Here is a 288358-nt window from a genome sequence, read left to right as displayed (position 1 = left end):
CCTAGGGCTGAGAGAGAGTGACTGGCTGAATGTCAACCAATTGGCTTTGTGCCCAAGGCAGGATTAGAATTCACTCCAAACCGAGATAGGTAGGAGGTAGGTAGGTAGGTAGGTAGCTGGGTGGATGGATGGATGGATGGATGGATGGATGGATGGATGGATGGATGGATGGATAGAGTCAGTCAGACAGAAAGACAGACAAACAGACAGACTTACATTCAATTTTTTATTGTTATGTATATGTGTAAGTGTTCTTGGTCTTTCCTGCAAATAAAAATAATGATTCAATGAAACAAGATTGCTGTTGAATAGAAATGGGTCAGCCTGTGTGTTATCCACAGTATCTGCCTAATTTGTAACTCAAGGGTTACTGAAGGAAGAATAGAATTATTATCTTGAAAATCTATTGAAAGCCAATTAAGGTTACTAAATGAAATGTAGTGACAGCAACACAAATTCAATAGATGCCCATAAGAGAATAACAGCAATAAAACATTACACAGATTCTAGGTAGATTTGTAAAAGCATTATTTATGCCAAAGTAATTAAGTATACAAAAGGAAAAGCCTTTCTGAATATAAGTCAATATGGTTCCTTCTGAAATTGGAAGTCTTGCCTCACAAACCTTTTAGAATTATTTGAGAGTACAGTATTATTTAAGCATAGCAGTGATTTGATAGACATAGATTACTTAGGCTTTTTAAAGGCTTTGGGTTCCACATGAAAACATCTGAAGAAACCCAACAGCCATAAGATAAAAGGGATGACAGAAGCTCAGGGTTGGAAGAGGCTGATTAACTCATCAAGGCCAATCCTTACTCTGCAGGAATCCAAATTAAAGCATTCCTAACAGATGGGCAGTTAACCTCTTCTTGAACGTGACCAGTGAAAGACAGCCTACCCCATCTCTGGGTAATTGGTTCCAGTGTCAGATTGTTCCCACTGTTAGAAACCTTTTGTCTGATTTCCTAAAGACACTCATTAAGGACAGAAAATGAAGTCCCACCGTGATGGGATAGGACTATGGACCCACAATGATCTTGGTTGGCTGTGCCAAACATTGCCCCTTTATTGCTACCATTATTCTCAGCTATGGTTGGTCACTCTCAAGGTAAGTTGGGTTAGAAGGAAATGAGGGGACCGGGGGCTAGAACACGACAATATTATCAGTTTGTTAAATTGGGGGTGTAACTAGACATGACAACCATGACAGACATTTTGTAAACAAGTAATCGCCTTCCTCATGGTACCTATTTTGGGAGAGCATCCAACAAAATTCACAATGTGTCCAGAAGCCTCAGAATATTACCTAAACATTTCTTACAGCAACATCCCAAATAATAGCTGTGCTAGCTTTCCACACGGGGACAGCTTCAACAGCCTCTGATGAACTATGACAGAAGAACAAGTACAAATTGTTAAAGAATTGCTTGTAGCAAGCAAGTCAGTGAAAAGAGTGTAAGAAGTCTGAAATCAGCGGGTTTGGGTAACCAACACAAAATGTGTGGCAATGAAAAATCAGGATAATACATCATATTTCCACCACTAGAAACTAAAGCAATAATCATCTGTGATTGAATTAGATATGGCAATATTACAGACCTTCAGAGCTTCACAGCTAGGGGTCAGCTAGGAAAACTGAAGTAGTCAAATTGTTCATTAACATTTGTGCTGTAGATTGGAATGTGGTTAGATTTTTTTTCTCCAAACAAAACACTCTGCCAGTAGTACTGAGGTACACTCAGGGATTCTTGATTTCAGCACTCAATTTACTAGATATCGCTCCATTGCATCCCTCCTCCTAACTCAGTCAAATGTGAAATAGAATTGTGATTATGGCATTCTATCTGGAGCCATCGAGAGTCTCTTGCAAATTAATAATGCAAGACTAGCTATGGATTAGTCATCAAACAGCCAAATGAAAACAAGTCTTGCTGTGGGGTCAAATATGCTTACTTTCTCCAAGCACCTTAGCCCTTCTTAGAACTATCATTTTGAAAATAATGGATAGGGGGAAAATGTAAGAACTATTTTCTTTTTGTAATTGTATTTATATCTATTATGACAGATGTCATTCATCTGGTTATTGTATTCATGTTACATTAGTTTTCTTTAAGTTTTAAATAATTATATATTCAGCTTCCTACCCCTAGGAGCTCCGACAGTGATGCCAGCAGAGCTTATTTTAGGGAACTCTTTTATTTTCTTCCAGGGACCTATAATATTCCAGAAAAAAGGGTGTCAATAGAATGTCAAGTATAAGAAATCAGGAGCCAAGAGTGGTTCAAATGAATACAGGTTTATTGCATGCTCTCTACAATAACCTGAACTACTACTACTAATCATCATCATCATCACCATCATCATCATCATCATCATCATCATCATCATCATCTTCTAACAAACCCATAATTCCTTGCAGGGTGGAGTCTGGGCAACTTAATGGAGTGTTTAATGGCCGGATGCCCTTCCTGTCGCCAATGCGGAGTTTTGTTCAGCAGATATATACTCATTGTGCCCAGAAAGAGAAATACCTGCCTCTATCTAGGATCAAACTCACAGCCTCCTGATTGTGAGGCGAGAGCTTCACCTCTAGGCCACCACACCACTCCAATAATTTGAACTATTAATGATCAAGGCAAATTGGCTGTAGATAAGAGTCAATGAAATTCAAAGTGGTCTGGACTTAGATCTCTTGTGGGCGTGAAGGGACTCAAGACTGATGATGCACTTGACCCCTCCCTCAGGTTCAGCCTTGTCATTTCCTACATCAAGGCTGCCATTGGGAAAAACTAAGTCCCTCACTGCCAACAAAGTGATGTGAAAAAAGGAAACCAAGCCATTCATGTTTCACTGCTCCATTTTTGAAAAGTGTCTCTGCTGTTCCACTTTGTTTTTTCACCCACACAGGTGCTGGGAAACAAAGGGGATGGAGTGAATTGGCCTTCGCTCACCCCACATGCAATAGCTCCAATTCCATTGTGGTCACAATGAGCTTTTTTGTTGTTCCCTAAAACAAAGAAAGTAGTAAAACAAGAAATGCAGGCTAGAACAAAAGCTGCTGTAATATTTGATCCCTGCAACAGAAGTTCTGCATCTCTAACTAAATTACTATGGTGATTTTGTTTGTTTGCATTTCTGTTTAAATTCTAATGAGATGCATTGTATTTTGTTTCAAAGACAGTGTCTAGGCCAAGGCTTTGAATCTTACTCCCATTGGAATCATAATTTCCTCCTCTTCTGTGGACTTTTGCCAAGTAGTTTGTTTATGTATCATTTATTAGATAAAGATAGGATTACAGTCAACATATGATAGGCAATGTACAGGTTTAAAAACAATGGATTGTAAATATAAATATATATGAAATATAATAATACTTTTGCATCAGCAGCAACTTCAAACATACCAAAACAACCAAAAACAATCAAGCTGGACATTATACTTCTCAATCTGGGAGAAAAACCAGACCCTTAAAAGCCTTCTGAAAGGCAGGCAAGGTCAGGGCCATCATACTGCCCTGTGATGCCATAACCATTGAACAGTAAACAGAAACAAGCCACAAAAACAGCTGACACTACCAAGTACACTTCTGTTGCTGCCAAAGAGACATTCAGCGCTGCCACAACCAGTACCAAGAAGCCTATTACCTAACGGCTGATCAAGAGTGCCTCCATGATCTCGTGAAGTGTTAATACCACTTTATAATGCCTTGGTAAGGCCACACTTGGAATACTGCACCCAGTTTTGGTCGCCACAATGTAACAAAGATGTTGAGACTCTAGAAAGAGTGCAAAGAAGAGCAACAAAGATGATTAGGGGACTGGAGACTAAAACATATAAAGAACGGTTGCTGGAATTGGGTACGTCTAGTTTAATGAAAAGAAGGACTAGGGGTAACATGATAGCAGTGTTCCAATATCTCAGGGGCTGCCACAAAGAAGAGGAAGTCAAGCTATTATCCAAAGCACCTGAGGGGTAGGACAAGAAGCAATGGGTGGAAACTAATCACGGAGAGAAGTAACTTAGAACTAAGGAGAAATTTCCTGACAGTTAGAACAATTGATCAGTGGAACAACTTGCCTCCAGATGTTGTGAATGCGCCAACACTGGAAGTTTTTAAGAAGAGATTGAATAACCATTTGTCTGAAATGGTATAGGGTTTCCTGCCTAAGCAGGGGTTTGGACTAGAAGACCTCCAAGGTCCCTTCAAACTCTGTTATTCTATTCTATTCTATTCTATTCTATTCTATTCTATTCTATTCTATTCTATTCTATTCTATTCTATTCTATTCTATTCTATTCTATCAAAGGTTGCAAGCAAGCAAGCACTACCACACACCATTTTAGGATGTTGCTGCAGCTGCTCCCCCTACACTCAGGGCCTGTCCAAAAATTCCATCTCCAGCATCTTCTCAAGCCCCTGGACAATTTCTGATGCTCTCAACAAACATTCAGGAACCTACTACAATGCTAAATGCTTTATTTAGTCACCATTGTTACCACCGCTAAGGTTCATAAACTCTGCCAACAGTTTCACCAGCATTAAAGACCTTTCAAAATGTCCACAATTTTAACCTTTGCCCTTCAGCCCACACTAAAGCTCTCAAACTCTAAAGCCCATCGTAAAACCAGAAGGTTTCTTAAAGTGTTTCTTAAAAGCTGGGAATGAGAGAATGATATGTGCTATACTGACAGTACGAAGAAATTCTATAAAATCTCTATTAAGTTATTATGATTTGCTTTTGTTCATATCAAAATTGCTAAAATATTGCAAAACCTTAATTTTATGATAGATTATTCCTAAATAGTTTGATTAATATATTTATATATATATAATATATATATAAAATTTAAAGAAGTCCTTCAGAGCAGTGCTCCCAACATTTCCCTATGAAATAAATGCAAAGCAACAGCCCAATTACAATGCATCTATCATTAAAACCTCACAGAGTAGACTCAGTCACATATTAAAACTGATAAAGTGCTGAACTAAGCAATGATGTTCCCAGGCTATGTCCCTTGAGAAGTAATTTCACAGCCATCAAGAAGGCCCTATCCTACATTTCCATCAATCTAATTAATCATGATAATATAGTAAGTCCTTCAGATGAGAAGATAAATGTGGACTTCCAAAGCAAAAATCCAAATAAAAGGCAAACCAGGAGTTTTGTGTGTCTCCTTGCTGCCACCTTGTGGCCATCCAGATCTTTACAGCCCAGATTTACTAGTTCTACAGTATGTGAGCAATGGGTTCACAAAGAAAAATACAGTCTAAAACTATTTTTAAAAGCATTTAAAATATTTCAGGCTTGAAAAGTCAAAGCATGTTATTTTCGCTGTACAAAAACGGACGATACAGATGGATTTGGGGCAGTCACTAACATCTTTTGGGTGGTTTTAATATCTGCCAGTGCCGTTAATTCCTATTGGCTATAGAAATTAGAGTCTTAGAATACAAATTTATAAATGAGAAATGAATACCTCATTTTGCATTAGAAACCACAGAAATATTCTAGGTATAAATGAATTCATTTTCCTCCCAGATTTTTAGAATTTATTTCTAATTTCTAAAAAGAAATATAATCCAATGAATGCTCCTTTTCCTAAAGGCATATCATTCTGAAGGTTCATTCAACATCTATAATAATGTAACATGCAAAAAACAAAGTATATTAGTGCTGTTCAGTTGAGACATAGCTAGTCCATCATATTTATAATATCCATTAAAATCTAAAGGTTCCAGGCAAGGAACAGAAGATTTGAAAGAAGACCCAAAGGTGAGTTTTCAAGAGGTAACTGGTTTTTCTCTTTGAACACATTTCGCTTCTCATCCAAGAAGCTTCTTCAACTCAGAGCTGAAGTTCTATAGAATACATAAAATACAAATTAGATGGACATGACCTTGTAGACTACCCTCACTCTGTCAAGGACCTTGGAGTACTCATTTCTAAAGATCTAAATGCCAAAGCCCATTGTAACAACATTGCCAAAAAGGCATTAAGAATTGTTAATCTAATCTTGCGAAGCTTCTTCTCTGGTAATATTGTACTACTAATTAGAGCATACAAAACGTTTGCTAGACCAATTCTTGAATACAGCTCATCTGTCTGGAACCTGCACTGCATATCGGACATAAATACAATTGAGAGAGTCCAGAGATATTTTACGAGAAGAGTCCTCCATTCCACTACCCGCAATAAAATACCTTATGCCACCAGACTTCAAATTTTGGGCTTAGACAACTTAGAACTACGCCGACTTCAGTCTGACCTAAGTGTAGTACATAAAATTATCTGCCACAATGTCCTTCCTGTCAATGACTACTTCAGCTTCAACCACAACAATACACGAGCAAATAATAGATACAAACTCAAGGTAAATCGTTCCAAACTCGATTGCAGAAAATATGACTTCAGTAACAGAGTGGTCAATGCCTGGAATACACTACCTGACTCTGTAGTTTCTTCCCCATACCCCCAAAACTTTAACCTTAAACTGTCTACTGTTGACCTCACCCCATTCCTAAGAGGTCTGTAAGGGGTGTGCATAAGTGCCTTACCGTCCCTGTCCTAATATTCCTTTTTACTCTTTTCATGTATTCAAATTATGTTTATACTTTTACCTGTTATTTTATATATACTTGACAACAATAAAATAAATAAATAAACTTTAAAAAGTATTTTAAAATAGCTTTGGCAGAGGTATTAAATGTATTAATTAAACTTAATATATTGTAGACTAATTAAACTTCAATAATTTCTTATGTAAGTAAAACATGTGAATCAATTACAGATTTATAGTAGAATTAATGTTTGTTTGGAAATTTTCCAGAGCACCACACTCAAAAGTCTCTTGGTGTTGCACAGCATGATTCAACATCATAAAACATGCATGGCGGAAACAATTTTTTTAAAAAATCCACAGCAAAAGGGGCATCTACGTCGCTGTTCTTCCCTTGCATAGTTCCTTCTTCTCTATTTCTTTCCTCTCCTGGTAAAGGTTGTAGCCTTTTATTCTTTGTGATTTTACTTGTATTAATTTCATCACTTTGTCTTGGGGCACTATTTAATTTAAACTGAGGGATTTGTGAAAAGAAGTAAATGCTCTTAGGTATTGTCAATGTTAATCGTAATTATTTTTAAACTGATCACAAGCATTGCTCTAGTGCAGGGATGTTAAACTGGCAGCCCACGGGCCGGATGCATCACACACAGGCCACACCCACCCTGGCTCCGCGAAGGTCAAAAATGTCATGATACGTCGCAATACATCACATGACGTGATCGAGTTTGACACCTGTGTTCTAGCACAATAGCGAACAACTACACCTATGTCCTGCTCAGTTCTATGGATAGACTGCTGCTAGTCGTATAGGTTAGCATTTGAGCCTTAGACAGTTTATTTTCCCTAGTTAGGACCCTGACTGAAACAGTCCCCGCAGTAGTCGCTGTCCATAACTTTTCTCTGTGAATATTTGTGATAAGGAATACATCCTCCTCTATAAGGATTTCCTTCTGCTAGAATAGTCCACTGTTGCTTGGAGTACCTTTCCCATTTTGACAAGGGAAAATTATGCACAATCATCAGAGTTATTTAAATATTTTGAAGCAAAATCAGGCCACGTAAGATATCAATGGAGGATCATTTTGTGCTCATGATCTCTGCTTATTAATTTCTATTAGAAACTGTCCCAGTTTATCTCACATCTTCACCCCAGACCATAAGGTATGAGCAACAATCACAGATGGTTCACACAGATTTGTGTGGTATTGCTTTGGCAACATCTCATTTTTAGAAATGCCTGAACCGTGTAGAAGAGGTGGCAGAATCAATATTCTTTTACAATTAATTCAAATTTGTCACAAGTTTTGTATATTTATATACTTATATGCGTGACTTTTCCCATTCGCTTATTTGAACACTATTTGGAAATGAATAATTTCTAATGTCAGCCATATTAGCTGATTCGTTCTGCTCTGCTCCTCTAAATTGTATCACCAATATTTGTGCAATCCTAATACTATAATATCTATGCCACATGCTCCCCTTAAAATGGGTGTGTGCAAGTGCATGTGCAGGTGTGCAGGTGTGCAGGTATGCATGCATACTTATTGTATACAGGTTGTCAACGCAGAAGCGAACCTGGCTGAAGCTATCTTGTGCTGCCTTTTGCAATTGACTAATGGTGAATTTGTCAATGCCAATGATGTTCACAAATCATTGTTTTCGGATTGCCTCCAAGGTGCCTATTACTATTGGTACTATCTTTTGCCATAGTCTACCTATTTTTATTTGTAGGTCTTTGTATTTTGTGATCTTCTCCAATTCTTTCTCTTCTCTTCTGCTGTCTCCAGGTACAGCCATGTCCACTATCCAGACTTTTTTTTCTTTCTTACCAACAATTTTATTCCATATTTATTTTTTGTTGACGTCAAGATAAGTCATATTTACCTAATGTTCTCATCCTTATTTTCCCCACAATAACTCTGTGAACTGGGTTGGGCTAAGGAGAAAGTCATCTGATGTAAAAGACTGTGAGAATAACATGACAGACAAGAGGAAGAGCTGCAATCTGAACAATGCAGGGGTGAAATACTACCAGTTCGCTCTGGTTCGGGCAAACCAGTAGTGATCAAATCTACCGGTTCAGGTGAACCAGTAGTAACAAAAAGCTACCAGTTTGGGTGAACCGATAGTTTAAAAAAGCTACAATCCAATGATCAGCTGTGCCATGCGGTTTAGTTTTGCTAGAAAGCAGGATTTCCTGCTTTCTCGCGAACATAAACCACGCGGCACAGCTGATCTCCCCCTTGCTGTTCTACTTATCTTCCCAAGCCTCCTTTTGGCGCTTGCTGTGCATAGCATGTGCCAAAAGGAGGCTTGGGAAGGTAAGTAGAACAGCGAGGGGGGGATCAGCTGTGCCGCGCGGTTTAGCTTTGCGAGAAAACAGGAAATCCTTTTTTCCAGCAAAGCTAAACCGCACAGCACAGCTGATCATCTTTTTTAAACTACTAGTTTGCCCGAACTGGTAGCTAACTACCGGTTCACCTGAACTTTACAAAATGCATAAGTTTGGTGAGCAATGTGCATGTGCATGCAGTGTGTGATTGGTGAGCATGCACGCACATAGCACGCACTTGGTGCACAACACACATGCACAGCTAGCAAACTGGTAGCAAACCGGTTCAGATTTCACCACCGGAACAATGGTCTGATAAACAAAATCAGAGTCTGAAGCGGAAAGGTATTTGAGTAGGTATCTCAAAACTGACTCATCCTAGTTTTCTGGAACGTAAAGGCAGGTAGGAAAGAGGCACATTTGCAGGATTTTGTTATTGTAATTTTACAACAGAGGTAAATATTACTATTCTTGGCTTTTTTCCCTGAACTGGATTACCTTGATGTGCTGATTTCCAGGGCCTAGGAATGGAGTAGAAGTCACCAGTATGTTAGCCACTACACTAAACCAGCTCTCTAGGTTAGGAAGAATAACTAGATTCTAAAATAAAATGTGACAACAGCCTGAGTTAAGTTGCCTAGGACTTTCCTTACTGACTGCAAACCTTGGATGCCAGGGCATGTAAGTAATTTTAAAGAGAAAGCATTTGGGAACCTGCAATATATTGAATTATTGTTGTTAGCAATTTAAATTTGCTATAGCTGCTCACTCCAGTAGACTCTGGTGGCTTACAAATACAAAAGCAAACATTTAAAGATATAAAGCAACATGGGCAATCCAGCATAAAATAATCATAACAATAACAAAACACAATACCCCTGACACCTCAACCCCAGGCCTAAAATCAAAACCAGGTCTTAAAGGCAGGGGTGGGATTCTACCGGTTCGGACCAGTTCGGGCAAACTAGTAGCTCTGACAATCAGCTGGGAGTGAACCAGTTCGCTCTGACGATCAGCTGGGCCCGCCCGCTCGCCCCTGCACTTTACTTACCTTTATCTTGACAGCTGATTAGCACGGCATAGCGGATTGCCGCACCTCAGCTGTTTTAATTCCCTAGCATTAACATGGAAGGTGATTTTTTGTTCAACTGCTCACGTGCAGCATGCGTCTGGTGCGGGCATGTGTGAAGCACACGATCACTGAACTGGTTGTTAAACTGAAAGAGCCTGCGGAGTTGGCAGCGGAGTCGAACAGCGATGAGGCTGAGGAAGAATATGGGCCAGTCCTGGAGGCTGGGGAAGGCCTGGATGAGGCTTCGGAGGCAGAGATGGGGCCAGGGCCATCGGGGAGTGATGTGCGGACTTCGGAGCCTCCAGAGGCTGAGAGTAGAGAGGTAGAGGAACAGGAGGAGCCTGTTCCTAGTGCATGTATGAGAAGACCTGCCAAAAGGCAAGAGCAGCTAAAGCAAAGAGGATGACTCGGGAGTAGGGCCAAGAGATGATTGGCCCCTCCCATAAGGCTTAAAAGACCAGCAGCGGCTCTTGGGCTCTTTGTCGGAAAACAACGTTGATAGTATTGCTGCACTTATCTTTTGTCGGCATCTTCTGCTTTTGAACTTTTGCCAAGAGAAGCCTTTGGCAGTTTGGTGATTTTAAATAATTTTAATTAATTTTAATTAATTTTAAATTGATTTTAATGTTTATGTAATTTTTTGTTCGTTCTTGTAAGCCGCCCTGAATCCTTCGGGAGAAGGGCGGCATATAAATTAATTAATTAATTAAATAAATAAACAAACAAACAAACAAACAAATAAATAAATAAATATACATACCAAGGTTGGTGATTAGACTGAAGAATTTGTGTTATGAAGAGTTTGTTTTAATTTAGTTTGGACTATGCTGAGAATGAGTTAATTCTCAGCTGTTCTAATAAAGTCTGCTTGTTTTGGAACTGTTTGCGTCGATTATTACTTATTTGGGCCTGGGTCACCACAATAAGTTAATATCTGCTAGTGTACCGTTGATGTGGTTAGTGACATATTTAACCTAAATATGGGGAATCTGTAGTTTACCCGATGCAGCTGATCTAAAATTCTCATCATCTATTTCCATGATTCATATTGCCTGAGGCTGCTGAGAGATGTAATACAGCAACATCTAGAAGATCAGATTTTTCTCCCATTCATCTAAGGCCAACAAAAACCTCATTTCGTATTCTGTCTTCTTCAGAGATCCTTCTGGTTTTCCAAAGGCAGAGCATTCTCAGCTGACATCCAAGGGTTTGAAGGATCTCTGCACAGGATGTTCTTTTAACATCTACTTGGACAATCCTTTAGAACAGGGGTCTCCAACCTTGGCAACTTTAAGACTTGTGGACTTCAATTCTGGGAGTTGAAGTCCACAGGTCTTAAAGTTGCTAAGGTTGAAGACCCCTGCTTTAGAAAAACTAAGATATTCAGGTTATAATATATTCTAGTTTTTTTATATGTTCTTGTGGCGAAGGATTTCATTGTGTGTGTTATTTCTTTGTTTAATTTAGATACTTTTCAATTGTAGTTAAGTATTTTTTTAAAAATCTCCTTAATATCAGCATGTGAAAGGCACTAAATTGATAAGCTTGCAAATAATTTATCTTAAATTAAAGCTGATAGCTCTTTTTTTCATCCCTCACAGCTCCCTCACAAAAGAGGGTTCCAAAGGGCACATAACTGTGTTTTGGCACCATCTGGTTTCTGTGAGGTTACTTTGTACATCTGCTTGAGCATAAAACCTGCAGTAAATTATCCAGATGTTACACACACTTATACGTCTTCTTGGCCATTATTGCAATGAAAAATTGCAAGTGCTTTGTAAGAGAATTGCTGCAATTGGGAAATTAAAATTACGGTATAAATACTAGTGTTGCCATGATCAGAATCGTATGTGCTAAAAAACAATAGCGTCCTTTAAAGTATACAATTCTGCAAAATGAAGACAAATATTTTTCTCAGGAAAATTTCTCAGGCTCAGAAAAAAGCAAAACAAAAGATCTTGTATTCAAAGAGAAAGGTTTACTAGTCATACAATCTTACTAGCAACTATACATAGAAGAGCTTTGGACCAAAAGGAAGCATGCAAAGCCCCCCCCCCCCGAGAATGAAATGTTTTGGGGAATATTAAAAGAAGCAGAATATTATATGTCCCCAAAGGAGAGATAGAGAAACATGTTCTTAAAGGCAGAAAGTAGCCTCAGTCCCCCTGCCATAGGAAAACAATCTCGAGGAGAAGCTTGACGAAGCTGGTCTTTTGGAATGGAGTTTTTGTATTCATTCAGAAAGACTGGGCCAATCTACAAATAAGCAACACAATTAGGCAACCTGACAAGATTAGCTCAGACAAACACCTAGGATTTGCATTTCCCCTTTTGCCTGAAGAGGCAGTCATGACCTCTACATGACCCCATAGGAATCTGGCAACAGCCATTAAAATAGTAAAGGACACATTCTTACCCAGGAACAAGCATCTCAAGCACAAAGCCCCAAAGAATGTATAAAAGCCCAACTATCCCAACCCCATTTCGTCAGACACCCCAGAAACATGCTGCTGTCTCTGAAGTTTCTGGAAAACCAAATAAACAGAGACCTTCTTTCCTTGCAGCTAGCCTTCATTTTATTTCCAGCATCTTTCTCCCGGCTTGGAATTGGACCAGATTTTTTATTTATTTTATTTATTTAGTTTGTCAAACATGTATAAGATAACAGATGTAAGTATAAACATGATTATGAATACAGGAAATGGATACGAATAAATGGGTACATTAGGACAGGGACGGTAGGCACGTTGGTGCACTTATGCATGCCCCTTAGGAATGGGGTGAGGTCAACAGTAGACAGTCTAAGGTTAAAGTTATGGGGGTTTGGGGAGGTAACCACAGAGTCAGGTAGTACATTCCAGGCATTGACCACTCTGTTGCTGAAGTCGTATTTTCTGCAATCAAGTTTTGAGCAGTTTACCTTGAGTTTGTATCTATTGTGTGCTTGTGTATTATTGCGGTTGAGGCGGCGTAGTTTGTTGTTTGTTGTTTCTTCCAACAAAAGCAAGAAAATGAAAGCAAATAATTTCCTTAACAGTTCAGAAAGGTTTCCAGCAAGGCATTTTAGGGATCTTCCATTTGCTCCAAAAGTTTTGGTGATAAATTTGGTGAAAGATAAGGAGAAGGGATAACTTTGTTATAAGGGAAAACAGCAGGGGTGGAATCCAGCAGGTTCTGACAGGTTCTGGAGAACTGGTAGCAGAAATTTTGAGTAGTTTGGAGAACTGGCAAATACCACCTCTGGCTGGCCCCAGAGTGGGGTGGGAATGGGGATTTTGCAGTATCCTTCCCCTGCCATGCCCACCAAGCCACACCACACCCACCAAGCCACACCATACCCACCAAGCCACACCCACAGAACCAGTAGTTTAAAAAATTAGATTTCACCACTGCTTGACCCCAAATCTTATTTCTCATCTCAGATGCCTCTATAAAGCAGGCTATAGGAATGTTGTATCTCTTTTTGAAATGTTGAGAGAGCCACAACATTTTCATCTGTCAATTACAAAAGGGCCATATTGCTTGGATCTATACATACACTATACCAATACATTACATCATACTAGATTCTTGGGAAGAACTCAATGATTATGATGGCCAATGCCAGCCAAAGAACTGTGACTTCACATTGTTGTGAACAGATAATTATAATATATTGTTTACCAACTGTGTGTGTGTATGTGTGCTATATAGATAGATAGAGATAGAGATAGAGAGAGAGAGAGAGAGAGAGAGAGAGAGAGAGAGAGAGACATAGAGATAGAGATAGAGATAGAGATAGAGATAGAGATAGAGATAGAGATAGAGATAGAGATAGAGATAGAGAAGGCAACAGGCTAGAGCAGGGGTGTCAAACTGGTGGCCCACAGGCTGAATGCGTCACACACTGGCCATGCCCACCCCAGCTCCGCAAAGGGAAAAAAATGTCACGATATGTCTCGTGATGGCAACGTGACGCCGCGAGTTTGACACCGTGGGCTAGAAGATATGTTATGTCTTAGAAGTGTATATAATGGAAATGTATTACCTTGATTTAAAAACTAAAGACAATTTTGGCAGGGAGATAAAAGTTACAACTCCTGTAATTAAGCTATCACATATAGCCTATGTTCCATTTTAAATATCATGCAAGTGCTTGTCTCCTCTGATAGAAGGTGAGTTTAGGGTTTAGGATTTAAGGATTTAGCTTTCAAGAGGATTTGATCCCCACTAAAGTTTGTAAAACTGCATAAAATGTATAAATACTATCCATGCAAACTATTTTAAGTATTGTTTGGTTGTCTCAAAGGTGCTTTTTCAAGAGGCAACTGGACTTTCTGTTTTTTCTTTGAAGACGTTTCACTTCTCATCCAAGAAGCGAAACGTCTTCAAAGAAAAAACAAGAAAGTCCAGTTGCCTCTTGAAAAGCACCTTTGGGACAACTGTGACCTGGAGGACTGAGAATCTCCATAGGTATTGTTTGGCTGCTTATTATTAAGATCTTTTTGATAAATATATACCTTTCAGATTAGAAAAAAGTATAATCCAGGTTGGCTTTCCTGAGATACAAATATCTTCTATTTTGTATATTTATTTATTTATTTATTTATTAAGTTAAAATGGTTTGCTAACAAATGAAGTATCAGTTTTGCTAATTTCATGAAATGCATAAGTCTCCTGCCAACATTTAAGTTGCTCAAGATCAAATCTGAAAATAAATTTGTGATATGGTCTTCCTTTTATTGTCTGTACAAAACCACTTCAATGTGCATCTTTCATGCCAGTCACTCAGTTTATATTCAATGCACATTCATTCAATAGCCATTCGTTCTTGACTCTCCCTCTTCTTAGTTTACCACACATGCTTAATTACTTCGTTTCCACTGCATTAAACTCGCTGTTTTAGTTCTTCTGACACATAAACCTCTCGCCTCTATATAATAAAGTAGAAAGAAGCACATCCTCACACCCAGTCATTTTTTGTTCCTTTCCACAAATATTCATACCTCACAACAGATCACATAATGCCCACTATCTTTCTATTATTATTTACATTTTCTCTATTCAACTTTAATAAATATTTATCAAGATGAATTCTTTTACTTGGTTTTATTTTAATTTGTTATGTTAAATTTGCAAATGCTTGCTCTTTGAGCATAATCACTTGGGTATTTAATACATAAATGTTTATATCTTATATAAACTTAAATATAATACATATAAGTTTTTATCTTATGATCTTGTTGCATCATAAAGTCTATCTAATATTCACTGCAAATCATTCAAGTTTTCAACCAATAAATGCAGCAGCATTGGCATACAACAGTGTATATATAAACTCATGTTCCATAATTCAGGCCTAGTCAACTTAAGCAGGCCTTCCCCAAATCAATAAACAATAAACTTTCTGACATCATATGGGTAGTCATCAATTTACAACAGTTTGCTTAGTGACTGAAGTTACAACAGCACTGAGAAAACAAATATTCTTGACTTTTTCATTGACTTTGCTGCCCCTCCCTTTATATAGCCAAGCAGAGACATCATTCTTCCATTTGTCAGGCACAGATTATTATTGTTGTTGTTGTTGTTGTTGTTGTTGTTATCGTATGGAATTGTTACATTAGTCAGGAGACTACAATGCTTTGGCAAAGTAGTACTGTAGTTTAGCTGCCTATCTACCAGCCTTATACATGCTTGTGCGTTTCCCATGGTGAGCCACTAGGAGGCGGGCTAGATTCACACCAGAAAGAAAGATGATTGGCTCTTCCTGCAGCATCATCCAGGCCCCCTTCCCTCCCCACTCACAATTGGGTGTTGCAATCAGGAAGGTTTAGAGCTGTCAGAAATCTGACTGCCCACACAGAGCACCAACTCATCTTCCCACCAAAGTGGTACCTATCTACTTGCAGAGAACATACTTTTGAACTGCAAGGTGGGTGGAAGCTGAGGCAAGTGATGGGAGCTCACCCTGACACACAGTGGTAGGACTCAAACCAGTGGAGCAAAAATCATCTTGGGCATCATTAAGCCACTGAACCACCGTGCCTCTTTCAGGCACAGGTGCAGTCTTCAGTCTTCAGAAAACATAAAAGGTTTCACAGCCACTTGGTTTCACTATCTAAATCTGCATTCTAAAATATTTTTAATAACTCCACACAATTTTGTCTGTCTTTTTAGCTATATTCTTTTTCTTGGAAATCAATATTTAAAGCATTAGTTTCAATTCCTCTCTTGAGCATCCCCTGCCAGAATTGCCTCTCAAACCCACAATAATTCTCTGTCAAGAACTCTCTCACAGAAATAGACTGATAATTGTGAGAGTGAATTTGCACACTGATAAGGGAGATGGCAACCATATGGTAAACTTTGAAGTTATCACCCATTCCTAGAAGCGAAACACTGTATTTTACCTCCACAACACACATTTATGTATGTACATCCTGTACATACATATCTCCCAAGGTTTAAATCCTGATCTTCTTTTATAATAAATTCTTTGTAGCATGTTTCTCATGCTGGTTGATTGTTTGCACCTGTGTTGACAAAACATGGTAGTTGGCAGGCACCAATCTCCAGGAGAATATTATTCCTATACTGTGAGACTTGTATTTTTTTGCTGGTATGTTTCTGGATGCAATTAAATATGTTGATTTTGAACTAAAAGGCTCTATGTGGACCGGTACCTGGTATATCCAGGTTACCATATTCAGCCAGACTCAACTTGTCCAGTGTGTTCATCTTAGGGAAAACTGGTGCTTGTCCCTCATTTTTGTGAAGCGTGAGGAGTGGCTGAGTCCAGACATATGGAACAGCTAATTACCCCATCCTTATATGTTCCAAAAGATATTAAATACAGAGCTTGTAAAGTTTTTAATAGTTAACATGTCACCATCAGCTATTATTTATTATTGAGTTATTGTTAATTTCCAATGTATTTTTATTTAGAATTATGATTGTTTCATTACATCAATATTTATATTATGTTAATGGCTATAGACATTTCAATTGTGATTGACTTGTATAATCTATTGTGGTAAATGGCCAAGAGTCCGTGCTAGATTCCACAATTTACAAATCGAACAAATGAATAGATAAAGGAGTTCTTTCCATTCCTGGTGTTTTGTGGTCTATCTTGCCACTTCCAGTGCTCATAACTGTTAAGGTGCTGAAGTAGAAATTAGAAAACTATGAGTTTAAGACCCTTCTTTAGGCATGAAAACTAGCTGCACAATTTTGGACCAGTCACTCTCTCTCAGCTCAATCCATCTCATAGAGTTGTTAGTTATGGAGAAAATAGTTATGCTACCTTGAGTCAAACAAAATAAAGGCAGGAAATAAATCTAATACCCTATTTCCCCCAAAATAAGGCATCCCCTGATAATAAGCCCAACCAGGCTTTTGAATGCATGGCAATAAGGCCAAGCGCTTATTTCAGGGTTCAAAAAAATATAAGACAGGGTCTTATTTTCGGGGAAGTACAGTAATAAAATAAATTGCTAACATTGCATACAGGTTTCTAAACCACTTCTTTCAGCATTCATTCACTCCGGTTACATCTCAAATCACTTTTATTTTAAATCTCTTTTCTTCTACTGAAGAATCCTTAGCTAGTCCTCTTTACCCACTTCCAAAACTATGTTTATTTCTATCAAAATCACTGGGCAAGGCATTTGTCTGCCTCTCTTTATTTCAATTTTTTCCTGCTTTACTTTATAGTCAATAAATATACTGCATTTTTTTTTCTTAATATACACTGCAATATGCAATTCTCATTTGCTACATTAATCATTCTCTTATATTTTTTCTCAGCCCCTGCCTGTTAATTATTCTACCAATCATCATTTTTCATTTTTCCCATTAGTGAGGTTCTATGAACCTCCATGTTATTCTATAATTATTTTCAGTATTCCAAGCTGTGTTCATGTTCTTTTAAAAGCACACACACACATACATACACACATCACAATGCTATTCCTTCCCTTTCCTCCCCTTCCTCCTCCTTTTTCTTTGTCCATTTTTTCCCAAGTACCCCTTTGAAACCATCAAAAATAGTCTGTTCAACATTCAGAACCTAACATCACCCCTAAATTATCTAAACATTAATCATAAACAATCAAAGCAGATTTATATTCATTCCTTTGACATGTACTGAATGTATATAATAAACCTGAACCAATACAGACTTTTTTTCTCCTGATAATTGCCTGGACAAGTCCCTGCTGGTTTAGTTTGGTTTTTAAAAGATTTCAAAATTGGTTGCCATTGCCTGCTTCCTAGGACGGAAAATGAATGACTGGCCCACAGTCACTTAGCTACTTAGTTACATGAAGTTGTACAGCAAGGACTATATTGGTCAGTTTAGGTAGACATTTTAGGTAGACCAGTGATGAAATCCAAATTTTTTTACTACTGGTTCTGTGGGCGTGGCTTGGTGGGTGTGGTGTGGCTTGGTGGGCATGGCTTGGTAGGCGTGGCAGGTGAAGGATACTGCAAAATCCCCATTCCCTCCCCACTCCTAGGGGAAGGATATTGCAAAATCCCCATTCCCTCCCCACTCCTGGGGGAAGGATACTGCAAAATCCCCATTCCCTCCCCATTCCTGGGGGAAGGATATTGCAAAATCTCCATTCCCACCCCACTCTGGGGCCAGTCAGAGGTGGTATTTGCCGATTCTCTGAACTACTCAAAATTTCCGCTACTGGCTCTCCGAACTACTCAAAAATTCCGCTACCAGTTCTCCAGAACCTGCTGGATTTCACCCCTGGGTAGTACTTTATAAATATAAACAAAGCCCAGTTTTATCCAGGGAGAAAAAGCAGAAGTTGTAACTTAGTCAACTTAGGGTTACCAAGCAGGAAAAAAAAAATAACAATGAAGATATCGTGCCAGTTCCTTTATCTGACTCTACTCTTGTGGAATACTATCTGAGCACTAATGCAATTGTTCCCATATGCGGTGTAGTTCTCCTGATTAGTCCACAGGACTGTGTCTAAATTCATATGCTTATCCTTAGTCTGAGCTCCAAGACTTGCTTCTACCATGCCATGGGTAACAGCATTAAGTGGGTCCTCCAGTGTCTGCTTCATTGGATTTTCCCAAAGGTTTGAAAGAACAAACAAATTAGGCATTTTGGGGTTTGGAATGCTTACAGAGCTGATCTGATTTACTCTGGGCCATCTACGTGGAAGTTGAGGGGGTTTTTGCCATTCCTCTACCACTACTGAGGAGTGGTTCTTTTAATTGTTGGAAGAAATATCCATCTGGTTCAGTTCCAAGTGGGGAGGAAGACACTGGAAACATGGAGGTTGATTGGAAAGATGGTTTATTGATGGACAGGAACACATGGGTTTGAGGTTCTGGGTAGCTGACTACATGGAGTTGAGAGTAAGGGGTATTTATACCTTCTCTTGGGCCTTGCCTTGAGCTTCCTGTTCCTGTGCAAGAAATGTATTCTATTGGCTGCAGTCAGACTCCCCTTGGGCCATGTTTGTCTGAATCAAGTTTGGTTGAAGCCTGGAGGGTGATGCAATGTCCCCAGGTGTTACCATGTGGTGAGCTCTGCTGCTAGATAATCCTATTATGTCCTGGAAGGTCATGTCTTACTCCTATCACACTAGAGCTGAAGGTCTTTTTGTCTTGTAGATAGGCTGGCCCAGTCCTTCTTAATAGGCACCAACTATCTGCTGGGGGCAGGGAGCTTAACTCTGAGTTTCTGTTTCTGTTTCCCTTAAGATTACTATTTCTCTTTTAGGGAAAATATAACATTCTGCCTTTTTAATATTTCCTAAAACAGGGTTGTCAAACTCGATTTCATTGAGGGCCGCATCAGGATTGTGTTTGACCTTGGAAGCCCTCCTGAGCTCTGTTTTCACTGGCAGAGGCACTGTGGGCCAGTCCTTCACTGTTTCCAGGACGACTCTGCAGGCCAGATTTAAGCACCCCAGCAGGCTGGATCCAGGCCCCGGGCCTTGAGTTTGACACCCCTGTCCTAAAACATTTCGTTCTTCTGGGTGCTAACTTTCTACACGTATGATTAACTAAGTTTTCATGGGCATGAAAATGTGGATTATACAGTTTGCCTTGGAGTCCAGTTGTTGCCAACTGGTCTAGGGTGATCACTGGCTTATTATAGAATCTCTTAATGCAAAGCTTGCTAAGATGAAAGAGAAGAGAAGCAGGCTAAAAGTTTACTTCTATTTCAAAATTGGTAACCAGACACCACACCAGAGGGCAGTAGCTTACCTTAAGCTCCAACAGCTGTTGGGACTCAGAAAGATCAACCATGAGGGCTCCTCCCTAAATGTCACATTTTCCTCTGGCGCCCTCTGTTATTCGGCTAAAATGATTACTAACCTTATCAGTCAGAACAGTGCACTTGACACCCAACCGCCCCCCCAGACAGATCTGTTGGAATACAAATCTACTAGTTCTCCTTGTTTAAATAGAACAATCATCTTTTTATATATCCAACTAAAAAGGTAGCTTTCCCTCTGTATAAAGTCACTTACCACCTCTTTAGTTTTGTCTGAAAAAGTGCTTTCTTCCAGCCATGACTGAAAATGGTTGTATAGTTATAATATGCCTCTTTTATTATGTGTACGCAGGATTATCAAATATAATTCTGACGAGCTCTTAAATTAAGAATTTTGGAGTGTTTTAATAGGCTTTGAGAGCTGCTCTTGTGGTCTGCCAATCTCATTATGTCTTCAATCAGCATCCATAATGCACTTACCCCCACAGTCATTTTTCTGCACTATATGTAGTCAATTTTCACCAAAGGTGTATATGTTTGATTACTTAGCAAAGCTTACAGTCGCATGAATAATAATAGAACTGTTTATTAGCAGACAGTGAACTCAGAATCTTCCTCAACACAGAAGTGTTAATTCAGCCAGTCTGTTATCACATTGAAGGTATCACTTTGTAAATTGAAAATAATTTTATCCAGAAAAATATTGTATACTAGGACCATCTGCATGCTAGGCTGAATTATAAGCCTGGTCTAATTATCATTGTACCATGTGCACCTTCTGGCTCCAGACATGATTGGGTATAACTAGTTAATCAACCTATAGATTAATCAGATTTAATATGCATATCTGGAGCTATGTTTTCATCTGTTTGAGGGAAGCCAGAGAATAAAGCCATTTGCATATCTACATCAAACAATGGCTTTGTTCACTTTTTTTCCCAAGCAAATAAAGCCAGAATCGCTTATTTTGATATGTCACAGACTTTGTTGGTTAGCTAGCTAATTTCTTGCACATATTCACATATATCAGTGGAGTGACATGGTGGCATTCACTGCTAAAGAAGATTAAGCCTTAGGTGGGACACATGAATGTTATTGATGAATCATACAAATGCACTATTCATAAGATAATTTACTCCTATTTGCATGGGAGGCCATCTTCCTTTATTGAAAAATCATCACGGTGGACTTTAACAGCTGCTGTGCTCTTTGGTTTTCTGCAAACCTAGATTTAAAAACTGTGAAAATACGATGTAGACTTTGCTACATGGACAGCCTTTGAATATATTTGTCCTATTCCTCTACTGGAAGATGTGCCTCTGAAAAATAACATGATTCAAATGAGGTCTGCAAATAATAGCGCATAGGCTGGACAACCCACTCAGCTCACTGGGGATTGCAATAGCAGCTGGGAAGGGCTGCCATTTTGAATTACCACATTCTTCCAAACATGCTCAGCCTAATGTATTGGGCAATATTAAAACTGTGTGGCTTCTTAGATGAAAAGAAGCCCATCACTTAGAGCAGGGGTGTCAAACTTGTGATGTCACATTGTCGTCACATGATGTATCGTGACTTTTTCTCCTTCAATAAAACCAGGGTGGGCACGGACAATGTGTGACACATCTGGCCCATGGGCCATGAAGTTTGACACCCCTGACTTAGAGAGCGAGCAAGGCCAACCAGCATGGGCATGTAAAACACCAACATGCAAGGAGACTTACCACAGACTGGTTTCCATGGGAACCCTGAAGTCTGACACTGATCCTGCAAGTGTATTTAACATATTTGTAAATTATATCTTTTGTTCATGAAATGAACCTGGTTGTATCAATGTAATTTCAAATAATATGACTTTCTACTTTTTCCCTTTTCACAATCAGGCATTTTTGTAATAGTCCAGCTGACACAGCACTGTTGCCAAGTTTGCTTTGTTGGCATGACCACTTACCTTCCAACATGCAATTTTGAGCCTCAGCAAAACCATCATCCTTGATGGTGAATGCTCCCAAACTTAGCAACTTTAAAGGTTAAGAGAAACTAAAAGCATAATTACTTACGTAAGCACTGCTTTATAGAAAAAAGAACTATCTTTCTCTCACCATCTAAACATCTTTTCGTAGACAGTATTAATTAGCAACAGGCATTTGTAATGTTACAATTCATGACTAATCAGCTCTAATGGTTTCAACAGGTACTTTAAAAGTAAAGATCTGAGCCATCTGCATGAGATGCAACAGGTGTTTATTTCTCAGGAACCATAAAAAATATCTTAGGAAGAAGTAGAAAGAAGAAAAGCTAAGAGTTTTCTATTAATAAATGGAGGGGGAGGAATACCAATAGCAATACAGAGGTAGTATTCAGCCAGTTCGGACCGGTTAGGGCAGGGGTCAGCAACCTGCAGCTCTAGAGCCGCATGTGGCTCTTTCACCCCTCTTCTGCGGCTCCCTGTCACTCAAAATATGTATCACAACCGCCAATGTGCAACACCCGCCAGCACATGATTTATTGAGCTTTTCAACCCCAGGTAGGCCAGTCATGGATAAATCCAAGAGAAGAAAAAATTTTCAGAAGAAAACAGAATGTTTAATTCAATTATATAGGCTAGTTTTGTGGCCACTCAAGAAATAGTCAGGCACAGGAAGGGTTTTGTGGCTCCCGGTGTTTTCTTTTCTGTGGGAAACGGGTCCAAATGGCTCTTTGAGTGTTTAAGGTTGCAGACCCCTGGGTTAGGGTGAATTGGTAGTGGTGACCTGTGGGTGGGCCCATGCCCCAGCCCACCCACCCGGGCACAATGGCGTCCTATATCACTGTGTTTTAGATGCCACACACACAAGCGAATTGCTGTGTTATTTGACATCGCACATATGTGTGGACGGCATGCACAATTGAGTTGCCATGTTTTGTGATGCCACACGCATGCATGGACAGCATGAGAGAGGGAGAAGCGAGGATGCATGCATGTGCACTCACATTTCCGGTGCTGGGCAAACCAGTTGCTACAGTATGTGAAGCCCACCTCTGTAGCAATAGCACTTAGCACTTAGACTTATATACCACATTACAGTGCTTCACAGCCCTAAGCGGTTTACAGAGTCAGCAGATTCCCTCAACAGTTGGGGTCCTCATTTTACCGACCTTGGAAGGATGGAAGGCTGAGTCAACCTTGAGCCAGTGAGGCATATAATATGAACATATGCATCATTCATTAAGGGTTTTAATGTGTTGCAAACAGATTATTTATAATCACAGTTACTCATGTTTGCAAGAAAAGGTTCATGTGATAAGTTCATGTAATGATTAGTATATGAGATAACTTATCACACTCACACGTTCCTATACAGAAATATATGTCACAGAGTAATTGCCACAGTCAGAGGAAACCTGCCTTGCAGAGGCCATTATGGCAATAGCACTTAGACTTATATACCGCTTCACAGTGCTTTACAACCCTCTTTAAGTGGTTTACAGAGTCAGCATATTGCCCCCAACAATCTGGGTTCTTATTTTACTAACCTCGGAAGGATGGAAAGCTGAGTCAACCTTGAGCTGGTGTGAATTGTACTGCTGGCAGTCAGCAGAGTTAGCCTGCAATACTGCATTCTAGCTACAGCGCCACTATGGCTCATATATCATATGGCTTGCCAGTGAAGACTTCCTACCTTAACTGATCACTACCCTGTGGCTCATCAGCCACAAAAGCTGCATTGGCAGTAGAATAGAAGGAATTGAGGGAGAGTCTATTTTCCCACATATTTTTTTTTCATGTTACTGTTAAACATGGTCTTAGTGCTCTTTTAAAAGAACACTAAACCCGTGTTTAGAAAATAATTCCCCAGATAGCTAACAATAAAGGCTTGTTTGCTTAGTGCTGTGGGAGGACACCTTCCCACTTTACCTTCCAAATACTTGCCCCTATGCCTGTCATCTCTTTTTATAGCTATTTTTTGAACAGAAGGTTGGCACTCTTCTGAAGCTGTTTAAAAATAGCTCTAAACCCAATTGGCAGTGACGGTAGCCATATGGAAGAACTTCTTTCTACTTTGCTCCTCAACTGCTGTTTTCCACACATACCTTTCCACCAGGGGTGGATTCTACTTACCTTTACTACCGGTTCGCAATGGGACTGCGCATGCACTTGCTTTGTTCATGCTCGTGCGCGTGCTTCTGTGGATGTGCAGAAACTTCCTGATGATGTCCGGGTCGGTGGCCGGAGCCTCCCGCCGGTTTTACTACCAGTTCTTGCAAACCAGTCCGAACTGGGGGCAACCCACCACTGCTTTCCACTCATGTAAAGATATTTGAGAACCATCTCTTTCTCTTTCAGAAAGGTGCACCCAGCCCAGAAGAAATTGCTCTTTGGAAGCAACTGTAGGTGTTTTGTTGCAAGTGAGGGGAGAGGATGCTAAGATTTTCCATCCTTCTTTCTTACCTTTGGCAGACAGTTCTAAGCAGCAGCTGGGGTCCAATTTTCTGAACGTGTCTGTTGTCCCTACCACTGATTATTGATAATGTCCAATCTTCACGACAAGTGCAACTTGGATTTAACCCTCACAAAAATAATTAGACATGAAGTAGGGAGTCAGAAGTCTGTTAACCGTTTAAAAAATTGATAGCCTAAGAGTGATCTAGTACTTTCTCTTCCTATTAAAGCAAGAGAAAAAACAAGAGCAAAAAAGCATTAATAAATACTGGGTAAAATTTACTTAGTGACCTTCTGTTGCTAGCATCGACCGGCCTAATCAGAGTTTTCAAAGCAATATTCACAAAAAAGAATAGATCAAAGGATTAAATCTGGAGAGCAATAGAGATGAAGAAGGGAGATGACATCAAATATTTTAGCAATAGCAATAACACTTAGATTTATATAGCGCTTCATAGTGCTTTTACAGCCCTCTCTAAGCAGTTTACAGAGTCAGCATATTGCCCCCAACAATCTGGGTCCTCATTTTACCCACCTCAGAAGGATAGAAGGCTGAGTCAACCTTGAGCCGGTGAGATTTGAACTGCTGAACTGCAGCTAGCTGTCAGCTGAAGTAGCCTGCAGTGCTGCACTGTAACCATTGTGCCACCTCGGCTCTTTTTGCTTAATTCTGCTTTGAATATCAGGCTTGGCCCCTGAGATACTGAAGGAACTCCTTGCTTTTGGCAAGGCAGGAATGGAAATAAATCTGTTTTCCCAAACAGATTGTTGTCTCACCACTACATGCTTTAATTACAAGCTGTCTCATTAAAAAAAAACAACTGTCTGCTGACTTTTTGAATTAAAAAATATGGCCATTCCAATAGTCTTGAAAACAATTTCCTTAAACTTAATTTAAACTTTCTGTACCATCTTGTTCCAAAAACTGCTCACGTTTCTTCCATATATTTGTTCTTCCATCACTTGGAATGGCAAGCCTGAAAAATGTTTCCCCCTGCCACACCCAATGAAGTAACATATATCGTGTTTCCCTGAAAATAAGACCCTGTCTTATATTTTTTTGAACCCTGAAATAAGCATTTGGCCTTCTTGCCATGCACTCAAAAACCCAATTGGGCTTATTTTCAGGGGATGTCTTATTTTGGGGGAAACAGGGTATTTCAAAATTATGTCAATGTACTGTTGTTGCCAAAATTTAGTGGCTAAATCCACCAAATCACATTGAAGATACAACATAATTTTATTATGTATTTTATTAGTATGCAAACAATAAAACAGTATATATTGTCCTCTTTGCAAAACATTAGCAGTTTGCTGCTGAAAAAAGACAGAACCATAGCTTATACCCGTATATTGTATGCAGCAGCACTTACAGTATGATCAGGGGTAGAATTGCCAATAAAGGAGTGAAAAGCTAACTTCTACTATTTAAAACAACAATAGCAAAGGAAACTTACATTTTAGACGTGGTGTATTTCTACATACGCATGGATATGGAATAGGCTCCAGTGGTGCGTTTATTTAAATGTTAGTAAATTGCTCTCATTAATATAGCTGTCTATGCAAAACTCCTATTTCTAAGGTTGTACAGGAGGATTAATGGATGTTAAAGATGCTGCTAAAGTTGTATAGAAGGATTAATGGATGTACTGATGCAATTATGTTGATCCAGAAATAATGCTTTTTAATATAAAAGTAGCTCATAATGAAAAGGCCGCTCAAATGATGAAAACAGTGGCTGTGTTGGGTACTTTTGGCCACACCTTCTCTGTTTAAATTTCAAAGTCAGAGAATCGGAAGGGCTTCATCAGGAACAACAATCAAAAAGACAAATCTTAGAATGTCATATGAGCCCAATCATCTTTTTATTTTTATTTTCTTTCGGTCTCTTTCTATTCAGCAAGAATGCAAAAATGCATTGAATGATGCCACGGCTCTAGATTGCTTAGAGGCCCAGCAGAATGATGGTCCACCACTTACGGCCACAACGGAGCCCAGAATTTCTGTTGCTAAGTGAAACATTTGTTAAGTGAGTTTTGCCCCATTTTACAACCTTTTTTGCCATAATTGTTAAGTGAATCAGTGCAGTTGCTAAGACGGTAACATGGTTGTTAAGTGAATCTGGCTTGCCCATTGACTTTGCTTGCCAGAAGGTCACGAAAGTTGATCACATGACTCCAGGATACTGCAAGCGTCATAAATATGAACCAGTTGTCAAGCGTCTGAATTTTGATCGTCTAACCATTGGGATGCTGTGAAAAACGGTCATAAGTTGTTTTTTTCAGTGCCATTTTAACTTTGAACAATCACTAAACGAATGGTTGTAAGTCGAGGACTAGCTGTAATGCAAACCAAAACCGTTGTGGGTTTTTTTAAATTAATTTCATTTCTTAGTGCTTAATACACATCGTGTTGTTGGGGTATTTAATTTGCTTAACAATACATATTGTGTTCTTAATCTCCACCCCTTTTTCCCAACCACTAATAAAATAGATTTCATGTTTGATAATATTCTGTATCTTCTTTCTGTTTCATTTTTAATGTCAGTCTGCCCATTTCTGCACACTCTAGTATCTTCTTAATTATTTCTTCATCTCGTGGTGTTTCTTCATTTTTCCAGCATTGCTCAAATACAATCCTCGATGCTGTCAAGGCGTGCAATATTAAACACATACTTTTCTTATCAAGTTTACCTGATATTATACCTAATAAAAATAGTTCAGGTTTAAAATCTAAAATGCTTTCCAGTCATCTTTTCTAGCCATTTATGGTGTTTTTTTCCCAAAAATTGTTTGCTTTACCAAAAGTAAAAACCAGTTTGCTTTTTTGTGGGGGGAACTTAACTCCAACTGTGTCTGTTCAGACTGGTCACAGCACTGTAGCACCAACAACCATCCTTTCTCCAACTCTTTTTTCAAACCCAGTATTGGCCACTGTCCACCAGTGGAAACATACAAGCACCAGCTACTAGTCCTTTTTTTCTCACACACACAGAAGTGCCCAGCTTGTGAAAACATTGTGGATTCTCCATTACCAAGTCACTCCTGGCTCCTGTTTTCCAACACATCTTCATTTTGTCAAAGTAAAAGCTGGATGCTTGTCCAGGCCTTGAGAGAGTGAAAATCAAAGAGGAAGAGGAAAGCACTGAAAAGCAGTGACTTGCTTTTAAAAACACTTTTGTGATGCAGATCAGAGCACAGCAGTTGCTGAAGTATCACAGTGATGGATAGATGAGGCAGTGATTTTCAAGCACAGGATGGCGTGAGGGGTGGGTGAAGTAACCATTTTATGGTAAAAAAAAAAAAAACCAAAAGATTTTTCTCTCCCATCTCACCCCGTTTTCCTTTGCTTTGAAAATTAGTGGGAGTTTTGCCACTTGCTTCCATGTGCAGCTAGGTTCCCCCATGCAGCTCCAAAATGGATGTTGAGTGAACGTTACAAAAAGCTATTTGACAGGACCAAGAAAACAGGGGGGAGAAAGAGGGTGAGGGAGACACAGCCTGCCTTTATCACACCCAAAGACAAACAAGCTCTTTCCTTCAAGCTGTCTGGCCATGTCACCGTCCTTACAACTCCTCTGCGCTCATTCATTTTTCCTATCCAGTGAGTGTGAACAATTCCACACTGCAGCCCTGTCTGCATTTTATTCCTTGAATCCATCGGCAGCTTCTTCACAAAGAGAAAGCTCCTGTAAATGGGTTTTTAAAATGAGCTTTCTTGCCAAACACTGCAAAGGTGGTTATTCCCATGTGGAGCCCATAAAAGCTTTAAAGTTGTCATAGAAAGAAAGGGGGGAAAAACCAGTGGTATATAATTATTCTCCATCACCACTAATCTTGTAACCATTTTGTCCCTGTTGTAATTGACAGTGAGTGGTTTTATATGTCGCATTGTCATGGTGAAGCTGGTTTGCTTTGGGGTTAATATGTGATTTGAACCCAGCCAATTGTGATTTAGACAACTAATCACACTTAAAAGAAACCAGGACACAGCAGAGATTGCAGATTGGCCATTATCTTGGTATTACATAAGTGAGATGGACGGCTATATAAATTGAAATAAATAAAATTATTTCTGCTTCTTGATATCTTTGTTGCAGGTGCTCTGGCTCTTGATTTTTGGACTGAGTTTGGGTTTTCTCTTGGCATCAGACTCCATCTGTTCTTCCCTTATCTGTCTGAAATTCACACTGAAGTCCAGGATTGCCAGTTGATGCTGCTATACAGTGAATTATTCAGTACTCCAGATAGCCAGCCTGGCAATCCACACGCTCAAATGAATGCTGATCTCTTTTTCTTTTTTCTTTTCTTTTTGGCATAATGTACAGCAATAGTCCCCAACCTTTTCAGCTCTGCGGATTGGCAGCAGTGGCAGCAACGGCGGGGGGGAAGGGGATGGTTTTAGGCATATGCCCACCGTATGCGCAAATGGAGCTTTGTGTTCTGACCCAGCCTTAGCAGAAACAAGAAACAGACTCCTTGTCCCGAAAACCCCCTCTTTATTTATCTCCTGTGAATTAATGGCATTCACACACCGAAAAGTCCAGGCAATAATCCTTCAAAGAGTTAACTGCAGTAACAGACTTTATCAGTTCCTTGAGATAATTGCCAGGCCAGGAGCTTCCAGCCGCAAAGCTGTAAATTAAGCTCTGGCAAGCAATCTCTGAGGAACGAAACACAATGAGCCAAATTTTCCAAAATCCGAATGGTTGTCTCCTACAACCACCACTCCCTTTTCCTTCTATTTACTCCCCAGCCAGGGAGGGGCCATTCAGCGCCCACGTATGCCTTGCTTCCCGAGTCAACTCCTTGTCCTCAGTTGTTCTTCTCTCCTAACAGCTTTGTGCATACGTGCATCTGGAACAGGCCCCAGCTGTTCTTCCTCCCCACTTATCTCAGCTTCCGAAGGCAGCTGCTTCTCTGGTAGCTGTGAAATGTCAGACAGCCCTGGCGCTGGCTCTGCTTCCAACACAGAGCATCCATCAGAACCTTCCTCAGACTCCAGAACTGGCCCAAGTTCCTCCCCAACCTCCTCATTATCGAAGACTGCCGCCAGCTCCATTGGCAGCTAGCGGGCCACAACACTTTGTATGCTCACCTGCGGCTTGCACAATCTGGTTCCCACAGGGTCACGGACACGTACCAGTCTGTGGACCGAGAGTTGGGGACCCCTGCTGTATAGAAAGCATATTGATCCTCTATCCAGGGAAGGAGGAGAAGGGAGAAATTTAAATCTTAAATCTCTCAGCCATCTACCTACAAATATTTCTCTTTTCCAAAAAGCAATTTGAGAATAAATGGAAGAGGGAAGATTTTCATTGGTGCCAATATTTTTTACTTTTTTCAAAGAAAGTGCCTTGGGGGGTGGGAAGTAAGTGGAAGCATTAATATTTCCCCCTATTTCATGCTGCCATGTGACAGTATATGAAACTTGTATGTCAACTTTTAGGGGAGGGAGGGAGGGAGGGAGGGAGGGAGGGAGGAAGGAAGGAAGGAAGGAAGGAAGAAGGAAGGAAGGAAGGAAGGAAGGAAGGAAGGAAGGAAGGAAGGACCTCCTGTATGCTATATATTTAACACAGTAAGTAGTTTGAATCTCATTTAATGTCACTTGGTTTTAGAATTCATTCTCAGGGCATCTTATGAAAAAAGCACCTTGGGATAACCATGACCTGAATGACTGAGAATCTCTACAGACAGGGCATCTTATATGCTATGGAGTCTGATACTTCTAAGTAACTGAAGATTTCTATTCATTCATTCTTAGGTTTTTTTACATCTGTTCACTTTATCATTTTATAATACATGTTTCTCTTTGTATTGCTCTATTGCACTCATTCATTCATTGGCATCCTTCAGTCTCAAAAGACTATGGTATCATGCTCTGGAAAGAAATCCTAAAACAGCATCTAGTGTGACTAAAAAGGCCAAATTGAGAGTGGCAATCCCTTCCACATTGAGGAAGGTTTTGCACTACTAATTTCTTTTTATTATAATGAAATATAATGTAACAGGCTGCCTAAGGCTCCTGGTGGGTGAATTCTGCAGTTCTTGTTTCCCTCTATGGTATTAGCAAGAAGGGTGGGAGTAGAGAAGAAACCTATTTTCTCTTCACTCCCCACCTCCCTTCTCTGCCACTATGAATTGATAGGAGACATGAGAAAGGTGACATATCTTAGTGGAAGAGCCCTGACTTTCCTTCTGTCAAAGGTCCAGTTGCTCATAAAATGAGTGACTTGGGACTGTGCCCCCAACAGCCGTAAGTGCCAGTGCCAGTGCCACTCATATACTGTATGCTGTCTGTTATTCCCTGATAGCTTCTGGGGAGGAAGGTCATCTCCTAGTATTGCATCCATAGTGTCTAAGACATGAATATCCATTTGGAGATTTTGCCAAAATACTAGAATAGATTACTATTTTATCTTCTACTGGATTGTGTTAAGTCTGATTCTTCTTTATGATCTGACAATCAAGTGTGATCTGGAAGTGTTCCACTTCATCCCTGGTGGTGCAGCTGATAGCAGTATTAGATTGCACAAGTTTCTTTGCCACTGCAAGCTAACAATCTAGGAATGGAACATAAGATTAGAATGATTATAAATTATCCCTTTTCCTGTTTTGCTTGAATCTCTAGCATTCAAGATGGCTCTCTATCAGCTTTTTGGTCTTTTGATTGATTGTGTGCCATCAAGTTGATAGTGACCACATAGATAATTCCATTTCCAAATTAATCTGTCTCCGATTTGGTCTTTCAGGGTCTCCAAGCAACGGACCCATCACTGCTATAATCAAGTTAATCTACTGTATTTCCCTTTCTGCTGATCATTCTCTTCTCTTTCCTTCTATCCTTCCCAGCTTTACAGACTTCTTGAGGGAGCTGGGTCTTTGCACGATCTGACCAAAATGCAATAATTTGAACCCAGATATATATGTCTTCAGTGAGAACTCTTGATAGATTGGTTCTATGATCTCTTTGTTTTCTTGGTTGTCCATGGTATTATCAGGAGTCTACTCAAATACCAACTTGAAAGTCTATGGAGATTCTCAGTCATCCTTCTCATCCAAGCTTCTTGGATGAGAAGCGAAACATCTTCAAAGAAAAACCAGAAAGTCCAGTTGCCTCTTGAAAAAGTACCTTTGGGACTACCAGGTTGAAAAAAGTCAATATTCTTTCTATCTTGCTTCTTCAAAGTCCAACTTTCACCTCCACTGATGTCACAGAGAAAATCATTGCTTGCGTGATACTGATACCAATAGATATATAGTCTAGATACATCATGAAACCTTTCTAAAGCCTTCATTACTACATTACCAAGTGCTAGTCTGCATTATATTTCTTGATTGTATTTTCTTTACTGTAGACCAGGGCTCCTCAAACTTGGCAGCTTTAAGACTTGTGGAATTCAACTCCCAATATTCTCCAGCCAGTTACACTGGTTGAAGTCCACAAGTCTCAAAGCTGCCAGGTTTGAAGACCTCTGCTGTAGACAGACAATCCAAACAGCAAAAATGATCTATAACTTCAATAGCTTCTCAGTTTTAAGACTAAGACTGCATCTATTGTCATTAATTCGGTCTTCTTTCTATTTTTTTCATTGTGCTTCTTGATTTTTCTAGAGCTTCCATATTATCTGCATTTTCAGCTATCCGTGTCTTCAGCATAGTGCAAATTAATGTTTCTTCCTTGATTTTAAAACTATCCCCATCTTCTTCCAGTTCAATTTTCCCCCATATATGTTCTATACATTTTTTTCCTTGCTTGGAAATATGTCAGTCTTTAAAATGAAATTAGGAAAACTCACATGAAATACTGTAATGTTTAGAGTGCACAACTTCCCAGACTCTTTTTTGAAAAATAGAAATTGAGTGGGAACCATAAAACTGGGAACTGTATCCCTGTTTCCAATCTTTAGGAGGTTAGTAAAGATAACAAAATATTTGTACTGTTATACATAACTGCCAAATTTAAAAAAAGTTAAATAAACCTCTCTTGTTCACAGAAAGCATCTACTTTTTCAAGTTGGATATTGGAAAAGCAGTGCAAATTCTACTGCTAAATTATACACATTTTGTCCAATTTATAAACAAGCCTTATTTGTTTATAGCTGTTTTTATGAATGCCTGAAGTTGTTCATACAGGCCAGGGACACCATTCACATATAAAAATTGAGTCTTCCACATACTGTTGCATGAAAGTATCAATAGAAAAACGCTTAAGGAACAGTTGCCATAATTGGATAATTGCCATTTTTCCTAATTGCTTCATCTGAAGCATATGTGTGTTCATTGTGCTCTTCTCCCCAAATTTCAGGGTCTACATATTTTTAGAAATCTAAATACACAGTCATAAAATATACAGAGTATCAATAGGAACTCAAAGTGATGGGCTGAATATTCCGAAAAAAGAATTACCGTATTTTTCAGAGTATAAGATGCACCGTTTTCCTCCAAAAAAGAGGGTGAAAATCTGGGTGCATCTTATACTCCGAATGTAGCCCCATCCAGCTTCTCAAATTGAGGTTTCAAAGGCTGAAAAAAGCATCAGAAACGAAGCTTCAGAAAAGAATCCCCCAAACAGAGCTACAGAGACTTTTTAGTTTCAGAGGCAGAAAAAAAGCAAAAAAAAAGCAAGCCACAGAGCTCACAACCAAGGAACCTGTTGCTAAACTTCACCTCTGGAGACAGCTGATTGGGGGTATTCCGGGAGGGCGATCCACCTGCCAATCAGCTTTATTCTTATTTTCCTCCCCAAAAACTAAGGTGTGTCTTATACTCCAAAAAATACGGTATATGGACATATGTTTATGATTACTATTCCAGTAAGAAATCTGCACCCACAAGCTTTTTTTTATAAACTGATATCTTTTGTCATATTTGTCAGATTTTTTTTAAAATACAACTTTCAAAATTTTTTAAAAAACCACATATTTTCACCCACATATTGTTGGCTGATCTGCTTTTATTAGAATATGTAAGTAAACAGAAGAACATTAATAAATTATCTCTTCTCTATAACTTTTCAGATGATAGTTCTAACTAAATAAAAACAGTCAGAATCTGAAATAAATGCATAATAGCTTAAATGGAAAAGACAAATGTTCCGGAACATTTGAAAAGAGAAAAATATTTACTTTTACTTTAAGCTGACTGCTGCTTTATCTATCTGGCGTTAATACAAAACATGTCCATTTGAAAACATTTCTCCTTTGGGACATTCAAGAAGAAATATAAAGCTGAAAGAACATACACTGTAGGTTATATAGTTTTATTTTACATCTTGTGTTACATGAAATATAATCTCATTTGTGTTGGAAAATTGTGGGTAATTTTCAGTTTGGTTTGTATTCTCACATCAATCCCTATATCCAGACTAAGCACATCCACACCACACAGCACAGTTAGCAAAAAAATAAAACTTGATGTTTTCTATCAAATATCAACAAACATCAAAGATAATTGGGACGAAATGCAGGAAGAGAGAGAAACATGAATAACCCACTACCATTTGCATTACCTATATATCTGCATCTATATCAATATCAAGAGACGTGGTGGCTCAGTGGCTAAGACGCTGAGTTTCTCGACCGAAAGGTCGGCAGTTCAGTGGTTCAAATCACTAGTGCTGTGTAACAGGGTGAGCTCCCGTTACTTGTCCCAACTTCTGCCAACCTAGCAGTTCGAAAGCACATAAAAAATGCAAGTAGAAAAATAGGGACCACCTTTGGTGGGAAGGTAACAGTGTTCCGTGCATCTTTGGCATTTAGTCATGCTGGCCACATGACCATGGAGACGTCTTCGGACAGCACTGGCTCTTCGGCTTTGAAACGGAGATGAGCACCGCCCCCTAGAGTTGGGAACGACTAGCACATATGTCCACACATCTTGAAGTTGCCAAGATTGAGAAACACTGCATAGACCAGACCCATCAAATTGGGAGCCCGCAGGCCAGATGCATCACATGCAGGCCACACCCATCCTGTCTCCGCAAAGGCAAAAAAGTCAGGCTACATCAGGTTATGTCACATGATGCAATTGTCAATGTCAGGGTTCCAAGTAACACCCCCAACGAAATCAAACTCTGAGGCTTGAGTTTCCTCAAAGCTAATTTTTATTAGAAATGTCATATTGGCACATCTGGGAAAACCCGAATCTGAGAGCTTCCGGGTTTTCCTCACCCAAGAGAAAGTTCAAGTCCTTGCCCTCACCCACATGTCCATCACACGAACCAAACAGGTACCCTCCAGAATAGAAGATACCTCCTCACTCTTTTCATCACAGCTGCAGGGCACAATGGCCTTGACTTTCTAAAAGTATTCTATTTTGACTATGTATCTTCTTCACTCTATACAATCCTCCCTCCCATTTTCCCACAGTAGAATTTGTGGCAGGCCTGAAGCCTGAAGGCACAAAAGTAGAAAGATGGCTTCCAGGTCTGACAGGGATCGAGTTTGACACGCGTGGCATAGACAGTCCCAACTGCAGCAGAATCGAGATGGAAATGAGGACACCAGGTGATCCCTCTTCCGTTCTGCCCCAGGAAGGAAACAATTTGATGAATGTGTATGAATGTATCCAACAACTTATAAATAAAATTAAACTAAGAATGCTGGTGAATCCTCACCACGAATAAACAAACAAAACTGATTTTATTTCAGAGGCATCTACATACAGCATTCTGGCTTTGTTCTGATTTAAGCTACTATCTGTACATCAGCAACAAACTTGGATGTAGAAAGAAGCTGACTGCTCTTGGGATGATTCCAGGATTGACAAGGTAGGGGAAACAATAAATAAGGAATGTAAGGAGGAAAACAACACTCTCTAAGACAGCTGAGTTTGTGGCTCCCTCCTCTTAACATTTGCTTCTGCCTCCCAGTATCAAGAAGCAATCATAATAATGCTCCAAACTGTAGAGGGGGGGGAGGGAAGCATTTTTATTCCTTAAATGCAGTAGTTCTCATCTTCAAAGCAAGAAACAATCTCAGTGTGTTGCCTCTATTTCTGCTTCAGAGGTCAGAAAATATTCTCAAGCTGTGATTAGCCTAATTGTGATGCAGCCTGGAGGTTCTTAGGGAAAGTGGATGTCTGATTAGGCCCTGATTGGACTTCCTTCCCCTGTGTTCAATTGCACAGCAGAGCTCAGCACTATAAATCTGTGATTCATGCCAGGGCTCAAACACTGAGCTAGGAAATCAATGCACAGCCAGGGGAAAAAAAATAGAGATGGAAACCTGACAAGAAAGAGGAGAAAGCAATGAGATCAATTCTCTGCTTTTAGATATTGTGAAATCAATATGACCGTGTGAATCAATTAGAATAGCTGATAGACTAGTCTGGCAGCTCCAAGCTATCTTGAGCCATAAAGGTCCTCCTTATTTCAGAACTGGTCCTTCAAAATGGTCTTGGTGCACTTCCCCACATTACAACCAAGGGGCAGCACCTAGACAACTTTGGCTGATCCAACCTAGAGAAGAAAGTGAGCCAGGAAACTCACTTTCCTGGAAGAAAGTGGAAGAAAGTGAGCCAGGAAACCAGTGGTGGAATCCAAATTTTTCTACTACCAGTTCTGTGGGCGTGGCTTGGGGGGTGTGGCAGGGGAAGGATATTGCAAAATCTCCATTCCCACCCCACTCCAGGGGAAGGGTACTGCAAAATCCCCATCCCTCCCCACTCCTGGGGGAAGGATATTGCAAAATCTCCATTTCCACCCCACTCTGGGACCAGCCCAGAGAGTGACTGTTTGCCGGTTCTACGAACTACTCAAAGTTTCCGCTACCTGTTCTCCAGAACCTGTCAGAACCTGCTGGATTTCACTCCTGGAGGAAACCCTAAGACTGTGAATGAGTTTGGGACATTGCCAAACACTTACAGAAAATAGAAGTGAAGTAAACCACTTACCACTGTTGCCAAGAAAACAACCTGGACAGGTCCAGGGTTGTGATCATCAGAAGATAAGATTAATTGAAGGAGATAGTAAATTGAAAGGGTCATTACTAATCCATGACACAAGCTGCTTTGCAAACTTGGGAAGAGGAATTGGCAATGTAATGCTCCCCTATAAAGTTTCCTGTTCAGAGTTCCAGGGCAGGTTGCCTTTTTTTTCTGGCTATACTATCCCAAGCCTCTTCTTCCCTGCTCAGGTACAACCAGAGCCCCTCCAAACATTGTTTATTCTTTTTAATGTGGAAGACGTGCTGTTTTCTTTGCTAAAGATTGCTTTCTTTTCTCCCATCTATCCAGTTCCAAATGCATGTTTACTTCTGTCTTCACAAGGGCTTAGGGTTGTTTGCAGGAGAAATTTTAAAAAAAACAAACCTCAAGACAGTGACCATGATAGTCTGATAGAAATTTTGCTTCTTTTGATGTGCAACAGCACAGTTTCAATTCAAATTCAAACAATTCAAAGTTTCAATGTGCTATCAGGATGTTACTTTGCCTTTTATTTACCATGCCTATGGACACTCTTGCATGACAATTTTATGACAATTCGCCACAGCCAATTTGCCATGACCAACTTGCCACAGCCAACTCACCATGGCCAACTTGCCACAGCCAACCCACCATGGCCAACTTGCCACAGCCAACTTACCATGGCCAACTTGCCACAGGCCAACTCACCATGGCCAACTTGCCACAGCCCACTCACCATGGCCAACTTGCCACAGCCAACCCGCCATGGCCAACTTGCCACGGCCAACTCGCCATGGCCAACTTGCCACACCCAACTCACCATGGCCAACTTGCCACGGCCAACTCGCCATGGCCAACTTGCCACAGCCAACTCACCATGGCCAACTTGCCACAGCCCACTCACCATGGCCAACTTGCCACACCCAACTCACCATGGCCAACTTGCCATGGCCAACTCGCCATGGCCAACTTGCCACAGCCAACCCGCCATGGCCAACTTGCCACAGCCAACTCACCATGGCCAACTTGCCATGGCCAACTCACCATGGCCAACTTGCCACGGCCCACTCACCATGGCCAACTTGCCACACCCAACTCACCATGGCCAACTTGCCACGGCCAACTCACCATGGCCAACTTGCCACGGCCAACTCGCCATGGCCAACTTGCCACAGCCAACTCACCATGGCCAACTTGCTGCAGGACAACTCGCTGTGGGACAAGAGTTACACTAATATCAAAGAAATAGTGGAATAGAATCATTAAAGAAAGGATGCAAAAGGAGTGACAGAATAAAATGCAAATGGCAAAAAGTAAAATATTTTTTATTTATTTTAAATAATTAAATAAATAGAATTGTTACATTGTCCCGCAGAGAGTTGGCCATGGCAAGTTGGCCATGATGTGTTGGCCATGATGTGTTGGCTGTGGCAAGTTGGCTGTGGCAACTTGCATGGTCCTTTGCATGGTCCTGTCCACAATCAGACATATACAGATAATCCTTGATTTATGACAGTTCATTTAGTGACCATTCAAAGTTATAATGGCACTGAAAATAATGACTTATGACCATTTTTCACACTTATGACCATTGCAGCATCCCCAGGGTCATGTGATTTACATTTGGATGCTTGATTCATATTTATGACGGTTGCAGTATCCCATAGTCCTATGATCCTCTTTTGAGACCTTCTGACAAGCAAAGTCAATGGGGAAACCAGATTCACTTAACAACCATGTTACTAATTTAACTACAGTGATTCACTTAACAAATGTGCCAAGGAAAGTCATAAAATGAAGCAAAACTCATTTAACAAATTTCTCACTTAGCGACATAAATTTTGGGATCAATTGTGGTCATAAGTTGAGGATTACCTGTAGTTACAGAACACAGTTGTAGTTATAAAAAAAATCCCATATCACTTACAGAATGAGTAAAACATCCATGTTTTTAGATCAGAGGCTGAGACTATTCTTACTTTTGGGTTATCAAAATGAACAAATATGAAGCCAGAGATGTGATGTTGGCTGATCAAATCCTTCTGAAAAAGAGACCCTAAGGCACTTCATAGCTGCTAGAGTTTTATGATCCAAACTGAAAAATGGGTTAGTTGGAGCAGCTCTGTTCTTGCTAACACAATAGATGTATGGATAAATGTGCTCCCCCCAACCAAGTTCCCACAAGTGCAGATGAAAAGAACAGAAGGACTATTCATATTACAACATCAATGTTTGAATTCATTTTGTGCAAAATTTGTAATCGGATAGCTAACCTTTCATATGGCATGGCTTTTCAATTGCTGTACCATTTCTCTTGGTTCCACATCAATTATTTCCAGCTTAAACTATTCACTGGCTTATTTATCTACAGATTTCCCAACCAATTTTCTAAACAGTAGACACTCAAAGATTTGTGAAACAGCTCTAGAGGGAGAGACAGAATTACACAGATAAAAGCAGCTCTTCATATAATCTGAATCCACGTCTAGATCAGAAACAATTTTATACCTCAGTGAATATAAATACAGATGGATGAGACATTTGTGGTGAAGTTCATGGGCAAGGAGTGAAGATAACCAGTGGTGGGATTCAGCCCCTTTGGACGAACTGGTAGTTAAATTGCTGGCTGGCCCTGCCCCTTCCTGCCCCGCCCCTTCCAGGAGTCCCCCTGTGCCCCATTTTGGCTCCCAGGTAAGTGCAGGGAGGCCCCAATGGGGGGGGCAGGGGGCAGGACCCCCTACGGTCCATTTTCACTCCCAGGAGGCTTCCTAGATCCAAAACAGGGCACTGGGGATGGCGCATCATCGCCACCGTGGCCCATTTTTGCTCCCAGGGGGGTGCAGGAGGTCGAGTGCTGCCTGTCACAGCCCCTGGCCACACCCATCAAGCCACGCCCACAGAACCGGTAGTAAATTTTTTTGAATCTCACCACTGAAGATAATGATACCATGTCACATTCTCTTACTCTTCCCTGAAAATGCTTTCTAACAATTAGTTTTCAGTCACCTACCAAACTCATGGATTAATCCAGGGTGTCAAACTCAAGGCCCACGGGCTGGATCCAGCGCACAGGGTGCTTAGATCTGGTCCACGGGGCACCTTGGAAACAGTGAAGGACTGGCCCTTGAAAACAGAGCTCTCGCAGCTCTCCCAAGCTCCGTTTTTGGTGGCAGAGGGTTGCAGCAGGCTGTCCTAGCTGAAAACGGAGCTCAGGAGCCTGTTTTCACTGGCAGGGTGCTTGGGCCACCACAGGCACCCCAACATGAGTGACGTCAAGCTGGCCACACCCACCCTGGCCATGCCCACCCTGGCTCCCCGAGGTCAAACACAACCCTGATGAGGCCTTCAATGAAATCGAGTTTGACACTCCTGGATTAATCAAATAAATATTGGGGATAATGGAGAACTGGCAGTGCATTAAGGGTTAAATTCAGCTCTCTTATTCATCTTCATCACCAACGTTGTCATGGCCCAAACACACCCTTCATCCTTAGATGCAATCTCAGAAGGTTCCCAAATCTTCCTCATATCATGCCAACCTTCCTTTCTATTTTTGATTCATCTCAATTGCTTTGGAGGCAATTTTTCAAAGGCAGAACCGGCCTCTTGGCTCTGTTTTGGAATCTTGGAGAGAAACAGTGGAGTGGTGCTAGAGAAGATCTGCAGCTGCTGAGAGAGAAGGAAGAAGAGTGGAATTAGCTGAGGAAGCTACTCACCAATAAGCCTCAAGGATAAGAAATACTGACTGTATCAGCATGGGCATTAAGGAGGAAAAATAATTTAATGAACATACCTCAGGAGTATAGGATGAGTCTAACCTGAAGAACATAATTCTGTTTAATTAGATAAGACTAAGTGCTAGGCAGCCAAAAGTACATAAAGACCACAGATTGGTTGCAGATAAATTAAGAAATTTAATTGGGTCAAATAAACATACACCCTCTTTGGACAACAGGTTAGTAGCATAGAAAACTAATATATCCTTTGAAATAGAAAACCTAGCAGGATTTTTTTCCCCCCCATTTAGGTACTATTGTGTCCAGGTCATTTGAAACATACAATACCACACCTTAAATAATTATGTCTTTATTTCATATCTCAGGATGAAAATTCAACGTATATTTTTTCCATTTCCACTTTAAAATAAGGAATAAGAAGAATAAATGCAACTGGTCTGTCGCATAATAATCAAAATAAGGTTCTAATTGTTGGTAGTAGTGGGAATTGTTTAGGGTGACAGAACATTTAGGATATATAATGATTAATAATATAAGTAGATACATACATACATACATACATACAAGCATTCAGCTGTAATGTTTGTCAGGAATACATTTGTACTAAATCTTCTTTTGTGGAATAAATCCTTAAAATATCATGTTTACTCAGCCTTCTTGCCTTGGTGGAGGGCAGTGAACATATACTGTAAAGTCTTAGCCCAAATTTTATATTTGGCTAGTTCTGGACAGCAAATGGATAGAGCTATATAACCATCTTCATACAAAAGACCTGAGAAGACTTGGCACAGCATATAATAAGGTGACCAACTTTTTTACAATGAGAAGGAAGACACAAATAAATTGAAGAAAAAAAATATCGTAAATAAGCATTTTATTCATTGCAACAATAATACAGAATACACTATAATATGATAAATGCATAATAAAAAACATTTGTAACAATAACATTTTATATTGTAATTATGCTTACATGCCTATTATTATTTAAATGAGTACTTTTCCATTGAACGAATATAGATAATTAATTAATAAAACATGAATTATTGTGCTCACCTGTGTATGATTAAATATTCACTGAGAGAGAAATGAGTCTAATGTGTGCGTGTGTGCTGTGTCATGTTTCGGTAAGAAGTAAACAAGGCCACTTGCGCGTGGCGCACTCTCTCAAAACAATTCTGTGCAGAGCGCATGCGTCTCATAATCGCGTCTCACCGCACTGTACCGAACCTTGACAAATCATCATGTCAAATACAAATACGTCACATCACACACAACGGATTGGATCGGCATCGATCGAATACAGAGATTTACAGATTAGTCTTCAAATATCGAAAAGGAGGACATGTAGAAGGACACTTTTTGAGAGAGGACAAAACTTACAAAAGAAGGACTGTCCTCCCTAAAGGAGGACGATTGGTCACCTTAATATAAGCCAGTGGTGAAATTCAGCCGGTTCTATCCAACTCGGGCGAACTGGTAGCGCTGGCAGCAGGAGGCTCTGCCCACCCACCCAACCTCATCACATCCTGTTTTTTACCCTCTGCGCATGCGTAGAAGGCTCTGTGTATGCATGGAGGCACACATGCGCACATTTGTGAACCGGTAGCAAAGGTAAGTAAATTTCACCCGATATAAGCCCTGTATAGAACTGTTTATTTTTCCCAGAAATCAAGTAAAAATCCTGGAACAATATTAGCCAGGATCACTTATCACTGTGCATATCTAAAGCCAATAAACTACTTTATGTTTTATCATAATGCCTGAATTCAATATGAAAATATACATAAACACATAATTCTACTTCACTTAAAGCAATTTGAAGTGTTATGCTAGTTAATAATTATGGTCCACTAGTGTAAGACTAGGTCTGCCAAATCAGAAGGAAGCTACCTGAGATCAGACTACAGCATTATAATAACAAGAGACATTTATACCAGTAAGCCTCAATTCCAAGCTATGACACTAAAATGTACATCATGGCACAAGTTCCATCTTTTCGTTCTTACAGTAGAATATTACACCCCTGCAAGAGCATAAGGAGCAATTTTTGCATTATGATATCCCAGGGCACAGTTCATTATTTGCTACCCTGTACAGCTTCCATAGATGCCCATGGTGCCAATTGCACTTCCTGTCCAAAACCAAGAAGCTCTCAGCTTGGAATATAACATGGGTCAGAGAAGGAGGCACAAAAATGGATTTTTTCTTCTATTATAAATATGGCTTAGCCTGCATTTCATTCTTGGCACTTGCCAGCTTCTTCTTAATGGATTTTTGTTAGTTCCTGCAATAAACAGTGCTTATCAATGTGTTTGTCCTTGAATTACTGCCAATGAGATTTCTAGTTCCAATATAAGTGAAGCCTGACAACCAGGTGAGGAAGGATGGTCCAGATCAATCAAGAGATACACAGAGGCTATTATGGGAAAGCTTTCAAAGCGCTTCTCTACCTTCATAGCAATTGATCATGTTTCCAGAATTTGAGCCATTTCACACTTGACTGTTTTGTATGGGTTTTTTTTTTTTAATGGAAGTGGAAATAAAAAGAAAGTTCATTCTCTAATTATATGGGGCAAAGAGTAACTTGTGAAAACCTTTAAATGGTCCCATTTGTCACTGTCTAAAGTCAGAAGACACAAGCTGATCAATGTCAGCAATCTCAGAGATGGACCCATTTTAAAATTGGGCCTTTTGGCACCAGATTGTTCTGTATAGAGATGCTTTATAAATCTTCAGACTCCATAGGAAACTTTTGATCTGGGACTAGTGGTGGGATTCAACCGGTTCGGGACGAACCAGTTGTTAAATTGCTGGCTCGCCCCGCCCCTCCCTGCCCCTTCTAGGAGTCCCCATGAGCCCCATTTTGGCTCCCAGGTAAGTGCAGAGAGGCCTAGTAGGCCCAAAATGGGGCATGGGGATAGTGCAGCGTGGCCCCCCTCAGCCTGTTTTCGTGTTCAGGAGACTTCAGAGAGGCCTAGGAGGCCCAAAATGGGGCCCAGGGGTGTGGCCTGGCCACCACCCCCCCACGACCCATTTTTGCTCCTTGGATGCTGAGGGGAGGCCTACTAGGCCCAAAACAGGGCATGGGGTGCCCCCCCCGGCCTGTTATTGCTCCCAGGGGGGTGCAGGAGACCAAGTGCTGCCTGTCACATCCTTAGCCACGCCCACCATGGCCATGCCCACCCAGCCAGTCATTAGGGCAGTTGTTAAATTATTTGAATCCCACCACTGTCTGGGACCCATGCTATGTAAAAAATGCTGATTTCTTGACCCATCAAGTTTGCCAGACGGAAATCATATCAGGGCATTCAAGTGTTGAAACATGAAACATTTGGTGGGGAGAAAGCCTTTACAATTATGAAATCTTATTCATGGAAGTTGTAAACATATTTCTAACTATTCAAGGCAGGACTTACAAAACACATAGATTTTTCTAAGAAATAGCTCTAGCCGCAATCTGTTGTCATGGAAACAATCCTTCACCTTAAGGTGCTTGATATTTGTCTTTCTGTTTAATGACACAGCTTGTGTGGTTCACAATTTTCATTCCCATTTGTTCTTTAACTCCAACAGAGATTCTTTAAGTTGGTTTCCAATTGCTGTTATTTTATTTCTTAATGACGCCTTCCTTTTTGTCAACCACCAAACACTTCATTCTTTATACCGTTTCACAATAGTAAATTTTTTTATGCTGAGTTGGGAATAATTCAAAATGATCAAGTGCCCAATTTCCAAAATAAGGCAAGACAAGCTGAGCTCCTCACTTAAAAGATTTACGGAAAGAGGAATTAATCAAAGCTGCCCCATCATAAAAAAAAATGGGCAGATTGAAGCAGAATATCTGACAAGTAGCATTGTATTATAGCAGCCTTCCTGAACTTGATAGTATCCCCAATTCTCCCAGGTGTGTCCATTCAATTTCCATAATCCTGTGGGCTATTCTGGCTGAGAATTATGAAGTAGGAATCCTTTGTAGTAAAGCCTGATGGGACACTGTGCTGTGTGAAGTCAAATTGCAGCAATCTATATCATTACTGATATAACATCTGTTACTGATCTCCTTCTAGCAAAATTGGTATTTTGTTGTAAATGCCAAGCCCCTCATCCATGGCCCACAGAGAAAGCTGTCACACAAACTGTTTGATTAACAATGCTCCCAAACCATCTGAAAACCTGCATTAGAGAATAATTTTCATTCATATTTGGCTTTAGATAGTTCCTCCTGACCCAACATAGATATTTGCACTATTTCAAAGCTAGAAGATGCAGCACTTTTTCCATATTATTATTTCTCAAACTTTAAGATGTACTTTGTTTCCCCCAAAATAAGACATCAATTGGGCTTTTGAGCGCATGGCAATAAGGCCAAGCACTTATTTCAGGGTTCAAAAAATATAAAACAGGGTCTTATTTTTGGGGAAACACAGTACATAGCTGGGGAATTCTAGGAGCTGAAGTCCACCCATCTGAAAGTTGTCATATTTGAGAAATATACTCTATACTACCTTAACATTAGCAGTAAGACATTTCTAGGATCAAAAACCTTTGCATTTAAAGCAGGGGTGTCAAATTCGTAGCCCGCAGGCCAGATTCTTCATGTGCTAGCCATGCCCACCTCCGTTTTAGTGAAGGGGGGAAGTCGCGATATGTCACATGACGCTGTGACACCACAAGTTTGACACTCCTGATTTAAAGTTTTTAACAGGGCAGTGAGACAACAATGTTTGAGAAGATCATGGAAGGAGAAATACTAAACAGATTGAAATTAAACATTGTCCAGTCTTGGAGTTCAATTCCTGGCGACTGCATGGACATAACTATAGAGTTTCCTTAGCCACAATACAGTATTTGTCACTACCTTTTTCCAAGTCTTTCCAGTATAACTTTCATCCCTGGAATTACAGATAGATCTCGTTTAGTGACTGTTCAAAGTTACAATGACACTGATAAAGTGATTTATGACCAGTTTTCACAGTTTAACGACTGTTGCAGCATCCCCATGGTCATGTCATCCAAATTCAGATGCTTAGCAACTGGCATGTATTTATGATATTTGCAGTGTCACAGGAACATGTAATCACCTTTTCTGACCTTCTGACAAGCAATGGGGAAGCCAGATTCACTCAACAACTGTGTTACTAATTTAACAACTGCAGTGATTCACTTAGCAACTTTGGCAAGCAAGGTCATAAAATGGGGCAAAACTCCCCTAACAACTGTCTCGCTTAGCAACAGACATTTTGGGTTCAATTGTGATTGTAAGTCGAGGACTATCTCTATCTGATGATCTCCCAATTAAGTGCTACTCTAGACCAACCTTGCTTAGTTCCAGGCTCAGAGAAGTACTGCTCTCTGCTGAGACATTACATAGGTAAGATCTGCAATGTGACCCTTTTGGCAGTGATGAGAAATGACTCTAATCTCAAGCTTTGTTTTTAATTTTAAAATTATCCAAGGTTAAGGTTAGTGGAATACAAAATCTGCATTCAATATGGAATGCAAGCTGACGTTAAAAGACAAATGCTATTAAATTTGAAAATCATACCATGCTGCTTGCACTAAAGTGTAATTAGAAACAGATTATCTACTTGTGCTGGAGGTTTTATTTTTTGCAGTTTTTGTTATTTAATTTATGATATTGATCTGACGGAAAGGACACAACAGGAGATGGAGATATCTTGTGGAGGTGAAGGAAATTCATATTCTGCTTTAGGCAGCAAAATATTGTAGGACTAATATAGATAATTATGCAAAGTTAACTTCTAGAAAAAGAATTTGAAACAAGATATTTTGGTGGAAAATCTCACTCATGATCTAAATATATTTATTGCTGGAATCTTCATGGAGGACGCATAAATTATTGTCATCTATATGACAATAATTTATATGCCACAGAATCATATTTTCTGTGATTCATATAATATGGAGGGCTATATAGGCTACCAACTCCCAAGATTGATTTGTCCTGCTTATTTTAAGGATAATGTATGCACCTTTCCAGTAGTATCCCCCAGATGAAATTGCATATATCCCAACTTTTGAGACACACTCCTTGGCAAAACTGCACAACCCCTGCAGGTTTCTTAACAAGGTTTTACAGAAGTGATTTGCCATTGCTTCCTTCCTAGGGAGGAAAGAAAGTGACTGACGCAAGGTCACCCAGCTGGATTTCTGCCCAAGCCAGGACTACAATTTATGGTTTCCTAGTGTGATGACTCCCCCAAAGCTTTCCCAGATACTTCTCCAGATGCCAGCCCGGAGGAGGATGAACCAGTTCCAGGCACATTTGGAGGAGAGTTGGTCAATGGCTCCAGGCAGCCATCTGAAAGGGATTTGGCTGAAGCACAGCTGCAGGAGGACAGCCCTGAGGCTTCAGGTGGGGGAAAGCATACATGCAGCTGTGGGCAATTGTTGATGAGGAAGAGGAACTGTCTTCTGCATCTGATCCAAAAACACGGCATCTGATCCAAAAACAGGGCAGAGAAAAGGCAGGAGCAGAGAAGGTCAGCCAGATTACTTGTGAGGAGGCAGCCTCACCTTTCTTGATGGGCTGCACCGGAAGCTGGCTATTTAGCACAGCAGACAGATGGAAACAATGTGTTCATTTCCTAGCTGTGTGTTTTCTGGTTGTTGTGATTCTTGCCTTGCTTTGGATTGATTGACACTGTGTTTTGACTTGGATTGTGCCTTGTGAACACTGGACTTTTCTTGTCTGGTGAACCCTCTTGTATTGTGGATTTAATTTTGCCTGGTGGATTTCTTTTGATTGGGAAACTTTCAAGTGCCTTGTGGACTCATTGGCCATTGCTCTGTGGATTAGCATTGGTCTTCCTGTGGCTTGATGTAATTGGGAGAGTTCTGGATTTCTGGTGAAGGGAGTTGCAGGGGAATATTAATAAAACCAGTTATGTGTGTGAGCAGGACAGCACACCTGGTTTATAACCTGATGCATTAACCACTAGACCAAATTGTCTTTTGTCGTAAGCAATAACCTGCTAATAAAAAATTCCAGTTAAACACGTGAAATATGACAATTAAGTACTGAGAACAACTTTTTTGATCATAATGGAAGAAGAGTATCAAAGCATATCATATGAACATATGCATCATTCATTACGTGTTTAATGAGTTGAAAACAGATTACTTATAATCAGTCACTGATGTTTGCAAGGAAAGGTTCATGTGGCAAGTTCATGTAATTATTAGCCTATGAGATAACAGAAATATATGTCACAGAGCAATTGCCACAGTCAGAGGAAACTTGCGTTGCAGAGGCCGTTATAGCAATAGCACTTAGACTTATATACCGCTTCATAATGCTTTACAGCCTCTCTAACCGGTTTACAGAGTCAGCATATTAACCCCAACAATCTGAGTCTTCATTTTACCGATCTTGGAAGGAAGGAAGGGTGAATCAACCTTGAGCTAGTCAGGATCAAACTGCTGACAATTTGTTAGCCTGCAATATTGCATTCTAATCACTGTGCAACCATAGCTCTTATCAATACTAATATGATACTGATTAGGTATTTCAAAGTATTAGGGTATGCCTAGGTAATTGCCTTAATAAAATTGTTATCTGGTCAAGTTGTTGCTATTAATACTGAAGTTTGGCTGTCAAGTATTCTGTATTCAAGAAGGCACCATATATAAAAGAGAAAATGTTACCAGGATTTCTTTCATTCGCTATAATTTTATTTTTTAAATTTTTTCCCCAGTTTTCAACTTAGGTTTTCTTATCAAAAAAAGAAAAAAAACCTTCTGTTTGGGAAGAAGGTGAAAAAAAATACAGAAAATAATAAATGAAAGAAAGGATGATGTTCTAACAGGGTCATTGGGGAAAAAATGAAGGAAAAAATAGAAGCCTGGAAATGCGGGTTCAATCAGATGAACTTAAAGAATGAATCAGATTCAAATTGTACAGTGTGTATGCTTCTAAACTATATGAGGAAGCTTATATGGTGGCTGGAAGAAGGAGGAGAAGGTGAAGGAAAGGGGGTAGAAAGCAGAATAATTAGGAGGAAATAGAAAAGGGAAAATTAATTTTTAAAAAAACAAAGAAAATGAAACATTTACAGTGCAATCTCCTCCTCACAACAAAATATACAAACTACCCTGAAGCATGTCTAATATTGAACAGCCCTGAACAGGAATACTCCATGCTATAAATCAGGGGTCTCCAAACTTGGGAACTTTAAGACTTGTGGACTTCAGTTCCCAGAATTTCCCAGCCAGCCATGCCAGCCAGAATTCCATGCATGGAATTCTGGGAGTTGAAGTCCACAAGTCTTAAAGTTCCCAAGTTTGGAGACCCCTGCTATAAGTTATAGCAATAGCGCACTTAAACTTATATACCGCTTCACAGTGCTTTACAGCCCTCTCTAAGCAGTTTACAGAGTCAGCATATTAACCCCAACAATCTGGGTCCTCATTTTACCCACCTCGGAAGGATGGAAGGCTGAGGGAAGGAAGTTATGTTTGTTATCTTAAATTCACATACTTACGGAATACTGTAGATCTACACAATACTGTAAGCAATCTAAAGAAAGTCCTCAATTCAACTTTGAGAAGTCAAGCTTTCTTGAATTGCAACTGCTGTTTTCATTGAGTTTATCACTGCTATACAATATGTCTATGCAAGACTGCCCTCTAGTGAATGGTTCAAAGTTTTCCATAAAATAAACACCATCAATAAGAGTATCAAATTGAAATAGTTGTTAGTCCTTATTAAAGGGTTCAAGGCTATTTCAGATTTAGAACCAAATTGCAAATAATTAATTCTATAGGAATTTCACATTATATTTTTAACAGAAGCCAGTAAAAGCATGAAAGCTTTTATGCACCAAGCTAAAAACCAGGAGACACAGTGTTCTATTTTTACCTTAGGCATGGAAGGCAGATGGGTGACTTTGGGCCAGTCACTCTCTTTCAGCCCTAAGCAATATCAAACCACTTCTCAAAATACTGCCAAGGAAACTACAGGGACTGGTCCAGGCAGTCGCCAAGATTCAAGGCTAACTTAAATGCACCAAAATAATAATAATAATAATAATAATAATAATAATAATAATAATAATAATAATACCTTATTATTACCTCTTACCTTAGAAGGCCATGACTTGCAAAAAGGGTGGCACGCCTACATTTGGGACACGGAGAAGAAAAGGAAAACACATTTCCATAGACATAAAATTAGAGACTCCTTGATACAAACATGGACCCAGATTAGGCAAAAATATTACAAAAAAATCCCAAATTGGCTCTCAACGATGGAGGCCCTGACCCACCGAAATAGGTGGGAGAGGGAGAAAATGGGCAGATATAAAGGTATTTTAGACGAAGGAGGGAGGCTTAAACCAAATGACACCTTACGAGAGCAAGGAATAATTTTAGATTGGTGGCCCTACTCACAAGTAAAATCCAGATATCAGAGAGACAAAGAACAATACGGTCTAGAACTGGGACCAAATGGATTGGATAAAGTCCTGATGGGAACAAATAAAAAGATTCTGGCAAAACTATACAATTATTTATTAAGCGACGATAAGTTCGAAGATGTCACAAAGAACCAAATAATTGCATGGGAGAAAAATATAGAGCGCGATATAAATTCTGGGGAATGGGAGGAGGCATGGAACAGAAATCTTAAACTGACTAGAGCGGTGGCATATAAGGAAAACCATTACAAAATGTTTCATAGATGGTACCTAGCCCCGGCCAGACTAGCGAAGATATATCCCAATATACATCCCAACTGTTGGAAATGTGGCCATGGTCAAGGCACCTTCTTTCACATGTGGTGGACATGCCCGGAAGCGAAAGGATACTGGAATAAAATTAGGAGGTGGTTATATGAAATAATTGACGAAGATATTGAACTAACACCAGAGATTTTCCTCCTGGGAATAATAAAGAAACCATATAGAAAGGAAATGACACATTTAATGATCCACATAATTACAGCCGCTAGATTGGCATACGCACAGTACTGGAAAGAGAAAACTCAACCACCAGAAGAGCTTACAATTAAGAAAATACTCGAGTGCGCAGAGATGACTAAATTAACTTATGAATTAAATGATGAGAAGTCAGTTTACTATATGGTGTGGGAAAGGTGGTACAAGTGGTTGCATGATAAAATGAAAGAAAGATCTAAAGGTGTGTTAAATATTGGTTAAAAGTGAGTTGAAATGTCACCAAGTACTATTTATGTAAATAGTTAAAACACTGCACATCCGATACGAATTGAAAATGTTTATTATACGTATGTGTTTTATGTTTTTGTTTGAATGTTTGTTTTTCCTTTTTCTCTTTTTTTTTTACTTTTTTGTTTTGTAAAAAATCTCAATAAAGTTTCTAATAATAATAATAATAATAATAATAATAATAATAATGATGATGATGATGATGATGATGATGATGATGTTGCTAAGATCATTCACTGGAAATTGTGCCAGAAGTTTGGATTTGAGTACAGCAAAAACCACTGGGAACATCAGGTTGAGAAAGTTTTAGAGAATGAGAAACTCAAGATCTTGTGGGACTTTAGGATTCAGACTGACAGGCACTTGGTCCACAACACACCTGACATAACAATAATTGAAAAGAAAAAAGTATGGTTCATTGACATTGCAATACCTGGTGATGCACGGATTGAAGATAAGCAGCAAGAAAAAATCACAAAGTACCGGGATTTGCAAATTGAAGTTGAGCGACTGTGGAAAAAGAAAACGTGTGTTGTCCCGATTGTAATTGGAGCCCTTGGAGCAATACCCAAAGGGCTACCCCGCTATTTAGAAATTCTAAATTTGCCGGACTTGAACATTTTGACTCTACAAAAAACCACCTTACTCGGAACAGCTTACATCCTCCGACGATACCTTAACAGTTCCTAGGTCCTTGGGTAGGACTCGAGCAGTGAGTTATTTTCTAATACTCTGTAGAGCAGACCTGGGCATTTTATGGCTTATGGGCCACATCCAGCCTTTCAGCTGTCCCTGTCCAGCCTGCAGCATTGGTGGTGTCAGCAGAGGGTGGGGAGTGTCATTGGAGGGGGAGATGGTGACCCTCATATGGTCCCTTGGGAAAATTAATTGCCCCCCCTAGATAAAAAAGCTACTTTAATAAAATGCAATATTTTTAAAAACCTAGTTACAATGTAATAATCTGTTTATATATTTAAGTAGAATTCATTTCTCATTCTATGCATACTGTACAAAATTGACCCATCCACTGGAGAGGCAGCTGGCTCAACAGCAGACTTGTAGAGGTAGCCATCCAAGGTGTCATTAGTTATTTTATTGTCCTGCTTAATAGATTCCAAAGGAATCTCACATGCTCCTCTCCATCTCCAGGTAGATGTAACTGCAATGTAAACTTCAGCCTTAAACCAATAGATCTGTGTGTAAAGTAGAATTCATCATCATTTTAGCCATTGCCTATCCACTGCAGGATAAAGGCCTCTTCCGCATGTTTCCAGCCAACACAGTTGGAACAATTATAGACAAGTAGAATGTATAGATAATTTAAACAAGAAAAAGAAAGGAAGAAATTTTGTATAGACACCCACATTTTATCTGGTGCCTCAGTGTTCTCTTATAAGTTGTCGAGGTTGAGAAACACCTCAGCAACTTTAAGGTAACGCTGGCTTAAAGTGGCTCTCTTGCTTGTGATCCAGTGTATTATGGGAATCCAGCCCTTAAATGGCAGCAGGGAGCTACAAAATCCACTCATTCTACAGGTAGTCCTCCAGTTATGACCACAATTGAGCCCAAAATTTATATTGCTAAGCGAGACATTTGTTAAGTGGGTTTGCCCCATTTTACAACTTTTCTTGCCACTGTTGTTAAGTGAATCATCGCATTTGTTAAGTTAGTAACACGGTTGTTAAGTGAATCTGGACTTAGCTGGTCAGGTTGCAAAAGCTGATCCCAGGGACACTGTAGCCGTCCTAAATATAAACCAGTTGTGCCAAGCATCTGGAATTTTGATCATATGACCACGGGGATGCTGCACCGTTCGTAAGTTTGAACAATGGTCACTTTTTTTTCAGAGCTGCTGTAACTTTGAATGGACACTGTTGGAAGAAATATCCTTCTGGATTCTGCTCCAAGTGGGGAAAAGACACTGGAAACATGGAGACTGCTTGGAAAGATGGTTTAATAGTGGACAGGATCACATGGCTTGAGTTCCTGAACAGAAAAAGGGCAGATACCGCAAGTTTTCCGGTTTTATGTTCTCTCTGGCTTTGAACTTCCTGGGGCCCCGAAACAGTATCCTGATTGGTTGTCAGACTCCCAGGGGGTGGGGGTCTTAGCTAGCCTTGCTGGCTGATGTCACATGTGCTTCCCAGGTCACATACTTCCCAGGTCACATGTGGTGAGTTTCTGCTGCTATTGTCTAGAGGGCTAATCCTATCTTTGTTGGATCTTTGGCAATTCCTACTATGGCTCTGCCTGAAGGAGGTAGATCTTTGTTAAGTAGAATAGACTGGTCCAGGCCTTAATGGCCCATTGACAAAGGGTGGGGGCAGGAAGATGGGAGCTGCTTCAAAACATGATTATTCATTTCTCATCCAGGGAAATATAATATTCTGCCTTTTTAATATTTCCCAAAATATTTCATACTTCCAGGAAAGGGGTGGGTGCTAACCTCCTACAGCCACTAAGAAATGTTGTAAGTCGAGGACTACCTGTATTTGCTGCCACCTACTAAGCCTGGACCATTTCACCTAATCCTGCTTCCCATTTAAGAAAACGTTCTAATTTTCTTTTAAAACCGCCACTAGGTTTCCTTGCTAAAGGGGCCAGCGCTGTAATCAAAAATAGCCCGGATGCTGATGCAGCTGCAACCTTAAGGAAAGAGCCCAGTCCTCCTTTAGATCCGCAACAAGGAACCAAGCCCAAACTGCAAAAGGCGCCATACCCCGCCCTTATGAAATCCTCGCGCTGGGCTGCTATGGCAACACGGGCGCGGAGTCATAGAGTCCAATCCTCGAGTAGAACTGGCCGCTAAGCGGCGCTCTCTCCGCCAGTCAACGTCCGCTCGTCTCGTGGACTCTTTCGTCCGGAAGCCTCCGCGCACCGCCCCCTCGCCTTCTTCCGGAAGAGAGTTTGGGGATTCCTCGTGCCTGAGGTACGAGGGAAGAAGGAGCCTCGTGAAAGCCTAAAGCGGGACCCGCGCACAGGCCTCGGCTTCTCACGGCGAGGCTGCGATACATTCTTCCCGCCCAGTCGCAGCTCCTCGCGTTATACAGGGGACGAGGGCAGCGGGTGAGGAGGGAGAGCCTCTTCTTGTCCGAAGCAACCCACGTGTAGCGTTGATATTTGTGTGTTCTTTAAATTCGGCTGAAGAACCACAAAGCAGCCCGATCAGCGTACCGAGGTACGTGCCGATCACGGAATTGCCCGTTGGGGTAAGCACTTTATTCAAAGTCCAGAATAGGGATAAGAAAAGGCGAATCAAATCAATAAGGATGGCTAAGAAAATGAATATTACAGATCGACGTCTTTCATCCTTGCGTCTCCCTGCCCTTGCAGACCGACAAAGAGAAGAGAGAATAGAATAGAATAGAATAGAATAATAGAATAGAATAGAATAGAATAGAATAGAATAGAATAGAATAGATAGCAGAGCTGAAAGGGACCTTGTAGGTCATCTAGTCCAACCCTCTGCTCAGGTAGGAGACCGTTCACCATTTCTGACAGATGGCAATCCGGTCTCTTCTTGAAAGCTTCCAGTGATGAATCTCTCACAACTTCCGAAGACAAGCAGTTCCATTGGTTGATTGTTCTCACTGTCATAAAATTTCTCCTTATTTCCAGGTTGAATCTCTCCTTGTTTGGTTTCCATCCATTATTCCTTGTCTGGCCTTCAGGTGCTTTGGAGAATAGCTTGACCCCCTCCTCTCTGTGGCAGCCTCTCAAATACTGGCACACTGCTATCATGTTTCCCCTGGTCCTTCTCTTCACTAGACTAGCCATGCCCAGTTTCTGTAACTGTTCTTCATATGTTTTAGTCTCCAGTCCCCTAATCATCTTTCTTTCCCACTTTTTATAAAAATGGCTCTCTGAGGACTTTGTCAGTTTCCTCCATCTCAACTTTCTTGATCTTTCATCTGTACTCATCCCTATTTTTTTTTTCATATGCCTGCTTTGCAGTTGGATGTCTATGAAGATTCTCAGTCATCCAGGTCATGGTTATCCCAAAGGTGCTTTTTCAAGAGGCAACTGGACTTTCTGGTTTTTCTTTGAAGACGTTTCGCTGTCAGAGCTGAAGAAGCTTCTTGGATGAGAAGCGAAACGTCTTCAAAGAAGAACCAGAAAGTCCAGTTGCCTCTTGAAAAAGCACCTTTAAGATTTGCAAAGCTTCTAAATCTTGATCACATGACTGCAGAGACATTGTGTCTGTCTTAAGTGGAAAGACTGGAAAGTAATTTTTTCAGCACTATTATAACTTGGAATGGTCATTAAACAGGAGAGTCATTAAGTGAGGACTACCTGTACAAAGTAAAAGCATTATGTAAACTAGGCAGAAACAAAGTGGTCTTTCAAAAATTAAAACAATATGAATTAAGATATGCAATGAAAAGCCTGACACCAACATGATGCTAATGTGGGCACCACTCTGGGAACGGAATGCCATAATTGAGTGCCACTACAGAAGAAGCTCTCCCCCTTCTGAAAGTTCACCTCGCCATCTAGATATGCTATGTGTTAATAAGCACATTATTTTACATGGGTAGAAATATAAGCACTTCTATTGCTTTGGATTTTACTCCTATTCTGTTTCAAAGTCTGTAGCTATTATTTTAATTGTTATTTTATGTTTCCTTATTTATTTGTATTTTCTTTCTGGAAGGTCTTTAAAAGCTACCAAACTGCCAGAATGTCTGAAATTGCAAAGGCTGCCGATGAGATATCTGACATGAACCTCAGTGACACAAGTACACCATTAGATGAGAATAAAGAAGAACTAAAGAATCCTAATGATATTGTGATTACTATTGGAGCTACTATACCAACTGGATTTGAGCTGACTGCGGCAGATGAAGTACAAGAAAAATTAGGATCAAAATCTAGGATTAGCAAGGGCCGTGGGAAGATCTACTTTGAAATTCCAGTTATAAGTCTTCCAAAGGTTTGAAAATTTTATTATTTCTTGCAATTTGCTATTTGAATATTGGTCTGAGGCTACAGTATTCCTTGAGGTTACCCACACGTACGTATTCCTGATGGCAATAAATTTCAGATTTATAGCCTAACATTCATTCCAGCTTCTGGAAAGATATTCTGTAATAATTCATTGATTATATTGAATTATACTTGAATCCAAATGCTGGGACTTGGTTCATACTCTTTACTAAACCATATGTTTTATCATAATTTGTGGTAAAAGCTAGAGTTGGACAGCTGTAAATCACAGTGAGTGGATTAAGAACATAGACTATAAACACAAAGTGGATCAGACCACCAATCCATATAGTCCAACAATCTGTCCTCATAGCAGCCAACCAACTGCACAAGGAATCCCATTAATTTCTCAGCCGATGGCCTTCAGAGGCAGTCACGCTCCTATCAAAAGTAATCTGCACTGATCCCCATGATTTCCCTAAACTGATCCAAACATTTTTGAAGCTAGGCAAACTGGTATTGATATAGTACAGCACATTATACCAAATTTTATAAAGTTGCAATGCATCTATTCCAGCTAGTATTTTTAAATATATTTGGTAGATTTATTTTCTACTTTTTAAATAGAACCTTTCATTTAAAAAAAAAGTACTATGGAATGCAGCAGTTTTAGTTTGTATACCTCTGAAACTGTAAACCCTAAAATTGTACAGTGTACTATACATACCTGTCATGTAAGATAAGAATCTGTAATTTCATCCAGGTTCACCAGTTAAGATCAGTTGATAATTTATTTGTCGTCGTTCAAGAATTCAAAGATTATCAGTTCAAAGCAACTAAGGTAAGTTATTTTTTATTCCATGATTCTAAGTAAATTCAAATTTTAAATTACAAAAATAGTTCAATAATTATTGGGGTTTGAGAATATTTATTGATTCTTTTATTTGGGAGTGGCATTGATTCTTTACCTTTCTCCAAAGCTTCTGAAATGTACCAAATCTCATTTCTATTTCTCAACTTTCAGTTTAATAAATACTGTGCAAGTAGAGAGGGAAGAGAAAAATAAACAATTTAGGCAGTTGTTTCTCAAAGCTGCTGATTTTATAAAAATGAAGACTTAAAGAGCATTGATCTGAACTGCAGAATAGAGCCTCTTCTTTGAAATACAGCTCATCGTTCTCTAAGAGAAAAATCAATGATGCTTAGTGCACAATATCAAAATATATAAACAAAAAGCATAAAAATGGGAAGAATAACCATCAAACTAAAAAAAAGAGCAACATAAAGCTAAAGAAAAACTCCAAACAACGCCATTTGATTCATATTTTAAGAATCATTTGAAACTACTTAACATATGGTCTTCCTCAGAGAGGCAGTCTGTATTCTTTGCATCCAATTAAAAAGATTCTGCCCCTAATACAAGTAGTCCTTGAGGTAAGAACCTTATGGACCCCACCCATTAGGTTTGTAAATCAAAAAATTCGTCAAATGAATCAGACTCAATTTTACAAAATTTTAAAATCATTCATTAATTGAATCAAATGGCTCATTAAATGAATGAAGATCTGACTTACTTCCTGCCCAGCTGCCAATCAGCTGTTTCCAGTACAGCCAAAGGAGGAACTAAATTGCCTCCAAGCAGCTCCATTTGCAGCTTTAAAAAAACTTGCTGCTGATCAGTTCAGGCGTCTTCAGACAGCTGGGGAGGAGGTGTAATTTACAGAACTCTCCAATTGCAGTTGCTTCTTTTTTTAAAAAAAAAAAAAAACCACCTGCCACTAATTACCAGTAGCTTAAAAGTTTCCAGCCAGGCACCAATGGAGATTTACAGAACTCTTGGCTTGCAATAATAACAGAGATGGAATGGACCTTGAGGCCATCTAGTCTAACCCACTGCTCTCACATGAGTATTTCTGATAAATGCCTATCTAGTCTCTTCTTGAAAGCCTCCATTAATGGGGCACCCACAACTTCTGGAGGCAATTTAGATTTAAAACTTCTTTTAAAAAAAACACTGCCCTGATCAGCACAAGCCTCTCCAGTCAAAATCCAAAAACTCATATAAATAGCTTTCAAATTTGAAAATCAGCAGTTTAGAGAAGAGATACAGCACACAACATTATAGAATGCTTTGTGTAGATGCTGGCTAGCATTTCTACAAGCAGTTTCAAAACAAATGCAAACAAACTTTATCTTTGCAAAGAACTGTAGTTACAAACACAATACTGTAGTTTGCAAAGTATAGTACGGTACTTAAAAAGAAGTACAACAGTTCCCAAAGTGCTTACGTACAGTACTATAGAGTAACAAAAAAGAATATTTTAAAATACTTACCAAAGCAGTTCCAGCACTCCAGTTCTCAAGCCGAGGCAGATCCTACACACAGCACCAAAAAACCCAAAAATTGGGTGCTGGGATGGCTACAAAAATCACCGGATCTTGTTTGGCCATGTGACCAGGGACAAAAAAAAACCCAAACAAACCTGCTGGGTTCAGGAAATTGCATTGTGATCCTGAACGGCCCAGGCAAGACACAGAGTTGAAAATGGCGGCCACTGCAGCAGTGACTGAATCCAAGTCACATGGCTACAGAGGCCTGTTTTTGATTGCAGTTTTGAATTTCTAACACAAGTACCCTTTCTGAATAAATTCGTTCTGGTGAAAATTTGCTAAAGGATCCGAGGGATTACCTGTAAGTAGCAGCTAAGCGTTATTTGGAGAACATTCCGGAAGATATTAGCAGACTATCCATTGCTTTCCAAAAATGAATTCATTTTCTGAAATATGGAAAATATGCAACTGTATAAAATGAGTTTGTCTCAAAACTTTTATTAAATTGTTACAGGAAGAAGCTTTAAAGGATTTAGAAGATTTGGTTAAGGATCTCCCTTGGACCAACTCTTTGGAAGTATGGAAGTTAAATACAAATCTTAAGAAAAGAAAAACTAGAAGAAATAAGGGCAACCATCAGAGTCACGCAAAGAAGGAGAAGCTAGATAAGAACAAGAATCAAGAAGGAAATGAAGAATTGCAAAAACCTGTGCAAAATGATTTTAAATCTGCTGAAGTCCCAGATCCAGAAAATGCTGATGAAATAGTACCAACAGATGACGATGAGCAGTCTGAACCCAGAGAAGAGATAACATCTAATGGTGACAACAGAGAGGAATCAGGTGATGGTAAGAAACAAGAAATGGAAGCTGAAACACTGAAGTTCCGTGTAACTTGCAATAGAGCTGGTGATAACCACAACTTTAAATCAGATGAAGCAGCAAGAGATTTTGGAGGAGCTGTACAAGACTTCTTTCAATGGAAAGCAGATATGACCAATTTCGATGTAGAGGTAACATTCATTCTTTGAAAGTCTCCTCTTTTATGTTCAGTGGGAAGAATGGTTTAAAACACAATACATATAGTCCTCACCTTATGACTGGTCGCTTACAGATTTGAGGTTCTGGCTGCCGGTCCTCTCCCCTTCGCGTCCCATAATTGCATTTTGGTTGCCCAGCAAATGGCCCGCATGTACAGCCATTTGCAACATCCTGCAGTCACATGACCATGATTTACAATGTTTTTTCATGCAAACTGGCATTTACTTTTCCCAGCCAAAAAAAACCCTTTATAGGCAATAGATTCACTTAACCATGATGTTCACTTAACAATCTCTACAGAAAAGGTCATGCAATTGGGCACAGTCACGTGACCTGCTTAACTACTGGCATGAATTACAATTCTAATTCAGGCTCAATTACGGTCCTTAATATTATTATCATTACTATTAATAATTACCAAATATTAATCTACTTTATTCAAGGTTCTTCTCAATATCCACAATAATGAAGTGATCGTTGGAATTGCATTAACAGAGGAGAGTCTTCATAGAAGAAATATTACACATTTTGGGCCCACAACTCTTCGTTCCACTCTTGCGTATGGAATGTTGAGGTAAGAGTGAAAATTTATTTCAAATTTGGACCAAAATCAAATGGTCAATCAGTCAATTAAAAATCATAGGTATAATTACCCTAAACTGTGCAGTATGCCATACATTCTAACCTGGTATGTATAGGTTTTACTATTCTATGCATCATGATGTTTAAAACTATTCCATCAGATGTTTATGGTAGTTCTCCTTTGTCATTGTTTTTACTTTGTTTTGCTTCATTTAAAAAAATAAGCTTCATACAAAACTTATTGCATTTTTGTATGAAGAACTACAGCCCATCAGTACCATAACATAAAAACATCTATTTTTGATAGATTGAGTCTACATATTTTTCTACTGATAGAACTATTCTACTCAGGGAATTGCTCTTGCTGGTGGATGAGGTAAAGATGGGTGATCTTTACTGATTCTCTTTCTCTGGAGCACATGGAGCACTTTCCCACAGTTCTGGGAAATTCTCTTTAGAGTACATCATTATAGAGGAGAGGACCTACATATGTAAAGAGTGTAGTAGTAATATTGCTTTTCACTTGTTCCCTAGCAGAAATGTTTTCCTAAATTATAATTTCCATGGGTGAATGGAATTGACATGCAGGAAGCTGTTTTTCTACTAGTGGAAATACGTTTGGATTTTTTTAAAAAAATAAAATCATATACATCTTAAAATATAAGAATAGTCTTGCCAGATCAGGGCAAATTCTATCTTAGTCCAGCTTTTCGTTTCTTACAGACCAACCAGAGGTCTTTATGACTCAAAAGCAGGAGGTGAACACATACGCTTCCATCACTGTTCTCCTGCAAGTGGTATCTCTGCCCAAGTCTAATGATAATACTTGGCTCTCAAGACTAATAGACCCTGACACATGTGTTCTCCATAATATTCAGTTAAAGCCATCCAAATTGAATTCCACAGTTTAATCGTGTTGTATGAAAAGAGTTGCTTTTTATTGTCTTTTCTAAATTTATTTCCAATCAGGTTCATTAAATGATTAGCAGACATAGTATTTTGAGAGCAGGAGAACTCCTGGTCCACTTTCTCCATGCCATGCATCATTTTATATATGGAACATTAGTAGCAGTAGCAATAGCACTTAGACTTTTATACCACTTCATAGTGCTTTAAAGCCCTATCTAAACAGTTTACAGAGTCAGTGTATTGCCCCCAACAATCTGGGTCCTCATTTTACCGTCTTTAGTTTTTACTTATCTTGAATATGTTAATATTTTATAGGAATACACAGTGAGCTGTCCAAATGTTCAAATTGTTATGCATGTGAAGCTATTCAGATGTGAAGTGGAAAAGGCACTTCAGAAACTGAAAGCACGCTGCTGCCCCTGTTGATGCCTCCTTTAAGCAGCTGCATATTTTCCTTGGCTCACACAGTAACTGAATAGTTCTAGAAAATACATGTTTGAGTTAATGGAGTTACCAGGATAGTGCAACAAGATGGTTGCAACCTATCACCATTCTCTTATCCACTTCTGAGCTCAAATAAATATTTTCCTGATGCGGCACCTTTTCTACTTTGAATCTGAATATGGGTGGTCCTCAACATGACCACAATTGGGACTAGAATTTCAGTTGCTAAGTAAGGTGGTTTTTAAGTAAGGTGCTCAAGTGGCCCGTTGAGTGCCAGGTGCCTTGGAGTGGGGAAGCACTGGGAGGCCTCCCCCGCCAATAGCAAATGAAAACCTGACACAGACTGGGAGGCACAAGCCCCCCCAGGTTCACTTACCTTTGTGTTCTGAAGCTGCTGTCAAGTGTGCTCAGCCAATGTGAGGTATGGCCTTCCCAACGAGGTCACTGCACACCATCCTGCAAGTGGGGCTCTATTCTTGTCATCATTTAGAATAAGTTTTCTTCAAATCATGAGTGAATAATCACGAGAATGATTGCATTTGCTAAGTTAAAAGGCTAGAAAGCTATTGAATGCAGTTGTACTTACGGTGATTTGGAAGACCCTTTTTCCAAATTGTCCACTTGCAGGATGGCATTGTATGTTCTTGATGGTATCAATTATTGATGAGGGGGAAGAGAGGAATGAAAAAACTAATAATACTATATTTGTATGTATATTAGCTTTTGGCTTTCAGTTTTGTTTGCTTCCTTGTTATTTTATTATTTTGCTCTTCACACACTCCATGATGTGATCAGTTAGTTTCCTTTGTGTCTTAATACTATACTCTGCTTCTTTTTATCCTGGTTTTGTTTAGATTGTGTGATCCTCAGCCAGCCGATGTAATAATTGATCCCATGTGTGGGACAGGTGCTATACCAATAGAGGTACTGTTCTCTCTCTGCTTCCCTGTCCTCAAGCATATTGGGTCTTTCTCATTTCTGAGTAGATATGTATATCTATTGGCAACTTCAGTTTTTGGCTTTGAAGTTGAGATTACCACACCATATTAATCTTATCAGCATGCAAAGGTACTCTGGTATGTTGGCATAGCAGTAACTGTTCTGAAATATGGCTTATTATAAAATGGGGAAGGGTATACAGCCATTTTAATCTTACTGATAGGGGGTAGTCTGCACAACTTAGATTTTATCTGACTTTTGGATATATAACTTAAATCACTTCTATGCTATGTGTACAAGAAACAGTACGTGTTTCTCTAATGTCTTATTAGAATCATTACAGAATAGTTACAGAGATGTCGAGCCTACGGCTTGCCTAAACTCTTCAGGAACTGCAGTACTTCCTAGCACATTGCAGTTGAATTTGGAAAGACCTTTGCACTGTCTGACTGACTGAAGGGGGTAGCAGATAGATGATAAGAAACCAAAAGAGCAGGCTGTTCTCTATCCTGGGCTCGGATCGGATTACATTACAGATAGTCATTAGAAATTGTGCTAACCTGGTCTCTGAAATTACAGCTGTTGCAATTACTCCCATAGTCGTGTGATCAAAAATCCAGTTACTTGGCAGACAGCCACACTAGTGCTTCAAGTCCCCCACCTGTCTGCCTCCCTGCCCCATCTCTACCCTTTTGGCTGCACTGCATTCTGCTGGCTCAGCCAGCCTGCTGCCCCTGCAAGGCTTTCTAGGGTTCTAAAACCTTGCAAGAAGGCTGCATGCAATTTGGGCAAGGGGTGAGTGCTGCCTCGGGAAGAAGGCCTGTTGCAGCCAGCAGCTGCCTCACAAAAGGCCAGGCAGGGCACACCTCATCAGCAAGCACAGGAAGAAGATGGCAAAGGTTCAGCTGGGGATGGCAAAGCTGGCAAGGCTAACAAGCACAAGACAACAGGAACATCAGGCCAGCTGATAAGGCAGTCAATAGAGAAGAGATAGAGAGACAAGGCCAGTGTGGTGAGTTGAAGAGAAGGCAGTCTGTTATCTTACCAAGGCTCAGGAATGGAAGGGACCAAGCCAAGAATGGTTTGGAGTAGAGTGGGTCCATGACTAACACCAGTGGGATTCAGTTAACAATGGCAACTAGGATTTCCAGGATTGCCATTGCTAAGCAATGCGGTCAGATGACATCACACTTTACAAGTGCATCGCTTAGCAATAGAAATTCCAGCCCAAATTGCTGTCCTTACTTCAGGATGATAAAAACCTCTTAATCTTGATCTCAAAAACTCAAGAAAACTAACAAGTTAAGTTTATATTAAATATATATGACTTAGTTATGGGCAAATTCTTATGTACACAGCAAAGGAATGCTTCTTGGCAGTTTAGAGTAGGCAGATAAGCAGTCTGCTCAGCGATTGGCTGTTTTTAGAAACCCTGCCTCCCAACAGTACAAATGGATTGTTGCAAGCAAATCCCATCCTTTCCAGGGCATCTCTATAGTATGTCATTATGTTTCTCATCCACAGGGGGTTACTGTCTGGCCAAATTGTTATCATATTGCTGGGGATAACCATTCACAGGCTGTGAAGAAAACAGCAAATAATATCTCCTCTTTACTGAAGCAAACTGAAAATAAAGAAAGGTAAGAATTAAGAATAAAAAAGTAGCATAATCTCATATTTGTTTTTTTAAACATCCAAATAATAGAAAGTATTTATCAGTTCGTAATTGTGAATATGTGGGTTTAAGCAATTCTTTCTCCTTGAAATAATGTACAGCTGATGGGAATTTTTAATTTATAAGCACTTCTACAGGAATACCCATAGATAGCATCCAATGGGATAGCTGCAATCTCCCCCTGAGGACCGGCTCTGTCGATGTCATTGTAACAGATCTGCCATTTGGAAAAAGGTAAAAAGATCCATATGTGGGGATAATTCTGTTCCTTCTTCAGGGGTGGGGAATTACTGATCAGTGGATTACTATCCAAATATATTTTATCTTCCTTTAGTTTCTTCCTCTGCCCTATTGATAAGAAATATGTTGATTCTGATCATTATGTGAGATTCAAAAATAGCTTTTGGAGCAAAAAATTACTGTCCATTGTATGGACTTGTTTATCAGAAATACTTCAGAATGTCATCAACTAATCCAGTGATGGCGAACCTTTTAGGGACTGAGTGCCCAAGCTGCTACCCAAAACCCACTTATTTATCACAAAGTGCCAATGTGGCAATTTAGCCTGAATAATGAGGTTTTGTGAGGAATTTCAATCACTCTTTCACAACTTGACTTCTTCCTGGTGACGCTGGATTTCTTTAACAGCACAACTAAGAAATGATAGGAGTGTAGTGCAGTAGCCTCTGGAGGGCCATCACATCCTCCTTATTCCTTCCTTCCTTCCTTCCCACCTCCTCTGATTTCACTTTCCTTTAATCCTGTATATTATGGTTCGTTATTGTTAATATTTATTAAAGAATGCTGTGTAGCTTAGAAGCTCTCAGCAAAAATAACAGCAGCTGTTGTTTGTGGCTGAAGCTATCCCGGGCTGTTATTTACATACACACAGAGACACACACATACACCTATTTTTATTCTACTTTCCCTGGGTTCTTGGGAAAGGAATGGCATCTTTTCCCCATCCCTGTCTTTAATAATCAGGACTTTGCACCAGCGCAAGATTTAAGCATGCATTTTGCAGAGTTTCTTTCCTCCCCCCACCCAGAAAAAAAAATAGGATTCAGAAACATGAACCAGGAAACCCAGGGGGGAGTCCCCTCTGGACTTGTGGGGGCGGAGGAAGAGAGGGTCGGAGGGCTGCCAGTCTGAGAACTTAGTGTGGTCTGGAGCTGCTGCTGTGTTTTATGCCCGTTGCCTCCAACCAAGGCCCTTCGCTTCCCCACAGAAGATGCTCCAAAGTGGGTGGGGAGGCAAAAAGCTGGTCAATACCACAGAGGGGGTACTCTATCCACTCCCCTCTTTCAGCCTTTTAGTGATTATTTTCCCATCTTGCTTCCCCCTCCCCTTAAAATGATGCTAGGGAAGAAAACCGGGAGGGGAAAAATCTAAGGGGGAGGGAAGAAGAGACCCAGGCAGATCCCTCTCTGAATAACCTCCTGCCCAGATTTCAACTAATTTCCTCTCCGATCCTCTGACGAACAGACCCCACCCCCCTTTTTGGACTCTGGAGCATCGGGCCTTTATTTTCCCCATTTATTGGGGGAAATTGGATTTTTATTGGGTCTTCCCCCCGCCCCATGCCAAAAGGAAAGCCAACCGGGCTTCTCCTCCTAGAAGCCCCCCTACTCTGCCCCCTGCTCCCTTCCCCCTGTCCCCCACTCAATCCCACCTCAGGACAGAGGAGTGTGCGCTGGAAACGCATGTTGGGGCGATGTGGGAGTGTGCCTTCTGACCCTCCGGCGCTTGACCCGCAACTTTTGCGCTGCTCCAGGCCCGGTTTCCTGAGGGGTGGGGCTCAGCCGGGGGAGGGAAGCACTTCCCCACGCCACCCACTTCTTTCTCTTGGCCCCGCCGATGAGGGAGGAGGAAGGCCAGGCTTGGGGGACGGCGCAAGCTTAAGTGAATAAAAACTGGAGAAATAGTACAACTTCCTGGCTTCTCACAGTTTTTCATTCTAATTTAAATTGTTATAATATTCATGACTTACCATTGGTGGACAGCTATTAATATGGAGTCAAAATTAAGGATGTGAATACTTCTAAAGTTACTCATTTTCTACTGATAATCAATTTCACTGTAGGATGGGTTCCAAAAAGAAGAATTGGAATCTCTACCCCTCTAGCCTTATGGAGATGGCCCGAATTTGTAGACCAAAGACTGGGAGAGCTGTGCTGTTGACTGAAGATAGGAAATGCTTTGCCAAGGTAGGCATGGTTTGCTAGCCTATGGTAATAGTATGTTATCTTCAAAGCAATCCTTACATAGGACGTATTATTATTATTATTATTATTATTATTATTATTATTATTATTATTATTATTATTATTATTATTATTATTATTAATTGAATTTGTATACCGCCCTACTCCCAAAGGACTCATGGCGGTGAACAGCCAAAAGATAAAATACATATAATACAAATGTTAAAAAACCATTAGAATACAATTAAATAATTTGGCCCAGAAAACAAAATTTAAAACACCCCAAATTTATAAGACAAATTTAAAATTTAAAAAATTTAAAAACATTTTAAAAGAGAGTAGTTAGGCCAGTAGAGCATACAAAGGGCATAGGTTAATCCTGGTGGCACAGTGGTTAAATTCAGTATTGCAGGCAAACTTTTCCACAGTCTGGAATTAGATCCTGATGGGATTCAGGTTTTTTTTTTTTTGGTTTGTTTGTTTTTTGATTTGATTTATATGCCGCCCTTCTCCGGAGACTCAGGGCGGCTTACAATGCGTTAAGCAATAGCCTTCATACTTTTGTATATTTTATACAAAGTCAGCTTATTGCCCCCACAATCTGGGTCCTCATTTTACCTGCCTTAGAAAGGATGGAAGGCTGAGTCAACCTTGAGCCTGGTGAGATTTGAACTTGCAGTAATTGCAGGCAGCTGATGTTAATAACAGTGCTTTAGCCTGCTACGCCACCAGGGCTCAAGCCCTGAGGGTTGACTCAAGCCTTCCATCCTTCCAAGATTGATAAAATGAAGATCCAAATTGTAGGGGGCAATATACAAATGTTTACATTATAAACTGCCCAGTGAATGCTGTAAAGCGCTATGGGGAAGTATATAAACTTAAATGCTATTGCTGTATAGCAATAATTTTTGATGTCTGTCTATCCCACATTCTGGGAAAAAGGCCAATTCTACATTAGTAAATATTTACTTATATACTTATATAAAGATATGAGGCCACATTTATCTTGCCCAGGATAAATTGCAGCTTGTATATGACGAACTGTAAGATGGATAAATTGTTCAAGAGGAACTTAAAAAACACCTCCAATTATATTTGTTTAATTATAATTCTTCCCATTTTTTTCTTCAGTATGCATTAGCCAAGTTAAGATATAAGTTAATAACTGTAAATCTTGTATTAATAACGTGGTTAACAGAAGAGTACTGATGGGCTGTACAGATGAAAAGAATAACATAATTTTATGCTGGTTACCCTCTAATGAATATCTTTGCTTATATACTAAGGCACATTCAAAGAATGCTTATTCCATTCTTTCTCCATTCCCCACTCCCTTTTTCCTTAGAAAATTGTAATCTGTATAATTCTAGATTTTGAAAATGTTCCTCAAAATTAGATTCCTAAAAGAAACAGAAGCAGGCTTTTTAACCTTTTAACTCCTGTTATATATCTATTTGGTGATTGAAAATAATGGAAATTTCAGTTCAGGATTGCAATAAATCTTTGCCGTTAGGCATTTATTTACCAAATGAATTTGATTTGCTAATCTTCATTAAAAATTTTGAATTGTTTTGTATTTCAGGCATTGTCAAAAATGGGGCATCTGTGGCAGAAGTCTCACACAATCTGGGTGAATGTTGGAGGCCTCTGTGCTGCTGTATATCTCCTGAAACGCACCTCAGAAATAATTGAGCAGAGAAAATCATATTGGTAACATTTTAGACAGGCCTAACACTCTTCCATAATCCAATAGCTTTACTTGAAGTTCCAAATTGGCCAGTGTTTCAAAATTAAGTGGTTCCGCAAAATGAACTACTGAGTAAACATACTGTGCCAAATCCAACTTGAAGCTCTTGAAGGCACTTAAAGAGGAAAATGTAGTAAGTTGATAAAGCTTGCAGTTTTATTATCAGCCTGAAAATGACAGTTACTGTGCAAAAGTGCAAATGCTTTCATATTCATAAGGCAAGCTATCCAATTTGGTGAAAAGGTTAATAATAGGAGTTTCAGAAGAGACACTTCAAAATACAATGTTAGAGGATTGTTTTCTTCAATATTGTTCAGTTTAGAGTTTCTTTAGTTAAGAGTATATAATATTTTGCCACTGGAGAATTGCCTCCATTTTAATTTGTTTGGCATCCAAAATAAGGGCAACAAAGTTAGTACAGTTTTACAAACTTTATTGTCTAAAATAGGGACAATAATGTTAGTACAGTTTTACTAACTTTTATAAACTCTGAATTACACACTGTGATCTCACTAATGTTTCCTTATCTGCTGTCTAAATGTAAGAGTTAAATCTTTTGTTTACTGTCATATGCTTGTTATAGCTCTAACTGAGAAGATGTTGTGTGAGTCTTTATACTTTCCCTTTGTCATCGTTTTAATTCAGAGTTCAGGCTAAAAATGCATTAGTAAACTTTATATGTATTGTTGATTGGAACTTGCAGGATACATGAGAATATTTATAATAAGTTAATTTTAACCTGAAAATAATAGCTAAAGAATGTGCTTAGTAGCTAAATGACAGTAACTTGTAATGATTCTCAAATATGGTCCAAATTAACAAGAATTATACAATAAATATACGGTAGATCCCACCATCAGCTTGTTATTCCAAAGTCTTGCAAAGCTTTCTTTGCTTCTCATATTAGTTGTTGATATTCACTGACTTCTAACATATTTTTTCCTGTATATAATAAAAATTTTACCAGGATTATCTGTCCATTTTCCTGGTGTTTATTTTCATACATATCAAATGACCCAAGCAGTTTCTTGTAAGGCAGGTTATATAGATATACTTGTTCATATTTAACAACATAATTCAGAGAAAATCAGAAACTGTTATTCATATTTACAATTATATTTGTTCCTTTTAATTTATAACTAATAGTTTAAAGCCGGTATATTCAGTCTCTTAAATATTAAATAAATCCTTGAATAATAAATTTGATATTCTAATGAAGCAATTTTGAGAAAAGCAGACGTAGAATCAGTTTTGATTCTTGCTCTGCCCCACTATAAATCAATCTTTTATAAATGAAGAACTTATCTAATTAAACAGCTGTTTTGTAAGTGAAGAATTTTGAAACTAGATGTGATTGTGCACTTTTTAATTAGTGATATATCAGTTGCTTAATACAGCGATGGCGAAGCCTGGCACGCCAGCTCAGCTCCATCAGCTGATTTTTGGCCCTTTTGGGCCCACCAGAAGAGGGCCTGGGGGGAGGCCCGTTTTTCTTTCTTCCTGGCTCCAGATCCTCTCTATGCATCTGGGGAGGGCAAAAACAGCCTTTCCCACCCCCTCAGAGGCCCGAAATGGCCCATTTCCCAACTTCCGGCCTCTGAGGGGGTGGGGAAGGCTGTTTTCGCCTTCCCCAGATGCATAGAGAGGATTTGGAGCCAGGAGAGAAAGAAAAACGGGCCCACCGGGCCATCGCGTGCCAGGAGCGGGGGGGGGAAGGGGGGGTGGCGCTCGCATGCACGTGGTGGGGCACATAGAATTATGGGTGTGGGCACATGCACGTGCAAACCTCCCCCGCCCCTCCCTTCCTGACGCGATGGCAAAAAGGTTAGCCATCACTGGCTTAATACGTATAACTTTAAATCTAATCCTTTGACCTGATTCATTAAGGGATATTCTTAGTTTTGAATACGATAAAGACATCTGGCAATTACTATAGAAAGTAGAGGTAGTATTTATTTATTTATTTATTTATTTATTTATTTATTTATTTATTATTTAAATTTTTATACCGCCCTTCTCCCGAAGTACTCAGGGCGGTGCACAGCCAACACTAAAACACACATATACAAAAAATTTAAAAGCAATTCCCGATATTATTAAAAAAAACTAAAACAACCATTAAAATTCATGTTTAGGCCAGCCCAGCTTGTTGGAACAAAAACATCGTGAGGGCACGGCGAAAGACGCATAGGTCAGGGATCATCCATATCTCCGGGGGCAATTAATTCCAGAGGGCAGGTGCCCCCACAGAGAAGGCTATCCCCCTGGGGGTCGCCAGTCGACATTGATTGACCGACGGTACCCTGAGGAGTCCCTCTCTGAGGGATCGTATGGGCCGGTGGGAGGCTATCAGTGGCAGAAAGCGATCTCGTAAGTACCTAGGTCCTAAGCCATGGAGCGCTTTAAAGATGGTAACCAACACCTTGAATCGCACCCGGAAGACCACCAGGAGCCAGTGCAGCTCGCGCAGGAGAGGTGTTACATGGGTGTGCCGTGTCGCTCCCATAATCACCCGTGCAGCCGCATTCTGGACCAGTTGGAGCCTCCAAGTGCTCTTCAAGGGGAGCCCCATGTAGAGAGCATTACAGTAGTCCAGACGGGAGGTGAGGGCATGAGTGACCTTGCGCGAGGAGTCCTGGTCCAGAAAGGGACGCAACTGGTGAATCAGGCGAACCTGATAAAAAGCTCCTCTGGCCACAGCCACCACATGATCTTCAAGAGACAGCCGTGCATCCAGGAGGACATCGAAGTTGTGAGCCCTCTCTGAGGAGGCCAAGATCTCACCCCCAATAGTCAGCGATGGAACCAGCTGGATATACGTGGACGCCGGAAACCACAGCCACTCGGTCTTGGACGGGTTGAGTCTGAGCTTGTTTCTCCCCATCCAGATCCACACGGCCTCGAGGCACCGGGACATCACATCAAGGGCATCATTGGGGTGGTCCGGGGTGGAGATGTACAGCTGAGTATCATCAGCGTACTGATGGAACTTCACCCCAAAACCACAGATGATCTCACCCAGCGGCTTCACATAAATGTTGAACAGGAGGGGCAAGAGGACCGACCCTTGTGGCACTCCACAAACAAGGCGCCTCGAGGTTGACCTCTGTCCCCCTGCCAACACAAATTGCGTGTGGTCAGAGAGGAAGGAAGAGAACCACTGCAACACAGTGCCCCCCACTCCTAACCCCTCCAACTGGCGCAGCATGATACCATGGTCGATAGTTCAAAAGCTGCTGAGAGGTCTAATAGGACCAGGACAGAGGAACAACCCCTGTCCCGAGCCCTTCAGAGATCATCAACCAATGCGACCAATGCCATTTCCGTGCTGTACCCCAGCCTGAAGCCCGACTGGTACAGGTCTAGATAGAGGTACTGGGGAAGTTGTCACACCACCACACTCTCAACAACCTTCACCACAAAGCGAAGGTTGGAGACTGGATGGTAGTTCGCTAATATAGCCGGGTCCAGGGAAGGCTTCTTGAGGAGGGGCCTCACCACCGCCTCTTTCAAATTTTGAACAATCTCATTTCTTCCAGAAAGATTAAAAGATAGTAAGAAACGTGTCTTTCAAGCAGTGTTGAGTCATCACTTTATTAGAGGCAGGTAGCAAAGAAAGTACTTTTAGGATCTAACTACACACATAATAGCTAAGTCCAAGTGCTAATATGTGCTTATATCTTGTGTTTTGCTGGATATTTAGATTTTTATTAGATTTACATCCCTTTTGTTTTTCCCCCTCAAGAACAACCTTAAGGTAGGCTGGGCTGGCAGTCAGTGGCATCTGGAGCTGCTCCATTGCACTCAGGGAGCTTCCATAGCTAAAAGTGACTTGACTCTGGGATTCCAATGTCACAAGCAGGGTGGATAAAAATCAATGATTTTTTTAAAAAAATCAAAAAAATCTGATTTTTTGATTTAAATCAGATTTTTTTGATTTAAATCGGATTTTTTTGATTTTTATCGAATTTATTTTAATAAAAAACTTTTGGGGTAAAAATCTATCGTAAGATAGTTTTCTATTTAAGATACATAAATAATTTAGTTTATTCAGCATGAAATGGAGCTTAGTTATGTAGCATGAGGCTGTATATTCTGCAACACTGGGACTAAGTCAACAGTGGGTCAAAGGAGTAGCAGAGATGACAGTTGCTCTTTAAAAATTACGATTTAAATCGAGTTGATTTAAATCAAGCCTTTTTACTAGTGATTTAAATCATGATTTAAATTGTGATTTAAATCAACTCGATTTAAATCAAATCCACCCTGGTAACAAGCACATACTAAAAAGTTGCCTTGAATACATTTTCGTATAGTATTATGCTTCATACTCAACAAGGAAAGATGGCTCTTAATATTATACAACCTTTGGTGTTGTAAAACAGGCTTTTATCTGCGTAAGCAAGGTAAAAAATTTCCTTGTAAATGGTTATCAAAATTGTAAAAGGAATGAGATTTTTCTTTTGATGTGGTCTTAAACTTTTCTGAAAGTAAACCAATCCAACTCACTTCCTTGATGTTAAATTTTCAGTTAAGAACTTTCTTGAATTATAAAAATGTTTTAAGAACTCACAGGTTGGGGGAAAAAGACATTAAAAACTGCCTTATTTTGTTCAGCTCTCCTCAGCCCCATGATAAATTTTCTTTGGAAAGAAATGAGTTGTTGTTTTAAACGAAAGAAAGAAATGGACTTATCTCCTACCTTTCCTCCAAGAGTTCAAGGCAGGAGAAATGGCACTCCCTTCTCCATCATAATTTAAAGCTGAATATTCCTGTTGCTATCAACTATTAACCATTTTTAAAACACTACATCATTGTTTGGCCAATTCACAATTCTCTATCATAACTTTATATCACACAATCCATGCAGTATTAAGAAACGTATATGTTTAACTATTAGCAAGGACAGTGACAGTGCATGGCATAAAAGCCGCCCTGAGTCTTCGGAGAGAGGCAGCATATAAATTGAATTAATTAAATTAAATTAAATTAAATTAAAAGAACGGGGAAAGATGGCTGAGGAGAAAGAGGAGTGGTTGAATTTACTTCTGGCCTGGAACCCCAACACATTTTTCATGTGGGAATGGGATTCTCAAAGTAGCAACAGTGACAGCAGAGAAGTTATCACTGGCTCTCTTCTGCAATTACTCTTTACATTGTAGTGGAATGGAAGGACTAAAAAACATTCCCAGGCCAGTCAGAGACAGCTTTATTGCGCAAGGTTCAGAGCCAGATTTGTACCTGAAGCTTTGAACAAAGAAAGAACTCTGATACAATGGTTTTTATACATTTCTAAGACAAAGGATTCAGTGAGATCATACATTTTCCATATATGGTTAATCATGAGATCATACATCCGATTTTTCTTCTATGGTTACATACACTGTATAATAAGTTCATCTAATTACTTAAAGCATTAATCTTAGTTTACAAAATTATCTTAGCCACACAACTTTTCTTAAGTGCTCGGAGTTGCTAATGGGAGAGTTACTACTATCCTTGGGTGAATTCATTGGATTAAGTAACTCTTTGTAACATATAGGTCTTTGTGTCATTCACAGTCAGGTCACTCAGATGTTTTTCCATATAGCAGTCCTTTCTGTGACATCTAGGTCTCAGAAGATATATTACCACTTAAAGGGGTTTAACTGTTTGTTAATGTAATTTCCAACAAGCACTTTCCTCTCTTATAATAATGTGAATAGATAGGGTCTCTCAGAGTTCATGTATCCAAGCACGTCTTCCCCTTATAATAATGTGAATAGAGAGGGTCCCCCAGAGCCCATATATCTGACTCTGTATGATTCCTATTTTATTCACATTATTTCTTTTATCTACATTATTCTTTATTTGCTATTTACCTCAACATGAAAAAGCCCATTCTGTACTGAAGGCTACTTTTGAAGCCCCTCACTTCAGTTACCTATATTATGGCTTGGGCTTTATTGAAAAAAAAAAGCGGGGGTGGGGGGGGAATACAGTACCATTTTTACTCTGCCATACAATCTAGACAGTGGCTACTATGTGATCATCGGAAGATATTTTGGTCCCAGAGTGGAAAGAGGTGTTTTTTTTTTCAAAATATATGTGGATAAATAGACAATTGTGATATAAGTAAATAGGTACAAACAATTCAGATGTTGGGATATACTGGTAGATGAAAATTCCATTGTCTTTTATGACCTGTGCTCATATTCTTATTTTTGTATATTAGGATTACATGTCATTTGACACAGTCAAATGTATCTCTATCTGGCAGCAAGATTAATCTATTTTATTATATTGTTTTAAATGTTTTATGCACTTTCGTAACTCACCTAGAAAACACTGCTTGTGAGGTGGATTTTAAAAATTATGAAGATACGAACAAGGTAATAATAATGAATTTAGTTCCATCAAAGGAGAATATAGTAATAGCCCTCAGTAAATTTTCAGAGCATTCTAAAATATGTGAATTAAAATACTTTTTGGAACTAACCAGATGGTCTATAACAAATGCTGGGATTTTTTTAAAAAAAGTCTCTGATCATTGCTTCCCAGTGTTTATTAATTCAAATCTCAGCCAAATGGTATTCTCTTAGAAGTAACCATTTTACTATAGGATTATAATGTATCTTTCAAGCAATTGTTGCAAAACAGCCGTATACTGGTCATATGATTTATTTTTTTCCCCCTTCAAAGCGAACATCAGCCTACCGCACGTCCCTCCAAAACATCCGAACTGCGCAAGCGCTTACGGGCCCTTCACGTCTAAGGCACGCGATTTCCGCAAAACAATGGCTGTCGGGGGTGCGCATGCGTAGAACGGCGGGTGGGGGTTGTTTCTCCGCAATATAATGGCCGCTTGCGTGCGCGGATATCCGCGCGCGTAAGTCTTCCCTGATTTGGGTCGCGGGAGATACCGGGACCGGAGGCGCTCAGGATGCCGCAGAAACCTGGGGAGGAGGAGGAGGAGGAGCGAGAACGGAAAGACGCTGCTCGGCGTTTGTGCTCGGTAAACACGCGGGAGCCTTGCCAAGTTATTTTCTGCAACCGCACCCCCCGCTTGGTGAGACCCGTCTGGTTGGACTTCGACGGGAAGCCGCGCCCCTATCCCACCTTGAAACCGGGCACCGGCCGCCGGATGTACAGCTACCTGGGTGGGTAGTTTACGGAGGGGGCGCTTCGGGCGCTTTGCGGTCGGTTTAACGGAGGCGGCGCGGCATGGGGATCGCCGCCTTTCCGCTGTCGGGTTGTAATCCCTTTGCAAAAAGGGGCTAATGTTGCAAAATGTTTTGTTAGGGAAATGCTTCCACTTCCCGGAGCCCCCGAGAGGCAGCTAAAAAGAGAGAAGATGCCCGATTCTCTGCACCGGGTTTTGCAAGAAGACATGGGGTGATGCTGAAGTCGTGAGGTCTGCAGGGTTAGCCTTTGAACGGGAAGGTCTTGTTAAACAAGCTGGCCTTTCGGTGACTTCAGACGGCACATAAAAGCTCGGGGGGAGGGAGGAAACAACCAACCTATTCTCTCTGCTGAAAAGCTTAGAAAAAGGGGGTCTGCGGCTTTTGGATTGATACTGAACAGGTCTTGATAGTGGTTGCTACAGCCCTGACTTGGTGGATTACCCCCTCCCCACCTTTCCCCCCCACCATCTTTCCCGAGTGCGTTGTGAAGAAAATGCCACTTTTTCCCACCCTAGGTCTGTTTTTGAGTAGATGTTTTTCATTTTAGGAGAGAAACCAGCAGAGCTCCTCTCAATTTTTCCCCATTAAAAAAAAAAAAAGTCAGGAAAACTGTACAAATGCAGAGCTTCATTTGTAGTTGCCAGGGCAAAGTGAGAATGGCAGGGCACATTTCTGAGCCCAAAAAACGGTGGCTGTTCCTGCACTGGGTAAGGAGGAAAGCCCTATGAATGCATTTTCAAGGGACTGATTCCGTAAAATATCTTTATTATAAAGGGGTGTATGTGTGTGTATGTTCTTATATTTCAGTGTAAATATAAACATTATCAGGACTATTTGAAGCATCAAAACCGGTAAAAATAACTAAAATGGAGTAAAAACAGAAATAGCATGTAGTATTTCATTAAAAATGAAAAGATCTAGGAAATTAAAAAAACAAGATAATGGTCAGATTAGCTGCCAAATAAATCACAGCCTGTGAAGCACAAGCCACTCCTGAAAATGCTGCCAAGAAAACTGCAGGGATTTGTCTAGTCAAGGGTGACTCAGAACACACTCAGAAATATTAACTGTATCTGCACAGTTACTTGTGTATCACTCTAGTTCTGACAATCCTCTCATTATACTGGTGATTGTCTCCCATTCCGTAGAAGTCTTAATCTTTGTGGATTTTGCTAAACCCGATAACTTACATTCCCTTCCAGCAATCTTTATATCTAAAAAAATATGTGACTTTTCAATATATGTATATGACTTGCTAGTAGATACTTTATTTTTTCTTTTCTAGAACATCTTTGGTTGTTCAGAGATGCCAGGTCAGATGATAGTCTTCTTGTTAACCAGACAGAGCTGTTTGTAGCTACTCGGAATACAAATGGACAACCTATATTCGCAAATATTACATTGCCAGGTAAAGTTAGCACTGAATATCTGAAATAAGATTACAGTATAGTTTTATTCTATTGTATGATAAAAAACAATACAATTACTAAATAGCAGTTTGGTTCTCTTCTTTTTGTCTGAAATATGCAATAACTGAAATTCTCTGAATTTCTGATATCTCTCATTTTGAGGATCATATCAACTGCACCAAACCTTTTTAGTCTTCCTTTCCCTCTTATCTCTTTCCTTCTTCCTTTGTGTATTTCTTGTTAAGTCTTTCTTTATTCTCTCTGTATGACAAAACCACCCAGTGTGCTACTTTGGATTCAGTAAACACTCAGCATTTATTTTCACTCCATATTTTCTTGTTTTATCAGATACAGTTCTTAAGCATCTCATTCCTTCATTCAATTTTTATGTTTTCTCCTGACATACTCAGCTTTCACAAATAACAAAGTGGCCAGAACTACCCTTTTACACATAGCCTTTTCATTTCTTTCAACAAACATCCATCCTTTCAATATATCACCCATTACCTTACTCATTACCTGCCTATTACCTGCCTGTCAGCACTTACACATTAAAATTTGTCCATCTGTATTTCCAGCTTTAATAAGACATTCTATTGACACAAATTCATCAACTTGCATAAATTATTCAACATTCATATATAACTAGCAATTATTCTGTCTATTTTCTCTCTCATTCACAGCAGCCTTGATTTGCAATTCATTATCTCCAGAACTAATCTTCTCTTTATATTTTTTACAATCTGTTGAAAATTCACTGCAAATCTAGTAGATAAATACTGTTTCTCAAGCAGTTTCTATCATTGTTGCTGTTTCCCTTTTTTTAAAGACTAATTTATCATGGAGGGCCATGACTTTTGTTTTGATAGCTAATAAGATTATTTGATCTTTAAGCTTGTTTCACATTAGTTTTAAGTATCTTAAACCAAACATTAAAAGTCCATTCTTCTCTCGATAGTATTCACTCTGAAGGAAAGATGTCTGCAAGTTATCCGCAAATTAGTGAAACCAGGAAACTACAGGGAATTAGACATTGTTCGTTCATTATATGAAGATCTAGAAGATTATCCAGACATTAGGAAGGATCTTCAGCGGCTTTTTGTGGAAAGACATAACCGGCTGAGGAATGGAATCTCTGATCGACGTGAGGAGTCTTAAATGAGAAAGCTACTTGGGCTAATAAACTACTGTGTACAAGAGATATTAACTATATTTTATGAATGGAAAATATGACATCGACTTTCCATTGTGTGTTACTTAGCTCTTGTTTGGTTTAGCCTATGCAGGTTATATGTTGACAGCTATAAGCAAAGGACAACGAGTCAAAATGCCACCAGGCCATAGCTAAAAACACTTCAATAAAACAAAACATTAGAGAAGGTATGGAACTTTATTTAGATATCATACAGGAGAAGATAAAGTGTTTCCAAAGCTGTTTCCTGGTGGCTCTTCACATATTCCAACTACTGTTTTATTTTTATTATTTTATTGTAAAAACTGAACTGTGAACAAAATAATCCTCATATTTAAGAGTAAATTACTATTAAATGTTTTACCCCTCTATATTTATCTTACAAATTGATTTTGAGGGACAAGAACATTAGGTTGTCTTTTATTATTCTTATGTTTCCTGTAGATTATTGTTATTGCTGCAGATATCTGACATAAGTAGAAAAAGATGGAAATTCTGTGAATGAACGTACTGAAGTAATGAATGATACTTCCGTTAAAGCAGGGAGTAAGCATTTTCTTAGCTAGTATTCTTTCCATTGCCACTAACCTGAAAATCTGACAGCTATATGACAAAGACATAGTTTTATGCTAAATCACAATTTTCAAGTGTCACTATATCAGTAAAAGTGAATGAAATAAATATGAAAATAATAACTTCCACTTTTTTGATGTTCTAGCCAGAAGATCATCACCAGGTATTCCCTGGCCTAAACAATAGGAAGAAAACTTCCTAAATTTCCTATGCTTCCTCAGTTCATTGCACTACAGGTTGCCCTTGCCTTATAACTTCATTTAATAACAGTCCGGAATTATGATGTCCTTGGAAAGGTGCTTTGCAGCCCATAAAGCACTTCTGGCCTTTGCAAAACACTGCACCACCACCTGCAGTCATGTGATCCTGATCTCGGTGCTTGGCAACCTGTTCACATTCATGACCAGGTTATTGCCAAGTGCCTTGCAATCATATGATTGGCATTTGCAATCTGCTCTGCCAGCTTTTCTAGAAAATCAGTAAGAAAGCCAGCAGGGAAGGTTTGCAAGCTGCTGCCATTCTCATCTCTGGCAGCTGACTGAAAGAGCTGCCTCCTAAGGGAAGCTGAGCCCCTTCAGCAGGATGCAGAAATGGAGCTAAAAATCCTGAAGATTTGGGAAATGTACAGAATGTCCTTTCATGTACAGAAGGGAGCTGAACTCCTTTCAGCCAGCCTCCAGAGATGAGAGGGAGCCGAAATCCAAGCAGAGAATAGAGAGTCAAAGTAGTAAGGAAAGAAGTGCGGGATGACATATGGGGGAAACCCAGTGCAGGCTGTGCATGAGTGTCTCTACTCAGGCTGTAAATCTTGCTTGGATTTTGGCAAGGATGATTTTCAGCTCCTGACTGGAGCCTCTCTGGGTTTCTTCCGTTCTCCTGAGGCACCCTGCGCTCCTTACCTGGGTCTCCGCTTAACAACTCACACAATTATTTAACGACTACAGTCGGGTGTGTCAGGATTGTGGTGACTGAACAAAACATCTTGTTTAACAACCACTGCTCAATTATTCCTATCCAAATTATGACTTATGTGGTCATAAGTCAAGACTACTATATATCATACATCCTTAAAACTCTCAATTTTAATAACTTTCTACAGCATGCTGAGGTAGTATTCAGCTGCTTTATTTAAAAAAATTGTTTGAGGTTTAGCAGGTGATACATAAAATCACTGTTGTCCAATTTTCCAATCTCTTTTCTATATAGCTACTGAAAACTAATTTTCACAATTATTTTTTATGCTATTTGGTGTCAGCGAAGAATGCTTTCACTATTTAATCTTAAACTTTCAAGATGGAATAATTGAGGTGAGAGCCAATGTTTAGATATCATTTTTCAAGTAAGGCATGTTTGTTAAGTAATTTCATGTCCAAAATAGTTTCTAATGTGTATAATTTGTGTACACATTATTGTTGGGGGCTGGAATTTTGTGTAAATAAGATTCTCCTGTTTTAAATCAGACAGTAAAAATAGCAACATAAAACAGGAAGGAGGTCTTTATGAAAAGGAAGTCTATAGCAGCTCAGTTTTAGTAACTTAAATATTTAGTTCTGTATCTGAGTTCTTAGAAGAAAACATGTTGTTAATGTAAAATTGGGCACATCATTACTTTTGTGTAATTCTATGTTTATTTGATATAGAGTGATAATAGTTGTCCAGGCTGGCCTATTTGACTTCTATTTCTGAATTGTTAAGAATTGCTTCTAATGTATATTTGATTATTTCTCAGCATTCCATATAATGCAGTTTATCTTTTTTAATTAAAAAAATCCTTGAAGATATTAAAGCAGCTTGTTAATTGGATCTCTGTTTTTCTTTTCTGTCCTGCCCTTTCAGTTTGTATAAAAATGTAAAATATAGACTATGTTCATGCACACTAAGCCATTGTTTATAAAATCCATTAGCTGGATACATATCAGATGGTAAGCCACAAACAGACAAGTCACGTTTTGTCTTGTCACGTTATATGAAGCCAAACATAATGTTACTTTGGCTAATTTCCTGCTAGATTCTTAAGCAATGCAAGAAAGCAATGCCCCCATACTAGGAAGCACAAGGAGCTAATTAGCAGTTTTTTCCTTTTAATGCCTACAGGTGTCTCAGGGCAATGCTTATTTTACTTGATGAAGTACATTTCTTAGCAGTGTTTGGCTAGCGATCTGATACACATATGCAGTTCTCTATTTTTAAAATGGGATTTGCTTCTCCTTTTTAAACTCCTCTTATGAAGCAATGCAGATGAATAGACCCAGATGTTACAATGGTTATTCTAAGTAGCACTACTTACATGAAATAAATAACTTTTTAGATATATATTTAATTGATAATACTTTACAATAAGAATCAGCAATATGTGATGAAGCTGAAGCGATCACATTTTGCTTTGATGTCCAGCTCCTCTCTTAGTTTGAAAGAGTGGCTCCAAAAGGCCTCTCAGAGTTCACTGTTGTCATCTTAAGGATCCCTTAAATGTGGAGCTAGTTATCAAAAACACTTTGTTTTAGGACAGGATGTCCCAAGCGTGGCAACTTTAAGGCTTGTGGACTTCAACTGTCAGAATTCCTCAGCCAGCCATGAAGTCCTCAGGTCTTAAAGTTGGCCAAGGTTGGACACCCCTGCTTTTAGGCCCTGCATCTATCAGATACCAAAGTTACACTGATATGTCAGAAGTATACAGGATTTTTTTTTTTTAGGTGGGAACAGTGAACAATTTTGGAACTTTGAGAGCATGTTATGGGCATCCTCTTAAAATGCTCATGACCAACATGGCCACCAGTAAAATAAACCACCCAATTATTAGAAGCGAAAGGAAAAACTATTCTAGCTCATGCTCCCTAGCCACTTTCTCTCCACTTTGTCATTAAAGGAGTGCTAAAAAGTAAAAATCAAGGGGAGCAGGGAGTCTTTGTACTGACAGGCATGGGAGTAGATTGACACCCATCCTTTGTAATGACATATCCAGAGACATGCATCTAAAATAATCACACTGCCTTCCATAGTGTTTTTTCACCTAGGACATACATTGGATTGGAACTAATTTAATTGGTTTTAAGTATGAAAATGAAAGGCAGAAGCAATGTGTAGAGTTTTATCACTGGTTTTAAAGTTTTAAAATCTTTAATGTTATTAATCAATAATTTGTAATCTTATATGAGTTACATAAATGAGAACAAGATTATATTATATTCCAATGGACATATTTTTTTGCTTTTTATGTATGTGCTTGTTTTACCATTGCTCCTAAAAATGAGCTTTGGACACTGCCCTTGAGAAATTGTTACAATAATAAACTTTTTCCTAGAGTTTGTTACAGATTCTTGCTGGGTGAGGGAGGGGGGGGGAATAAACATTCTGCTATATTAGTGAATAACATCAAAAAAGGAACAACTCAGCTGACAGATAAATTTCCTAAGACTGTGTTCTGATCCAACACCACAACACAACAAACCCTCTGTAGTTGAAGCAATGATTCCTTTATTAGGAGCACCAGCAGTCCTGTCAAAAAGTTTCTCTTTCACCTCAGGCTAACAAGTCCATCTGGCAGGGGAGATGAATAATTGTCTGCCACATCTATTTATCTCCACCCCCTGCCTTTTATCCCCAGAGCTAGGATGGGGCTTCGCTAGCAGCAGTGACTCTTCCTTCCCAAGGATCAGCCCACAGATTTCCACTGCTCTCCTCTCCTCTGCCTTCTGCACATTCGTGCATCAGGCTGGACCTAGCTGTTCCTCCTCTTCCTCATCAGCCACCTTGTGAGCTGGGTGTTATTGACTCGCCATCTGAGGGCTGACAGATGGCCCAGGCCCCACCTCTCTCTCTCTCTCTCTTTTTCTGCCAGCTCCATTCCCTCTTCCCCCTCGGAGCTCTCAGGTTGATGCTGACCCTGACTCCCATGCCTCCTCATCTGATTTGGGTGCTGGAAGGGCCGTTCCCTGGATGGCTCTTTAAAGCTGGTATAAAAGGTATGATAGATTCTTTCTTTTCCATAGAAGTGTTGTTTCCATGTTCTATGTCCCAGGGTGCATGCAGAAATTTTGGCATTCTCTAAAGAATTCAGGATCCTAGGAATCCCAGGATTTCCACCCAATCTTCTTGTTGGGTTTCAAAACATTTTGGATTACCAGTTCAGGCTCTCCTATCTACTATCTCCTTGTGACTTGATAATTGAGAATAATTGTGGGGGGGGGGGGTGTAGTCTAATACTTCTTGCAAATGTTGCTCAAGCATGAACACTTAACTGATTCCTGTTCGCCCTACCTCCTCTATTGCCAAGCATTTAAAATAAAATATGTACAGCAGGAGTTCTAAGTCATAAAATGGTGGCCATCAGTCACCATTGGCTTTCCAAAAGAACTTGATTTTCAAGAATTTCTGGAAAGCCAAAACATTTTTTGCAGTCCAGTATGGAATATGCAAGATGGGTGCTGTTCTGTGAAAACTCCTTGCAGGAACTGTCCAAAAGGAACTTTTGGAATCTGTCAATAGACCATTGCTTGTATTTTTAGGGTGAAGTGGGAATGGAGATGTGTTTTATTTATTTATTTATTTTATTTATTTATTAGATTTCTATACTGCCCTACTCCCGAAGGACTCAGGGCGGTGCACAGCCAAACAATAAAAACACATACAATACAAAATTTAAAAAATAGAATAAAATCAAATTAAATAATTTTGGCCCCGACAAATTTAAAACCCCAAACTTTTAAAACCAATTTAAAATTGAATATATAAATACTAAAAAATATTTAAAATTTTAAAAATCTTTTATAAAAGAGGGAGAAAATTAGGCCAGGCCGGCCTGGTGAAATAGTAAGGTCTTTAAGGCGCGGCGGAAGGTGCGCAGATCCGGGATCCTCCGTATCTCTGGGGGGAGCTCGTTCCAGATAGTAGGTGCCCCCACAGAGAAGGCTCTCCCCCTGGGGGCCGCCAGTCGGCATTGTTTGGCTGACGGCACCCGGAGGAGCCCCTCTCTATGGGAGCGTACCGGCCGGTGGGAGGCTATTGGTGGTAGTAGGCGGTCCCGCAAGTACCCGGGTCCTAAGCCATGGAGCGCTTTAAAGGTGGTAACCAAAACCTTGAAGCGCACCCGGAAGACCACCGGGAGCCAGTGCAGCTCGCGCAGGAGAGGTGTTACATGGGAACGCCATGTCGCTCCCATTACCACCCGCGCGGCCGCACTCTGCGCCAGTTGGAGCCTCCGGGTGCTCCTCAAGGGGAGCCCCATGTAGAGAGCGTTGCAATAGTCCAGGCGGGAGGTGACAAGGGCATGAGTGACCGTGCGTAAAGAGTCCCGATCCAGAAAGGGACGCAACTGGCGAATCAGGCGAACCTGATGAAAAATCCTCCCGGTCACGGCCGTCAAGTGCTCTTCTAAAGACAGCCGTGAGTCCAGGAGGACGCCCAAGTTGCGAGCCCTCTCCGTGGGGGCCAATGATTCGCCCCCAATAGTCAGTGATGGCGTCAACTGACTATATCGGGACGTCGGAAACCACAGCCACTCAGTCTTGGATGGGTTGAGCCTGAGCCTGTTCCTCCCCATCCAGATCCGTACGGCCTCCAGGCACCGGGACATCACTTCAAGGGCATCGTTGGGGTGATCCGGGGTGGAGATGTACAGCTGGGTGTCGTCAGCGTACTGATGGTACTCCACCCCGAAACCACGGATGATCTCGCCCAGCGGCTTCACATAAATGTTGAACAGGAGAGGCGAGAGGACCGACCCTTGCGGCACCCCACATATGAGGGGCCTCGGGGTCGACCTCTGTCCCCCTGTCAACACAGACTGCGACCGGTCAGAGAGAAAGGAGGAGAACCACCGCAACACAGTGCCTCCCACCCCCAACTCTTCCAACCGGTGCAGCATGATACCATGGTCGATGGTATCAAAAGCCGCTGAGAGATCTAACAGGACCAGGACAGAGGAGCACCCCCTGTCCCGAGCCCTCCAGAGATCATCAACCAACGCGACCAATGCCGTTTCCGTGCTGTACCCGGGCCTGAAGCCCGACTGGAACGGATCCAGATACGTCGTTTCATCCAGGTGCTGGGGGAGCTGTTGCGCGACCACACTCTCAACAACCTTCGCAACAAAGCGAAGATTGGAGACCGGACGATAATTTACCAACATTGCCGGGTCCAGGGAAGGCTTCTTGAGGAGAGGCCTCACCACCGCCTCTTTCAAGGCGGCGGGAAAGTCACCCTCATTCAGCGAAGCGTTTATAATCCCCTGGAGCCAGCCTCGTGTCACTTCCCGGGAAGCCAGTACTAACCAGGAAGGACACGGGTCCAATAAACAAGTGGTCGCGTTCAGTCTACCCAGAATCCTGTCCACGTCCTCAGGGGTCACAGGATCAAACTCATCCCAGATAACATTCTCAAGACCTGCCCCTGTCTCTCCCCCTGAGACTACCCAGTCGGAGTCCAAATCTTCCCGAATCTGAGTGATTTTGTCATACAGATACTGAACAAAATCCTCGGCTCTACCCTCCAAGGGGTCCTCCCGCGCTTCCTGGTGGAGCAGGGAGCGGGTCACCCTAAAGAGGGCGGCCGGGCGATTATCTGATGACGCAATAAGAGCAGCAAAATAACTACATTTCGCTGCTTTTATCGCCACTAAGTAATTCCTAATGTGGGATCTTACTAGTGTCCGGTCAGATTCAAGAAGACTGGCCCTCCAACTACTCTCTAGGCGTCTTTTCCGGCGCTTCAACTCCCTCAGCTCCTCGGTAAACCAAGGAGCCAATTGAGATCGGCGCCGGGTCAGAGGCCGCAAAGGCACGACCCGATCCAGAGCACCAGCAGCCGCCCTATCCCAGGCGGCCACCAGGTCTCCAGTCGAGGCGTGTGCCAGAACCTCAGGAAATGGCCCAAGCTCCGTCTGGAATCTGTCAGGTTCCATCAGGCGCCTGGGGCGGAACCATCTGACCGGCTCCGCCTCCCTGCGGCGGGGTGCAGCGTTTCGAAAGTCGAGACGAAGGAGAGAGTGATCTGACCATGACAAGGGTTCAGTAACTATATCCCCTATATCAAGATCCCTCAACCACTGTCCAGAGACAAAAACCAGATCCAGCGTGTTTCCCCCTGTGTGGGTAGGGCCATGAATTAACTGGGTCAGGTCCATAGCTGTCATGGAAGCCATGAACTCCCGAGCCATCTCTGACGTCTCACCCACGGACGGCAGGTTGAAATCCCCCATAACCATAAGCTTAGGGGTATCAACCGCCACCGCGGCGATGACGTTGAGTAGCTCGGGCAGGGCTGTTGCCACGTGGCAGGGAGCCAGGTACGTGATCAGCAAACCCATCTGAACCCCATGACCCCATTTTATGCCCTTCTAAGTGGCAAAGATCTGAACTAGAAGGACAGGGGATTGAGACAGACTATATGTATATGTATATGTATATGTATATGTATATGTATATGTATATGTAGATACAAACATATATGAGAAGGATGCTAAATTATATGGTTTTATATGGAAAAGGCTGAGTTGGATAGGATACTCATGGGAACAGATGATAATTTAATTTAAAAATTTATAATTTTTTGCTTAGTATTGAATTAGAGCAGGAGCAAGTAAAAGAAACAATCATAGCTTGGGGAAGAAACTTGGATATTCAATTGATTTGGAAAAATGGCAACAACTATGGGAAAGGAATTATAAATTAATGGTGTCCACTGCATATAAGGAAAATCAATATAAAATGTTTTATAGATGGCATATGCCACCTGAGAAATTAGCAAAAATGTTTAAAGAAAAATTAGCTAAATGTTGGAAGTGTCATCAATTACCAGGATCATATTATCATATGTGGAGGACATGTCCGGAAGCTAAAAACTATTGGATTAAACTTAAGACTTAGTTGGAGGAAATGATACATCAAAGTATTGAATTTAAACCAGAGTTGTTTCTACTGGGTATCCTACCTGAAAAAATTAGCAAGGAAAAAGTTTATCTGATAATACATGTAATAACAGCTGCAAGGATTGTCTATGCACAAAATTGGAAAGCGGAGAAAATACATTTGGAAGAAGAAGTAATAAAAAAAATCTTAGATTGTGCAGAAATGAATAGATTAACTTTGATGATTAAAGATAGAGAAGATTCAGAATATTTTAAAATATGGAATTATTTTTATTATTGGTTGGAGAAGAGATATAAATTATTAATTATATAAGTATGTAAAAATATGTGATGAGTTGAATATTATGTTAGTGATGAATTGATATTGCGGACTGGATAAGGATCAAGATAGAAGTAATGACAACTATACAGAAAAAGAAAGAACTTTGGAAGATAACACCGAGATGTCACAGGGAAGAGAAAACTGATGTATTAAATGTTTGTCTAAAACATAAAAATCTTTTTTTTAAAAAAATAAGAGGCAAAGATACCACCAGATGTTCTGTTTACCATTGACTGCAATGAAACACTTGCCATTGGTTCCTGCAATACCAGTCAAGGAGCAAAGGCTGCCAGCAATTCCTGGGGCTGAAAAATATTTTTTTAAATGTACAGCTGGAAGAGTTTGCAATCTAGGGGATTGGCTGCTAATACCGTACCTACTGAGTTCTCCTTATCTTTAAGAGTGCTGGTACTCTTCACCTGTCATTGTCAACCATCCATAGTTTTCAGGGTAAACAACTGGTTGGTTGTGCTTCTCCAACAGTTTGCAGAACACAATCTTCAGGTCCCTGAACTTGTCCTGGTCATGGTTATCCATCCCAGGAAAGTTGTACTCTGTAGCTTCCATGCTATCTTCTGTTACAGGTAGCTGAGGTAAGGCAGGTGATGTTGATCAACATCTCTACCATCTTAAATGCTAAGACCAGGCTTAGCACAACTTCCACCTTATCTTGATTCACCCTAACAAGGGCAGCCATGCTTGCTTGGATGTGAGCATAATGAGAGACTATGGGCATAAAATCATTCCATGTCAGAGATCAAGGCTCATTGATAATTCATTTACCAAAGAACAGGGCCATCCCCGCAACCAGAGGCACAGCAACATCCAGCAGCAAAGAAAATATATTTAGACTATCCAGGAAGAATTTCTTCTCGGTCCCCCCAAAAAAACCCACTGTCCCCACTCCTGAACACTGCAATTTCACCTGACTCTGCTGAATTTTGTAGCTGGATTTCTTACTGCTATCACAGGGGAGATCATTGTCAGTAATCCCGCCATTTTAAAAAATGAGCAGAATACCAAGTCACCAAGCAACGACCTACCAAGCAATGATACATCCAGAGTCACTTGTTGAAATGGGCAGTTACAGAAATCAAATAAAATTTTGAATAGTAATTGGTGGATGTTTTTATGGGCAGGAGCAAAATCTTTATGGGCAGGAGCCTGGAGTCACCAGTTGCTGCCTACAGAATGCTAAAAGAAGCAGTAGTCCTGAATGGGAGAACAACAGGCCTAGTCCAATTCCAGTTCAAAGTAAGGACACTGCATGAGGGCAGCAGAATTTAGGCTGACATAATTTCCTCTTGGAGGAAAGAACAGCTCTTGTTCCCTTTTTTGCCCACCACTAACGTTAAAATCTTACATCTGAAAAGTTTTTGCCAGCCACAGACTGAATCGAGTGGTGCAATATCCTTGCTGTGAACATAGCAGGGCTACATAAATTTGCATAGGTAGTTGTCAACCATCAATGGATAAACTTCACCCTAATCCATGGAGGGGAAGAAAGCATGACACATAATAAGCAAATGTGGTTGATTAATGTGCAAAACTCACTGGGGCCAAAAGTATCAGATGTATATTGATGGGTCGTGCTCATTTGGTTCAATGAGGAAGTTATTTGGTCAATACAGCTTCAGGTTCAAAAGGTTGTTTTTATTATTTACAAATATATACATGCATACGATAATGAACAGGGTGTCCTGTTACATTTTTACCCTAACTGTATGACTCAGATGTTGAGAGAAGAGAGAAGTCACGTGTTGTCTCGCTGAGAGATAGATGAGAGAGAGAGGAAAAACAGGAGAAGATGTCCAAATGGTTCCTAGGTAAGAGTCCAATAAGAAAGTTCATTGGCTGATATAATCACATGTGATGTCTGTAAAGACTTAACCCCTTCTAGTCTCTGGTGCATCATATGCAGGCAATATCTGACAGACCCCTTCTATTGCCAAGTTTGATGGAACAGTGTTCAAAGATAATAATAAACACAGGTATAAGAAAAATAAATTATAAGTACAGTCCAACTGATTTGTAGTGGTTCCAATGTATTTCACAAGGTACAGGTTTAGTTAAGAAATCGGCAATTTGGTCCTTGGTATCGCAATGAACAAATTTAACAAAACCCTTTTTAACTAGGTCTCTCACATTTTTATAACGTATATCAATATGGCGAGATCTGAAGCTGACATCATCCCTGACCGAAGAGGCTATGACGGACTCATTGTCCTCGTGGAGAGTGATAGGTAGTGAAGGTTGTGTCCAAATATCTGAAATTAATTCGTATATCCATGTGAGAAGTGTGCAAGCGTCAGAAGCACTGGCATATTCAGTTTCGGCCGTGGAATTAGCAATGAAGTCTTGGCGACAAATGCGCCAGTCTATGGGACAACCATTTAGGAAGTATATAAAGCCTGATGTGCTTTTTCTTGATTTTTCATCCCCTGCCCAATCAGCATCTGAATAAAAGTTCTGGGGTGACCCCTTCATCAGGTTCTAATAATAACATTATATATTTTGTATTATGCAAATATCTGAGTAACCTTTTCATAGCAACTCAATGTTGTTCTTTAGGCTCATCTACTTGTCTAGATAAGAGATTTGTACTTAATGATATATCGGGTCTACTTCATCTGCTGATATAAAGGAGTGATCCTATGATGGATTGATATTGAGTTTTATTGTGATGCTTATTACCGTCTAGATAAGCAATTTTATTATAGTCAGTGTGCATGGGTGTATCTGTGGGGTTGCAGTCTTCCATGCCACATCTTTGTAACAGGTCTTCAATCTTATCCTTTTGTGAGAAGCAAAAACCTCTATCAGTTTTAAAAATTTGTATGCCCAGATATTGGTCTATATGACCTAAGGTCTTTAAATTAACATGTTCTCTTAATTTGTTTGCAAATTGTTCGCTGGATTGTATGTTGGGCCCGATATAAATCAAATCATCAACATAGATTAAAATAATTTCTTTTCCCCCTTCGTAAGGTTTTGTCATTATGCACTGGTCAGATCGAATTTGATTATACCTCATTGATTTTAAACGTTTGGTAAGACAGTCAAACCAGAGTTTGCCCGATTGTTTTAAGCCGTTTAACCCTTTGTGTAGCCTCCATGTTTTGCTGAATTCAACTTGGAATCCTGGTGTCCATTGACATAAATTTCCTCCTCTAATGGTGCATGGAGGTATACGGTTTGGACATCAAATTGGTAGACTTCTTGATTTGAGACAATGGCTGAAGTCAGTGCCATTTTTACGCTTTCTGGTTTTACTGTGGGGGAGTAAGTTTCATCATAATCTTCGGGAAAGCGTTGGGCAAAACCTTGGGCTACAAGGCGTGCTTTGTATAGATATGTGTTGTCAGGGAGTGTTTTAATTTTGTAAACCCATCGAGTGCCAATCGGGTGTTTGTGTTGTGGAGGTGTTGTTTTTGTGAATACTTTTAAATTTATTAAACAGTCCATTTCTTTGGACATAGTGTCTCACAATTTTAATTGTTCTGATTCCGGTAATTGGAGCATGTGTTTAACATTTTTGGGGGTGATGGGTATTTGGTTTGTCTGTGTCACATTATTCACGTCAAATCTTTTAGGTGGGTTGCCTTGTGTAATTCGTTTGGATTTTCTGATTGGTAGTTGTGTATCTGTGTTGTTTGTTCATGGTGTAACTTTTGGTGGTGTTGTTTGTACATGTTGAATTCTCTGTGGTGTATCTGATGTATTTGTTTCTTGGGTTAATACGTATGAGTCATTTGAGTGTATTTTGGTCCAGTTGTGGTTTTCTATGAATGTGGCTTATTACTGTGTTGTTTTTTATGAATCGATATGCTTTCGAACCTGGTGCATATCCTACGAAACGTAATTTTTTGGACACCTCATTCCCCTTCCGTCTGAGTGGTTTGGGGATATTGACGTATGCAAAGCAGCCAAAAACGCGAAGATGTGTGAGGTGTGGTTGAATGCCATATACAAGAAAATAGGGTGTTTGGTTAATAACCTTGTTCCATGTGTGGTTAAAAGTGTAACTGACATATGCAAGGGCTTCTGCCCAATAGCTAGGAGGTACATCAGCATCTAACATGACGCTGCGCATCATGGTCTGTAATATTCCATTTTTTCTTTCACAAATCCCATTCTGCTGGGGGGTAAAAGGAGATGTTTTGTAGTGTATAATGCCTTTGGAGTCAATCCAATTTTGAAATTGTACAGATGTGAATTCGGCTCCACAATCTGTTTGAATTTTCTTTAATTTGATGTTGTGTTGGTTTTGTATGAGAGTGTAAAAATTTTTTATTTTTTGAAAGGCTTGAGATTTTTCAGTAAGGGTATAGATATGTCTGAAATGACTGAAATCATCGACTAAGTTCAAAAAATATTTGCCTTTGCCCAAAGAAAGTGGAAAAGGGCCTATAATGTCAACGTGTACCAATTCGTATATGTGTTTTGATCGTCTGGTGCTGGTGTGGGGAATTGGGACTGCCTTTGATTTTGCAGCTTTACAAATCTCACAGTCAAGTTGGATAGGGCAATCCTTAGTGCATATGCCTTGGGAGAAATTTTGAGTATTTTGAGACAATACTGTCTACAGCAACAGTATTGGCATGTGCTAAACGTCTGTGTAATAAATGGGCACAATTATCGTGTAAAGGTTCACCTATATGAGTTTGAATTTTTGTTTTCGAGATTCGAAGGTTTTGTGATGTGGGTGAAGTTGGAGAGAGGTGTGGTGTGGTCTGTTGGTCGTTATGTGAGTCGGAAGTGTCATGTTATTGGTATGGTGAGGTGTGGTGTGGTACCTTCCTGGTGGGTGTCAGGGGTACGGTCAGGATAATTGTCAGGGTCAGGTCTCTATGAGGATTGAGGTAGTTGAGTCGTAGGTGAGGATGATGTAAAGGAATCTGGAATAAGAAAAGGTAAATCATTAATGACAGAAATATTAGCAACAATAGTGTTATCATGTTTGGATTTTATAAAACCATGTTGATCATCAAGAGATACTTTAAAACCAATTTTACCTAATTTTTAAGTACTCTTAATATTGTTCCCAAAGGTAGGTGTATAGAGCACTTGACTAATGTCCCCTATACCGGGTATAAAGATAGATCCTTCATATTCAACTGTATTGGAAGTACTATTTGCTGCTGTAATAGAAATATTGGTTGGGTGAATATCATATAATATGGATTTGTTATTGGTGGTATGGTGTATGCTTCCAGAATCGATGACCCATAGGTGCGTGGTGTCACGCAGGTATTGTTGGGTGTTGGGAAAGATGCCAAATGTTTGGGATTCGGAGTTAGAATATATAGATTGTTCAGTGTGTTGTCCCCTTCTGTCTTTATAATCTTTGTGTGTGGGACCCTTTCTAATGTAAAATTCAGTGGGCATGGATCTTTTAGGTTCAGTATGTTCTTTGATAGTATGATTTCTTTTGTTAGTTTTGTCTGTAGGGGTGTATCCCCTTGTATCATGAGTGTGGGGGGTGTTGTCACCATGTGCAGAATGGGAGTTGTAGGTATGATAATGTCCTCTATAGTTACAATAATTAAAATTATTTTTATATTGAGAGGGGTGTTTCTGCCAGTTTTGGTAGAAGAGTTTGTGTGAAGAATGTGAAGGATGGGAATCATATTTAGGGTAAAAAGGGTGGTCAAAAGAATAGGGTATCTATCAGTATGATAGATTCTTCTATCTTCATCTATTAATTTGGATTTGATTTCAGCGACAGTGTACATGTCGCTGTGTACATGTGGGGGGGGGGGGGTAAGGAGTGGAGACTATTAATGAATCCTGACCGACCAGGGATGTGTTTAATAGAATTGAAAATGATACCAATCATGGCAGTTTCAGGTACAGGATGTTTGCGTTGAATCAGTTGTTTTCGCATGGATTCGAGGTGGAAAAGAAGTTTGGCCATAGATATGCCAGGTTTATATATGGTGCTATAAAAGTCACCGGCAAGAGTACCGATAGTTGCAAGCGAGGGTTTGTTGTAATGTTTTTGTAAGTATTGACATACTTCATGTGCAGTAAAACCTGTAGATATAGAATGAACAATATCACTTTCTAAAGTTGACATAAGAATGGCATAAACACTATTGTGAAGAAAAGCTAAGTCAGATGACCAAGGCTTATTAGGGGGAGATTCAATTATAAGAAATGTGCCTTCTCTTAAAAGATGTAAATGAGTTTCTTGTTCCCAAGTAGGGAAATTATTACCTGAGGTTTGTAATTTTTTGGAGTTTGGTGATAAAGGTAATGGGCCATGTTGTTTAAAATGTTGCAAAACAGTTTCAATTTCTAAAGATAAATTTATATTAGTAGAAAAAGACAAAGAATTATTAGTTTCAATATTTAAATCATTACAGTTTACAGTAATAAAAGGCTGAAATGAGTTACTGTCAGCAGAGATAGGTAATTGAACATCGGATTGTTGATTGGAGTCGTTTGGTGTGAGAGAAGATGTTGTAGGTGATTCAATGATAGGAGGAATAATGGAGGTGGTGGTTGTAGTTTGATTCGGAAGAGCTGCTGCGACGGCGTCGGCTGCTGTAGAAGGTAGGTTGGCTTTTGATGCAAAGGCTGCAAAAATCGTGTGAATTTGTTGTTTGGATGGGGCATCTGTAGTGTTGGAGGCGGCAGCGGCAGCATCTTCGGCGATAAGGGGGGGAGCGAGGTGGCGGCTGCAAAGACTGAAAAGGATCTTTTTACATTGGAGACAATATTGGTATCAATAGAAATATTGGCAGCTGCTGCAGCTGCAGCGGTATAGATGGGGAGGTCTGCAGCGGCGGCAAAAATAGAAAAGTTCTGAAAATTGAAAAAAAAATTGGAAGGATTCGAACTCGGTGCTCTGGATGAAGAAGGTAGGGAATCAGTCTGAATATCTCCAGTTGTGGGGTGGGTAGTAGGATGTATGGGGGTAAGGGGGTTGGTTGAGACCTTGTGGTCTGAAGTGGTAGACATAATTTTGTTTAAAGTGTGGTCATATAAATAAATATATAAATGGTCATATAAATAAACCGCCTGCAATTTGGGTGTCCTCCTGGATTCACGGCTATCTTTAGAAGATCATTTGACAGCCGTGGCCAGGGGTCCCTTTTATCAGGTTCGCCTGATCCGCCAGTTGCATCCCTTTCTGGATCGGGACGCCTTGCGCACGGTCACTCATGCCCTAGTCACCTCCCGTATGGACTACTGTAATGCTCTCTACATGGGGCTCCACTTGAAAAGCACCTGGAGCTCCAACTGGTCCAGAATGTAGCCGTGCGGGTGATTATGGGCGCAGCTCGTTGCGCCCATGTAACACCTCTCCTACGCGAGCTGCACTGGCTCCCAGTGGTCTTCCGGGTGCGATTCAAGGTGTTAATTATCACCTTTAAAGAGCTCCATGGCTTAGGACCTGAGTACCTACGAGACCATCTTTTGCCACCAATAGCCTCCCACCAACCAGTTCATTCTAACAGGGAGGGACTACTCAGGGTACCGTCAGTCAAATTATGCCGACTGGTGACTTCCAGGGGGAGGGCCTTCTCTGTGAGGGCTCCAACCCTTTGGAATGAACTGCCCCCTGAGATACGAAATATCCCTGAAAGCATCTCCGTGCTTTCTGCCGTGCCCTCAAAACCCTGATGTTCCAACAGGCGGGGCTAAACATATGAACATGTGAATGTTTTTAAAATGTTATCTAATTTTAGGTTCTATTTAATTGGGTCAAACTCTGTTATAGTAATAATTTTAATTAGCAATTTTATGATATTTGTGTATCTATATTTTTCTTGACTGTACACCGCCTTGAGTCCTACAGGAGAAAGGCGGTATAGAAATATAATAAATAAATAATAATAATAAATAAAATATAAATTGTTGGTCATTTTGTGGACCGCATGGTAGAGTATGGGGGCGGCCATTTTGTCGGCCATTTTTGGAGCCATGCTTTCGGGGAAGGTGGAAGCCATATTGGAAGCAATAAAGTCGATAGGTGGGGAGGGTGGATTTTTAATATAATGGATGTTTAAAAAGTCAGTCTGGGAATATATGGATTGAAGCAAAAAATTGTCGCTTACCAGGTCTGGTGAGGTTGAAAGGGTGTTTAACAGTTCAAGAGTTCTTTGAGGAGTCCAGCCTGCATTTAGTAGGCCTGTCGCATATAAAGCTTGATATAAATGCTGTTTTGGAGAAGCTTGAGAAAATAAAAGTTGGTCTGAAGTTATATGGTTGGAACATACAAGGGATTCAGAAGGTTGAAGTCCTTGATGATAGTCATGAGGTGGAGTAGAATTGAGATCGAAGCAAGATTGTTGTAAGCGTGGTTCTGTTCTTTCGGTGTTCGGGTGAAGAGGAGAAAAAAAACTGAGTCCTTTCGTAAAGAGGTTTGTACTTGCTGCGTAGCTTTAATAGAAAGTTTTTTTAGTCTTTTGAATAATGATTGGTGCTGTTTTGTTATGGATACGGTTAATACATCAATCTCTTGTAAAGATAGTTCGTTCAGGTTCAAGGATTCCATGTTAGGAAAAATCGTTCTATGATTTTAAAATTTACAAAAAATTCATAGACCTGAGCAATAATTTTTCATTGTCTGCTATCATTTATCAGATATATATTGATGGTCGTGCTCATTTGGTTCTATGAGGAAGTTATTTGGTCAATACAGCTTCAGGTTCAAAAGGTTGTTTTTATTATTTACAAATATATACATGCATATGATAATGAACAGGGTGTCCTGTTACACTTTTACCCTAACTGTATGACTCAGATGTTTAGAGGAGAGAGAAGTTCACGTGTTGTCTTGCTGAGAGATAGATAAGAGAGAGAGGAAAAACAGGGGAAGATGTCCAAGTGGTTTCTAGGTAAGAGTCCAATAAGAAAGTTCATTGGCTGATATAGTCACCTATGATGTCTGAAAAGACTTAACCCCTTCTAGTCTCTGGTGCATCATATGCAGGCAATATCTGACAAAAAAGGTATAAGAGCCCAAACCTCATTAAAATACCCGTTGGTGAGCTCTAAATCTGCCTGTGATATTTTTTTCCATCAGTTAGAAGAAAATTCTTGGTCTGTTCTGAGCTGGGTCAATGATTACAGGCCGCCTTCTTGAAGTGGAGCTATAATTTATTCCACAGCAATGCAAACACTCAGCAGTTGAAGGTGGCCACATTTTGAAAAGCAAGGTTTGGAAATATTGATAGAGAAGTTTAGGCTTTGTTAGTACAGCATCCAAATATAATTTGCTTGGATGGAGGGCTGAGCTGAGTCTGGTGGGAAGTCCCATTTCCTCACCCTGTGGAGTGAGATAATCTTCATATCTGTTGTGTGAGTGAGGATTTTGGTATCTTAAGGGGCTTTTTGTCTTGTTGACATCAGCTTATTTCCTTGTGTAAGAGGCTGTTAATAAATTTCAGCCTAAGTATCAATATGGTCTGAAAAACGTTTAAGGAACTGTTTGTCTTACTGTTTTAAGTTTCACTGATACCTCCAGGAATAGCTAGGATCAATCTGTGGTCTAGCTAGCAAGACCATAGCTAGGTGTCCTAGAGGCTTTCACCTTCTCACACTTCTATTTGCATAATTCAAAGAATTAGATACTTGAGCTTCTATTAAAAAAAAAACACCTTGCAGACTGATTCATTCTTGCTGCCCTTGTTTCTCCATTATCTAAGTGGAATGTAAGTGATGTTCAGGGCACGGAGAATTTTATTTAGAAATGTTAGGCGCCGGCCTTTTTCCTGGGGCGAAAAATAGACTTTTGCTCGCATCTACTAAAAAAATTTTGTGCGGTCCTTTCCTGTAAGCGAAGCATCCCGCCCCCCCCCCCCCACGTTCAAATTCTGGCCGCCCGCCGCGCTGCCACTTTTTCCTTTCAGGGCCTCGCTTCCTTTTCCCCAGAAGTGACCTAGAAAACGGGGCGATCGAGGCTTCCCTTGACGTTTTGCAATGCCCCACTTTGCTAAAAGTCACAGGCTCTTGCGATCCGGCAAGATCACGGGAAATCCGACGCCGCAATCGAGGTGATCAGGTACAAACCCTGGGGAGAGTGAGAGAGAGAAAGAGAAAAACTCTACTTGCGTCACGTGTTAGAAACTGACGTCAGGAAGGGTGGAACCGAATCCTTTCAAGGCAGCTGGTCTGAAAGCTGCGGTCCGCGCGGTGAGCTGAGTCGAAGCCGCGCCTCTTCCTAGGACGGAGCTGTCGAGGTGCGGGCAAGTTGGGGGACGCGGACTCGGCTTTCTTAACCTGCCATCCTGAAGGGAAGGCGAGCCCGGCGCTATTGCGGGGCCTCGCTCTCCGGGAAGAAAGCGCCAAGTTCACCTTCATTTGGACATCTGGTCGGGCAGCTCTTGTGAATGGCTAAAGGTAAAGAGACGGGAATTCCCAAGCCTGTGACGCAAGCGGAGAGCGAAATGGCTCAGCCGCCGCCGCCGCCGCCGTTCTGTTCCTTGGAAGGGTCCAGCCCCACGTCTCTTTACCTCCATAACTTGCCCTCCTGGGTGCTGGAGGACTTTTGCCAGAAGATGGATTGCCTCAACGAGTACGACTGGATGCGCTTTGGTGAGCAAACCGAGTGGGTGGGGGAGAGGGGAGAGGATGTTGCTCTTTGGGGCTTCCCCTTCGGCAGCTGTACAGAACGAAGGCGAATGATTAGTATTAGAATTAAACTTCTTTATTGGCCAAGTGTGCCTGGACACACAAGGAATTTGTCTTCGGTGCATAAGCTCTCAGTGTACATAAAAGCTATAAGTGATAAATCATGATCACAGTCATCATAAAACTTCATTCTTCCTAAATCATGATACAACACTTAGTGATAGTCAAGGATACTAAATAAGCAATCAACAGAAATCATACTAGGAAACTAAATAAAACAATATAAATCGTAAAGATACAAGCAACAAAGTTATAGTCATAAGTAGAAAAGGAGATAGGTGCCATAATAGGAAATATGAGAAGAATAACAGTAATACAGCCTTACTAAATAGTTTGACAGTGTTGTGGGGATTAGTTTCTTAGCAGAGTGATGGCATTGGGGTGGGGTGGGGAACTATCCTTGTGTCTAGTTGTTCTGGTGAATACACAAAAGATACACACACACACACACACACACACACACACTTTAAAACCTCACAAAATTATATTATACTATACTGTATATATTTGCTCTAATGAACTGAAATGTTAGGTCTTGCAAATTCTGGCAGTATGCTCCCCCCCCCCCATGCCAGAAAGAATTTAACCTGTTTTAGTAAAATAATGATAGAATCTCTTAAAGATTTAGAAATCTACTAAAATAAATGTCCCTGGGTATTTCTCAAGAAGATATGGCATGTATGTGAGAGATTGGAATCATTTTGGAGCTGCCTTTCTTATTTCTGCTTCTGCTTCTGTTTTGTTTTGTAAAAAAAGAGCTATCTCTTTTTTTTAAATGGAGATAATAAAATGATGATGATGAAAGTTAATCTCATCTGTCAATGAAAGTGCCTTGACAGTAAAATGATTTATGATTCCTTTAAGAGGCTTCGGTAGTTTTAGCAAAAGGCATTTCCCTTGAAAGTTATTCACTTATTGTGATCTGTCCTTATTGATTAACCCTTCTAATAAAAGGCTTTTTGTTAGAGCTATACCTCTTCTTCCCTCTTTTGAAATAAAAAAGACCTTAATGAAAGTGTGATCTTTGTGTCTCCATCTGTATGTTCTGGCTATGAGGGTCCTCAGAGAATCTTTGGGTGTAAATTGTTCTTTCGATTTTCCCACATGGTTTTTCATTAATGGAGGTATTTCAAGAGATACGTCATACATAAGAAAGCCTGTGTTATCATTGGTTTTTTAGTTCATTCACAATTATGAGTCACAATTTATGAAATCTTGGATTGCATTCCTGAAGAATGAGGGATTAGTAGTCTGTTGTGCAATGATTTCCCATCAATGAGGAGCGGTGTAGTCCTTTTGTGTATGGTATTGCCTTGTACAGGGGAAAGATGCCTCCTAGGTACCCTACCCCCACCCCCGCACTTATGCATGTTGAATCCCAATGTGTAAGCAGTTACTTTCCTGATCAGCTATGGAAAGAATTACCTCTAGATGAACAGCTGAATTTGATAGTTACCTATTTCTTTCAATACTCACTGGTGGGGCAAGACATATGGATGGATAGCTGGTCATTTGATGCACCACTGATGTTCATAAATGATAGCAGAAAAAAATGAGGAAACATAGCAAATACTTCCCAACCTTTTGGCAAAGCTGTTGTGATCACAAAATGCCACTATAAAAAATGAAACAGCTTTTCTCTCTTCCAAGTTGGGCATCATCAATTTATAAGTTTTTCATGGAACAGTAAAATAGGGTGTTTTATGGGCAATGAAGCAGCTTGCAGATAACTTCGGTCAAACAGTTATAGTTGCCAGTCATCTACTAAAAAGACAAGGAACTGTGGTGAGACCTCCATAGCCACCACTACCTATAACCTTACATTATATAGAATAATGTTAAGCAGAAGTAGGACAACATATACCTTTCCAGATTATATGATCCTTCAATTCCCACCAATTTTAGCCAGAATTACCAGAGTTCAGGGAAGATGGATATTCAAGTCCTATAAAATCTGGAGAGCTGCTAAAAATAAAATAAATTTATAAAGGTATGTTATATGAAACTTTTCTCTTCAATTTAAGGTGCATCACTAAATCCAAAGTAGATTTTAGGGCCTGAGAATGTAGAACATTATCTCAGTCAAAACTATCCCCTGTGATCATAGTGGGGAACTTGATCCATGTCAGATATTGCTAAACTACAAATCCCAGATTTCCTTATGATCTGCCATCCTGGTTTTAATTGAGATTTGTAGTACAGCAACATCTGAAGTAGGTTCCCCACTCACCATTCAATAATAAAAAGCTGTGGATTAAATTCTGAGGTAAAACCATGGGAGTTTTCATGTCTTTCAGATTCAACAAGTTCAACAAGATGATAAATACATGTGAAAGGAAAGTGACCTGTTAATCAAAATAGTCTTGTTTTGCTTTTAGCATCTCATGTGATAACTGACCAGACTGAGCTGAGAAAAATCAAATGCATGGAAAAAGCAGGAATTAGTATAACAAGAGAACTGATGTGGTGGTGGGGAGTGCGGCTTGCGACGGTCCAACAATTGTTGGAACTTCTGCAGGAACTGGAGTTCTACAGAGCAGCACAAGTGATTTCAAATTGTAAGTACCTTCTGTCTTTTCTTGAGCTAGGTAAGTGAAAATATGCAAAGAGCAGAAAAGTCGTAAGAAGTACTACGCTAAATAAGAACATGAGATGAGGTTTATACTAACATGTTTCTGGTTGCTTCTGCCTCATCCATATACCTTGATACCTTGCCTTTTGTTCTTTAACCTTCTCATTACTCTACTGCATTACAGTCTGGCAGATTCCAGTGGTATGAAATTTCATTCTACTACATTGTTTTCAATAAAAGGTTGAACAGAAATGTTAAAGAAAAGATGGGAATTTCCTGAAATATGATAGCATCTTCAGCATTTTGGAATGTTTCCCTGAGGTCACTGAATTCCTGTTATTTGCTTCAGAGAATTCAGATATTTATCCCAATGCAGCTTATACTCATTGTAGAAGATAGGTGTTTGTTTGCACCCAATGCCCCATCCAGAAACAAATGAAATACAGGTAGTCCTCAACTTATGATCATAATTGATGTTTGCTAAGTGAGAAATTTGTTAAATGAGTTTTGCCCCACTTTATGACTTTTTTGCCACATTTGTTAAGTGATTCACAACAGTTGTTAAATTAGTAACACGGTTCTTAAGTGAATCTGGTTTCCCCATTGATTTTGCTTGTCAGAAAGTTGCAAAAGGGGATCACATGACTCCGGGACATTACAAGTATCATAAATGTAAGTCAGTTGTCAAACATCCGAATTTAAATCACATGACAATGCTGCAATGGTCATAAGTGTGTAAAATAGTCATAAGTCACTTTTTTCAGTGCCGTTGTATCTTGAACGGTCAATAAACAAACTGTTGTAAGTTGAGGACTACCTATATAACTGAAATTTTAAAAAATTATTATAGAGAAGAAATAGATTTTGAAAACTATATATTTTTATAGATTGTCAAGGCTTCATCAAGGCCTATCTGTACAAGTACTTTGAGCAGAAAACCCATCTGAATTGGATTTGCAACTCTCAATATCCTACCGCTCTGGCTCTACACATGTACAATTAGGAACACTCTACCAATGTGTTTTATATTTACAGGGAAATCACACAATCATGATTCTGCCAGGACTGTTTTGAAGTTCCCTGAACAGGACAAGGATTTGCCACGTCAAAATGGGACGGAAAATAAAAAGAAAATAGAAAATGGGATGGAAGTATCATCATCATTGCCCAACTTGACCCAGATGCATAGAAGACAGAATGGTATGGTACAAAAAGCATTTAGAATTTTTTTTAAAAAAAAATCCTTGTTTAGTTAACAAAGGGAAGAAGTTGTCAGCCACTACTAATTGCGTATATGCAACAGCTTATTACTTAAATGTCCTATCAAATGCAATACTTTGTTTTCTTGATTCAATCAAAACAAATTAAACTCTTTTCCACATTGGAGTTTGATAGTTGTTGGGCTTATCTTGCACAACCATTATCACACAAATTCATCTGATTCCTGGGGTGCAGGAGAGTGATTAGACTCATGCATCACATCACCCTGTGACTAATTCCACATAATTTGTTGAACTATTCATAATGTCCTGGCTCATTCATAATGCTAAACAATAAGTCAAACTTAGGGCAATTTTCCTCATATTGGTATATGCCAAATATATTGGATTTCAATTCCCATAAATTCCAGCATGATATACTGTCTATGGATTTATTTATTTATTAAATTTGTTTGCTGCCCATCTTGTCACAAGCTAAGGTGGCTTACAACATTAAATGGATAATTGAAATTTGAACTCCAGACATCTGGAAAGCTCCAGGATGAGTGGATCTGCTTTCTGGCACAAAGAAGTAAAGTCAACATTGAGTTGGACTCAGCCTCTGAGGATTACGTAAACAGATCCACATAATTTCCTTTACAATAGTCTAAAAATGATTTTGCTATTTCTTTCTTCCAGGATGTTTCATTAAGTTCCCAGTGTAGCCTGTAGGTCAGAATAGTAACTAGATGCAGTCTTGTATAGCTTTGTCAAGATCAGCCACAATTGATTAGGGTCTGCAACAGTGGTGAAATCCAAATTTTTTTTACTACTGGTTCTGTGGGCCTGGCTTGGTGGGTGTGGTGTGGCTTGGTGGGCAGGGAAGGATACTGCAAAATCTCCATTCCCACCCCACTCGGGGGCCAGCCAGAGGTGGTATTTGCTAGTTCTCCGAACTGCTCAAAATTTCCACTACCAGTTCTCCAGAACCTGTCAGAACCTGCTGGATTTCACCCCTGGTCTGCCACCCAATTTTAAAATGCTAGAAGATTAGTAACTCTTTTAATTTTCACTGAGTACAAAGATCTGAAACGAAACAAATCTTCTCCTGCGATTCCAAAACTACAGAAGTAGCCTCTAATGTATTTCATTTTGTTACTTTCAGATCCTCTTTTAAAGGTAGATTCAGACATACCTCCTTTATCTCTACCGTCAACTTCTATGGACCTTCCACATTCTTTACATTCCAATTTCTCAGATTTCTTAAATGGAAAGGTAAAGAACAGGAAAACTTACACTACTTTAAATTGCTTTCTGTGGATCATATTTATTGCATTTAGCTAAAAATACTCTGCAGTTAATAAAATATATTACTTAGGCATATAGATAGTAAAACATATTATACTAATATATTAATTCAAAATATACAATAAGGGTTTTAAAAACTATTATCAGTATTATCGGCTATATTTTTATGGGTAAAAAATAATTATATGCATAGTTAGCAACTATCTCTGTTAAATGTTTTGTTCAAGTAAGAGAAATGTTTCATTAGAAATGAATTCTTTGATAGGGTTATTATGCAAGAGGCAAAGTAAAGCATAATGGCTAAGATGTTGGAGTTTAAGGCAGCTGTCAAATCAAAATCCTGGATCTCAGCTTTTTTCAAGAGAAGCTAAGCAACAATATAACACCCCTTCCAAAATCTTGCAGTTCAGCTAAATTATCCTTTATTTGAGGCAATAAATCCTACAAACATCTTGCATCTGAATCTGGTATTAAAATACAATTAATAAATTAAATACCGTATTTTTCGGAGTATAAGACGCACCTTTTTCCCCCTAAAAGAGGATGAAAATTTGAATGCGTCTTATACACCAAATGTAGCCCCGCCCAGCCTCTCAAACGGAGGTTTCAGAAGCTGGAAAAAAAGCCTCTGAATTGGAGGTTTCAGAGGCTGAAAAAGCAAGGCGCAGAGCTCACAACCAACAAACCTGTTGCTAAAGTTCACCTCTGGGAACAGCTGATTGGGGAGGCCGATCCACCTGCCAATCAGCTTTTTTCTTATTTTCCTCCCCCAAAACTAAGGTCCATCTTATAGTCTGAAAAATTTGGTACTTTAAATTAAATTAAATAATTTATTTAATAAAGTAAATAAATAATTAAATATAATTTGACACTCATTAGATACATAAACTAAGCCAATTGCCCAGTCTAATGTTATGAAAAACTATCCATATATTCAAGGTTGAATATATTTATCCCATTCCAGGAAATAGTATCCAAATATGCTGCATTCTGACAATATACAACTTTAGAGTTATGAAACAATGCATATTAGTACCAGGCACTTAAAATAGAAAAAAGACCCAAGAAAGTAATAAAGAAAAAATATAAATAAGAAGGTATTATATTAGTTTTTAGTAACATTTCATGTCATATCTTCAAACCTCTAAGATTTTATATTACAAAAACCACCACCCAACTTTCAAAATCAGGTGGCAACAAAGCTGAACATACCCAGTCAAAATAAAAATTAACCACCTGCAATATTTGTTACGTAAGTAGTTAAAATGGCCATGAAACCTGCTCCCCCAAACCACCTGGAAGACATTGTGAATATAGAGGATTATAGTAAAGAACTAATCAAATCAAATTGAAATGTACACTTTTAGGTAGGCAATTCTAGTGGTATAGAATTAGGTATAGTTATTTTGGAGTGACAGCCTGTGGTGTGGCTTGGGATTGAAAGTAATTTTTCTGATGTTTACCAAAATATCAGTCATATCTTTTCTCTTAAATGTGTAGCTCTCTAGTTCTTCCATTCCTCACGACAAAGCTGCTCCTAATCGTGACACTGCAAGCCTTTTGTGGATGCCAAGGGAAGTGGATATTGCCACCAGTGGCTTCAGTGAAAAAAACCGAATTAGTGAAGGCGCCTTTGCTACTACTTACAGAGGTCAGAGAGATAATGCTCACTATGTTGTTAAAAAACTAAAAGAGGTAAGTATCTGTCTTCATTTATCTTATGAATTGAACAAAATTAGAAAGGCATGTGCAAAGCTGGTTAACAATAGGGTGTGTGTGTGTCTCTATATAACCATATTGGATTCCTGGCACTGCCATTCCCATCCCTAGCATTGTGTTTTTGAAAGAAGACTTGGTGGCTATCTCTACTCCTTTAGAAAAGGTCTGCAATAATTTCACAGGGCATTTTTTGTTTATCTGTCTTAAATTCAAAAATCTGGATCCCCAGTTATTGTTAGGAGTTGAGTTACATAGGCTTGGATTATTATAATCGGGTTAATTTTATTGAGCTAGAACCAAATAGCATTAAATGTTGAACCTATTTATGTTGATGAGAGAAAGATGTGAAAATCTTATCACTTTCTAGCCATCGTTTCTACAAAGTGATATAAATTACTTATACAAATTTAATACAATATAAATATAGATTTCCATTAACCTCTCAGTTAAATCAGTAAATCAGCCTGGTTTAAAATTGTTGTTAATTGCAGAGTCGTGTCCGACCCATCGCGACCCCATGGACAACTTTTCTCCAGGCCTACCTGTCCTCTGCCATCCCCCGGAGACCATTTAAGCTCAGTGACTCCATCCAGCCACCTCATTCTCTGCAGTCCCCTTTTTCTTTTCCCCTCAATCGTTCCCAGCATTAGGTTCTTCTCCAGTGAGTCCTTCCTTCTCATTAAGTGGCCAAAGTATTTGAGTTTCATCTTCAGGATCTGGCCTTCTAAAGAGCAGTCAGGGTTGATCTCCTCTAGGACTGACTGGTTTGATCGCCTTGCAGTCCAAGGGACTCATAGGCGTCTCCTCCAGCACCATAGTTCAAAGACCTCAATTCTTTGACGCTCAGCCTTCGTTATGGTCCAACTTTCACAACCATACATTGCAACTTGGAAAACCGTAGCTTTGACTATACACACTTTTGTTGGCAGGGTGATGTTTCTGTTTTTTAGTACGCTGTCTAACTTTGCTATAGCTTTCCTTCCCAGAAGCCAAGCATCTTTTAATTTCTTGGCTGCAATCCCCATGTGCGATGATCTTGGAGCCCAGGAAAATAAAATCTGTCACTACCTCCATTTCTTCCCCATCTATTTGCCAGGAGGTTTAAAATAGTAGAATTAAAAACACAGAAGCAAAAAAGAACTTCACTTTTAAAATGATATTGTTGAAAATGCAGATATAATAATATAATATGATTTCATTCTATACCAATAAAGAGTGCTAGTGAGATGCAATGTATGAGCATGTTGGCAGAGAACTCTTGGATCTTGAACTACTGATGAAATTGGGTATAGCAGAATAAACGTATTAGCCTCTCCTTCTCCAATTCCGATTGTCATTTTGAGTTTAATAGATTCAAATAAGTTAAAGAAAATGGCTAGTATATACTGTATATACTAATATGTGTAAGTATGAACTTGCTGTTCAGAAAAATAATAGGATTCTCTTTATTCCAGAATGAGGCACAAGTATTTTTTCGTACAGAAGTGCAAATTTGCTTTCGGTAAGTAGCTGGACAACACTTTTAGTGGGGAAAAGCAGCAGATGACAATGTTACTTTATCTTGTGAGCCAGACTTGCTCAGGATAGCAAGATAGATGGTATAAAAATTTAATAAATAAATGACTACATACACACATACATTTCAAAGGTCAGTTATAAGTCCATTTCTTCAACACCATGACAACTTTGAACAATTGCCGAATAAATGGGTGTTATGTGAGGGCTACCTGTATGTGTGTGTCTTTTAGTCTGTTAATGATTTTACATTTTATTTTTGCTATTTTGGCTTTAATAAGAAAATTGTTCTCTTTGAGAAACGTCTGAGCTCGGGTGGGCATTGTAACAATCTCATTCATTTTTTCTTTTCCAGTTCAGTCTAGTGAAATAAACCTTTTATCTTCAAAAAGTATTAATTTAGGGTTTGTATCAGAGAGGCCCAGAATATGGGTGGGTTGAGGGGAGGGCTTGTGCAATGTATTAAGTCTGCTGAAGTAGGAAGTAACATTCTGTTCGTTGATTGGTTAAAGTAACGTTCTGTTCGTTGATTGGTTAAGCCGCCTGACAGCTGGCTTTATAAGAGCTGTCAGGCAGAGTTCCAAGCAGTTCAGTTATAGCTGTGGCAGTTAGCCCAGCTGTTGTTAATAAACGGTTAATTACATGATCTTCGCATTGTCAATTGTCATTGATCCAGCCAATACATTTCAGCTTGCATTATAAATGACCTCAAAATGGTTTTAGACACAGAGAGATAAGCAGATAGGCTTGCACAAACAGAAATGCCAATATTCCCTTAGTTACATTTTACCTTTTTCCAGAGTCAAGCTCAACCACCAGGAATTTCTTGATTCCTAAATTCAAGCTCATGGAATTTTCCTGATCTGCTTTTTCACCTGACCAAAAACTGCTAACAGTCTTTGGTTTCATAGTAGCCTGGGGTCTTTAAACCTTAAATTTTCTGGTTCCTGCTACTAACCTTGTTAAGTATTTATACTGCAAAAAATAATAATTCCCATCTTTCCCCGAAAATAAGATTCTGTCTTATATTTTTTTGAACCCTGAAATAAGCGTTTGGCCTTATTGCCATGCGCTCAAAAGCTCGATTGGGCTTATTATCAGGGGATGGCTTATTTTGGGGGAAACAGGGTAATAATTACCTTACAAATTTATCAGGGAAAATTGCCTGGAATCCTTATGAAATGCAGCTCCGTCAATGGAAAGGGAAAATAGGTCTCCATTTAATTAACTGGCCATATAGGAGTAGAAATTTGCTAGAAACAATAAAACTTCTTGTTTGTACAACAGGCAAATCTCAGTAAATAAATTAATATAAGTAGTAAAGCAATGAAAGGAAAACAAGGGGAATAAGAAATGTATTTTCTTTCTTAAAGCTACAGTAACAAAATGTAGTCAATAAAAGATATAAATAATTTCCACAGCAGAAGGACTTCCTAATGAAAATTACTTCACTCTGAAGAATCAGAAAGTGAATGTTTAATCCAGGGAAGATTTCTTAATTTAGTTGTGGATTTGTAATGGAATGTCTAACAGACTCTGAGATCATACAGGAGGGAACAAAGACTTATAGAAGAAAGGAGAGCTATTAAAGAAGAGATTTTTGAGTCTAGGAAGTGGGGGAACTCAAGAGACTCAAAATAATTCTGCTTTAAACCAATTTAAGTTATAAGTTGATCTGGATAACTGCTGTGGCAGGCTGTTATTGTCTTTATTATTATCTTTAATATTATTTATTGTTTAAATCAGAGGTATCACCAAGACTGAGTACAAAAATCAAGATGGCAGCCTTCACTGCAGTTGAAGCAGTGGTGAAATCCAAATTTTTTTACTACTGGTTCTGTGGGTGTGGCTTGGTGGGCATGGTGTGGCTTGGTGGGCATGGCAGAGGAAAGATATTGCAAAATCTCCATTCCCATCCCACTCCAGGAGAAGGATACTGCAAAATCTCCATTCCCACCCCACTTTGGGGCCAGCCCGAGGTGGTATTTGCCGGTTCGCTGAACAACTCAAAATTTCCGCTAACGGTTCTCCAGAACCTGTCAGAACCTGCTGGATTTCATCCCTGAGTTGAAGCCATACTTCTTGTTTATATGTGTAACATGTACAATACATGAAAGAAGGGATATGATCAGGCTATCATCTTGACTTTTTTAACCATCTCACACAAACACGAGAGAGAGAGAGAGAGAGGGAGAGAGAGAGGGAGGGAGGGAGGGAGAGAGAGAGAGAGAGAGAGAGAGAGAGAGAGAGAGAGAGAGAGAGAGAACTGCTTGGTTAAAACAGTAAAATGCAAAACAAAAAAGTTCTCATTAAATACTGATAATAGAGTGAAAAAAGCTAAACATATTAGAAGTACATTTAACCTAACCAAAAAAGCAACAATAAAAATCTCTATAAAAACTATGAATATCTATAGAATTAATTCAGTTATTGAATTTATTAATAAAGGGGGGCACATAGGAACATAATGCATCCTCTAATGTTTTAGAGCACAAAGACTTTTAAAAACCAATAAACTCATATTAGGGATACATTCCTTAAAATGAGAGGAATTACTCCCCCTCATCCGGTAACATAGGATTATCCTCTTTATGGTGCCCCGTCTGATAGCCAAAGTTTTTCATAAGGTGACAGTTCCATACTTAAGGGCTATAATTCTATATCTTATTTGTCATAGTGTGAAACACACATACATTTGATTGACTCAATAAAAACAAAGTGTTAGAAATGAAGAGCTGCTTTATTTTGGTTTTACATCTTCCTTTAGTGGCTGGGGGAGACTTTGCTTTACAAACAAGGAAAATTTATTCTCCACTCCCATTGTAAATATTAAATACTTTCAGCTATTTCAGAAATTAGTAACTTATTGCCAAAACTACAGTATATACTACTTTAACTATTATCTATAGGCTTTTACTTTACACCATATTGTTTAAAGTTCAGTGTCATGTCTTTGTATCATTTTTATATCTGTAATATATTTATTGCTGACCTCTATATTTCTTTTGTCTTAAAGCCTATATATAACTGTATTGTTACTCTTTATAGACTTATACTCCTTTTGTATAGGTGTTCTGACCCAGCTCCCCAAATACGACAAACCCTCCATAGTTGAAGCAATGATTTCTTTATTAGGAGCGCCAGCAGCCAGTTTCTCTCTCACTGTAGGCTAACAAGTCTGTCTGGCAGAGAGATGAATAGTTGTCTGCCACATCTATTCATCTCTGCCCCCTGCCTTTTATTCCCAGAGCTAGGATGGGGCTTTGCTAGCAGTAGTGACTCTTCCTTCCCAAGAATCAGCCCATGGATTTCCACTGCTCTCCTCTCCTCTGCCTTCTGCGCTTTCATGCATCAGCCTGGACCTAGCTGTTCCTCCTCTTCCGCATCAGCCACCTTCAGACCTGGGTGTTATTGACTCTCCATCTGAGGGCTGACAGCTGGTCCAGGCTCTGCCTCTGTCTCTCTCTCTGCCAGCTCCATTCCCTCTTCCCTCTTGAAGCTCTCAGGTTGTCTTGATGCTGACCCTGACTCTCACGCTTCCTCTTCATCTGATTTGCCTGCTGGAGGGGCTGGTGGCCACTAGGCCACAACAATAGGGTTCGATCTCTGTGTTATTTATTTATTTATTAGATTTTTATACCGCCCCCTCTCCCGAAGGGCTCGGGGCGGTGAACAGCCAAAGTTAAAAACATACAATATAAACAATTAAAATACGTTTAAAACCGAATTAAATCTAAAATGGCTCCCCAATTTAAAATGCCTTACCCATACCCCTATAAAAAGACGAATTTAAAATTTAAAAATTTAAAATTTCCACATTTAAAAGGGGGAAGATTTAGGCCAGGCCAGCTTGATAAAATAGAAAGGTCTTAAGCGCGCGGCGGAAGGTGCGCAGATCCGGGATCCTACGTATCTCCGGGGGGAGCTCGTTCCAAATCGTAGGTGCCCCCACAGAGAAGGCTCTCCCCCTAGGGGCCGACAGCCGACATTGTTTGGCCGACGGCACCCGGAGGAGCCCCTCTCTATGGGAGCGTACTGGCCGGTGGGAGGCTATTGGTGGTAGCAGGTGGTCCCGTAAATAACCAGGTCCTAAGCCATGGAGCGCTTTGAAGGTGATAACCAGAACCTTGAAGCGCACTCGGAAGACCACCGGGAGCCAGTGCAGCTCGCGCAGGAGAGGTGTCACATGGGAACTCCATGTCGCTCCCATCACCACCCGCGCGGCCGCAGGTTATCTTTTTTGTTTCAATTTTCTATTCTTGTTCTATCAAAATCATTGCTTATTCTTTGCCTTTTCTGCCTGTTTGCTCCTAGGTAGGCTTTGTAGCTCTTTTCCTCTTTTGACTCTCAGCTCCTTCTGAAGGAGAGGGCTGGAAGAACCTTTACCTCAAACAAGGTCTTGTGGGATTTCAGATTTGTGTGTTTTATGTTTCTTAGATCTCGTCGTATTGTGTATGTTGCAATGTTTGAATTCTTGGAAAATGTTGTATGGGATTGTGATGGGATATAATTGCAATAAATGAACAAATACAATTTCTTCAAATGCCTTTCAGATGTTGCCATCCTAATATTCTACAGTTGTTGGGTTTCTGTGTAGAAAGTGGACTTCATTCCTTGATTTATCCCTACATGGAAAATGGATCGTTACTGGACAGGTTACAATGTCAGGTAAGCAGCAAGTATGCATTTTTGTGTACCACATTTATTAAAAGGAAGCACTTCTGTCAGCTCAACCAGCATGAGAGGGATTATGGGAGTTACATTCTAACCAACAACATTTCCAAGACATGAGATTGCTCATTGAGATGTGAGGTTGTAGAGATAGGGGGAAAGATGCCTTGGTTGTATCACTAGCAGGAAGGCAAAGGGCTAATGAGAAATCAGCCACTCCCAAGTACAGAAGCATCAATTTGACTCTTGTTTAGCCTCGAGAATTTGCTTCCCTAACCCTTTCAAAAAGATCTTGGTTGCAATGATAACCCAGTAGATACTGTAGCACTGAAAATCTGGTTGTGTTTAGGCAGTAGGCTGTGCTTGATTATTTATTTTATATTTATTTTTTTATTTATTATCAAATTTATTTGCCAGCCGTCTTGTCTCAAAGCAACTCTGGGCAGCATTCAAAATAAAAAAACATTAAAATAATCAAATGTAAATATAGCCAATAAAATCAGAATACAAGCAGAATAAAATCATTGACATATGATGGAGAAGGAGGCAGCCCGATTCACGGGGAATGGGGAGGTGAGTTTAGCTCTTACTTAATCAACCAGCTCCAGTTTGAAACAGTTGACCATATGATCCTGTTGAGTATTGTTCTTTGGCTTACTTAGTTATCTGACTACAGAATGACTGTTAATAACAGGTGGTCCTTGCTTAACAACCACTCTTTCAGTGACTGAACTTAAGACGGTGCTGAATGAGTGGTACCTATGACTGGTCCTCAAAAGTTTTGGCCATTGCAATGACCCCACAACCATGTGATTACTTTTTCTGATCGTCAATACTAGCTTCTGTTGCAGTATGTTTAGCTGTTGCTATACAGCAGGGGTGTCAAACTCAAGGCCTGCGGGCCAAATCCGGTCCACGGGGTGCTTAGATCTGGCCCGCGGGGCTGCCCTGGAAACAGCAAAGGACAGGCCCACTGTGCCTCTGTCAGCAAAAATGGAGCTTGGGATAGCTGCGTGTGGCCCTCCCCAGCTCTGTTTTTGACTGTGATGGCCTCCTGCAGCTTTCTGCCAGTGAAAATGGAGCTCCATTTTTGCTGGCAGAAGGCTGCAGGACATCGAGCTGGCCACACACACCCTGCCCCCCCTTCCAAGGTCAAACACAACCCTGAAGCAGCCCTTAATGAAATCAAGTTTGACACCCCTGCTATACAGTTAGGGTTTTTTTTGGAGGGGTGACTCCTAGGAGCACAACAATACTATTTCCATATTCTGTAATTCTATTTTGGAAGAAAGTATAGAGGCTTTTCTAGAGCTTGGTGTCCCCCAAATAGATTGAACTACAATTTCTATCTCCAATCCTCATGGAGACGATGGTATTTGCAATCCAATACAGTATCAGGCTCAAGAGGCTGAAATACATGGCAGCAGAGCAGTACGTGAGAACTATTCCTAATGTGTTATTTGTTTTTTTGCAATAGGAGTGTTTTGTCATTCATTGCTAAACAGTCATCTTTTTAAAGATCCATTGTTCTTTCTGTTGCAGGATAGTTCTGAAGCATTAACATGGGAGAAACGCACCAAAATATCTTTGGGATTAATTAAAGCCATTCAACATTTACATCAGTTTGGAATTATTCATGGAAATGTAAAAAGGTGGGGATGTGAATTTAAAATAGCATTTACTTCTTTATGCATCCTATTATATATTACTTAATGAACTACTTAAACTTCTATCTGATTAAAAATGTTGCGTTTTCATAAGAAAGGAGTATAGCTAAACAACATCAGCACAGTGCGGGCAATTAGCGGGCAATTTTATTCATGATCCTTCCTAGCAACTTTGTCTTCAATAAATATTAAGTAACACAGGATGTAACTGACTCATAAAGTACTTCCTCCTACATAGATGCATGCCAGTGGTGGGTTTCAAATTTTTTTTACTACCGGTTCTGTGGGTGTGGCTTGGTAGGCATGGCATGGCTTGGTGGGCATGGCAGGGGAAGGATACTGTAAAATCTCCATTCCTTCCCCAATCTAGGGGAAGGTTATTGCAAAATCCCCATTTCTTTCTAATCAGCTGGCACTTGGGACGCAGAGAATAGATGGAGGCGGGGCCACTCAGAATTTTTACTACCGGTTCTCCGAACTACTCAAAATTTTCGCTACCGGTTCTCCAGAACTGGTCAGAACCTGCTGAAACCCACCTCTGATGCACGCTCACGCTCACGCACACGCACATGCACATGCACATGCACATGGACATACACACACAGAGACACACAGACACGGAGCCGGCTTGGCTTTCGTGGCTAAAAAAAGGGAAAGCAAAACATGCCTTCATTAGTTCAAGGCAAACTTAAGTTTAGAAGAAATCCAATGTGTCAAGACAAATCCTCAAGAGTCACGAAATTAGTAAAAAAAATGAACTGTAATAATTTCTTACCTGCTGAATCTACAGTGCACATCTGCTGCTGCCCCCTCAGCTGGTTTTGGCTTTCTTTCCCTTGTCATAAGTAGGGCAGAATAACTAGAAGAGTTATTTGGAGGGAAAAAATAGAGTGCACCCTCTGTTCTTTTATTCATTTATTCTGCCTAATACACTGTCTAATAATTTTATCTCCAGATGTATAGAGTTGCCTTCAGGGACAGGGGAAACATACAAGTTTGATAAATTAAACAAAAAATATTTATGAATATATATTTTCTTAAGAAAGTCATTTGTTTGTCCTAATTAAGAAATTGTCATGTAAATAAAATATTGTTGGCTGATAATAGGCATAATTGATATTTTACAGTACCTTCTTCACATTACGCTGTTAGAATTAAAATGTATGTACAGTATTAACAATCTGAATTAACTGCCATTTCTTATAGCTTTCAAACCAGATTTTGGTCACACATTTGTTTAACTGATGCTTATCAGTTGATAATGCTTTTTTTGATCTGTTTAGGGTTAAGTTCTAATTCACAAAGATCAATGTTGTAACTGATTTTTTATTTGTATTTTTGTCTCCTATACAAACAGTTCCAATGTTTTGCTGGATGCAAACTTTGTACCACAACTTGGACATTCTGGTCTTAGACTGCATCCTGTGGAAAAGAAATCGGAATATACAGTGATAAAAACCAAGGTCTTGCAAGCTTCACTAGCTTATTTCCCAGAAGATTTTGTCAGGCATGGGCAGCTAACTGAAAAAGTGGACATATTTGCTTGTGGAATTGTAAGTTGTTGTTCTTTATGAGTAATCTTACACAACTCTCATGCCAAGAATTAATTCCTTTAATTAAGTTTGATAACTTACTTCCAGTGGTTAATTAGTAAAATGTCAAGATGTCGTTTCATAAAATTATGCTTGGAGATTGAAAATTTATGAATAAGCTCATTTTTCCATGCTGGAGCACATTCTTTGCATGGCAGGAACCATTTGTGCTATGTTGTGTCTTGGTGTCTTAAGGAAAAAGGGTTTTGGATTATAAAATTAGGGAAGGCTTCTGCCTAAGATTGAACAGAGAAGCTGCCTGTCAGCATAGGCAATATTGATCTTTATAGATTTGGTTAAAAACTGGGTTATATCTGATAGAAAGATTTTCTTCTGATAGGACTGGATTGCACCTACCCTGTTTCCCCTAAAATAAGACATCCCCTGATAATAAGCCCTCTCCGAAAATATTTAAACGCAAGCGCAGACGGTCCCTGCCATTTCCTCTGGTTTCCTCCACGCGCCCCAAAATAATAAGACCTCCCTGAAAATAAGGCCAAAAAAATATAAGACAGAGTGTTATTTTTGGGGAAACATGGTAGATAGCGCCAGATAAACTATATAATAGTCTGAAGGTCAGGATTATAAAATGTCCATTATAATTTTTTTTAAAAAAAAAATCTAATTGTAATCATTTTTCTAGGTTTTAGCAGAAATACTGACTGGCATGAAAGCAGTGGATGAAAGAAGAAATCCTATTTTTCTGGTATGTAGAAAATATATTTTGGAAGATTTAAATGTTTGAAGAAAGGCCCTAAGAGTGAGAAGTCCTCAGACTGGAGAACGTAGGTTTTGAACCATTGTGGTTATTTTATGCAGTTCACTTGTTCCACATCTACATGAGAAGGGTGCATGAGGTTCCTTCCTGTTCCCTTCCCTTCCTCATCCCATCCCCCCTTCCCCCAGCAAGCAGATGTTGCTGGGGGAAGGAGAAAACACAGGATTTCAAGAGCAGCTGAGCAACTGTCATGGAATGTTCAAAAATCACCATAGCAGCAGCCTGGCAACATTGAAGCAAGCACAACTTCCCAAAATTTCATTCCCTCAGTGTCATAGATTTGGGGCACATTCTGTAATTTAGCTCCTTTGCTCAAAAATTGTTGCCCTATGACACACCGTTTTGCCCTGTTAAAATTTGAGGAACTATTTGGTAATATGTAGAAAACAGAATAATTACTTTCAGCTTCATTATGTAAGTGAACCAAACAACTTTAAAGAACATTTTTTTAAAAGACAGAGAAATAACATCATCTGCACTCTTCCAACATTTTCTTCAACAGAAAGATGCCTTGCTTGAAGAAGTCAGAATGGCAAAAGAATTGTCTTGTTCTAAGGAGAAAAACTTTGAAAATCTTGCTGCCATACAAATATGTCACAAATACCAAGATAAGCAAACTGTTTGTTTGACAGAAACAGTTTCTTTATGCTTGGCCACTTCTGTCTGCATTTGCCTGCGGAAAAAGAATGCAAACACAACAGAGGTAAACATGATCAGTTTGTTAGTGGAGATGCCCTTGCTATGTAGTCTTTTTATTTTCTTTATTTTATTTTATTGGATTTAAGAGTAAGTAAGTAAACGTAGAAAATAGGGAAATTGTTTTATTTCAGTGAGGAAAGTAGAAACAATCTATTTAACATTCTTGTCAAAAACAGGTGAACGAAATGATAGAAATTGCAGATCATCAAACAAGATCTCAGAACATGTCAGAAAGAAGCAGAAATCTTGGAGTCTTCACCAATATTCCAGAAGAAACCAATGATGAACCAGCTAGTCCCTTCAATGTTGATTTCTACGGTCATAACCACAAAGCCTCTGCCAATTCTGGATCTCTAAACTGTACCACTACATTACCACCTTGCATAAAAGTTTTGCCTCCTGAAACATACTCTGAGCAGATTTTAAGGGAACCTTGTGAGTCAGATGAATCCTGTAACTTTTCATGGGATGCTGCAGAACATGCTTCCTTCTGTGCACCAACCAAACACAGTCTGGAGCCAGAAAATGTTTCTTTCCCTAAGCCTGTGATGTTCACAGCAAAAAATACAGACTCTGACAGGAAAACAAATCAACAGCAGAGAAAAAATGATGGCGCTGCTTGTTCCTCACAAGGTAAAAGGTAATAATTAAATATTCTTTTGAGATTGGTAGAAATCAATAATGTCAAAGATTGTGTGGAAAGTTTCATATAGCATCACAGAAATAACAATGACATACAACAGTTACTCCTCAGGTCCAAGTGAGGAGAGACTGAAACAATGCCTGAAGTCAGCAGTAAATCAGAAAGGGTAAATAAGGTGAAGTAAATCAAAGTACAGCACTGTTTACTCGAAAAATATTCACTCCAATATATATTTATTCTTGTGCTGATTGGATAGCAGTCGTATTTAAAAACCTACATGGTGCTGGACGCTCATATGTCAGATATAGTAAAGAATGTATTTTACCACTTTGGCTAGTTTGTCAGCTGCATTAATGATGAAGCTTGCACCGGTGCCCTCTAGATTAAATTTTGGAAGTTGTTGGAAATACTGGAGTATGCCTGATAGAATTTTGATCAGAGCTGTCTGTACAGAACATATACTGCTAATTTTATAATTGTTTAGCTAATTGGTTGGTTTCCAGGTCTATTCATTGGGATTATATTCTCTCTTTCCTATAAATTGAGAGATTTTAACTCATTTTATCTCTACAAGAGTAACCCTACAGGTTAGGTTGAATTAAGAGAAAGGGACTGGAGTCAAGTCACTCAAGTCAATTTCCATAGCTTAAAGTAGACTTTAACTTAGGTCTCACCACTCCTAATTTTGATTTTACTATTCTAAGTAGTATGACTCCCAAATGGCCAAGCATTTGCACTTACGTCGTAGACCATAAGATTTTTGTGGAATCCTTGACCTGGTGGTTTGCTTCCTTGGTGGTACTCAAGCACTGGAATTCTTTACAAAGAGGGTTCCCTTTGCTTTTTGCACAATTTGGCTTTCAAAAGCAAACTAAGGCCACACTTTTTCCAGAAGTCTTGGACTGGTCTTTTATGACAACTATTGGATTCTTTTGATTGTTACGTTTGCATTTTTAAAATATTTTTCTTTACATGGTTCTTTATATAGATGTGTTAAAATGCATTCCATAAAAATTGTCAATGAAATGGAGACTAAACTTCGGTGATATTACTTTGTCTTTTATTTCAGCTTTAATGAAAGAAATAAAAATCAATGATAAAAAGAAGCAGCTAATGGAAAAAATAACATTATATAATGAAAATAAGATAAACAGTTATGACCTCTTTGAATCTTCAATATAAATAGATTTCTATCAGTTGTGACTTCAGAAGATGGAATATTTCCTCGCCAGCAAAATGCATTTTTTAAAGTACTGTTATACTTATATATACAAGAAAGCTCCACTGATGTTACATAATGAGAAAGCATTCCTTTTCAAATCCATTTATATATGGATTTCTCTTGTTTTCCTGTTCTGATTGAAATTATTTTGTTGGATCTAGCCAAAATATTATCTGAAGCAACCCCCTCTCCCCCCCAGATATAAAAGAGCAGCATTCTTCAGTTGTAACTGATTGCCGGTTGGTATATTCTCTGAAAACAAATGTATTGTTCTTATTTTGTACATGGTATTGAATTAGATAATCACTAGGCCTTCTTACAATTTGTCTATTATTTGTAAGATAACAACTCAAAACCTGGGGTATATATATATGTATGCATATTTTTTGCTCCTTAAGGACTTATTCCTTGAGGAAAAACATTGCGAGCAGATTGCACTAAAAGGTATTAAGTGAAGGAACAATGATAAGTTTTATCTGGCATCCTTAATATAGGAGTTCATTAGATAGTGCTCAATGCACTGATAAGCACTGTAGAACATTTAATCATAATAAAAGCAATTCCACAGTTGAACAGTAATATACATCTGTATAACAAATGAGAGAAAAAAAACAAGTGTTTTTTTCTGCTATGTAGATGATTTTTTTTTTTTAATTTGATTTATATGCCGCCCTTCTCCGGAGACAGGGCAGCTTACAATGCGTTAAGCAATAGCCTTCATACTTTTGTATATTTATACAAAGTCAGCTTATTGCCCCCACAAACTGGGTCCTCATTTCACCTACCTTAGAAAGGATGGAAGGCTGAGTCAATCTTGAGCCTTGGAGAGATTTGAACCAGCAGTAAATTGCAGGCAGCTGTGTTAATAACAGGGTGCGTAGACCACTGTACTATCAAGGCTCTTAGTCATCTTAGATTCTACGGCTGTTGAAATACTTCCCAAAGTCAGGATATACCATTTTTTCCTTTCCATGTAGATTCTCTTATATGGGCTTATATGGCTTTCAAAAAGTCCCTGACAAAATTCTAGAAACTTACTCGTTTTCTGAGTAATAGAAACAACAACAATATTTTTTGTATCATAACATTCTTTTCTAAATGAAAAGATATAATTTAGAATAATCAAGCACACCACCACCAACCATACTACCATGATTTCATATAGTCTAGCTCTGGTAATTTCAGAATTCAGCTCCTATTCTGTACTCTGGTTAATATCCTAGCATAGAGTTTCCCAACCTTTCTGGTTTTGCAGACTGCTGGGGGAGGGGTGGGTGGGAGGATGGTTCTGTGTGAGTGGCTGGCAAGTACGTGCATGTACATGCAGCTCTATTTGCACCAGTGCTGTGCATGTGCGCCTGCTGCTCATGCAAATGGAGCGTGCATGCACTTGCTTACCCACTGTTTACACAAATGGGGATGGGCTTGCACACTCACCCAATGTTTCCATGGCCTGGTTGCAAACTAGTGGGTCACGGCCCAGAGGTTGGGGACCCCTGTCCTAGCACATCTTGAAAATTAAACAGGCCTTACTTTGATCTTAAGCAGACCAATTTTGTTGCAGACAAAACCGGATGGCTGTTTCACACACTTTTGAGGTTTTTGCAGAATATAAATACTACAACTTCACTTCCATATTAGGAAAATTTAGGGATCACTGAGTAGTAAGATGGACTCTCCTGACACTGACTTGAATAGTTTTGTGTCATGAATAAATTCACAAATTCTATGAATACTGGAGCTCTTGGTAGGATGGGAATGGGAATGAATAATAGCGACATCTAGTCCCATCACTTTTTGGATCTAGTCTCAGGTCCTTCAGTACATAATTTATCTCTCTCATTCATTTGTAAATGCAAAACAAGAAGAGGTCCTATTGTTTGTGCCCAGCCATGCTGTGTCACTAGCTGTGGTGCCTTCTGGAGGAAGACCTGGCTGGAATAACTCAGGCCCTTGTTATATTTGGACTTTTGCAATGTGATGCACTCTGAAAAGTATAGTTGAGGCAAAATGCAGCAGCACAAATATTGAGTGATAATGGTTTTTATATAACTTTTATCTTGTAACATAGGATAGGTTTAATATAATCAGCCGTACACTGGTTATCAATAGTTTTCTGAATGCAGTTATAAAGATTGGCACAAGATATCTTCAAGAAAGTGTGTATTCTAGCTGGAATTGACAGTTGGAGGTCCTTAAAGGACAAGGTCGTCCCAGTTTTGTGAGGCAAAGGAAGCTGAAAGCAGAACATGTTTCTGTTACAACACTGATACTCTGAAACATTTCCCTCTACAAGGTAGGCTGATCCTTTGGATGGTGGCCTTCTCAAAAATAGGGAAGGTGATAGTCTAATGCTAACCCTTCTGAAGGACTGTGGCGTGTAGTCTGGAACTGGTATTTACTTAGGATTATTTATTGTATCTCTTGTTTTTATTTAAGAAATTTTTAAAGAGTTGCTTCACAGTGAGATGGGCAGTATATACATTTAATAACATAATATGTTATATTTATTAAATTGATGTAATAATGATTCAGAGGTTTTTAAAACTAGTTGCAAGAAGCATGAAGAACATACTACTAATGTACTATTATTCTTCTATATCAGAGTTTCTTGAAGCGTGATCTGAGGACACTGGGGAATCCCCCCTAAGACCGTCTCGGGGGTCCATGAAATCAAAATTTGCCAGATATTAAAAATATTTGGAAAAGCAATGTCATGTTTTACTTATTTTTGTTAAAAATATTTTCCTAAAAGTATTTGTTACTATCTAATGGCATTAATATTATTTTTACATGATTCAATAAATAAATATTCTATAAACTTGTCCAGTTTTAATTTTTAATACAGCAAATGGTGATAAATATGACTCATATAAACAAAAGCTCTTTTGGAGTTCTCCATAATTTTTTAAAATGGGAAGTGATTCTGAGAGCAAAACGTCTCAAAAACTATATATGAGACTATATGGCTTCCACTTACTCTAAATGACTACACTCAAATATATAGTATTCCTAGCTGTTGGTATTCCTAGCTGTTTCTTGTAAGGTAATCCGCCACTGCTTCTTCTGTCCCCCTTTATCAGAGACCTGAAATAAACAGTGTGGAAATTCCTCTTATCTGAATGCCAGCTGGAGGCATCATTAGTCCTATTTCACTGAGGTAGGCAGAGGAGCTTTCTGTAGAGGAGGACATTGCAGAAATAGAGAAATAGTGCTTGGAAGAAGAGAAGGAAGAATAATTCTGCTTTTTCTCCAAATTTGGCAACAGTGTTGTTCTGTCCATTGGCCTATAGCAGGAGTATCCAAACTGAGCATTTATAACACCCTTACTATATTTAAAGATTTTAATCATCCTCCCCACTTCCCTTCTGTCTTCCAGATTACACATATTCAATTCCTCCAATCTTTCCTGATGTTTTGTCCCTCAGACCTTGCACCATTTTTGTTGCCCATCTCTGGACTTGCTCAATTTTATCAATATATTTTTTAAGCAAGGTCTCCAGAACTGGACACAGTATTCCAAATGGGGTATGACTTAAAGTCCTATATAGCGGGATTAGGACCTCCTTTTCATGGTGGTCATCCCCTTAGTGACTTTTGTTTGCCTTCACACCTGCCTGGTCACTCTGTTTACTCACTTGCAACCATCTGCTGTGAGCAACACCTAAATCTTTTTCTTCTGTTGTTCTAACACTGTAGCCTCAATACTGTACTCTGTACAATACTGCACAATGATGTAATATTACATGGAAATTCTTAAAGCAGAAAGAAGATCCCTGCTTTATTATCTGTACTCTCAGCAAGTGCAAGATTAGTTAGAGCAAAGAAGTCTGTTGGGCAGGATATTTATGATTTATGGAGGAGGATGGGAACCCCCCTCCATCCTTTTTTTATGTGAAACATCCTGAGCAAACGTTTAAAGGCTAAGTACTGAACATCTTACGATTTTTTGAGGGCTGGTTTCTTATTGATTTTATCTTAGCACATTGTGCAAGTGCAACCTTTTCTCATAGTAAATTAATCGCAACTGCATTCTTAGGGGTTTCTCATTTGTCCCTTTAAGTCACGCACGGTTCCTTGAGGGGAGGACAGCAAAAGCAGGTGGGGTCCTGACTTCTCAAAGCGACGTCACAGGTTAAGTTTTACGCCTGTTCGGCTTTTAAACCAAGGCTCTCCAACCTTGGCAACTTTTTAAGACTTGTGGACTTCACCTCCCAGAATTCCTCAGCCAGTTTCTGGGAGTTGAAGTCCACAAGTCTTAAAGTTGCCAAGGTTGATGGAGACCCCTGGTTTAAACTACCATGTCTATGGAGATTCTTAGTCATCCAGGTCATGGTTGACCCAAAGATACTTTTTCAAGAGGCAACTTGACTTTCTTTGAGGACGTTTCGCTTCTCATCCAAGAAGCTTCTTCAGCTCTGAAGGAGAGCTCTTGGATGAGAAGCGAAACGTCCTCAAAGAAAGTCCAGTTGCCTCTTGAAAAAGCACCTTTGGGACAAAAACGACCATTTACTTTCACTTTCCAAGAAGCCGCTTCCGGAGCGGCCGTTCGCCTCACACCTATTGCCATTCGAGCACACACGTGACCTGAAACTAAAGCCCCGCCCTTCCAGGCTCAGGCCTCCCAAGGCAAGCCAGCTTTTTCAGCTTCGCGGCTTCCGAGCCCCCCCTTCGCAATCCCCGACGCTTTTTTTGAGGGAGGCGCTTCCCAGCGGGTGGGGGGGGGGAGGTGGCGCGCGGCGAGAGGGAGGCCGCGAGAAGGTATCGGAAAGCGGGATCCAAGCGGCCGAGTCGTCAAAGGGCGGGCCTCGCAAGCGGAGGCGGCTGGAATCGACCAATGAGCGGGCACGGCTTAGCGGCGGAGGTGGCCGTCCCCAAGGCCTGGAAGAAGGTTGTGTGTGACCTGCCGTTCCTCCTTTCGGGCTCGCCGCGAAGTCCCCTTCTGGCCGTTGCTAGGGTGGTCCTCCGCCTGTCTTTTCCCCCCACCTCACCCCACCCCACCCCGGGGGTTGCGGCTCTCGCAGGAGGAGGCTGGAGGGTGGGTTCGCCTGGCGCCCCTGAGATGGGGCCCGGGGAAGAGCCGTGGCGCTCTGCTGCTGAGCGGATCCGCGCCCCCTCGCTCATATTTTGGCGTTAAAGATGGCTTTTGTTGACGGTCGTTTTATCCGAGGGCGCGCGTATAAAGGTGGGAGAACCTTGGTGTGGTGGAGTATTCTCTAATGGGCCTTTTATTTGCATTTTCGGCTGATGCGAGGTTTTTTTTTTTTTTTTTTTTTTTAAAGAATACCCGCAGCATATTTTTTAAATAAAGCGACTGCACCAGCCAAGCGGAAATGTGTTTAAAAACGGCCTTTTCTAACCACCCCTTCCCCGTTTTAATATCCAGATAATTTAGCTCCGATGCAGCCGAGCAGGAGACGCAAAATCGAGTGGGACGGCTTCGCTGGAAGCTCACCTGCGAAATTCGGCAAGTTCCTCGAAGCACCGGCCCAGCCTCCCCGCGGGAGTCCCTGCGGCAGCGGGACGGCCGAGTTTGGGAAGACTCGAGTCTTCTCCCCGGCGTTTTCGTGCAGGGAGTTCTCCCGAACTTCGTTCGCTGCCGAGGATTCTTCCTCTGATGAATTTGAAGTAGACGATGACATCAGCGGTGGTGGGCAAGAGCCTCCTGTCCTCAGCAAAACCTTCCTCACAAAGCCCGCTGCTTCCGATATGACGACGAAAAATGTGGCGTTTTCCCCTCGGGAATCCCTGAAACTGAAGGTATGTCAAGTAGCAACCGAAATTGCTGAGTAAAAGTAGTTGGAGAGGAAATTAGAATATAGATATTGCTGTTGATTATTAGATTTTTTTTTTAATCACTCTGCAGTTATTTGTTATACAGTGCTGCTTTGTAAGGGTTTAGTGATGAATGGCCTCAAAAATCCCATAGTTGACTAAAATACATTATGCTGTATTTTGATAACCTTCGTTTCCTTTGGGGGATAATTCCATTTTTATGCAGTCATTAGGCTTTCATTTTGTATTTTTTTTAAAGTATTTAGCTTTCTCATTTAGCCTTCAAAAATATTTTTAAATTATATATCCTGGATATATATATTTTTTCTGACAGTCTTTAATAAATATTAGATTTTTTTAATGAGTTCACTCCTCTAACAATTTTGTTCCCACCAGCAGAAACATTTAACTTATCTAGTTGCAAAGTTGTGTCCGACCCATCTTGACCCGATGGACAACATTCCTCCAGGCCCTCCTGCCCTCTACCATCCTGTGGAGTCCATTTAAGCTCAGTTTGATAGTTTATGTTATAATCTAAATTATTTTGTCTGGTTACAGCCCTTGTAGTAAGTAATTGTAAACATAAGAATAAATGTTGATTTGCAGTTTCGTTTTTAAGAATAGATTGCCAGGAGCCCTGGTGACATGGCAAGTTTCGAATTCTGGCAGGATTAGTCCTGATGGTGTGAGGAGCCAAGTAAGAGGAAAAAGCATTTCTGTAGCACCATATAATGTATGGCCTGTAAACAGTAATTCCTTTAAATCTCAGTATTATTATTGCTGATGAACATGGCCATTGATGCCTAACCTAGTGTGAGCTAAATAGTTTTGTGGTTGGCTTTTACTTACAATTTATGAAGCTTACCTTACTCTTTACTATTTAGATCAAGCAAGAAGATTGCAGTGATGCAAGAATAAATATTGCAGCAGTCCCTGAAAGAAAAAGTGCTTTAAAAGAAAAGTCGGCTGAATGTGGCCGGAAAAGAATAAAAGGCCAAGATCAGGATGAGGGACCTCGACTAATATATCGTAAAGCTCTGCTGAGTATATTGGGGGGACAGTTGCAAGCCCGAAGAAAACCTCCATCTCTAAATGGAATTCATAAGGAAAGCCCTTCTAAAGAAGAGGAACTTGGCTCAATTAACAACCTGAGACAATTTTCGGTAGTATCAGAAATTAAAGAGCAACAAACTGGAAACAAATCACATTGCTTGAAAACTGCACCAAAGGAACGTATTAATATTTCTGTTAAGCAAGGCAATAAAGAATCATGTTGGTCAGATGGCACTTCAAGACATGTATCTCTAATGTCAAGTTCAGAAGAAAAAGAACAAGAATCCAACATTCAGAAGGTTTTTTTGAAATCAGAAAGCTCTGCAGAATTGCGATTTGAAAAAAAAATTGACTTGCGATTTGAAAAAAAACCAGAACTTCAGCAGGACTCCAACTTCAAAAAAGATACTACAAAAAAAGAAAATAAAACTTTGAAGTACAGTACAAAAGAGATTTCTAAACCAGGAACTGGATTAACACAAATTTCTACAGTATCAAGATCAGAGCATGAAACTGATTTTCAACAGGATCCCAATATTGAGAAAGCTGTTACAAAAACAGATAGTAAAACTGGGCATAGTGTTAAAGTTTCCAAACCAAGGCATGATTCAAAACATAGACATAAACGATTAAAATCTGAATATGAATTGGAACTTCAACAGGCTTCCAGCTTTAAGAAGACTATTAAAGAAACAGAAGACAAATGTTCTAAGTATAGCATAAGAGAACTTGCCAAACCTTTGGTTAGGTCAAAGCAAAGTCATCGACTGTCAAGACTTGAGGATGAACTTGATATGCAAGAAGATTCCAATGTTGAAAAAGCTACAAAAAGAGAAAATAAAACTAAGTGTAACACAAGAGAATTTTCCAAACCAGTGGTTATTTCCAAGTACGTTCACATACAATCAAGTTATGAAGATGAAGTAGAACTTTATCAGGGATCAGATGATTCGCAGGTTTCAGTAAAAGAAAAAATAGATGTTGGGCAGAATAAAACAAAGAAAGAAAATAGTCGCTCAGAGCACACATTTAAAAGCAAGTCTAGCTGTTCACAAATTGGAGAGCAAAAAGATGAGCAAGTCTCTCCTAAACAGCTAAGCAAAATCTCTGATGGTAATATTTTTGCTAGCCAAAGTAAAATAAAAAAATGGAAATCAGAAACCCACTTGAGAAGCATAGTTGGAAATTCAAAATGTGAAGCTGAAGAGACCAAGCAGAAAAGTGACAATCAGAAAGCTCTTATAAAAGGCATTAGTGCTTCTGCAAAACAAAAAAACATAACAAAAGACAAATGTATTTCCTCCACTTCATCTAATGCACAAAGTGATGCCACAGAGAAGTTTGTGAATTTCCAGACAACTGTTACTGTTGAATCCTCTCAAGAATCTGTGTTTATGGATGATTCAGAAACAGATCAAAAGGTAAAACATTAATCTATTAGAAGGTTATTTTTTTTAAAAAAAACATAATTATTAAATAGTATTAATGTCACTATTTTAACCAAATCTAAAAAACCTAAATTGAATGAAAATACATTTACAACTTAGTCTGGAAATGTTCTAAAATGCCCTTAGCTTTTCATTATTCTTTACATAGATAGTGCAAGAATTATAGCAGACTTAAGTATCCAAGAGAGTCGCTTTAATTGATAAAATAGGGATTCTAATTATGTAGACTTTAGGAAGTGGCACCATTGTGGGAGATTTAAATGGTAAATGGAAATGTGATTCCAGATACACAGAAGATCTATATTTTTTACTGAAATGTTATTTCTATATTTGACAAACATACATTCACAAATTAGCTTCATTTTGAGACTATATTAGTTTTCCTGGGGGTTTTCAAGTTGCATGATTTTTTAAGACTTTCTGATAAAAAGTTATTAAGAATATATATATTTTAGTCTGAAGTCCTTAGTAGACCTAAATTATTCAGAATGGGTTACACTCAATGAATTATATTACTTCCAACTATTTGCCTTAATGACATAATCTGACATTAGATGGGATTTTTAAAAATTACTACAGCAATTTTAACTGTCCTTTTTTTACTATGAGAATAGTCATAACTTCCTTATAGAACTGTAGCATCCCCAATAAGAATAGTGTTCAAAGTAAACTCTTAGAACAACTGGTTTTAGATGCTTAGTAAGACTATCAGCAGTTCAGGTGAGAGAAGGAAGGAGGTCAATGGGAAGATTGTATTGGCCTACTGGAAAATTGTCTTGCACTGGGACATTTTGGAAAGGTTAGGTACAGTCAAGTCAATTGGATATACTGTACCAGAAGCTGCTGAGGGAAAAAATAACATGGCTGTCATTTTAAATATTGTTATAGAAAAAAATAGATTTTTGAATAAATTTCATCATTATTTTTATGCTCATCTTAAATGGATCCTTCCCCTTTTTTTCAGTGTATGGAGCCCAAGAAAGAGCTTTCAGCTGAAAATAATTGGTCTGACACAGAAGATGGAGAACCACTGGTTACTTTTTCACAAGAAGATTCCATCCCTAACCACAGTCTTTCAGAACCGAAAGAAATGTCATTGTCAACAACAGAATTTGTGATGTATCCTCCTCATTTATACAGTCAGAAAATGAATGATTATGCAAAATACTGGACAAGTAGTCCAAAGCCAGCACATTCTTTTTCAAGCCTCACTGAAAACACCTCGTATTCCAATAATCTCTGTGATATTTCTTTAGAAAGATCAGTGAATACAACGCAGGATAAAAAACCTTCAGTGGAAAGTATGCAAGAGAGAGAGTGGTCATATGGTTCGTTACTGGACAATAAAGAGAAAAAAAGACGCCACAGTATGGAAATAGGAGCATATGTTCCCATCTTCTCCTCATCACGCAAGTCGGACTCTTTCACGAGTAATTGTGTAAACCAGAATTTTCCTAGGAGCTTGCCCAAATATTTAGAAGAAGGATTTATTGACACTCACTGTCATTTGGACATGTTATATTCAAAAACAGGTTTCAGAGGCACTTTTTCTGAATTTAGGAAAATGTATAGTAGCACTTTTCCTAAAGAATTTCAGGGCTGTATAGCTGATTTTTGTGATCCTCGTACTTTAAAAAACAACTTGTGGGAAGATTTATTAAAAGAAGACATGGTCTGGGGGGCATTTGGCTGCCATCCGCACTTTGCTCGTTATTACACAGAACTTCATGAAAGAAATCTCCTGCAGGCAATGAGACACCCCAAAGCGATTGCCTTTGGCGAAATAGGACTGGATTACTCTCACAAATGTAGTACAGACATTTCAAAGCAGCATAAGGTAAATTTTTATACTAAACTCTGTTAAGATACTTTATAATTGTGTAGTACCAAACAGTAATTGCATTGATTAACTGGCTTTAGATAAAATACCTTGTCAGACCACTGAAAGTAATAATGGTTTTAATAAACAATGAGTGGTGGATTGCAGAAGTGTCCAAAAAGTTTTGAACTCAAATGCCAAATTTTGAAATCAAGTTGCTCTGTTTCAAGTTCAAAGCAACTCTTGGTCTTGCTGGCAATGTCCAACAATATTCTGAGCTTAAATGGCCCCAGTTACAGCTCAAACTATCAGTTTCAAACCTAAAGTCAGAACATTACAAATTCAGAATCTTTTTTTACTCTTGGAGTGGATTGTTGAATCGTTGTGACAAATTCAGAGCCTTTTTTTTTTAACTTCAGAATGGGTTGTTGAATCATCGTGAAGGGCTATTTCCAAAGAAATACCATATATATAATGCTGTCCTAAAATGGTAAACGTGATGAATAACTGAAAACAGTCCACTATTTCTTGTATTTAGGTATTCATAAAATGCTTTGGTTTGGTTACATTATAAAAGGCTGTGCTTAATGCTAGCATATTTCCCCCATGTCTTACTTTTGTTCTCAGGGCAGTTGTAATGGCCTTTGAAGGTGTGCTGCTTTTTACTTGCTTCAGGTTTTTGAGAGGCAACTGAATCTAGCTGTTTCCTTAAAGAAGCCATTGGTTATACACTGCAGAGATGCTGATGGTGATCTGTTAGAAATCATGAAAAAATGTGTACCAAAAGACTACAAAATACACAGGTAATTGTACTGTATTCTTAAATTGTATCATTCCTGTTATTAAAAAAAACCCCAGTAATTGAATCTTGAAGGGAATAACAGACTGCCTGATTAGAATACTATCATGAGGTGTAGACAACACCTTTGAAAAATTCTAGAAACTAAGAGATTTCAGTTGCCATGATCTTACATTTTATGGACAGCTAAGCATCAAATATTTTTTTCCATGTGATTTGTGATTCTTCTAACTCACAAATCAAAGCTGAAAATGAAACCATAATCCGAATGAAAGAATTTCATTGAAATAAGATTCCATAAATAATTGTTTCTATTCAAGATAATTTTGACTAAAGGTTTTCATACCAAAAAAGAATTACTGAAATGGCAGCTACCATGCTACATAAATATTTTGTCAAGTCATTAGTATGACCTTCATTAATGTTTTCTTGTTACTGGTTATTCATCTGAAATAGTGGGATGACCATTATTTTTGATCCCTTCATAGGCATTGCTTCACTGGCAGGTATAGTGTCATTGAACCACTTTTAGACTACTTTCCAAATCTAACTGTTGGATTCACCGCGTTGCTGTCTTACCCATCAGCAAATGAGGCTAGAGAATCTGTTCGAAAAATTCCATTAAATAGAATAGTGGTAGAAACAGATGCACCTTATTTCCTTCCTCGGCAGGTAAGATTGTTTTTTAAAACATCCATTATCCATTCACTATTTATACTGAATTAACATAAGTGGAATTTTTTGTTTTTGAGAGGGAAAGTCCTCGGATAGAAAATGAGATTTTGAAATGTGAAAAAGCTGACAGATTACTTTTTCTCTTGATTTGTAGTTGATGCATGTGATATCTCGGAAAACTGTAACAAAAGATTGATAACAAATATATTACAATATTACAGGCACCAAAAGATTCTATTAGTTCAAAGCTTTCCATATCCAGTAAAAACTGAAATCAGTGTATTTGTAGCAGTACTAAATAGAATTAAAAGTAAATCTAAATTTAATTCTGCCTTCATTGCTGAATTTTTATGATATGCAAATAAATAAAGCAGAGGCAAAATGGCCCTTAACGATTACATAGTTTATATATTAAATGAAATTATTCCGAATCCATGGTATATTATTTATTTATTTATTTATTGGTTCAATTTATATGCCGCCCTTCTCCGGAGACTCGGCGGCTTACAATGCGTTAAGCAATAGCCTTCATACTTTTGTATATACCTGCTTAGTAGGGCTTTTGGCCCCCCCAAGCAGTGTTCTTTTTTATACAAAGTCATCTTATTGCCCCCACAATCCGGGTCCTCATTTTACCTACCTCGAAAGGATGGAAGGCTGAGTCAACCTTGAGCCTGGTGAGATTTGAACTTGCAGTAATTGCAGGCAGCTGGTGCTACTTAACAGCACTTCAGTCTGCTGCTCCACCAAGGCCCTGTTCATTTGTGCTAATGTTACATAATTATTAAATCAATTTACTTAGTAGGAAAAATAATTCAATACCTCAATGAGTATTGATAGTTCAAATTTCTGAACAGTTAATCCAAATGGAACTCTAACAGATAGAATGTAAGCATCATAGGTGGAAGAACATACTGGTAGTCCTCAATTAAACAGAAATATTTACTGGAATTTCTGTCAATAATTGATGTCATAAAGTGCAATGTCACCTGACTGCATTGCTTAGTGACAGCAATACCAGCAGTTTCTGTTGCTGTCATTAACCAAATACTACGAGTAGTTAAGTGAGGAACCACCCTGATCCAAGCCATTCCCAGTTTGGTCCATCTCCGACTGAAGCCTTGGTAAAGTCAGGGATTGTCTCCTCTTAATTCCTCACCCATCTCCTTCCCATCTCTGTCTTTTTTGCCCCCCTGCAGGACAGCATTTGGCAGCGGGGATGGTAGTATCAGCGATGCTGCAGCACTGCTAGCACCATCAGAGGGTGCCAAACCTCAAGCCCTGTGCCACAACCAGCCCCACAGCACAAACCCCAGCTGTCCCCACCAATCTGTGCTTCACAGGCCCTGCTGCTCTCAGCAAGGTATGCAAGTTGCTCTGGACATGTCAAACCTTCTTTCCGAGGCTACATATACATTTCTCCAAACTGCATGCTGCCTCCTCAAGATTCTTTTAAGAGATTTTGAGGCCTTCCAAAAGCTCACGAGAAAGTTGCGCCCACACTTCCCCCAAATCCCAATGTCTTCACTATTTTTCAAAAGGCCTCAGAGTCTTTCTGAAGCATAATGAGGAGGCATCACACAGTTTGGAGAAACATCACATGGCTTTGAGAAGAAGATCTGGCATGGCCAGCAGCTGCCTCACATAGCACCTGGTTGGGTATGCCTTGTCACCAGCAGGAGGAAGGTGGCAAAGATCAAGTGGGCACGCAGGGCCTGTGGAGCATGGAATGGCTGGGAGTAAGCACTGGTTGGCTGTGGCCTGGGGCTTGAGGCGATACTCTTCAGCAACTAGGATAGCAGTACTGGGGCTAAAGTAGAGACCCAAGGGTGGTAATAGTCAGTTGAGACTGCTGAAAGCCCTGTTCCTCTATTTCAGCTCCAGCAGTGCCACCACTGCTGAGGAATGATGCTGTGCAGGACAGTTAAAAGGGCAGAGATGGGGGGCGGGGGGGAAATAGGCATATGGGAGAAGTGCCCCTCTGGTTGTAAGTCTGAGTAGGCTGCCTAGCACCCAGATTTTGACTATGTAGTCATGGAAGCTCTGCAATAACCATAAATTTAGAGGACCAATCAAGTTACATTGGTTCATCTTCACTGTAACTAAATGATTGCTGAATGAATGGTTGTTAACTGAGGACTGCCTGAAAATGTTTCCTAAAACTAATGAGTCTTGAAGAACAAAAGTATTACAGCAATAGCACCTAGACTTATATGGTGCTTTACAGCATACTCTGAGCGGTTTACAAATGTCAGCATATTGCATTCAACAATCTGGATCCTCATTTTACCAACCTCAGAAAGATGGAAGGCTGAGTCAACCTTGAGCCAGTCAGGATTGAAATCCTGGCAGTGGGCAGAGTCAGCCTGCAATACTGCATTCTAACCACTGTGCCACCATGGCTTCTGTGAAATAACATCTGTCAAAGACAGCCATAGAGTATATACCAAATCATATGAAACAATATTGCATTTTGAACACCACATCTCTTAACATTTCCCCCAAAAAAGATACATAGATAATTATAAATAACAGTAACAATCTATTAGTAATAATAGTCATATGACACAATAGAACATATCAAAAATTTTAATTCCTTATTCCATGTTTCTATTTGCAATATATTGTTAAATATTTAATGTGTTCTAAAACTCTTAGAACTGTTATATAATGAAGTTATTGTAGATTTCTTAGTAGAAACAGGTTAAATTCTACTGCTAGAAGGGATTGCAAAGCACGTTGCTGGACATTAAAACTATTTTAACTTAATACATTGCCACTACCCTTAGTAGCACATATGAAGGCAAAATTTCAGGTTAATATCTTGGAAATAATAGTGGTTCACGTGGGATGACAAGAAGTTGTTTTGTGGTCTTAGGAATGATAATTGTTTTAGCCATACTGTGCTGTATATAGGAGGATAGAAACTGAAAAATTTCATAGGCAGAGAACTTGAGGGTAACTAAATGCTGTAAGACAGAGTTCCCCAACCTTCCCAGCTTTGTGACTCGGCGGGTGGGGGTCGGGGATGGTTCTAGTGGGCAAGCATGTGTGCAGGCACAACTCCATTTGCACTAGTGGTGGACTTGCCCATCGTTTGCGCAAATAGAGCGTACCCACACATGCTCACTTTTCACGCAAGTGGGGATGCGCCCTGTCTCACCTGCCACTTCAGACAACCCAGTGATGAACATTTCACTGCCCACTACTGGGCCGTGGCCTGGAGGTTGGGGACCCCTGCTGTAAGAGAAGTGAAACTTGAGGCTGAAATTGCTATCAGTTGCTCATTAATATATTGATAACAAAACATTTTTGGAAGAGATGTCAATCTTTCTACCAGTAAAAGGAGATGAGTAAATAGGTCTGTTAGCAATTGCATGGTTTTTTACATGTTGCTATACACATTGTTAATAAAAAAAAAACTCTTTGTTTGCAACAGTAGAAAGACATATCTTATAGAAAGGGTTACATCTAACACCAGATATACCGTATTTTTCGCATTATAAGACACACTCCCCCCCCTCAAAAAAAGTGGGTGGAAATGTCTGTGTGTCTTATAGAGCGAATGTTGCTGAAGCCCCACCCACCTGCTGGCCCCCACCCTTCGGCCGTTTTCGGCCTCTGTGTGCCCTGTTTTCGGTTTTCACGCGCCCCGTTTTCAGCTTCCATGCATCCCGTTTTCAGCCCATTACAAGTGGCGGAGATTGCCGCCACTCCCCACTGTTCACCACTGGCGATCAGCAGTCTGGAACAGCTCATCGGTGGTATTCTGGGAGGCCAATCCAACCGCCAATCTGCTGCTTGTGGTAAATCAGGCTGCGATAATGTGCTGAAGCTGACCAGGCTGTTTGCTGTTTGCTGCAAGGACATTAGCCAGATGAATACCGATGGATGCTGGGAGGCAGAGGCAGAGGCAGATTTTTTCTCTCTCCAAAAGTTAGGTGCGTCTTATGGTCCGGAGTGTCTTATAGTGCAAGAAATACGGTAATCATTTGTTACTTGTTAAACCTACTTTCTGATCAGTACTTGTGCATAGAGTTGAAATCTGTTCTTTGTCTAAAGCTCCTTTTTTTCCTAGGTGCCAAAAAGTGTTAGCCGGTTTTCTCATCCTGGTGTAGCTCTGCACACAGTGAAAGAGATTGCCTGTCTCAAAGAGGTGTCATTACCTGTCATGTTAGCTGTTCTAAGACGAAACACCAACAAAATTTATAACTTGTAAGAAGGTGCAAAGAGAAGAGGGAAGAACTGAAGAGGAAATGCTTTTGTAAAGTTGATTTGATCCTTTTAAATTTATTTTGTAATGTAAATATAGATCTGGATTTAGAATATCCTTTAATATCTTTTTTTAATTCCTTCAATTCTGTTACATGTTCCTGCTCTTTAATGTGCCTCGGTGTTGATTTTAATTTGAAGAGTTTTGATTTTTTAGTTGTTAATCCTTTGGGGCACAAACTGTCAGTATTTTAATTTTTCAAAAAGAAAACAGAAACAAACCTAAAGTGCTCTTAAAATTATCAAGCTAAATTTAAGTATTTCTTCTGAGCAGCAAATCACCTAACTCAGCGGTCTGCAATCCTAAACACTCAGAGCCATTTGGACCAATTTCCCACAGAAAATAAAACACGGGGAGCCACAAAACCTGGGTGGGTGTGGCCAACTTGACATCACTCACTCCCACCCAGTCACATGACCCCCCCACCCAGCCACAATTACCCAGCCAGGTTTTGTGGTTCCTGGTGTTTTCTTTTCTATGGGAAACCAGTATCTCTCTCTCTTTTCTCCCTTTCATCTCTCTCTCTCTCTTCCTCCCTCCCTCTCTCTCCTCATTCTTCCTCCCTCTCTCATCCTCTCTCTTTCCCTCCAGCTCTCTCATTTCTCTCTTCCTCTCTCCCCGTTCTCTTTCTCAATTGTTTCTCTTTTTCCTCTTTCTCATTCTCTTTCTCTTCCTCCCTCCCTCCCTTCTCTTTCTCTCCTGCCTTCCTTCCTGCCTTCTTTCCACCCTCCTTCCTTTCCATCCTTCCTTCCTTTCTTTGTTAAATAAATAAATACTGCTTCCTGAGTTCTACTAGTTGTGTTGCTGAAGCAACAGGAACCAGATAGTACCAACTCTGTCAGATCTCAAACAATGGCAGAATTCATAGAGAGAGGTGATCCTCTTTGCCCTTCACCTCCACTTGTGGCTGCCCTGCTTCTCTTTTTCTCCCCTTTTTTCTCTCTCATCTCATGTGTGCCCAAGTGGAATATCTTCCTGGGCCGGGATCACGGCGGTAGCGGGGATGGCGACTCCTCCCGCTGCTGCCACTGCGCAGTGAGGTGAGTAGCGGGCAGCGCAGGGGGCAGCCCGTGCTACGCAGGGGGGGAGCCAGAGTTCTTACCTCCTTGAATCTGGCAGTGGCAGCTGCTCCTCCCCTTCCCCTCCTTCCTGAGCTGGCATAAAGGGGACCGCAGCTGGTGCTGAGCTGCCCATGAAGGACATGGAATCACAATAAGCAGCCGGTTGCGGGCAGTGTGGAGAAAATGCTAGGAGTGCTTCAGCCACATGGCTCTGTGGAGAGGCTTGCGCCTTCTCGGGGCAGAGAGAATGTCGCACGACCGGGTCAGCAGGGAGCCACAGGAGAGGGGTCAAAGAGCCGTATGCGGCTCTGGGGCCATGGGTTGTCAACACCTGACCTAACTGCTGCAATAAAAACATTACCCATTTATCTAACACACATGTAAAAATAATCTCAAAGATGTAATGAAATGTATTTCCTGTTTCTGATCAATTTTTTTCAACATACTAACCCATTCACTCTTCACAGAAAAAAAGTAAATGATAAATCATTTTTTAAAGAGACACAAATATTGTTTACTGAAAGTTACAGAAATTCCCTAGCTGCATTATGCTGAAGTGAAAAATACCTGCATGCATGCAGGTTAATGAAACAAAGTTAAGGGAGTAAAATAGGGTATCAAGATTATTCATGAAAGACTAATTGACTTTTAATTTCTGTTTGAATTTGTTCATTTTTAATTTCTTCAGAGTTCTTAATTAGGGAAGTGATTATATGATTCTATAATTTTATGCATTACTTTGATTTTAAACAATTTATTTGTCAATAAATTATTTTTGTATCAGTGTTCTTACAATTAATCATCTCCGCAAAGCAGAAATTAATCAATAACAATGAAAAGAAACATTCCTTTGTCTTCAAAGCAGCTGTGTGTTTTATCTTTAAAATTTATTTCTGTAGATACTTTTGGTCATATTATTAAATATGTTTCACAGTGTTTGTAAAAGTAGATTTTTAAATAGTTTTTTTTCTCCTTTTGCATGTATGTTCAAGGTGTACACATTAAGAAGGAATGACTATGATACTATCATATTTAGCAAATATGCTAAAGGAATGCAACAAGATTAAGAACAAAAATGTATTTTCCTACAAGGTCATACTTACCCCTTTGATTTTGGAATTTTGTAATAAACTAATACGTTTTCCTTTTTGGCTCCAAAGCATGAGGCTGGTGGTATATAGATAAATTCATTTTATAATTTTGTTTTAAGAGCTATTTAGGGGGTTATTCCTTTCCTTTTCTGTCATTCAGTATCTCCTTCAGTATTTGCTTTTTATTTCAACAGCTCAGGGTTGTTTTTATGCTAAACCTTAGTTACCAAATATATAGTTACACATTCTGGAATCAAGAATTATTAGATTTTAAACAGCGCCATAGAGCAATATTTAGAACAATTTAATTAAAGAATGCCAATTTATTTTATGCAGAATCTTGTGCTTCAAAATTCAAAATAACATAGTTGGAAGGGACCTTGGAGGTCTCCCAATCCAACCCCCTGCTCAAGGTGGAGACTGTATATCACTCAGACAAATGGGTGTCCAGTCTCTTTTTAAAAGCCTCCAATGATTCATTTCTCAGGTTGCTTGTTTGAGAGGTGAAAGAACAGCAGTTAATTTTTTCTACATTTTGCACATGTAACCAGAGTTCTTAGTTCTATGTTAATATAAACATTTTACAGAAATATGCCATAAAAGAGCCAGCAACATAGAAACAGATTGGAAACTATGTTTTTATTAGTATGAGCAAGATATCAAACTGTAGCAATATAGCAGTAAAATTAGACGGCCTTGTTCACAAGATTTTTTCCCTCCTAAAATTACTGTAAGTTTTGATTAAAGGCTCTTCTATTCAAGCATCTTTCTCCTTTTCATTGCCAATCAGAAGACATTGGGATTGGGAAGTAACTTGATTGTTGCTTTCTTCAAACTAGTGTTCTTCAAATGCTGCCTCCAAAGCTGGAAATTTTATGTGGCCTTCATAATGATGCTTGAATAAAAGGGCCATTCAGAAACAAAGTGAGAATAGAAAAATGGTGTAGGTTAACAATTATCAATACATGTGCAATAAATTATTTCCATAAATTGAGTGGGATCCAGTTTAAGTAAGTTGCAGTTTATTTCATTGGGATTGTGGATTGCAAAAGGAGCAAATGTGTCCACTTGTCTTGGTCTTCCCAAATTGAGATGACAGACCACAGATAATATACTCAACATTGTTTAGATTACAAAATTAGGCAAAATGATTTTGTTTTTCTTTAAAGTCGAATGTATAAAATTCGATTAAAAAACTGGAGGTCTAAATCAAAAAGTAATAGACGAGGAAAAAACATTCTAATTTGTTGCGGAATATTTGTGCCTGTTGTACCATCCTGGAGGAGCTGTTTTATCAATATGTTGTTTCTAAAGGCCATTAAGAAATCTTCCATTAATTCATAATTTTTAGGATGCAGAAGCCTAGAATAGATACCAGTAATATGTTTGATAACTTTGCACTACTTTACGGAAGGTTGTCTCTACTAAAGATTAATCTAATTTGAATTGGGTCTGGAGTTTCTTGAGAGTTGAATTAAGGGTTCAACATCTGGAGATGAGAAACTTACTGCTCATCCCTGGTGTGAAGCCTAATAAATGGGGTAAAGACAAAAAAAAACCCTGATATAACCTAGTCTTAGATCTTGAAATAGGTTTGAAGCAAAAAAAATAATAATGCAAAAAATTATTATACAGACAATCCTTGACTTAAATACCACAATTGGGACCAGAATCCTGGTTGTAAGTCATTGTGATCATAAATTGAGGCGGCACATGACCAGACCCAACTTTTTTTATGGCAGTGAAATGAATATCACAACTGCGAGTCTGAATCCATTCTCCCAAATGGGCATTTTTTATCTTTGCCACCACCAAGTGATTGTAAGCCGAGGACTACCTTGTATTAGCAGTAGCCATTGATCAAACTTGTTGGACAGTAATTCAAGCACTCTTACAGTGGTGATTAACCCGAGCGGAGTTTGGAGATGAAAGATTAAAATAAAATAATTTAAAAAAGGAGAACAAAGGCTGCCAGCATTATCCTACTCAAAAGAACAAAGTGGCCCCAGAATCCAACCCCGCCTTTTCCATCACAAAATCATGGATTTCCAAAGTGAAATTCTGGAGGAAATTTGAGGAGTATCCGGATCTGGAAAAAGAGTTGGGGGGGGGAGGCAACTTGGAAATTTGATCAAAGAAACAACTGAAAAAGAGACCCTTGGCAGGTGGGCAGGAGAAGATGGGGCAATGAATTGGTTCCAGACCCTAACTCAAGTGGATATTAGCCCAGCAACTGTACTAACCTAATGGTAGATGACCTGATCTTTTAATTACCTCTTTTGCCACACCATCTGCCTTAATCAGTCTTAACCAATGTCAGCAATTGGGGAGCAACCACTTTTTAGCCCCAGAGCCCACATCTTTCAGATTGCTGATTAACACAGTAGAGGCCAAAATTGTAGAAACCTTTTCGGAAAAGTGTATCTTTGAGGTTTGATGGCTAATAACACCACTATTTTTTTTGCGGGGGGGGGGGGGGGTTCAAGATAATCATATTCCACTGCTAGAAGGGCCAGGGAATAGCCCAGACTAACCCAATTGAAAATCTATGGAGCCGATTAAAGAAACTTGTTAGTCAGAAGCGACTATAAATAAACTGCAATAAAACCCAGTTAATAGAAGAAATCATTCAATCTTGGTTTCACATAACAGCTGTAGAACTAAAAGACTTGGTTCACTCCATGGGAAAATGTTTTAAGGCCGTAATTCATGCTAAAAATTACCCAACTAAGTATTAACTGAAGTGATAATTTTTGTATATCTCGTTTTTTCTATGCGTTTCACTTTTCTTTTTTATAGTGTAACTGCTTTCTAGAATATTGCTATTCTAGCAAATCCTTCATAAAAGTTATTGCATTACATCTTGATTAGATTATCTTTCCATTGATATATAATTTTAGGGTACTACAAAAAAAAAGTGGTGCTATCAGCTAGTTTTAGAAAATACACTTTTCTCAAAAGGTTTCCACAATTTTGGCCACTACTGTAGTGTTATTAAAGAGAAAAGCTCAATTGAAGCCACAAGAATTAAATTTGTGATGTATTCTTGGTTATCCATTAATAATGATAGTTAATTCTTAAGATTATTTTTTCTGTAACAGGCAAACATTGGACCAGTCGTATTGTCTCAGCCTAACTCACCTCAGGGTTGTTGTAGGGAATAAGGAGGAAGGTGTGTTGGATATATTCACCTTCTTATTTATTATTACTCATACTCAAGGTAGGATAAAAATATTTGAAAGGATTAAAAAATCAAGGTTATAGGGTCATAAAAAGGGAGTTTGATTGTTAAAAGCAAAGAATCTAAAGTTGGTTTATTTGATCAAGATTAAAATATGTATGTTGTTATCTCTAGTAATCTTCAATGGACTTTTGCTGACCAGGACTGAGCAAGGCTTTGATTTGTTTATAGATAAATTGAAGGAAGATATAATTAGTTGTATTTTAAGAGAAAGTGATTAAGTTACTAAAATTGTTTATACTTGTGATGAAGAAGGAAGTCTTTATATATTTTTCTTTTTCCTTTTCTATTTCTCTATTTTTTCTCTTTTCAAATTTATTTTAGTATTTATCTTTTTAACTGTAATGTTTAATAAAAAAACCAGAAAAAATCATGAAAAATCCTAAGCATCTGGAAGGACAAAACCAGAAAGAAAAACTGTTAAGGCCTAAGGAGCCACTGTACTCCCAAAACCCATAACAAAGCCAAGTTTTTGCGATTTTCAGAACATCATTAGGTATCTCTGGAGAGATACTATTGCAGAGGGATGTGCTTTCCATGCAGAGTCATCTGACTTTTTTACTCTGTAGACCAAAAATAACAGAAATGTGACTATTTAAATCAAATTCTAAACAAATCATTGAAGCTGTGGACAAAAATATGTGAAACAGATAGACGCTATACAAAAAGCCTTAGAAAAGCCCAACCTCCTTCACTCATCCTAGCTTATGCTTTCTTAAAACTGCAGACCTATCACACTTCCCAGGGAATAACTCGTGAGTAAAATAGGACTTCTGTATCAATTTATGAAGATTTGCTTTGTTCTCATAGCTCTTGATAATTTCCGAAATACTACTTCTGAAATTTGTAAGTTTAAATATGTCATTGATTGTGTTGCTTCATACTGGAGATGTTTGTGTAAATAATAAGACAGCCTTGATGGAGGAATGCAAGCTCTGTTAACACAGCAACAAATAATAAAAAATACAGTATTTCAAGTCCACAACAGGCAGATAATGTTCATAAACGGCTTGTAAGGATTTGTTATTTTAGCCGATCTTAAGATAAGTAGTTTTAACCTTCCTGTGAAATTGACTTCTCAGGATAGTCTACCTAACAATTTTGCAAGTTTCATTGTGCTGTACATCCCCTATTTATACTTCAGTGGATTAGGGAGATATTTGACTCAGCTGCTATGAACTCTAATTTAATTTTTATATAAATAAAAATGATACAACATCTGCTCACATAATTAGTTAAGAAAAACAATATGCTTTTTCACCTCTGTTCTTTATTCTGGTACTACTTAAAAGCTGCCCCATTCCTCCTTACACTTATTGTTTTTATTACTTTAATTACATAATTATGTTGTGTCATAAACCAACAGCAAGCAAATCACTTACGCATAATGAACAAAGCAGTTCAATAATTTCTTCCTGTTCTGTGTTAAGACAGGAGTGAAATAATTCTATGAGTCCAACTTAAACAACTTTCTGAATTTATTACAATTTACTATGAAAAATGTACAAAATAATTACAACATAGAGCAACTTTCTTTCTGAACAATTCAGTGAATTTTAATTGGACTTTATTTCTCTTTTTAAACCAAAAGAACAAAACATTAGTTATGCAGTATTTTAGAGATCAAATTTACATTTTCAGTTCATGTAAGGCAAACTAAAAAGCAAAGGTAACGCTGTATTGGATCATAGTGTATATAAATTTCGGCTCCCATCTCTTCTTATGTTCAAATTATCTACCATGTAGTTCTTGACAGAAGAGAAAATACTAAGTTTTAAAAAGTGTAATTACTAAAACATCTACTCTGGGAAACTCTTAGACTCTTTTAACAGAGAAATACTAGCTGAAAGCATGCCAAAATTTTCAAGTAAAATGATGAAAAACTACTGATATATTTTTTTTAAAAAAAAAATCATACTAAAAGGAATAGTATTTTTTCATGTCGATTTTGCCTTGAATTTTAAAAGTGTCAATTAAAGCAAATTGTTACAGGGGCTTTCCCTAACCTGATACCTTCTAAATGTGTTAGTTCATCCTCTTCCTAATTCCTAGACACTGCAAGGAATTAGGAAAGTTATAATCCATCAAACTATTAAATACCAGATTGGTGAAGGCATTCCACAGTTTATTTTTTTTATCAAGAGAATATTCATAACAAATTAAATTTTACATGGCCCGTATTCAATAAACCTGGATTACTAAGAAAAGTAGAAAAAAAACTGTTTCTTTAAACTGGAAATCTTCATCATAGACATCACTGTTCATTCTGTTGTCCTTCTGTAATGGCAGATACTGCTCCTTGGCCCTTATTGACATCACTAATGCATGCCCACTGTCCATCTACTGATTCTTTCCATAGAGTTACCTAGAAAAGACCATCTTTATTTTAGAACTCAAGTCTACAAACATGAACCTTGCTCTGAAAATTTTTTTTCATTAAGGGTCCTAGATTTGATAGCTAACAATCTGCCTTCACGTATTTGCTTTTAAATTTAATTAGGTATTATTTGGCCAAGGCAAGCTATTCTTGTTAGCAGTACGCAGGCAAGGAATCCTGCAGCTTCTCCCTTACTCCCCCAGCACTCTCAAATTCTGCTTTGGAGGCTTTCCAAAATTAGAATCCATTTTGAGAGAATAGTGCAGGAAGGAAGAAAAGCTATTGCTAGACTGATAAATATTAAATATTTTAAAACGGCTGGATTTGTTAATATATGTACTTAGTTATATTTATCTGCATCAATTTACATGTGGTCTCTTAGTCAGTATACAACTATAAAAGCTGCACTGGGAAGAGAGAGAAGAAGAAGAAAAGAGCTGTATACTAGATAATGCTGATGGCAGATAGAGATTACAGTACTATATTTATTGTCTGACAATAAATCCTTGTGAGAAAAAGGATTTAACTAAAGGGGATGACTAATAGGCATGTAACAGAAGTTATAAAATGTTTGAATGATATGGAAAGAGTAGGTAACAATCTTTTTCTTTATTAAAGGAAGGTGAGTTAGGTCAGATTTAATTATCCCAGTGTAATAAACCAGGAACATACTTTACAGAAGCTCCTATTTTCTCACAGTCTCTTCAGAAGGTTTGACAGAAGTTGATTTACTTCAAATATCAAACAGGTTGTAACTGAGCCCCTTGCTTCAGCTAATACCTCTGGAAGAAATAAGTAAGTGAATCTAGGAAACAGGTAATAGCAAAAGGCCACTTGGGACTGATGAAAGGGTTTAGGTACAAGCTGCTTTAATACTTACTTTATTATCTCCTCCAGACACAGCTAGGATATTTGCAGTAATGGACCAGCTAACATGCCAGACTACATCACTGAACTTATGGAGTAATTTTGGTGACCATGAGTTTCCAGAGGCATCATCACACATCCAGATAAACACTCTGCCATCCTAGAAGAAGGCAAACAGAGCTGTCAAGACATGTATCTCCTATGGCTAAATGACGCTGACATTTTAACAAGGAAATCCTTTCACCAGAGCCACAGCTACAACTCTATGACCATGGAGTTGATTCAAATTGTGCTTCAAGTTGGCAATTGTCAATCCATAAGGGTATCATATTTCTAATGCTAGTAGTTAAAAACACATTGATATACGTCTTAACTGGATGTACTGCTTCAGATTACAAATAGGGAACTGGAATTCTACATGACTATCCACTCAAATAAATAGTACCCCTCTGTTTGTTTTACAAAAGGCTGACTAAAAATAACTTTGCTAAAAACCAATATGCCAAAAAAGCTTAAGGTTAAAACTTTCTCAATAAGCTTTTTCATAACATATTAGATTTATTTTATTTATTAAACTTATATGCCACCCATCTCATAGAAGGCAATAACAGATCTCTTTTATCTTCACTGGGTAAACATTAAAGTAAAATTACCTGGGAGCAGCTGGCAATAGTACTTGTTGGCAAACCTATGGAAGGAGCCCAGGCTACATCTCTGACCCAATCACTGTGAGCTTCCAATTTTTGTTCTTCTTTCCACTGGCCATCTTCTTCTCTGGAAATATTGGGAGGGGGGAAGATAAAGATTCAGAAAAAGTGGCAAAAACCAAGATAAATATATTGTTATAAAGGAAATGGCTATCTGAACAAAAAGCAATATTAGTACAGATAAGTGTTGCAGTCATAGGATTGGCCTGTTTACTTTCTGATCAAAGTATGGAATGGAGAAGAGTTTCAAAAAGCTCTGCTCTAAAATCTAACAGATAAGTTTTACACCCTTTGCAATGTAGTTATTTTATGTCTGCTTTGAATAACAATTCACAGATTCTTAACAGTTACAAGATGTCCTTTAGGCAATTAACTTTAATTTCCAGCAAAATATGGGAAATAGAAATTCTCCCAATAGAAGGCGGTCAACCCTGTATTTTAACATATCCAGGGAAAGCAAACTTATCATCACTCTGGATAATTGACCCCAATATTTCAAAATTTGTATTGTTGGAAGTTTTTCTAAAATTCGGTTGGAATCTGCCTCCGTGTCACACTTTCAGATATTTGAAAACAACTATCATATCACACCTCATTCTTCTTTTCTGAAGCCAAAAATGTCCAATTCAATTTGAAGCTACTTGTGACTATCAAGAGAGTTTTTGTTAAGTGTCCTTGAAAAAAGATCCAGAACTGGCATCTGAATCCCAAAGGAAAATCACTTCTGTTTTATACTCATTGTTTTCTTCATTGAGGCACTGAATCATAACCACCCTAGCCCAACAAATGAATGCAGATAAACTAAGCAAAAATGTAAAATGACTTGCAGACAAACTAGGAAAGGTTTTAAACTATTTAATCATTTGGCAGATGCCAGAAGCAAAGGTAGCTTTGCGGCAAGGACAAGCAAAAAACAAACTTTTCTTCTCTCTCTCTCTCTTTTATAAAAAACTGTTAGATAATTTTTGAGGCTAACTTACCTCCAAATTTTGATAAGATTATCACAGCCACCTGATGCAAATCGTTTGATGTAGTTTGGTTTTTGGTTTGAAGGCTGATCTATGAGGCTTCCTGGTACAACAGCAGGTGCCCAGCTAACAGCATTGCAACCAATCTATGTAAAAATAAATCAATGTAGTTTCATCTAATTTATAGCAAAACTAAAGACAAATTTTAACACCTATTTGTTTCATTTATAAACCCTTCCTAAGAAAACATTTTAAAGTAATCTTTCTATTATTATGTGTTGAACAATAAATATATTCCCTCTGTTTAATAGTGCATGGATATTTATCCAATTAAAGAAACATTGCCTTTCCTTCCTTACCCACATAAAAGTTTATTTTGACTCAGGTTATTTGAACTTGAGATTCTAGTAAAAGAATAAAAAGATTTGATCTACATGCTTTAAATATTCCACCTTGTTTGCCACATAAAATGTTTAACAAAATGATTCTACACTCACTGTATGTGCATTGCTGATTTTTTTCACTTCCCACTGTCCATCACCAGTATAGCTCAACAAAGAGATAGCTCCATCAGAGCTGCCGCAAGCCAGGATCAACCCATAGTCTTGTGGTGCCCAACATACAGAATTGACTGTTAGAAAACGAGGAAACAGATTATATTGTTATATGAATCACTCAACTACAAGAGGAAAATATAGAAATCTTGACTTTTTAGTTTACACTACTTAAATGGGATGAAAGCCTAATATGCTATGGCAACAGCCTCTTTTTTTTAAAAAAAATCTGCAGCTACTAAGTATTAAAACATTATAATGGCAACAACGACACAAATGCCTCCAAACTGGTATTTAGTTTGCAGATCACTAGGCTACTTTATCCCACAAGCAATAAGATATTATTATACATCTGCAGATACTGGTGACAGCAACAAAATTGGCTTCAACAGGGTGCACTTAAAAGTTGGAAGTGCCTGCACCCAAAAAAAGATGGGAAAGCAAGAAATGAGCATAATCAAAATAGGTAAATTCCTACTGAAAGATTAAAGCAATCTGTTTCTATATCCAAACAGTTTGGAGAAGAATATCCCTACCTGAGGAATCATGTCCTGTGTATTCATATGTCTTCTCCCATGTACCATTCTCTTCTTTCCAAATAATAACCTTTCTGTCATAGGAACACGAAGCCAGAATGTTTCCATACATGGGGTGAGCCCAGGCAACCTGCCACACAGGACCTTCATGCCTATCGGAAAAAAGAAATAATTACTGCATCAAGGTCTTCCCTTTAGTTATGACATATGGAAAGCATTTTAAAACCATTTTAAAATCATGCATCATGTCAAGTGAGTTATATCCTGAAATAACACACAAAAAGCCACTCCGATCTTTATTCACACATATCATCCTTCTTAACAAAGGCTTCAAAGCAGGCTTCAGCATATTTTTTAAAAAAATAACAAGTTTTAACATTTCCATTTGTAAAGAAGATTTACTTCTAAAGTTAAAAACATCCTATCTGGAGAGTCCTTTTAAAGAACAACAGGACATAAATCAAATAAATTGTTGCCTAATTGTACAGAACTCAAAGTTTATTGCTTAGTGTTTGTGAGTCCAATCAATGATGTTTAGTTAAATCACTTTTTAAATGAGATGAGACCTAAGAAATTGGATATACAGTATAGTATACAGGATGTAAGACAGGCCAGATAAAGGTTGACTTACAAAAGCTGTCAAGTCGAATATTAGATATGCAAAAAATATATTCTGGCCAAAAGCCAGCAATTTTGTCTATAACCAAAACAGAAAAATCGGTCATGCGACAAAGAATTATTTTGTCTTCAGCTCACCCTCTTAAGTCAGCTATGAGAATTTGTCCTCCATTCCGGACATCAAATATTTTCACAGATCTGTCTGAAGAGCAGGTTGCCAATCGTGTGCCATAGTAATCCATTTGAGCATCATGCTAGGAAGTAATATAATCAGCTTTTAAAAACCTCACAGTTCTGTTTCTATAACAACGATTTTTAAATCTTTGAAAATGTAATATTTATTTATTCATTATAATTTGTATAGCCAGTTGTCTCAGAAGTGACTAGGAACAGCAAAATTCTTAAAATAAATACAAAAATATAAAATATACAGCATAAGAAGATGTCACAATCAATGGTTGTTAGCACAATCAGGAATTATATTATATGTTAGCTATTTGGCATCAATGAGTGGTAGGATGCAGGTTTACAAAATAGTTTACTGAAAAAACAAATTGTCAACACTTCATTTTAGCAGCTAAAATTATAAGTAGGGAACCAGAAAAATGTGCTAGATACTGTCACAGCTCCATGTACGGTACTAATTTTTCACTGAGAAAGCATTTTATTTGCCCTAGATCAGGGATGTCAAACTTGTGGTCTGAGGGCTGGATGCATCACGGGCTAGCCCTGCCCATGCCTGGTTTACCGAAGGGGAAAAAAGTCATAATATGTCATTTGACGATGATGTGATGACGCGAGCTTGACACCCCTGCCCTAGATACTTGCCTAGTATCACAACTGCCGTAACATTTTTCAAAAACTAACAATATTCCAATAAAAATGTTACAGGGGATGATTTATGAAAAATAATTTTGTTTCAGTACAAATTCCCAGATATTTATAAGGCCACCCAACTCATAATTTATGGCTATAGGCAGCATATCTCAATTTTGAAAAAAATAAAAATATTAAAAGCCAATAGTATAACAAAGTACAATCATGGAGATAGCTGAGTCTGGACTGAGGCAAGTATTTACTCTCAAGCAGAATGTGCTCAATTATGACTATATATTGTCACCATATTATTAAGACTGGCATCTACTATTTTTATCATATTTCAAAGTAGCGAATACTACTCACTGTTACACTCAGAAAATATAAGATAATGTGTCTCTTACTCCACTCACCCTTACATACAGTACATGCTATGATATGGTATATTAACATGTAAATATATTAAAAATGAACAGCTACCTTACTTTGAGCGTGTTCATCATTCTAATGCCATATTTTCTGGATTCAACTACTGTATCCCATTCTATCTTTCCAAAGAAAGGAGAGAATTCTTAGCCTTACCATAATTTTCTTCTCCCTTCCATGTAAAAAGTGGCTTTAAAGTTTTCTATAGTACATCAGAAAAAATATTCATTCCTTGCATTATCCTACTAAAACGAATGTTGCTCTATTTATTTTGGGATAGAAATGTATTCTAAAAAAGAAAGAGACAAAATACTTACTATCATATCCTCATGGGAAGTATCCACTGTATTAATTACAGACACCTAATAGGAAAATACAAAGAAGCTGTAATGACACTAATAGATCCTGACCTTATATTTATAGTCAAGAATTAAAATATGTAGGAGGTGGCCATACTGTTTACAGTAGTTTATTTACATTAACACGATTAATCTTCAGATAATTTTAGAGCATTATCTTTGTCTTAGCATTATCTTCATTTATCTTCTTTGTCTTTAGTTAATCCTTAAAACTTCCGTGACATATTATACATGGTGCTAGTACAAGGTAACACAAGAAGCTAATCTTTGGGCCTGCTTTAGCTGATAGGACAGGAAAAAAAGTAAGGGCAGAACATCTAGTTTTGAAACTTGATTCTAATACTAATTACCCTGCCCAGAAAACTATGCTTATCCCAGGATGTAAAAATATCTTAGACCCAGGACAAAGGCATTTGTGAAGAGGTAAGCCTAATTTCAATAGTTTTATGGACTGTTTAAGCACATCTACTAGTACAACAATCCTTCCAGGTCTCCAGCAAGGTCAATATGGTTAACTGTCCAGAAAGCTAGTACAGATAGCACTCAATTTACAACCATTATTTTAGTAATCATTGAAAGTTATAACAGCACTGAAAAATGTGACTTATCACCAATTTTCACATTTCTGACTGTTGCAGCATCCTCGTAGTCACGTGATCAACATTTACACTCTTGGCAACTGGCATATATTTATGACTGTCCCAAGGTTGTGTGAACACCATTTGCAACCTTCCCAGCCAGTTTCCAACAAGCAAATTCAATGGGAGAAGCCAGATTCGCTTAACAATCTCAGGAGACACTTAACAACTGCCGTGATTTGTTTTACAAATCTGGCAAAAAGTTTGCAAAATGGGGCACCACTGGCTTAACGACTTAATGGACATTTTGAGCCCAACTGTAGCAATAAGTCAAGGACTACCTGTACACTGTTCAGCATAAGTATGCCGATGGGGGGGGGGGGCGCAAATGCTTGCCTTTTTCCTGGCTGCTACCCAGCTTCCCAACTGTCCTCCATAATATGAAATTAGGTCAGTCATCAAACCCTAGTAACTTGTCTGAATCAGTCCCAAAGGTGCTTTTTCAAGAGGCAACTGGCCTTTCTTGGGGGAAAAAAAAAGCATCTTTGGGACAACCATGAGCTGGATGAGTGAGAATCTCCACATAGACCAGTGTTTCTCAACCTTGGAAGCTTGAAGATGGGTGGACTTCAACTCCCAGAGTTGAAGTCCACCCATCTTCAAGCTACCAAGGTTGAGAAACACTGACATAGACGTTTGGTCTGGATCAGAAACATTTAAAACCAGTAGATCTTTGATGTAGTTGCCTTTTGACAAAATACCTTGCTTCCGTTTTCAGTTCAGTGCAAGACAAACCCCTCACCATCACCACCACCACCCCAGAATTAAAAACAAAATGAATCAAAAACAGGTGCTAGGATGAATGGAGTAGATTGTAGAATGGAGTAGATCTGTAAGGGTCGTGCATAAGCGCACCAACGTGCCTACCGTCCCTGTCCTACCGTCCCCTTTTATTCTTATATATTTTCATGTATTCACAATCATGTTTATACTTTTATCTGTAATCTTACATATGCTTGACAATATATATATATATATATGTATGTATGTATGTATGTATGTATGTATGTATGTATATTTTAAAAAAATAGATCCATCTCTTGTATGTATGTATGTATGTATGTATGTATGTATGTATGTATGTATATTTTAAAAAAATAGATCCATCTCTTGCACAGCGTCCAGCAGTTACAGGGCGGGCGCTTTCAGGATCCCAAAGGAATGGCTTGGGAAAGAGTCTCAGACGTGGCCGGGATCATAGAAGAGCTGGAGTCGGACAATGGGCCTCGATCCTTGACCCTCGCCTCGCTCGGCCTTCGCCGTTTCCCGGGAGAAGCTCGGCGACCAGCTCAGCCCTTCGGCAAAATGACCACCGCCACCAGCTACCCCAGCACTCCCAAGACCCGGAGGGGGAGCACGACGGGCCGCCAACCTGACTACCCTAAGCGAAGGGGGCCCAAACTTCAGTCCTCCCCCCCTCCCCCCTCAATCTCACCATGGTGGCGGCGGCGACGACGAGAGAGGAATTTCCACGGGACCAGCCCGGCTCCGCGATACGATTGCCCGGCCGGCCGCTCTCAGACGTGGCAAAGCAGGCTCAGGCCGGCTGTGTGTACGACAAACAAAACCTTCCGGCTGGGGAAAAAAAACCCCTCTTCCTGAGATCCGCACGAAGGTTCCTCCTCCTGCTGCCCAGGCCTCCTTCTTTACCTTCCTTCTGCCAGGCGAGAGGCTCTGCGTGTTTCGGGACTTCTTTTCCCCTTTTGTAACCTTTGCCGCCTTTATCCCTCGCAGCTTTGGGAATGCAGGGAGGGGGGAGGGGGGCAGACTGATTATTGTTTTTTTTTTTTCTTACGGGGTTGAATCTCATAGCCCAGTTTGGATTGAGCTGAAGCGGGTGTGAATCGCGGTTTATGGGTGATGTGAATACAAATATTCAGCCAGTTTAGGGCTCGGTGCAAGTATGTAATCCCAGCCAGAAAACAATTCGTTTTCCTGCCCTGGGTATCAGGATGCCATGATATTTGGATCATCAGTTGCTTCCACTGACTGGGGATCGTCAGTTGCTCCGCTGGCTGGGAATGGTGAGATTATAGTCTGACACATTTGGTAGGTTCGCAAGGTGGATAAAGATGCATTTCTGCATACTTAGTAATATGGAAAAATTAAAGAGTTTCACAGGGCTGTTGAAAACCTGAGCAGGCTGAATTTTCACTGCAAGTAAAATGCTTTCTACCCCCAATATTAAAAATGGTTATGCATTTGTAAGTAAAATGTATTGTGGTTAGAGTGTGTTATAATGTTCATAATATGTATCAACATTGACTAACAGTTTCCTTCAGTGCTGTCAACTTTTAGATAAGAATTTGGAAAGGGGACAAAAGCCGAAAAACAATTTCATTCCGTGAGTTGCATGGCAAAAACATGCCTGGAGTGGAGAATGAAGATTTGAACACAATCATTATAGATCCAGTTCTCATATCGATGATCCTGTTGCTTTTTTTCTTTTCCACAGCTTGGTAGAATGAGTATTGAAACCCGAATTTTTAAATACTTTTTTTTAATGATTGACTCTGTCATGTGGAAGAATCAAGTTATAGATGAGTTATCCGGAACTGTTACTTTATGCTTGTTGCATTCAATGTGTTGATATTGTCAATCATTAAAGGTTCCCTATTTCAGTAACAATAAATTGCACTGGGAGAAAACATTCTGAAAGTGCTGGCAAAGAACATTCTTGTACAGGAATTATATACAATACCTGACACCAGTAAAGAAAAATCTAGATAAATCTAAAATTCATGTCAGAGAACTGGGTGCATCTTTGCTAAAAAAAAACCCACCAAACTGCTTGCAATTTTGTGACATTATCTAACAGAATTTTAAACAGAACTCAAGCAAATTAACATTTTCAGTAGATATCCATTGATTTGCCCTGTAGTTTTGTATCTGCCCTAGACTCATTGCTTATATTCACATGTAACACATGAAAGCATAAACCACATTTCAATCTAGTAGGTTGGGTGAATCCAGCCTGGATGGTTCAGAGTTAGCTCAACTAACCAGAAGTAAATGTCACACAATTATGCAGTAATGGGAATTGTTTTAATTGTTAATTTAAATTTGTTAAAAGAAGTTGTTAATTTCCTTGTTAATTGGAAATACAGTAAAGTTACAAATAAAAGCAAACTGACCTAACTGTAGCTAGCATTCAGTAGCCAGAACAAATTTACTGTATCAATTCAAGTTCCTGGGAGCAAAAAATTATAGCTTTTGTAATGAGCCATTTCCCCCCAAAACGAATGGTTGCATGGTTATCCAGCATCTATTTTAGATTTATCATGCTTGCATAGACCTCAAATTAATTTGTATGCCATTATTCTGAATTTAAAAAATACTTGGCAAAGTAGGAACAGCTGCTTTTATACTGGAAGGGTGGGTAGATTGATGAATGTAGAGAACTTCCTACTTAAGGCAAACTAATTGACCTTCTTCTGCGTTGAGTGTCAACGTCAGCTGTCCCTAGCCAGGTGATTCATCACTTCTCTCTCTTTCCCTCTCCCTCCCTCACCCTCTCCCTCTCCCTCTCCCTCTCTCTCTCTCTCTCATTTCAGGATGATTTGCTATTTGATTGCAGTGTGTCAGCAAACACCTGCAGTTCTGCTGCAGCACTGGCCAAATAGCCGCTGAGATGGGGTGAGAAGAGAAGCAGCTGCCCCCGCCTTTCCTCCACTTTTCTCTCCTGGAGAACTTGAGAGGCTGCAGATGTCTGCCGGGAGGGGGTGCCATTAGCTCAGCTACAGCTACAGCTCCAACTACAGGCTATATATATCCTATGATAACAGTCCAGGGGCTTAGCTTTTCCAGTGACTTCTAACCAAGGGGTGGGAGGGTGGGAGAGAGAGGAAAAACACTACCCCAGTCTCACTGTGCCCCTTCTGTCGCCATATTCTCCATGCAGATTTCACGCCGGCAGGGCTCCCTGATTAGGACAGCGAGAAACTTGTACTTTTGCTTGAAACCTCTATATTAAAGCAAGCCGTGTAGAAGGGATCGTCTTCCCAGACCAGCTGTTCAAGATGACCAACATATCCTATCATATCTCCAACCTCTTGGAGAAGATGACATCGACTGATAAAGATTTCAGGTAGGATTTAGGGTTTCTTGGAGGAGGGGGCGGGCTGTGTGTGTGTGTGTGTGTGTGTGTGAGAGAGAGAGAGAGAGAGAGAGAGCTGCAGTGCTCTGTTTGGAGGTGTGTGTTGCTTTTGTGAACTGTTTGGTGAATTGCCCACATGTGTCTCTATTTGCAAAGGAGAGGTGGGAAGGGAGGCAGTTGTGGAGGAAGGGGTGATATTTTTAATAACAGCAGCTAAAAAAGGAAACCTTTATCATGAAAGAGATACTTATGCTTAGCTAGAATTGATAGCATATAAGAGGCAGGGCAATGCTGTAGGCTGTGTTTATAGATAAGGCAGATAGGAAATTTACTGCAGGTTTCCTCATAGGGAGAAAGGGAAAGATTACATTCTCCAATTTCTCATGCAGCTAATATTATGGTAACCTTTTATATCCTTCCTCCGAGATGGAGTGGAAACACATTTCATCAGAAAACACATAACTAGCTGTTATTGGCTAGTTATCTTCACTAGTTGGATTAAAGAAAAACAAAAGTAATCTCGGCTAGTAAACTGGAAAGCTAGTGAGAGTATTTGTCACCAGGCACTGTTTTGCTGCATTGCTGAAAGAATTTCTATTGGAGCTTAATCCATTTTAAAAGATGCTTCATTTAATTGGAAATATTTATTCCTAAATAAGTAACCGTATGCTATATATTAGATATACTGGCATATATTGCACATTTGGAAGGTTTTGAAAGAAACGGTGATAAAAGCAATGAAAGTAAAGGAATGCTATCAAATATATTAAAGGGGATAAACTCAGAACAATTGAATGTTCCTCAAGCTACTATCTTCCAGATGTTGGGGGCAGGGGAGTAAATCCTAGAATTGGCAGCTAGGAATCCTGGGAATTGCAGTCCCAACACATCTGGACAGCAGCAAGCGAAGAAGGTTGAATTACTGGTAAATCATAGTACAGAAACTGATAGTTCATTGTTTCAAGATGTTAAAAGAAATTCCTTTTTGATTTCACAGCATAAATGGGTTTATACTGGCTTAAATATATACCATAGTACATTTAGTTTATATTACTCTGCTCGTAGACTGAAGTGTAACAAGATCATTGACTTGATAGGCACAGTTGGAGGGGAGGAAGGTTGTTCCTTATCTGAAGTATGAATATGTCACTGGAAAGATAGTCAAATTCTTTTTCTTTTCTTTTTTTGCAAATGTTTTAATTAAGTTTATCAGAATATAAAATACAAAAGAATGAAAATAATGGGAAAAGGGAAAGGGAAAAATGTAGGGTAAAGGGGGAACAAGAAAAGCATTGCTTTTCAACTCTTTTTTATGCAGTAGAATAGGATAATAACATTACAGCTTTAACTTTTTTACTTTTACATGCTAATATTGCTAGCCATTTCTGTAACAACAAACCTTATCTAACTAGCAAAAAAGCAAAGTCAAAGTTTCATTTTTTCCCATCTCTAGCACAAAATCCAGAAGCAGAAAAACAGTCAAATTCTTATCAGAGAATATAAAGCTCAACCGGAGTCAAAATATTATGAGATTAGGCAGATATTACTAATTTAGTTAAAAGATGTGTCTGATATTTCTTATGTTTGTTGAACTCAGAACTTTTTTGAATCCCAAATCAGAAATAATTGCTTTGAATAGGCAGCAAATGCAATTGAAGTAAGTTATTATCTATCATGACCTAATATACTGCGTATTGTCTGTGACAAAAGCTCAGAAGCATCTATATTTTAAAAAAATATGCTTCACATTTTTAAAATCATGTTCTTATTTTATAGATCAGTCTTTATAAAATCTTGTCCCTAGTCAGATGCTTAGTAACTACTCTATATTTTCTGAATATTGTTTTAATTATATGCTATAACAGAAGGCAAATAGAAAAAAATTTAAATAATAAGTAGTTTATAGTAAGAAAGGTTTTTAACCATATTATATTGGTGAACCCATAAAGGTAAGATAAAGTAAACCTTGATTAAGGTATGCTTATAGACCACACTAAACTAAAGCAAAGAGTCTGGTATTATATAGGGATCAGCATGAATCATAGTGGCATAAATCAAATATTAGGAATAAACAAGCCAGATGTATCTTATGATTACTAGTCTGAGCATGATCTACTTCATTATAAGTCTTAAGTAGTGTCTGTCTTCATAGTTAATGCTATATTTTTAACCATAGATTACTGAACAGGTCATAGTTACCTCATTCACACATATAATTTATATTAAACTATAAATCATGATTTACAAATCATGATTGGTTTCATGTATCACTGAGTTAAAACAAAGGAAATCACATTCCGGTTTAGTGATATGTTGAACCAAGGAAATGTAGCAGGCAATGATGCAGTTATAAAAGTTGGGTGTACTTAACCCTGCTGCTATATATCTATGTTTGCCCCAACTTTATCCTAGTGAGATCCAAGACAAGATAGAGCTGCATTCAAATTTGCCTTTTAGCTGCACAACAATTATACTAAACATTTTAGGGTAGCAATTGTGGGATGTTGAAATCTGCAGCTGTGTTTGAAATATGTTTTTAGGAAAATAATATTTTGGATTCAGTAGGGCTAAGTCTTGGGTAATCATCCCCACCTTCCTAGAATTGTTGAACTGTAGTGTCTCTTGTGCCCAGTTAATATATTTAATAACCAAGCAGGCTGGCAAAGTTTGGGAGTTTGGATCCAATTTATCTGTAAGGACAGCAAGCTGTAGAAGGATTATTTAGAAGGATGTCAATTTTAAATTCTGAGAATGTATTTAAGCAAGTTTCTGCTTTGATGTTACGCTCAGAAGATTAGAAGGCCTTAGAAACAGAATAATAAAAATGTTCTGGGCTTGGATGCCACAACCTGAGAATGCCAGTTGTTCCATTGGTGTTTGCTGTTGTACATGGTTAAGACAAAAATATAGATGGTTATGAAAATCTAAGCATAAAGATAAGTTTGAGGGAATGTGGGCCATACCTGCTTAGCATGGTGAAAACTTTCCTCATCCCCACCTATATAATGCATGAAACCCTTCTTTGGATCAGAGCTAACAATTTTCTGGCAAAGCATTGCTGGGAGTGAAATATATTCTTCACTTTCAAATCAAATGATTTGCAGGGCCTTTCAAAAGCAAGGTGTTCCTGGAGCAAGCAAAAATCGAGTGATTCTCTTCAGACATTTTAATATTTCTGTATTGTATTACTTTTAATTAAGAGGGTTCTTGTTCCACATTTAATGAATTCATTATTACTAATGAAGAATTTGTTTACTTGTTTACTTGTTTTGGCTCAATAGATGTTGATCTTTCTTTCTATCATGGAATATGGATTTATGATTCCCCACTGACCAACCTATCACTGATACTCTTTCTTCCAGATTTATGGCTACCAATGATTTGATGATGGAACTGCAGAAAGATTCCATAAAACTAGATGAAGACAGTGAGAAAAAGGTTGTGAAAATGCTCCTAAAATTGCTTGAGGATAAAAATGGAGAAGTGCAAAACCTGGCTGTCAAATGGTAAGAGTTTTTTTGCATTAGCTATAAGAAAACATTACATTACTCTGGTTGGACCCAATTGAAATACTCTTGTCAAGTTCTGGGCAGTTAAAAAAAAAGATAGTGATAAATCTCTACCATGGCTCCCTACTTTCTGAAAAATGTTCCCTCTGAGATACAACACCCTTTCTCTGATTTCAGATCAGGCCTTGAGTCCAGGCCTGCGGTGAATGTATTTATGAAGCCTCTGGTCTAATTTATTATCATTGTAATTGTTTTAGTCTACACTATCTGTGGTGGTTTATATTTGTATTGTTTTTGTATTTGTAAGCCATCCAGAATTTATTGCAGTGGGGTGGCTGCAATAAAGTTTAAATAATAATTTACTTGGAGTAAGTCCAGAGGAGGACTACAGAGATGATCAAGGGCTTGGAATCCAAGCTTTGTGAGGAACAATTATTTTGGAAAAAGCAGTGGATCCAACAGACATATCTTACTGTATCTCTACTAGTTTGTTCAGTATTTGCTGGTGATTGCCAGCAGTTTGATTCTCACCGGCTCAAGGTAGACTCAGCCTTCTATCCTGAGGTGGATAAAATGAGGATCCAGATTGTTGGGGGTAATATACTGACTCTATAAACTACTTAGAGAGGTCTGTAAAGCATTGTGAAGCAGTATATAAGTTTAAGTGCTATTGCTATTTGGTGATCTTACACAAGGGTGGAATTTTGAAAGATTACAAAACTACAAATGCTTCCTAGCTTTTTTCAAAACTTGTCACCTCCCTAGGAATGATAGACGGCTATTCAGCAGACTTTTTGAAATTGAGGAGAAGACCTTGGAAAGGGGAGGAAGACAAAGCCAGTGTGACTGATCAGTCGCTTTGTATTTCACAATTTGCACATGAAAAATCCACATGCCCACCATTTAGGAGAAAGCAAAACTCAGTGCTAGGTGCAGAAATATTGACTAGACATTGAACAATGGGTGTTATGCTGCTATAATTTTCTGCTTACTTACAGATGGGTGCTTAACCCCTAAAACTGAACAATGGGAAAGGTCCTTAGTAAAGTGTTGATACAAGCTATTGGATAAAGGTTAAGGGCCCAGGATTAGGATCTGAGAAAGGCTAAGATATGAAGTTGTTTTGAAAGGACTTCTAAAAATGGTGTCTTCTGCCTCCTCCTACAAGAACTTCAATTTCATACAATGCAGGTCTAGTTTCTCTTCTGTGACTTTGCTGCTGATTAGCCAACAGACTCCATATCAGGGAAGAAAGCAGCCAGGTTATTGGAGAAATATCCAGTGGTGGGCTGCTGGGGGTTCACAGGGGTTCAGGAGAACCTTTAGCTAAGATTCTGTGCAGTTCAGAGAACCCCCAAATCCCACTCCTGGCTGGCCCTGCCCACCCCACCCCTCCCCTCTCCTCCCAGGAGTCCCCACATGGCCCGGTTTGGATGCAGGTAAGTGCAGGGCGCACACGGAGGCATGGGGAGGGTGAAAAACGGACCTAACGGAAGTTTGGAAAGAGGGCCTCCGGAGCCTGGGGAGGCTGTTTTCGCCCTCCCAGAGGCTTGAGGAAAGTCTCAGGAGCCCGGGGAGGACAAAAAGGCGCCTTCCCCCCAGTGCAGGAGGCCAACTAGGCCATGCCCACCATGGCCACACCCACCCAGCAGCCGGGCAGAGAACTCCTTGCTAAAATGTTTGAAGCCCACCCCTGGAAATATGGTTCTGCAAGATTGGCATAGCAGGGTTTCTTTCATATTGTCTCAAAAGGCAGCAGAGACCCGGTTAAAGTGCCAAGAGAGGAGGATATATTTTCAATAGATTAGCTTTGATGTTAAAACCTTTCCAGTGGTATAGGCTTCCATAGCAAGAGATAAGGACATGTTTCTGTATTCTTGTCCCTTGATCATTACTTGTATTGTGAAAGATATCTGTTGGGTGAGAGACTAACAGTGCAAGACAGGAAGGGGCAGGTTGGTTTGTATTGCGTTACAACTCCTATCTCCTCTGAGGAAGGTCTTTTTTTAATATGGGATTTCTTTCTCCCCAGTTTGGGTCCTTTGGTGAGCAAAGTGAAAGAATATCAGGTGGAAACGATTGTTGATACACTGTGTACAAACATGCTGTCAGATAAGGAACAGCTTCGGGATATTTCTAGCATTGGATTGAAGACCGTCATTTCTGAGCTGCCTCCCCCATCTACAGGTAAAAGCCTTGACCCTTCTGTTCGAACAATGAGGCTGGTTCTTCCTTTGCAGTCACTCTGTAGTGTATAAGATAGAATGAATCAGCCTGCTGGCCTCCAAATGCGATTGGGAAGCTATGCTGGGTGGAGTTTGTTTTGTGGGATTTATTTTCCAAATGCTATGATTATTAAAGAGAAAAATGTGCACATCTGGACTGTAGAGGGTTTTTTTAAAAAAAAAAACAAGTTTCATGCTGAAAATGACAGCAAATATCATTAGACACGTAAGAGAGGAAGCGTAAATGAAATAAAATTCACAGTTTGCAAATTAATACTAACCTTGGTCTGAAGAAAATGCCAAGGTGAAATTATTTGCAAATGATGCTCTGGTGATTTATCTAGGCAGATGCAAATGTAGATTTAATGAGATAGTCACTGTCTGGTTGAAGTCCCTTTCATCAGAACAATGGCCTTTCAATATACACATGAAAGCAGTGGTCTTGACAATACGAATAATCTGTTGTTTGCCATTGTGATTGAAAGAATGCTACATGTGCATTCCTGATGGAAGGCCTTTCCTTTCTCATCATAGACAAAGAACTTGTTTTACTACAGTAAAACAGTTGTTTTACTACAGTAGGATTCTGTAGTAAACAATGTAGTAAAATGGTAGGATTCTGGAAAACAATCTATTTTCTAAACAAACAAGCACAGATGTTTGTTTCAGTGCCCCCTTCCCGTAGTCATTCTTAGGTAGTTCTTCCACAAATGGACTTCATGTTGAGTTGGCTTTTCATTTGATGAACATTAGAACCACATTCTACCAAATTCATCAAATAAGGTCATCACACCAAAACTTTTTCTTTCATTTACTATTATTATTATTTTGAAGGGATTTATTTTATTTTATTTGTGTTGTTGCTTAAATTTGACATGAGCAATGCTAAGAAAGTAACTAACTCTGGTAATCATGAGTACGAAATCTAAAATTGCAAATTCACAAAGGTAATAATTGTTATGACCTAGGCTCCCTTAAAAAGCAGGAAGCAGAGTCTTGGGCCCGGCAAAACCTCTTTTATTTACACGACTGAATTACTTTCATTCACAGTCAGCAAGGCTTGTCCAAACAGTCTTTCAGAGGAATATTTATCAACACACCTTATCTCACTTGGCAAGCTGCCACATAACTTGTTTCCAAACGCAGTGTAAAGCAAAATTTGGCACACAGTCTCTTAGTCACAAACAGAACTTTCCACTTTTGAAATGAACGAGCGAACGAAAAGGCCCCTCCCCATTCGCTCCTCTTTCGTTTCCTATGGGAGGGGCCAATTACCTCCAAGGTGTGGCTTTACTTCCAAGTCGACCCTGCTTTCTGAGTTGTTCTTATCTTCTGGCATATCTGCACATGTGCACACTGGGAATGGGCTCCAGCTGTTTCTCTGCCTCACTGCTGTCTGGTTCCCTCTCTGCCTCCGATGCAGAACCCTCGTCTGAGCTTTCCCAGCCCCCAGGACTGGCCCATGTTCCTCTCCAACCTCCTCACTGTCCGACTCTGCTGCCAGCTCCACTGGCTAGCAGTGGGCCACAACAATAATGTATTTGTCTGAAGTGGCAAAAAGGTCTGCATAAACAGTCTGACCAACTCTTAAGTGGCATAGAGCTAACAATATGTGCAATGTACAATAATAGTAATTACAGCTTAGAGTAATATGTTAAATATCAACCTCCAATATTGCATTTCTGCTTATTATCTCATTCGGACAGTAAATCATGTAAGTAGTTTTTGACGCCTTCTGAAATAACCATATCTTGACAATATTTTGGAGGATAATGAAGAAAAAGGTCACCCTTGTCTCAAGGAGAAATTGTTCCATAGGGGAGGAGCACCCTATAGAGAATGCCAATTTTCAGGCATCTCCAGCTGGACTTCCCAGTAGGAGGAAACTTCATTAGATGCCTTCTGTTTGTGTAGGTGCACTTTATCTAAAACAGGCAGTTTCAAAGTTATCCAGATTCCAATTCATATAGGGCTCTGTATGTGTTATCAAGGACCTTGAATTGGTTTGGAAACAAACCAGTAACAAGTGCAATGCCCAAGGAAGAGTTACAGTAGTGGCCAAAATTGTGGAAACCTTTTGGGAAAAGTGTATTTTTGAGGCTTGATGGCTAATAACACCACCTTTTTTGGAGTTTCAAGATAATCATATTCCACTGCTGGAATGGCCTGGGAATAGCCCAGACCTTAACCCAATTGAAAATCTATGGAGCCGACTAAAGAAACTTGTTAGTCAGAAATGACTCAGCAATAAAACCCAGTTAATAGAAGCAATCACTCAATCTTGGTTTCACATTATAACAGCTGCAGAACTAAAAGACTTGGTTCACTCCATGGGAAGACATTGTAAGGCCGTAATTCATGCTAAAGGTTACCCAACTAGGTATTAACTGACATGGTGATAATTTTTGCATATCTCGTTTTTTCTACAGTACGCGTTTCACTTTTCTTCTTTATACTGTAACTGCTATTCTAATAGCAAATCCTTATAGTTATTGCATTACATTCTTGACTAAATTATCTTTCCATTGACACATAATTTTAGGGCACTATTCCCAAAAAAAGGTGTTTAGCTAATTTTAGAAAATACACTTTTCCCAAAAGGTTTACACAATTTTGGCCACTACTATATAATACAGCAATAATGGCTCTGATCTGTTTTGACAGCTGCAATCTGAACCAGTAGAAGTTTCCAGTTGATCTTTAAGGGCAGCCCTTACGTAAAATGAATTGTAATAATCTACTTAACAGGTGAAAAGGGCACGAGAGGCTATACTACGGTGCCCACTGTAGTATAGTGTTCCCAGAAAGTTTGCAACTGGTCTACCAGCTACACTTGGGCATAGACCTTCCTGGGCATGACGGCTACCTGTTCTTTGAGCTGTAGTCATGAATTCAGGAAAATGTCAAGATTGTGAACTTGCTCTTTCTAGGAAAAATTGCTGGAATTAGCTGGCTTCTTGGATTGAGTCGGAGGCTGTTTTTTTCCAACCCATAGCTGGACTATCTCAAAATATTGAGTCAGGATTTTAGCTACATTTCCAACTCAGCTCCATGTAGACATATATAGCTAAACATTACTTGCATATTGATGCTGCCTCAACCTATGCCAACAGATGATCTCCTCCAGCAGTGTTATATAGATACTAAAGACAACTGGGGAGGGAATTGAACCCTAGACTAGATTGCTTGATGGTTCAGTCTCTTAGACCAGGGGTCTCCAACCTTGGCAACTTTAAGACTTGTGGACTTCAACTCCCAGAAGTCTACAAGTCTTAAAGTTGCCAAGGTTGGAGACCCCTGTCTTAGACTAGTTAGAATAATTAATCAGTGGAACAACTTGCCTCTAGAAATTGTGGATAATTCAACACTGGAGCTTTTTAAGAAGAGATTGGACAACCATATGTCTGAAATGGTATAGGGTTTCTTGCTTGAGCAGGGGGTTGGACTAGAGCAGGGGTCTCCAACCTTGGCAACTTTAAAACTTGTGACTTCAACTCCCAGAGTTCTTCAGCCTGCTTTGCTGGCTGAGGAATTCTGGGAGTTGAAGTCCGCAACTCTTAAAGTTGCCAACGTTGGAGACCCCTGGACTAGAGGTCCTCCAAAGTCCCTTCCAATTCTGTTGTTCTGTTACTCCATTATTCTTTTCTGCTATAACCAATAATTGGAACTCCCCAGTCAGGAAGTACCACCGTAGCATAGTGCTCTCTCAAATCTTGTAGGTGACTCAGATTACTATGATTGATGGTATTAGAGGTTGCTGAACAATCCGGCAAGTAAAAGACGCATCACATTTTTCTTCTTCAAATTCCATCGTTAAGTCAGCCATGATTGTGACCAATGCAGTTTCTGTCTGTACCCAGGCCCAAATCCTAATTCCCAAGAATCCAGATAATCTACTTTTCCAGGCCTTTTTTAACTCTTGTCCTACCATCTTTCCCAAAACTGAAAAGTTGGAGATAAGGTGACAATTATCAAAATTTGCTGGCTGTATTACTTTATCAGGCCAATTAAACTAATGTTTATATAATTAATATACAGGTAATCCTCAATTTACAACAGTTCATTTAGTGACCGTTCAGAGTTACAACGGCACTGAAAAAAATGGTGACTTATGACTATTTTTCACACTTACAACCTTTCCAGCACCCTCAGAGTCACGTAATTTACATACAAATGCTTGACAACTGGTTCGTATTTATGATGGTTGGCGTGTCCCAGGGTCATGGGATCACCTTTTGGAACCTTCTGACAAGCAAAGTCAATGGGGAAGCCAGATTCACTTAACAACCGTGTTACTCATGTCACAACTGCAGTGATTCACTTAACAAATGTGGCAAGAAAAGTCATAAAAAGGGGGAAAAACTCACTTAACAAATTTCTCACTTAGCAACATAAATTCTGGGCTCAATTGGGGTCGTAAGTCGAGGACTACCTGCGACGCCACAGCAGGTAACAGGTCGTAGCTGACCTTGGGTGATCTCAAAAAAAAACAAAAAACCCTAAATAGGTAGTTCTTTATTGTTGCTGTGATAATGAGATGGATGTTTCCTAAAAACACACATTATCAAGCTGAAGTCTAAGGAACCTTTATTTTAAGTACTACATAAATCATAAAAAGGACATAGTGGCAGAAAGTTTAGATAGGGTTATGGTTGCAGAGAGGAAGAAGGATCAGAACCTTCCTGACTGCCATTGTGCCTACAGACACCTTCCTACAGAAAGTCACTGCAGCTGACTTTCTGTGTGTTCAGAAAACGGGAAGCTGTGATGCTGCAAAAAAAGAAATGCCTTGGCCTCTGATAGCAGCATCAGTTCCAATCAAATCCTGTGAGTCATATGGATCTTATAATCTTTCTCGACAGACGAAAATGATGATTGGCTGCAGTTCAGGGTGGTTTAGAACAGTGCCCACTTCTCCTGAGCGTAGAATAGAAAGAAGCTTCCTGGGAGGGAAGTGGAATGGTTTGAAGCACGAAGCAGTAATAGGTAGAATAGGAACATTTGGTCCATCCGCATTTTGTAACTGATCATGTCCCAGGGGTATCTTGTTTTGTGAGTAAAAATTCATGAAGCAGATACCACTGGGATATAAGCAGATCTTTTTTGAGAATACTGGCAGAGGGTATTCCAAACTCCAAATATGCCCGTCAGCCCTAAAACATTAGTGGCCCCGGAGTAAAATGTATTCAATATACACTCACAATAATGTTTGGATCACTTAAATCTTGTGCAAAACGTCTGGCAAATTTTTCTCTATAATTATAAAAAAATTGTAATAATTGCATGTTATGCTCCCTTCTTCAATTCTTATGTACTTTAGAATAGAATAGAGCTGGAAGGGACCTTGGAGGTCTTCTACTCCAGCCCCCTGGTCAAGCAGGAGAACCTATACTATTTCAGATAAGTGACTGTTTAGTCTCTCCTTAAAAACCTCCAGTGATGGAGTGCCCACGATTTCTGGAGGCAAGCTGATCCAGTGGTTAATTCTCCTCACTGTTAGGAAGTTTCTACTTAATTCCAGGTTGTTTCTCTCTTTGATTAGTTTCCAACCATTGTTTCTTGTCCTGCCCTCCGGTGCTTTGGAGAATAATTTGGCTCCTTCTTCTTTGTTAGCAGCCCCTCAAATACTGGAACTGTTATCATGTTGCCCCTAATTCTTCTTTTCTTTAGACTAGCTAGCCAAACCCAAATCCTGCAGCATTATTCATATGTTTTAGCCTCCAGGCCTTTGATCATCTTAGTTGCTCTTCTCTGAACTTTTTTCAAAATCTCAACATCTTTTTTGAAGTATGGTGACCAAAATTGTTGCAGTATTCCAGGTTTAGAATACTTTAAAATGGAACTTCCACAGTTCTTAAATAGCATAGTTCTTGGTTGTATTTACTGAGGATTTTGGGAATGTAATCCTCGTCCACCTGGAGGGTGTCATTTTGCAGAAGACTGATATGATGATCCCCATTGCCTGCGAACAGTTTATGACTTGAACCCTTGCAAGTTAAATTTGCTTAATCTGATCTGATTGTTTGCGATGATAAAAGCATCGCAAAATAGGAACAATTTTGTTGAAACCATCATTCTTTTTCTCTTCAAATTCCCACCTTCACAGGTTCTACCATGACAGCCAACGTTTGCAAAAAAATCACAGCTCAGCTGACTGGAGCTATTGGAAAGCAAGAAGATGTGTCGGTACAACTTGAGGCCCTTGACATTTTGTCAGACATTTTGAGCAGGTACAGTTACTTTTCAACAGTGTTGTTTCAAAAAGCTTTAAAATGTTCTTCCCTTGTAGCGTTTTAGAACCAGAATTCTCCAACCAGCAATTCTGAGAATTGAAGTCCACACATCTTAAAGGCGCTAAGGTGGAGAAACGCTGCTTTAGATAAAATGGGCTCTAACAGCAAGCAAACTAACAATGATACCTGAACTACTGGAAAGCAGCACATACAAATGACAAATTTATCCCTTTTGTTTCTAAGTCAAAGAACCTAAGAGAGCCAAGTAGCTAAATATTTGAGCCAAGGTAGCTTTCCCCATCACTGGTCCTTTGAGATTAAATAGCCAGGAGTTTGTTAGAGTTTCTGTTCTTAGATTCATCCTGAGAGGGCAGCATCTTAACAGGAGGAGGAGGGAAGGAGAGAATTTGAGCTGCTCAGCCTTATCAAGTGGATCAATCTTTCCAGGATTCAGGAGGTACCATGTTTCCCCAAAAATAAGACCCTGTCTTATATTTTTTTGAACTCTGAAATAAACGCTTGGCCTTATTTTCGTGGAGGTCTTATTATTTTGGGGCACGTGGAGCAAGATGGAGCTCCTCTTGCTGTCTTACCTGATATCCAGCTCTGCATTTAAATATTTTCGGGGAGGGCTTATTTTCGGGGGGAAAATAAGCACATGTTGCTCAAAAGCCCGATCGGGCTTATTATCAGGGGATGTCTTATTTTCGGGGAAACAAGGTAAAATTTAAGAGTCAATAAGTAATCAGAGAAAGTATGTTAGAGATTTTAACTTTATTTTAGATATGTACACAATCTTGCCCTTTTCTTTAAATATTGAGGATTCCATTTTTGATGAGCCTATCTACCATGCCTTTACTTGCACTTGATCTTAAATTGTAATTTCTTTTTCTGTAAGCTCTCTATCCCCTCCCCCACCCCCTGCTAAACTTAATATCTATCCATGGTTCTCTTTGCTGCTTCATGTCTATAATAAACTAAATACTCTTTTTAAATAGGCCTCTCAGTGCCAGCTTATGTTTAGGAGTCTGGTAACATACCTCAAAAGATTTAGGCCTGTAAATATGAATTATTAGAACAGTGAACATATTTTCTTGAAAAAAATAAAGGACAAACTCAAAAAAGGGACAAATCTGAAAGAGGTTCCCAAAGATAAAAAATTGTTTATGTTTATGACTTTGTTTTATAAAGGAGAATTCAGAAGCAAAACCAAGAAAATAAAAAAATAAATCTAAAGGATAGTTTTCTGAAATAAAGAACTCTCTTTTATAAGAAAGGACATATGGTCACTACCAGTTAGGGGTCTTAAATGACCCTGGGGCCCTTTCAGTGAAGAGGAAAGAAAACATGTTTTCCTTCTTATAGTCTTGCTTATATATCCCTGAATGGAGACATGAAAGAAAAGAAGAAAGGAAAAGAAATACAGTAGATGCCACTTATAGATAATAGTTTCTGAATGTCACTAGGCTATTCTGGTTGAATAGAACTGGCCTTGTCCACATGGCCCAAAGCCATAATCGCTAAAGTGAAAATGCAATACATCTGGAAATCATTAAATTGGAGAAGATTGCGTTAATGAACTCTTGACAATTCAGCTTCTAAAAAATGAGCATCATTCAGTCAGCTTTACTGCTGTCCATATTGAAACACTAGATTATAGTTGAAGATGCTGATTGACAGTTACATCTAATCTAAAACAAAAATCATGGAAGAAAAGTGAAAAAATGTATTGAAATGACTATTTTCTTTTAGTTGGATATATCAGATAGCAGAGTTCATATGCACTAAATAATGTGTTTTTATTACGGTACCTTCCTGAGCCCTTAAAGGGACTGTTGGGAAAACAGCATTAGTATAAACTGTTGCTTTTGTTAATTTGGATTATACTTTGTTGTACAAATGTATTATTTCTTGCAGCATCCTCTCTCTCATATACACCCCTCATGGTCTACAACTGCAAAGCTTATTCTTGCAAACAACAGAACATGTTTTCATCATTATTTATTTATAATAATTATTGGCCACCCATTTTACCATAGAGTAACTCTGGGTGGCTTACAGTTACATCTAATCTACAACGTAAATCATGGAAGAAAAGTGAAAAAAATGCATTGAAATGACTGTCTTCTTCAGGAAATTAACAGTTAAGTCCATCTCTGTTTGGAGAACATTTGGTTGATGTGAGTTTTGTCTGTGGTTTCAGGCTAGGGGGAACGCTGTACTCCTTCCATTCATCCATCCTGAATTGCCTCCTTCCTCAGCTCATCAGTCCCAGGTTGGCGGTTCGGAAGAGAGCCATCATTGCCCTAGGCCACCTGGTCTTGACATGCAATGGGAACATCTTTGCAGAGCTCATGGAACATCTCTTGTCAGAGCTGAAGAGGAATAATTCCACTTCTACTACAAGAACATATATCCAGTGTATTGCTGGTGTCAGCAAACAGGCTGGACACCGCATAGGTAAAGCCTTGTGATTTTGGATTTTTATCTTATTTCTGACCTGCGATGGCTGTTACCAACATTGTTGTTTCATGCCCATTGCTTATCGCAAAAAACTCCCCCCCAACCTGCCTTGCATTTTTAGTGAGATGCTCACCTTATTCTTTCCTTAGAGCCTATTTTGCTCTGAATATCTACTGTGGTAGAAAAATGTTTGGAGTTCCTTAGAGGGCCAGTTTAGTTTGGAATTGTGGCCTAAATAACTCTCCATAGATGGACCTCCTACATAATTAATATACATGCTTATTCTAATAGGCTACCAGCTAAGAGTAGAAGCGAAGAAGGTATTCCCTATCAAAGGCATCTCCAGAATAGATCCATCCAGATGGTTCATGGCTTTGAGCCCAACCAGGGGTGATAGGGGAAATCGCCATTTGAAAAATGGTAGGGTTTAAGAACATTAATGGGTGATTTCACAAGGGGGACTAAAAGTCGTTTTCTTTCTCTGCTATTGACACTGTTTTCTTGGGTGCCTTGGGTGTCGTGCTTTTACTGTCCAAGATACAAATTCAGACTGCACACTTGGATATGGGCTTTTATGTCAGAGAAATTAAATCATATTTTTTGATACACCAGATGTCCCTTACAGTGCTGTTTTGTAAAGGAATAGAAGAACACGGTGGTGGATTTGCTGTGCCACTACAACTTCCACATTTTGATTGAAACACAAATATATTGAGTTCATCAAGCAGCTCTAAGTGAGAAGGACATCTCTTTAACAAAACAGAACCTGAACAGACATCTTTTCCTTATGTGATACTCCTTGTGATACCTTTCCTGTGAGATGGATGGGCCCGTGTCCACCTTTGCTTCAAAAGGCTACGTTCTCAATGGGCCCCAATTGTTCAGTGGATCTGGGAAAGTATTTTGTGGATCGCTTACTCTCTCCCTGTCTTTTAGGGGACTACCTAGAGAAGATGATCCCATTGATAATTCAGTACTGCAATGTAGAGGATGATGAGCTGAGGGAATACTGTTTCCAAGCCTTTGAGTCTTTTGTAAGAAGGTTTGTACCTTTTATTCAAGTGTTATATGCAGCTGTCTTGGCTCCCATGTTCTTTTGTTCTAACTTTTAGAAGGAAATTCTTTTTTTTTTTTTTTTTGGTCACCTGTTGTTTGCAACAGAAATCAGGGCTATCTGCTCCAACTATCTGTGCCTGATTAGTTACCAGAAAAGTACAGTTTTAACTGCAGGACCTGTATCTGCTAGAACCGTGATGGTGGACCTATGGCACATCTGCCACAGGTGGCATGTGGAGCCTTATCTGCGGGCACACAAGCCGTCACCCTAGGTCAGCTCCACCATGCATGTGTGCACACCTCCTGCCGGCCAGCTGATTTTGAGGTCTCTGCCACGTATGCGGGAGATGCGCGTGAATGCCCATGCCACCCCTCCCCTTCCAGGAGTCTCCACGCAGCCCGTTTTGGATGCCAGGTAAGTTCAGGGCTTGTGCGGAGGCTCTGGGAGAGTGAAACGTGGGCCTCCCAGAAGTATCGGAAGTCCAGAAACAGGCCGTTTCCGGCCTCCAGAGGCTTCAAGGAGGCCTGGTGGGCCCAAAATGGGGCACGGGGGGGGTTGCGCACACATGCTTGGGGGGTGGGGAGCGTGGGGGGTGTCACATGCGCATGTGCAGGGGGCAGGGCAGCGTCGGGGTTGCACACGCATGCGCAGGGGGCAGGGTATGCAGGGGGGCATTGCATTATGGATGTGGGCATGCGTGCGCGCATTATCGTATGTGCACACATATTTTTCGCATCCGAGAAAAAAAAGGTTAGCCATCACTGTGCTAGAAGAATGATCTATCTCTAAGCGAGGGCCTGTCAGGATTAGGAAGATTCATAGGGAGTTTGAGCAAGTTTGTAGCATCTCGTATCACTTTCTTGAACCAACAGCAACTTTTCATAGGGTCAAATGGGATCAACTGGATAAATCCAGGAAAATTTGCAATAGGTTTATGGAATAGCCCAGCGTGCTCCATATCTCTCTTTTCTTCCGAATCTAAATTGCTGTATACTCCTGATAAAGTGGTCTCATCTAGTGGTTCTGGAGAATTGAAATTATCATTTTCTGCAAGTGGGATTTTTGAGATTGTTACTTTTTTAAAATAAGATTTAAACTTTTCTAAAAGGCTGATAATGAATAAACAAAGGGGATATGTCTCTTAGGATGAATAAGTGTAAAATGGATAATGAGGGATGAAACATGACTGTTGCCAGGAAGAGCAATATGATTAGATTAGCTGCTTGTGGGCTCTTGTCCTGAATCTTCCCTGAATCATGATTTTATGGGAGCCCCAGGCTTCAGATATATTTCAGTATCATTATCCTGATTGCCTGCATAATTTTTTAAAATAACTTTGATAAGAGTTAAAGAGTTATTAAACAAAAATAAGGGAAAGATTACCTGGCGATGGTTATATGTGTATGATTCCATACTTGTAAACGCTTACTACCACACAAAGCATTGGGAACGCCGATTACTAAAAATAATGTATTGCTGTGTGCTGAACCCAAGGATTATCTTTAGAGATGAAATGCCAGTTAACTGTTTGAAAAACATGACCAACAGAATTAAACATTATATTCTATGCTAATCTATGATTACCTTGCTGTTTCTAAAGGTGTCCAAAAGAAATTGGCCCTCACCTTCCTAATGTGACAGGACTATGCCTCAAGTACATCACATACGATCCAAATTACAACTATGATAACGAAGAGGAGGATGAAGACGAAATGATGGAAACTGAAAATGGAGAGGAGGAAGAGCAAGGTGCTGCACAATTAGGATTATGATGGTCATTGATAAAGACGGATTGCCTCCGTCACCAGTTCAGGAAGTTCTTTCAAACCATTCTGTTTCTTTCCTGAATCAATATTTTAGGGCTCAGAAGAGCATGTAAATTATACAACCATCCCTGTTCTAAATCGATTAGTGAAAAGTCTCAAAAATGTGGCCAGATAGAACTCTGGTGCATCTAAAGGAAGGGTTTAAATGAGTAGGTAAGAGTAGGTGGGACCTCAGGTTTCTATATGTTCTATTTGTTGATAAAGGTTTCTGAAGGTACTGTTCATGGCTGTCCTATTATCATTCTCTGCTATGAATCTTCTTTAAATTGGAAAAGCACTGTGACCTGACTTGACTAGGATCATTGCTACTACCCATTTCTCCTCTCCCTGACCTGAGGTCTTCATGGCTGTTGTTGCTTGCATGTGAAAAAAGAAGAAGCAAGAAGGCCTGTTCTGGTATACAGTAGATCAACTATCGATTATCTTGCCCCTTCTGTACTTGATGTTACTAGCAATTGGTCTGTGCAACCTAAGGAAGACTTTAGCAATTTCCTCTTACCAGTCTAAATTTGTAAAATTAAATAATTCAGCATGGTTCTTTGCTCTTGTCATTCTAAGGTGAAAATGCAGCTCTCACATGAGCCAAGGGTTGCATTTAATGTTGGACTGGCATGCTGGGAATAGATTTGAGCTACACTTCCAAAATTGAAAGAATCCAGGACAAAATCAAGATGGGATTAATTTACCATTTATTTGAAACCATCATGGTAGCTCCACTCTCTCAGATCTTTCCCCCTAGAAGTACTTACAGGTCCTCACCTTGTTAATGTTTCAGAAACACAGTATTTCTATTTCTATATGAACCTTTGGCTGGCTATGAAGTACCTCTATTGAGTTTCAATAATGATTTAGTGGGATGCGAGTTCTCTTTCTTTTGCTCATTTAATGCTGTCAAGAGTCCTTCATAATTTGGGCAGGTTATGAATTCATAGATCATATTAATATGGCTTTACATCATACTCAAAGCTTTGGAGGTGAGGTGAATAAGGTCCGTGACAATGTTATGTGAGAATTTGACCCACGGACAACTTGTAAAATAGTCACTGCTGAATTTTCTTCTGAAAGAAAAAAAACCCGACTTCTATCTACAGCAGGGGTGTCAAACTCACATTGTCATGTGGTCACGTGACATATCGCGACTTTTTCCCCCTTCGCTAAAATGGGGGTGGGCATGGCCAGTGCATGATGCATCCAGCCTGCGGGCCACGAGTTTGACACCCCTGATCTACAGTGTCTGTCAATAACAACTCTCCTTCATTCCTCCTCAGAAAGTGATGATGAGTATAGCGATGACGATGACATCAGCTGGAAAGTTCGTAGGTCTGCTGCAAAATGCCTTGAGGCCATTGTCAGCACCAGACATGACCTTCTGCAGGATTTCTACAAAACTCTCTCTCCGGCTTTAATAAGCAGATTCAAAGAAAGGGAAGAGAACGTTAAGGCGGACATCTTCTCAGCCTATATATCTTTACTGAAGCAAACTCTGCCCATTCAGAGTTGGCTGCAAGCTTCGGATGAAGCAGGCAAAGAGGACATACCTCTTACCATGCTTCAGAACCAGGTGAGTTGACCTTAATCACACGTTGCTGTTTGGCATGATATAGATGCAACTGTTTCAAAACAGTTTCAACTGCTCAAAATTGAGTTATTCTGTAAGGCACAGGTGTAAAACTCAAGGCCTGTGGGCTGGATCCGGCCCTGGCCCATGGGGTGCTTAGATCTGGCTCACGGGCCCGCCCTGGAAACAGGGCAGGGGGTTGCACGAAGCCGTTGCTACGCTCCTTCAGCCCCCAAGGTCAAACACAAGCCTGATGCGGCCCTCAATGAAATTGAATTTGACACCCCTGCTGTAAGGTATCTGGGCTCTTTCATGGTGTCTTGTGAGGTTTTAATCCTTGGATCGTTCTTTGATGGACTCAATATTATGCAGCTACTTGAAAAGGTTACTGCTTCTTATCCTATTTGGTATTCTGAAGGATAAAAGTAGCTTTAGCCTTCCTATGGAGTTGATTTTATGGTCTGGTCCACCTAGTAAAGTTGTCGGCAGCAGCCTAGCAGATCTTGGTGGCAATATTTGTATCCCTCGTTGTCTGTCCAGAGTTGTTCTTGTTGCTTATTTGTCATGACTTTTACAGTGATACTCTGGGTTGCCAAAAGACTTTCTGCACCAGTTCTGAATACGTAGCCATCCAACAATATTAGGTAGGGTGTAAGCTTATGTACATAAACCCAGCTATCTAGTAGTGATCTGCTCAGTGATTTGACCACTCTGTCCTGATTTTGGAGACCATGGTGACTTGCCTGCCCATTAAACATAATGATTACTTAAATAAAGGTCCAACTAATTGTTAGAAATAGCTACAGAGATCATTGGAGTTGAGGTAGGGTGGGGGGCAGTATATTTAAATAAAATAATGAGCTATTGAAGATTATTTTTTTGCCTGAAGGGAAATATATAGTGATTATTTCTTCACTTTAAATGCATGATTTCGTACACCTCTAGTTCTTCATTTATACCTGAAAGCATTTTCCACATAGATCCAGTTTCCTGTTTGTACTAAATAATTAACGTTCGCTTGGATTTTGAGTTCTTTTGGCTTTGAATCAGATTACCAATGAGCTTCTTTCTAATCACATAGGTTCCAAACATTATCAAAGCTTTGCACAAGCAACTTAAAGAGAAGAGCATCAGATCAAGACAAGGGTGCTTCGCTCTCTTGACGGAACTGGCGAACGTCCTCCCTGGTTGCCTTGCAGATCACATACCTGCACTAGTGCCGGGTAAAGCTTGTCTGTTGACTAAGCAATCATGGGGCAGTTTTCAGCAAGGGTCACTTTACATTTTCATTTTCATTCATTCTTCACTTTTGATATTAAGAAACGTGGTGGCGCAGTGGTTAGAATATACTATTGTAGGCTAACTCTGCCCACAGCCTAGAGTTCGATCCAGTTGGGGATCAAGGTTGACTCAGCCTTCCATCCTTCTGAGGTGGGTAAAATGAAGACCCAGATTGTTGGGGGCAATATGCTGACTCTGTAAACAGCTTAGAGAGGGCTGTAAAAGCACTGTTAAGCGGTATATAATTCTAGTGCTAGTGCTATTCTACGAAGCAAAGCAGTAAATAATAAAGCAACTTCTCTTCCACTTGTATTTTCTTTTTTATAGTCAAGACTATAGTCCTGTTGCTCTATACACATCAGAGAATGTTATGCCATTGGTTTAACTGAGGCTAGTGGCTGCAGATACTGGGTCTTTTTCTTCGTTAAAAAAAATCCATGTGAGCAGCCAAAGACTAGCTGAATTGTACATCTGTTTAATTTCCATTTATCATCGTACCTTGCTTCTGTTTTTTTTTTTTTTTTTAAAAAGCCAGAATTCTGTTAATCGAGGTACAGTTTTTCTGTGGGAAATACTGGAATACATAACTTTTACTGCAGAATATTATCTGTTCTTAAGTTTTGGCCTCATATTGGCTTCTGTTGAAATGAATGAGAAAGTAATTAACTGGAGTTTATTCTTCCATCTGCATTTTCTCAAAATAGGATCAAAAAATTATATTGGTATTTGAAATCTATATGATCTCTGGTTATTTGCGGTTTTTCTTTTGTTGTAATTCTCTATTCCTGGGTATGTTATATAAAATAATTGTAAAATACTGCAGCAGTTCTCCACCAAACTGGTTTTATCTTAATTTAGGAGTAAACTCTTATATGCAAATATACAACATAAACTATTAATAGTATCTTTTCCAAACAGACCTTGTAATTAATGACCATTTTCTGAAGTCAGTGAAGTCTTTTGAAGCCTAGCAGCCATGTGTAAGATCTGTAAAGTATTTTTAAAAATAAATCTGAATCACTCAATAATCAGTTTGAAGTTGCTGTGAATTGTATCCAGTGGTATCTGTCTACCAGGGTAATAGATACCCACGAGGAAATAGATCCCTATTCGCAGTGTAACCTCATGCATGTAGCCTAATCTTTTATTTATTTATTAGATTTTTTTTAAAAAAAAAAGGTGACCACAAAGGTTTTTTGACAGAAGCTGTCATGCTGCAGAAGTTTGGGGAAATCCTCTGCAGAAAATTTGGGAGGTGCAGAGTCTGGAGATAGGAAATTTTCTATTGTGAAAAAAGTCTATTGTGATGAGGGTTGGATGGGGTGCAACTATAAAGCAAGCTGACCAATGTTTTCTTGGCACAGGAATTGTCTTCTCCTTGACGGATAAATCCAGCTCCTCCAATATGAAGATAGATACTCTGACTTTCCTTCATGTTGTTCTCTGCAACCACCCCCGAGAAGTGTTCCATCCCCATGTTAAAGCCCTGCTGCCCCCCGTGGTAATTTGCATCGGGGATCCTTTTTACAAGATAACATCTGAAGCTTTGCTGGTGACTCTACAGCTTGTGAAAGTAATTCGTCCCTTGGATGCGCCTTGTACATTTGACGCCAAACCTTACGTGACAGACTTGTTTTCTGCAACGTTGAAGAGGCTGAAAGCGGCTGACATCGACCAGGAGGTGAAGGAACGGGCTATCTCCTGCATGGGGCAAATCGTTTCCAATCTGGGGGACTACTTAAGCAGCGAACTCCAGCCAACTCTGAAGATTTTCCTTGAGAGACTGAAAAATGAAATAACTAGACTGACCACGGTCAAAGCACTGACTCTGATTGCAAATTCCTCACTCAAAATAGACCTGAGGCCCATTCTAGCAGAAGGCTTCCCCATCTTGGCTTCCTTCTTGCGTAAGAATCAGCGTGCCTTGAAACTGAGTACTTTGACGGCTCTGGACGTCTTGATCAGAAACTATAGTGATAGCCTCAAGCCAGCCATGATTGAATGTGTTCTAATGGAGCTTCCGGATTTAATTAGCGAGAACGATATGCACGTTTCTCAGGTGGCCATTGTGTTCCTTACTACTTTAGCTAAGGTTTATCCCTCATCCTTGTCCAAGATCAGTGGTACAGTTCTGTCAGAGCTTTTCCAGCTGGTTTACTCGCCTTTGATGCAAGGAGGGGCCCTCAATGCCATTGTAGACTTCTTCCAAGCACTGGTTGTGATCAAGGCAGTCAACATGAACTATGCTGACCTGATGAAGCAGCTAACTAGTCCTATATACTCTTCGACCTCTAGCGGAGTCTCCACCACTTTGCACAAGCAGGCTTTTCACTCTGTTGCCAAATGTGTGGCGGCTCTTTCTTCCGTGTGTCCAAAAGAAATCCCTGGCCTAGTAAACTTGTTCATTCAGGATGTGAAGAACCCAAAGTCTACCACTGCTGTCAGAATGTTGGCGTTCCTCTCGCTCGCAGAAATAGGCCGCACCACCAACCTGAGCGCTCAGAAGGAACTCAAAGCCGTGATCCTGGAAGCATTTGCCTCGCCCAGCGAAGAGGTGAAATCAGCGGCTTCCTATGCTTTGGGCAACATCAGTGTGGGCAACCTGAAAGAGTACCTTCCCTTCATGCTGAAGGAGATTGGTGGCCAGCCTAAGCGGCAGTACCTACTGCTTCATTCCCTGAAAGAAGTCATTAGCTCCTCCCCAGCAGAGAGCCTGAAACCTTATGGGGAGGACATATGGGCCCTGCTTTTCAAGCACTGTGAATATACAGAGGAAGGAACCCGCAATGTTGTCGCTGAATGCTTGGGGAAATTGACTGTAGTAAACCCTTCTCAGTTGCTGCCCCGGCTGAAAAAACAGCTGTTTTCAGGTAAGGGAAGGGAAAGGATAGGACTGAGGCAATTGCTCAGCTGAGGGGAGGGTTGTACTTTTCGCTTTGAATCAGTGCTGTAGATCTGTGGGTTCTTGTAGTGCCTGTTTACCTTGCAGTGTCCATCCTTAAGCTGTTTTTGAGAGATTGATTGTATTCTGTTCGGGTTCCTTTCAAGAAGATCCTGTCTCGTTCGTGTTTTAGGTACCATTTTAAGGCACTTCCTGGTTGAAAGGATTAGCCGGTAACATCACCATTGCCCAGGGGGTGGTTGTGGAGCCTCCTTTCATGTCTCTGTCAAGGAGCTGGAGCAAATGATGGTAGCTCACCCGGCCATACACAGCAGTACTCGGATCTCGAACACGGGCTTTCTAACCTCCAACCGAGCATCCTAAACATGTGAGCCACTGTGCTCCTTCAAGAGGATGAGCGCTATAAAAAAGAGAGCTCACAATAATTTTCACACAGTGCATGCTGGGCTTGTTTGTGCTTCTTCGTTATTATCAGTGTTCTGGGAACAATGAAGAAAAGCGATTTTAAGGGGAGAAAAGGTGGTAGAAATGATCTGTGTACTTTTCAAGATAAATAATTTCCTCCCCACTTCTCATTGTAGGCTCTCCCTATGCTCGGAGTACAGTGGTGACTGCAATAAAATTCACCATCTCGGATCACCCACAACCCATTGACCCACTTCTTAAAGGATGCATAGGTAATTTTGAGTTTTGATCAAAGACTTTCTTTGGAAGTCAGAATAGCGGGCTTTTCTTAAATTAAAAAATTAATGGAAAAGAGAAATGACCCAAAGAATTAATTGCTATAAGAACGTGATCTTTAACTTTATCTGAAAGTGCTTGGCTTTCATTGTTGCGCCCATATCCCAACCCTGTTCTGTTTGAATCTGAAAAGTTGTTCAAATTCTAAATGTTTTCTGATGTCAAAATGAATTAGGTGGGGGGCAAACAAGTGGAAGTTGAATCCAAAGAAAGAGGTGCTTCTGACCAGTTAAAACATGAAATATATTATGGAGGATGTTACTCTTCTTTTTTTTTTTAATCAAGAAACAAAATCCAAGCAGATCTTTTAACTGATTCCATTCTCATTAAGCATATTGACATGACATTTCCACAATGAACTTGAATACACAATTGTTATCTAAAATACAGAATAGTTTTGTTAAATATGCTTAGGTCATCTGAATTGTTTCTACATTGCTATCTTTAAAGTACCCAATTCTATGATCGAGTCTAGATGATAATGCAACTTGAATATTGATGCAGATACTAGGGAATAAATGACAGAATAGGCTGTCCATTTGATCTCTCCTGCCTGGTTTGAAAATATGAATTTTTAAAATCTTCCTTCTGCTTTTTGAATATTATGTGCATCCCAGAATGTATTTAAAGCTAGTGTTGCTGCCTTTTAAACTCTTGTTATGCTATAATCGTGCAGGTGACTTCTTGAAAACTCTTCAGGATCCTGACCTGAATGTTCGTCGTGTTGCTTTAGCTATGTTTAATTCTGCTGCTCACAACAAACCTTCCCTAATCCGAGATCAGCTCAGTACGGTCCTGCCCCACCTATACAATGAAACCAAAATTAGAAGGGAGCTCATACGAGAGGTATGGATCATATTCCATTTCAGCATTATCCTGTACTGACGTTGGGTCAGGTGTGGGCAGCTATGGCCCCTTTACGACCTGTGAATGTCAACTCCCATGCTGGCTCAGGAATTCTGGGAGTTGACATCCACAAGTCATAAAGGGGCTAGTTGTTGATCCCTGAGTTGGGTGGTTCCCCCATTACTCCTAACTTACTGTTGTTATGAATGATGACCAGGGATCTGCACGACCAGATCAAATGGGAATGATAAGCAACATAGATATAGATGTGTGTGAATATAATTAAGCCAATGTTCTTATGACACCTGAAAGTAAACTAATTCCACAGGTGTATGGAAATGATTACTGAACCTGTAATTTAAAGCTTTAAATTGGAATACCTTCAGCTGAACTTCAATTGGAAATGAACTAAGCAATTCTGTGGCTTCACGCTGGGCCAGATAAAGTTGGCATGTGAAAGTTTTCCTTTTTTTAGAACTTCCAGCTACTTTGAATTTCCCCTTTTAGGTAGAAATGGGGCCATTCAAACACACAGTAGATGATGGGCTCGATGTGAGGAAAGCTGCTTTTGAATGCATGTACACACTTTTGGAAAGCTGCCTTGATCGACTGGACATCTATGAATACTTAAATCATGTGGAAGATGGCTTGAAAGATCATTATGATATCAGGGTAACGTTTCTTTTTTTAAAAAATTAATTTTGGAGTTTCTAATTTCATTATTTCATTGAATTGTAGGGCTGTTTTGGATGAATCAGTTACCCCTGTGCAATGAATCCTGACTTGTCTTCTTCCTCAAAGACAATGCCCCAACTGGGGGATCCTATAAGAGCTAAATAATCCACTTCCATGTTATTTTCTTCTGCCTTGTAACCTAGAAGGAAGAGCAACTCTTAAGTAGGAGGGAAGCTTTGTTGCAGTGTTGTAAAGCAGTGGCCCCCAACCTTTTGGACACCAGGGATCAGTTGTTCGGAGAAAGTTTTTTTCCGTGGACCGGAGGGGGCATGGTTTCACCTGCTGCCTGCATCCCACGGATGGGGCTTCACTTGTTTGTGTTGGTCCAGAGATCGGGGATGAGGGATACCTGTTGTAAAGAGTCTGTTTTAAAGGCAAAGGTGACCACGAGTTGTGGTAAATTATTACTGAAATACATGCTTGAAAAAAATGATGCTAATATAAGCTTTTTCCTTTCTTCATTATGAAGATGCTGACTTTCATTATGTTGGCTCGCCTGTCGACACTGTGTCCTAATGCTGTCCTGCAAAGATTAGAGCGGCTTGTTGAACCACTGCGAGCAACATGTTCAACTAAGGTAATGTCCTGGGAAGCTTGAATGTATTTATATCTTTTTTATATATATTTATAAAAAAAATATTTTTTTAGTATAATAATTCCATCTTCCATTAAACAGTGTGTCATCTGGATACAAATATCTTTGTGCAGTAATAATCAAAGTTTACAACAATATTCCTTACATACATAATAAATATATTCACTTCTCCTTCTTAACATATTTCTAATAAGAATATAATAGTAATATTAAACATAATCCTAATTGTCATAATAATAATTATAATCGTGTTTTCTCTCTTAACATATTTTCTATATTTCATTAACCATCTTCTTTTATTTCCCTATTTCTAACTTCCGTTTTTATTTTCTAACTATCGATAAAATAGTTCCCATGTCGTGTAGTACTCAATTTGTTCTTTCTCCTTAATTGCAAGTGTTGAACTATTCATTTCTGCACATTCTAATATTTTCCTATTCACATTCTCATTGTAGGGATCTCTTCACTTTTCCAGTTTTGTGCGAATACAATTCTAGCTGCAGTTAATACATGAATATGTATACAAATATGAAAAATAAATAAATAAATAAATAATTAGATATGCATTCCCCTTACTATAGATTTCAGGTAAAATCCCCAACAAAAATATTTCTGGTTTTTATATCTTGATAGCCCTACTTCTCTCTTTCCTGAGGTACCTAATTGTTCATGTCCTAAGAGACAAGAGATTACTGTTGCAATGGAATCACAATTGCAATCCTCCACTTACAACCATTCATTTAATGACCATTCAAAGTTACTGTACTGAAAAAAGTGACTTATAACTAGTCCTCACACTTACAACCATCGCAGTATCCTGTGGCCATGTGATTGCTATTTTGATCATCTCAGTTGGCTTCTGACAAGCAAATTTAATGGGGGAAGCCCCATTCACTCAATGACCGCATGCTTCGTTTAACAACTGCAGTGATTTAACATTGGTGCAAAAAAAAATGTTGCAAAATCAGGCACGATGTACTTAACAGCTGCCTTGCTTACCAATGGAAATTCTGGTGCCAATTATAATTGTGAAAGTGGAATTGACTGAAGCAATCTTAGCTGATTATCTGGGATGAGTTTCCCCCGATTGACACAGAAGTGGACCAAATCCCCAAAAACTCTGAACTCTGCTGTCTTAGGCTTTGTTTTGTAGTGGTTCTCCTTCCCCCAAGGCTGATTCCATTAGGTGTTGGATATAGAAGGAACAACTCCAAACTTGGACCTCTCATAATGTGGGACATCTCAGGGCTTAATTATCTCTGTTCCCATTTAAAATTTAAATGTCCTCACCTAAGCAGTTTTATCAGCACTGGGTAGAAAAACCATCAATATTGTGGTAATACTATATTGGTATATCTTCATCCCTAGCTATACGAATGATGTGCTTGAGGCTTTTACCCAGGCCTAGTGACCTTGAGGGATGGGGAAGAACAGGTTGCAACTCAACCCTGACAAGACCAGGTGACTCTGGGTTTTTGCCCTCTCCCTTGGATCTAATGGTTTTTCGTCTACAACTCTTGATGGGATTGCATTTCTCCAGTTTTGAGCTTGATCTCAGGTCTTCCTGATATCAGCTTCTACCCGGAGAGAAGGTGGTAACATGGCTAGGAATGGTCTTTGCAGATTTGTCTTGTGCACTACTTATGGACCAGGAGTCTCTGCTATCCTTCTTGGCTTTTTTTGGATTCCTATAACTGGGTTCCTACAATGTGTTGTATATTGGGCTGTTCTTGAAGAACTCCGAGATTTCAGATGGTCTAGAATATGCAGAGATTAATGAATGTGGCTATTGTATTTTAGACTTATTTAACATCTCCTAAGTGTTCTACACATGGGCAGGTATGTAGTCAGATTTCCTTTTCTTGACAACACAAAAAGTCACTGAATAACGTATCAATGTGATTAAAACTGGTAATATTTTAATTTTGCCCGAGGATCTTTTAAAGGTATTCTAATCATTTTTTTTTTCTAGGTAAAGGCTGGTTCTGTAAAACAGGAATTTGAGAAGCAAGATGAACTGAAACGTTCAGCAATGAGGGCAGTAGCTGCTCTACTGACCATCCCAGATGCCGATAAAAGCCCTGTAATGGCCGAATTTTCTTCCCAAATCCGAGCCAACCCAGAAATGTCTTCCCTCTTTGAAAGCATTCAGAAGGATCCCACTTCATTATCAGCATCAGAATCAATGGAACTGAGTTAGAATTTTTGGACTATTTTGTCTGCTTCTTACAATCCACAGTTTCCAGCGCAGGAGCTAGAAATGATTTTAGAGACAGGCGTCATTTTAAAAATGACAATTATTTCTATTGAAACAAAGTAAGATTTCAGATATGATAAAAGGAACAGCAACCTTATTTTTCAGTTACCACTTATTCCGAAATGCAATCATGCCAAAATAAGAGTCAACCTAATTACAGCATTGACAAATTTACCGCCACTATTATTAAAGTGAAAAGAATGAATTCTTAAAAGTGATGACAGACTATTATGCTGTACCCCCAAATGAATCAACAGATGTGGCAATTACATCAGTTAAATACTGGTGTTCCATGTTTGCAGATATTACAATTAAGTGATTTTTCATAGTGTTACAAGATTTTATACCCATTGCCCTGCCTCCCTCCTTTGAAATTAATATTAAATTACAGAAGTATCTCAACTGTCTTCCAAGATTGAATGCCTTATGCTTCATTAATGTGGTTTGTCTGCCACTAATTTTTTTTTCTTGTATGGACCCTCTTGCTACAATTCTTGTTTTTTAGAAGGAGCTAATACCAAAGCAATTATTTCAAAGTATATAAAATTAGCATGTTATTATCAAGAGACATTCATCTGGTATAAAGTATGCAAGTTATGAATTGGCACCGTTCATTTGTCAAAATGAAAATACAACTGTAGTATTCTCATTTTTTTTTTCATTCAGCAAGGATCATATTGTGCCTTGCAGCTTCTGATTACATTTCATTGGGGGAGGGGAGTCATATACCACTTAATATGTGAATCACTTAAGTGCTCTATTTATAAAACAGGGTGTCACCTTTTGCTGTACATGCATCAGAAGAAAATAAAGTCAAATATATAAATGACGAAATTTGGTTAATTATTGGTTTTCTACCCAATTAACTTTTGTATGGACACTTAAGAAAAATAACAATTTTGAAAACGCTAGATAATTGTTATGATACAGACAAGCAAAATTAACATACTGGAGCCAAAGAATCATAATGAAGCCTAGTTGTTTCCAACACTGAAATTCAATTTACCACAAAATGCAAGTGGCACAATTCACAATACCTCCAGGTATAGGGACATTTTATATGCTTTATATGAATTTGAACTTGCTACTCTACATAAAACCATTTTAAAATCTATGATTTTAGGTAAAGGTTCCCCTCACACATATGTGCTAGTCGTTCCTGGCTCTAGGGGGCGGTGCTCATCTCTGTTTCAAAGCTGAAGAAGCAGCGCTGTCCGAAGAAGTCTCCGTGGTCATGTGGCTGGCATGACTAAACGCCAAAGGCACATGGAACGCTGTTACCTTCCCACCAAAAGTGGTCCCTATTTTTTTACTTGCATTTTTTTACGTGCTTTCGAACTGCTAGGTTGGCAAAAGCTGGAACAAGTAACGGGAACTCACTCTGTTACGCAGCACTAGGGATTCGAACCACTGAACTGCCAACCTTTCAATTGACAAGCTCAGCGTCTTAACCACTGAGGCACCACATCCCTCTTAAAATCTGTGATTTTAAGCACACTTAAATGTTAATGAAACAAAATTGTGAAGCCAAAATTGTGAAGCCTCACTAATTTTAGAGCTGCCTCATTTCAGAAATTAGGATTTCTTTCATGGGTGCACCACCTAATTCAATTCATGCCAAGAACACACATTTTCCAAATTTTATACTTTATTAAATATAGTTGTTCAAGACAAACTATTCATTTTCTTCACTGCGCAGTCTGGCATTTGGATTGGTAACTTTGATAGCAAGCTGAGCTGCTCTCTCCACAATTATCTTCCGGTTCTTGGATGAAACGTTATGAGCAATTTCTGCGCAAAATGACCTAAAAGCAACGACAGAAGAATGTTACAAGCTCTTTGTTAACATATTGAATGTTTCTAAGAAATTTTCCTCAAAATGATTTTTATTAATTTCCAGACAGTGAAAAAACATCTACTCTGAACAGAAAATACAACTAATCTAGATATGCAACATACTTTCCTCCCCGTATTTTCCCCACAACCACCTTCCTATGAAATGAGTTGGGGAGAGTAAGTGATTGATCCAAAGCTTTCATGACTATCTCTGGCTTTCTAGCAGGGTGCCTTAATTCACTAGACCAGGGGTCAGCAACCCACAGCTCTGGAGCCGCATGTGGCTCTTTCTTCCCTTTGCTGTGGCTCCCTGTTGCTGGTCGGCTCCACAATTGATAGGGTTTTCGGTTAAGACAGGTAGAGGAAAAAGGATGCCATGCTAGGAGGAGACTCTATGGTGGGGGAACCAGACTTCCAGTCAGCAGAGGAAAAAGGATGCCACCTGATGGGGGAACCTTTGTGGCTCTCTGAGTGTTTCAAGTTGCTGAGCCCTGCACTAGACCAAACTGGTTCTAATTATTCTCCTGCCTCTGTTAGGGAGGAAGACAGCAGTGGGTACAGTTTTGGTACTATAGCTTTATGTTCTCCAGGCTTGGCTGCAAACTCTGGGAAGGCTCCCTTTTTACTCTTTTTTCTTCATAGTTTTACTTGGAGCATTAGAGTCAACAGCCTGGATTCAATAGATAGTTCTCAATTTACAACAGTTCATGACCGTTTGAAGTTACAACAGCATTGAAAAAAGTGACTTATAACTATTTTTCACACTTATGACTGCTGCAGTATCCTCATGGTTAAGTGAGCAAAAATCAAGACACTTGGCAATTGACTCATGATGGATGCAGTGTCCCAGGTTCGTGTGATCAGGATTTGCGACCTTCTGTCAAACATAATCAATGGAGAGGCCAGATTCATTTAAATAACCGTTACTAATTTAACAACTGCAGTGATTCATTTAACAACTGTGGCAAGAAATGTCATAAAATAGACAAAATTCACTTAACTGTGTTGCTTAGCAACAATTTTGGGTATCAATTGTGGTTGTTAAGTCAAGAACTACCTGATGCCCACAACACAACTGACTGCCGGAGTCAATCCTATGTTATGCCTTATTGGATCTGTTTGGGATAAATATGTCCCCACTGCCCTGGGATTAATGTTCAAGATGATGTGGTATATATTATATAGCAATGGGGGCTGAAGAAAAAAAGTGAGAGTAAAATGCAGTCACAGTCCAGGATTTCTAGTTCTTATTAGTATTTTTTCCAATCTTTAAATACTTTCCATCAATAATGGCAATGTAAAAATTGTTTTCATTTTATCAGCCATCTATTTTTACGTTATAATCTTTCAGCAACACTAGAGAATTTTGTAAAGGCAATGAAGTAACAGAACTCGTCTTAGGCAGGCAGAACAAGACATTCTCAGGAAGAGAATAACAAAAAAGATACCCAGAAAAGATGCCTAAACCAAAAAGACCAGTTTAATGGATTCTATCTTCATTTCAGAACGACTTAATTTTTACATATAGCAACGCAACATGGCAGATCCTAAAGAATAATTACAAAACACTTTTTCCAACTTACTTGTTGCTCATCATTAGCACCTCTAGCTCTTTGACATTATGAACAAGAAATTTCCGGAATCCCGAGGGCAGCATGTGTTTTGTTTTCTTATTGCTCCCGTAGCCAATGTTGGGCATCAAGATCTGACCCTTAAATCTTCTGCGAACTCTGTTGTCGATACCTCTTGGCTTGCGCCAGTTACGCTACAAGAATTCAAAAGCAATTGGAAGAACTTCAACATGTTTTCAGAGACCGTCATTTTAAAGTCTTGAAGACCCACAATAAACCACCAACCATAGTATTTTAACGTTAACTTAGGATTTAACATTCACAAAAAGAATATCTACCTTGATTTTGACATAGCGATCAGACTGATGACGGATGAACTTCTTGGTCCTCTTTTTGACAATATTAGGTTTGATGAGAGGCCTCAGAGCTGGCATTGTAACTACAAAAAAAAAAAAAAAAACATATGTAAGGAATTATGGCCTGTAGGTTGTAAATAATGTATAAACTTGTTGCAGAATATCTTCCGTTTGCTTGCACGTTTCAGAGCCAGAAACAGAATGGGTGTTTTCTGCAACTTATATCCCTCCGTTGTCCAAAGCTGGAAGAGTACAAAAACTCTCCAGATGCGATCCTGGGAGGTTATTGGTTTAAAATGTGAGTTTCTGATCTCTCGTTTTCCAATATTTCTTTAGTATACTTCATTCTTAAAAATGATACAAATTCTATATTAATTAAAGCAACTACAGCAAAACCAATGGGTCATCTATTACAAATGGAAAGTGGAAGCTTTGTCAGAAATCAGATTAACTATTCCCAATTGTTATTTAGATTTTTTAAATTTGTAAATATTGAATAAGACTGCAAGGTAATCTATATATACCATTCTAAAAATACATCGGATGATGGATGAGCAAGGTAATAGTTGCTTTTCTGTACCCGGCCACTATTCTTCCAATTGTCTTACAACTTTAAATTTTCATGTGAAAAAAGAGACTTGCCCTTGGGAACTGTGAAGTTTTCAATTGTACAAAACATATAATATCCCTATAGTTCATTTTCAAATCATGGCAAGAATGCAGACACTGGGAAGATTAGCAAAATCTATCTTCTTTCATTGCTAACTGAAAGGCTGGTATGTGAAAATATATAATTTATATATAGTGCATGCACATATAAAAGGAACAAGCCCTATAAAGTCTGTATTTCATAGAAAGGACCAAATGGCTTTTATAAGCTAAGGCTATGCATAAAATGATTGCTACTGCTATGAAACAACTGGGTCTTGGTAATTTAATAAAAGTATCCAACAGGCTTCATCATCAATGAAGTTTTATCAGATGAAAGAGCAGGTGTATGTATCATTCCCACAACACCCACAATTGGCTAAATGAAGGGATCAATGCGCTGGGGTAACTGTCAACTGATTTATGTCAAGTAAAAAACAATGGTCTTCATTACAGTACAGGTAGTCCTCGAATTACGATCACAATTGAGCCCAAAATTTATGTTGCTAAGTGAAACGCTTGTTAATTGAGTTTTACCCCATTTTTCGAATTTTCTTGCCATGGGAATCATTGCATTGCTAAATTAATAACACGGTTGTTAAGCAAATCTGGATTCCCCCCCCCCAATTGATTTTGCTGGTCAGGAAGTCGCAAAAACGGATCGCATGGGAACTGCAACCGTCATAAACACGAACCAGTTGCCAAGCTGGTCCGAATTCTGATCCTATGGCCGTGGGGATGCTGTCAACGGTCGTTAAGTGTGAAAAAACGGTCATAAGTCACTTTTTTTTCAGTGCCGTTGTTAACTTAGAACGGTCACTAAGCGAATAGCAAGTCGAGGACTTCCTGGACTTCCATAATTCCCAACCCGCATGCAGATCAGGGGCTGCCACAAAACTCTCCTGCCGCCTCTGAAACCAGCAGATCCAATATATCGCCTTCTGAGCGAGGAAGGATCTGGGCCCGCCAGCTCTGGCGCTTGTCCGCCTGCTGCAGATCCAGCCCACCCGAAGAAACCGAAGCCTGCAACCGCCCCCCCGTTACAACGTGCGAGAAAACCCGCCGTTTCTCCCCCGCCTCGGAAAAGAACGGCGAGAGCTGATGGAAACCATCTCCGGGCAGCCCCGAGAAGGAAGAAAACTTCGCCGCAATGTCTCTACGGCCAGGATGGCAACGGATTCCCCACTTACCGACTATCTTAAGTGCCGCAGTAAGGATACCTTGGCAGCACGGAAGGAAAGAGAGAGAGGAACCGGAAGCCGCAAGGATTGATGGGACGCTCGGGAGGGTGGGGGGAAAGTCCTAGAAGGTCGGGTGAGAGCCTTTCGAGACGGATGAAGTGCCAAGGGAAAGCTGTGCCGCCTAGCCGGTCAATGTCGTTAACGGACGCCTTTATTTAAATTCTATTGAATTTCATTGAATTCTGTTTAGATAAAATCCTCATTTCAACTCAATCAAAGCGTGCGACGTCGGCTGGCAATGAGCAAGGACCTGCGTACGTCACTTCCGCCAGCAGGGGCAAATTGTAGACGAGGAAAGTAGCCTACGGAAGTAAGAAAGTGTAGAGAGGGAGCCACGCTTGCTGTTCAATTGAGAGTTCCTTATAGGATTTAAATAGAGGACCCCGGACAGGGCAGCGGCAGAGTCGTCTGGAAACAAAGCGCTGCGCACCTACAAACTCTTGTGGCTCGCAATTTCTCAATGCTTTTTACAGATTTTTGCCTTTACATTAATTGCATTTTAATTGAATGTAATATATAATTTTTTTTAAAAAAATATCTGTCCTCTGATCTTAATATCTATGGGGCGGGAAAAAATGAATGGATGATTTTAGTATGAATTCCACGGTAGAAAATCTTTCCTGATGTTCCAATTATCCACGTCCTCCTTTGCCTGTTCAACTATTGGGTAACCCTAGAACACGAACAGGTTGAGATCTGTGAATAACATCACTTCTTTAGTTGAAAGTAGAAAAGATTTAGGAGACCCCCATTATGAAAGTAAAAAGGATTTAAGTGAAATTATGGACCAAGATTAAATATCAAGGAGACAAATTTGTCAGTCTGCATGTTGAATGACTACAATTGGTGGCAAACAGGCTTGAGGGAAGATGAAAGGCAGCCGATAAGGTCGGACCTTCCAAGAGATTATTGGAATGTTCATAGAACAAATTATTACTAGTAATTTGTCAATTAATTTGTCAAGATGATGTTTGCGTGAGCAATTTCCAGCAGCCAAGAATGTGATTAAAATTCTGCATTCTGCCTCCCCACTTTTCAAAAGTCATCTCTAATTTCTAATGGAAAGAGGAAAAAACTATAGAACTTCAACTATAGAGGTGGATCTGTCTATAACCGTGATGGTGAACCTATGGCACGCATGCCACAGGTGGCACCAGAGCCCTCTCTGCGCGCACGCCATCCGTCACCCCAGCCAAGCTTCACCATGCATGTGCGCATGTCTCCCGCTGGCCAGCTGGTCTTCGGGTCTTTGCCATGCATGTGTGGGGGACACCGTGCATGCACAGGGGGTGGGGAGGGGGCTCTCACATTGCATTTTGGGGCTTCATGCCCTGTTTTGGCTTCCAGGTTGGTGCAGGAGGTTTTCCAGGCCCAAAAAGGGGTATGGAGTGGAACCTGCGCCTCACTTTGGGCCTGGAGGGCCTCCTGCACCAACCTGGAAGCCAAAAGGGGCTGGCGGGGGCACATGAGGGTGGGGTCACACATGCATGTGCGGGGGGGCAGGGGGAGTGCGGGGGTTACACGCATGCGCAGGGCACATGCGGGGGGTTACACACACCTGTGTGGGGCACATGGGGGGGTGTCACATGTGCATTGCAGGGAGCTGTGCAGGTTGACTGCTAGGCTTAGCAGCATTTCAATAAGCTCCCAGCAGTTTAACCTTAAACCAACATTCTCAGCATGGCTTGACAGAAGACTCACATCACATCACAACTTAGATTACATTAGGATGTGTATTGCAGACAAGACTGAAGCTTCACACATAACAGTTGATAGCTATCTGCAATGCAAAATTATTTTTTCTATATTCCCAAAGGTTTTGCCCTTCTGTTTTTCTTTATTAACAGATTCTTGGCCAGCTTTGAAATTTATGCAGTGGTCCTCTTTAGCCTGGGAACTACTGCTGTTCCCATCTCCTCAGCCTTCATACCAGTCCTCCCATTTTACAGCTTCCTCAGCCTTATGATCATCTCTTTAGCCGGCTTGTTTTGAAATTTGTTTTAGCACTTTGAACATTATAGCAGCTGTCAAAGGCAAGTTGCTGGATTTTGAGCTTTCTCCTGCTTTAATTGGGCAGTTCACTCAGCCTGATCGGCTGTATGAGGCTGGTTTTGAGAATTGGGTTATTATGCTCTCAAATCCCCATCCCTGTGCAGTGTATTGTAGGGAGCTGTTAGGTTAGGGCTGTCAAACCTGTGGCCCGTGGGCCAGATGTCTCATGCGCTGGCCGCACCCAGTTTAGTGAAGGGGAAAAAAGTCCTGATATGTCACGTTATGACATGAGTGTGCCAAATGGCACCAACAGCTGCACCTAGATTGTTTTCTTCTGGAAGAGGGGAAAGAATTGTGGCAGAAGACACAGCTAGGGCTTGTTCACACCAATTAAGTGACCTTAATATTGCATAGGGTTGAATATGATTGTAAGAAAACCAAACTCCAATCACTTCACTTTGCCCACCTGTCTTCCAAGAAAAAAAAACTAGAGGGAAAGAGTGGCTGAAAAGCCCTTCTATTACATTAAATTTTCCAAGTTTGGCTGCAGAAGTCAAGCCAGGCTTACTGAAGTTTACCTATCCAGCAAAAATGGGGCTGTTGAAGTAATATAACCTTGCTAGTGGTCTCCTAGTATAAGGGCTCAAAGTATATCAGACACTTCCTAAATGGAATTTTGTAATCCTACAAATGGAAGCTTTTAATCAGTATGTGAAATTGTGTGCAGCTACAATCACCTGTAAGATTTGACTGAATTTGTTTGATTTCATTAAGTGTGCTGTGATAACAGGCTCACCACGAATATCAACAGGAAACACAACTGATCTCTGTAATGAAATGTTGGGCTTTTAAAGTTAGATCTTGATCTTATGCTTGAATGATTCTAGCAATGCAAGACTAATCTTTATCCTATTTGAGGAGTACAGAGTTATGTGTTAAATTTTGTGTATAACAATATGCAAAAACTCTTCAGCAATTTGGATCGAGAAAGCCCTGTACACTGTACAGGATTTCCATTTCTACAGTGCAGTGTATTTATGTAGATACTACAGGATGAGACAAAAACTGACCACCTTCCATCTCCATCGGGAAAGGTTATGACGGGAGATGTCCATTTTAGGAAAAAAATAAAGAGAGGACATAGGTTGCAGAGGTGGTATTCAGCAGGTTCTGACCAGTTCTGGAGAACTGGTAGTGGAAATTTTGAGTAGTTTGGAGAACCGGTAAATACCACCTCCGACTGACCCCGCCCTCATCTATTCTCTGCCTCCAGAATCCCAGCTAATCGTGAAGAAATGGGGATTTTACAGTATCCTTCCCCTGGAGTGGGCTGGGAATGGGGATTTTACAGTATCTTTCCCTTGGAGTGGGGAGGGAATGGGGATTTTACAGTATCCTTCCCCTGGAGTGGGGAGCGAATGGGGATTTTATAGTATCCTTTCCCTGCCACGCCCACCAAACCACGCTCACAGAACCGGTAGTAAAAAAATTTGAATCCCACCACTGATAGGTTGATAAAACTATCTGCAGTGTAGGAAGATTATAAACAAGGGAATTTCCTCCTCGTGAAGGGAGAGACCAGGGCAGCTTAGGGGCTTTCCAGATGTGATTTGTTGATCACACTGGAAACGGAATGCTTAGCCAGAGTTTTGTGGCTTGATCCAACATAGTCCTTTTGCCTGAAGATGCCAGAACACAAAATTGGGACTTTCTGCCAACAAAATATGTCTTCTTCCACACAACCCTTGCATCTCCTTCGACCTTCTCTGCAGTACCATTATTATAACAGTGTTTATACACCTCCTGAAATAACAGTGGAGAATGTGCAACCAAACCAGAAGAGTCTGTTTGACTGTCAAAGCTAATGGGAACCGTACTCCCATTTTAGAACGCTACCAATTTTCCACCCATTGAAAAAATTGTATATTGTATTTCCTGTTTTGTGTACCTCTCTCTATTTCTAAGGAGGGAATAGAAGCAAAGCTGTTTCCAAAAAACCCAGGTTTTGGAACATTTCATTGAAAATCTGTAGCATTTTCAAGTGCTACATTTCATTTACGCAACATGCTTAAAGTACATACAAATTGATTGATTGAAAGCCCCTTTCACTAGGCCATAATTTTGTCATATTGTATATATATATGGGACTATGACCCTCTATTAATCCAGTGGAGCCGATTTCTTGGTCAAGTTCTTCTAAAATGCCATCAAATGTAATAGTTATGTTTGCGAGATTCCGGATCCCCTAAGGTCGTGTATCCCTTCTTGTTGACTGGCCAGTTGCGGCGTGGAACGTTAATACCAGGATTGACCGGGCGGGTGTTAGAAACACGACTGAACAGAACTTCACTTCTATCTTGTCTTGATTCAGGTAGATACAAGTGCATCTTATCAAGAAGATGCCCCGGCCAGAAATTATTAGGGTTGGTCAAGGGATTCAGGTAGTGATACATTCTCCTCAGTTCTCTGCAAGCAAATAATATGATCATGAAACAATATACAGAAAAAATAAGGTGGAGATTTAATAAAATGAAGATTTGTCATTTTGCCAAAAAAAGAAAGAAAAATTTAGGGTTTGAACGTAAGCTGTGCTGTGGCTCCTTTGATTCCAAATTTGCCAGAATGCCACTATGCAGTGCAAGCAATGGTTTAGGTTTAATATGCTGTGTCAATGCAATTGACACTGAAATGCAATTGTCAATGAATACAAATGCAAATGTCAATGAAAAGAAGGACTAGGGGTGACATGACAGCAGTGTTCCAATATCTCAGGGGCTGCCACAAAGAAGAGGGAGTCAAGCTATTGTCCAAAGCACATGAGGGTAGGACAAGAAGCAATGGGTGGAAACTAATCAAGGAGAGAAGCAACCTAGAACCAAAGAGAAATTTCCTGACAGTTAGAACAATTAATCAGTGGAACAACTTGCCTCCAGAAGTTGTGAATGCTCCAACACTGTTTTTAAGTTTTTAAGAAGATGTTGGATAACCATTTGTCTGAAATGGTATAGGGTTTCCTGCCTAAGCAGGGGTTTGGACTAGAAGACCTCCAAGGTCCCTTCCAACTCTTGTTATTCTATTCTAATTAATATAAAATTCCTGTACAAGCACAAATAAAAAAATTAAAGGGGAACTGACATTTTAATGTTGCCACCTTAATGAGAATGAATCCTAAATCAAATAAAAATAAAGTACTGTAACTTAAATCCTAGGTGCAAACTAAAAGGCTTGGGCCCAGCTGATCTGCAACACTGCCTCCTGCTGGAACTTACTTGCATCTGCATTTAGTATGTGTCCTGAGAAATTTGATTGCTAAAGCAGAAACTACTTGAAACTGACTTGAAAAAATAAGTATATTTTAAAGCCAGCTACATTTTAATTTAAAAAATATAAATTAATAAAACTAACAAAAATATTTTCCTTTTATGAACTGTAACAGTAAGCAATTCTTTGCATGTATGGATTGATTGGGACAGGGACTCAACTTCTAATAAAATAAACAGATTTACATTTGCTTTTACTATCGTACCTCTATTTGGGTGCTGCATTTGAATATTTTAAAATTATTTTTGATTTGCGTGATTCTTAATAATTAGACTTAAATAAATTTCCTCAAATCGGGGCGTTATCTAGAGGTATACACATCATTTTCCAGAATTCTCCTGCTGGCGTGACCATTGCTGAAAATTCTGGGAATTCAAAGGCGTCTAGGTTGAGAAAATGTAGGTTAAATACATCAGATTTAATTACTGTCCGTATGCCATTAAAATACATTGAAAAAAACCTTTTATCTCTTTCTCCATTTCATGCTCTACAACTCAGAAATGATTGTCAGTTGAATCTGACTTCTCTGGAGCTGATTTATAGGTACAGTGTTAAAGATGAGATGAAACTAATCAAGTTTGTGAGCTTATGAAGATATTAGACAAAGAGGATAAATTTATCAATGGCCAGTAGTTCTGAAAAATTGAATAGGGCTTTTTCTGTGTATTTGGGGTGGGTTTAAGGCAAAACAACTTACCTTAAAAGGGAAGGGAAATTGGCATTTTCGGATGTTCATTGTTTTGAAATGGCACTATAAGTGCCCTGTGACACTAAGTCAGCTATTCTGCCCCTTAAAATCCACTCCAAATGCCACAATGCAGGGAGGGAGGAAACAAGTCTAGGATTCCCGCTGCAACTATCAAAGGATTTCAGGGTGTGCAAGCAGTCATTGTATACTTGACTTTGAGCATTGCCCACTATTGATTTTAAACATATTTAAACATATTGAAACATGTGATATTAAAAAACAAAACATAATGCTGAAGTCCTCAGACTGGTAATCTTTTGTTTAAAATATTATTTAAAAAGGGAAGGATGTTGAAAGAAAGGAGATTAGAAACAGAAACTGGGGGTGGGGGGGAGGAGGAAGGAATTTTAAAAAGTTATGAATGAAAAATGGGAAGAAAGCGAATTATCAGGTGAACAAGGAGAACCAAGAATTTCTAACAATCCCTATGCCCACTTCTAGACAGATGTAGATCTTTAATGCCGAGTTCAACAAAAGAAATGTAATGTCATACCTTTCCATGTATTTTTTTGCAAACCCATCTGGACTCTCAGGCAAATTCTCACCAAGGATTTTCTCATTCCAAATATCCGATGGGGGTAGTATTCTTTTGGAGTGTTTACTGCAAAGCATAAAGAATTTCAATTTAGAATCAATCAGTATTATATAAAAAAAAGTTGGGCAGCTGGATGACAAAATAATAATAATAATAATGCTGTACTGTGGAGTGTATATTGGTGGATGAAATTAACAGGCTAGCCCAGTGCTCAGCAACTTTAAGATATGTGGACTTCAATTCCAAGGAAGTCAGTAGTTGAAATCAGGGGTGAAATGCTACCGGTTCGGACCGGTTCTCCTGAACCAATAGTAAAAAATGCTACCGGTTTGGGCGAACTGGTATTTCCGACGATCAGCTAGGTGACGATCAGCTGTGATGCACAATTTATATTAGCTAGAATCGTCAGATTTCCTGCTTTCTAGCTAATCTAAATCATGTGGCACAGCGGATTCCCACCCCCCTCACTGTTCTACTTACTTTTGCAGACGCGGAAGGCTTCAAAATGTTTCTTTTTTAGCGCTGTGCGGGCGCACTTCAAGCGTGCATGCGCGCGCAAAGTGCATGCTCGGTAGCAGACTCAGAACCGGTAGCAGACTTCAGAGGATTTCACTGCTGGTTGAAGTCCAACATTAAAATTGCTAAGGTCAAAGAACACTGGGCTAGAATCATAGCCTCTGCTCTCAACATAAAGTCTCTGCTAAGCTACCATTATGGTCAATTATTTGCTGTCCTCCAGCAAAAACTATCCCTAATTTTCTCTCCATCTGTAAGAGAAGAGATGAAGAAGGGTACCTTTGTATGGCCAGCTGTCAAGGTAGGACAGCATCAAAACAAGATTCCCTTTAGCTTTATACCCTTTATACCGTTTTCCTTCTTTTACTGTTACAGCCATGATCACAAATGGCTGGACAGCCCAATGCTGAAATAATCCAAATTTCCTTTGCAAATTAAAGCTAGAGAAAAGAGGAGAGATCTGCACATTTATATTCACATTCATTCACAGATTGCTAGTACATAGCAATCTAAATAGCTATACCCCAAAGAATCGGTTATATCTTTCCTATGATAACTTTGCCTAATCTACAAATAAATTGCATTTTATTTTTTTTTGGCCAATTTGAGATTATTAATCCAATATACATTTCAAGTAATTCTATTGGAAGTGTATGAAATTCCCAGTATAATATTCCTAAAAGCTTGCCAACATTGCAAGTCTCTTAGCAAACTACCCAACTCTGTTAGCACGAAAACCTCTGGAAACTGAAAACAAAATTTTAGGATAATTCAGTAATACCAGAGTACATTCCTAACTCCGTGTCTTGTCCACTGAAAAAAATACTCAGTTCAATCCTGTTGCAGAAATTTTGTTGATCTCACTGCAAAGGAATAGTCCATGAGAAGATGTTTGCATCTATTATTTCTATGGCAAAATACTTTTACCAATAGGATGAAGGATTATATAGAATAATATTGATTTACAACAAAAATCAATGTTATGTGACAGGTGAGCAGAAGTCCAAGAAAAAAATAATCATTTCTACAAACAAGAACAAAAAAAAATCAGTTTTGCAGAATGGCTAAGTCAAATCGAATCGTCTTTGATTTACGACTGTAATTGAGCCCAGAATTATGGTTATAAATTGTTGCAGTTATAAATCTAGGCATCATGTGACCAGATTTGAAGTTACAACCATTTTTACTACAGTTGTTAAGTGAACGCAGTAGTTGTTAAGCAAATCCATTTTCTCCAGAGTGTTTTTTGCTGGAAACTGGAGCATTGGAAACTGGCAAAAAAATATGTTGCAAATTACATTAATGTGACTGTGGGACGCTGCATCCAGCCATAATGGTAAATCAGTTGCCGGGTGCCCAAAATGTGATTGTGTGACCAGAGGGTGTGTATGTTGCCATTGTAATTCCAAAAATGAGTTGTAGATATTTGTAGGGGAAATTTCTTGTAATTTCAAATGAACATTAAGCGAATAGTTGTAAATCGTGGCCTACCTGAATGGAAGGGAAATGAGAGTGCTTGTGGATACTGAAGCTCCATTATTCCAAGAGCTTTTTAGATAATAACTCCCTTCTACTGAATACATACCACATCAGTTTCTTAAATTCCTTAAATGACTTCCAGCGGCAGGCCCGAACTTGCTTTTTGACTGGTTTCTTAATTGGTTTTGGCTTTCTAGAAGAAGTAAACAGAAAAGGTGATCAGAAATTGAGAGATTAGGATCAGACCAGTCCTCCCCAAGCTGATGTTTTTAAGATGTGTTAAAGAGTATAATTCACAATTTTTTTTTATCCCAAAGGTGCTTTTTCAAGAGGCAATTGGACTTCCTTTCTTTGTTTTTCTTTGAAGACATTTCGCTTCTCATCCAAGAATCCAAGGAGCTGAAGAAGCTTCTTGGATGAGAAGCAAAACATCTTCAGAGAAAAAACAAGAAAATCCAGTTGTCTCTTGAAAAAGCACTTTTAGGACAACCATGTCATGGATGACTGAGACTCTCCATTGACATTTCCAAATTTTTAGATATTAATGGGGAAGAAGGCGGTTATAGTATGTTCAGAAAAACGGGATGGGGCTCACTTATTCATGTGTCTCTATCACTTATACCAAAGTAGATCAGGTAAGAAAAAGCAAAAAGATATACATACACAGCCCTTAAAAAAAACCGCACAGAATATTCTGTGTTATGAAAATTTATCACCAGATGCAAGGACAAAACCTCTAAAGATGAATGCTCTGCATATTCTCTTAAGCAGATCTAGCCACACGTTATGTTTTTATAGAGGCCAGCCAGATGTCTCTAGGGAAACATACATGCAAGGTATAACATGTGGCAGCCAGTCCTGATTTGTTCCCACTATATTGTTTCCAGAAGAACTCTGCCTCTGAACATTGTGGTTTATTCAATTATCTACCTTCATCTATAAAAGTTTTCTCATGTCACAGCTAGAGCACTGAGAGAACATGAACCTAGCTGATCAAAGGTTGATTAATGGAAGTTGAGGGAGCAACCAATTAAGCATTAATGTGTTGGCAACTTGAGAATTGGCATTGATGTATTAGCGGGCCTGCTTTGCCTACACAGAATTGTACGCACCCAATTCAGGCATCTTGGGAGAAACTACATAAGGTCCCTACAATTGCCACATGGGGAGGACCAAGAATTGCAGATGCTGAGTTTTTTTTATGGCTGTGCCTATGTTGTGGGAAGTGCTTCCCAAATGACATCAGATTGGCCTTCTGAAAATTGTTAATGATCCATTGTTTCAGAAGGTCTATGGTGACAGATTATGCCAATGTGAGATTGGAGGTCCTTAGTGTTATTTTGTGGCATTAATATGTTTGCTATGAATTGTCTACAGTTCAGCAGATAGTGATGGTTACATAAATTAGCATCCCTTCTGCTCAGTTTTTATTTGCAGTGTCAGAAAAGAGCAGCAATTATTTTACACAGGTGAGGTAGCCGAAGTCCTCAAGATATTGCTGGACCATAATCCCCACCATCTTTTACCACTGTCAAAACTGGGAAAAATTACTGGGAGTTGTAGTTAAAACCAGGAGAGAATTTGTTCTCTCTGCCAATGAGAGTGCATATCTTTTTTTATTTGGCCCGAGGGCTGCATTTAGTTTTTAAAAAGTGTGTGTTCTTCTTCTGTCCTATTGAAGTTATAATTTCATGACAAATTCTGCCTTCCGAGGATCATATCCAAAGCTTCTGGGAAGCCTATTCAAAGTTTTGGAGGAGCCACATAACACCCTAGATTCTGTGTACCTATCTTCAAAGACATTTGCTCTATGTTAGTTCATATGAAACTTAAATACATGAGGATTTGGAGCTTTTAAAATAAAAAAAGCAGTAACACGAAGAGGAAAAGCTAGAGAACAAAATGCTGTTGGGGTTTACTATTACAGAATAAATTTGCAGCTCATGCTTTCAGCTCTGTATCCTGCTAATTTATGCCAGTGTAGAATGTTCTCAGTGGTAACATGTATACCAAATATACTTGTGATACTTTAGTTTTAGATAATGCAAAAATTAGTTATTGACTAGTCCACAATAAGCATATTTGTTTGTCTATGTATATATACCCAACTGGAAGATAATTACTGCAATAGGAGAATAATCCAGAGTATATTTCTGCTCTTCAAAATAGCAGATAAAAAAACAAACAAACTCTGGTTTTAACAGTGATATGCTAGGCCAAGAAATTGTGTGAACGTGTATGCTGGTTAATTCAACTGTGTGTGTGCATGATAAATTAAACAAACCTTTCCTCAACCTTGAAAGGTTCTCCCTCAGATTCCCCCAGGTAAACAGCATTGTCAATATATCCTCCTGGTTGCCTCAACTTCCGGGTGTCCTTTCCGAGTCTCAGGAGCCTGTCTCCTGGGTACAGCAGACCTATGGCACACAATGTTTTTTTTTTATAAAGAACAAATGTAACATACTACACAGACTAGTAGTTTGTAAAAGACTCAATCTTTTATGACAGTCACAGAGCAGAATTAAAAATTAAAACATTAAAATAAAACAAAACAGAACAAGATATAATACTATATTACAGTTAGCAGTGAGATCAACGGGTGGCCAAAGTCTGCCTAATTTTACAGAAAGTGTAGCAGAATTTAGCTATGTTCAAGGTGACTGTATCATACTGATCCAATAGTAACACCTATTTGCAAGAGAGATCAGAATTCCCCAGTATTTTATCAGGTGCTGAATTATGAGTCTGTGAATCCTCATAGAGGGTACAATGTAAGAAAACATGAGCTGTCATTTCAATGGCTCCTTGCCCACAGGGGATAATATCAGGTCATATGGGATAAACTGTGGAATGTGCATCTGAATAATTTTCCCATATTGAATTTACAAAAGAGACTTGTTAAAGCTTTGAAGAATGTTTTGAGAAGGGAGAAAGAAAAAGAAAAAATACCTCTTTTTCATACCTCTTTTTAGCGCTCTTTCTGAAATTGGAATTCCATAAGCTTCGCAAAGCTTGACACACTGAAAGTAGACATAGTGGCATGCCAGTCGATGCTGGTCCACCAATTCTCCCATTTCACCCTCTAGGGAGCTTGGCAAGCAGTGACTATCAACAATTGGGTCTCCAGACCTCACTAGTCTGCACTTTTCCGCAAAGTCTAATGGACTCGTCTTCCTCTGTAAAAATAAGATGGTGTCTCTGTTATAAAATAATAGTGTTAGGCAATAAATTTTATTATACTGCTAAACTTGTAACATAGTGAGGAATGAATTAAAAGGACAGACTTTTTTTTTGTCCTACTGCAAGAAAAAAAAACCTCAGCTCTCTATGCAGACCTTTACTGAAATAGATTGAAAAATGTTTTTGCAAGATGTGAACCGAGGACCCTTGCTACATAGCAATAATAACGACTTTGCAGCAACTGCTCTAAACAACCAATTCTTAATGTCAAAGTCAAAGTCCAGCTTATAAAACTTCTTCCTTACTGCTAAGGGAAACTTTAGAGCAGGCCTGTCAAACTGGCGCCCCCCCCCCCCGGGCCATGCCCAACCCGGCTCCCTAAAGGCAAAAAACGTCATGATACGTCATGATCCGGCCCTTGATGCAATCGAGTTTGACACCCGTGCTTTAGAGGGCATACCCACTATTACAAACAAATATTTTAGCTCAGGGGAAATCGGTACTCCATGGGGTCTTCCCATTTGCATTTCTGCCATTTCTGCATTTTATACTGAACAGGCATCGAGTGCTAAAGCTGTATTCTTATCATTATCGGGCGGGCGGAAGAAGGTGTGTTAGATATGTTTGCCGCCCTGAGTTATTTGTAAAAATGATAAATAAGTAAAAATAAATAAAATATCACCCATTATTCAGGAGGTAAGTCAGGGTGCCTGTTAGCATCAGGGAAAAGTGGCAATAGACATTATAGATTAAATAAATTTTTTAAAAAATAGAGATGGTCAACAGGGAGAGCAGGTTCATAAGTGTATAGTTTTTAACCAACTCAACCAGCTTTAACTCAGCAATGGGGAAACCCATTACATCATCTAACCTGATTGAAAATAGGAAAACTGCTGTTCAAGATCCAGGGAAGTTGCTACTCCCTTAATAGAAAGATGATAGGATTAGTCAGCAATTATACATGCTGGGCTCTTCCACAGTGATAGAGCTACTTCTGTTGCCTACATTTAAGTGAACACTAATAGGGAACTACTTTGGCAGACATCTTTGTGAATGCTGCCCTCATTGGGCTTTTTTACTTTTTAACTCTTCTCTGTTGCTGTTTCTTTCCCCTACATTTCAAAGAGCCCTGGTGGCGCAGTGGTCAGAATGGAACATTGTAGGCTAACTCTGCCCAATGCTAGTTTGATCCTGGCTGGCTCAAAGTTGACTCAGCCTTCCATCCTTCCAAGGTTGGAAAAATGAAGACCCAGATTGTTGGGGGGCGGGGGGCGGGCAATATGCTGAGGCTGTAAAACACTATGAAACGGTATATAAGTCTAAGTGCTATTTCTTTTGTTGAAACATTTAGTGGTTTATCCAAAGTGCTATAGAATGAAATGGCCTTCTGCCTATAATTCATCCTTATTTTATGCAACCAGCTAGTAGTCAGTTCCCATTATCCAAAGCAAATGATTTGAGAGTAGAGTCAGGCCACAAAAATACAGTACCTTTAGCCGCCGTCTGGTTTCCTTGTATCTCTTCCCAACTATTTCCATTTGGTTATAAGTTAAGTGCCTGCGATCTGGTTCAGTGTTGATGGGAGGAACTTGCAAATGGTTTAACTTAGGTTGACCAGCTACCTGAGAAGATATACTGGACTTGGCATGAGAAAATATATCTTCTTTTGCAGTGATGGATGCAGATTTTGCCACCGTCAATGGCTCTTTAGCATTGTTATTAAAACAAAGGAAAGAAAACAGAAAATAGATTATAAAAACATCAATATTTCTTTCTCCTCTACCCCCCCCCACCCCCCAGCAATTATTGAGCTGTTTTATCATGCTGGCTTCTACTTAGTTCAGGAAATACTTTCTCAGAAATTAGAAAAACGTCCTGTCTCACTTTGATTTTCAATAGCATTCACAATAATTACTAATCTGAACTGTTTTAAACATCTGTTAAAATAACCAAAACAACTAATACATACTGTATGAATATATATGACTGTTGCTTATTTCCTTACATATATTAAATTGCCAAACTACACCCAACCTATAGCCAATACCCATATGTCACTAACTGGAATATCAATTTTTCTTAAGTTATTTATATATTCCCCAACTTGCTATCCTTCAAATATGTTGGAATTATAGTCTAGAATTTCCAAATACAGTACCTTAAAAAACACCTTCGATATTTGTTTATGATGCCATCAGCAACTAAATCTGTAAGTTAGAACTACAGGGCATAAGTTATCAGGGACTGAAAACTATTCAATCATCTATATTGATTTAGTTATTTGTTACCTTGCTTTGGCTGTTTCCAGTTATCCCTTATATTATCCATCCATAATCTTTGACATTCAGCTAAATCAGCACCAGTTATAATATGTCCTTTCTTTGAAATGGTGAGAAAGACAATGATTTCTTCTAAGTCACTTTTACTGATCGGCACCTTGGTCTGGAAATAAATAGAGAATAAAAATAGCAGTTAGGTCTGAGACTTGACTTGATATAAAAATCCAAGGGGAAACAGCTATTTCAAAGATAACAATTTCTTACATAGTATCTTCTCAGTATAGCAAGATACAAACTTTCCACTTTCTTTCTTTTTTAAAATAATTTTTATTAAACAGTTTTGTCTCTAAAAACAACATAAAAAACAACCACAGATACATAAAAACAATACAAAACATAACAAATAGTACATACCCTCTAAGGTCATTTTACAACTTTCTGGATCGGTATATGTATTTTGCTTTTGTGGCTCTCTATTCTGTCATATCCATTTACTTCTCAATAGTAGTATAATAATGTTACATCAACTTATATGTTAACACGCATAATAGTATTCATTGTTCTTATCTACTGATTTCTATTCATTTATATTTATCTCTTTGTTCAATGCTATTCAACTACTCCAATTTATCAAATTAAATTGTTTTCTGAAATTAAGACTTAAGTTTTAAGTCTTAATATACTCATTATGTCAATCCTACAGGAAATCAACGTGATTTGGGGTTGATTTGGAAGGACAGATACTGACACTAATGCTCAAATACTTTGGGCACCTAATGAGAAGAGAGGACTCATTGGAAAAGACCCTGATGTTGGGTAAGATGGAAAGCAAAAGGAGAAGGGGACAGCAGAGGATGAGATGGTTAGATAGTGTTATTGATGCAATAAACAGAATTAGGGCAAACTCCAAGAGAGAGTGGAGGATGGGGAACCTGTTGTGCTATGGTCCATGTGGTCATGGAGAGTTGGACAAGCTTAGCAATTGAACAACAACAATACCCATTATGAAACTTTTAACCATCTAAAATGGATAAAAAAAAGAATCACATAACTGAAAGTTGGTAGTTTTACTGTTGCATTTTGGCAATATGATGTGGAATTGCACTCGGGACTGCAAAATAAGGGGGCTGCGGGTTGCATGTTTCCCATAGGCTTCCCACAACTAGCTTAACGCATTTTAATAAATCATAATGGGTGGTATTCAATATGTTTCTTCTCTTCTCTTACCCTTCCCCTCACTACCGTATCTATGGAGAAAAAATATATTATCAAGAAAGCAAATGAGCAAATCAAAGCACTTATTGACCCCATGTGCAATTTTCCCCTATTAAGGCATCAAGAAAGAATCCCTACATTTATACTTATCTAACTATGGATCGTGATGGCCACTGTGATGCAGTGGTTAAGGCATTACCGTAGGCTAGAAATGTGAGACTGTGAACTCTACTCCTGTCTTGATATCCCTGATATCAAGGTAGGTTAGCTTGGCCAGTCATTCTCTCTCTCAACCCCAGAAGGGAGCAATGCAGGGGTGGGTTCTACTTACCTTTACTACCGGTTTGCAATGGGGCCATGCCAACGCGCTTTGCTCGCACTTCTGCACATGCACAGAAACTTCTGCACATGCACAGAAGCTTCCTGATGACATCCGGGTCAGAGGGCGGAGCCTCGTGCCGGTTTTACTATCGGTTCTTGCGAACCGGTCCGAACCAGGGGCAACCCACCACTGCAGCAGTGGCAAACCATCTCTAAAATCTTGCCAAGAAAAATTCAGGGACTTGTGTCCAGGCAGTCTTCAGGAGTCAACAGTGACTCAAAATCACCAAAGTCAACAACTAAGGAGTATAAGGGTTTTCCCACCTACCTCCTGGATAATTCTAAGGAAATCCACTCTTTTGAATTTCATTGTCCTGCTCCTGTCAGCTTTTTTGAAGAGATCCACAAGCTTGAGTTTTTGCTTATGCAGGAGGTTTTGTAGTGTAATAATAGATGGTGGATACGGAGCCCGAATAAGAGGTGTAGTTTTCACTGGTTCACTCTTTGGTGCGGTCTGCGGGAGACATCCAAACATTTTAAAAAGATTACACGCCACTTTGTTTTGATGAAACAGAAATGCAAATACTTGGTTAGTTCTTCAGTCAATCAAGCAACCATCAGCTGTATTGCAAAACACAAGCAGATTGGTGGACATATTACGGAAGGCAAAAAACAAACAGACAACTGGTCTGACATATGTCCTATTTTTATCTCATTTTGTGGCTTCACTGTTTGCATTCACTGGTCAAATTTATTAATCCAAGGGCTTTGGTAATAAAAAAAAGTAAGAAGTAATTTTATCATTGCATTTGTTTTTGCTAGAAAGAAAATCAGAAACAAGATGGGCTCCAATATACTACAATATGATAGTCCTTACTTAATGGTGTTCGCTTAGCAATAGTTTAAAATTATGATGCCCTCCTTCCCCAAATGGTACTTACTACCAAGTTCCAGAGTTTTGATGCAGCACCCCCTCCCCCCACAGTTCCATGACTGCATTTTGGGCACTTGTCAACAGCCAGTTGCTGTGTTTCTCAGTCACATAACAACAATTAACTTTTTTTTGCTGGTTTCTGGCAAAAAAAATGCCAAAAGGAATGAATAGACTCATTTTAATACTGCGGCATTCATTTTACAACCGCTGCAAAAAAAAGGGGGGGGGATCCTAAAATCAGGTTGGTCATGTGGGCCCTTCAACTTATGATTGTCATGATTTAGAAATTCTGAATTCCTTTACAGTCATTAACTCGAGGACTACCTGTATATAAACACCAAGTCAATACAAATATATTATAGTCTCTTTCAAGACTAGGAATGAAATGTTCCAAAGTCTTCTGACTCAAAAAAGTAGGAGGAAAAGGCTTTAAATCTGGAAAAGGCATAGATACACAGGGCTTCATCTCTGGATTCTGCGATAGGCAGATATTCTCTGCACACGTGGCTTCTTTCTTGTCTCCCAATAATTCATATAGCCCTGCCTTTGCGCCTACTGCTATAAGCAAGTTCCTGAATACAAAATTCAGTGCCCATAGCGCTAAAGATTTATTGGTGGGCTTGGTATGAAGCCTGAAACATGAGGTATAATTTTGACAGTTCCTTGGACATTGTAATTATCTACATATTAGATTTTTTTATGCTGCCCTTCCACTAAAAAGCTTGAGACACTCCATGTTCTTCTTGCCTTATTCTCAATACAGCTCTCAGACATAGGCTGGACTGAGAAAGGAGACTGGTTGTACATCTGGCTTATAGTCATCCTCATAAAACATCATGGATAACAAGGACTTTTAAATGACGCTCCCCCATTATAGACCCAAACTCTAATCCACAAGTGGAGTCTTCCAGATGTGGATGAGGAACAATTTACGCCATTCTTCCTGCTGGATGGGCTAGCTTGCAAATGTAGTCCGAAAACATCTGGATAGTCATCAGTTCTGAACCTTGACACCATGCTGACTTCCTACTACGCTTACCTTAACACTTTGGAGAGCCAGCAACTCGGCTTGAATTTTAGCCTCCTCCGCTTGTCTTTCTTCTTTTAATTTCCTCAGGGTGCTTTCTTCTTGTTGAGTGAGAGGCTTCTTTTCAGTCAACCATTCCTCCAGATTTACACTGTTCTCCAACAGATTACGCAGTTGTTTTCTCTCCTTAATCCAAGCTTCCATATTTAGCAGGTCACTTTCCTCAGTGGAGATGCTCTCCTGGGCCTCTGGAGGTGCTCTCAACTCCTGAACTTTCTCTGCTTCACTGGGGACAGGTGGCCGAGGCTTGTGAATACTAGGAGCCACACTGTCCATCGGTGGTGCAATATGAATACGCCGTCTTGATTTAGGCGGGCCAAATCTATTTGATCTCAATTTAAGGGAATAATAGGGATATTCATTTCTGAGTTTATACTGTTTAAAGCAATGGTTTAAAATCCTGTCTGGGGCAGATTCTTTAGGAGATTCTTCAATTAAAATGGAGTCACTTTCAGTTTCACTGAAAAGAAAGAATTTGGGTAGAGTCAAAATCATTAATACCACGCATCCACCCTTTAAAAAAAATACAATAAAATTAAAATACCTAATGGTACATCTGACAATATTAATTTCTGTAAATATTGTTTTCTTGGGGACAGAAATAACATAATCAGCCTAAGATTTCAACAGATATTTACAGATATGGATTTTTTCAGAAATTATAGAGATGGGATAAAATCTATTTATGAGTTTTCATTTCTTAGGGGAAAGTGAGGCCACAATGCAAAAGTGATTTTCCGCATATTCCTCCCAAAGTTCAAATGAGAAAGGACAAAGCTTAAGTATATCAACAAAATTGCATTAAAAATTGCCCAGGTAGAATCCAGTGTCTCTCCAGGCAGGGCTGGGACAGAATTCTCTGAAAGTTCCTGCTCTTGCATTGAACTTGATGGGTCCAAGCATATGAACTGTGGCTAACAGAATGCTTCTAATCTTGATTGGCAGGATCTGAAAATTACAGTCTCCCACATATGGAGGGCATCTGGTTAGGGACACTGCTTTGTAAAAAAATTAGTAGCAGATTGGAGATAAAGTGGCTTTATTTATTTGTATCCCACCTTTATTATTTTCTACAAATAAAGTAGCTAACCATATCTAAAACACTCCTTCCTCCTCCTCCTTTCCCCACAACCATCACTTTGTGGGTTGAGCTGGGCTGAGAGTGACTGACCCAAAAGTCACCCAGCTGAGTTTCACGGCTAAGGCAGGACTAGAACTCACTGTCTCAACTTTCTAGCAGAGTGCCTTAACCACTAGACCACACTGGTTCCCTAAAGAAATTCCCTGACTCTTAAAACTATTCATTCTACCATTCAATGCCAAGAAATAAGAGGCAGAACATTGTCCCAATGGGGTTTTTCCAAAAGGCAACTGGACTTCCTTGGTTTTGTCCTTGAAAACGTTTTGCTTTTCATCCAAAAAACTTCTTCAGAACTTGGACCAGAAGCGAAACGTTTTCAAGGAAATAAAAAACCCAGAAAAGTCCAGTTGCCTTTTGAAAAAGCCCCTTTGGGACAATCAGGTCCTGGGATGATTGAGAAATCTCCCTAGCCATTCTAAACTCTTTGTTACCATCTAGCGGCCGTCCCGATTTCTGCAATCACATCGCCTACTGATCACCCATGAGAAAACAAATAGAAAAATCTCCCCGTTGCCTCTTTTTCTATCAAGAGAGAGCTTTTATAAATCGGGAGGCCCCCTTGCTGCAATTCTACCAACCGGAGAAACGAAGATATGGAGTCGTAGAGAGATTGCGATATGTAACTGCTCCCTGAAATGTCACTCCGGTTTCTCGTGCTTTGTGAAAGCCAGCTAAACTGCTCCATTTTGCTCGACATTGCGACGTTCTTCTAGAGCAGAAACTTTACCGTCGGCGTCTTCGGACCCGGGGGGAAAAACAAACAAACAAAATATCCGCCGTTTTACTGAGCTGTGCAAAAGACAGGAAAAGCCCGCCGTTCTCTACAATTCTGGAGTCGAGGGAAAAAAAGAGAAGCAGGAGGGAAGAACCCTCGTTCCCAAGCTTTTTCTCTATCAGCTGCGGGGTAAAATGACCTGACAACGGTGCCCCCCCCCAACCTCCCTTAACGCACCACCATTAGAGGATAAGGCAAAAATGAGTTTTGGCGGCCACCAAGGCAACGGGCGGACGGGCTTGGCTTGTAGTTGATTGGCGCAGCGGGAGAAGATCGAACGTTGTGTCGCAAAGCCGCGGGGACGCCCTGGTCAATTTCGTGCCGGCCTTTCCCGCCTCGGCGCTCACGCCCCTTTCATCCCTTTGTTTTTGTTTTTTTTAAGGGCTGGGACGGGCAATTAATAGCAGCACAACAGGGACAGGGAGTAAATCCTAGCTGGCGTCACGCGTTGACGACCCCCTCCATTCATGACATACGTACTGGATCTTGAGGGAGAATAGCCATTTATGGGGTGGCTAATGTGTCTATGGCGCTAATCAAGGTTCGTCTACTAAAACAAGTTCCAGTGACGGGGGAATAGCTTTCCATGCTGTCTAAAATCATGGTTTGCAAGGCCAAAATAGCCGGGTATAATATTGTATACCTAATTTGACCCATTGTGTGAACTAGTGACTGGATTAAGATTTATCATGAACAAAATAAGCCTTTTCCTGCCAAACCATTAAACTAAAACCGCTGAAATGATAAATCACGCCTGAAAAAACCCCCCAGATACAGCATGAGATTTAAATTACTTTGCGGTTCAAAATGGTAGTAAATATGAAAAAAAACCACTTGATTTGATACCACGTAGGAGACTAAAATGAGGACAAAGCTAATTTGGCATTTCATCAGTCTTTCCACCTCTTCAAAAACATAACAATATTTGAATTGTGATGCTCTCTTTCACAAGCCACAGATTCTAACTGTAATAAAAACTCTTTTAAATTCATGGGTATGGCTTCCTATCTTTAACATGATTTGCTATCAGAAAGCCCATGAGATACAGTCCTATCATAAAGAATGACAGATTTGGATGGGGGCTGTCACAATAGTTAGATTCACACCTTCTCATTGGTTTCTTGATTTTCATTGGTTTCATCACCATCTTCCTGATCCAGTCTGAATGAGAAACAGCAATCAGAAAATCAGTAGAAGAAGCCTCTTTCAGAGGGGTGGTTAGCTAATCTGAATTGGAATCTCAAGATGCTTGCTAAATTGTAAATTGTACAGAGTCCTGGTTTATTGTGTTCTGATATATTACGCTAAACAAACTTCAGTATTTAAAATGTCCATGATCAAAGGAGTGAAAATGAGAAATGTCACTTTTGAGCAAAATTATATAGAAAAATGGAATTTAATAAATTCTTTACAGGCATATAAAAGGAACATTTATACTTATAGTTAATAAAGTGGGATAGCAGAAAAAGCAGTTTAAAAAGTGAGAAAGGGCCAAGAGATTATAGAGCTAATAATTAAGATTTAATTTGTCATGGTTTTCCCGCAGCCAGGAATGATAAATGTTCAATTTGTGGTCTTGTGGCTGTACCTGAAAGAGAAATGAACATGTTTTTACCTCATTAGTAGATCAGTGATCTAATCTAATGTCATCCATAAGCCATATTGCACATTTTATTGTAATTTCATATTTATTTGCTGAAGTATAAAAATTTCTCTATCATAGAACAAAAGTGATTATTAGCATAAGACCTCTCAGATAAATATGAGAAAAGTATGGAGAGTCTAGTTTTATTTCTTAGGTTGTGATATTAAAAATACTTTGCAGAGCAAATGATTGTTGTTTTTTAAGACACAATAACAACAAAATGCAAAAAGGATATTCAAGTCTTATAATAGTTTAAAAAATTCTATCTAGAAGAGCATAACATTCTGTTGTTTTCTGCAGTTCTAGTTCATATGAACCATGTATGTAGCTGTAACTCTTGTATTATTTCTAGGTTACAGATTGCTATAATTAATATTAGTAATATTAAAGTAATAATATGAAATTAATATTAGACTTTCTATGATTTTGATTAAATTAAGAACACACAAGCATCTATTACCTCTTTCCACTCATTCACACAGAAAATTCTGTAAGAATCATTTCCATATTTTCCAATTCCATGTAATTCAATTGGATATTTCCACTGCTTAACCAAATATTCATCTAAGGAACAAAAGAAAAAGTTATAAAAAACTGGACTAAATTCTATTGGTTTTAAGTTTATGAAAAATAACTTATAAGACTTTAAGAGTAATTGCTCATTTATAAAAATGTGAACTACAAGAAACCAAAACCTTGATAAATTAAAGTCAGGAGCTCGTTCTACTATCAATAGCTAAACAAAAATAGAATACTCATAAATAACACAGATGGCACTTCACTTCTATGTTCAAATAATTTCTTACTAAATCCAAAAAGGATATATTACTAAAATATTCCAATGCCAAACTCTCCAAACTGTTTTAAGAATGGCAAAAGAATCAATGTTAAAAGTATCAGTACATAAATTAAACAAAAAACATGAAAAAGTTCATGAATATAGAGATTGTATATAAATGTTCTTTTGGATCACAATTTACAAGAAGTACTAAATGGTAATGACTTCAAATATATGAAACAAATTTCCACTTCATGTCTCAATCATGAATGTATTAAGGGGTCTTTGGCAAATTATCATTCCTCAGTTTTGGTCTTCCAACCACAATAAGAAATACAAATGCTGATATATTATATAACTGTACCAAGGTTTTATGAGAGAATATACATTAAACATATGGAATATTATAGATATTACCTGAAAATTTGACAATGGTCTTTGCTCTGAGTTCATATAGGCCAAGAGGTTTAAGCAATTCTGACATTTCTTTCCAGTTGGTAGTTCTTGCTACATTTGGTGAAGGATATTTCTTAAAAAATTCCCACAGCACAGGGATAGCCATCTTTCCTAGGCAAAAATAAGAAATTGTGAACAACGTGTGCACTGAATTTGCAAAGCTGGCTGCAATTTCTCGAAAGACAGATTTTTCTGCACAGAAGTAACTTGGCACAAACCTGTTGACAGTTTTTAGCCATACTGGTATCTTACAACTTACATACAGGATTCACAATTACATGTAAATAATTTCAGTGACAGAAAATCATTGTGGTGTGAAGCAGCCCTATGGTTTATATTGTCAGTATGGTTATAACTTCATCATCTGATTTTTAAACTATATATGTATATGATCCAACCAAACTCACATGATACATTGAGCAAATGTCACTATTGAATCTCTATCATTTTAGTTCCCTTTGCATAATTTAAATTCAATACTTAATTCCCTTTTGCATAATTTAAGTTCAATACTGTCCTCTTTCTGGTTCTTAACCAGCTGGATGACAGCCATTTTCTTAGGGAGAAAATCCAGATTCACTAGCAATACATCAAATCATAATTTGGATAGAGCCTCTTACATAGCACTTTATAGCCTGATTAGGACTCTGTGGGAAATTTATGTTTTAACTTGTCTGCAAAATGAATTGCACATGTCCCAACAGCACTGGACTGAACCACAGGAAAGCAATTCCATGCATGGGAATTCGAGAAGTGGCCATGATTGCTCTCTTATTTACCTGAGGTTTTGTTCAGAAATATAGTTGCAATCAGAAGTTTCCATGGATCATGAAACAGTGTTTCCTGAACCAGATTAAAAGGAGAACGAGGTGGAGTCCATTTCCTAAAAGCTTTCCTTCTTGGTGGACTTGGAGCTAATACAAAAAAAAGTGACCATAATTTACTTTTATTGTATACAATTACTCCTATAGATACAAAGACAGTCTGGGTTGCTTTTTCAAGTTCTAAACAGAGAGATCAGATGCATCAAAAATTTGCTTCCTTCTGACAGTGTTTAGATGCTTCTGTTAGACTGGCAATAAATGAAGCAACTATGCCAACAGTGTTAAAACTTCCCTTTTCTCTTGTAAAGGCTGAAATTATTAAGAACTATGGTTAAGTTTGTCTTAATGAGAACAATCAGAAGCTATGTTCTAATCCTCAATCAAATTCTAGAAGTAACTAGAATTTTACATAAATCGCTTTCCAATTTTTTTTTATTAGTAGAGAATGATTGTTTGTTTAAAATCTAAATAAAACCTTCTGTTTTCACGATTCATGAATAAAAGCCCATGTGCCAGTGGATTGCTCATAATGAAAACAATGGTTTTCCATTACATCTTAATTCAATTAATGTAACCCTGACCAAATCTCTTTAGAAGGGATGATTCATTGGAAACCAAACAGCTATTCATATACATTTGAATACATTTGAAATTATTCTGTTGTTTCTAAATCACCCATCCAAATATTACCCATATTAATTTACTCAGACAACTATAAGTATTTATACTTATTTCAGAACATCTCTGCTTACATTTTATTATGCAGGTATAAAAACATTTTAATTTGCTTCCACATAAATATGACCAAGACTGCAAATCCTATTAGAATTATTTTTTAAAAAATAAGCTTGCTAATTTTCCACAAAGCATTTTCATATAAAAACATTTTTACCTTCTTTGATTAATTTTCTGGAAAAATATGGACTGGTTTTCCGTCTTTCCACTTGGGTTCCTTGAGTACGGCTCTCTAATTGTAGAAAAGCAAAATAAAAAACAAAAGCAATAATGTAAAATTTTTAATTATGCTCTTTGTGGACAGAAGATACACACAGAACAATAATCCCTTCTTTCTGCAATACAGATAGTCCTCAATTTACGACCACAATTGAGCCAAACATTTGTGTTAAGTGTGACATTTGTTAAGTGAGTTTTGCCCCATTTTACGACCTTTCTTGCCACAGTTATTAAGGGAATCACTGCAATTGATAAGTTAGTAACCTGGTTCTTAAGTGAATCTGGCTTCCCCATTGACTTTGCTTGTCAGAAGGTTGCAAAAATGTGATCGCATGATCTTGGGACACAGCAACAGTCATAAATATGAACCAATTGTCAAGGATCTGAAGTTTGATGACATGATCATGGGGATGCTGCAAAGGTCGTAAGTGTGAAAAACGGTGATACGTTACTTTTTTCAGTGCTGTTGTAACTTTGAACCATCACTAAACAAACTGTTGTAAGTCGAGGACTACCTGTACTAGCATTGCCTCTTTGATATCCAGATCTGGTTTTCAGGAAGAAGATAGGTTACGTGAAGGTGTGTGTGTGTGTGTCTGCGTGTGGTGTGTGAGAGAGAGAGAGAGAGAGAGGGAGGGAGGGAGGGAGGGAGGGAGAGAGAGAGAGAGAGAGAGACATTGTTTTCCTTTTCTTCACTCCATGCAAGTATAACCAACCTCTAGTCCTTAACATACAACCGTAATTGAGCCCCCAGTTACTAATCCTGCTAACTTGATTTTACAGTATCTTTTTGTGATGGTCATTAAGCAAATATCCTTAGTTATTAAACGAACACCGTTAAGTGAACTCAGTGTCTGCAATGGCCATTTTGTGCCAGAAAATGGAAGTGAACAACTGTTTCTGGCAAAAAGTATTTTAAATACGAGTGGTTGCCGAGCACCTAAAATGTGATCATGTGACCACGAGGGGGTGAGGGCTTCAAAATCCGGATCATAAATATTCTTTGGGTCCATTATAACTAAGCGACCAGTTGTAAGTGGAGGACTTACATGTATAAAAGCCAAGAACTAAGATGATCCTTTTTCTTTCTTTACAATAAACAAAAAATAAAGTTATTTATTCTTTACAATAAATAACTTGTATTATTACAAAAGAGCCTGACTATAAAATACTAATAAAACTCAACATGGTTGGTCCTTAGGTTACCTTACAGATCATCTCCTAAGATGGAATCTGCTCGGTCTATACGTTCTTAAGGATGAGTGGTTGTTTAGGGCCCCATTCTCGCTAGGGATCAAAGGGACACGGACCTAAATTTAATCCTTTTCTGAACCCTCCAACCTTTGGAACAACTTCTGCTTTTTTCCCAGAAATGCAGCAAGCAGTACCTTTACTGGCTTTTTAAAAATTTGTAAATCAATCCTCTTAGAGCAGAGGTGTCAAACTTGATTTCATTGAGGGTTGCATCAGGGCTGTATTTAACTTCTGGGACCCAGGGTGGGTGTGGCCAGGGTGGGTGTGGCCAGCTCAACATCACCTGTGTCGGGGGCACCTGTGGTGACCCGAGTGCTCTCCCAGTGAAAATGGGCTCCCAAGCTCCATTTTTGCCTGCGGCGGCTTCCTACAACCCTCTGCCAGCGAAAACAGAGCTCAGTAGGGCCATCTGCGGCCCTCGCAAGCTCCATTTTTGGCTGCGACGGCCTCCTGCAACCCTCTGCCAACGAAAACAGAGCTCGGGAGGGCCACTTGTGGGGCAGATTTAAGCACTGTAGGTCACAGGCTGTTTCCAGGGCAGCCCTGCGGACTAGATCTAAGCACCCTGCGGGCCAGATCCGATCCCCGGGCATTGAGTTTGACACCCCTGTCTTACAGGGTAGGTAATGTAAACATTCTGGAAAATAAATACATAAACACATACCTTTGGTTGATGTAAAAGGTTTCTGTCGCAACATCTGGGAAACAGTAACATCCATAGTGGAAGCCCTCTGTTCACTTGCACTCTCTGAAGCCATCACATTTCTTTGCATTTCCGCTTCTGAACGATTTTTATCAGCAGCTGCAGTGATTCTGCTGCAAGAACTTTCAGTACATTTTAATATTTCTGTGCTTGTTTGGTGTTCTAAGAAAGGTTCAATCTGTTTATCATTCTGCTCTGTTTTTGGTTCAAACAACAGTTCATCCTTAAAACATATTTTTCTTTTCCTTGAACTTCTTCGGCATACTTTGTTTTCACTGGAATCACTATTAAGTACACACATTTTGTTCTTACATATGGCACGTTTACTGCTTTGTGCCTGTTTTTTACACGCTGATAGACTCTGTATTTTGTTTTGGCCATCAGTGATATTCCTTATTTGAGAAGACTTTTTAGATTTTCTAACTTGAATCTTACTTCGAATAGCACCATTTTTATCACTTTTGAAAAAACATTCCTTAGAAATATCTCCCATATTAGGCCCATCCTGCAAATAAATAGCAGGAATTTCTGGTTCTCTAGTATCGGATCGAAGTTCCAAGTTACTTTCTAGAGAAGATTTACAATCTCCTTCACTGTTTCCTAATCCAGGGAGTGAAAATGGATTCTTAGAAATGCAACTCTCAATTTCTGTGCCTGCATTTCTGGTAAAAGATCTTTTGGTTCTTAACCGTGTATTCCTCTGAACAGCCATAGTAAAATCAAAATCCTCTGTTGTAAGAATGATATCTTTGTCCTCTTTAAAGTAATTCAAAAGAGCACGTTTAGATCTGAACTTGAGTCCTGGAGCATTGAGAGAAAAACAGTGCAATCAGTAAAGTTCATAATCATTGGGGGAAAAACCATGTATGTAAACAAAAACAATATAAACAATCTAAGTGTCATTGCATTTGCCATCTTTTATCTTATCTTGTATTGATTTTATTGCAATTTCTTTGATTGTTATGAGAGTTGGTGAGTCAGGAGGAATATAAGTTTAATAAATTATTATTAATCATAGTCGTTATGGAAAAATAATATAACAATAAACTACCATTTTGGAAAGATAAATCGAAGCAATAATACTAGAACAATTTATAAATATATTTGCCAAATAGTAGAGATGCCAGGGAAGTAGCCTTGAGAACCACAACTAAAAATGTGCAATGTATAATTATACATTTTATAATTATAATTATTTATAATACTACTACATAGTATTGCAAGGGTCTCTTGCTTGAGCAAGGGTTGGATTAGAACAGAGGTGTCAAACTCGTGATGACACACTGTCGTCACGTGATGTATCACAACTTTTTCCTTCGCTAAAATGGGGATGGCCAGCACATGATGCATCCAGCCTGCAGGCTGTGAGTTTGACACCCCTGGACTAGAAGATCTTCAAGGCCCCTTCCAACTCTAATGATGATGATATACAGAGTTTATGAAATAGACTGAACTTCACCAAATGAACACAGTATGGTGCAGAAGTAGTAACCATATTTTGTAAACAATCACAGGAAATGGTGTATTTGAGAATGTTATATTTGGGAGTATATTATGAGCACAGAGTGGAACATCTTAATATTCCTGAAACTCAAGCACTTTAAGCCGCATTAGATTTTTTATATATAAAGTACAGAGTTTTTGGCAAAAAGTATCATATCATTGAATACGTTCCCTATACTGCAACAGGTTGTATCAGAAGTAGAAATGCAAGAGAGACAACTGGGATTACCTGATCGAACAAACAATATATTTCCCTGCTGTTCTACCAGTTTGTCTTTGCTTTATTGTATTTTCCCATTCTTCTAGAAGTGTTTGATGACAGACTGGAAATTCTAAAGATACTGCTCCTTACTTCCCATTACACTTCACTGGACTTTCAGTGTTGGCTTCAGGCTCTTCTTTCCTGGGGCCAAAGGTTTCTTTACTACCGTTAAGTAATTCTTTCTCTTTGCTTGTATCTTTGGTCCTGTGTGTATCACTTATAGCACTGTCAATAAATACAACAGGACCAATTTTTGTAAGCCACTCTTTTGTGTGGAATCTTTTTTTTAACCTTTTCATAATTTAAAATGTTTTTTTCTGCATTTCTTTCAACCATCATCCTCTACCTTACTTTTCCCCCCCATTCCAAGTGAAAGCACTCACTGATGTAAGGTAAGCTCTTGCATTGTCACTTATACATATCTTTAGTTCCAAATTTGTCAGTGTTTTGGTTTTGGTATAGGAGCCATAAAAAAATTAATATGAGCTCTAATAAAGAGATTCTGATTTAGTTTCATGAACTCACTCTTGGAGTGAGTTTCCCATCCTGGATGGCTCAATGTTGGGTGGACTTCAGCTCCCAAAATTCCTCTGCCAATGTGACCTTTGCTGAAAATTCTAGGAGTTGAAATTCAGGGTGAAGAAACATTGTTCTAATTAATTCAAGGTCTTGTTATAAGATCATTGTTAAAATGACTTTATAACAATCCTGCTAAGGTTGGACTGAGAGCAAATTAATAGCTTAAAGCTTGCATCATGAGCTTCATGACACTTCAATTTATGTTCTCTACTTCTGTACAATATTTTAACTAACTACCTTATTGACTTTCTACCTAGTGCTGATCGATTCCTAGGCATTATGAGTTTTGGTCAGATCCATCTAATTACAGTAATGCAATTTCTACTTTCATAAGGCAAGCAACTTTGCTTCTATCTTCTAGAAAATTGCATCTTCAAATGCAAATATAGAAATGCAGCTCAATTCTTTGCATTTCTGCTGGCAGAAAAAGAAGTATTTTGTTGAATGGGTCTTATGCAAAAATAATTGCTAATTTTACACTTGCTGCCGTACCGGAGCACTTTTCCCATGCTACAGCTTCAGTTATCTTCTCACCCTTCGGGAAACCGAGAGGGATACTTTGCAGAACAAACAGGCAGTCTTTTTCTAGGTGCTGCCTGTTATCAATGCAAGACTGAGCACCGCTGATCAGCAGGTAATCTATTAAATAAGAGCTTTTAATCCCAAAATCCCGATTTGAGAAAACGGACACCACCATCCTATTCCTACCATGCATTGTACGCTGGGAAATTTAACACGCATCATTGTCAAACTCAATCGACAGAACACAAACGGGATTCCACTTCTATTATGACATCATCACTGAGACCAAACCAATAGAATAATCTGATTGGCACAATCTAATGGCTATAATAATATTTTCCAATGTTTCCTCCCAGTTAGAAAAAAAAAAAAATCCTTACCTGGTCTCATAGAGCTCCTTCTCTTCCTATTTTAACACCACGACTGACTTCCCGCAAAAGGCGCCAATTCTTACTATATAGAACATATCTTCATTGAACGCATGCGCACTTTAAACTCTTATAATCTCGTCCCGGAAAATAGAAGAGTCTAACAATCTTTTCCTAAGAAAGGGATAGTTAGGAGGAAAAGAAAAAAAAAAAACCCACACACCACAGCTTCGATTGACCACGCCCCTCCGGGTGACGCAAGCGCACTTTTCGCGACACTAACTTTCCCCTCTCTTCCGCGGGCTATTGGAAACAGTAATAATCTGAAAAGGCTCGGCGAAAGAACTGAAGACATGCGCGGACGACGCTGGCGGGAGCTGATCGCGCTTGCGCACGGGGCATTTCTTGGACCTTCGCGGGCGTTTAAAGAGGAGTGCGCATGCGTGTTGCCTTGGGAGGCCGGCTGGCGTCCTGCGTCAATAAATACAAACAAACAAACAAAAAAGCCACCCCAAAAGAGTGAGAGAGTTGGGTGCCGGCGAGGGCGATGCACCTGAAGGGGACGACATGCGAGCTGCGTTGACTTGGAGGGATAAGGTCGAGCAGTGGTAAGAGGCGGTCCTCTCTCCGACACGGGGCTGGGGAGGATAACGGGGAAGGTAGTTGCATTTAGCAGGAGGAGGACTCTTGAGAAGGAACCGCTACCACGGTGTGCTTTTTTCATCTTTCTCTATAAGCTATGGATTATTTTAAACAACTCCAATATAAATGCATTTATTAAATTTACATGGCATATAAGTGAATGAAATAAGAGAATATCGGGGTTGTTGAACTGTGGAGTCCTTGGTGCTCTCTGAGCTTAGTTGTTTGCTTGAGGATGTTTCCTGACCCAACTAGATAACTTCATCAGTGCAGGTGAATGTGGGGGGCTTGCTCCCTGTTTATATACAGTACCATAAATAATAAGGTATGCCTCTCCGGCTTTTCTCTTATGTAACCCCAAATACGTTACATAATAAATGGATGGGAATTGCAAGATCTTTGTGGGGGTAAAAATGGAATAAATACCAAAATAAATGAAAAAGTTCAGGTAGTCCTTCAGTTACAACAGTTCATTTAAGGACCGTTCAAAGTTACAACAGCACTGAAAAAAAGACTTATGACCGTTTTTTCACAGTTACGACCTTTGAAGCATTCCCATGATCATGAGATCAAAACTCAGATGCTTTGGCAACTGGTTCATACTTATGGCCATTGCTCTGTCCCAAGGTTGTGTGATCAACTTTTGTGACCTTCTGATGAGCAGAGTCAATGCGGAAGCCAGGTTCACTTAACCAGGTTACTAATTATCAACTGCAGTGATTCACTTAACAACTGTAGCAAGAAAGGTCGTAAAATGGGGCAAAACTCACTTAACAGATGTCTCACTTAACAAATTTTGGACTCAATTTTGGGTCATAAATCGAGGACTACCTGTATACTAATCCATGATTTTCTTAAAACAAAATGAATAAAGAATAATTTAATTGCATAACACTAAAGTATGTATAATAATTTGGCCATGACAATTGTTGGGTCCACACAGTATCCTAAACTAAAACCAATTATGCCACATTGATACATTATGCAACTGTTTTGTAGATTGATAACCTATCTACATCTATAACGTAGGATGGAAATAACAAATAAATAGATAAGAGAACTTGCCTTTTAGCAGCATTCTTTGTTTTCACAGTATCTACGACCTTGCCTTTAAGCCTGATGGAACACAACTAATAATTGCATCTGGAAACAGATTACTGGTATGAGGTTTTAAAAAATACAATATGTGTCCTAAAAGAGATTTGAATTAGAAAAAATATTTGAAATGGTGTTAATACTTAAACAGAATATTACCAAGAAATCCCTGGATTATAAATTTGCTTGGGAGGTGGGGGTGGGGATGGGGAGGTGGTTTACTTGCGAGTAGTGGAAAGACATTAGAGAATACCTTAGAAAAGGTGGATTATTTGGATGCTGAATTCAGTCACCAATAAAGGAGTATATTTGAGTATATAAAGGGTTGACATGAGGGATCCTTGGTGCTTTCTGAGCTTCCTTGTTTTCTTGCAGACGTTTCATTACCCAAACTAGGTAACATCATCAGTGCTAGTCCAAGCTGAGAGAGCACCAAAGACGACTCGTGAATTCAGTCAGAATTCAGGCCTAGGCATGCAATGAAGATGTCATTGATTGTGCTAGTGGGTTACCTCTGAAGTGATTTGGTAAGGGACTTGCCCCTTTCTCAGTTTGCCATGGTTGGAAATTGGAGCCATTGTTCTACAGTAGTAGACCTTTTTACCACGTGGTTTCAGTTAGTAGTTATAGATGAGATCAGCCCAGTGCTATAGGGCTTCCTTATCTTTCTGTTTGTTGACCATCTATATCAAGGGTGTCAAACTCAAGGTCTGCGGGCCGGATCCAGCCCGTGGGATGCTTGAATATGGCCTGTGGGGCTGGCCTGGAAATAGTAAAGGACTGGCCTGCGGTGTCTCTGGCAGCCAACCCCCCCGCCCCACCCCCCATTTTCAGCCTGGATGGCCTCCTGCAACACTTCGCCGGCCAAAACATTTTGGCCAGCAGACTGCTGCAAGAGGCGTCCATCCTGTTCCCCCACCCCCCTTTGGTCAGCCCACAGAGGAGAACTACAATGCTGAACCGGCCCTCGAAAAAATGCAGTTTGACACCCCTGATCTATGTGCAGCCATTGAGACAAGTGATCAGTCAATTCAGGATGTAGTGTCCTCAACATGCTGATGACTTTTCCATTGCTATCCTGGGCTACCCTGGGCCACGATATGGAAGTCTTGTCCTGATGTCTAAAGGCTATTAGTATATGAATGAGACAAAATAGAGTGATGAAAAAGACAGGCCAGATATTGTTGGTTTGTTCAGGTTTCTGATTGTTTCCAGTGTCATGTCTCAAATGGGAGATGTTATCCCTCAAGAAGTAAGCATGTAAACTGGGAAGTCTCCTGGTTTATGGCAACTGCTAGGTGGGAAAATGGATGTCTGCAATGTGCTTTGCATGAGGCTATTTTTGAAGATTTCTGGAAACTAGAAATGGTTTTTTGATTCTGTTTGCTGGGAGGTCTTAACCACCAGAGCATTACCACTTATGCTTAGTTTTGTATTGGTGTCCAATAGAGTTTTAAGTACAATTCAAAATGCTGGAAAATAAAACAGATGAATGTGGAATTATGAATTGTGCCATTTTAGTGTATGATTATTCTAATTAATGATTGAATTATTGATTAATATGTTCTTTATAAATCAAACTAATAATAATAATAATACTCTTACTATGAGTGTTATTGTTCCATAATGTATACCTTAGGTGCCATTGTTTATAATATTCATGGTGGATGTTTTGGTGTATTATGTAGTTATGGTACCTTTGCTGTCATGTTGAATCATCTGGAATTTTGCAATATAGAATTGGAGATCTAAGAGCATTTTTCTGCAGATTATCTTTGTTTTAAAATAGTTTGTCTTAAAAGTATTATTTTTATGTATCTGTACTATTATACTTTCTGTGTTATTTTATCTGTACAGGTGTATGATACATCTGATGGAACATTAATCCAGCCCTTGAAAGCCCATAAGGATACAGTATACTGTGTAGCATATGCAAAAGATGGTAATATGAAATCCACTTGTTTACATTTTCTACGATTACATTTGCCTTTTTTATGTCATCAATATAAGATCTATATAGCATCTTTTGCTAACTGAGGCAAAGAATTGGATCAACTCCTGATCAAACTTTCTTAAGAAGTGTTAAGTTTTTTGGGATGTTCAAAACATTGCTAATAATTTCAATTCCAAGTAGTACAATTTTGAATTATTGTTGTTAGCATATTTCAGTACAGTGTCTACTTTTGCCAGTTGGGAATTTGTGCACAAGGAACTCAGAACTTCTCAGATTTATTTTTTTAGCAAGATTTTTCACAGCTAAATTGCTTTCTGCTAATACAAAAGAAACAACGTATGCATTAATAGTTATTGTATGCTTTTCATAATTATATAAATATTACTTTCTCAACTAGAAAGATGTTGGGTATATCCACTAACAAAAATATAGTTATCAACAACACATTTTAAAGTTCTTTCAATGAGAAAAAGATTGATTTAATAAATCTTTTTTGAGAAGTCTTTAGGTCTGGTAGTCTGCTAAACAGATAGCAGGTTCTTGCCAACATTTGAAAGTGCCTTTGAGATCATATTAATACATTTGTACAAATTGTACTGCAATGAAAAAAAAATCTAATTAAAAATACAATTAGTTGTCAATTGATCTAATTAAAAAACATTTTGTGTTTTATACCATAGATACGTATATAAAATATGGTTATGTTTCATTTCTGTGTTTTAATTTAAATATTCATTCTAAAGCTACTTCATAATTTATATTGGCTTCTACAAATTTTCCTAGGAAAACGCTTTGCATCAGGAGCTGCAGACAAAACTGTCATAATCTGGACTTCAAAGTTAGAAGGTATCCTGAAGTACACGTAAGTGATTATGACTTTGATGTATGAGTGTTTCAGAATTACTTTTAATATAAACAGAAGAAATCTTGACACAAAGAAGAAAACAATTTTACAGGGACTAGATCTATTTGAAAAAGACACCTGGTATAGTAAGGTCTGAGGATAATGGAGGCCGTACCAGTAGCCAATATAGAACATGGGTCAGCAATCCTGGCCCTCGCCCCATAAAAGTTTGCAGTTCACATGATTGAGTAAATATCTGAAGAAGTTTAAACATTGAATATGGGATTTGTGATTCTGTGCTTCTTTGTAAAGCAATTTTTTCAGAAGTCGGTTAACTCAATAGTGGCATGATATAGGATTCAACTGTTTAAAGGATTTTTATATGTTTCTATTTCATTTTTAAAACAATAAGCTCCTGAGCTTGGTTAGTGTGCACAGCACAAGCTTGAACATAAGGATGTAACTCCAACACATTTTCTTTTTTGCTTGATAGCTGCCTCTCTTTTTTTCTACCTCCATTAGTAGCAAGGGATTCCCTCCTTGCCAGTTGACTGACAGGAACAGCACCTGGCTTACTTGTTTTACCACTAGCTAATCAACCGAATAATCATACTGATGAGAGAAATAGATAGTTAATTTCCTGGTGAAAGTACAGATAGAGAATGATGATCCCAAGCAAAAATAGTAGAAAATATCCATAGCCTCAGTGATTTTGGGAGGAAGAAGGAAGTAACTCAACTTCTTCCCTCTTACAAAGAGGGAAGCTTTGTACTTCTTTCTTCCAAAGAAGTACAAAGCTATACTTTGTACTTCACGGCTGACTCTGGAAGATCATATTACGACTGTGACCAGGGGGGCATTTACCCAGATTCGTCTGGTGCGCCTGGTGTGCCCCTATCTGGACCGTGATGCCCTACGCACAGTCACTCATGCGCTCGTCACCTCCCGGATTGACTACTGCAATGCTCTCTACATGGGGCTGCCCCTGAAGACCACTCGGAGGCTTCAGCTGGTGCAGAATGCGGCCGCCTGGGTAGTGATGGGAGTGTCCCGACACTCTCATATTACATCCCTCCTGCGGGACCTGCATTGGCTACCAGTTGCCCTCCGGGTGAAATTCAAGGTGCTGGTAATCACCTATAAAGCCCTACATGGCTTAGGCCCGGGGTATTTGGTGGACCATCTGCGGCCAGCGACAGCTCCCCATCGCCCGGTGCGTTCCCACAGGGAAGGCCTCCTTGGGGTGCCGTCGGTCAGACAATGTCGGCTGGCGACCTCTAGGGAGCAGGCCTTCTCTGTGGGCGCACCTACCATGTGGAATCAGCTCCCCCTGGGGCTCCGGATGGCCCCTGACCTTCGCTCTTTCTGCCATGGCCTTAAAACATGGCTATTTCGCCTGGCCGGCTTGGACTGAAGGGGTTTTAGAGGGGATTTTAATGGTTTTTATAGTTTTATTGGATATTTTTTTTTAAAAAAAATTGAACTTTATGGGTCTTATTGTTGTGAGCTGCCCTGAGTCCTTTCGGAGATAGGGCGGCATATAAGTCCAAATAATAAATAATATACTCCTTAAATTCTTTGTAAGAGGGAAGAAGTTGAGTTACTTCCTTCTTCCTCCCAAAGATCCCTGACTAAGATCACTGAGGCTATGGATACAGTGACTGTGCAAATAGATCTCTTGGAAAACATTGTGAATTTCTGTCCTGATTAAAACTTGAGTGTATATAACATTACACATATTAAGATCACATGAAGGGCCATGGGATTCCACAAAATAAACAGATCATAAACAGATCATAAACATTGCTACTAATGGAAGTTTTGAAGTTTTGTTGATTAACAACTTAATTGTTTCAGAAGTATCCCATTACTTTTCAGAAAAAAAGGAATATCTTCCTATTACTTGTAAATGAGTTGAACATATTTATTATCCCGTACGATTACCCTCCATTTAGCCTGAATATCAGTATTCATAATACTCAGTCAACAAAGCCATGTTTCAGTATATCTGGAAGACATCTGTGTTGTGAATGCCTGAAACAGGTTCTCAGCATGACATTTATGAACAGAGCTAGCTATAGCCTTTTTACAAGTACAGTAAAACTTCAAATTAATAAGCATCTATTTAACGACTTCTGGATCCAACAGACCAAATTTAGGGCAAATACCCCATTACTTCAAGTAACAGACAAGTCCAAACTAGTTGGATGAGGCAGTTAAATTTACATAAATGTTTTATTATTTGCAGCAATTATACAAATGGTGTACATTGCTGAGAAGTACATAGTTTAAGCAATTTAAGATAAGCTTGGTTGGTCTGTTAAATTGAGATTTCACTGTCTGTTCACTGGTGCAGTGTAGAGCAGGGGTCCCCAACCTTTTTGGTTCTGTGGACCGGTGGCTGTGGCTTCAGTGGTTTCTGCAGTGGTGGTGGTGGGGATGGTTTCATGTGTGCATTCTGTGCATGCACAAATGAAGCTTTGCACGCTTGCCTGCCTCTTCAGCACCCTGGTTCCCAATGGGCCATGACCTGGTAGTGGTGTGCAGCCCGGGAATGAGGGACCCCCCAGCATAGAGGGTCAAAATGTACAAAATATTTAAAACATTTGCCAAATCCTTTATAAGCATATGAGTAGTTTCATGCTGGATTGGATCCCTGACCCACCAGCAGTCTGTTTTCCCAAAGGCCAACCAACTGTACAAGGAAGTCCACTGGTCTCCATAGGCAATTACATTGCCATCAAGGCTAATAGTCACTTAAAAGTTTAAATAGAAGCCAGGTGAATCCTTATAGTAATATAACCTTTTTTTAATGAATTAGATAAGGGATATTACGCCCCCCCTTTCTTTCTTCAATCTACAACATGAATCAAAATCTAGATCTATGGCAGTTAAGAGAAATAGAAAACCCTTACTGCTATAATTCAGAGGTTATCCAGACTACTACAGCCCATATTTGATAGCTTTTATAAAAAGCTGGCATAGATTTTCCATATTGATTTAGTTTGCCATTCTTCCAATGCTTCTCTTTCACTGTTGTTTGTTAATTTGTTTTAGGCACAATGATTCTATACAATGTGTGTCTTATAATCCTGTTACACATCAACTTGCATCCTGCTCTTCAAGTGATTTTGGTATGGATTCCCCATTGCCGAATTCTTAAGTTCAAATTCTAATGCTTCATGTAGCAAAGGAAGAAACCCAGCAAGAGTTGCAGACATTACTGTAATATTGGTTTAGGTAGCCCAAAGTTGAAATGTAATATGTGAGTAAAGCTTCCCCCCTCCTTTCTCTTGTTTGCCCTCTACACATGTGAATCTGCTTGGATATTTCCCAAACCCCAGGGCAGATTTTGAAAACAAAAGGTGGAAGCTATTCTCCTCCTTGTTTTTTATGACAGGAATTGTTCATTAGTGTGAAGGACAGATTGTATAAAATCCCAAGATATTATAATATTTTATTAGAAATGTGGGAGCTTGGTTTCCAGCATGCCAAACTACCTGTCCATCTGGTCCAGTTTTGTTGTTTAGCATCAGCTTTTAGGTTCTCACTTAATTGGTAATGCCAGAGGTTAAACCTAAATTTAATGCACTTGAGGCACTATCGTTGAGCTACAGTCTTCCCAGACCATTGTAGTCCTTTCTTTATAGATGATGGACAATGGGTAACATTATGAAATGCTACAATGCAATCATTGTGTGGTACCAATACAATGGTACCAATATTGGAGAGGACAGTCAGATTGAAAGAAATCTTATTAAGATGAATAACACATATGATGAACATTAATGTCATTATTTTTAGCAGTTATTGTGTAACTGCTTTTAAATGCTCTTACAATTATAACAGTTTTTTAATTCCTGTATTTTGATTTTGTTGTTTTTAAGGACTGTGGTCTCCTGAACAGAAGTCCGTCAACAAACATAAAGTTAGCAATAAGATCACTTGTTGTAGGTATGTAAGTATTTGGCTCAAATATTATAATTTGGGCTTTCAAATGATACATAGTTATGTTTATGAGTTGCTGCTCCACACAAAACATGATGCAGTTAAAGTAGGAATGGGGCATTGCTTTTGGTCTTAGAGCCGAAAGCATTCCTTCCTGACTAAGTGGCCAGATAGTATCAGTGGCAGAGTGGCCTTTCTCTCTCAGCAAACTCTCCACTCCCCAAATATTCTCCATTTCATGCTACTGATTCCCTCTAGCTCTGAGAAACATTTAGCCTACTGTATTGTGTTTTTTTTCCCCAGTTGGACGAATGATGGACAATATCTCGCTTTGGGGTTGTACAATGGTATTGTCAGCATTAGGAATAAAAATGGTGAAGAGAAAGTCAAAATTGAACGACCAGGAGGATCTTTATCTCCAGTTTGGTCTATTTCTTGGAATCCATCAAGGTAACATGTTTGTGTCTTGAGTGAAAAGATAAAGCTTCATATATTCAGTGTGTTCTTGGTATCTTTAATAAATATCATTGCAACCTAGCCTGTAGATTTCAGGAGTTGGCATATTACTACCGATCTGTGATTAATTTTGGGAATAAATCCTGAAGTTTTTCTAATGTAAGAAACAAGAAAGTTCCATATTACATTTGGCCATAGGAAAGATCATATTCTCTTTCACTTGGTTTGCTTAACATACAAATTTTCTGTTCCTAAGAGCTGAATGGTTAAGTTGCTCATATTTGCTCCAGATTTCACTCTGGCATTTTCTCATTTTGCTTAATAAAAACAGAGAAATGTAAGGGGAATCACAATAATTAATATTAATAAATTATTAATTTCTACTTTTTCATCATTTATGTACTGTATGAATATCCTCCAAAAGTGTTTATAATTAACTATAAACTCCTTATCACTGTATAGTAAAACCATTAAAAACAAGCATAAAAGAATTGTGGGGTCCTTGATAAAAGAATTTGACTGCAGGGATGGGTATTACATAAACATGAGAAACTTTTGCAGAGAAAGCTGTATCCTGTTTTCCCATTCCTCATACCCCAAGGAGGATATGATAAATATTTAAGCAGCTAGATCGGTTTTGCATAGTATATGGTAGCAAATTCATCTAATTATATATGGGTTCTATATCTACATACTAACAATGTCTAAAAACATTTAAATGAATATCTGATTGAGCTTCTTAAAAAGAATATTCTTTTCAAGAATGAACCTTCACCCTCATCCTACACCCAAGCTACAGGTATTTGGTACTATTGCAAAGAATAATATTTTTAGAGAAAAGCTGCTTAAGAGTCTTAAGAGGCTAGGAGGTAGGATGTTTATTTGAACTTTTCCCCCATTCTTTTCACTGTATCCTATGCAATACACTTATTTTGTCCATTGATTTCAGTGGCCCAATACATGGGATGCTATAAAAAAACTTTGTGAGAAAGTATTGTAGTGATAATAATGAAATTCTATATTAATTGATTGGTTTTACTATTGTGACTGAGAAGCTACGATCCACCCAATCATTTCAAATGATGTGTGTGTGGGTCCAGATCAGCGATTTCCATTACCTTTCTCCCTAAAGTCTTTGTTTTAAAATGCTGTATTTTCTACACCCTGAGATTGTTAGGGGCAATATGCTATTTAGTATACTGTCTTTGGTGTAAGAGTCCTCGGAGAGTGGGCGGCATAGAAATATGACTAATAAAATAAAATAAATAATAATATTTTTTTAAAAAAGTTTTTCTGGAACAATACATTCTGTATATTCTAGATTCTAGAATATTTAAGGGAGACTGCAAAGTCTTGTCTGGGAAAAATTATTTAATTCCAGGGCACTGACCTTTGAACTAACATATTTTGAAAGTTGAATTATGTGGCAGTAGTTCATGTGAACAAACAATTGGTATTTGCAGTCGCTGGGAGAATCTCTGGAGTGCTAGAGACAGCGAAGAAGAGGACGAGGCAGGTCATACCTGTTTAGAGGATATACCAGTTCTGAAGTCCATCACATGCAGTAGTCAGGGTAGTGAGGCAGAGGAAGAAGAACGTGAGGAAGATGAGAGTCCTAGGAATGCCGGCTCGTGAGTGAAATATCAAGGAAATAAAGCTATACCATTTTAGGATCAATATAGATATGTATAGAATCCTACTGATTCACATTTCATTATCACAAATAATGTATTTCATAATGTAAAAGCAGTATAATAAGTTTCACAAAATTTTTCATACTGATTTTGCCAACTTCTCTAATTTGACCTGGTATACTAAAAGTTGAGTTTAGCACAAACTCCTGCATGAGGCAGATGTTTTCCCATATTCCAGAAATTTGACACCACAAACTCTCAGAGCTGAAGGAAATTGGAAAAATATTCACAGTGCATCATGCACTTGAAGAGCACTCGGAGGCTCCAACTGGTCCAGAATGCGGCCGCGCGGGTGGTTATGGGCGCAACTCGTGCCCGCGTGACACCCCTCCTGCGCGAGCTGCACTGGCTCCCAGTGGTCTTCCGGGTGCGATTCAAGGTGTTGGTTACCACCTTTAAAGCGCTCCATGGCATAGGACCCGGGTACCTTTGAGACCGTCTTCTGCCACCAATAGCCTCCCACCGACCAGTCCGTTTCCACAGAGAGGGTCTCCTCAGGGTGCCATCAGCCAAGTTATGTCGGCTGGCGACACCCAGGGGGAGGGCCTTCTCTGTGGGAGCCCCAGCCCTGTGGAATGAACTGCCCCCAGAAATACGTAAGATCTCCGACCTCCGGGTGTTTCGCTGCGCACTGAAGACCCTGTTGTTCCGCCAGGCAGGGCTATCAACATAATAATTTTAAATTGGGGTATTTTAATTTTTGGGGTTTTAAATCGGCCAAATCTATTTAATTATTTTAATTTTTAATCATTGTTGTGTCCTGTGTTTTAAATTGGCTGTATACCGCCCTGAGTCCTTCAGGAGAAGCGCGGTATAGAAATAAAATAATAATAATAATAATAATAATAATAATAATTATTATTATTATTATTATTATTATTATTATTATTATTATTTCCTTCTAAGGAACCACAGTCTACCACCTTGTGTTGCTTTAAAAGCTCACTGAAGTACCCAAAAGCAGTTCAGTGGGAAAAGCCATATAGGTCAAATCCAACTTTTAACTATTAATAGGAAGATGCTGCCTTCTCTTAAAAAGTCTAGAATAATTTACAAGCTAAAATGTTATTATAGCTCAGTAGTAAAGACCATGGTTTAAAGCGGTTCTTCATATAGTGTAGGGAATACTTATTTGGAAACTCTGAAAACCTATTGCAAGCAATTATAGACAATGCTGAATTAGATTTCACCAAATACCAACAGGTCAAATTACCAGGACCAGCATCTAAGAAATAACGAAAACATAATCTGTCCCAGAAAGTGTCTTGTTATTACTCTCTGAAGGAACAAGATGTATTATTTTAGCACATACAAATATTTGATGCAGTTATGAAACTGAAATTTATTCATGAAAGAAAAATACAAAAAAGTTACATGAATATTCATCCCTGACAAATTGTTCAGTTAATCTTATAGATATGTTCATATACAGTACATTTAAGTCAATTTATTTAATATTAAAAGAGGGGGGAGGAATGAAAGTTTATAACCACGCGCCCACATATTTAAATGCAGACCAAATTTCTAAACAGGCCTCCACTCAAGACTCCTGATATGAAAATGTCCTTCCATTTTTATAATATTAATCTCTTCCCAATCATAAGACTGTATGTTTCTTTTGGTATCTTCTTAGTTTCCACATCATTGGGTATACAGCTGAAAAAGCATTATAACCTACAAAAACATTGAGGCTTCCATGAAAAAAAAATACATAATTTCTATGTGTGGCATAAAATCAAACTATAAGAGCCAATATTATATATTGAACACATTTCTAGCTATTGGCTAAATCTCTCAACTTTTTCCCCAATGCATGCATCTAATAAACATGAAATAGTAATCTGTGTTTAGTTACTTGATTCAAGAATTAGTTTTCCATTGGCAAGGATATGTCAAAAGTATAAGGAAGATTAATACTAGAAAACTTTCTAGTATTATTTTCTAAAAAATAATATTTTTTAAAATAATATTTATTTTAAATAATATTTAATTTTTAAAAAATAATTATTATTTTCTAAAAAAATTCTAAAATTTTCTAGTATTAATCTTCTGTAATCTACAGTATACTCTTATAAGGAAGTATAATGACTCTAAAGCCCATATATAGATTTCAGAAGGTCTTTTAACTAGTGATATTGCCATTGACAAACAATATCTGCTTGTTGCACTGTTGCTACATAATTGCTTTTCCTTTTATATCCAATAGAGATGAGCATAATGATATTTTAGCTGTGGCAGATTGGGGACAAAGGCTTTCTTTTTATCAACTAAGTGGCAAGCAAGTAAGTTACTTCTTAACTGGAAAGTTTGTATGGGTGTGGGTTGTATTCTTTCTTCCCAAATACTGTGTTGTTTTTTCTGAATTTTTTAAAGCTAGCAGTATATTCTACAAAATCAGAGGCCCATTTATTTGCCTTTTTGTAGAAAAGTATGCATATGTTTGTCTATATATATATATATATATATACATACACACACACACACACACACACACACACACATACATATGCAAATTAAATCTGTATGCTGTCCATTTCTCAATGATTGGGTATCTCACAATCCTGAAAGAAATTACAGTAAGATCAGTAAAATAAAAAAAAAAGAAAGAAAGAGAAAAGATGGCAAGCACAGCAGACCAGATGGAATTAACTGAGGGGTCTGTACCAGTATGACAGTCTATTTCTGAGCCAAACACTATTAAACAGAATTATTCTGGCTGAGTTTCCTCCTCATCCTTGAATAACAGAAATGGGCTAATATGCATATGTCATATATTGTTGGACCTAATACTATTATTTCATTTTTAAGGCACTTTTTGAAAATGAAGAGGTTGTAGCAATCTCAAAATGAAGATCTGTGGCAAATCAAATACAGAAATATGTGTAATTACATTCCTGTTTGCAGATGAGATTTCTTATTGCAAAATCAAATGTTAAACATCTTTGTCCATATTCTTATAGATTGGAAAAGACAGAGTCCTGAACTTCGATCCATGTTGTGTTAGCTATTTTTCAAAAGGAGAATACATCTTAATGGGAGGCTCTGACAAGCAAGTGTCCCTTTATACGAAGGATGGAGTGCGTCTTGGCACCATAGGTGAACAGAGCACTTGGGTGTGGACTTGTAAAGCTAAGCCAGATTCCAATTATGTGGTAAGGGTGAATTTCTAAAAGCCTTTCAAATATGTATACCAGGTGTTTCCAGAACTTTCTCTCACAAGTAACTATTTCTGGCCTCCATCATTTCCATATGGCAAATGTATCCAAATCAGCTGTTGTTTTGCTAGGAAATTACTTTTTACGGTCTTTATAACTGTGTCTCTGCCAGATTACATTTTATACATTACAGAGGCAATTCTACGTCTATTGCTGGAACTTACACTTACATTGTTAGGAATAATAATAATAATAATAATAATAATAATAATAATAATAATAGTTGATGAATGACCTTGAGTTTCATTATTTGTCAGTGAATTAAACAATATTTGTCAACCCATTAGTTCCCTGTTCTTCCTTCATTTATTCTTGTCTTTTTATCTTCTTTTCTCTTCATTTACTGTTACTGATTCACATGCTTTTTCTCATTTTGATTTCCCCATATTTCCTTGCAATATGCATATTGTAATATCTGTGATTGAGTCTTGTAAAGTGCCTTTGTATTGAGATAATCAAAATCAATTTACTTCATGAAATCATTGCAAATTTTGTTATATGTGAATTATAATTTCATAGGGCTGGTTGTGCATAATTAATAACAAAGCACATTTTTTCAAGTATAGCTGGCAATCATAGTCTACAGTATTTGCTAAGAAAAATCACATTTCTGGAGCTATTTTCTTTATTAATATTGATTCAAAGCTTATTGTGTGTAAATAATATATAATAGTAAATAGTAAATAATTATATATTATTTACTCTTATTAATAAATAAGAGTAAATAATGTTTTAAATTCTCTTTTTGTTACTATATATTTAAAAATATTCTTCTAGTTAACCGGTATTGTGACCTTTAAATAAAAGCCAAGTAATCTTCTTATTGTCATCTGTTAAAAACGATTGTAAACAATGAAATGATTTCTAGATAAGTGTAAATAACTATTTCCTACCATGACATTTGTGAATTTTAATTTATATGGCTTTGCTGTGGGAAAAGGGAGAGGCCAAAATCTTATGCATGCAAAGGGAAGAAAATTTCCCTCAATACACATTTTCTAAGTGTAGAAATTAGAATAATTTAAAATTCCAGCAAAACTTCAATCCCTTTTTAATCAACATTTCTAGTTCATGATCATTCAGGTAAATAGACACCCAAATTTAGTTAATTCCTTTCTCTTCAGGCAGTAGGAACCCAGGATGGAACCATTTCACTGTATCAGCTGATTTTCAGCACAGTCCATGGCCTTTATAAGGATCGCTATGCTTACAGAGACAGCATGACAGATGTTATTGTCCAACATCTTATCACTGAACAAAAAGGTAATATTGAATTATGTTTTCAGATAACCCAGGGACCATCTCTTCCCTGCCCCAGTAAATAATATTTGTCTGTAAATTGAACTAGGCAATATATCTTTACAGTGGAAAGATGGCTGTGCCTTTTTGCCATGAATACTAATTGTATCTTCAGAAGTGCTTTGTGTAGAATTTTTGGTATAGGGATGTTGTGATGACTACTGTTTGATGGCCTTTTGTCAGCAATCAAAAATATATTGATGTAGCTGGTATTTTGACTTTTTGTTGTTGCCCTTGGTGATTGTTCATTAATTGCATTATGTTAATTGTATAAATATAAATGGTTATGTACATTTCTATGAACAGCATGAGATGTGTAGCCATGTTGTACAATAGGATTTATTCATATGTTTTTTTCATTTGATTTACATCCTGCCAGAAATTGCAGTATATATGGCACTCTGTCTTCCTATTTTATCCCCATATTTAGTGTAAGATAGCTTGGGATAAGAAAGGGAGAGATTTTTGCTTTAGGACTGCAGCATTTTTTAAAAAAAAATTGATTTATATGCCGCCCTTCTCCGGAGACTCAGGGCGGCTTACAGTGCATTAAGCAATAGCCTTCATACTTTTGTATATTTTATACAAAGTCAGCTTATTGCCTCCACAACTGGGTCCTCAATTTACCTAATTAACGACTGCACAAAAAAATCTGTAAAATCATTTCCAGTTGTGTGGGTGCCTTGACTTACGACTGCAACAACTCAACAACCATAATTCTGGGCTCAGTTATGGTTGTATGGTGAAGATTACATGCAGTCCTCAAAATCCAATTGAGCTAATAAAGATGTTTACCCTTAAATATTAGGAAGATTATGGAGCTCCTGTTGTTTTACATGTTTGGAAGTGCTGTTTTGGTCCTGGTAATTAAATGGTTTTTAATGTCTTTTTAAATTATGTATTGGACTTAATGTATGTTACTCAGAGTCTTCTTGGAGTTCAGTGGCCTTAATAAATATGGATGTTTGGAATAATATGGCCACCCATCTCATGTAATGACTCTAGGTGGTTTGCAATAATACAAAAGAAACATAGTTTAATTTAAACTTGTTTTTCCACAGTTAGAATAAAAAACCGAGAACTTGTAAAGAAAATAGCAATCTACAAGAACAGATTAGCAATCCAATTACCAGAGAAAATCCAAATTTTTGAACTGTATTCCGATGATTCATCAGACATGCACTACCGAGTGAAGGAAAAGATAGCAAAAAAATTTGAATGTAATTTACTAGTTGTGTGTTCTGAACACATTATCTTATGTCAGGTAGGTAACTGATCATTACATCTAAAAATAAAATAATGTCTAAAAATGAAACTACATTTTCTAGTACTGCACTAAGAAAGATTAAGAAAAAGGTTCCCAGTTGAAGGTGTTTCATATAACAAGGGTGGGCCAACAGAAGTAACTGCTACATCAGATGCAGATTCATTTTTGATCTGTTTGCAGAATTCATGTCAGGAATTAAAAAGATTAGAGTAACTATTAGAGCAGAATTTTCTCCAATTCTGTAGACAGCATGTTCTGGTTGTGAATTCTGGGCACTGAACTGTATGTCACCTAGGTTGGGAAGGGCTATTTTAGAGGTCTGCATTCCTCATTATCATTCCTGTCACAGTAATGTGAGCATAATTCTCAACTCTACCAACATTAGCTAAAGACTGAATTTAGAAATTCCTAGAAGTAACACCATTTTCTCCATGGGGAATGGATTTCCCGAGTTCTTATAACATATACTCACTGTCATTTGATAATTGGAATAAATTGCTTCCAATAAATCACCTATCCTTGTTTTGGCATAGCATTACCTAATAATGTCGTTGGCATTTTAGAAAGAAGTTACTGAAACTCTGAAATGTTGAGTAAAATATTCTAGAAAGTTTAATAAAAAGTAATTGATAGCAGTTTTATTTAGATTTCTTAGTAGTTGATGACTTTTCTGAGCAGCTATATTTCATTAATGCACTCATGGTTATTAACCTGTAAAGAGTGGTTATAAACAACAGACATGAACATTGGTAGGAAATTAGACTTGCTTGGTATTATAAAATACTTTCCATTTGTTTATATCTGTGCGTGGAAACATAATAAAAAAGTTCTGGTAAATGTACATCATTGTCAAGCTAAGATATATGAAAACTTTCCAGCAGAATATGTATGTGTATATATATATATATTTCCCCCTTTTTAGGAGAAGAGACTCCAGTGTCTGTCTTTCAGTGGTACAAAAGAACGGGAATGGGTGATGGAATCTCTCATTCGATATATAAAAGTAATTGGAGGACCTCCAGGCAGAGAAGGCCTTTTAGTGGGTTTAAAGAATGGTCAGGTGAGGTTTTCTGATAAAGCACAAGCTTTTTTTTTCTTGTAGTGATGATTAGGATGCTGTTAGATTATAGAAAATAACAGAATTTGAAAGAATATTATAGATAATCAAAGACATTTTTCTTCGTGAAAAATAGGGTTGATAGATGTTATTCTGTACATATACACATATCTATCACATTATCTATCTCTTTTGTGGTAAGCAACATTATGCACACCATAGAAAATTAATAAAAACATAAGAAGCCAAAGAAATTCAAGGCAAAAGGTAAGAAAAAAAGAAAAAGAAATAGAGATAAATCATTTCCAAAGCATTCTTTTGTGTATATATACTGTTTTAGAGTTGCATGTACATTCAGGTTCATTCATTCCTTTTCATATACCGTTTACTTCCATTCTTATAATAATCATCAACCAATCTTCATATTTGTGCAAAACAATTCCAGCTTTCTATTCATTTTACCATATGCTTCTCTAAAGCAATAAATATTCAGTATTATTTTCTCATAGTCATATTTATTTATTTTATTTATTTATTTATTTAAATTTATATACCGCCCTTCTCCCGAAGGACTCAGGGCAGTGAACAGCCAAAGGTAAACACACAGAATACAAAAATCTAAGAACAGTTTAAAAAAAAACAATTTTGGCCCAACAATTAAAATACCTCTTTTAAAATTAAACAATTGGAGAAGTTAGGCCAGCCCGGCTTGTTGAAATAAAAAAGTCTTGAGGGCCCAGCGGAAAGTACTTAAATCCGAAATCCTCTGTATCTCTGGGGGGAGCTCGTTCCAGAGGGCAGGTGCTCCCACAGAGAAAGCTCTCCCCCTGGGGGCTGCCAGTTGACATTGTTTGACCGATGGCACCCTGAGGAGCCCCTCTCTGTGGAGCGTACTGGCCGGTGGGAGGCTCTCGCTGGCAGAAGGCGGTCTCAGTACCCAGGTCCTAAGCCATATGTTTCTCATTGATCTACTGAAGAGCAAAAATACGGTCTGCAGTTTGCACTGCACTGTATCTGGCATAAAGCTGCATTGCCCTTCTGATTTTTTTCTAATTGCAACCTTTTAGTCATAATTGTTGAAATCGCTCACCTCGGCATATGTAACGAATTAAATCTCCTACAGCATTTACAGTCATTATTACTATCTTTCTCTTTACATAATAGAACAATAACAACATTCTTCCGATCGTCAGACATGGATGCAGTCTTTATATACACGTTAAGCCAGGGTCTCCAACCATGTCAACTTTAAGACTTGTGGACTTCAACTCCCAGAATTCCTTTGCAAGCTTTGCTGGCTGAGGAATTCTGGGAGTTGAAGTCCACAAGTCTTAAAAGTTGACAAGGTTGGAGACCCCTGCTTTAAGCTATTCCATAAACAAACAACAGCTAGATTTTAATATTTCTCAAATGATACCATCTACGTTTGCAGAATTAATTTTTTTCACCTTTTTCACCTTCTTATAGAATTTATAGTTCTTTTATTGTTATTTTTTTTTTAGACGCAGAGATTTGTCGCATTCACATAGCATTATTATAATTCCCATATAGCTCTCTGAAATATTCCTTCTGGCATTCCCTTACTTCACCCAAATAATTACCTCACCCTTATTTTTATTCCATTCACTATGCTGAATGTTATTTGCTTAGCCTATTTTACCCATTTTCAAAACATTTTTTTTATTTCCATCAAAATTGTTCTACATTTTCTTTGCATCTTTTAAATGTTAACTATTCTTTGCTCTCTTAGAGTGCCCTTAAGCCCCCAGTCAGCCCAGGGTAGATCCCCCTTGCTAATTGGCAGAGCCAAGTCTTAATATTCTTCCAGGAAAACCAGAAAAGTAGGGGCTGGCCTCAATTCTGAGGTGCTACATTATGCATACACACAGATAGACATCATTTACTCATTGTATTCTCTAACATGTATTTTTCCTCATTCACAGTCTTATTCACCCCGTTCTTTTAACCGTAGTGTAATTCCACACACTACATTCACATTCTGTATTATATTTTAAATTCTATTCCAAGGAGCTTCCTCTTTCTCTTTCCCTGTATATGTTTTTGGGGAGATTAATACTTTTTCATACAAACGTTCAGCATTCTTTTTTTTGCAGCACATAAAAAGTGCTACAAGGGTCAGGGAGGATGCGTGACAGGTGATCTTCAGGTTGAGAAAGATGTGTGAGAAGTGCTACAAGGGTTGGGAAGAACTCACAAGGGTGCAACAAGGTGTGAGTGGCCGGCATGGCACCAGCACAGAGGAAATCTGGTGGTTGTGTAGGTGGGGAAGACTTATCTGACCAACTTGCAATTTTCCCTCTCAGCTTACCCATTGCCTTGTGGGAAACTGTCAGGGAACATTGGAAATGACATCACATGACCACAGCTGACCATGGAAGTGCAAAATGGCTACAACTTCCCCAAATTTCATTCCCATGGGAATCATGTGTCCCAGATTTTGGACGCATTCTCTAAGTTAGCCCATTTGAGGTATGTTGATTCAAAAATTGTTGGCCTATGATGCACCACTTTGCCCAGTTGATGGTTATAAAAAGACCCAAGAGTTTTAGTAGTATATAGATTTTCTAGTAAGGGTAGATTAGGTTTCTATTTTTAGTCATGCCTGTGCCACATGCAGCATACTTTCCAATAGCAAAAGCAAATGATAGTTGATTTTGGTACATTTTTACCATAGCCAAAATCCAGACCTAAAGGTGACAACAGAAGGCAACGTACTTTTGCTACATACTCTCAAACTGGGATAGATACTGAATGCACATTTGGTATGATTATATAAACTAGAAAATTCACAGAGTAGTGGAAGCTTGGGAACAACTTGGAACCAGTGGGGTTAGTGGGTCAAACATCAGTAACTGAGTTTAAACTGCTTGGGATAAACACATGTCCATCATCTGACCAAAATAAAATAAATAAAATCAAAAATAAATTTAAAATAATAAATACATAAATTAAAACAAACAACACTCAAAAGGGCAGATCACTAGGTTTTATTCTGCCATCATTTTTCTGTGTTTCTGATTAACAGGGTATAGCATCGAGAATTATTTATGAATTTAGCAAAATTAATCAGAAGAACAGTATATTTTATGGGCTTTATACGGTCTATATTTTTAAATTCTGATCTAATATATTTGAAAAGGACCAGAGAGTTAAATGTTGCTCCTGTTTTTTTTATAGAATATGCTCTATGATAAGCTCTTCTCAGTCAACCATTATTTGTCCCCATGTCTTTTACATATAATCATGTATAAAGAGGCAGAAGCAGTCAATTTGTCTAATTTGTCTGAATGATTATTCCCAGGGGTCTGGATTCCATAAAATCATTTCATCTGACTAGCATATGAGAACTTCAGTTTTCCAATATGGGCTTTATTAACTCTCAGGATGTAATTATATCCAGATTCTCAAGATCTTTGTGGACAATCCTTTTGCAATTGTTTTGCTAAAACAATCGACAGCCGTGCGTTGCCTGGATATGAGTGCATCTCGAAACAAACTGGCAGTAGTTGATGAAAATGATACCTGTCTGGTCTATGATATTAACACCAAAGAATTACTGTTTCAGGTAAATGTTTTTATATATTCATAAGTCACCTTGAATTTCAAAGAAAGTTTTTCCTAAAACAGTGAGAAAGGAGCCATTCTTGTTCCTTTTTTGGTTGCCAAAACATTTTTATCCACCAGTGAGTTTCCCAACCATTGACGATATCTGATCTTGGCTATCTCCCCCCACCCTGCTAAATGGGTTAGGAGTAGAGCTATTGATTGATAGTTTGACAGTTACCTCTGCTAATTTATGTATTCACACCAAAAGATATTGCACCAATTGATGATGTCCATAGGAGGCAAAAACCTTTCAGACACGAGATTTTACACTAGCAGCAGACAAAGAAGAAAGAAGAGCTCAAGTATCTTTAAGCTGTCTGGTAATTTCACTCTGAATCGGATTGGTATCTATTTATAAATCAGACTTTTCCAGAAAACAAGAATTAGACTATTTTAGGATATAAATCTGAACCAAATTCCAATATTGAGAAACCAAAACCTGGAAAATTACTTTTTGTGGGGAGAAAAGTAAAGCAAAAAAAGACACATTTTGGTGAGAGAAAAGTTCACTGAAGATGGGCTACAGCATGAGTCTGAAAGTTCAGAAGGCTAAACTTATGGTCCCAGTGACCGACCGAGATTGGATCCTTCAAAAAAAGTAAATGTTTAAAAGAACCACTAACTGTGTAAGAGATGCTGCATCAGTTGAACAGAGGGAGAAAAATGGAACCTTATACATCCAGATCATCTGTGTGTATATTTGATTATTATGACTAGGATTTTGAATACTTATTTTTAACATATTTTCCAATTGTTGTAGGGAGCATACCATGGTGTTTTACCCTTTATTTGCCATGCAGATAAAGCTGGAATTGTGGGCTGCGTTTGCAGAGCTGGTTCTTTAGCTATCATTCTGTGTCTTTCCAGGTCAGAATTTGTCCTGTCTCATCTGCTCCTTACTTGATTGAAATAACTTTTCTTGCCCTGATATCTTGCTATTAAGTCTCACTTTTTAAAATAGCCTTCTCTTCCCAGTGAAAAAGTTTGTTTCTGCTGCTTGCTGTTTTCTTCTTTTTTTAAAAAAACCCACCGTATCCCACCTCTTTCACTAGGCTTAATAATGGTTTCACAGGAGAAGCAGCTTAATTTGAAGCCTGGAAGCAGAAAGAAAATTAGTTGCATGGTACAACAGAATATCAGGGATACTCACCCACCCCCCAAACAAGACCTTACGAGCAGCAACTAAAAGTTCCAACCACAATGTTCCCATTACTGTTGTTCAGCATCAGGTGTTTTGGCTGTGCTGCAGTGACAATTCTCTGAACCAAATTTAGCATCAATAAATGGAGACTTTTCTGCCATTTATTTGTGCAGGTAGGTGCTGCTGCTAAGAATAACTTCAAATGCATAGCAGTTGTTAGGTAGACCTTCTGGGATTATTCAGGATGACCATTTGAGTCGGAATGCAAAACAGAGGTGCTTAGTCTTGTCAGTTTTTCCACAGTTTTTGTATTAAATATGATTTGGAGGCCAGGAGGTTCTTTGATGCAATATGTGGCCAGAAGGTGGTGCTATTTAGCAGGAAATAATGGGCACAATTTAAGGTCTACTAAAGAAAACTTTGTCTTTTCTTATTCTACTTATTACTGATCTCCCAAGGCTTCCTTCTAGCTTCAGATGATTAAACAGGCAGCTTTCATTGAATTAGCCAATCCATTGTTAGAGCAGAACAAAGCAGACACTACCATAATAGACTGAAGTCTCTTTTCATTACACAAAGAAGTTAAAATAAGAGGTCATTGCTTCTTAGAGAAAATATCCTAAGCAGTACAGGGCAATTCCTGTCAATTCTTTGGATGAATCTGTCACTGAATTCCTTCAACTAGCAGCATATCCAAAAAAAAAAAAAAAAAAAAGAAAGAAAAGAAAAGAAGAAAAGAAAAGAAAAGAAAAGAAATCTCAACAAGATGAGACTACAATAGCTTTTTGGATTCTTCACAGGCTCTCAGGCACTTTCCAAGAATGCATGTCCTCAGAAAACCTCTCACATGGAGTTGTGATTCAAATAAAACTAAATACAGGCATTTGGGAGACTCTTTTTCTTTGTTCATATCTAAGTGACAAACTTCCAAATACCTGCAGGAAATAGGGTCATAAAACTGAGAGTCAGATTCCTACAATCCCATCCTCCAGATTCTGGGCAAAAGAAAACCTCAGCAAATAAGCCTTAATCCATTTTTTAGAAATTAGTTGTAAAACCAGTTTCTTCCTAGAAAGTATGCAGTATGCTAATTTTTCCCTGTCAGGCTGAAGAAAGAAATTATACCCTAAAGCTGAATCATTGTTGAATGGAAATTTTCCTCTCAGAGATCTATTTCCATGTATCTATAGTGGGTCCTTAGAAGAGTTGACCGATATATGGTTACTAATGAATCTGATATAACACCATCCCAGATCTTCTTTATGACTTCCTTTACTCTCTTCAGTTCTAAGGAACATCAAAAGGTCCTTAGACATTCTCATTGCTGTTGCTAAGGCTCTGGTTTTTGGAGATCCTGCACGCACTACAAACATTTCTCTGTGGGATGGGTTAATTATCCAGACCCACAATGACTGTCTAGTTATCAGACATCTAAACAAAACTATAGTAAAGTAGTTACTATAGTCAAGTAAAGATAATGACATTATTCCTTTCTTCAAAAACAATCCATGCCAGAGATGTACAAAAGAGTTGGAAGGGTGCTTTTTCAAAAGGCAACTGGACTTTCTGAAGAAGCTTTCTAATGCAGCTTTCTGAAGAAGCTCGGAAAAAGAAGCTTCTTCAATGAGAAGCAAAACATCTTCAAAAAAAATCCCCAAAACTCAAGTTGCCTCTTGAAAAAGCACCTTTGGGACTACCATGACCTGGATGACTGAGAAGCTCCATAGACATGAAGATTAGCACTGTTACCTAGTTTGGGTAATGAAATGTCTGCAAGAAAACAACCAAGCTCAGAGAGCCCCAAGGGCCCCTCAGTTTGGATGACATTTATGCAAAATAGTGGATTTCCAGCGAGTAAGCAGAATGGAACTTCTGCCTTTTCAAATAAGCCATAACAACCTTAGCCTTCAGTCCAACGCACTATATTGTGCATTGCCTTTCAAGAAGTTTCTCAATATTGCCTCATTATACATTTACTCCCTACAGACAAGCCTGTATGTCTTCAAGGCCTTCATAATTTCACTCAGGATGCTTTCACTAGAAAGTGGACTTTCTAGTGGCAAATACAACTTGCTGAAGAATATTCAAACTAAATAGCAGTTTCTAAAGAATTATTTCTATATGTTCCCCAAAGATATTCTAGTATTCTCAGTTTGGTCATCAGACATTGACACATAATAATACTAATATCTGTGTCTCACATTGCTGCTTTTACTGAGCGATGGGAGGAATTAATCATGATTGGATTGCCTTCGTGACAGTTGTTCAGGTTCCATTTCTAAATGATCACCTATGCAGAATATATGTGTTTTAGAAATGATATAATCAAACATCATGCAGTTCTAATTTTGAAGCGGTGTATTTTTCTGACAAATCAAAACAATTGATAACACAATAAAGACATCTTCTATAACAATCCCTTTGAAATGGAAATAGTGCTTTTTAGGCCTATTCTTCATTTCATTGGTGTTTTAGCCAAATAAATTTTATTATTTTTTGTCTTTTCAGAATCTAGTTGACCAAAAATACTTTGTTTTGCAATACAAAGCTAAAAAAAATACTCTGGAATATTAAAAACCCTGAAATATTTTAGGCTCTGTTGCATATGCTAATCATATTTGCTAAGCCTGATCCGCTAGATATATTAGTGTAGCAAATTGGGGGAGGTTGCTTTAAATGAATACTGTCTGTTGCTTTAAAAATATGTTTATTGCTTAATTAATATTTTGTTTAACGGTCTCATTAGGAACCCAATGCTAACAGTGTGGCTTGGAACACTCAGTGTGAGGACATGCTTTGTTTCTCTGGAGGGGGATATCTCAATATCAAAGCTAGTAATTTTCCTGTCCATCAGCAAAAACTTCAGGGATTTGTAGTGGGATACAATGGCTCCAAAATTTTTTGCCTTCATGTTTTTTCTATGACTGCTGTTGAAGTTCCCCAGGTAATGTTACCTCATTCATTTCATCTTTGCACTGTTAACATGAGCATTATTTTGTCTAACATTCCTAAAACATTTCTAAGTTAGACGTTTTCTAGAATTAATGTTTTACTAATTTATTTGCTTTTTTTTTCATATGACTCATGCCTATAGTAGAATGTTTGAGGAAAAAAGTTGAATGTGATGTGTTCAATTTTCCTGCCATTGAGTTAAAAAAAAACATTATATGAGATTACCAAGTAGGCAGAAACTTTTTATTATATTCCTTATTTGATAATCCAGTGCTGTTCTTTCTATTTACCACTTTTTTCTCTCTATTTTATGTTTTAAAAATTGAGCCCTAGAAAATTAAATTATTTAATATTTTATTCTCTCTAATCATGTTTTTGTCCTGGTGAAACCCCAGTCAAATACTGATTCTCTGCACGTTCTTGCATAGTGATTTGTTTGGATAATAGGCGTTAAAATGTTTTAGGGCAGTAACAAATGTTATTTGTTTCCAAGAAACTTACATTGTGAACAAAACAATTCTTTAGGCATGACTGGAAATATGAGAATCAATTAATCATCTAATAGGAACAGTAATGATTTGTTGGCCAGTTCAATGAGCATCTCAGGGCTTAATAAGGATTTTCATTCATAATTAAAATTGTTTTTCAGATTCTGGCTTGTTCAGATTATTTCAGGAAACTATGTTAATTTAAGAGTTCCATTTGTTGTGACTTGTTGAATAAATAAGAGCTAGCTGGTTCAGTGAGCACAGAGGTCTTTGTAGGTAGTCCTTGACTTACAACAGTTCATTTAGTAACCGTTCAAAGCTAAAAACAGAACTGAAAAAAGGAATGTTTTTAACACTTATGACCGTTGCACCATCCCCATGATCATGTGATCAAAATTCAGCCGCTTGGCAACTGACTCATATTTATGATGGTTGCAGTGTCCTGGGGTCAGGTGATCTCCTTTTGTGACGTCTGACAAGCAAAGTCAATGGGGAAGCCAGATTCACTTAACAACCATGTTACTAACTTAACAATTGCAGAGATTCACTTAACAACTGTGGCAAGAAAAGTCATAAACTGGGGCAAAGTTCTCTTAAGAAATGTTTCACTAAGTGACAGAAATTTTGGGCTCTATTGTGGTCGTAAGTCGAGGACTACCTGCATTATGCCTAGTTACGATTATTTCAAACAGACATCTTACTTATTCCATGAAACTATGAATTCATGTGAAATGATTAATATTCACATTTAGTATTCTTTGTTAAAATGCCACCTCTGCTGGACCTTTCTTTCCACATAGGAATGCATATTTTGAGTCCATGAACAACTGACAAGAACTAGCAGAAGATATTTCAAATGTAGCTGCTTTGAACATATAAGGATGTTATTCTTAGACCAAATAGAATTTGGATTTTACTTATTCTCTACTTGTCTTTTTTTTTTAAAAAAAAAGAAGAGAAACCGAAGAGATACTGCAGGGTTTAAGAAAGTTTTGGATTGAATCTGGCTTAAATTGGTTTGGCTTAACAATAGTTCGGTTAAGAACAAGATATTGCTTTGCAAAAATTACTGATGACTCAGAAGTAGACTCAGAAGGTTTAGAAACATTTTAAAGTGTATGAAGATACCTGCTGTAAGACTGCACAGCATTTTACATTCAAAGGCAGAGAGGTGCTATGGAACATACAGGCCATGTACCTAACATTAATCTGCAACTCTGTAAAAGAAATGCATCTTTTCCTGAAATTGCATTGCAGTCCTAGAGAGCAGCACAATTCTCTGCATGTGCAGAGACATCCGGGCGGGTGAGCAGAGCCTCCTGCCGCCGCCGCTACAGGTTCGCCTGAACTGGGGCAAACCGGTAGCAACCCACCACTGGTCCCTATGTATTCCAAAAATCCTGTCTTTAAATTCCAAATGCTGCACAAGTCTCTTGGGTTATATTTATTACTGTCATTTCTTAATAGAATATTTTTCTCCTTTCTGCATATCCCAATAAGCTGTTTGAAAAAGTTGGGAAAACTTTCATAAGGGTTTTGATAGGGAGGTGAAAATATATGAGAGTATGATGCCTCCTGTTGTATAAACAGAATTCTGTTCACTCATTTTTGGATGTAACTTAATCCTGATAAATTTGATAAAATTCAGCAACCTTGAATAATTTGTAGACGAGGTGCTTAAAAGTTTGTGACCCTTTTTGAATTTTCAATATTTCTGTATAAATATGACCTAAAAGATAATCTGTTTTCTACAGATCTTCAGACATAAAGAAAACTAATTTACAAAATAAGTCAAAAACATTGTACAGTACTTGTTCCTTTATTTATTGAAGAAAATGATCCAAAATACTAAGTGTATATTAAGTTTTGCAAATCATAGATAAAAGCGTCACACAGATGATAGTAAAATTCAGTACAGATGAAATAAGAAGGCAGGAGACAAGAAAAAAAATGTTGATTGCAATGGGCTGCATTTATATCTTCCCATTCTACCAATTTGCTCTCTCTCTCTACCATCCTATACCATAAATACCAGGAACAGATTCTGGGCATGTGGAGGAGGAACAAAAATTGCATTCCATTAACAGATGCCATTTTATCATTGGAACAGATACTTAGTCTTTATTAGATTAGATAATAGTCAGACTTTATAAAATTAATTCCCTGTTATTGCCTAAATAATGGACTTGATACAGCACAAGAATGATAGGGTGTTTGATAAGAGCAGTAAGGCAGTAAGTGCAAAAAATATGGATATAATTATGGATTGGTACCATCATGGCCGTAAGGGAAGAGAAGATTAAAATGGATAATTATGTGGGAATCATTTTTAAACATTAAAAGGCTGCCGTAAATGAGGATAGAGTAATTACATTCTGTTGCTTGTATGAAGAAGAAAACAAACTGCCATCTGTAAGAACAGTTTGGCAAAAGAACAAAATCGCCAAGGGATAACATTGTGGAATATATTCAGTTTTTTTCTACAAAACTCAGCTTGTAAGAAACGGCTGTCAGAAATATGTTTTTAGTGACAATTGCTACCAGAAAAAAAAAATATCCTGATCCAATGAGGCACATAAAACAATATGATTTACTATTCCTAAATCTTGGCAGAAATGGACATTCAAATATGCATCCAGGATTTCAACGATGTACAAACTACATCAAATGTTGTAAGCTGCCTGGAGAGACCTATTTGCAAGTTGGGCAGCTACATATATTTGTTTAATAAATAAATAAATCTTTGCAGTCATTGATCTAGCTAGTGCTACAGAGACTGATTTCCTTAAGTTGATTGAAGGCTTTGGTTGAGTTACATAATTTTACATGCAAAAGAAATGATTGTCACATTATTTATGTTTATTTATTTCTTCATTTCTGACGGGAAGGGCAGAAAATCATTTTGCATTTATACTCCTATAATCTAATGTGAATGTGACATTTTGCCTCTTAATATTTGAAAACAGAAATAACATCTCAATCATTTTATTTTATTATTTTATTTTATTTATTTTAAATGAAAATTTGCAGTCAGCACCTATGTATCAATACTTGGAAAGAAAAATGTTCAAAGAAGCCTATAAGATTGCTTGTTTAGGTGTAACTGATACGGATTGGAAAGAACTGGCTATGGAGGCTTTAGAAGGACTTGAATTTGAAACAGCCAAAAAGGTAAAATTTTGTCTGTGCATTTGGATCTTCATTAATTTCTGTTAAATGATAAGTACTGCTGCATGATTATGAATTATGCATTGTCAATTTTTGAATGACAGATTATTTTTTCTAAATTTAATTTTAAATGTTTAAACATTTCATGGTAAGCATTTATAATTTCTCTTTCAGTTCAAGATTCTGATAATGAAGATTTACGGTAAAATAGATTTAGGTCATCTAGTCATAGTTGCTTTCTGGTTTTTCCGGCGGGGCTGACATCAACCTTGCAAGTCTGAAAATACAAAATTTTATGCCACCATTATTAGCTGCTTGATTCATTACAGCGGGTCCTTCCTAAGTTTCTTTTTCTGAGTTTTAGCACTCAGAGCTCCTGCCTCTCTTGTCTGACTGTTTCCTGGGCAACGTATCTTTCCCCTCTTTCCCACATTCCATTCCATGTACAGGTAAAGAGGTACATGGATTCTAAACATGCCTGAGGAGAGGAAGAACACTTCCCAGCTGCTTCCTACTATGTGATAGAATGATTTTAAGTTTTGTGCTGGTTTCTCTTCTCTAATTAACATTGAAATAGCTGGGAAAAGATATTTATTACACAACACTGAATATTGTGATATTGCTAGGAGTTCCCAACTGCTCAGTCTTAGGCTGCTCAGCTTTATCAAAGTTGCTATAACCTGCCCCTCGAACCATGCACGTGATTATTTATTGATTACTGGTCTTTCTCCTTAAATAGCCTTTGGTAAGCTTAGAAGATGTATTTGGAATTATCGGTAGGTATTATTTAAAATGCAAGAGCTTAAATGAATTGAGATACACATCCTTACTTCTAAAATTGTTGTGGCCCACTAGCCGCCAGTGGAGCTGGCGGCAGAGGTTGGGGAGGAACTTGGGCCAGTCCTGGAATCTGGGGAACGCTCTGATGGATGTTCTGCGTCAGAAGCAGAGATAGAGCCAGGGGCATCCGACATTTCCCAGCTGCCTTCAGAGTTGGAGACAAGATGCACGTATGCACAGAGCTGACAGGAGAGGAGAACAACTGAGGAACGGGCCAACTCAGGAAGAAAGGCACACGTGGGAGTGAATGGCCACTCCCTGGCTGGAGAATAAATAGAAGCAAAAGGGGAATGGTGGTTGCAGGAGACAACAGTTCGTAATTATCCAAGGACTGATAAGGTCTGTTATTGCAGTTAACCCTTGGAAGGATTATTGCCTAGACTTTTCTGTGTGTGAAGGCCATGAATTCACTGTAGCTAAATAAAGAGGGGTTTTTCAGGACAAGGAGTCTGTTTCTTGGTTCTGCTAAGGCTGGGTCAGAACAAAAATGTCCATTTTAACAAGCTGAGACCAACCACATTTTAATTAATGCTTTCTTTCTCTTTAAGAATAGTCTTCCACCAGATGGATTGGTTCCATAATATCCATTTCCATATCAGAGGGAAATTCTAAGAATCGTCTTCTCTTCTCTCCCCTTCCCTCCTTTCTCATATGAGATTTAAGAAAGCTATTTTGGAATTCATAGAGATCATGTAGCCCAGAAGCACTCGGCTCTTGAGCTCATACATCCTTTAGACCAGGGGTGGGCAACTGTGGCCCTTTTACAACCTGTGGACTTCAACTCCCAGAATTTCTGAGACAGCCAAGCTGGCTCAGGAATTCTGGGAGTTGAAGTCCACAGGTCATAAAGGGGCCATATTTGCCCACCCCTGCTTTAGGCATTGCTTCAGTTTCCAGAGCTCCATCCTGTGTTACTGTTCTTCCCATGTTTCTTTCCTCTTCCTTTGAACAACAGTGTTTACACGAAGACAAGAATGAAAGTATGGTAAAGAAGATAAGATTTTTTTTTCTATCTAATTATATTTTTTTTTTAAAGGCAGAGGGATTTAGGATCCCTTCTTTTTCAGGAAATCATATTTATTTGCTTCCTGCCACAACTTCCTAGTTTAGCTCCTCCATTCAGTTTCCCTCTGCAGCACCCTGTGAAAAATGCTGAACATTCACCAATGCCTTTGCCACAACCTCGATGCAAAAGAACAGGACAATTCTTCCTCCTTTCTTATACTGCAGGGTACATTGCTATACGGAAACACAGCCCCTCCTTTCCCTTGGTTATTTTCCTGCTTTCGATCCCTCTCCTATCTACTCTGGAATCTTTCCAGTCTTCCGCCCAGGTGTGCAGATGATCTGTTTGCGTTTGTGCCTGTGTTTATATATACATGTGTGTTTCCCACCCTTGTAACAAAAGCAGCGATTGCAAAACCAATTCCTTTCTCCTTTTTTGAAAATATACATGGCCTTCTATATAAACTGGCTGATTAGGATGAAAGGGGGTGGGGGACACGCTTCCATCCTTCATTACATCGATTCTGATTGCAAGATGTCAGGATTCCAACAATGTATGAGCAGTGCCAAGTGGTGGTGGTGGTGGTGCTGGAAGTAGCATAGAGGAGGGAAAGAATAGTGTCATTATTCTGAGGATAAGAGATTCAATATTTGAGGAGAAAATCAGTTTATTTTAATAGGTTTAATAAACGTTTTTTTCCTTTGCTTCCAGTCCATGCCTTGTCCCAAAGCTACTTTTTTTTTTCCAGAGGGAACTGGACTTTCTGGTTTTTCTTTGAAGACATTTTGCTTCTCATCCAAGAAGCTTCTTCAGCTCTGGGTGGATGGTGGGGGAATGGAGGGATTTATACTCCTTGCAGACAGATGGTCATTTGCATTCTTTTAGCGGGTCGTTAAGGTCATCTGGTGGTTTATCTGTGTCATCAGGGTCAACTGAGTGGTGCAAATGGGTATGGAGCCTTCTTGGAACTGTTGAAAGGACTGTGTTGTAAACTAGAGGTAGATGATGTTGTATCCGTCCCCCTCTGTTGAGAGAGGGTTGTTCAGTTTTGACATAGATGGCCTCTTTGACCCCTCTTTCTAAAAAAATGCAAATGACCAGCTGTCTGCAAGGAGTATAAACCCTTCCATTCCCCACCATCTAATTAGAGCTGAAAAAGCTTCTTGGACGAGAAGCGAAACATCTTCAAAGAAAAACTAGAAAGTCCAGTTGCCTCTTGAAAAAAAACACCTTTGGGACAACCATGACCTGGATGACTGAAAATCTCCGTAGACCATCTATGCCTTGCTCTTGCTCTGTTCCCTCTTTAGAGTTTAGTCCTCACCCACCACATTAAGTCTAATGCTGCCCTACTGTTTGAAAAAGGTTTTATACAGTATCCAACTTTGACACATGAAATTAAATAATATTATTTAACTACCACTTTATACCCTCATACGTAACCTGTAGTACAATTGTCATCCTCCATCATTTCTAGCAACTCACCAGCGATATTTTGGTGACACAAGGCGTGGGGCTGTTTTGCAAGCGTGGTGCAGCTGTAGTGCTACTTCTGTCTCAGTTTTATCTCTGTTCCCAATTGTACAAGAACACAAGTACATTGCAGAGCTTTGGATAGTGCTGGTGCTACTTTTCAATCTCTTCACCATAACTCAAATCTGCATAATTCATCTTACATGTAGTAGAGTCAGACAGATATTTGGTTAAAAACTCCATTTTGTCTTTTTTTTTTTTTTTTTGGCGAAGAGCATAGAACATACAGTAAATCTTAGCGATTGCCAACTGTCTCTAACATAATTTTTGTTTTAGTATTCATAATAGTTGCAAGATGTAGGGAACTGATTGATTATTTACTATGCATGATATTATATTGTTGATATATTTCTTCCTGTGTTTCAGTAGGCGTTCACCAGAATGCGAGATCTTCAGTATCTAGAGCTGATAAGCAGCATTGAGGTAAAAAAATAATGACAATGTAACGATGCCCTTGAAGTGATGTCCCGGTGCCTGGAGGCTGTACGGATCTGGATGGGGAGGAACAGGCTAAGGCTCAACCCATCCAAGACTGAGTGGCTGTGATTTCCGACGTCCCGATATAGTCAGCTGGTGCCATCGCTGACTATTGGGGGTGAATCATTGGCCCCCACGGAAAGGGCTCGCAACTTGGGCGTCCTCCTGGATTCACGGCTGTCTTTAGAAGAGCACTTGACGGCCGTGACCGGGAGGATTTTTCATCAGGTTCGCCTGATCCGCCAGTTGCGTCCCTTTCTAGATCGGGACTCCCTACACACAGTCACTCATGCCCTCGTCACCTCTTGTCTGGACTATTGTAACGCTCTCTACATGAGGCTCCCCTTGAGGTGCACTCGGAGGCTCCAACTGGCGCAGAGTGCGGCCGCGCGGGTGGTGATGGGAGCAACGTGGAGCTCCCATGTAACACCTCTCCTGCGCGAGCTGCACTGGCTCCCGGTGGTCTTACAAGTGCGCTTCAAGGTTTTGGTTACCACCTTTAAAGCGCTCCATGGCTTAGGACCTGGTTATCTACGGGACCGCCTGCTACCACCAATAGCCTCCCACCGGCCAGTACGCTCCCATAGAGAGGGGCTCCTCCGGGTGCCGTCGGCCAAACAATGTCGACTGGTGGCCCCTAGGGGGAGAGCCTTCTCTGTGGGGGCACCTACAATCTGGAACGAGCTCCCCCCGGAGATACGGAGGATCCCGGATCTTCGCACCTTCCGTCGCGCTCTTAAAACGTTTTTATTTCATCAAGCGGGCCTGGCCTAAATCTTCTCCTTTTTTAAATTTAAATTTTAAACACAAATTTTAATCTGTTTAATTATGGGGTATTTTAAAATTCAGCCTAAATTATTTAATTTGTTTTAATCTATTTTAAATTTTGTATCTCCGTGTTTTATCCTCTGGCTGTTCACCGCCCTGAGTCCTTCGGGAGAAGGGCGGTATAGAAATTTAATAAAATAAAATAAATAAATAAATAAAAAGATGAGTACAGAATGCTGAGTACAGAATTGATCTAGTGGAATGTTGAAGGGGGAATAGGTATGTTAAAGAGTAAAAAAAAAAAGGTTAAGAAAGTTTTGACCTGTAGTAATGAGGGGTGCATACAAATAAAACAATAAAAAAAAAAAAGAGAGAGACATTGAAGGATTTTGTGAAGCAGACAACTGACCACCTCTAATGTGTGTGCCATTTTTCTCCTGGGGAAAGTATTGCCTTTTAGTTTGCATGAATGATTACTTCTGTGTAGCTGGATTATTTTTTTTTCTTGTTGTAGAGGGTAAAAGAAGAAGGAGAGAGGAGAAATTTGAGAGTTTTCTGAATTAAGTTCTGTAGTTTTTGCTACAGAAAACACTTAAGAAAATAATATAGGAGTTGTTATGCTGGGTGGATAATTGTGGTAAAAGTGGACCTCTGTTTTCATCTTCAAAGTCAAGAAAAAATTCTGTGTGGGACAAATTCTGAATGTGGAGCTGATTGTTAATGAAAATATTAAGTATGCTTTAAATCACTTTAACTAAATCATTTATCTAATGTCTTACGTATTGCAGTTTATGGCAGTTTCGGGTAAGAGTTGTAAAATGCCCAAAGAATTGGGGATAAAGGCTTACAAGTTGGATTCACTGTTTTTTTTTAATGAAATATTCTTAGTTTTCAGTGCCTTTCAGAGGACTGAAAGATACAAGCATACTTAACAGTGAACAGAATAACCCAGGTGCTTTACTGATCTATTTTCCTGATTCTTAATGGCAAAACAACAACAACCAGGCAACATTGTTGAGGCCATTGCTTTTAGAAGACTGTGAGTGTCCTTAAAGTAGCAGTCCACATCACTTGGTTCTGATAATGCTTATGCATACTAACATGCCATATATGCATTAAAAAATTACAGATAATTTTATGTCATGGTAGAAACCTACTAGTGGTTCATTCATTTCATGGCAGGTCACAACAGATCAAGATTTCCATTTCTTTCACTGGGGAGAATGCTGGTGTTTGAGGAGTTTTGTAAAGTTCCTTCAATTTAGATGGAGGGTAAAATCCAACAGTATGAGTCTTCCTTCTTTTAGCAATAGCAATAACATTTAGACTTATATACCGCTTCACAGTGCTTTACAGCCCTCTCTAAGCGGTTTTTACAGAGTCAGCATATTGCCCCCAACAATCTGGGTCCTAATTTTACCGACCTCAGAAGGATGGAAGGCTGAGTCAACTTTGAGCCTGGTGAGACTTGAACTGCCTGCAATCAGTAGAAGTAGTGTTTCTAATCTTGGTATAGAGAAAGCAAAGCCTCTTTTGATTTTGATCTTGACTCCTGATACCTTTATGGACTTGGCAATGAAGTTTTCTTTGAAACAGTACAGAAGTGGTTTGTCCGTCATGGTTGTTTCCCGGTCATTTGTTTCTCAGCAGTTCTGTTGTTTTTCCATGTCCTGCCAGAAAACCCATTATACTTTACATGGTTGAGGGATATTTTAAAAAGAATTCTTATTGATATCTGACAAATGAAATATATAAACCAGCCAACCCTCCCAAAAGTTCCTGATTGTCTTAGATCCTAGAGGAAAATGGAAATTATTATTGCTAATTTAACTTGAGTGGCCACCCAACTCTAGTGGACTCCGAATGTGCACGGTGAAGGTAGAAGTTGTTTTAAGGATTGGGTTTTCTTTTCTTTTTCTGGACAACTAAAATTGGCTGACAAAAGAGGGCAATGAGGACACAAGCCTAGTGCATCATTATTTTTATCTTAATGGTTATTTTGGCATTCATCCAGGAACACTGTTTGACTGTGTCAGACTAAGCCATGGTCACTTTCAAGTATGAGTATTTATTTTCTGTTCAGAGTTCAAGTTATCAGCCACAGTTGATCTTAGGAAATAGTTGTTGAACTCCTGGAGTCTTGCAGTCCAGTTTTCCACTTGGCTATTGGGTGGCATGTGAGATTAAATGAGAAGAATTGGGATCAGGGATGTGTTCCACCAAATACATCATAAACTTCTGTTTATTGCTGTTCCAGTCCCCATGAAGCGCTTTCAAGGGATTGAAGCTGAATGTTGTTTTATATCTATCATTTAAATCATACAGACCATTTATGTTTCATAGTACATGGTGTTGATCTGCAAAGCACCAAATCTTCTTTTGTATTATACTCTTCACTGATGAATATGTCAAGTGTTTTTGATATATAGCTGCTTTCTCCTGTGGCTGTTTTTAAAAAAAGCTTTAAAATATGTGTGTTCACTCTGGCTCTTTTTTTAAAAAAAGTTTTTAATTGTCTTTGTTCTCTTAGATATTTCCATTTTAATGGACTTATTTTAAAATGGTCTAAACATGATTTTGTGATTTGGCATTCATTTTAACACATTTGTATTACAACTCACCAGAGAAAGATCATAGTCATGAAAATGATGGTAAATAAATAAAAACATCAAGTTTATTAAATAGAATATCAAACTAGTTTTTGTGTCTTTAAAAAAAAATCTGATGGCTTAAACTCTTTAAATCCCAGTTTGTGACAAAGGCTTAGATGGGTAAAGCTTTTCTCTTCTTAGTCAATAATTTTGAATATTTTTCAGTCTTTCATGCTCAATCGATTGATACATGGCATCACATATCCGTGTGGATTGTATTTCTTTTCAGATTTCCCCTTGGACTGTTGTAGATAGAATCAGCAAGGGCAAATTGGCTGGAAGAGTTATATTTGTAATTACTGCGAATATTGAGTTGATGTTATTTCTTAGGGTTTAGGTATAAGGGCCTGATCACCTATAGTTTTGTGCATCATTTATATGAATATATTGTGTGTGTGTGTACTCAAACACACACACACACACACACGTGCTGGGCTACAGTCCATTAATCATATGGAACGGACTATAGCCCAGGACTTGTGCATGTGTTTGCGCGCACACATACATGCGCACAATGTATTCATGTAAATGATGTGCAAAGCTATAGGTGATCAGGCCCTTATGTCTAAACCCTAAGAATGAAACTATAATGAAACTGGTGATCTCAAAAGAACAGAGATTTAGACCATCTCTGAATCCTTTTCTCCAGTCAGTATCTTTCATTGCAATTAGTATCTGAAAATTCATGTTTCGGGTAACAATTCTTTTTATATATTGCATACCCCATTTTAAAAAGGCAATATATTTGTCTTCCATTATTTTTTGCCATTTAAATGTCATCTATAAAGAAACGAAAAATATTTTCAAAATGAAATTAAGATGTTATAATAAGATATCAAATATTCCTCTAGTCTGTGAAATGTTTGATTTCTGCTCTCTTTTTGCCTTCATTCGTGTTTGATTTCTACTCTTAGTTCAGATGAACCTATGGCTTTATTAATGGAAGATTTTTTTTTATCCATAGTGTTGAGATATGATGCAAGTTAATATTTAATAGGATTGTGACTTCAAATGAGTGAATTTTAAGGAGATATATAGGGTTCCTAATAATACTAAATGTCAGCTCCCATCAATCAGCCTTAGTGGCATGGCTAGCAGAGAGAAAAGCTGGAAGTTATGGTTAGCACTTTCTGGATGGCAACAGATTTTCAGCAACCCTGACTTAGCTTAAAGAAGTTCACAAAAGGACATTTTCCATTCACCCTCTCCACTGCAGTCTTCTGACAGCTTCCTAAAATTATTAGATCTAGTAGGTTATAGAAGACTTCTGGGTGAAGGGAATCATTAAATATATAATATTTATTCATTTTGTTAAAGAAATAACATTAAGGATGAAATCCTTTGAAATACATACACACGCACATGCATACATAAAATATATACTGTGTACGTGTGTGTGTTCAAAGTATTATTGCCTAATTAGTAACATGTTAATTAAATGTGATTTGAATTTTCTTATAAAACAGATGTTTTAAATAAGATTTTTTTTTTTTGCATTTTCCTTATTTTTATAGTGGGGTGTTTTACGGGTTTTTCTGGAATGTTACGGGTAGGTGAAAAGAGCTGGAAGACTTAGTATGAAAAGCTTTCAAGCAGTGCTATTCATGTCAAAAGGTCTAAGTTGGTTTATATGCAAGTAATCAGTTTAAAAGCTTTGTGAAACATAGCTTAATATTTTCAGATGCTCTAGCCTGTCATGTTTCCTGCCTGATTATATTCACTAAACTATTTCTATCCTTTATTGTGTTATTTTTTAAGGAAAGGAAGAAGCATGGTGAGAACAACAATGACCTGTTTCTAGCAGAGATTTATGCCTACCAAGGAAAGTTCCACGAGGCAGCCAAATTGTACAAAAGAAGTAGCCATGAAAACCTAGCACTTGATATGTATACAGACTTGCGCATGTTTGACTATGCAAAGGTATGTGTACGTTTTTCCTGGGTGTTTATTCTTCCTTGGACTTGGGGTCCATGAATCAGACTGTTCAGTTCTGTTACGCACATCCTCTTTTATGCCTATTCAGAAATCTCAAGGAATAACATTAGCCTCTAAGGATAAATTTGATGGTATTATTGTTTCTTATGCATCATGTAATATTTGCCTTATGTTATAGCATGAGTGTTGCAGTCTATTGCCTAGGACCACACATGTCTGAGCAGCTTTGTCATTTTAAACTTCAGTTTAATAAGGTTTTTCCTTAGGAAGGATGAGGCTAGGACCCACACTCTTTTATTTTTGCTGCCAAGGCCTTTAATTATTGTGGTCAAACCAGGATTTTGGATGTATTTGAAAGAAAATTATAAAGAATTATGTAACAGATACTTCCACCAAAAGCATACAGCTTTTTCGTCCTAAAAGAGTTCAGCCGTATAAAAGGTAAAGGTAAAGGTTCTCCTCGCACATATGTGCTAGTCATTCCCGACTCTAGGAGGTAGTGCTCATCTCCCTTTCAAAGCCGAAGAGCCAGGGCTGCCCGAAGATGTCTCCATGGTCATGTGGCCAGCATGACTAAATGGCAAAGGCGCACGGAATGCTGTTACCTTCCCACCAAAGATGGTCCCTATTTTTCTACTTGCATTTTTTATGTGCTTTCAAACTGCTAGGTTGGCAGAAGCTGGGACAAGTAACGGGAGCTCACCTTGTTACTTATATATCAGTTATATATATGTCTTTTAATTATTATATATGAAGGCTAAGTTTTATTATTTTAAGGGAGTATTTAATTTACAACCAGGAACTTAAGAAAAAAGTGAGACCTGAAATACTATTATTCTCCCACTTTTTTTTTCTCCCATTCAATCATGTCTAATTCTCAGAGACTGCCAAACAAGTTGCCACAGTTTTCTTGGCAAGGTTTTTCAGAAGTAGTTTACCATTGCCTCCTTCCTAGGGCTGAGAGAAAGTGACCAGCCCAAGGTCACCTAACTGGCTTTGGGCCTAAAGCAGAGCTAGAACTCATAGTCTCCTGGTTTCTAGTTTGGTGCCTTAATCACTACACCAAACTATACCCCACACAATTGCTTTTTTCAAGGCAATAGGTACATTTTGTCCATTTAGGATACTATAATCCAAGGCCATCCATCTTGAAGCCTTCCATATATGTCAGCATAACCACAGCTCTCAAAATTCTCATAAAGCAGATAAGAAAAAAAATATCTCTTGCATCTTTGCATTGCCTAAGATTTTTTTGTTCACTTTCATCTTATTTTAGTATGCATAAACAAAATTTGTCACCAGTCATGACTCTTAAATCTGCTGGACTTTGTAAACTAGTACTTGGAAATGCAACAATCTATACCACTGTAAACCTAACTAAAAATACTGAGCAAACAGGAATTAGTCTGTGGTCCTTTGCATTGAATTTTGTGCTAAACATATATTTTTGTTTCATTTGAAGCATATTCTCCATAGTTAAGTAAATAAAGTCCTAGATTTGCATACAACTGTATGTACAGTATGCAACGGACTTAGATAAACTGACTTTGTTTTTCCTGAAGTATGTATAAACCAGAATGGAATTATGCCCTATTTCAGTAAACTCTTTGGGGCAATGAAAAGTATTGCATTTTAAGAAAAGGATGGATCAAATATGTATCCTTTTTCAAAAAGAATATATAAAATACATTAGATAGATAGATAGATAGATAGATAGATAGATAGATAGATAGATAGATAGAAAACTTTTGGTTGAAAAAAATGTGAGGAAAGCAAAGTATTGATGAAAATGCATTATTACACAAAAGTATAGTTAAACATGCAAAAGTACTTAAAATCCTAATATATCGCATATAGTATTGCAATAACAATTTTGAATTAACAGTCTCTGCAATGATTTTTGTTTCCTGTAAATAAGATTTGAAGTTGTTTTTATGTATGCCTGAAAACTGAATTCCCAGGGACAAATAAAATTGGATGGTATTTGAAAAATGTGACAGTTTTATGTGCGGATGAGGGGACTTTGGAAGTTTTCCATGATATTTTTCTTATCAGAATAAGTAAAACTGTCTACTGGATAGTATCACTAATCACTCATTAAAGATTAAGCTTATCCATTACTGAACAAAAGCATTTCCATGTACACACATAGATTACTGAATTTTGTTCTTAGGGGAAAAGAAAACTCATTTGAAATGCAAATTGCATTTATATATTGGAATAACATTTACTTCTTACAAGTTCCTCTTAAATATTTGGCTTAAAATTGGCAGGTCTATGTATGGTGATACATAAATTTAACTCATGAACTAGAAATCTGCCATTATGCTAATATTAGAATGTTAGCATTTCTAATGTCCACTGAAATTTTCCGCACATGGGTAAGCATCCTTCAGCTCAGAGAACTTGTGGCAGTTATGTTTAGGATGTAAAATGAAATATTTTGGATGATATTGCAAATAAAGTTTCCATATAGGAACTATTGATATATTTTATGTATGCAAAACTGAATAGTGAATTGGGGATATTATTTATTACGTATTAAGGAAAAAGACAGTTCGATCATACTTAATATTTTTCATTGTGCAAATTTAATCAGAGCTGATTATTTATATATCTGTATATAATAGGTGCTTAATTTTAATTTTGGTGTCAATTTACAATTACTGCTGGATAATTATATCAAAGTTTACCTGTTCTTTCAAATTTTCTTTATCTTTATTTATTACTAGGCCAGCTAGTCTTATGCTGCTGGAGTTGTAAAATCTATCTCTTGAGATATAGTAATTATAAATATATCTGATCAGTGGGATATCCTTTAATTTAGATACAGTTCAAGAGACTACATATGCATGTGACTTTAATTTATTTAGAAATATTAATCACATATTATTTTCAACTCACAAATAATTGCAATCCATGAAAGTGACATTTCTCCTTATAATTCAGTTACCAAATCCAATTATACAGGTAAATATTGTGTCTCATTTCTTGATTTGGCTTCCTGACAGTCAAAGAAAGCAAATGCCCTTTTTAAGTGGACCACTCAGAACATCAGATTCTTCTAAGCCAGGGGTGTCAAACTCACATCATCATGGCATCGTCATGTGACGTATCACAACTTTTTCCCTTTCACTAAACTGGGTGTGGGCGTGGCCAGCGCATGACGCATCCAGCCTGTGAGGCGCAAGTTTGACAGCCCTGTTCTAAGCAAAAATATTATTTTTCCAAAAACTTTCCTAGAAGTACTTGGATTAGAGGTGCTCCACAGGGTCCTCTCCAATGTTTTAGCAAGCAGTGCTTCTCATCTCATCCCTGGTTATGGTAGAGACTGCATTTGAGACTTTAGCATGCTCTGTTTTTGAGCTACTACCTTTTGAGAAAAAAATATTCCCACAGTCCAGTACTCTTCAGAACCACTGTTAAAGGAGCTCCAGTAAAACATTACGTTACCCTGAAATTCATGGGTCAGATGCAACATTCCAGCCTTCCTAGTTTGCTAATTCTTTCCATAAGTTGCTGTTAAATACGCAACATGTTTTTATTCAGATTCATGATAAATCCATGGGCAGGTTGTGAGAGTGAGCATTTTAAAGAATAATATCACTAAGTCTTAACTTTACTCAGAAAAGTCATCTTTGGCAAATTACCGAAAGCAATCAAAAACCGATGTTTCATTTGCATTTTCCCCTCGAGCATCAAAATAAAATTCTGCTTTTCTACAGATGACTTTTTTTTTCTGTCTCAACTTTGAAAGCTTCCCCCTCCACCCCCTTTCTTTGCGATAAAAGTCATGATTAAATCAACAGTAATCAAGTGATTTAGACATTTCGGCTTTTCTTGTTTGCCCTTATTAGTATAGTATATTGTAAATTCCAGTTTAGTTAACCCATCCCCCACCCCAGTTGAAACTGAATTGCAACTGCTAATTGAGGCAAATGCTTAATTAAGAATATTTCATTTACTTCTTCAGGAATTCCTTGGGTCTGAGGACCTCAAAGAGACAAAGATGCTAATCACAAAGCAAGCAGACTGGGCCAAGAACATCAATGAACCAAAAGCAGCAGTAGAGATGTACATGACTGCAGGGGAACATTTGAAGGCCATAGAAATCAGTGGAGATCAAGGCTGGGTTGATGTGTATGTCTTGCTGCTTTTCCGAGAAATACGCTATTATGTTTTCAAGAGAAATATTGATATTTGTTTCCACTGTTTACTACAGGTAGTCCTTGACTTATAACCACAATTGAGCCTAACATTTCTGTTGCCAAGTGAGACATTTGTTAAATGAGTTTTGCCCCCATTTTACGACCTTTCTTGTCACCGTTGGTAAGTGAATCACTGCAGTTGTTAAGTTAGTAACACGGTTGTTAAGTGAATCTGTCTTCCCCCATTGGGGGAAGGTGGCAAAAGGCAATCACATCAGTGGGGGGTTGCCCCTGGTTCGCACCGGTTCTATAGAACCGGTAGTAAAACCAGCGGGAGGCTCCGCCCACCGACCCTGACGTCATCAGAACGCTTCTGTGCATGCGCAGAAAAGCACGCGCATGAGCGAAGTGCACGCGGCCCCGTTGCAAACCAGTAGTAAAGGTAAGTAGAACCCACCCCTGGATCACATGACTGCAGGACGTAACCATCAGAAATATGAGTTAGTTGCCAGGCATCTGAATTTTAATTATGTGATCATGGAAATGTAGCAGCGGTCATAGGTGTGAGAAATGGTCATAAGTCACTATTTTTCAGTGCCATTATAACTTTGAACAGTCATCAAATGAATTGTTGTAAGTTGAGGACTACCTGTACTTTATATTGAAAGAGGGGAGAACTATGTGGTAGGGACTCGTATTTTAGCCTTTGTGAAAAAGTTCAGAAGTCTTTGAATTAGAACTTAGCCAAATGTCTTACATGCTATACAAATTAATAATATGAAACTATTCAAATAACTGCCCCATATCCTGAAAAGAGACTTTTCAGCCAATTTTTTTTTTTTTATTAAAAGGCATGAAATTTTGTGAGCTACAACATACTTCATCAGATGCAATGGCATGGCTTCAGATTGATAGAGGAATTACATTTCAATGGCAGGAGAAGGAGAAGGAAGACAAGATGGTTATGCAGTTGCAAGCCACATGTGAAACAGATTACAATTATCAATTAGCAATCGTAAGGCCATTATGCTTGTTGAGATCTTCTGAGACAGCTGAAACCTTTTGATGTATATGAGTTTAGCAATCTCTTGCTCAATTGTGCTATCAAACCTTTCTTTTTTCTAAAATAGCTACCTTGAGATCTATAATGAAGTGCTTTGGGAGTTTGAAATGCTTCAATATTACTTTGTTCTTGTTATGACTCCTGGTATTAATTATTTTGTGCAAAGATTGTTTTGTTTGTCCTATGTAGAGACCAGAGGGGGTACTGCTGTCAGATGAAGGCACCTCTCGTCTTCTGTATGTAGTTGTTGGGGGCCTGTGGCAGCTGTGATAGCTGACCTGGGACAATGCTTTCTCAACATTTACCCCTCCCTCCCCCAACCTTTTCTTTACTTGAGATTCATTGATGACATTTTCATCAATTATTCATCAATTTCTATCATGACTTCAACAACTTTCACCTCATCATTAACCTTAGCCTTGAGTTTACAGCAGGGGTGTCAAACTGGCGGCCGAGAGGCCGCAGGCTGGATGCATTATGTGCAGGCCAAGCCCACCCTAGCTCCATGAACGGAAAAAAGTTTGTGATACGTCACATGACGGCAACATGACACCACGAGTTTGACACCCGTGATCTACAGAAAAGGTTCAACTCCTTGATACACTGTAAAAGGACATAATAGAACACAAATGTTACAACACAATGTTATACAGGAAACTGCATATCACAAGGCACATTTCCCTGCTTTCCGTTTCCATCCTGAAGACATAATCAAGCCTGTCAGCCACATAATCAAGCTTGCTCTATGCTTCAATTGCTTTGTTCTGACAAAAACAGTCAACTGAGGGAATTAAACCAGGAACTCAGGAAATTGAACTACCCACTCAACTAGATCAGTAGACAAATCAGAAGAGGAACTGGATTCCCAAGGAGGAAAGTCTATTAAAAGACACAATAGTAACAGAATACTACAGGTCACCACTAGTTTTCACCTCATGAGCCAAACCACTCAAACACATTATTAATATGCTATATCCCATACTGGATAGTGATATTTACATTCTCTCATGCATGAGGTGGCAGGCCTATGCTTTCAAACAGTCAACCACCCAACCTGAAGTACATTCTCACAAGCAACGAGAAACAACAGGACAATGATGCTCACATGGAAATCGGGCCTTCCAACAAAGCCAGATGCCTGCTTTGCTTTCATGTGTAAATCACCGTCGTAGGTTATCTCAGGAATAGTTTTTTAAAAGGTATTAGTTGTTAATTGATCAGGTATTTGGAATTTGTTTCATATATAACTACATCTGCATAACCACCTTGTTTCCCCTTATTTTCTGCCTACTCAGTCTATAGTCCCTCCCTTGCATCTGATGAAATGTTATCGCTCAGAAAAACCCATGCCTTTCAATAAAGTGTACTGTAGTCTGGAAAAACTGCTACTAGACTCATCCTGATTTTTGGTTATCTTATTTATTTATAATAAAATATATAAATTAAATAAAATACTAAAAATAAATACTAAAATCCTGATTTTGGGCTACCACAGACTATCGGAGGTCTCCTATAAGGCCTGCATCTTGATGTGATTAAAATGCTCATGATGTCTCTTTCAGAACATTCTTTTGTTTGTTTAGTTACATGCTTCTTTTCCAAAAGCACAAGTTCAGAGTTGCTCTCCGCATTTACACAGCTGGTGCCTAGGACAAGCAAGTAGAACTTTTCAGAAACATCATACAACAGTTGCCACCTTAGAAACAAATTGTACTATTCAAGGTCAGGCATAGTAGTAGAGTATCAGTCAGTCAGCAGATAAAAATGCCAATTTGCCTAACGTTGATTTCAGAGGCTTCAGAGCACATTTCTGAAAATGTGGCACATTTTGACTGTAAGATGTTGGTCTTAAGATTTTAATAAGATTCCATAGAGTCCTTTAAAAAGACTTGGAGGCTTCATTGAGCCTGCAAATTGTGGAATCTAAATAGAGGGTCTCTGCTACAGACATTAGAATGTGAATTTATTTAGTTAAGAGCTTTTGTCCTCCAGCAGTTCCAGGTTTGTGGCTTGGCAAAGAACTGCTGGAGTATAAATGTAAACAACTGTTCAGCTGTTTGCTTGCATCTCTGGCAGCATCCTGCATGTTTGTGTATGTGTGTGTGTTCGTGTATGTGTGCATGTGTATAGTAAGAATTAGGAAGACTTGGAGACAATAACGGGGCTAGATTTCTTCTTCTTTTTTAAAAATTAAGATTGATCGCTATTGCTCGAAAGCTGGATAAAGCAGAACGGGAACCTTTGACAAAGTGTGCCTATTATTTTAAAAAGTTATTGAACCATGGATATGCTGCAGAAACCTATATCAAGATTGGTGATCTGAAGGCCTTGACACAGCTCTATGTGGAAACTCAGCAGTGGGATGAGGTAAATGCAGCTCACTTTCAGGGAATAATTTATCATTTCTGGGTATTGATGCCTATGTAGTCTTAAATCTTTACATTGTGTGAACAAAATTCCCCTTTCTATTTAAATTGTGCATGCATTTTAATGTGTTTCAGTTTGCAGACAGGTCCTTCACTGCAGATTCCTTGTTCAGGATTCTGGCTGATCCGCATGCTCTCATACAAAATGCTCCATTATGTTCTCATCCTTCTGATTTTCTGTTCTATTTCCTCAAGAGATACACAATATTTATTTAGTTTTTAACATAAATATTGTGTTGGGGATCATGCAATATTAGACGCCTGACTTTTATGTAAATTAAGCCAATAAGACAGCATTTAAATACCGAAATAGAGTAGCCAGCATCCCCTCCCTTTAAACAGGAAATGAAGATGTTTCAAGACTCAAGATCCTAAACACTAAACATCCTGGGAGGGAAAGGGGAATCTACTTCCATACATCTGCCTTTAGGTAGAATTAAATGTAGTAAACATCTCCAAGCAATTGTAAGCATCAGGATAGATAATTTTTTAGAGGTGTGACAAAATTATACATTAACATAGTAACCTAATTGTAAATAAATATTTTTTTATGAAAAGATCAGAAAGAGGTCTTGTACTATACTTAAAGGGCGTGCCAAATAAAAATATTACTATATTACTAGACAGAAGAGACGTGGAAGCAAGGTAACCAGTCATAAAAGTTAATGAAATCCTGTATCAGAAATCTGGTCTACTAAATTTTTACAATGAAATAAGCTATTCTAATCCAATAAGGGAGCCAGTTTGGTGTAGTAATTTGAAGCACCAGGCAAGGGACTGGGACCCCATCAGTTCTAATCCTTCCTTACCTGCAAAGTCAGCTGAGTGACCTTGGGCCAATCACACACACTTGGCCCCAGGAAGCAGGTAGTGTCAAACACCTCTTGCCAAGAAAACTGCAGAGACTTGTTCTATATTGGCCAATGGGCAACAGTACACATTAAACAAAAAATAAAAATGGGAATTGTCAGAATTTAGATACCTAGTGAACAAAGAAACAGCCACCTTCTTGCCAAAAAGACTTGTGTACAGGTAATTCTTGACTTACAACAGTAATTGGGACCAAGGTTTCTATTGCTGTGCGATGTAGTCATAAAGCCCAAAGACATGTGACCATATCACTTCGCAAAAGCACTTCATGTTGCCATCATTATCTGAATTCTGACAATTGTTAGCCAAGTACCCACCTCAAACCATGCCATTCTGGACTTGGTCCCACACAGCCTTGAATTGCTGTAAGGGAAGGGACTGCCTCCTCTTCAACTTCCCTCTCATCTATCTCCCTCATCTCTGCCTTTTTGATTGCCTTGCACCCTAGATTGGGAGCATCTTGGTGCACTGCAGCTCTGGAGCTGCAAGAAGCCCCTGAATCACAGTGCAGTATGAAGCTGCACTGCCCCAGAAAGCTCCAGTTACCCCAGTATGCAGCCCAAAGCCACATTGCCCCGAGAAACCCCAGCTGCCTCAGTAGCAAGGCCAAAACTACAACCATCCCTGCAAGCCTTAGCTGCTCCAGTTCAATTCCAGCCACGCTTGCCCTCATCATCCTGCAACATCCCTACTGCCCTGCACTCCATTGTCCTAGCTGCCCTTTGCTGTCTTCTTGCTCTTGGTGCTGATGAAATTTACCTGCCTTGGCCCTTTGCACATGAGGCCATCTTCCCCAACTTTTGCCAAGAAATATCTATGCCTGACCTTGGGAAGAAAGCTTTCTGGAGCCAGCATCTTCCTTGAAAAGAACCAGGACAGGCAAGCCAAAGCAATGGGAGCAAGAAGACGGGGAAGGTCAGCTAAGCAGCAGTGGCCATGGAGTGCAGCGGTCCAGAAGTGCAGAGATAGCAGGAAGTAGGCAGATGGGGGGAGTCGAAGTGCCCCTGCAGTCATAAGTATGGGCAGGCTGCCAAGGGCCCCAATTTTGATCAGGTGAATGTGACCGTAATGTAATGGCCATAACTTCAGGACCAGTGGTAAGTCCCTACATGCGGTGCCACCATAAATTTGAACAGTCACTGCACAGATGATTGTAACTCAGGGACTACTGGTACCTGCGTTTGCAAAGAAAAGCTGGCAGGAATGCCAGAAGGAGATGGGAAATAGTCTAGCCATCACAGGCAGCACAAAAATGCTAAGCAGAGCAAACTGGTCAGAGTCCTCATGGTTTGTTTGGGCTTCCTTCCTTAGGGAGTGTTTTAGGGAGACTTTGTGTTGTGTTGTTAGTCTGTTGATAAATCCTCCTCTTTACATGGAGAGGAAAGCCATTGGATTAGATATGAATCAGCAATCAAAGAATCAATTTGCTATCCACATAAGCAGTAGCACAATTAAGATCCATTTTGCAATAATGATGTTTTAAGAATAAATCAATCAGTTGCATGGGAAATTTGCCATCTGACAATTTCTTTAATTGTGAAGGATATAGATAACCTACTGAGCTGTGACATTAGCATGTTAGATGCCAAGGATGGCTGTTCAGGGCTTGATTAATAAGGCATTATTACTGGCTGACACTAAGTAGCACAGCATACATGTTTAAATGTCTTAGTGTCTGCTACAAATAAATCCTGAAATCTGTGAATTTGAAAACAATAATATTCAATTGCATTTTTAGACTGTAATTATTTTCCTAAGCATGAACTTATTCTGTACTTCAGGCTTTTGCTTTGTGTGAAAAGCATCTTGAATTTAAAGATGATGTCTATGTTCCATATGCTCAGTGGCTGGCAGAAAACGATAGATTTGAAGAAGCTCAAAAAGGTAAGACTATCTTGCTACTGCTACTGTCAATACTGCTATTATTAAGTTGGATTAATCAAACTTTACTAGGTACTTCCCTGAAATTAAAAACAAACACAATGTTCATTTGGGAGATCTGTTAATATTTAATTTCAATAGAAGAGAGAATATCTGTAGCTCAGAGTTGAAGTGACAAGAGTCATTTAGGAGAAATGGGTGGTATAGAAATTTGATAAATAAAAATAAATAAAATGTTTAGTTCTTGGTACTCTCTGAGCATGATTGCAGAAGTTGCATTGCCCACCTGAGTAATATAATCAGTGTGAATGAGTGTGGAGTTTGCTATCAATTTACATAAAAATAGTTTTCCTGCTAGTTTTGGTGTGTGTGTGTGTGTGTGTGTGTGTGTCTTTCTCTGTGGTGGTACCTTGTTTAGGGTATTGTTTTCTGCCTAATCCCTACTTATCTGAGTGTTGGATGCTGATGGGAATGTGTCCTTGTTTCATTTCTTTCCTAGATTTTTTTATTGTCTCTTTTGAATAGTATATAAATGTGGTTTATCTCTATGTGTCTGTTGATGACTGATTTAACATTTTAATTAAAAGACAGAAATCATCTAAATGATCTAATTGATATATTAATATTCATGGAGAAGTTTTTATTTTAATTTATTTTAATAAATCAGTTAAGAACAATTGGATTAAAATAATTTATTACAGTATTACATTTATATCTAGCAAAGTGTTTCTATGCATTCACATACATGGTACCTCTTATTAAATGAACTAAAGTTAGTATATGCTCATACTTTTGTGATTAAAGGGTATCGTAAATATGAATATTCATATTCTAGTTTATCAAGAGACTAGTGTACTTGGGAATAGCTTCCATATTTTCTGAGGTACATTTCAGAATCCTATTTTATGCACTTTATATAGAGCAGCAATTTCTGTATGATATACATTTTATGTATTCATTATAAACATGCCATATGTATCTGGAAGAACTTGAGAGATCTAAGTTAGGATTTGAAAATTGCATGGTTTTCCTCTTTTTTAAAAGATATTTTTGTTTTGTTTTTCAGTTTAAGGTTCTCCGAGCTTACATCAAAGGGCTAGTGCATTGTATTTCTTCAGTTTTCTGATAATTTTGTGTGGAAATGCTGCTGATGTATAGCATTTCACTGCTAATTCATAGCACTGTCATCCTAAAGGGCATGAAAGCAATCCTACAGCTCATAAAGCTATCTGCATTAGTATGGGATACTGTGACAGAGTTTAAATTGCAAAGGGATTCTTATTTTTGTAGCAGTTTGACTGTGAATACAAGGCATAATGTTTAAGGGAAAATAAGTCACCGCTGGTGTGGAATGGTGTGTGTCCTAAATTCCTGGGTTTATATTGGTGAAAGGATCAGACCTAATTTTTATTCTTTTTGCTGGAAAGCTGGCCTGTGAAACATAGTCTGCCATTCTGTAATTGCCAGGAACGCCTAATAGATTTAGTCATTTTGCTTTTAGTTGTGAAGTCAGTACAGGCTAAACTTAAGTATGTGCCCTTTTTCACATCAAGGTGACTTTAGATTTTGCTGATTACCTATAATATTGCTCTGTGAGAAGACATTAATACTGATTTTATTAGCCACTTAGCTTGAAATATCCAATCGTTGTTGTCCTGGCTTTTACTATTACCGTAATAGCAAGTACAATTCATACTGATATTTGCCCGTCATTTGTTTCAGTGATACTTATTGGGAGCCAGGAAGAGAACCTTGCAAATGACTAGAAATTGTGCAGCTTCTTTGCTTGATAGATTATGCATTTAGGAAGCTTGTGGGGGGGGGGTACCACAAAACCCACAAGCCTTCTATTTAGAAATATATGTAGCACTATATTAAACTTCCCTGCAGAGTGTAGAAAAACAAAAGAACATAATCCCTTTGGATGCTTTGTTGTTGATGTTTAGATTTGGTGCCTTTTCTTAATTTTAGTCAAGCTCATTAGCTTAATCACAGTTTTCTTTATTTTGACTCCCCTTTGTAGCATTCCATAAAGCTGGCAGACAGACTGAAGCTGTTAAAGTGTTGGAACAATTAACTCACAATGCTGTGGTAGAAAGCCGATTCAATGACGCAGGATATTATTACTGGATGTTGTCCATGCAGTGTTTAGATATAGCTCAAGGTAAGGAAATGCTAGTAAGTTTACTTTATTCGCGCATGAAAATAGAATATCTAATATACTCTTGAGGTCTTCAATGAATGTTCTTTGGGAATTGCACGATATAGGACCTCTGGGGTGGGGGAGGGGAAGTTGGGAGAAGTTCTTATCAGGGCCCAGATGATTATCATAATCTTATTTTTTCATATGGTTGAGAATACCTGATCAGCATAGAACCCACTTTCTATTGAAGTTCCTGCTATGTTCCCACATTTTCTGTCCTTCCATAGGTGACACAAGCTCGTGGGAGATATTGCCTTTCCTTAGTCATCTAACAGTTTTCTGAAAGAGACAGTAATCATTTCTATAGTTTTTATATCACAAAACTGGGCCTGAGCCAGAAGAAAATAATTTGTTCCATATCTCTTAACTAACCTGTGGCTGAGGTTTAGTATAGAATTAGGTTCAAGTAAGTTTTTACCATTATAACATGGTAGATTGAAGCAGACTGGTTGTCTTTTATTATGTGACACTATGCAAACATTTCTTTATTTTGCAAGTACACATAAGATACAGATCAGTCGTCTCTAGTACACTGAGCTGAGATTACAGCTGTTCTTCTGTTCACTTAACTAGAAATATCTCCCTCTGAACTCAGCAGGATTATCTTCTAAGTAAACATATCTGCCAGTGTGCTAGAGGATAGCAGATAATTCCAAAGTGCTTTTTAAATCCAAATGTTGAGTTGGAAGATGCTGTTCTCTTTGCTTGTAACTTCTGCGGTTTGATTTTCAAGAACTGGAAGGCAAATGTATTCCATTGTTAGCCATAGTACTCAGCTATGTTCAAATGATGTTGCAGTGCCATTTGCGCCTTGATTTTCCTGTTTTTAAAATACAAGATTTCATGCAAAGTTAACTACAAAAGCTATGGTTGGAGGCACATTTGTTTAGGAGCGTTAATGCAAGGCTCTTTCAGCATAAGTCTTTCATTATTGGGTTGGCATCTATTCAGAGGTTTTATGCTGATATTGCCTTTCCCTCCCTCAGACAATGAGGAGCAGAAGACCGAAATGTTAAAGAAGTTTCGCCACTTCCAGCACTTGGCAGAACTGTATCATGCCTATCACTTCATCCACAAATGCACTGTAAGATATTTACATAGTTGCAATTCACTCTTTGACCCTCAAACGTTCATGAGTTAGTTAACTGATGTCATATTTGCTTTTAGAAGCCTGCTGACATGGGGAGACTGTTGTGAGGTTGTCAGCACAGCTAACTTCTTTTGTTTATTTATTTATTATTTATTTATTTATTTATTATTTGTCTGTTAAGACTCTTACCTTGATATTGCTGCACTTCAGTGTGTCAGATAGAAATTTGAGAATAAACTTTTATTTTTCCACTGCAGGAAGAACCCTTCAATCACTACTTACCCGAAACACTCTTCAATGTGTCTAGGTTTTTACTTCATAGCCTTACCAAGGAAACTCCTTTGGGAATTTCTAAAGTGTATCCTTTGAAAGGGAAAGGCAAAGGCATATGTCAAATCCAAGACTTACTTGGTGAGCAGAATATAAGGCTCAGTGGTGGATTGTATACTGCATCCTGCAAGAATATAGGGTTATTATATTGTGTGATTATTCCTTTTCTATAGATCACAGCCTACAAATCTTTTAATACTATGCTTTATGTTGGATATCATAAAACAGTTCCTAAATAATTTTGAAACATTTATAAATCATGAAAACATGCAGCTTAGAAAATACGTCTTTCAGTTGGTCAGAACTTGATAAAATGGGCTTTAGCCCAGGAAAGCCTATGCCCCCATAAATATCTTCAATCTGTCATGAGATTCTCAATTGCTTTTGCTGCAGTAGATTAGTATGCCTACTTCTCTGAGTTCCATTATTGAGAAAAATGGGAAGACATGCTGCATCTTTTAAAATAGCATTACGGTATTTTTTTTTTAAAGAAAGAAAATTAAACATATAAAGAGAGTAATAAAATAATATAATTTATCACTTCCTTTCTAAAAAAAAGGAAAGAAAAAGACTGAAAATCTATCTCATGAGCAAAATAACTTCCAAATACTTTGAACAGATTATTTGAAAGTCTTGTTCCTTGCTTTTTGTTAGATAAATCATATGCTGACTGATCATATGTTGATGAGAATTGATTGCTGCAAATCAGGTATAGATTTGTCCTCCTAGCATTGTGTAATAGTAATTTTTGGACATCCTCGCTGCATGAAAAATCCATTTATTTTTATGTTGATTGATTCCAAATGCTGGGGATATAGCCAAATGGAACATATACTCTCTTAACTAGCAAATTGATTTCAGCTTGACTTTTTAATCAATTTAAAGTCATGTTAACCTTTCTGTGAATTTCAAGCCCAAATGTGACAATAATAGGGCAAATGTGTGAGTTAATCTTTCAATTTCTAAATTACATTTCCAGCAGCAAGGTGATTGCTTCCAGTCCTTATTAATCACTTGTTGAAGTATCCAATACATGAAATAGACTTATCTGCTATATTAACCACATTTTAAGTTAAATTAATCTCACATTCTTTAAAGCAGTCTTCCTCTGGTTCACCAGCAGAGAGCGTTCGAGTTCATTAGTCCACAATTCTCTAAATTATTTATTTATTTATTAGTTTGATTTATATGTCGCCCTTCTCCGGAGACTCAGGGCGGCTTACAATGCTTTTAAGCAATAGCCTTCATACTTTTGTATATACCTGCTTAGTAGGGCTTTTTGGGCCCCCTCAAGTGGTGTTCTATTTTATACAAAGTCAGCTTATTGCCCCCACAAACCAGGTCGTCATTTTACCTACCTCAGAAGGATGGAAGGCTGAGTCAACCTTGAGCCTGGTGAGAATTGAACTCTCAGTAATTGCAGGCAGCTGGCAGCTAAATAGTACTTTAACAGTAGTTTAGTCCACTGCGCCACCAGGCTCTTTGTGATTACAATTAAGAGGAAATTGTAATTAGTTCCAATAATCCCAGTCCCCTAAACTATTTTAATAAAATAAATTCCAGTATTATCCTAAAGGAATATAATCCTGATTCTAAAGCATCCGCCCCCCCTTCCTGCCCACCACTCCAGGAAGAAGAAATTGAGAAAGCGGTAGGTACACAGTAACAGTAACAGGGTTGGAAGGGACCTTTGAGGTCATCTAGTCCAACCCCCTGCTCACGCAGGAGACCTGTACTAGGGATTCGAACTGCCAACCTTTCTGATCGACAAGCTCAGTGTCTTAACCACTGAGCCACCTTAACAAGGCAAAAATCCTTTGCAAGTTTCTCCATTATTTGACCAATCATGCTTACCAAGTCTGCTAAAGCTAGTTCTAGAGATTTACCTTCCCCACTATCCCAAAAAATGTGTGCATGGGATTGTTTGATTTTTATTTATTTGCTAAATTTATATAATCCCCTATCACATGTACATGAAAATGAGCGTCATATAAAGTTTTAAAAACACAAAATAGTACAACAAAATAACAAACAACAAAGTAACAAAATAGTTAAAAATAATAAAAACATTAAAATACATAACCTTCAGGAGAGAACTCTCAGTTTCCCTAACAGTATGCCGTGTGGCAGACTCCATAACCATATTGCTGGATCTCCAAGGCAAATGGCAAAGCCATGTTTCCCGAAAGCCAGAAATATATAGGCATTTGTTTGTGGGAATACATGCACCCCCACCCATACTTATATAAAGTATATGTACGTATACATGGGACAGAAGCCATATTCCTTGCCCTCTCCCCCCAAGAGCAGAGCTAGAGAAACTGGCAAAATTAATTAATAATTATTAATTAAAATTAATTGCTTGTATTTCAATTACAAGATTAATTCTTCAATCCATTCGGTCCCACACAGAAATACAATGTACCTACGCACATTTCTCTCCTTTCTTCCAGCAGAAGTAGTTAGAATAAAAAAAGAAGCATGGTGGAAAGACGATGAGAGTAAACATTAACTGTATATAGTATTACCAATGTATATTACCTATACAACTGTATATACCTACCATTTGTCTCAAATGGTATAGAGTTTCCTGCCTGAGTAGGGAGATGGACTAGACCTTTCAGCTTTCCCAGCATTATAGATTTCTCCAGAGAGCTAGGTTTTCTTTTATTTATTTATTTGTTTGTTTTGTTTATTTGAAAGAGTTATGTAACTGCCCCATCTTATACATCATAACCCTTGGTGGTGTACAATGTGTCCAAAATGCAACAATATGAGACTGGTCGTTTGAAAACTTTTGCGTTAATTCATTTGATAATTCATTTGTTTGCTTTCTTAGCTGTCTTTGGTATTCTCAGAAATTGTCAGCCTGGCAAAGTAGTCCAGATAGGAAGTATGATCAATTCTACTTTATTGTAAGGTTACAATAGCAGAAACGTACAAGTTTGAAAATATATTTCTCCCCTGTCACTTTTACAGCTAAAGAAATTAGGGAGGGTTCCATTGAGATGGTTGCTAAATCCACATTCTTTTTGCAGTCTAAGCTGCCTCTTGTCTGACCTTGGTTGTGTGGTGCTTTCCACTTTTCTCCCAAGGCCATTTCCACATATCATCATAGGACTGCTCAACACCAAATTTCAAAAACTGTAAAGCAGAACATAGAATGTTGAATATTAGAGAATTCATCTAATTGCAGTTTAACAGTATTGTAGAACCAAATATCCAGTGAAGTAAAAGCTTTCCCTTCGAGGGACATTTTAAAAAAGAATCTAGGGGGATGGACTAGAAGACCTCCAAGGCCCCTTCCAAATTCTATTAATCTATATTGGGAAAGAAAGAGGATGATGGAAATACAACTGGATAGAGTTGAGGCAAAACGAACAGTATCTGGATAGGGAAGAAAATATAGAAAATTCTTTATGTATTTCATTCACCAGGTACAATTTCCCCCTAGGGGCATATAATCTGGGACTAATTTTTGTAGACATTTGTACCTCATGCTAATTACTTTGGTTTTAAAAGCTCCTTCTCTTGTTATGAGCAAACAATATAAGATGGCCCTGCAGCAATCTACAGGTAAGGGAAAACTCTTCTCTAGAATAATGGCATGGGAACCTGTCTTCAAAGTTTCCAACAATTCTGGAGCTTCAAAAGCAACCATGGCCAGAGGATTAAGACACATTAATCTTTAATCTTAAAAACACTGTAAGACAGAAGTATTGACATTGAGCAAAATGCTAAGAACACTCTTCAATAATCCAAACTGGGATTTTTCCCCCCCAGCTATGCAAAGATTTTGAAAATAGCTGCTACTAAATTGATCCAAATAAAAGCATCCAGTTCACTGACAGAGTGAGTAGAGAGAGCTAAAAGGAATTTCACATTTAATTCTTAACATAAAAATTGTACTTCGGCTAAGGTTCCCTTTGAGAAAGGAGCAAGGAGAAGTATAAAACTTTTCAATAAGAAGGGGTCTAAGAAGCAAAAAATGAAGTTGAATAGTAAAACACTGCTGTGCTGACCTGCATAGTATGTGACATGTTTGTCTTCCTGTTTGGAAACAACTTGACATATATTTGAAGCAAATGCAAGCTTCTAGGAATCGGAGTGGAAGCAGCCTACTATAAGGATGATAGAATAATAGAATAATCAACTATCAGGGTGAGAATAATAACCAAAAGCAAGAGAGAGATACAGCAACACTTTGTACTCCTGGAACTTTGAAACGGCTTTTAGGCCCTTACAGATGAAGCATATAGAGAAAAAATTAGAGACAGGAGTTAGTATGCTGGATCCCTCAAAGACTGAGAAGATGCAGCTACTGTATGCCTTCTAAGAAAAAAAAAGGCATTTTTGTGAAGTAGTTTGTGAATCAATACTACAGAGAATTGAAATAATTGTACACCAAATGGACCCACAAAGCCACTGTCAACTCAGGAAGTGTGCTGTCAGCCAGGGTCAAGGATCAAAGACTTGACAGACCAATTTCAACATTTTATCAAAACCACCAACAGCTTCTTCCCAGTAATACATGTTGGGACAAATGATGCTGTGAAGAACAACTCCAGCATTTCACCCAGGGAATGTGACAAGTTCAAAAGCCTGGGATATTTTTATTACACTTTCTGTCTATGGAAGATGACTGGAAACGAAAAGAAGACTACTATAAATTAATAACTGGCTATGCAAATGAGATTTGGTTTTGCAGATCATGGTCTAAGTTATCTAGATAATGGATTGCTGGCACAAGGAATGGTAAAAGTGTATTTGGCCAAAGCATAGCAAGTTTGATTAAGGGTTTTTTAAATTAAATCCCATCTGTGAAAGCATTTCAGAGAAAGGCTAAAGTAAGGACTTCAGGTAAAGGTTGTGCACTGTTAAAAATGGAGTGTTGCTGAAATGGGGCCTCTTAAACCACTGAAGAGAAGTTGGAAAAAAATTGCTCATAATCTTCATGGCTTTCATTATCTATAGATTAATGCTGAGAATATGGGAAATAATCATGATAAGATTGAAAGGGAAATGGAAAAGGGGAAATATGATTTAATGGGTGTAACAGAGACCTGGTGTAACGCTTCAAGAGGGGAATATATTAACTGAAGAATGAATTGACTGAAAGAGTAGAAAGGCAAGAGAGGTTGCCATTTATGCTAAATATATCCATTCTTGTTCAGAAAGCCAAATAAATGTACTTGGCAATGATACAGAAAGCATCTGAGCTAAAATTACTGGAGCAAAACAAAAACAAAAGAAAAAGTAATACTGTTGCTAATGTCTCCTATCACCCATCCAACCAAGCAGAAGATATAGATGATGTCTTCCAAAACAAAGTGAACCTCTCAAAGAGGCATGAAATTATAGTTAAAAATTATAGTTTTTTAATTGCCCTGACATTTTTGGAGAGACATATCTAAGCTCTTTTCAGGCATCATCCTTTCAGGAAATTCCTGACTTGTCTTGCTGATGGAAAAGAAAGGAGAATGGTGTATGTATACTTTACTTCAGACTAGATTCCAACACATTTTGAGCAAAATCCTTTTTGTCAGGGGAAAAGCGCTGTAGAACAGCATTTGTAAATAGCAGTCATAAATAAGATCTCCTGGCAGGAGAACCTAATAGGAAAAGGAATAAAAATACCGGTAGGTAGGGGTTCCTAAAGAAGCAGATAGTATAAGCACAGTTCCAGACTGTTCTGATGAGAAAAATGGATGAGAGCAAAAGTCAGTGTAGCTAACATGGAGGGAGAATCTGAAAATCAAAAAGGATACAAAAAGGAAAAGGTCATATGCAGTCAGGTTACAGAGAAAGTTTACAGACAAGTATTCACGACTGAACTGAAAAAAAGAATCACGTCTGCTGCCCAGTGAAGATGGCAACATACAAACTGGTGCCAAAGAACTTCCTCTTTTGATTCCATCTTCTCCAAGCAATATAAATGTATGTTTTATCTGGAATTTATAAAGATGGGATGAGGAACCAGGATTGAATCTTGAGACTGATAAAAGCATAGACAGGAATACCTCTTTACTTGGAATTAAAAGACCAGATGAACTGAAGTTTTTGCAAAAAGCACAGAATTATCATTTCCAAATTACAGGAAGTACGTCTACTTTATTCTGCTAGGATCAGACTGAATTTTGAGTGTTATATACCATTCTGAGCAGCTCTTTTAGAAGGATTCATAAGAAGTGGAATAGATTCCACAGAGAAGAGCAGTGAGGATAATTAGAAGACCAAAAAGTATGTCTAATAGAGGAAGATTGAATGAATTTGTTTTACACCAAGAAAAGGTGACTGAGTAGAGATATGATAGCACTCTGATAGGAAGATGCCACATAGAAGAAGATTAAACCTATTCTCTTTCAGAGTGCAAGATACAGAATCAATTATGTGACATTTAAGTCAATGCCAGCTCTTAGTAACCATGTCCCCAACCTGATCCATCAGATCTGCTAACAATTCATCTATCACCTCTGTAAGTGAGCCCCATCCACTTTGCTGCTTATTGTCCCTTTTTCTTTCCTTTCAGCTTTCCCAGCATTATAGATTTCTCCAGAGAGCTAGGTTTTCTTTTATTTATTTGTTTGTTTGTTTTGTTTATTTGAAAGAGTTATGTAACTGCCCCATCTTATACATCATAACCCTTGGTGGCGTACAATGTGTCCAAAATGCAACAATATGAGACTGGTCGTTTGAAAACTTTTACGTTAATTAATTTGATAATTCATTTGTTTGCTTTCTTAGCTGTCCTTGGTATTCTCAGAAATTGTCAGCCTGGCAAAGTAGTCCAGATAGGAAGCATGATCAATTCTACTTTATTATAAGGTTACAATAGCAGGAACGTACAAGTTTGAAAATATATTTCTCCCCTGTCACTTTTACAGCTAAAGAAATTAGGGAGGGTTCCATGTGAGACGGTTGCTAAACCCACATTCTTTTTGCAGTCTAAGCTGCCTCTTGTCTGACCTTGGTTGTGTGGTGCTTTCCACTTTTCTCCCAAGGCCATTTCCACATACCATCATAGGACTGCTCAACACCAAATTTCAAAAACTGTAAAGCAGAACATAGAATATTGAGTATTAGAGAATTCATCTAATAGAAGTTTAACAGTATTGTAGAACCAAATATCCAGTGAAGTAAAAGCTTTCCCTTCAAATGACATTTTAAAAAAGAATCTAAATACACATCTCTCTGGGTTGTTTTAATTTGAATTTCTGGAGTAGACTGTAGATTTGGCTCAGTGGCATAAATGTCTTTCAGTACTGTGATTCTAAGTTATAAAAAACCAAGTTTATCCCTCCCACTCCCAAATTCTGAATTAAGCCCTATTTTTAAACTGCAGCTGACCCATAATGTAAAGTTTCATGTTAAATGTTAATGATTAAAATAATATCTGTGACCCAATACTTTTCATCTTGCAGAAATAAAAATTGATCCACGAACAAGGAGCTCAATACTTGCAGGTTTTTAGTGGTGTTGCATAATAGCATTCAATTTGAGGCTGAAGAGGAGTTTATTTCAGAGGTTTTTCATTCCAACCAATAACCAAAACTATAATAAACATCTCATAATAAATCTGAAAGAGTAGAAAATTAGATCTACTTTTCCCAGCAGGCTGCCTATGGAATGAAAATGGCCCAGCCAGACAATGTTATTTAATATCCTATAAATGTGTTGAAATAGAATGAAGAAATATAGAAAGACCTATCAAAATTTTAATCAACATTTGAATTAACTTCATCCGGATCACATTTATCTTATTCCCAACATATCAAAGAATATCAAGCCATCCATCTTTATCTTCTTTCCTATCAAAATTGGTGACATATTCAAATTTATATGTTGAAAAAAATTCCTAGTTTCCCATGAGGGACTATATATATATATATAATATAGTCAGTCAGTCTGTTTATATCTATCTATCTACCTATCTACCTATCTATCTATCTATCTATCTATCTATCTATCTATCTATCATCTACCTACCTACCTACCTACCTATAATCTATCTGGCATTTCCAGTACAGCTTAAAAAGATTCCTATCTAAATACAAAGAGAACACATAAAAAACAATTTGTCTGTTTGGACCAAGAATAATGAACATTATAGTTATTACATAAGAAAGTCTAGATGGACCAAGGATCTAAGGAAGTTATATCCTGATTTTCAACAATGTAATTGTCCTTTTCAGAATGACCTTCCAGATAATTTGGTTTCAATATGTATAGGTTGATACATCTAAATGCCCTTTGGATAGCCATATAGGTTGATTATGTGCCATTAAGCAGTGTCTACACAGATAGACCTGTTGGCAGATGATCTCTTCCTAACCGTATCTCTTTGCTGTTGGTTGTCCTTTCTCCCCTTTCTTCCACCTTTGAGCCTTACGGATCTCTCAAGAAAGCAGAGTCTTTGTATGTCTCCAGATGATGTCAATTTGATCATTTGTCCCTGAGTGTGCTGCTGTTAGCATTTTCTTTGTTCATGGTATTCTCAAGGATGATGTTTGGAGAAGTTCAGAAGCATCACTCATTGAATTCCATTTCTTCAAAGTGTATCTTTTGCTTCTATAAATAATCCCACATAAAATAATTGCCTGCATAATTCTCATCCTTGTAAATATAGACACATTCTGGCACCTGAATATCATTTCCAAGGTTTATCATTTCTACCCTACAAATTGCTAATCTGCAGATCATTGATTCCTTTATAGTTGATTGTCAGACCTAAAAAAGCAGAATCCATCACTTTTAAGACTAGTTGCTGTACCAGTTGTCATTACTTTGGTGTTATTTATTTAATTAATTTATATACTGCACATCTCAATATTTGAAGTGACTCTAGGTGACTCTAGACAAATTTAGTCATAGTCTTTTTTTTTTAATCCTTTGGCTTTCTCGATGTTAAAAGTTTCAAGTAAAAAATTAAAGTCTTCAAGTAAACAAATGTTCTCCAGTTAAAGTGGAAAAGAACTCCGCAAATCTTCCTGAACAAAAGGCTTCAGGGGTTTTTGAAAAGCTGTTGTCCCTTTCTACTTCCACCCAATGCTGGTTGGATAATACCATCACCACCAAATATGGAAAACTACATGTAGTCTTCAACTTAGGATCGTAATGGAGCCTGCCCATTACGATCATAAGTCTTGACAGTTGTAAAGTGAGTCATCATGTGATCAACCTGCTTTTACAGCATTTTTTTTTTTTGTGGTGATCATTTAGTGAGCCAATTGTTTATTACGTGGCATTTTTATAGAAAACTGGAAACAAACACAAGTTTTCGGCAAAAATGTAAATCACAGTCATGTGATTGTGGGATGCTGCAAACAGCCATACATGTGGAATGGTCAGCAAGCACCCAAAATGTGATCACATGACTACAAGGTGAGAAGTCATCACAACCTCAAAACAAATCATAAGATCTATTGTAACTTTGAATGGTTGCTAAACGACTGGTCTTAAATCAATCACTCAATCAGAATAGAGCTGGAAGTCTTCTAGTCCAACCCCCTGCTCAAGCAGGAAACCCTATACCATTTCAGACAGGTGGTATAGTCTTTTCTTAAAAACCTCTAGTGATGAAGAATCTACAACTTCTGAGGACAAGCTCTTCCGCTGGTTAATTGTCCTCACTGTTAGGAAGTTTCTCCTTAATTCCAGGTTGCTTCTCTCCTTGATTAGTTTCCATCCATTGTTTCTTGTCTTGCCTTCTGGTGCTTTGGAAAATAAATTGACCCTCCTCTTCTTTGTGGCAAAGTCAAAGACTACCTCTGCTTTAGGCAACTGTCCTGTGTTCTCTCAAAGCTGGCTTGGAACAGACCTAATTTTCTTTTTAATAGCTTGACTTGGCCTCCTGCACAGTAGTCTCCAGTCATCACTAAAATGATCACCTGCCTCCAGCATTTTCCTGTATCATAGCTGGTAAGTGCATTTTTGTTTTAGCCAGGCAATTGGGATGACCTTCACACTTCAGGTGACTCTTCTGGGGAATGCACTCTTGAAGTATACTCTTGATTTTCTTCGATCATTCTTCCCCCAAAACAACCCTCCTTCTCCTTCAATCACAATGAGTCAGCATAGCAGGATTTAGGAGTAAAAGCAGGCTATAAATAAATAATAATAAATAGAAAATTGAATCCAGAATAGTCTTTATCAGGCTTAAGCTAAAGTGTAAGTGATCTACTGTATATCAATATGTCTGCTGAAGAGGCCAGTGAAGATTGCAGATAGTAACTTGGTCTTTTGGGACCGAGAGTAGGCGAAATGCAAGGGCGATACTTGATAATTTGCCCCTACTATTTTCCTTCCTGATATTGGGTGAAAGGTTTAGAATCCAATTAAGCAAGCTCAATTTAAGCCCGTGAAGCTGAATTTATATGATCAGATTTATCTCGACAGCACATTTATCCTCTCGATGGTTGTCTGGTCACCTGTCAATTGAACATAGCATGTTTGTTTTACACTGCACATTGGAGCATGCATTTGAAAAAGCAGGGCTGCCTGTTTGCTGCTTTTTGCAAGTAATGTTTTCGGCAGCGGGACAGAGGCCTTTTTGTCCCCAGAGACATACGGTGTTTTCTTTTAAAAAGAAAAAAAAATCATATCATCATTGTCTTTTCTGTACAGATATTGCTAAGGCTGACATTAAATAAATTAATTTCTGAATCGTTCCATTTCCCTTGTTCATTCAAAAAGTCATCAGTATTCAAGCAGTTGTTTTGTATTTTGTTTGTTTAAATAACCTTCAAATCGAGGCTTTGGTTATGCTTTAGTGCACGACTTCCCTGACTGAAAACAATAGTGTGGTTTTCTCCTGCTTGCCATATGTATGTTTTGTTCCTTAATTTGATTACAGCAATACATTATTTGCCCTGGCAAAGCAGAGCAAAGCTCTGGGTGCCTATAAATTGGCTCGTCATGCCTACGACAAGTTGCAGGGACTACAGATCCCAGCCAGATTTCAAAAATCTGTTGAACTGGGAAGCCTGATGATCCGATCCAAGCCTTTCCACGACAGCGAAGTAAGTCCTCTTCTTATTCTTATTCTTATTGTGACCATGCTTTAATATCTGACATGACACAAAAGACCATGTTGGCACCTGGCATAAAATCTGAGAAGCCTCCTTTGTGAAACCTCCTTACAAAAGTTCAGAACTTGGTTACCTTTTGAAGGTCATTTTTTTTTTTTAAAGTATGCCTTTCTTTTTTGAGTAGTTGTCCATGTCTTCTAAAATTCTGCCTAAAGGGGCTGGCAAGTCAAAATACATGGGATATTATAAATGCTTAACCTTAATTGAACAGGACAAAATTTGTTCCATCTGGACACCTGAAATAATATCAACACGATACTAAGGGCCTAGAGGACTTCAAAGTTGCCTGAGGTAATCATGCAGTCTAAAACAAGTTTAAGTTAATGTATCAAAGGTCCCATTTCATTGGGCCTCTGTGCCAAACCCTCCCTTGCTTTACTAACCTTTGTTCACTCTGTCTGACAAATGAATATATTGCATCGGATTCATTTGATGCTACAGGGATTGGAAACAGACTATGCAATAACTCAGACAGTCCTGTTCTAAAAGATGATGGAAAGTTGACGGTCCCGATTTCCCGTTTTTATTACATCTATCCTGATGTAATTACACTGCTGTAAAAGAAAAGTAGGAAGAAGAACGTAATGTTTATTTCTATTTGCTTTATACCCTGCCTTTCAGCTCTAGGGAGCACTCAATTTTTGTTTAACAAAATTTAAACAAAAACAGGATACAAAAAGTTAGAAAGGAAAAAATAAAGTTCACAATAACATTTAACACCAAAGCCATTTTATAATTGAGAAAGTGCACTTTTACAGTTTTGTAAGCACAGAGAGAGTGAGGCCAAGTGCAATTCCTGAGGGGAATATATCCCATGATCGACTCAGAACAATGCAAGCTTTTTCCTTGAGGCCCAGAACGATGAACCTTGGCCACAAAGGCATTTCCAAGAAAGTCTCTTCTGCTGAATTTAACAGTTGAAGTGGTTCGTAATGGGACAGTCTGTTATTAAAATATTTGGGCCCTAAACCAGCGGTGGGTTCCTCCCGGTTCGGTCCGGTTCGGCAGAGCTGGTAGCGGTGACGATATGAAGTCACCGAACCGGTTCTCCCCCCCCGCCCTCCCACCCACCCACGTTATTCTTACCTTTTATTTGGTCCCACCCCCAATCTATTGCTGCCTCCTGAGTCCCAGCTGATGACTAGAGGGAAAAAAACTGTTTAAACTCTTGCCGCGGGGCTTCAAAGGGCCGTCCTACAGCTGATCAGTGTTAAAAGCAAACAAATGAGTCGGGTCGTAAGTGCGAGGACTGGTCGTAAGTGCGAGGACTTTCCAGAAATGACTGACCAGCTAGCCACGCCCACCTAGTCACATGACCTCCAAGCCACACCCACAAAATAAGCCACGTCCACAGAACCGGTAGTAAAAAAATTTAGAACCCACCCTTGCCCTAAACGATTTAGTTCTTTAAAGGTCAGTACCTACAGTTTAAATGGTGCCTTTGTAAGCAAGTTGACTGCCAATCATAAGGAGGACTAGGTGCTACAGCTACTACAGGCCTATCCAGTGACACCTGAGAATCAATAGACTTCTCCAATCACTTCTTTGTTATAGTGTAATCTTATGTCCTATTTACCAGCAACACCTCTGTCTTATCTGGATTTATTTTCAGCTTGTTATCTCTCATCTGTTCCTTAGCTATGCTGGTTATCAGTACAGTTTTGAATCTAGTTCAAAGTGCTGCTTTTAGATTACAAAGCTCTACACTGCTTGGCCCAGAATGCCTTAAAGACTAACTTTTCCAAATAAAATCTCTTTCAACTATTCACTTACGATGGGAAGGGATGCTTTCTGTCTCATCCCTACAAGTATTCAAGGGCATCAGCACTGGCAGGTTCTCTTGTGTTGGGACATCTTGCCCACAAGACACATATGAGATTCTCCTTGCTGAATTTCTGTATAGGTGTGTATAGGTTTAGTTCAAAGCGACGTTTGGAGTTTGATTTTTAGTCCTATATCTATGAGACTTTCTAGTGACTAAGCTACTGCATTTTATACGTTGGTTAAAAGATAAGGATCTTTAAAGAAAATATATATTTGATTATACATGTAATAACGGCGGCAAGAATGGTATTTGCACAAAATTGGAAAGCAGAAAAAAATCATTCGAAAAGAGGTAATTAAGAAAATACTGGAATGTGCAGAAATGAACAGGTTGACATTAGCAATTAAAGGGAAAGAAGAGTCGGAGTATTACAACATATGGGGGAAATGTTATCAATGGATAGAAAGTGAGTATAGACAATAAATATGGTAAAAATAAGAACTTTGGGATGAATATGTTGTAGTATGTTAAAATTAAATGAAAAAGGAAAGATAAATGTATGTATTAAGAAGATGATGATAAATCTTGAAGATGATCGCACAAAGATGTTATACCCAGATGATACTTGGATTGATTAATAATGTATAGAAATGATAGAAGAGATGTAATTAAGTTAAAATATAAAAGAAATGAATAATGATTAATGATGGATAAAAGACTATATATATGTTGATGAAAAATAAAAAAATGAATATGAAAAAAAAAGATAAGAATCTTTCAGTTCTGGCTTCAGTTCGGTTGACTTTTGTTATATTCTTTATTCTTGTAAGGTGCTCAGACTGTTGGACTGGTTGATATATAAAATGACATAAACAAATAGAGGTAGTCTTCATTTAGTGACCATAATTGGGACCAGCAACTGTGGATAATTAAGCAAATCAGTTGCTAAGTGAAACAAACACTGTGCTTATGATCTTACTTTCGCTTTCCTTTGTTTTAAAGAGTTGCAAAGATTGTAAAAGCAAGGATTAGTCATAAAGTTACTTTTTTTTTATCATAGTCATACCTACAAATGGTTGTTAAATGACACAATCACCAAAACAAGGACTGTCTATAACTTATTAAACAGATTTAATGGTCAATCCAATTTAGCTAAGAGTTTTCACTATTAATTTTGGCCAAGCAGGTTGCGCCCTGGATTGCATATGAAGCTTTTGATTTTTGAAAATTAAAGGTGGCAATTATCATTTCCCAAAATCCTTTCTGCTATTTGCTATTACATGACCTATTTGACAGAAAATGAGTAGGGTTTTTTTTCCTCTGTTGTGAGTCTTTTCACTTTGGTAAACACCACACACACACACACACACACACACACACACACACACACCAAATGCCACTTTAAAAGTTGAAGCTAAACTAATTGTGGCTCAAGCAGCTTGGGGCTGGTGTAGCAAGAGGATGAATTATTGGTCTGCTGTGTTTTTCACAATTTTGTTGTGTCAGAAAATCCTTGTATATAATGTGACAAATAAAAAATGTGCACATTTCTAAGCTTGTATTTGTAGTTGCTATCTGGATCCGGAAAACTCTTCTAGAGGTCCTCAGAATGTAAGACTTGTCATGCTTTATAGAATCCAAATAAGACACTTGTAATTTTAAAAGTCATTTTTAAAGCAACAGGTATGTGTTACTTTAGATCCTTTCTTCCATTTTGTAAGATTTGATGTGCTGGTTCACCCAAACAAATAGTGACTTAACTGTACATTTATTTCTATATTTATCATATGTCTTGACTGATTGCTTCCTACTTGCATCAGGTTTGTTGGATATCTTCCTTGGAGGTCTTGCATTACCAGCCAGTATTGGAAATCACTTTAGATTGGCATCTGAAGAAATGAGAAAACGGGATGGAAGCCAAGGAATGTTTGAAAAATAGCCATTCACCATTCCTTGGGTCTTAATTCAGATGTTTAGATTATAGTGGCTGGCTGGCTAGCAGTGACTTTGCCTCTCTGTGTTTCTTTGCAGGAGCTGGTGCCTTTATGTTACAGGTGCTCCACCCACAACCCCTTACTGAACAACCTGGGGAATGTCTGCATTAATTGCAGGCAACCTTTTGTCTTTGCTGCTTCCTCTTATGGTGCGTTGGAATATTACATTTTCTCTACAATATTACATCTCTACATTTTTTTCAACAAGACTCCTAGTTTAGTGCCTGGCAATCTTTGCCTTTCCGATTTAGTACTGCTCGCAATAATATTCACCGAAAGAAGTCTATTGCTGCATTGGTTAATCTGATTACATCTTAATGGTATTCTTTAAAGACTTGTTATTTTCTCAGAGCCAAGCTGCCTTTTACCACAATGTATCCAAAATTCAGAACTAGAGTGGCCTTTGGTATCCTATACATGAGAGGAGTGTATAGATGATATTAAAATAATTGGATTGTGTTTTGTTTCCATTTTATGTGTGTAAGTGTATGTGCAGAAGTGTTCTGTTTATTTCTAGAACAGATGTCATGGGCTTTGCAGCTGTTCTGAGAACTAACCGTTCCCCTCTTTTTTTTCCTCCTGCAACCATTTCAGATGTCTTGCATCTGGTTGAATTCTACTTAGAAGATGGAATAACCGATGAAGAAGCTGTTGCTCTGATTGATCTAGAAGTACCCAGACTAAACAAAATAGGCAGTGAATGGCAAGAGCAGATGAGTAATGGTATCCTTCCTAGCAGTTACTTAGGAAAAGCATGTTATTCTGGCAAATAATTAGTATTGCTATTTTTTTTAGTAAATATATAAAAATATTAACAATTATTTGAGAACAGTTTTTTTTAAAGGTCCATTCTGCAGCCTAGGAACACCAGCTTGGATTTACTTTGAGACTCAGCATTGGCCAGCAACTGCAAATACAATTGTACAGTTCTAAATTATTACAGGTTAAATCCTGCATTCTCTATTGATTTCTGGCTGCATTATAAAGGCAGGGAGACAAAGAGGTAGAGATCTGTTTTTAGAGGACTCATTGTGTAACTGTAAACACACACACACAAGGGTACAAAGGAAAAAAAATATGGTAATGTTATATAACAGGGGTGTCAGGGCTGGATCAGCATTGCAGTTCTCTGCGGGCTGGCGGGGGGGGGGAGACAGGACGGATGCCTCCTGCAGCACCCTGCTGGTCAAAACGGGGTGGGGGGGACATGTGTGGCCCCCCATTCCCCATTTTTGGTCTGGATGGCTTCCTGCAGAACTTTGCTGACCAAAACCAGGGATGCATGTGGCTCCCTTGCACCTCGTTTTTGTTAGCAGAGACACTGCAGGCCAGGCCTTTGCTATTTCCAAGACGATCCTGCAGGCCATTTTTAAGCACCCTGTGGGCCAGATTCGGCCTGCAGCCCTTAGTTTGACATCCCTGTTATATAGTAACATTATAGGAATTTTTGGATTTTTTTCAGAAGTCATGAAGTATTAGGTTTTCTCCAGTACTGGAACTGGGGGTGGAATTTTCCACAAAATACAAAACATTAGCTGCCAATCCTTCTAGCTACCTTCTCTCTTTCAGGGGCCCCTCCTTATTTGCTAATCTTTGTCTTTCATCCACAATGTCTTATATTTCTAAACAAATCACTGTATCAGGAATTATGAAAATAAAATGTACATTGTAGTTTTTCTCATTGGAGATAAGGAAAAGTTGAAACTAGTGTCGGAAATCAACTTAGTTTCCACTGGTTGCTGTTGTTCCTAGTACAATTGTGTAATGTCTTTTAGAACTTATTTTCTCCCTAACACATGCTTCTAGGTGTGCAAACAATGAGACTTCTTTATAAAGTGGACGAGATTGAGGAAGATGATCCATTTACAGCAAAATTGAGTTTTGAGGTTGTAAGCAATTTCTTGTTTTCTTTTCAATTTCTTGTTTTCCTGAACTGTCTCTTCATTCAGTTGTTTTCTTCAAACTGCTGATTAGTTACAGAAAGATAGTCATGAGGGATTTTCTATAGCAAACGTGCTTTTCATACTATCATTCCCTTTCATTAATAAACATTTTATACTTTTCTACCAGATCTCTCCCATAGAATACAAATGTTGCTTTGATTTGTCTGACCTTTTTTAAATTCCCTTGATATAGCTGACAGGAATGGCTTATGTAGTTGCTGGTTTGGCTGAATCACAGTTCTCATACCAGGCAGCTCGATTAGGTTGTGCACCACACTGCAAAAGTGCCTAAAATTCATTAATGAGAAGGTAGTCACATCTGTCATGATGATCATGTTTACCTGGTGGCTTATTTATGAAGTACTTATCCTGTCTCTCCTTAAAATTAAATTAAATTTGAAGATGAATAAAGAACTAAAGAAACAGCTAGATATCCTGCAGGCAAATATATATTACTGTTTGCAGAAACAGAAGGATGGCCTAAGAAGTCATTATACTAAGAAGGCATGCATTTTTAACATTTGTAGAACATACATATTTAACAAGTTTTAACTGTAGCTTTGGAAAAATTAATGGTACAATTTATTTTGCTTTTGCGTATACTGGCTTGTTGACTCTGAGGCATAACTTGCCATCTCCATAAATGGGCAGTTTTCATTTGGGATATTTCATGGGGACCTGACCCCAGCTTTACATTTGTTTACTAGCACCTCCTGTCTACATAAAAGATTTAGTTGCAGTAGAACCTTAAGCAAAGGGATCTCTGAATAGCACTTAGAGAGGATAATAACATTTTCAAGTTCTAAATGGTGGGTAAAATAGCTATTACAAAGCTTCTGTTTCTAATTAGAAAATGAATGTCAGTCACTTTCAAAATGAAGTGTGGTCCATCAAAGGCAACCCCAGACCTGCATGAAAGCCTGGGAGAGAGGGAAGAGCTTGTGGAGGAATAGAAAAACACTATCTAAAAATGGTGGCATCATAGAGCACTATGCGGAATAACACTAGCGCTCTAATGCAATAGCTTTGTGGCTGCATGATGTGCATGTGCAATGCTTGGGGGCTCTGGAATGCTTGTGGTGTTCCAGTCATCACCCATCTCCTAAAGGACACAAGAGTAATTGTGATATTTTTCTTCTATTATACACCCATATAACGCTTAGAAGTTGTGTCATAATAAATTTAGTGAGCATATTCCAGCCATTTATCTGTACCTTAGATGACAGAACAGATTTCTTCTGGGGCAGAAGATGACTAAGCCGAAAGGGACTCCAACATGCCATCTTCAGCGTTTTCCAGATTTCATTGCAATACGACATGTGCAGGCTTTTAAAACTAGGAATAGTTCCAGGGCTAAATACAGAACTGAATAGGAACTGATAGCTCAGTGTAAATACAGCCTCAGTATATGCAAATTAAAATGAAAAATAATAATCCGTACATAGTTTCTGAAATGATCTTTATCACTCCAATGGCCTTAAACCAAACTCAAGCATTTATTTTCTTTCTGTAATTATTCTTTTCCTGCAGCAAGGGGGCTCTGAATTTGTCCCTGTCGTAGTGAACCGCGCAATTCTCAAATCCATGAGCAGGAGAGATGTGCTGATTAAACGCTGGTCAAAGCCATTACAATGGCAGTACTTCCGGTCCCTCCTTCCAGACAATCCCATTACCATGTGTTCTTTCTGCTTTCAGGTATGAGTAAGGGTTGGAGGGTGGTGGTGGGTGGTGGAAGGATATGGAAGAACAGGCACCTGTAAAAAAAATAAAACCATGTATATAAATACTGAGGATTTGAACAGGGTAGATTTGCTGTCTAAAACCAAAATATACCCTGGGAATGGGAAAAATTATAATGTTTTTAGATAAATGTTCTGCTGCACATAAGAAAAAAAAATGACAGGCACATGATCACTGCAGAGGATTTTTCAAAATGAAGTAAAGCAGCTGCTGAAAGGCAGTTGATGACTGTTATTTAAGCAAAAGAGGAGAAGAATAATTACATTTCTCTTTGGTGATTTCTTTCCTGTTCGTCTGACTATTTGGTGCACGACTCTAACCAGCCAGTCAAGTTATATAAAATAAAAAGCAGAAGGACACAGGATACTTAATGGTGAAAAGGCAACTAGTTTGTATTCAGCAACCTTGTAAATATGTGGAGGTTTTTTTTTTAGCATGCATGACCTGCAAAGATTTAATCTTTTAAGGGGAAGTTTTGAGATATGACTGAGAATTTGTGCTTAAGATGACTCAAGGACTGCCATTTATTTATGGAGAATAGAAACTTTCCATTAATATTTTAAAAATCTACATTCTGTACAAAGGCAAGTCATTCGTGAAATTATAGATGTATTGTTTCAAGAGAGATGATTGTGTTAATCTGCTTGTAGCAGAAGCAGTGCAAAAATGCCATAATGCCTTAAAGAATAATAGATGTATTGCAATATACATTTTCTGGTCTAAAGCCTATTTCATTAGATGTACCAGCCATTGTAACTTCAGTCATATACAAAGGGATTTTTTTTAAAATAGAAGGATCAAAGGCTCTGACATATAAAGAGGCATGGAAGTTCTGTCACATTTCTTGGCAGAGATTTAATCTTTTCAGCATAAAAGTAAAATGACTCATTCGGAATTAATAGTTCAAGAAAGATTATTCCTTCCATAGTAGGAATCATATCCCAGTTGTCATAAAATCCAACTGCAATAGAGTTAAATTTGCAAGTAACTCCACATTTTATTCATTGTACATTCTAAATTCACTCTTTTTTTCTTTTTTAATTGTTTTAAAATTGGCAATGTAATATCCCAAGATATTGACATATTCTTTTTCATGGGATGCAGTATGTTGCTATTTTTATTTCATCTTCATTTATCCTCTGGCCTAGAAGATATTTATCCCGTGGAAAGAACAGAAGGGCTGTGCTGGCAAAGGAATAAGCCTGCAATCATCTGCGTGCAGAATAGTGTATGTAGGGGGATAATGCACTGGAAGGAAACACCAGAAATTGTCTTTAGATAATCCCATCTACTCACTTTCTCACTACCCTGTTCCATCTATTGAGTCCATCTTGCAATTCTCATTTACAGATGTTTCATTCAGAAGATTATGAGCTCCTGGTGCTCCAGCATAATTGTTGCCCATATTGTCGGAGAAAAATAGATGAATCCAGCTAATAAAGGAAACAACAAGACTGTTTGGCAGAGAGTAGTTCTGCTGCTGGGACTCCAAAGCATTTCTAAGTTCATTAGAATTTCTTAGTAGTCTGTTATTGTTGTTTTTAAGAATGGGTGGATGTGCAGAAACAAAATTATATATGAAGATAAAAAATATATTTTCCTATTCGTTGTGAATGAGAATCTAAATATCAAGTTTTGTTTTGTTATTTCCTGAAAGAAATGTATGTATATACTTAGTATATACTTAGTGTATACATACTGTTAGTATATACTTATAGTAAAATTTGTATGATGCTGTATACCCTGTTGATTTATAAAATAAGAAAGAAGGGCTACCTGGAAATATTTTTTAACATTCTCTTCCACATATTCTTGACATTTTGATGAAAGTCTGCCAGTTTGTCATAAATGGAACAAATGGACTTCTGGGGTGAAATTCTGCTTGAAGAAAAAGATGCTGAATTTTAATGGATGGCGTTACTTCTAAATTGGCCTCTAGTATTAGATTTTTATTACCATTCCCAATAAAATATATGGGTTGTTTTTAAAAGTGTCCTTATTTTCTTTTGAACATTTCTTGTGTGTCTTAATTGCTGTTATGGAAATTGGCATCCACAATTTTGAGTAAATTGTTATAATCGAAGAATATTACTTTTGCAAAGTCTTGTTTTTTTAAAAAAAATCTGACTAAATTTCTTTAAAGCTTAGCATTATTAAAAATACTATTGTGATAAGGCACATAAAATATAAGAATATGGGGCACCAATGGATAAGTCAGCATACCAACACTGCTAGGCATCGTCTACAAGACCAAAATATTTGACATAAAGCCATGTGTTTAAGCACAAAAATTACTAGAATAATCTGAAAATACTTAAATGATTCACCATTATGAACTTTGCTCAAAAGGTAATTTTAAAATATTCAGAAAAATAGAAACATACGTTATGTGAAATTTCTTTCTAACATAAAAAGATGTGAGAGGTCTTTGGTGCTCTCTGAGCTTGCTTGTTTACTTGCAGACGTTTCATTACGCAAACTAGGTAACATCATGAGTGCTAGTAAGGAATGTTGTTTGCTCTCAGTTTATAGTCTAGTGCAGGTCTGTAAAATTGGTGGCCCATGGGCAGGATATGGCCGACACAGGCCACGCCCACCTCTGCTTCATAAAGGCAAAAAACATGATACGTCACAATACAGCCCACCATGCTAGCAGGTTTAACACCCCTATTCTAGTGGCTTGCCTGTCAGTGTTGGTGGGGATTGTTTGGTCTTAGAGATTCTTTGATTGGACCGTTTGCTGTTGGCTTCTTTGGTGGTTTGTTGATTGGGGTATTGTTCACTTGATTGTTGGTCTGATGTTAACCTTGGAGTTAATCTATGTTGATCTGGATGCTGATTGCTGGTGGAGAGGTGGTTGTATTTTTTTGTTCCTTTTTGGGCTGGGTGACGGTCTCTTTTGCATCATGAAAATTCTTCAATTTCACAACATATAGACAAATTTAACCATAGTTTCAAGCCAAGTCCAAAAAGTCCAAAAGCCTGGCATTCTGACAAATCAGCCATCAATAGACATATAGACATTAACAACATAGACAAAACAAGCAAGCTCAGAGAGCTCCAAGGGCCCCTCATGTCAATCCTGAGCTACAAATATTTTCCTTTATTAGTATAAAAATATGTTTTGCATTCCTTCTTAATTATTATCTAGAAAGCTTGAAGTCTGATATATAGAGTTTAAAAGGTACACTGGTTACTACACGTACACTTATCTACGAAAAAGTGAAGTTTAGTTCCATGGCAATTGCAGAGTTGAGTAGGCTAAAATTGGAAAACTATCCAAGCATATACTAAAAAAAGGCAAATGAAATGTGCCAATTACTGAATGACTGCAGTACTTGTAGTCCTCAACTTACAACTACAACTGAGCCCAAAATTTCTGTTGCTGAGCGAAACATTTGTTAAATGAGTTTTGTCCTATTTTATGATCTTTCTTGCCATGGTTGTTAATTGAATCACTGAAGTTGTTAACTAACAGGGTTGTTAAGTGAATCTGGCTTCCCCATTGACTTTGCTTGTCAAAAAGTTGCAACAGCTGATTACATGACCCCAGGATATTGCAACCATCATAAATTTGAGTCAGTTGCCAAGTGTTTGATTTTTGATGACGTGACCAAGGGGATGCTGCAATAGTCGTGTGAAAAACAGTAATAAGTCACTTTTTTCAGTGCTGTTGTAACTTTGAATGGTCACTAAATGAGTTGCTGTAAGTCAACTACCTGTAATGCAATGTTCTTATTCAAATTATTGATAATTATGCAATTATCTTATTCAAATATTGCTGAGCACATTGTAAGCCGCCCTGAGTCTTCGGAGAAGGACGGCATATAAATCAAATTAAAAAAAAAAAAAAAGAAAGAAAATTCTAAAAAAGGAGTCTATAGCCACTCATGGTGAATTAAAGTCCAAAAAAGTTCAGAAAAGACGGTGGGGGGGATGTGAAAGCAAATAGATAATGAAGGGTGAAGGATGAAAAGAGCAAAGCAATGCAGAAAAACAGGTTTATCTCTGCTTCATTGGTTACTGCAAGGCCTTTGACTGTATAGATCTTGCAGAATAGGGAGCATTTTAAAACTAATGGGCATTCCAGAATCCCTGATTATTCTCTAAAGAAATCTTGACAATGAACAAAAAAGTAAGAAACAAATTTGGAGAAACAGAATTGTTCCGAATAGGGAAGGCAGTGAGACAAAGATGCATATTATCTCCGCATCTGTTTAGTTTGCACAGCGAATATATTATACAAATGGTAGGAGTAGAAGAGTTGACAGCTGGAATCAAAAT

At 38.6% G+C, this 288358-nt stretch overlaps 10 protein-coding genes across 29 annotated transcripts; 6 read left to right on the top strand and 4 right to left on the bottom strand.

Annotated features, from left to right (window-relative positions):
• The first annotated feature begins 53121 nt into the window (after positions 1-53121).
• THUMPD3 (THUMP domain 3 tRNA guanosine methyltransferase) lies at positions 53122-68246 on the top strand. Of its 5 annotated transcripts, none has more exons than XM_034431621.3 (10): positions 53122-53658; positions 55135-55413; positions 56170-56247; positions 58252-58749; positions 59221-59351; positions 61567-61636; positions 63176-63291; positions 63453-63560; positions 65410-65533; positions 67113-68246. In XM_034431621.3, exons 2-10 carry the CDS (start codon positions 55162-55164, stop codon positions 67242-67244), a joined length of 1509 nt encoding a protein of 502 aa, XP_034287512.1. In that variant the 5' UTR covers positions 53122-53658; positions 55135-55161; the 3' UTR covers positions 67245-68246. The 5 variants fall into 5 exon arrangements, with proteins under 5 accessions (XP_034287512.1, XP_034287515.1, XP_034287513.1 ...); XM_034431624.3 differs by having other exon boundaries at positions 53233-53409; XM_034431622.3 differs by having other exon boundaries at positions 53339-53689.
• Positions 68247-74004: 5758 nt separating this feature from the next.
• VHL (von Hippel-Lindau tumor suppressor) lies at positions 74005-79417 on the top strand. Its single transcript, XM_034431620.3, has 3 exons — positions 74005-74416; positions 75726-75848; positions 76808-79417. The coding sequence occupies exons 1-3, from the start codon at positions 74200-74202 to the stop codon at positions 77005-77007; spliced, it is 540 nt and encodes a 179-aa protein (XP_034287511.1). The 5' UTR covers positions 74005-74199; the 3' UTR covers positions 77008-79417.
• A 14604-nt stretch (positions 79418-94021) lies between these two features.
• IRAK2 (interleukin 1 receptor associated kinase 2) lies at positions 94022-118850 on the top strand. 5 transcript variants are annotated; one of them, XM_034431617.3, is made up of 13 exons: positions 94022-96348; positions 98823-99002; positions 100052-100216; positions 101381-101490; positions 103024-103218; positions 104697-104743; positions 109311-109425; positions 110971-111080; positions 112453-112648; positions 113331-113393; positions 113968-114168; positions 114341-114804; positions 118635-118850. In XM_034431617.3, the coding sequence occupies exons 1-13, from the start codon at positions 96144-96146 to the stop codon at positions 118642-118644; spliced, it is 2061 nt and encodes a 686-aa protein (XP_034287508.2). In that variant the 5' UTR covers positions 94022-96143; the 3' UTR covers positions 118645-118850. The 5 variants fall into 5 exon arrangements, with proteins under 5 accessions (XP_034287508.2, XP_034287506.2, XP_034287505.2 ...); XM_034431615.3 differs by having other exon boundaries at positions 115877-118850; XM_034431614.3 differs by lacking the exon at positions 118635-118850 and adding an exon at positions 115877-116044 and having other exon boundaries at positions 114341-114797.
• Positions 118851-120638: 1788 nt separating this feature from the next.
• LOC117673906 (uncharacterized) lies at positions 120639-134091 on the top strand. Of its 4 annotated transcripts, none has more exons than XM_034431611.3 (7): positions 120639-120920; positions 121416-121789; positions 122689-124278; positions 125270-126142; positions 126800-126927; positions 127412-127595; positions 131677-134091. In XM_034431611.3, exons 2-7 carry the CDS (start codon positions 121430-121432, stop codon positions 131815-131817), a joined length of 3276 nt encoding a protein of 1091 aa, XP_034287502.2. In that variant the 5' UTR covers positions 120639-120920; positions 121416-121429; the 3' UTR covers positions 131818-134091. The 4 variants fall into 4 exon arrangements, 3 of the variants coding, with proteins under 3 accessions (XP_034287502.2, XP_034287501.2, XP_034287503.2); XR_015732674.1 differs by having other exon boundaries at positions 120884-121214; positions 126752-126927; positions 131677-132081; XM_034431610.3 differs by having other exon boundaries at positions 120884-121214.
• A 4633-nt stretch (positions 134092-138724) lies between these two features.
• Positions 138725-147786, bottom strand: SEC13 (SEC13 homolog, nuclear pore and COPII component). Its single transcript, XM_034431609.2, has 9 exons — positions 147566-147786; positions 145451-145495; positions 144030-144145; positions 143274-143425; positions 142681-142814; positions 142196-142329; positions 141162-141282; positions 140522-140668; positions 138725-139629 (listed from the first exon to the last, which is right to left on the bottom strand). Exons 1-9 carry the CDS (start codon positions 147566-147568, stop codon positions 139519-139521), a joined length of 963 nt encoding a protein of 320 aa, XP_034287500.1. The 5' UTR covers positions 147569-147786; the 3' UTR covers positions 138725-139518.
• LOC117673904 (cullin-associated NEDD8-dissociated protein 1-like) lies at positions 147311-179288 on the top strand. Of its 5 annotated transcripts, XM_034431606.2 has the most exons (17): positions 147748-148154; positions 149685-149766; positions 150032-150217; positions 153589-153732; positions 155768-155922; positions 162067-162190; positions 164397-164653; positions 165593-165698; positions 167314-167462; positions 168808-169100; positions 170179-170320; positions 171743-173248; positions 173862-173957; positions 174698-174867; positions 175375-175539; positions 176072-176179; positions 178170-179288. In XM_034431606.2, the coding sequence occupies exons 3-17, from the start codon at positions 150150-150152 to the stop codon at positions 178395-178397; spliced, it is 3711 nt and encodes a 1236-aa protein (XP_034287497.2). In that variant the 5' UTR covers positions 147748-148154; positions 149685-149766; positions 150032-150149; the 3' UTR covers positions 178398-179288. The 5 variants fall into 5 exon arrangements, with proteins under 5 accessions (XP_087744016.1, XP_034287498.2, XP_034287497.2 ...); XM_087887890.1 differs by lacking the exon at positions 149685-149766 and having other exon boundaries at positions 147311-147794; XM_034431607.2 differs by lacking the exon at positions 149685-149766 and having other exon boundaries at positions 147738-148154.
• Positions 179289-180084: 796 nt separating this feature from the next.
• Positions 180085-184354, bottom strand: RPL32 (ribosomal protein L32). Its single transcript, XM_034431605.2, has 4 exons — positions 184056-184354; positions 182200-182300; positions 181874-182055; positions 180085-180259 (listed from the first exon to the last, which is right to left on the bottom strand). Exons 2-4 carry the CDS (start codon positions 182293-182295, stop codon positions 180130-180132), a joined length of 408 nt encoding a protein of 135 aa, XP_034287496.1. The 5' UTR covers positions 182296-182300; positions 184056-184354; the 3' UTR covers positions 180085-180129.
• Positions 184355-188084: 3730 nt separating this feature from the next.
• Positions 188085-204867, bottom strand: EFCAB12 (EF-hand calcium binding domain 12). 2 transcript variants are annotated; one of them, XM_034431599.3, is made up of 11 exons: positions 204736-204867; positions 203433-203590; positions 201666-202173; positions 200021-200206; positions 198166-198319; positions 197368-197582; positions 195660-195873; positions 194982-195114; positions 192804-192890; positions 190661-190768; positions 188085-188564 (listed from the first exon to the last, which is right to left on the bottom strand). In XM_034431599.3, exons 2-11 carry the CDS (start codon positions 203549-203551, stop codon positions 188306-188308), a joined length of 1983 nt encoding a protein of 660 aa, XP_034287490.1. In that variant the 5' UTR covers positions 203552-203590; positions 204736-204867; the 3' UTR covers positions 188085-188305. The 2 variants fall into 2 exon arrangements, with proteins under 2 accessions (XP_034287490.1, XP_034287488.1); XM_034431597.3 differs by lacking the exon at positions 204736-204867 and adding an exon at positions 203807-204098.
• A 139-nt stretch (positions 204868-205006) lies between these two features.
• Positions 205007-213872, bottom strand: MBD4 (methyl-CpG binding domain 4, DNA glycosylase). The gene is made up of 7 exons (XM_034431601.2): positions 213490-213872; positions 210205-211044; positions 208225-208299; positions 207288-207422; positions 206470-206619; positions 205735-205838; positions 205007-205217 (listed from the first exon to the last, which is right to left on the bottom strand). Exons 1-7 carry the CDS (start codon positions 213497-213499, stop codon positions 205137-205139), a joined length of 1395 nt encoding a protein of 464 aa, XP_034287492.2. The 5' UTR covers positions 213500-213872; the 3' UTR covers positions 205007-205136.
• IFT122 (intraflagellar transport 122) lies at positions 213796-286064 on the top strand. 4 transcript variants are annotated; one of them, XM_034431593.3, is made up of 30 exons: positions 213796-214085; positions 215213-215279; positions 217072-217156; positions 217952-218030; positions 221070-221146; positions 221900-221966; positions 222264-222410; positions 223880-224047; positions 226317-226392; positions 227071-227262; positions 228450-228588; positions 229686-229888; positions 230814-230951; positions 234370-234534; positions 238463-238660; positions 242187-242327; positions 246073-246126; positions 251358-251519; positions 255508-255674; positions 258941-259112; positions 261823-261925; positions 263946-264086; positions 265112-265209; positions 265473-265573; positions 276398-276563; positions 280429-280540; positions 280986-281114; positions 282198-282277; positions 283865-284029; positions 285425-286064. In XM_034431593.3, the coding sequence occupies exons 1-30, from the start codon at positions 214045-214047 to the stop codon at positions 285509-285511; spliced, it is 3720 nt and encodes a 1239-aa protein (XP_034287484.2). In that variant the 5' UTR covers positions 213796-214044; the 3' UTR covers positions 285512-286064. The 4 variants fall into 4 exon arrangements, with proteins under 4 accessions (XP_034287484.2, XP_034287486.2, XP_034287485.2 ...); XM_034431595.3 differs by lacking the exon at positions 223880-224047; XM_034431594.3 differs by lacking the exon at positions 246073-246126.
• Positions 286065-288358: the final 2294 nt, after the last annotated feature.

Source organism: Pantherophis guttatus, chromosome 2 (genome assembly GCF_059756535.1).
Source record: "Pantherophis guttatus breed Tessera chromosome 2, ASM5975653v1, whole genome shotgun sequence".
NCBI classification, from domain to species: domain Eukaryota; kingdom Metazoa; phylum Chordata; class Lepidosauria; order Squamata; family Colubridae; genus Pantherophis; species Pantherophis guttatus.
Note: the sequence above shows the minus strand (reverse complement) of the source record. Positions and strands in the feature narration are given on the sequence as shown.

Excerpts from the sequence above, each read along its gene's own strand:
- SEC13 (XM_034431609.2), bottom strand. Across the intron at positions 141,283-142,195 it reads AATCTTATCAAAATTTGGAG|AGAAGAAGATGGCCAGTGGA; the intron begins GTAAGTTAGCCT and ends CAATATTTCCAG. Across the intron at positions 140,669-141,161 it reads CTATTGCCAGCTGCTCCCAG|GATGGCAGAGTGTTTATCTG; the intron begins GTAATTTTACTT and ends GCCTTCTTCTAG.
- IFT122 (XM_034431593.3), top strand. The coding sequence starts at position 214,045 with ATGCGAGCTGCGTTGACTTGGAGGGATAAGGTCGAGCAGTG. Across the intron at positions 214,086-215,212 it reads AGGGATAAGGTCGAGCAGTG|TATCTACGACCTTGCCTTTA; the intron begins GTAAGAGGCGGT and ends TTGTTTTCACAG. Across the intron at positions 221,147-221,899 it reads CTGCTCTTCAAGTGATTTTG|GACTGTGGTCTCCTGAACAG; the intron begins GTATGGATTCCC and ends GTTGTTTTTAAG.
- MBD4 (XM_034431601.2), bottom strand. Across the intron at positions 207,423-208,224 it reads CAGAAAATTAATCAAAGAAG|CTCCAAGTCCACCAAGAAGG; the intron begins GTAAAAATGTTT and ends TTTTTGTATTAG. Across the intron at positions 205,839-206,469 it reads GACCATTGTCAAATTTTCAG|ATGAATATTTGGTTAAGCAG; the intron begins GTAATATCTATA and ends TTTGTTCCTTAG.
- LOC117673904 (XM_087887890.1), top strand. The coding sequence starts at position 150,150 with ATGACCAACATATCCTATCATATCTCCAACCTCTTGGAGAAGATGACA. Across the intron at positions 174,868-175,374 it reads GAAGGGAGCTCATACGAGAG|GTAGAAATGGGGCCATTCAA; the intron begins GTATGGATCATA and ends TTCCCCTTTTAG. Across the intron at positions 176,180-178,169 it reads GAGCAACATGTTCAACTAAG|GTAAAGGCTGGTTCTGTAAA; the intron begins GTAATGTCCTGG and ends TTTTTTTTCTAG.
- LOC117673906 (XM_034431610.3), top strand. The coding sequence starts at position 121,169 with ATGGCTTTTGTTGACGGTCGTTTTATCCGAGGGCGCGCGTATAAAG. Across the intron at positions 126,143-126,799 it reads ACATTTCAAAGCAGCATAAG|GTTTTTGAGAGGCAACTGAA; the intron begins GTAAATTTTTAT and ends TACTTGCTTCAG. Across the intron at positions 126,928-127,411 it reads AAAGACTACAAAATACACAG|GCATTGCTTCACTGGCAGGT; the intron begins GTAATTGTACTG and ends ATCCCTTCATAG.
- EFCAB12 (XM_034431599.3), bottom strand. The coding sequence starts at position 203,551 with ATGTCGAGCAAAATGGAGCAGTTTAGCTGGCTTTCACAAAGCACGAGA. Across the intron at positions 195,115-195,659 it reads AGAAAGAGCGCTAAAAAGAG|GTCTGCTGTACCCAGGAGAC; the intron begins GTATGAAAAAGA and ends TGTGTGCCATAG. Across the intron at positions 192,891-194,981 it reads CCTTTCAAGGTTGAGGAAAG|AAAGCCAAAACCAATTAAGA; the intron begins GTTTGTTTAATT and ends TACTTCTTCTAG.
- VHL (XM_034431620.3), top strand. The coding sequence starts at position 74,200 with ATGCCGCAGAAACCTGGGGAGGAGGAGGAGGAGGAGCGAGAACGGAAA. Across the intron at positions 74,417-75,725 it reads CCGGATGTACAGCTACCTGG|AACATCTTTGGTTGTTCAGA; the intron begins GTGGGTAGTTTA and ends TTTCTTTTCTAG. Across the intron at positions 75,849-76,807 it reads CGCAAATATTACATTGCCAG|TATTCACTCTGAAGGAAAGA; the intron begins GTAAAGTTAGCA and ends TTCTCTCGATAG.
- RPL32 (XM_034431605.2), bottom strand. The coding sequence starts at position 182,295 with ATGCCAGCTCTGAGGCCTCTCATCAAACCTAATATTGTCAAAAAGAGG. Across the intron at positions 182,056-182,199 it reads ATCGCTATGTCAAAATCAAG|CGTAACTGGCGCAAGCCAAG; the intron begins GTAGATATTCTT and ends GAATTCTTGTAG. Across the intron at positions 180,260-181,873 it reads GTGCTAATGATGAGCAACAA|GTCATTTTGCGCAGAAATTG; the intron begins GTAAGTTGGAAA and ends CGTTGCTTTTAG.
- THUMPD3 (XM_034431621.3), top strand. The coding sequence starts at position 55,162 with ATGTCTGAAATTGCAAAGGCTGCCGATGAGATATCTGACATGAACCTC. Across the intron at positions 59,352-61,566 it reads CTTGCGTATGGAATGTTGAG|ATTGTGTGATCCTCAGCCAG; the intron begins GTAAGAGTGAAA and ends GGTTTTGTTTAG. Across the intron at positions 65,534-67,112 it reads ATAGGAAATGCTTTGCCAAG|GCATTGTCAAAAATGGGGCA; the intron begins GTAGGCATGGTT and ends TTTGTATTTCAG.
- IRAK2 (XM_034431614.3), top strand. The coding sequence starts at position 96,144 with ATGGCTAAAGGTAAAGAGACGGGAATTCCCAAGCCTGTGACGCAAGCG. Across the intron at positions 99,003-100,051 it reads AGCACAAGTGATTTCAAATT|GGAAATCACACAATCATGAT; the intron begins GTAAGTACCTTC and ends TTATATTTACAG. Across the intron at positions 101,491-103,023 it reads CAGATTTCTTAAATGGAAAG|CTCTCTAGTTCTTCCATTCC; the intron begins GTAAAGAACAGG and ends TTAAATGTGTAG.